The 288358-nt window shown below is 33.8% G+C and overlaps 3 pseudogenes; 1 reads left to right on the forward strand and 2 right to left on the reverse strand.

Annotated features, from left to right (window-relative positions):
* Window positions 1–43103: 43103 nt before the first annotated feature.
* Window positions 43104–100673, reverse strand: LOC149536906 (wax ester synthase/diacylglycerol acyltransferase 1-like; annotated as a pseudogene).
* A 2626-nt stretch (window positions 100674–103299) lies between these two features.
* LOC149536907 (wax ester synthase/diacylglycerol acyltransferase 8-like) lies at window positions 103300–110858 on the forward strand (annotated as a pseudogene).
* A 7784-nt stretch (window positions 110859–118642) lies between these two features.
* Window positions 118643–158699, reverse strand: LOC149536908 (wax ester synthase/diacylglycerol acyltransferase 3-like; annotated as a pseudogene).
* Window positions 158700–288358: the final 129659 nt, after the last annotated feature.

Genomic DNA, 288358 nt, shown 5'->3' on the forward strand with positions numbered 1-288358 from the left:
ATGGCTTAGAGGTTGCAAGAAAGTCCCCAATGCATTATTAAAACACAACCCTCGATCAAAACTTTCTTTATATCAAATGGACAGTTGGGATGAAACAAGGAATCTCCTAGAGATATATCTAAATCTGAAAGCCATCGCATCTTCACAAAAGGCCCAAGAAATGATGCAAAAATATGAGCACCATCAAATCAAAAGCATCCTAGCAAGGCAAAGATCCACCATTTGGCACTAATTCATTTGTCGGCATGTTTCCCAGTATGTGGTTGAAGAGGTAGCAGGAAAAATCACTTCTTGAAATAGAAAAAAATGGTTAACATGAGATGTTAACCCCTATGGATATGTGTGTTAACCCACAACTTTGCACATGAAGAAAAAAAAAGCCAAGTTGGTTAATGAAAAAACTGAACTAGCTCGACAGATGAAGGAACTAAGCTAGCTTGGCTTATGAAGAGACCAAGTATACAAAATTTAACAGCAACTGAATTGCATGTTAACTCACATCAAAGAAACTAGCCAATTGAGGATCTCTCAGATCGGTTATCAATGATGGGAAGAATGGGGGGCATAATGGCCAACAATCACTATATAAGGAAGCCTTCTCCTCTCATTTTCTCCATAATGTGATAATGCAAAACTAGAAGAGGACACATTATTATGTGAGACAATCCATTAACAAGCATTCTAGCATCCAATTCATCAAGGAGATACATTTTTGGCCATTGAATGATTCAATCTCTATGGAGTCCTCTTGTTAAAGATTTCTCCATTCACATTCATTCAAGCTTCTTCTTATGCTAAGATCCATTCAAGATTGATGTTGAAGATCTAATGCCATTGATTTGAGACATCCTACACACAATTCTACATTCATTTGGAGCATCTATACTTGTGGATTCAAGGATTTGAATCCTCTACAAAGATTTCAACATAAGCAAGGCGAATAGTTCCATTTACTTTGTTTATTTATATTGCAATTTCAATTAAATTTCAAAGTTGATTCCAAACTAGGATTTGACCAAGGAAAATTGCCCATCCAAACAATAGAAACCACTTTTCTTGTAGGTATAGGTATAGGATAGCAAATTGAAGTTCATATTTGGATACTCTTTTCGGTGAACTTACAAGATCTATAAACAATTTTTTTGTCAGAGCAATATAGGTCAAGGTCAATTTTTTGGGGTAATATTGTGCCTTGTTATCTATGTCAAGATCAACCTACCCTCAGAAGGACAAAATTTTTTTGGGTTTTCTTTGTCTTGACATTTCCAGTCTGAAGCAAGTTGCAGAATCTCCCAAAACTATATATAGACATCAGAAATCATCATTTTCCAAATTTTTCCTACTTTTATGGTTAGTATTTGTCTTCAATTTATTCAAGATTTCAAGTCCATACTTTCTATAGTAGATTATAGGATTTCCTCCTTTCTTCATATTCTCCATTGTTGGATCCATTTGTGCATTGATCACATCTTTTTGATTCATCAATTTGGATCTTTCCTTCCTATTTAGTTTGGTAAAACCCCCTTCTCTTTTTATCTTATTCACTTTATAACAAACTGTACTAAATGTTGTGTCCATGTTGGCATCAAACAATTTACCTCAAAATTTGTATCATTCTAGATGTTTCTGTTCTCTTTATGTTACTCGACACTCATTGTTTCTGATGCTTGGTCATATCTATTATCTCTATTTTTGGTCGGCCTTAACTATACTCAACATCTATGTACTTTTTCTACTCAATATTCACTAGGCTCAACTTGTACTAAAAATAACTAGTGACCAAAAACTTGCTCGGCTCCAATAGATCTTGTCATATACATGATTATTTACAAGTCTTTACATGACTCAACCTATATAGAGTAGCTTAGTCATAGTGATGACCGTTTGACTCTGCCTTATGTATAACTAAGTGTTTGACACTTATAGACAACAAGACTTAGAGATATCAACAAATTTAACGTCTAGATCTAGAATCATATAGCTCAAGTTATAGGGTTTTTTGTTGTTGTCAAAACATGAATCAAGAAAGTTCACATTTGATCACCTCCTATTTCAATTTAACATGCTATTTACATTTGTTATGTTTATAGCTAATCAACTCTTCAAATTGATGGTAAATTCTTTTGACTGAATCTATGAACTAGGTAGGATAAAGGGAAAAGATCTTATCCCCATTACAAATATATAGTAATAAAAATCCATTAGAATTATTAATAAATTTTTGACTAAACTATGAGCTAATGAGGTCATAGATAAGTGAATTAATACCCAACATGAACTACAACATTATAATTTAAGGTTCATCACTCTAAACATTTGTACAACTTTAAGGTTGGCGTTCCATGATGGGGCCTTCAACATCTTTTTTTAAGGAGCAAGAGGTCATATGAAGCCAAAAAGAATTGTTACATGATAAATTGGAATATTTTCTAAGAAAATAATAACCCTTACTTTTTACGAATGCAAATTTGAGTTGGTGGAAACCACAAGAGATAGAAATTGCCCAACTAGCTTATGTATTTTTTTACTAGCTTGATCAATGTTTTAAAATTATTTACCTAGGTAAATTGAATATGCTAAATAAAATATTCACAAAACCAATAACTTCCATAAATTTTAGAGCTTAAAAAATCAAAGCCTAAATTGGCATGTAAAAATCATTGGGTCCACCTACTTCAAAATAATCCTAAAGAATATCAACAATCCCCAAAGTATTTTTTGGGGAAACCCCCTCTATAGGACCCTAATAAAAATATTTTTGAAAGCTTGTGTTTTCCTACTAATTCTCTAGCCATAGTCCACAATTTTAACACATTTTAAATTTAGATCCTACATGGATTATGATATGCATGACTCATTTGTAGCATAGTTAGGTGCCTCCTACATGAAGAATTATTTTTATAAACCATATGTAGATCAAAATTTAGATGGTCCAAAATTAAAGACCACAAAAGAGTCTACATTCATTTTCACCTATACACCCTTGAATGAAAGACACGTTTTTATTTGATTATGTCATATCTTAATTTAGCACACATTCACTATGTAAAAACCATTTATTATAGATAATAGAGTCTCAAATTTGGGAGTAAATGTTTTTAAACATAGTTTTGGTGTAATAGAGAGGCTAGAGACAAAATACCTTACCCTCAACATGGATACTTAGTGTTTATACCATAATTGAGATTTGAACCTTGAATGCTATTACCTATGGATTAGACTATTATAACATGAGGGTCAGTGCAAGAAGTTGGGTCTCACTTTTGGCCAAAAAGTGGAAGTGTTTTTCCTATTTTTGAAATTTTTTGTCAATTGATGTCAAAATTTGAGGCATTTACATATTGAATATAAAAAAACTTTTGAAATAAAAATTTTAGTGTTTAGAATCTAGTTTTTGAATATGTAATTTACTTGTGTACCCATGTGATAGATTATTTTTTTGGTATGGATCTTTAAAAACCACTTTTTCAAAATGCATGTTTCAAGACCATACCACGCTCGTGTATGGACACCATAATTTGACACAAATAAATGAATTTTCACAAATCCTTTTAAAGGGAGTTATCTAATACACCTAAGATTGATGACAATATTTTTCATTAATTTTTTATTGAATAATTATTATTTTATTAATTATTAATTGGCTATAAAGGTAAATTTTAAAACCTCTTGTGTACGGACCACATAATTTGATCAAAATCTCACTTTTTTCAAAAATTCTTTTTTTTAAACCTCAAAAGAATTGTATGTAGATTGATGACATATAAATTAATTTAAGAAAAATTATAAAATAAAAAAGTTATTAAAGTTTTAGTGAACTTCACTATTTTACATTTAGGTACCACCTTTCATTAAAAAATAATGCAAGAATAGTAAATAAAATCATAGCACTATAAAATTTATATTTCTAAAATCAAGACAGTGAAAACTCTAATGGGTTTTTGTTTCATAAAAAAATTTGATTGGGAAGACCCTCTAAAAATTATGGCAAAGCGTAAATTTGTTAGTTCAATGCCTTAGCCAAATCTTGAGAGGTCAAGGCATAGGCTTGGTCTCACCAATTCTATCCCAAACCAAAATCTGAGGTAGGAGAAAAAAATCCCGCCCAATGTTGTAAGAAATGGGTACCCATTATTTAAATTCAAAAAATGGGTACCCATTTTGAAAAAGTCAAATCAGCATATCAAATCCCCTCCCCCCCCCCCCCCCCCAAAAAAAACAAAATTTTAAATTTTTAGAAACGGGTACTAATTTTTTAAAAGTTAAAAATGAGTACCCGTTTCTAAAAAATACAATTTTTTTATGTTTTCAAAAACAGGTACCCATTTTTTGAAAATTAAAAACGGGTGCCCATTTTTTAAATTTTGGATCGAGTGGATGAGCCTAAAATGGGTGCTTGATTTTTAAAAATGGGTATCGTTTCGACAAGAGCATGATCTCAATCCACGGACTTCCATGAAATTGAGACCCAACTCCTTGCTTCTACCCATGATGGAAATAGGGATTGCTAGTCTATGCATGCAAGCTAGGATTTTCTCTGTATCTCTCAATTAGCATTACATTGGAAGGAGAATGGTCCACTTGGCTCAAAGATTCTTGGGTACATGAAGGATGTAGTGGTCCTTCATTATGGAGTTGAGAGATGACTATTCAATTAGACAAGATTTAGCATGAAATATAGTAAAAATATGACATTTGACATGTACATGAAAATAGAAAAATGACATATGATGAGGCATATTAAGGTATCAAATTTGATATAGTTTTTATATAGTTTGAACTTACTCTTTGAGTCATGAGAAAAACATTTCCAAAATACTTGTTTTAAATGTCTTGTGAAAATAGAAAAATGACATATGATGAGGCATATTAATGTCTCAAATTTGATATAGTTTTTATATAGTCTGAACTTACTCTTTGAGCCATGAGAAAAATATTTCCAAAATACTTTTTTTAAATGTCTTGTGAACTTATGATGAATGCAGCTAGAACCTATTAAACCTATGGATAGTGGATATGAAGTACCTTTCTTAATATTAAATAAAGTGCAGTATTTCATATAAATGTTTTAAGCTATGTTTTAATATTTGAATGTGAGTAGAAATGTTGTTTTATGTGTTTGAATATTTTTAATTTTTAGGAAATAAAGAAGTGCCATGAAGAGTGGCAAGCACCACATTAAAGGAGTAATGAAGATTGGTCATAGCTTGGGAAGCACAGGCCAATTCCAAAAGATTTAGTAATGGTGCAAAGTCTTAGAGATGATTCATTGGTTACAATGGGGAAAGTCAATCATGAGAAGAGGCTTTATTCCTTCTCCCACTTTTTTCCTAAGTCTCCTTCACATGCCTTGCTAACTCAATCTAATTCAAAAATCAAATGATGGCATGCGTGGTATGGTCATCTTGCCTTTGGCTATCTTCAACAACTTTGCTCGAAAAACATGGTCAAAGGTCTACCTCCAATCAACTTTTCTAAGGGTGAATGTTCATCATATTTAGTGGATGTGCATCTTAAGGAGAAGGTTCATAAAGTGAAGTCTTCAAGAACACCAATTTTTCTTCAGTTAGTTCATATGGTTTTAGTAGGTCCTTTTGTAACAACATCAATTAGCCAAGGCCGCTACATCCTTACTTTCATTGATGACTTTTCACACTACACATGGGTCTACTTCCTTCATCATAAGAATGAAGTGTTGGACAAGCTTCAAGCCTTAAAGATTCATGTTGAACAAAAATCTAGGAAAGCCATCAAGGTTCTTTGGATGGACAATAAACGTAGATATGTGGATAGAAGACTTAAATACTTTTGTAGACTTGAGGGAATTGATCTTCACAATTCACCAACATTCAGTCTGTACAAGATAGATGTTGTAGCACTGAGAATATGAACTCTTAAGTCCATGGTAGGTTGCATGATACAAGCCAAGTCTCTTGATCCAACACTTGAAGTCAAAGCTATTGGCAGTGCCACTCACATACTTAATAGGTCTCCTCATAATGCCTTAGATGGTAAGACTTCTTTTGAGGCATGGTGTGGCAGAAAACCAGTTGTGAAACACTTCAGAGTCTTCGGTTGTCTAGCATGGGCAAACATATCTTCCAAAGGATGCATGACACCAATAGCTAGGCCTTGTACTTTCATCAGATATGAAGACAATATTAAGACATATAAACTTATGGATGCTAAGATACATGAGATCTTTGTGGTGAAGGATGTACACTTTGAGGAAAGTTCACTCAGCTTATCCTCTAATCCTCTCTGCACTACATATACTATGGAAATTGATAGTGACACTAGTGATAGTGCTTCAAAAAATGAAAATTCATGGGGTTATATCAATAGTTACAGTGAAAGGTCACATCATTAGCATAGCCCACATGCATACATTGCCATAGTGATAGGTCTAGCACAATAGGGTACACCTTGTCTTCCAACTTCTGCAACAGGTGATGACTATATATAAAATATTTCAAGTTTGCTTGTGGAGTCATACATAGCAAACTTGGGGGACATCATTGATGATATACATCTTCTCTTTGATGAGGTAGATCCTTCTTCAATTGTTGTAAGTGCTCACTCTAACCCTCATGTCCATTCTCTACATGATCGATCTTCACAAGTTAACATGATTGTGGATCCTTATGTACAACAGTTGCGGGAGGTCTCTTATCAATTGAGGAGATAGATGGTTCATTGGGATAGGTCATATAGACATCTTTGTTAGATTTGCATTTTTTCTTTTCAGCAGTCTTGGAAGGGGTGAACATCAGCATCAACACATGGACAATTGATTAGGTTTCAGGGGCATCATTCATCATTGGGATTCTTTCTACACATAGGGGAAGCATCTCATTTGTACCTTTGCCATTGTTTCTTCCAAAGGAGAGGAACATTATTAAGCTCTCATGAACCAGCTTCTTCCTTGGAGCGGCTTTAACTGATTGGCATTCTTCATTTGGGGGTGATGGGACTACCTTGTTTCTCTTCATCTTCTTTCTTATGGGGGGGACTTTTTCCTCTTATGGGGTTTTGTTCTTCTCATACTTCAGTATTGTATATACTTGATGTATATCATAATGGGGGGGGTGGGTCGTGATTACACTTAGGAGTTTACATATTTGTATGAGTTTTCATGTTGACAACACAAAAGTAAGCAACTCTAATTTAGCACATGGTGTCTACAACACTGGAGTTTGCATCATTAACTGAGTTTTCATGTAGACAACTAAGTTTTTCACACTCCTATTTTACCACATGGTGTCTACAACATAAATTTTCATGCTACACCTTTGTAGGCTTATCCTCTCATCATTGCACTTACTCTTGTGCTTAATGGAGGATAACCCACACTTGGTGGACATGTGCCTGGTTGTATGACTTATCATGATGCTGATTCTTGTGAATTCTAGAAGCATTCGAGAGGCTTTTATATATAGAAACTCCTAGTGTACTTTCACACATTGAATCGAATGCATATTGTTATTTTGATCATACTCTTTTTTCTCTATTGTTATGCTTTTGTTTGAGCTCCTTGATCTTGGGTGAATTTTTCCCTAAGTAAAATTCTCACACCTTTGTCCACTAGTTATCCAACAAAGATTTTTCTTTAAACCATCAATAAAATATACATCCTCAGTGTTGGTTTTTCCATCAAGAGTTATAGATCCAATACCTTTTACTTGGTATGTTGCATTGTTTCCTACTCTAAAAATGCCTCCATCTTGACTTTTGAAGTCAACAAACTTGTTCAAATCACCAGTAATATGATGTCATCAACCACTATTAATTATCCAATTAGATTTCTTCTCAACTTGTGACACCAAAGTTATTTTCTCTAGACTTTATTCTTTAATTGCCACATATCCAATTTCATCATCACTAGCACTTAATGCTTGTTCATGAGAATCATTATCTTCATTTGCATATAAGCACTCTCTATCTCTTCTAGGTTTGTAATTTCCTTTATAGTTTTTCTCTCTTATAGGACACTTAGATGCATAATGACCATATTTATCACAAGTCCAACATTTAAGTATTTTCTTACCTCCTTTTTCTCTTTTTACTAGAAGGGCTACTCCTTCTTCAATATTTTTGTCTTCCTCAGATTTGTTGCTATTAGAAAAATCTCCTCTAGCACTTGTGCTCCTAGGTAGATTAGGTCGAATATTCAAGGTACTAACAGTTGTCTCTATTTTGGTCCATTCTCCAGACCATCTAAGCTCGTTCTCAATTGCTTCAAGTCTTCCAAGAAATGACTCCTTTGTGAAATTTTTGGTACACGATATCAACAATTGTATCACTTAAACTGCTGACTTAAATGGTGGTGTTAGAGTCTTCAATATCTTCCATACAACCTCATCATCTTCTTTTGTTCCTCCTTGAGATTTAATACCTACAATAATTTATGATATCTTACCTATATTTGTTCTTATAGATTCATCTTCCATCATTTTGGCATCTTGAAATGCACATATTCAACTTTGTAGCCTAAACTTCTTAGAATGTGCATCACCTTCAAAACTATTTTCTAGAGCTTTCCAAATCAAATGTGAAGTAGCAAGTGATTTTACCTTATGGCATTCAATTTCAAGAAGTGCAATCAATATTTCTTCTCTAGCTCTCATGTTGCACATAAAAAGATCTCTTTCATCCTTAGTACAATTTTCCAAATCCTTTTCAGAAATGATTGTCTTCGCTAATTTTGTTAAGATCCAAAATCCTGAACCCATACCTAATAAATGTGTCTTCATCTTTTCCTTTTAGCTATCATAATTTGTTCCATCAAACTTTAGACTATCTTTCCTGAACATGCTCACCATGGATATCCCAAAGTTGTTAAACTTTATCTTCAATGTTTTGATGCTCTGATACCAATTGTTAGAAACAATAGTACACTAGGATAACCAAGAGGGTTGGTGGGTGGGGGGGGTGAGAGAATCAATTATCCAAAAATTAATACATTTTTCTTCTTTAACAAAACTTAACCATTCAACCCAAGTAAATAAAAACCATAATAAGATGCACATAGACAATTTACACTAGATATGTTGACTAGGGAAACCCTTGATCAGAGGGAAAACCCGCACAAGATTATGTACTAATATAAATATTCCTTGTTAGAGGATGGACCCTGTTAGGAATCTATCACAATATTTGGTACATAGAGTCCCTCTTAGGAGATTTTGAATCCCTGTCAGGAGATTCCAACCCTGTTAGGAGTTGTGCCAATGTTAGTAGGAGTTTTGGTACAATGTATGCAAGAAGAGCCCACTGCCCAAACATGCAATTTCAACTACAAGAAGAGCTCACTGTTCAAACATGTAGTTTACTATTATGTTCTTCTTTCCTTTTTTCTGTCACTCCAAACCAATCACTCTCAAACCTTGTAGACTAGGTCACAAACCTTAGATCCAAATATCAAACCTTAGATACTTAACAAAACCTCAACAATGAAGTTTCCTTCACTTTTGCATTGCTTTGCTCAACTTTGCATTATTCTCTTACTGTTGCTTATCATCAATCATCAACCATGCTATTCCATACATCATGATAAATGAAAATATCTTTCCTCTATATCGAGTCCTCAAAAAAATTCCTTGAGTTGGTTGTTAGACCTTCTCAATTAATCGTTATAGGACCTCATTAAGAACATGTTACACTTAGCAATAACATTAATCTTCTACCTTGTAACTTGAATATATTTTTGTACATGTGATAATATGATAAGTGATCTTAGCCACATCATTTTCAACATGTCTTCTTCATATCCTCAACCTTGATTCTCAGAATAACAACTCTACTAAGAGATATAACAAGTTTATTAGAACATGCCTCTATAAACTCGATCTCAAAACAAACATCACCAAAACATACATAACTTCTTATTGACTTATCATTTCTTCTTCCAACATTAATTACATATACTAGATATTCATAAGTATCTCCCATAAGTTTAGATAGTTAGAATACTAAACTAGTCATCCATACCAACTTGATCTTTTCTTTGTTCTTCTGTCAAATACCATAGAAAATTACTATGTCGACATCAATGAAAAACTCAGTCATGAATGTAACATACCATCATAGTAACATATCGACAATACTCCCCCATAAGAATATCATTAGCATTTTTGCTTCCAATAATCTTGCAACATCCATTACATTCTCAAAATTATTTCCCAATTGATTAATATACTCATTTATTTGTCTTCTCACTGGTTTTTTTTCTCCCACACAATATCTCCAATAATAGGAGAATATTTTTCGATATAAAAGACAATACAAAAAATGAGGGATCCAAACTTACACATTTAATTCTTCACTTTTCTTATCGATGAAAGATTTTCTGCAAGCTGTAACCTAGCTCGACAAGATCATACCCATGATCTTTCATCACTATCTTCCATGCTTGATCCAAAACCATACATGGCACACTGTTCAATCTTCATAATTGATGGATTTCATGAGAAATGACTTTCACTACAAATACAATTAGTTGATCAGAAATTTTTGTGACGAATAAACCACATCCATTCCACTCAACTCCTATGTTTCCCTCAATCTTCTCTCAGTTCAAACATCACATGGTTTTCTTCTTTTCTATGATTAGATAGCTTATAACCCTATGAATCATTTTCTTTATTATCTCCATGGGTATATTTTGTAGTTAGTACTTCATGTCATGAATTTTGCTCAAAACAACTTTACTCCATTCGATCTTGAAATTTCTTAGGAATTCTAGGTCACAAGTTAACGTTTTCCTCTCAACAACTTTGAATTCATCCTTGAAGATTCCTTCATTGCAAAACTTCTCATATGTTTCTATGATCTTGTAGTCTCTTACTTTTCAAATTTTACACATATAATAGTTTCTGACATCATGGATCACAATGACTTCAGGTGGTATTCAAGGTAGTGCACCCATTGAGTTTCCTTTCATCTCAATTTCTAGAATAATGTGAAACTTTGATGGAGGAAAAGCATTACTCTTCACAAGTTGAATTTTACTAGCCTCTTGACTCATTCTAGTGGTTGATGAAGCTACCATAGTCATAGTTAAGGTTTGAAATTCTTTCTTCTCTAGATACTTGACACAGTTTAGATCTTCACTCATTAAAGCCTCTTTGTACAAACAACTCTACAAATCTTTGCTAGTTTCTAAAATTGCCAAATTGCTCTGTCCTCTCAAAAATAGTGTGCAATGTATGAGATAATATCTTCAAAATTTGATATATTCATTCTTTTGATCAATTTAGGGTCTCCATTAATGTTTTATACTCAAGTAAGTGGAAGCTAGCTATCTTGGTCTATATTGATGCCTTTTAGCTAGGTCTTTACTTTATAGCTTAGTCTCTTCCATATCATTTGTTCCCTACAATTTCACTTTTGAAGTGCTTAGTCTATGTTGCAATTCTCAGTCAACATAGACAATTTTATTGACACTCAATAACCTTTTAGAAATTTGTTCTTATGCATCTTTATATATGCAAATATGAACTTTTGGCATATTTACATGTAAGGAACTCATGTATGATATCTCAATTAAATATACAGTTCCATACATACCTCTCTTTCTTAGTTTGATATGACATGATCACCTTCTCCATTGAATTGGGTGACCTCTTCTCCATTTACTCCACTATTTCCATCTTCTACTCTCCTTTTCTTTTTCTTGGTTCATCTCTTTCCTAACTTGCTCAATGTCCACTTTGCCTTTGTATTTGTCTTTTGTCTAATTTGCTAAATGTAATTGAGTCCTACAATTCTTTCTTAGATGTCCAAACTTATGACATTTGGAACATGCATTATTAGGTATATAATTCTTCCTCTAATTTTTCTAGTAAGGTTTTGTCTATGGTCTGCATTCATATGCTCTATACCCATACTTCTGATAGTTATAGAAATATCCTTAAAATCTAGGTGTAGTAGATGAATTCCTCATTCTTCGCCTACACTCATGTATTTGATGTCCTTCTTTCTCACAGTAAAAAAAATAACTAGTAAACTTAGGTTTATAACTTTGCATATCATGTTTTCTTCGTTAGATATTTGCAGTATGACCAAGTTTTCCATAGTGATAATGTGTTGGTTTGTCCTTTTGCTTTGCATTTCTCAGTTTTCCATTCTTAGATGATTCACCTTATTTAGTGCATGAATGTCCTAACCCATTAGAATAACTAGATAACTTCATAAGTTATTCAAAGTACTTCATTGCCTCTTTTGGTTTGTTGAATCTCTCCATGGATTCTTTCTTGCTTTTTAGTTCATTCTTCAGTATTTCCTTCTAAGATTTGAGATTCTCAATTTACATGTATTTGTAATTCAATTCTTGATTTATAAGCATTAGTTGATTTATCATGTCTAGTTGAGTGTTTGTGAGCTTTTGGACGTCTATTATCCTTTCTTTAAGTCAGGTAGTCCATTATCCTTTCTTTAAGTCAGGTAGCCATTACCCTTTTGTCTTCTTCAACCATAGTCCTATCTTCTTCAACTTTCTTCTTTTGTTCAGTTACTTCACATTGTCTTACTAATTGGATTTCACATTCTCTTTTCAGTCCTCTTATTTCTTCATTCAAGAGTTTTTTCTTGTCAAGTAGATCAACAAATGTTTTTTCATTTGGATTGATTGATTCAAGTAGTCCTTTAGTCTCAACTTCTTCATTAGAAAATTGTTTTATCTAGATGGAAATTTACTTTCTCCTTTTTAGGGAATCCTTTAGATCTTGTATTTCCTTCTCAAGTTTATGTAGTATGTGTTGGATGTCAATCACCTGATTGTCAATAACCTTATCCAGTTTGAAAGTCTCCATCTCCAAGTTATTAAGCTTCTCTTAGAGAACCAATTCTTTGATACCAATTGTTGATTCATGGAGGTATAAGCAGGATAAACTAGATAATGGGGAGAGTAGTGAATTAGAATCTCAAACACTTAAATCTTTTCACCAATTTATTCACTTTTATTAGTAAACTTGTGCATGTAAAACTTGTAATATAAATTTTTTGTAACATGTAAATGTGATTTATCACATGCATGAGAACAAACACAACAAAATATTTGCTACCTAGAAACCCTCCAAGGTGAAGGTAAAATTGGGGTGGGGATGATTACCCACAAATATTTAATATTGCAGTAATAAAGTTAACCTCTAATGGTTACAATGTTTGATCATAACATATGATCTACCTTGTGAGAGGTATGCCCTATTAAAAGCTTAACAAACTTTTAGGTCTTACCTTGATAGTTTATTTAACACTTACAACAAAGTAAGGAATCTCTTTGAAGATTTACAAATATTTGTTAAGACCACCATGTTAAGAGATTTACCCTGATTCAATTCGATTAGAACTAATTCAGTACCAAAATCTCAATTTTATTTGTAAGCTAATTTCATGTCTTCTCCTTGCTAACTAATCCTCTCCTTTGATATGATATTACTTATTTTCCCCTTTCACTTCATTTCTATGAATAAGCCACTTGCTTTGTTAAATGATAAAATAACCCTTCACTAACTTCTGATCTTGATCCTTCACTTTACTCCTTGTTTGTATGCATATAGTTCTCCATTCTTTCCCTTTCTTTTTCTCGCACATGCGTACTCACTAATCTAGATTAAGATATTTTCTATTTAAAAAGATTCATAAATAGTTTTCTAGATTCCTCCTTAATAGCCTCTCCATTAGATTCCTTGATCTCACAACACAGGGATATGTGATCCACATTATTTAAATGTTCTATAACAACCTCTACAAAATTTAAATGTTCCATTTTTTACTTTTATGTAAACTCTACATTGCTCGACCTTTACTATTTTTTGATGTCCAACATTGTTGTTGCTCAACGTATATTGTAATTGACACACACTATGAAACTCAACACTTGTATGCTTGACACTTGCTCATATAGAAAATGCTTAGTGACCATAAACTTACCTAACTTCTATAGAGCTCGGTACATACTTGCTTATGTACATGACTCGGCCTATATAGAGTAACTCGATCATAGTGATGACCATTTGAATGTACCTTGTAAATGATTAATTGGTTGACACTAATAGACAATAGTGGTTAGAGATACCAACAAATCTAGCATTGGTGAATTTCATAGAATCCTTCGAGTGACTATGATACTAAATGGGCCAACTCATGGGACCTTAGCCAGAAGGTGAAAACTTTGTCAACTCTAGAACCAACACTTGACACAATACATTGTGGCAAGTCTCGTCACCCCCCTCCCCTCCTACATATTGGATGAAGCTAAATTATGACTACTCAACCACTAAGGGGAGGATTGTGGTGGGTGCAATTATCAGTTGTGAAATAGGAAGACTTGTTGTGGCATATGTGGGGAACTTTGGAAGGGGATCAAAAAATGAAATAGTAGCTCTGGCCCTCTTGTCGAGTCTAAAAATAGTGCAAGTAAGTAGTGTGGAAAGAATAGTGACTGAAGGGGACTCTTTGTTAATTATTAAAGCACTAAAAGGGGATGGAAATAGAAATTGGAAGATTAAAATGATTATTCAAGAAATTTGTACCTTGATGCATAGACTTTAGGAGGTGACAATGGACCATGTCTATCATGAAGATAGCAACATGGCATATGACCTGGTGAAGATAGAGCATAACTTTAATGGTATGCAAAACTTGGATGACATCAACTTGATCCCACCATCCACCCAAATTCATGTGGATATAAAGAGAAAATATTTTGGCACAGTAAGAAGGGATAGGATAGGTGGTACTTTCGTACTATGCTAGGAAGGCAAGAGACTTTATGGGTTATTTTCTGTAATGGGGTTAATGAAAGATTTAATATCATTACCCTTTATGGCATGCCACTAAAAACATTCATGATGAAGGAAAAAAAATGAACTTCTAGGATTTTGTTAGAATAACATAGCTACCAAGGATAGACACTCTAAAATATCATACTAACAATTTTTTTTGTGACCTACATAATGGGATGGTGGTACATCTAGCATCCTTGAGAATGATGGGAATGAAACCCTTCATGCGTGCAAAGACAAGGTGCCATTTTGGAAATTGTGACACCTTGTGACCATAATATGATAATTTTTTGTGAGATTAAGGCAATTATAGTGATAAAATCTCAAAAATCTCTTGTCTTCAAGCTCTCACCTGCAATGAGGATATGTCAATTGAAACTAAAGGTTTTTTGATTAAGGTTGGGGAAGACCAAGAATCTATGGTTGGTACCTCTAACTGCATTGAACTAGATAAGATTGAGGACTACATTAGAGATAGTGAAGCGACACAGTTGTATTTGAGGGAAGGAGGCCTCTTTCCCTTCATAGAATGTATTGAAGGGTTTGACAAGCACGTGCCCATACAATTTTTAGATACCTAGACTAACAAAAAGGTGATTGTTAATGAAATTTCCTTCAAAATTATAGTGAAATTCATTGTAAATGTCAGTGGCCTTTCTCTTGAAGGTAGGAGATTGTGCAAATAACATAGAGTCTCGAATGAGATGAGCCTACAAAGGAATGTGTGCATATGCATGGTGGATTTTCTAGAGAAGATCTCACAGTGCCCTGGGATGTTGTGTGCTATGCTATCATGCAATATATCATGCTTGAGGATCATTTCTAGATGACTTATTATTACCACTTCCCCATCTTGAACCATTTTAGAAAACATGAGTTAATCTCATTTCCACATCTCATTTTGCATAATATGGAAGAATGTGTTTTTAATGTTTGAAAGAAGAGGGACAAGAAAAAACTATTTTATCTCATTCACTAGGCCTTTATGTTCAAGATTTGTAAGTCTCAACAAGCCCTAAATCCTCCCCTACTTGTGAACCCTTTGGCCATCTCCACCCCTTAGGTTTCCAGTAACCCGATCCCTAGGTTGGCCTTTAAAAAATCTGTTAAAAAAACCCTTGGTACCAGAAAGGATATTAGTATGATAGAACTAGATATTGATACTGGTAGGAGCAATAAAGTTACTAGGAGGTCAAGTGAAAGGCTTAAAATGGAAATATTTAGAAGCCCACCTAAAGAGACATGAGCTTAGAATCCATGGAGACAGAGACTAAACCCACCAAGAAGAAGAAAATTAAAAAGATACACCTAGCTTCAGAAGTAAAGACAATCCTAGCCCATCCCATATCTATGATACCCTCAAAGGTAACCCTTACCCAGAGAAGAGTGTGGATGATGATACCACTTCCCCTATGAAGAATATTGAGAAGGGCATGGGGATGACAAAAGGCCCACCTAGGAGGAGGACAAGAGTAATAACATGATGGATACGATGGAAAAATCCATGCATGAGCTTGTGGCTAACCAGAAGGTGCTATTAAAAACATTGAGACCCTCGCTAAGTATACCACTTAGGTTATGCATTTGGTGGCCACTACTCTTTATCTTCCACATGTTGGTAGTAATAAGGAGGAGGACATGTGAAAGGAAAGAGAAGCCACTCACTTGCTCTACAACTTCCAGGCGGATCATGACTAGGTCAAGACCATACTAGACAAACCTGTGAAGGGGGAAGATGATGGGGTTAGAAAGAAGGGCCAAGGAGATAAAGAGTGGAACTAGCCCCTATGCTATTGTTTTGCTGTTTTTATGATATTTTGGTATTTTATAAACTTTTTTCCCAATGCAACTAATCTATATAAGTTGAAACACTATCATAGCCATAGTACCACCCATAATATGTGTTGCTAATGTGTTTTATGCTTTAATTAGTTATACATTATGTACATTTATGTGGATGCTAGTGGTAGTAAGGACCTTGATCATTATTATGAATAGAGGCTGTTTTTGATGTCTAAAAAAGGTATACGATGAACTTTTGATGAATGACTATAGGTTGCCCTCTAGCCTATCATACTCCAAGGTCAACCTCCCTTTTTCAATTCTTTTTAATACATCAAAAATAGATGTGGTACAAGTGAGCTTAATTGTTAAATAATAAAAGTATATTTGTATTTCATAAAATAATTAAAACAATGATTAGTATATTTTCTAAAAATTGTTATAAAGGAAAAAGCTAATTAAATAAGAAAAAAATTCTTAGACAAATGAAAGTACAACAACAGTCATTAAATAAGAATAACAAAATCTTAAATCATTGCCATCAAATGTGAATATTTTTCACATATCTACAAATAAATATAGTTCATGTAGATTTATTAGCTAGATCAGTAAAAATCTTCTAAAGATTAAATCAAATAAAATCATTACAAATTTCATTTTATATTTAGCCCAAAATGTGGTCATATAAGATTTAAGATCAACTTCTTAATGTAGTCGATTACCATGGAAAAGAGGAGAGAAAAGAATAGTTAGAACCAAACAAAATATATTGAATACGTTTGACATTGAATAGAGGCCCCAAAAACAATCATTCAATTTAAATATCTTATAAGTGTCACACACTACTCTCCAAAAAAGTCAACATAATTCAACCTCACCCATCGAATCAAATGACCTAACATAATAAACATCGGCTACACCCTCACATTATCCATAAAAAAAATCCTTTTAAATTCTAAATTCAAAACTTTAATGAGCATTCACAAGCATATGATGCATACCAAATGACCCCCGCTAAATACACATTTCGAGCATTCAATACAAAATTAATCAACGATAACATTTGTACATGAGGAAATGCACATTGAAGCATTTGAAAAAGAAGAAGTAACAATTGCAATCAGTGTGATGTGACATCATTCCATATGTACAACATAATTACTAAAATTGATAAAATCTAAGTCAAATGATGCTTCAAAAACCCAACTAAAATACAACACTTAATAATATCAAAGAAGAAAAATAGATAAAAAAAGAACACAAATGTTATCATTCAACCTCTACTTATAATAGAAAAGCATATGAGATATTGAAACTCTAATACTTAACCACAAACTAAAATCATTTGTTAGACCATTAAAAGAATTACAAAAGTACTTGTATACTTAAAACTTCTTCCACAATATCAAAATAAGAATCAAAACTTTCAACATATAATATTTTAATTCAAGAAAGTTTCTAAATATAATGTTAAGGAAAAAAAGGGTAAGTTTCTATTTTCTATTGTCAAAAAAGATAAAAAAAATTGTAGAAGACTAATAGCCAAAAAATAAACTTTCAAGGAGAAAAGCTCCCACAAATAGCCTATCAGCTATATTAAATAAGGATATACTATAAATTGATTAAATATTAAATATTTAATCAATAATACCTTAGGGGAGAGCTAAACATGATTACTTATATGTGTGTCATTAGATTTAGCCATGTACAACATATTGTAAAATACAACGTGTAGTTTTACAAACAACTTCACATAGATGCAGAAATATTAATGAGGTCTGAATCACCATAGATAATAATAGCATGGAAGAGTGTATGGTAATGTTGGACAAGGTTAGGGTTTACTATTAGGGTAATGACTTAGGATTGCAATTTTTGTTGCAAGGTAGGACACCATCAAGTGATACAAATGTTTTATTCCCAACTTTAGTATAAGAAAATTTACAATTATTAATTAGGCGAAATAATAATTTTTATTGGGCCATCTCAAATATCAAAGAATGAGTATGGGTCAACTCTACTTGTAACAAAAGTATCCAATCTTAAGTCTAAAAGTGAAAATCATCTCTTAAAAAATATTAGGCATTAAAAATAAGGTCAAAATATGTCACTCATATGAAAATGTTAGTTATTATGTATCAAAATTGAGAACTTCATCTCACAAAATATTTAAAGAAGTGATAAAATTGTAAATTTGTGCATAAAAAACTATTCATATTCAACGCTATACAAATTATAATCTTAAAAAATGAATTATACATTTTTAACCAAATGGGTATCCATAATTTTTTAATCACTTATAGGTTCAAATAATCTTTTTATCATAATACGATAGGAATAAAAAAAAAATTTAAGTTTTCAAATGCATAGCTTAAAATACACTATACATCTAATTTAATATCTAACGTGTAGCTACCATTGGTTTTGTCCTTGCTATAAATGTGCTTATGTAGAGTCTATCATGACATTCATGACTATGTTTCATGGGATATTAATCAGTACTTCACCTTGGGTTAATGTTTTACTATAGTTGAAAATAAAGTCATCGTGGTTGTTTAAAGTAAATGACACATGTTCTATTGCTTGATAAATTTTAAGCCATGTCGTGTGACATGCTTGTAGATTTCAAATAGATTAAAACACAATTTTGTCTTTCATCACACAATTTTGTCTTTCATCATGTTATTCAATAAAGAAAAATATCTTTGGTAATTTTGTAAAAACCCTAAGTTGATGTTCAGTTATGGTTTATGCCTTTTTTCATTCCGGGTTTTCAACTTATGATGTTTAATTATTTCTTTTGGTGGTAGTTTGGTCTAATAAATATGCAAATTTGAATAGGTATTATGGTTACAATATCTTCAATAAAATTGTGGAGATAATATCTATGATTTTTTTAATGGCTTTGGGTAATAACTATGATTCATATAGTGATTATTGAAAAACTTGAACAATATTTTGGTTTTAGATTAAACTTATGTTTTTTAATGATTATTTTGATATAATTATTTGTTTTTCATTAAATTTTTTTATGATGGTATATTTGAGATCTATGAATAGATTTTACTATTAATTAAAGAGCACATTGAGATCAATCAACATAGGTTAAGTATGGATTGGTTATCAGACACAATCGTGAGGTATGTTTTACTATCAATCTTTAAGAGAAGTTTTTTTTTTTTATTGAAACAAAGCAAATTTACAAAGAATAACAGCTACACGAGGTAGCTGGAAGAGAGATACAACATTTAAGAGAAGTTTTTATTTGCTCGACTGGTCATTTATTAAAAGGGATAAAATAGTTGAAACAAATATTTTATTTTCTTATTTTAGTTGCATATTGTAACTATTTTATTAATGAAAATAAATAAAACTTAACAGTAAATTTCTTAGTTCAATTCATGGTGATTCGGAATGTGAATTTTATTTTGGGAATTTCTTTTTTGCTTGATGAAAGATCCTAGATAAAGTATTAAAAAGTTTGTGTGTAACCCTTGTCAAATATTTTGCACTATACAAGGTGCATTCTTAAAATAGTTACATCTTTGGAAAATAGATTTTACATGAAGAAGATTTGTTTGGCAATAAACCCTAAATGAGTTAGTTTGAGAAATCTTTGTTGAGCGATTCTTTGTAATAAACACAATGACTTAGTTTATTTGAAGATTGTGCTTGAATGAAAAACAACTTCATTTTTGGTACTATGAACAATACTAACTATTGTATGAACAAAATATCTTAAACAATTTGAAGTTTTTGGTTACCCTAATAGAGGGTAATCTATCAACAAATAAGGAAATTGGATCTATTTATTCAAATAGTTATAAACAAGGAATGAAATGTGAAAGATGTGTCATATACTTTACATATAAATGAAGGTAGGCATGAAAAATGCATAGAGCATTTGCATCTATTTACATTTCTATAAGGTTGTATTTGTGTATTGATTCATTAAAATTGTTGGATACAATTGTTCAATTATATGTTTTCTTTGATGTTACACAAATGCCATATTAGTTATCAGATGGAGTCTATTGAGCTCAATTGGTCAGCAAAGTAAATTCCAGAGTCTACTGAGCATTACTCTATGGAAACAGTTTCTACCAAGCTCACTTGGGCATCAAAGGTTTCTATGGCAGAAGTTAGTCTCTGCCGAGCTCACCAGGTCAACTAAGGAAAGACAATGTTTACTGAGTTTACTTGATCTCTAAAGGATTTTGTAGAATTTGCAGTGTTTACCAAGCTTCAGTTGGTTAACACTGGAAATCATTTCTAGAGCAGTGTTTACCAAGCTAGGTCAACCAATGAAGGATTTTATTTTTTTTGAGAAATAAAGTTTAATTCTTTCATGTAATGTTTCTATCTAATTGATGTAAGGATTATTGGTGATTGTAACTTGTAAATGAGCTGACTTGACAATTTGTATGGTATAAATAAAAGGTCAAGTTGTGAAATCTAAAATGTAATGAGCGAGCATGTAAGTGAGTTGATTATGTGAAGAGGAAAACGTGAGAAAATTTTGAAGAAGGATCGGATATCCTTGAGGTGCAACAAAAGTGTATTCGATCTAAGAGGATCTAGTGAAGTAGAATAGAGATCTATATCAGAAAAGTTTCATTGCATCTCATTCAAGTCACTCATTGTTACTTTATCACAATTGTAGCAGTGATTTCTAAATCTCTTAATAGAGTTGGTTTAACAACCATTTGTAAATCCTCTAACAAGGTGGAAAATTCTATTTGAATTGCTATAAAGTCCTCTAGCAAGGCCACTCCTAGTAGGGTGATCAAATCCTGTAACAAGGTCACACCTAATAGTTTGTTTTGTAACCTTTAACATGGTTGGCTCCTAATAGGGCTCACTTCAGAAGAGTGAAAATTAGTAGCTAATTATTTGGTGGTTTTTCCCATATTGGGATTCCACGTTAAATTTGGTATCTCTTGTGTCGATGTTATTTCTTTTATGCATGCATGTTAAATCTTTGTGAATGCTAAAAGATCAATAATAAGTTAACATACATCTACCAAGTTACAACATTTGTTTTGTGTTGCTACCAAGTGACAAAAGTAACTTTTGGTGTTTGTAGGAAGGATTTCAATTATCTAAGCTAAAGATTAGGATGTCTTACAAGAGGGAAATTCCAAGGCTTAATAGGGATAACTTTTTAGCATGGTAAGGTCTCATGAGACTCCATCTGGCTTCCATTGGAGATACATGATTGAAATATCTTGATGAAGCATATGTAACTCCTTCTGGTACACTATCTATCAATGACATTACTGAGGAGACTCATAACACCATGATGATAGACATTACATCTACCCTAAGTTATGAAGAATTTGATGATGTCAAGGACTACAAAACTACCTTTGAAATGTGGAACAAACTAAAGGATATCTATGGAGGTGATGATAATGTGAGAAGAGCCAAAGCAAAAAGTCTAAGGGGAAAATTTGATCAAATGAGGATGAGAGAGGATGAAAACATTGCCAGATATGTTGAAAGAGTCAAAGTAGTCATCAATGCAATCAAGGCTTCTAGAGGAGATATCGAGGAGGAAACAGTTGTAAGTAAAGTTCTTAGAACATTACTTCCCATTTATGCAATTAGAGTTTCTACAATTTAAGAAAGAAGATGTGAAGTAAATCATAAGATAAATTTAGAGGCCATAGTAGGAAGATTGACTGCATTTGAGCTAGATAACTATGACAACTATGTTCTAGCTTTCAAGAACATTGAATCAGCATTTGAAGACAAGCTTTCACTCAAAGAAAACGACAAGAAGATAAAGGATTCTTAGTCAAAAAGTGAAGAAGAATCATAACAAAGTTTTGACAGTGATCTTGAGGTGATTGAAGCTCTCCTTGCAAGGAAATATTCTAGAGGCAAAGGGAAATACAAAAGTAATGTTCTTCTAATGTATTTTACATGTGACAAAATTGGTCATATTGCTACTAGGTGCCCAAACAAGAAAAATAAGGATGAGAAGAAAGGTCACGATTGCAATGGTAAGAAAGACGTCAAATCATTCAAGAAAAAAGGTATGAAAACATGTTTCATGGCTAAAGATTCTAATGATTTTGACGACGGTGAAGATGAAATTGTTTACATTGCTATTAAAGATGAATCTAATAATGATGAGGAAGATAAAATGGCATTTATCTCTCATGTGAGAAAAAATGATACATGGATCATAGATAGTGGTCGCTCTCACCATATGACTAGTGATAAAATAGAGTTTGAACAATTTGAAGACTATGATGGTGGTATTGTAAGGTTTGGTAATAATGAACCTTGTTGCATAAAAGGAAGAGGACGAATCTCACTAACCAAAGAGCTTGTATGTGATAATGCTATTGGGTTGAAGGACTAAAACACAATCTATTGAGTGTGGCATAGCTACTCAATATTGGATTCAAAGTGGAATTCATGCATGGAAAAGAAAGACTGCTAGATGAAAAATGAAAGCTAATTGGATCAAGCATATAGACAAAAGGTGAATATTCATGTTTTATTGCTCAAGTTGAAGAAAGTTGGTTATGGCACAGAAGGTTATGTCATGTGAACTTTGATAACCTGGTGAAAATAAGAAAATTTAGGAAAGTAAGAGGCATTCCTAGTATAAAGAAACTTGATGTTGGTCTATGCAAGAATTGTCAGATTGGTAAGATGGGAAAGACTAGCTTTAAAAGTAAGAACTATTAGTCTGAAGAAATTTTGAAAATTGTGCATACTGATTTGTGTGGACCTATTGGAATTGAGAGCTATACTAGAGAAAAGTTATTCATTCTTTTTGTTAATGATTACTCTAGAATGATGACTGTCATGTATCTGAGAGAGAAATTAGAAGCATTTGAGAAGTTCAAATGGTATTTGGCCAGAGTAGAGAACGAAATAGGGAAAAGACTAAAAAGCTTGAGGTCAGACAAAGGTGGTGAATTCATCTCCCATGAATTTAATAACTTTTGTATTGAAAGGAGAATCAAAAGATAGGTATCAGCCCCTGGAACTTCTGAGCAGAATGGAATAGCTAAAAGGAGGAGCAAATCTATCATGGACTATGCAAGAACTTTAATGATTGAAAAGAACATTGCTATCAAATACTGGAAGGAAGCTATCAACACTATAGTTCATACCTTGAACCAAGTATAGCTGAAGAAGGACTCATTCAAAACCCCCTATGAGTTATGGTATGGCTATAAACCCAATGTAAGTTATCTAAAAGTATTTGGAAGCAAATGTTATATTTTGAAAGAATCTAGAAAAGGTAAATTTGATGTGAAAGGTGATCAAGGAATATTTTTGGGATATTGTTGCAAGAGTAAGGCATATAGATATTTGAATTTATCCACTCACAAAGTCATAGAAAGCTCACATGTAAAAGTTGATGAGTTTGAAGAAAGGATTGAAGAAGAAAGAAAAAAAGAACCAGAAGATTATAGGAGATTTGTTTTCATTGAACCTGATACAGTGCCAGATACATTTATCAATCAAGAATGTTCTACTCCCAAGTCTTTAGTAATTGAGTTGCAAGAAGTTCAAACTAAGTTGTAGGAACCCAAGTCACATTCAAATGCTATTGAGCCAATGCCTATTAAGTTTGAAGGACCGAAGCAATAGTCAGATAAGCCAGAACCTAAAGTTGAGGTGCAACAAGATGACAATGCAATTCATTCAAAAGGCAAGGAACCTATATTAGCGAAGTATGTCAAGAGACATCATGCACTAGATCAAATCATTGGAGACAAATATGAATGTACTATGACTAGAAGTAAGCTAAAAGGTACTTTTTTTACTTGCTGATTTTGAACCTAGAAATGTCAAAGATGCATTAGAAAATGAAAGTTGGATTGAGGCTATGAATGAAGAGATGGAGTAAATAGAGAAGAACAAAACATGGGCTCTTGTACCTAGGCCTAAAGATAAGAATGTGATTGGAACTAAGTGAGTATTTAGAAGTAATTTGAATGAAGATGGTAAGGTATCAAGAAACAAAGCTAGACTAGTATGTAAAGGACACTCTCAAGAAGAAGGAATAGACTATGGAGAGACTTTTTCTCCTGTTGCAAGATTGGAAGGTGTAAGGACCCTACTTGCATATGTTTCATACAAAGGATTTAAGGTTTATCAGATGGATGTCAAATTTGTATTTCTCAATCGTATACTTGATGAAGAAGTCTACATTGAGAAACCTGAAGGTTTTGTTGATCTAGACAAGAAGGACATGGTCTACAAATTACACAAATAATTGTATGGTCTAAAACAAGCCCCTAGAGTGTGGTATGAAATATTGCATAAATATCTTATTCAGATTGGTTTTCAGAGAACTAATGATAACAATAGCTTGTATATCGAGGAAGGACTAGATAACAAGATTGTTTTGGCAGAAATATTTGTGGATGACACTTTGTTTATAGGAAATGATGATCTATGCAAAGATTTTTCAGAGAAAATGAACAAGAAATTTGAGATGTCTATGTTTGGTGAGATTAAATTCTTTGTTGGTCTTCAAATTCAACAGAGTAAGAATGGTATCTACATCACTCAATCTAAATACATCAAGGAGATACTCAAAAAGTTTGGGATGGAAGATTGTAAACCAATTGGAACTCCTATGTGTACTGGACTTAAGCTTATCAAGGATGATGAATCAAAAGAGGTAGATTAGACATTATATAGATCAATGATTGGAAAGCTATAGTATGTAGTTCATACAAGGTAAAATATTGCTCTTGTAGTTGGTATTGTGGCAAGATTTTTAGCAAAACCAAGAGAAAATCACATGATGGCAATCAAAAGGATCAGGAGATACTTGAAAGGCACTAAAGATTATGGATTGTGGTACAAATTTGGAGGTAACATGGATTTGAAAGTGTTTATTGATGCAGATTGAGTAGGAAACATTGATGACAAAAAATGTACAAGTGGAGGAGCATTCTTTCTTAGAAAGAGGTTGGTTTCTTGGACAAGTAAAAAGAAAAATTGCACATCCCAATCCATAGCAAAAGTAGAGTATGTTGCAATAGTAGTAAAATTTTCTAATATTGTTTGGTTTAAGCAATTACTAGAAGGCATGAAGGTGGAAATTAAAAACTAGTTGTTATGTTTTGTGACAATACAAGTGCAATCAACATATCTAAAAATCAAGTGATGCACTCAAAAACTAAGCACATTGCAATAAAGTATTACTTTGTCAGAGAATTGGTACTAGATAAGGATATCAGATTGGAATATGTTCATAAAAAAGAACAAATTGCTGACATATTCACCAAGACATTAGCTAAGGATGCATTCTTGTATCTAAGATGTAAGCTAGGGGTCATTCCTCTATTTGAAGCTCACTAAAATGAAGTTTTAGTGATGCATCAACAAGTACCAAGTTGAAGATCTATCAGTTGATGCAGCATAATCATGGGAACATTGCATATGAATTAGTACTCAAGGTACATTTTTACTCATTTGGTTTGTGTTGTCTTTAGCATGTGTTGTTAAAGAGGGAGAGTATACTGTCATATATTTTTGAAACTTGAATTTGTTTGTGAAGACTTTGCTATTTAGAAAAAAAAGCTATGTAATTCCTTCACAAAGGGAGACTACTGTATTTGAGAAGTTTGTGACATATAATCTAAGAGGGAGAAATATTCTATCAGAAAAAGACTTGTTTTCAAATTTCATTTGCTATGACATGTTGTTTTGCCATCAATGCCAAAGAGTGAGATTGTTGGATACAATTGTTCAATTGTGTGTTGTCTTTGATGTTGCACAAATGTCATATTAGTTATTAGATGGAGTCTACTGAGCTCAGTTGGTTAGTAAAGTAGATTCTAGAGTCTGCCAAGAGTTACTTTGTGGAAACAATTTCTACTGAGATCACTCAGGCATCAAAGGTTTCTATGGTAAAATTCAGTTTCTACCGAGCTCACAAGGTTAGCTAAGGAAAGACAATGTTTATGAGTTCACTCCATCTCCAAAGGATTTTGCAAAATACATAGAGTTTACTGAGATTCAGTTGGTTAACACTGGAAATCATTTCTAGAGCAGTTTTTACCAAGTTGGGTTGGCCAATGAATGATTTCATTGTTTTGAGAAATAAAGTTCAATTGTTTCATGTAATGTTTGTAGCTGACTGATGTAATGGTTAATGGTAATTGTAACATGTAAATGAGCTAACTTGACAATTTGTATGGTATAAATAAAAGGTCAAGTTGTGAAATCTAAAATGTAATGAGCAAGCATGCAAGTGAGTTGATTATGTGAAGAGAAAAGTGTGAGATTTTTTTAAAGAAGGAACAGATATCCTTGAGGAGCTACAAATGTGTATCCAATCTAAGAGGATCTAGTGAAGCAGAATAGAGATCTATATCAGCAAAGTTTAGTTGTATCTCATTCAAGTTAGTCATTGTTACTTTATTACAATTGTAGCAATGATTTCTAAATCTCTTAACGAAGTTGGTTTAACAGCCATTTTGTAAATCCTCTAACAAGGTGGACAATTCTATTTAAATTGTTCTAAAGTCCTCTAGCAAGGCCACTCCTAGCAGGGTGATCAAATCCTCTAACAAGGTCACACCTAACAGTGTGTTTTGTAACCTTTAATAGGGTTGGCTCCTAACAAGGCTCATTTTAGAAGAGTGAAAATCAGTAGCTAGTTACTTTATAGTTTTTCCCATATTGAGTTTCCACATTAAATTTGGTGTCTCTTGTGTTGATGTTATTTCTTTTATGCATTTATGTTAAATCTTTGTGAATGCTTAAAGATCGTTAATAAGTTAACATACATCTACTGAGTTATAGCATTTTCTTGTGTGGCTACCGAGTGACATTAGTAACTAGTTATTTAAGATATCTAATGGATCTTTGGATTTGTTTGTTTTTGTGGTAACTGATTCACACCCCCCCCTAGCTCAGTTACTCTATCTATAATTCCAACATAAAATATCATATAATTGCATCTGATCTCATGGATGCTAAGTCATTGATAAATTCACAAATCCATTTGTAATTTGATCATTATTTTTAGTTGAAATTAGGAATAGGGGTTGGTCATCCTTGTAGCAGGTGTTGCTAAACTTTTTAAAGAGTTTGTGTTCATTTGAATCAATAAAGAGATACACATTTGGAGTTTTTTTTCTCCCTATGAAAAAATTGGTCAGTTTCAAGGGTTTCCCAATTAACACTTTAAAATAATGTGTTGTTGTGTTTATTTGTGTTCTATTTAGATGTCTAATACTTTCCTTTACAATTTCAATTTACATTTCTTACATAGATTTGTATTTTTGTCATTGAACTAACAATAGTATAGCCATTTAATTTGATTCATTACATTCAAATTGGTCATAAAATTGTTAGTCATTGTTTTAATCTAAAAAGTGAAAATTGAGTCACACTCTAATTTAGAAGGTGCTCCTTGTCGTAGGTGCTGCTAAACTCTGTAAAGAGTTTGTGCTCATTTGAATCAATATAGAGATACAAATTTTCAATGTTTTTTCCCTATGAAAAAATTAGTTGGTTTTGAGGGTTTCCCAAGAAAGAAAATAATGTTCTATGGTGTTTATTTGTGTACCATTTATATGATTTGGTACTTTCCTTTACAATTTCAGTGTACACTACTTGCATACACTTATATTATTGTCATTCAACTAAAATTTGTATAGCTATTTAATCTAATTCATTACATTGAAATTGGTCACAACATTGTTAGTCCTCATTTTAATTTGAAAAAGTGAAAATTGTGTGACCAATAGGTGATCCTTGCAATAGGGCTATTCTTTGTAAAGATTTGGTGCTCATTCAAATTCCTAGAGAGATACAAATTTGGAATGGTTTTTTTAACTATGAAAAAATCAGTTGGTTTTTTAGACTTTCCAATTCACAAAAAATAATATTATGTTATGGTGTTTATTTTTTGGAAGTGTGCCAATGTCCCTCATAGGATTTGTGACATGGCTTAGCCACCACTTATGGTTCTATAAGACTATTGGTCATATCAAGCATTGATATATCGATCTTTTGGTGCAATGACAACTGTAGCCTTTCTAAAAATTTGTATCAAAGCTTGGTCAAAGGTTCAATTCTCATAGGCCATGAAGAGTGACGCTGGCATGGCGATTGTTGGCAGTGGGCCAAGATCCCTAGCAGGATTTATGACATGGCTTAACCACCTCCTATGGTTCTAGAAGTCTATTGGTTGTATTAGGCATTGATAGGTCAATCTTTTGGCGACATAGAAACCGTGACTTTTCTAACATTATTTGTGTTTTATTTAGATACTTTGATACTTTCCTTTACAGTTTCAATTTACACTACTTCCATACATTTAAATTTCTATCATTGAACCAAAAATTATATACCTATTTAATTTGATACATTACATTGTAATTGGTCACAACATTTATTTTAAATTAAATGAATATATTTTCTAAATTTTAGTGAAAATTCACACACATTTTTGAGAATCCTCCTTAATTCTATAATAAATAAATAATTCAAAATCCACTTTCTCCATAAGTATAATAGTTTAACCTAGGAAGCATTGCCCATTTCCAACAACTAAAACTACCAAGAAAGGAGGGAGATAAAATATCAACAATAAGGAATGCATTAAAATTGAATTCTTTCTCTCCCTTTCATTCCAATTTCACAAAAAAATAGTTTTCCATTTCATGTGCTTTCTTGAAAAGTAAAAGTTGATATAAATTACCTCAATGAAAGGTAGAATTTTTCATTCATTATATGAAATATTGGATAAATAAGTGTTATTTTTTATGTTATGTTTTCATAGAGACAACACACAGATCAAATATGTTGGAATGAGTTTCCATTGATATAGGTGATGGGAATGAATCTAGCTTCACATACAATTTTACTATTCTTCAAATTCTTTAAAAATACATCAAAATGCAATATAAAATTACATTAAAATATTAAATTTATCACAAAATAATAATTAAATTTAATCCATAAATTAAGTCTAACTTGTGAAGTGCATCAATTTTATTATTTATAAATTCATTTTAGAAGCTATTGAAAATATTTTTGATAATTGAGAAATAAAAAATATTATTGGTAAATAGATGTATCACCACAATGACAATTGAAGGTTAAATTAAATTTTATAAATTGAGACTATATTATGGAAAACCTCACACTTACTAATCAAATAAAAATAATAATTTAAAATAATGCAACTCATATTTCTATATTAAAGAACATTTTTAAAGTCTAACATTAACAAATAATTTAATTAGTTTTTTTCACTCATAATTTTTTTATTGTTGATATTAGATGAGAATTTGATGCAAACTAATTGTATCAACCCTATACAATGAAAACCCAAGTAAAAACTAAGTTGCATAAATAGAAATGAAGAACCCAGTTCTCTGGGCATTTAAATGATCAAAGACAAATTAAAGTAGGAATGAAACAAATGCTAACATGGTCATCCAAGGTATGGTCTTTGCTAAAATTTATGATATGTCCAAGGCTCTAAGAAAGGTTGATGGACATTACTATGATCAAATTGTGGCACTACAAACTTCTTGCCCAAAAAAACATGAAAGTCACAACTAGATTAATGTAGTCACTTACCCAAAAACCAATTATCATCATTCCAAAATTCCTATAAAGCCCTTAAATCAAAACCTAGATAGTTCTCAAATCATAGCCCAAAAAACCCTTTGATCTTGAAACCTTGATCTACTACTCTTGTCTAGGCACACACAAGGATAATGCATGCAAATAGTTGTAACATTTTACATTTGTACTAAATAATACTTTTTCTATTATTTTTAGTTTTTATTCTAGTTCTCTTAATCCTTTTTTTTGGCTCCACAACAACTTGTCTTATTTTCTAAACTAACTACTTTAAAATCTCTTCTTCTTCCTCTTTGTAACTTTTGTGTGCAACTATTAGCCTTATTAGGATTCTAGAGATCATATATGTTTATAATATTTCTTAGTGAAAAATTATATTCAACCTTAGAGATTCATATAGGTAAATTCTTCAAGCAATAACAATGGTTGGAAGAAAATAGAAATAGAAATGTAGAAGCAGAGCAAGAGGGATTCAAACATTTTTTTTCTTGAGAATGTTTTGCACAACATTTTACAAGGGGAAATTTCTATAATGTAAAAATTCCATTGGCCCCACCATCTATCTTGTCGCTATGGCCGATCTCAGCTCATGATGTATGTCATCATCTGTGTTCAACATGATAATATATAATATCTTATACATATTAAGATTGCACTTTTTATCAGGAGCTGAGCTAGTGGTAATTAATTATGAATTATTTAAGTTTAAATACATCATCATAACTTCTAAATATTAATATCACCAAATATAATAAAATAATGCATTCAAACTCTCTTATAACCTTCTATTTTTATTCTACCCACTGATTACAAAAGAGAAGTTACATAAATGATAAAAAGTGCACTAGGATTATTATACACACTCTTATACCAATTAGTGCAAAATATAATGTAAATAAAAGATGAAATCATTCTAGTATAATAAACTAATAAAGACTTTAAAATCCCACCATAATTAAGTACATTGATTTTTGCAATTCATACATCACAACTCTTATAAGTCATAAAATTTGAACAATTGTTTTTTATTAAGGAAAATAGGTTTTAACGAGGCCCTAAAACCCTTACACAACAAAAAAAAGACATAAAAAGAATGCATAGAGTAATAGTTTAACTAAAAGAAACCAACTGAAAAAATTATTAAAACTATCGTACCTATTACATAAAAAAGGCTTACTATTAACTGTTGGCATTAAGTTATTATTGCCATTAGTGACAACACTTACTCAATTCTAAATGATTATCGAGTGCATCACTCAATACACAGTGTATACTAAGCATTCAGTGGTTACCTTATAGGTTCATCACTTAAGTAGTTCATACCGAGCATTCATGAAGCTACCGAGTGGGTGTGCAACTCAACAGTATCTACCAAGCTTCACAATTTACACCGAGCATCTCAGTATCTACCGAGTAGTCTGACTATGTCATGGGAATTCAGTATTTACTGAGAGATGGAAGTATAATGATTACTGAGTGATGCAAGTATAATGTTTACCAAGTAATGGAAGTGTAGTGTTTACCGAGTGAAATCAAGGTAAACGAAGGATCCAGTTTTTACCAAGTGACACTACATCTACCGAGTCACCTGTGGTTACCGAGTTCAAAACTACGTCGAGTGATTAGTATGGACCGAGCCTTCACTTTTTCTGAGTGCATGATGATGCCGAGGAATGCAGTGGATGCCGAGTATTAGAAGGTCACTAAGTCAGTTCAGTGAACTCAAGTTATTTACTATTGGGCCAACTCAATAATGTTTTGTTCACTTGTGTTATGGCTGACCTTGCAATTGTAATTATTGGAATGATATATGTGTAATGTATTATATCATTTGCAAGATGTATGGAAAATGGATGAGAATACTAAGAGAGGCATGTAATGTTTTGAAGTGTAAATACGAATTAGCAGAAGAGCAGAATATTCAGCAAGGTCTACAAGGAGTAGTAAAGATTCATCAGTCACAAGAGGTGATCTATACTTCAAAGATCTAATCAAAAAATCAAGTTTGTATGTAGATCCACTACGTCATCCTAATAGGTGAATCAATTTTATAAATCCTTTAACACAGTAGACTTAATAGTCTTTGTATAAATCTCCTAACAGAGTGCATACTTCAGTGTATGTTTATAAATCCTCTAACAAGGTAGACCAAGTAGTCCTTTTTGCTCCTAATAGGGCAGATCACTAGAAGTGGTCAATGTACCTTAACAGGCCAACTTCATACTACAATAACGAAGTATTGTGGGTATCATCCCCACGCCAGTTTTACTTTCTATTTTGAAGGTTTCTAGGTCACCAAATCACTATGTACATGTGTTATAAATGTTTGTTCTCTCATATATATAGTAGATTAAATTAATGAATTGAGAATAGTATATATGGTTAAAGTGTTGAATTGTTTTAAAAGTTTTGATGTTACTAATTCACCCCTCCCCTCTCAGTAACATATCATATCTTGAATATTTCTAACAATTGGTATCAGAGCTTTGTGGTTCTCAGGATAAAATTTGATAGCTTGAGCAAAGATCAAGGACAATAGAGATATTCAAACTTGACAAAGCTATTGAAAATGAAAAGCTAGATTTGGAAATGGCCATGGCTCAACTCAAAGAAGCAAAGGAGCATCTTTCTCAATCCCTGAAGAGAAGGAAGGAACTTGCAAGAAAAATGAATGATCATCAGTATGTTGAAGAAAAGATAGAAGACCTTTTACCATCAAGTAGTTAAGATGAAGCTAATGAGGCTATCAAGGAACTCCTATCAAAGAATGGTTCTCTATAGGAAGAAGTAAGAAAGCTTAAAAGAGAACAAGAAATCCAATCAATCAGGCTATGTGAAGTTTTGGAACAGAGAGACAAGGCAAATGAAGTCTTAGAGGCAAGAAATAATCAATCTATTTAGCATGAAGATCTTGTAGATCAACTACCTAATGCAAATGAAGAAATTATGAATATGAGATCTGAGATAAAAGCCCAAGGAATGATTTAATCACTGAAAGACAAATCAATGAAAGTTTGGAAAATGATTTGATCACTAAAAATAAAATCAATGAGAGAATGATGAAATCTCCAATAGACATGACTCAATTAAATCAACATAGTGAGTAGAATCTTCATAGACAAAAAGGTAAAGCTAGACTTGGTTACAAGGAAGAAGGTGAAACCTCCAAACAAGGTGCCCAAAGGAATCAAAGACCTACTTGCAATCACTGTGGTAAGCTAGGTCACACATCAAACAAGTGTTGGAGCAATGGAAAAGGTAAATTCAATGGTAAATGCTACAATTGCAGTTAGCATGGTCATAAAGCTAATGAATGCAAGGAGAAACCAAAATTTGAAGGCAATTGTCACAAATGCAAGAAGCATGGTCACAAGGCATTCCAATGCAAATCCAAATCATTCAATCTAGCTGAACAACTTGTCAAGAAAATCTTTGGATGGGACTACAATACTTGGTGTAGATGTCATTATTGTGGAGAATATGGACACATTGGCAAAGATTGCTCAAGGTATCACTTGAGAAAAAGAGATACAATGGTAAGATGTTATACATGTATAGAACTAGGTCATATAGCTAAAACCTACATGAATATAGGAAGAGTTGAAGATGAAAAGAAAGCTAAAGCTAAAAACATTTGGAAGCAAATGAGGCAACAGTGGATTCCAAAATCTACCAAACAAGATAGTTCAAATGATGGCAATGTCACTCAAGAAGTGGGTGACTTCAGAATTTCAAATTAGATCCATAAATAAGGATATGGAACTGCATCTTCTAGTAATAAATCAAGTAGTTCCAAAATAAAAGAAAGCAAAATGATCAAATCAATATTCTAGATACACAAAGATCAAAGAAAGCGTATCTTTTGCCGAGTTGCATCTATCAAGGAAAGTCGGTTGAAGACCTTACCGAGCTAGGTCAACAGTAACAAAAGTTTTGTTCGATCATTGAGTTGCAAGCTTCTACTGAGAAAGTCAATGATAGCCTATCAAGCACTATGTCATCTCAGCTACCTTCGTACTAAGCATTAATGACAAAATTTTCATCAAAAAGAGCAGAATTTGATTTCATTCTTCATCGCAATTTCAGAGCTAAGAAATTCTCAGGTGAAATTCAAGCAATTTCAAGCGATTCCAAGCGATTTTCTAGCAAAAGATTTTTTTTGAAAAATTTCTATCTTTTATAGAGCATCAATGGCATTCGAGAGTAGCAGCAGCACCAAGGCAAAATGAGGTTCAGAGATGCTGGTAAAGGGTAAAGAATGGAAAGCACCCAACTTCAAAATTGTTCTGGCCGTTGCAGAATCACTTGATCCTAACTGTGCTCAATCTCAAATTCCACCAAAGGTACTCCTTATAAATGATATTCGTACACATTTTAAATGTTCTATTCAAGAGATTGGAAACCTAGAGATGTATAATGCCCTAGGAGAAATTAGTGTTGATGGCTCTTTGAAACCCGAACATAAGAATCTTGAAACCAAAGGCTTGACTCATACCTCGCATATGCTAAGAAGCTTCCAAACCAAATGGATTAGGTATATTATGAGTCGGATGCACAATGGGCAACTATGGTTAGAGCAGCCAGTGTTAATCACTAAGAAGATGACTCACAAAATCATGGGTCTCCCTATGCTCAACAAAGTGAAGGTTACCAAAACCCTAGGACGAGATGAGTTGTAGAAGATAATCCTAGCCGAGTGGGATGATAGAGGTTTGAAGGTTAGCACTGTATCTGATGTCAAACTAAGATTTGGCACTCATGTCATTGCCCACAAAATCTATAGCTCTAGTCGACTGAACAGTGTACCCTGTGAGGCTGTGGATTTGGCTTTCAAAATTATAAAGAAGAACCTTGAATTTGACTTGTCTGAGTTACTGTTGAAATAATTAAACAAGAACATGGATAGTATAAGGACTTCAAAGAATAATCCCTATAAATTCGGTTCTCTATTGACTTGTTTATTCTTCTATGTTCAAAAATTCTTTCCATCAAAAGCAACTATAGTATGGAGAAAAGATATTCCCATTCTTTATCAAATAAATGAATTTGTAGCAGAAATGGGTGAAAATTTTGATAGCATCATGGATAATTATTTTGAAGATTTCAAGGAAAGGATGAATAATAGGTTTTGAATTCTACCAAAATTGGTTGAAGACTACAAAGATGATGCATGCTTTATGGTTGATTGTGATAAAGTATACATTTAGGCAGTCAGACCCCGAGTTGCATGGGTGAAATCTCTTCCTTATGAGGTTAATATTGATGATGCTAGGGACATTATTGAAGCATTGGAGAATGAGCCAGTAGACCCAAAGAAACCAATATTCAGAACATATGATGAGGCAAAGGCCAAAATTGAGCTTGAAATCAAGCTATCCAAGGCCAAATACTCCTCAGACCAGCTCACCTCTCAAATCTCCAAAGAACTATTGGAGAGATTGCAACTAAGATGGGAGTTAGCCACCCAAATGGCTAAAGACATATATGAGAAATCCCTGAGGAATCTTCTACCGAGTCTCACTGGACCAGACATTAAGGTAGCTATGAAGAAACATGAAGGTAATCGATGATTAGATTTCACACATGTTTGATTTTAATTAAGGACATTGAGCATGTCATAAATGATGCAACAAACATGTGGAAGAACATCTATCATTTGCAAAAGCCCAGTGAAGATCTAGTTGAAATCAAGGATGATGACAACAGTGACAGTGATGATTTTGATAGCACTCCACCCATCACAGTTACTCCAGGAGAGCTAGATGGATTAATGGAAGAAAAAGAGGAAGAAGACAAGGAGGAAGAAGCACATGAAGAAGACAAAGATGAAGAGGATCCAGTTAAAATTGTAGTAGAAGTGATTGCATCCCTTCCTCACTCTCCACTAAAGAATGTTACATCCACTATGGAGATAGCTTTTGCAAGTGAAATTGTGAGCACAATAGTTACATCAATTGCTCAATCTTCACCAACCTACTCCCAGCTCCAGGTATCTAAAATAGAGGTGCCAAGCACTTCATCTACCGAGTTGTCTATCACTTCTTCATCCACCAAGTCAACCTCCTTAGCTCCTTCATCATCAATGAGTGTAACAATAAGTTCCACAATTTTGTCTCCATCAATTCCAGTAAGTTCTATAGTTTTTTTTCATTAGCATCATCTGCATCCACCCTGATTCCAATCAGCTCAAATATTTCTATGGGTACTTTACCAAGTATGATACCATTTTTGAGAAGTGTTTTTGGTCCTTTTAATACTTCTATTGGCATTCAATCCTCAAGTCATATCCCAATTCTCACTACTAGCCCTTCTATCTCCACTATTGTGTCTATTCCTAAGGTAAAACCAGTCATCACAAAAGTCAAACAAAAGCATCCATTAGAACTTCTGATCATTAGAAAGGAAATTGCAAAAGATATTGACTTAGACACAGAGATAGTGATTCCAAAGATTGACTATGACAATGCTACCATTGAAGAGACAAGGTTAGCCGGTCAACTCATAGAGATGAAAGCTACACAAACATAGTTAAGATTAGAAAGGGATAAGGAATATAGAATAATTGAAAATGCCAAGAATATAATTATAGATGCTATAGGTGTTGAAGTGGATTGTACTCAACACATTTTGATTCAATTAGAAGAGGCTGTATAGAAATTTAATGAGGATTCTTCTGGACAAGAGAAACTTATTGAGAAAGCTGAAAATAAATTTGATAATAAGGTGCTAGAGCATATTGCTCAAAAGATAGCATTAAAGCAAGTTGAATTGTCAACAATTTTAGAAAATTTTGAAAATTCTTTTAATAATGTAGCATCACTTTTTGCTAAACTTTGTGATGTTTCTAGTTTTACCAAAGAAATAAAGGATAAGTTAAATAAGATTGAAATTGATATGCAATCAAGTGCATCCAAGTTGAAGGTGGACTCCTCCTCCACAACCTGCCATCACACCAAGATCAGATATTTGGTAGATGTACAGGAAAAACTATTGAGAGAGGAAGCTAGGATCTAGTCTACACTCATAGACATCCAAAACATGATCCTTCCTATCATGGACACAATGCAAAAACATCTTATTCATTGCAAAACATTGGTCCAAGATCATAACTTCTTAGTGGTTGATCACTTGATCCAATTATCAACAAAAGTTCAAATTGCTCTCTCCACCTATTAGATTTTGCAGCAGACTTGCGATAGTACTTTTGCAACCATCCTTAAGGTACATCAAGAATTTCTATCTCACTTTGGTGTAGCCATATAAATTGTATATATGCAGTCCTTTGGCATTATTGTCAAAAAGGGGGAGAAATTCAGAGATTCAGAGATTCAACATAATAAATGAGGAGAGTTATCACTATAAGTGATAGGGGGAGTTAGCACTTATTAGAGTTAGCATGTGTACATAAGTATCTTTGTATATACATTATTAGTCATCAAGAAGGTATATAGAAATGTATATGCAACAGTTCTACAAAGATCAATTTTGAAAAACCAAAATTCATTGAGTGAGGTAATATACATATGTTTTGGCTCATAAGTGTTTTGTTGCTAATGCCAAAGGGGGAAATTGTTGGCATTAAGTTATTATTGTAATTAGTGACACAACTTACTCAATTTTGAATGATTACCGACTGCATCACTCAGTCCATAGTGTATACTAAGCATTTAGTGGTTACCTTATAGGTTCATCACTTAAGTAGTTCATATCAAGCATTCATGAAGCTATTGAGTGGGCGTGCAACCTAGTAGTATCTACTGAGCTTCATAGTTTACACCAAACATCCCAGTATCTACCAAGCAGCTTGACTGTGTCATGGGAATCTAGTGTTTACTGTGTGATGGAAGTATAATGTTTACCGAGTGATGGAAGTGTAGTGTTTACCAAGTGAAATCAAGGTAATGAAGGATCCAATTTTTACTGAGTGACACTACATCTACCGAGTCACCTGTGGTTACTGAGTTTAGAACTACATCAAGTGATTAGTGTGGACTGAGCCTTCACTTCTACCGAGTGCATGACGATTCCGAGTAATGTAGTGGACGCCAAGTATCAGAAGGTCACCAAGTCAGTTCAGTGAACTCGAGTTATTTACTATTGGGCCGACTCAGTAATATTTTGTTCATTTGTTTTATGGCTGACCTTGCAATTGTAATTATTGGAATGGTATATATGTAATGTATTATATCATTTACAAGATGTATGGAAAATGGATGAGAATACTAAGAGAGGCATGTAATTTTTTGAAGTGTAAATACGAATTAGTAGAAGAGTAGAATATTCAACAAGGTCTACAAGGAGCAGTAAAGATTCATCAACCACAAGACGTGATCTATACTTCAAGGATGTAATCAGCAAATCAAGTTTGTAAGTAGATTCACGGTTTCATCCAAATAGGTGAATCAATTTTGTAAATCTTTTAATAGGGTAGACTTAACAGTCTTTGTATAAATCTCCTAATAGAGTGCATAGTTCAGTATATGTTTGTAAATCCTCTAACAAGGTGGACCTAGCAGTCCTTTTTGCTCCTAACAGGGTAGATCACCAGAAGTGGTCAATGTAAGCCTTAGCAGGCCAACTTCATACTTTAGTAATGAAGTATTATGGGCATCATCCCCAACCCAATTTTACTTTCTATTTGGAAGGTTTTTGGGTCACCAAATCACTGTTTACATGTGTTATAAAAGTACATTATCTCATATATCTAGTAGATTAAATGAATGAATTGAGAATAGTATATATAGTTAAAGTGCTAAATTGTTTTAAAAGTTTTGATGTTACTGATTCACCCCTCCCCTCTCAGTAACATATCATATCTTGAATATTTCCAACAATTAACAAGGGACACATGGTATCATAGTTACTTCCACTAGCATAATTCTTGAAGGGACAAGATGGAGTAGAGAAGAGGCTTACTATTAACAAGGGACCCATGGCATCATAGTTCCTGCCACTAGCATAATGCTTGAAGGAATGAGATGGAGTAGAGAACTATAGATTTAAGAAACCAGAATAGCATTTCATTTATAATTTTTTTTTATTAAACAAGACATTAATTTGTATGGAAGAGAATAGAAAATTAGAGATCATAATGTGAAACATTGGGCATTTGAGTTTGCTGCAATAACTTGCTAGGATAAAGAATTAGATAGCTTCTAATCCCAACCAAAACAGGAATAGGACAATCTTTAAATTGTAAAAAATGATATGAAACAATGATTTTGAAAAAATATCTAATAAATACAATTTGAAGAGGAGAATAAATAGGAAGCTAAAACTATTTGTGTACTTGTTGAAAAAGTTGTATCTTGTGAGAGATTTTTAAATACTTAAAGGATTTCTTTAGGGAAAATTTTTGAGAGTTTTGCACACCAATAAAAATATACAGTATATGAAATGAGAGAATAAAACTATTGAAAACATATTGATACAAGTATGATAAATGTGTTTCAATCATTGTTTTGTTAGTAGTGTCAAACCTACTATTTGCTAGTAAGACAACTACTTATATGATTTAAATACTATCACTTGTTTGATTGATGAAGATGATTTGATCAAATGATGTAACAATAACACCTAGAGGAAAGGTTGAGTTATGATATGAAAAGGAGTAACAGAATCAGGCTAAGACAATGATATTATAGTGCATTGATAATATACTTAAGGTTGCAAAGGTTGGTTACACTGAGTGAGATTAGAAGAGCAAGTTAAACAAAGTTTGCCTGCCAAGCTTGACTGAGTGAATAGTAGGTGCTGAGAAAAGTTAGTGCAAGTCGAGTAGAAAATTAGTTGGAACCAAGAAAAAGTCTATTTTAGTGTAAGCCAAGAAAAATAGTTAATTTCAAGCAAAGTTTAGTTAATGCCAAGCACTAGTAAACTTTAGTTCGTGCTGAGTGTTTTTACAATGGATATCGAGGAATGTAGTATGTGTCAAGTATCATAAACTAGTCAATGCCAAGTTTCAACATTATTAGAAAGATCATAAATTCAATGGATCTGAGCTCACAAGTTTGTTTTCTTGGATTGTGTGAACCATGTGGAAGATAAGATTGATGAGCTAGTGGCACATAATTCATGGTAAACCATTTTGAGGAGAATTCAAAGAGGATTGAAGGAGAAGTTTCTAGAAGGGACTAAAATGAAATAAGGGCTAGATTCATTGAATTCTACCTAATCTATCCTAACCCTAAATTGGACGATGGAGAATGAATGGAAAAATATCTTAATTCTCTATTTATAGAGATCGTTGGTCAAAAGTAAAGGTTGTCATATGTGAGAACCTAAGGAAGAAAAAGAGTCTAGGGTATTGCTTCATTCAGTAACCTAAGTGAAGAGTTTACATTGGCAAGTTAAGAAAGAAGACTTAAGGGTATGAATGCTTGAAGGGTGAACAAGCTATCAGAGCTGAAGTGTGTGAAAGCCAAGAAGAATGGAGGACTGAAATAGAGATTTGTATTCTGCAAATGGAGTTCTAAGCTGTTATCAAATCAAGCCTTATTGTTACTCTCTAATAATTGTAGAGATTAGGGAAAATCCTTTGGATTAAGGTTGACCTAACAGTCATTTGTAAATTCTTTAACCGAGTGACATTCCAAGTGAATGATCAGAAGTCCTCTAACAAGGCTCACTCCTAATAGGGTGATTGAAATCCTTTAACTGGGTCACATTTAATAGTGGGTATTGTAACCTTTAACAGGGTTGGCCTTTCATAGGGCATCACTTTAGAAGAGTGAGAAAGAGTAGCATGTTACTAGTGGTTTTTCCCAAACTGGGATTTCATGTAAATCATTTTATCAAGTGTGTTATTGAATCTGTTATGTTTCATGTTTACATTTTTGCAAATTGATTTGACAAGTAATCTACAAGTTTTGAGTGATTACATAATCTTATAGATGCATGCATGATGATAAATATTTTATGGGTTCATTGAGCTATGAAAAGTTCTATTTGTACATCTAGACCTTGAATAATTGATTCATCACCCCCCCCCCCCCCCCCCCCCCCCTCGCACCCCTCTCTCAGTTATCCTAAAGAATTCCAACAATAACTTGAAAAACAACATTGAAATTCACTTTTCTTACATAATCAACCATAAGCTCATCCATGTAATTTCAAAATATATTTTTTTAAACATATAATAAATTTATAAAACTATAACCTGTAAAAACATCCATAGAAAAATATTCAAAGCAACAAGAAAGTAAATTTTTGTCATAGAAAAATACTATATGTAAATTCCAATTATTTGAATTTTGAATATGTAAAATACATTTAAATTAAATATGAAAAAATAAAAAACATCATTTAAATGATATATTTATTAAGAAACAATATAATTTAAAAGAACACTATTACAAAAAAAAAAACCTACTTTTAAAAATATTAACTAACCTTCTTTTTTGAAGTTGTTAAAGGAGTTCATACATTCAACTATCCTACACACAAATCGTCACCCATTGTGGATGTTGGAAACTCTCTTCTTGGTGTTTGGACTTGTTGTAAACATAGATATATTTTATTGGAAAAGTATCTTAATCTAATCTATGATTAGAATTTTAGAAAAGGAATGAGCTATTTTTTAATTTTCTCTTGTTTTACTTAGGATAAAAGGATATATTTGAAGAAATGTAATTTTGCTATATTATTTCAGCTAAATAAATAGTAATAATTTTTTAAAAATACTAAGTTTGATATTATTTAATATAAATGAATATTATTACTTATCGAAACAATAAAAATGAATAATATTAATTATATATTAATATAGATTGAATCATTTAATTTATAATATGAAATTAGTTTATATTTTTAATTTTGACAAATGTTAGAACATATTGATGATAGAAAGAATCTTTCTTTTAATTAGATATGCATTAAATCTAACAAAGAAGGTGCATAAATTCTAATTATTGAGTTCTATAAAGATAATTATCTTATAGAATTCTTAGTACATTTTCCCATGATTATTGCAATAATTAATAAAATCTAAAGAGTGAAATTATATATCCAACATTAAGTATTGCTTACTTCTTTAAACATGTATTTGCAAATTGTTTTCCATGAATGAATAACAGTGATAATTAATTATCTATTATAAGTTTTTTTAAACAATTGAAATTTTATTTTCCTCTTCAAACAACTATATAATTTTATGCTAAAGCATACGACTGCATAGGTCACTAGGAGATTAATTTGGGGCTTATTGGTTGTAAAATTCACTTTTCTAGCCTGATCATGTTTCAAATTTTGCCAAATGTCCCACTTGATAGTGATCAAAAAACAAAAATTATTAGTCAACTCTAATCATTTTGTGCCAATATCAACCATTGCACAGAATAATCCAGATGAAAGTAAAACCAAGTTGTCACATTTAATGCGAAAAGGTACAACTGCACTTTCTCTCTCTCCAAATTTTGGCTTCAAAATTTGATTTTACTCCTTTCCTTTATTGGTGAGAACCAATAGAATCTTAGATAAATTGATTTTTTCAATTTTAGAAAATAAATGAAATAACAAACTATTTAGAATACCTTAAAGAAGAATTAAATTTAAAATTCTATTGTTGGAGGGAAATTAATTTTAGCACCTAAACGATGCTAATAGTATTCCTGCAAGAACTAATAATTACATATTCTAATAATACTTCTTAGAGTATTTGGTCAATGTGTTGATGTCTTGATGCAAGTTTTTCCACTTGTATTAGTACTATATTTTAGATACACACACCCAAACTTAGGGGTAAGCTCTTATTATAATGAAACAAAATGAAGCAAGGGTTAAAATTAATAAGTACACAGTACTTAGCCAATGTGTTGGAGTCTAGGTGTAAGGTTTTCCATTTGTATCAGTACTATATTTTAGACACACCCAAGATTAGCAAAAACTCTTATTTAAAAGAAAGAAGACAAAAAATAACAACTTGAAATCTAGGACCCAATTGAGTTATTCCTCGATGGCCTCCATCATCTCGCTAAAGAACTGAGTAAAACACTTGGCTAGAGCATTAGTATTTACATAACCCTTGGTGTCAATCACATCCAATCTTACACTTCCCATGTAGCTCACCATAGTCAGAAGAAGAGTCTGTATAACAAAACAATTTGTTATATCAAATAATATCCTTCCTAGGAAATATAGTTTAAAACTATCATATGCATAACCTAACAGATAGACTTCAAGCAATAGACACATATTCTTACACTAATAATCAAAATAAAAGTGGTAAGAATCTGTCTAATAGGTATTTGGTGAACAATTTTTAGTTAATGTTCTTTTTTCCTGATGGCCTCTAAATTACTTACTTGGGGAATCCCAAATACTAAAAAATAGATGCTCTTGATGGGAATTCGATTGAGTGTTATCTTATCTGTGGGGCAATCATATGTGATAATGCTAATGTTGTGTTTGCCAATGTGTTATACATGCCAGTAGTAGGTGCCTACAATATTTAATAGTAGAAGCTTTAATTCAGCCTAAAATGCTCTTGTCCTACAGATGTAATGAAATCGAGTTCAGCATAAACCACATACCCATGGGCCTAGATAACTGAGTAGTTTTCTAGTGATGAAGACTTCGAGTGACATTTTCTTTCTATCTATGATTTGGTTTGTTCTTCATGCGAAGTCAAATGGACTATCTACATTAGTTATAGGCATAGGGATTTGTAACATCCCAATGTGGTTTCCCCATGGTGCTTGATTATTAAGTTTCATCATTTCTTTTATATCCTACAAAAATCCACAATATAAGTAGGTTTTCTCATAGTCCAATTGCAGCCAATCAACTAGGTGCATGTGTATATATCTTTTATTAATAGATTTGTCTATCTATGATAAGTAGTTAACAATTTTATTGGAGAAATATGTGATAGAAAATTTATAACTTTTTTATAATATTTTTTTATAATTTTTAGAATATTATTTATGGTTATCAGATCTCACTTTAATGATTTCTACTAAATGAAAAAATTGATTTAGTCATGATATTAAAAATATAGTTCTTTGTATTTAAAAAAAGAGAGGAAAATGTACTATTTTTTAAAAGCCACTCTATATTTCAAGAAAAATTAGACTAAATATCTAAGAGTGATGATGGTCATTTTATTACATATCTTTCTTTTAAGTTGAAAAAATATAATTTAATAACAATGTTTGAAACATTATCACAGGATCTTATTATTTCTCTATTAATTATTAGCAATTAATGCATACTGATAATATTTAATTTTATGAATAGCATTAGTATCAAGAAAAATACTAAATACTATTATTCAGCCTTGATGCTGAAATAATATCTTTATGCCGAGAGGCATTCTATACAGTCACAGCACAAATACCCAGCATGAGAATATGCCAAAAAAGATTCTTCGTCAGTAAAAAGAATTGGGAGTAGTTACAAACTTCCAAATGAAATATTAAAAAAGAATTCCCAAAATAATAGCTAGCCGAAATAATAGGAAGCCAAATGGAGGCCGAAATAATAGGCCCAAAATAATAGGACACGAAAAAGCAGGACCAAAAAAAATAGGGCCCGAAAAAGTAGGGATCAAAAAAATAGGGTTGAAATAATTTCAATATGTTTTTTTTTTTTGTTAAATATAATTTTGCATGCACATTCATGCTTATTTTTTGTGAGGAGTGGGGGAATTTGAAACAAATTTGTGGAATGTAAAGAGATGTCTATTGGGGGATACGAGGAGCCTCTCAGAAGTTATAAAACCAAGGCTCCTCATTTCATTTTCATTTTATGTTTTGCAGGAAGGAAGAGGTGGAGGTTATTGGAGGATTAGATTGGAGTTTTTGAATAGGAGTAGATTGAAATTTTGGAGTAACATTTTTGTAGGTGAGATTTCTATTTTTTATTTACATTTTCATTTAGATTTAGATGTAGATGTAAATTGAAATTCAAAATTAGTTATAATATTCTACTTTGATTTAGATTTCAATTTTAATTAATTTCATTTAGATTTAGAATTCTATTCATAACTATTTAGGCTTGCATTTAATAGTTTAGTCTTGCATGTTTGATTTAGATTTAGATTTGTATTCAAAATCTATTTCATATATCTATTTTATAATACTTTTCATTTACATATTTTAAAAGTGCATGTTTCAAATTAGTTTTATATTTGCACGTTTCATATTAATTTTAGATTTGCATATTTCAAAATAGTTTTGGTTTGCATATTTTAGATTTGAATGTTTCACAATAGTTTTACATTTGCATGTTTCTAAGTATTTATATTTTCATGTTTCAAAGCATAATTTTATCATTAATTTGGATGAGAATGCCACCATATCAATACAATTTATATTTTATTAAAGTTAATGATTTATTTAAAGTAGATAAATCATATATTTAGTATATATTTTATCATTATTGAATTATAAAATAAAATAAAATTCTTGAAATAATAGCTAGCCAAAATAATATTAAGCCAAATGGATGCCGAAATAATAGGATCTGACAAAATAAGGCCAAAATAATAGAACCTAAGAAAATAGGGCTGAAATAACTTAATTAAAATTTTAAATATAAAACATTTTCTTTTTGTTAAATATATTTTAGCATGCACATTCATGCTTATTTTTTGTGAGGAGTGGGGGAATTTGAAACAAATTTGTGGAATGTCAAAAGACATCTATTGGGGGATATGAGGGTTCTCTCATAAATTATAAAACAAAGTCTCCTCATTTCATTTTCATTTTGTGTTTTTGCAGGGAGGAAGAGATGGAGATTATTGGAGCAATTAGAGTATTTGAGCAAGAGTAGATTAAAGTTCCATATAGTTTAGCCTTGTATGTTTGATTTAGATTTAGGATTCAAAAACTATTTGATTTAGATATTTGATAATACATTTCTTTTGCAAATTTTTTACGTGCATGTTTCAAAATATTTATATTTTTAATGTTTCATAATTAAATTTAATCGTTGATGTGGACAAGAAGGTCATCTTATCAATAAAATTTGTATTTTATTAAAGTTAGTGATTAATTTATAATAAATGAATCATATATTTAGTTTATATTTTGTCATTAGTTAATTAGATTATATATGTGTTTTATTTATATATTTTTCATACTATATATAGATTTTATTAATATTTATGTTTCCAATGTTTGAAAAGTGGAAGACAATGCCACCATATTTCAGACATTACAATCTAACTATTTCATTTGAAATAGTTTTGATTTTTATTTATGTTATTTTGAACATTATTCATTTGAAAGAATTTATGTTAACTATTAATACTTTTTCATTATGATTATTTCCATATGTTGATTTTTGTTTATAAGTTTGCACGTTCCTATTTGAGTTATGGATACCTCGAATAGAGAATCAAACATTATTGGATTCTAGAGCCTAACTACTTCAATGATCTCAAATGATTTCTTCAAGATTGAGCTTGACAAATGCCTACAAATAATTAAAGAGGCGCATACAACTATAATTAAAGTTGTAGAGAAGCAATATTTCAATTGACTATGTTGAGGAAATGGAAGAAATGTATATGGAAGATGCATAAAAATTTTTGTGTGACACATCTACAAAAGTGGATGGGTTTCCCTCAATGATGAAAGAAGTATTTCACAATCATTGTTCAAATAAAGGTCACAAAAGAATCCTAATCATTGAAGAATGTGACATGTATTTAGACCATCACAGATATATTTTTTGTATATAGTTCATTCTTGTCTCCGGTTTCAAATTTTTACTTCTAATTAGTTGTATTGGAAATTTTATTTCCCCATTGTTCAATGTAACTTTCATGGAAAAGAGAACAAGACAAAATAAATTTATTGTTGTACGAAAAATTTCTTCAATGAATGTGGCTACTAAATATATTGATTAAGAAAGAAAATCAGAAGTCTAAATAGATTCCTTAATGGTAAGGAGATTTATTGATTACAATTCTTAATCATTGCAATAAAAATTGCATTAGCATTATTAAAAATTCAACAATATATAATGTTCTCACATCATCATGGAGAAATAATTTTCATAAAATTGAATCTTATATATTCTTTCACACTTTTAACATCATTTGAATTTTTGTGTTGGGACTTATAACTTCCCTTTCATGAATTAATTTTTCCACTATTCGAGTCATTTGTATAACATATATCCCAAATTTTACCATAGTTGTACTCCAAATACTCCAACACTACACCTAAATCTCATACTTCCCTTAACCATGTCCCTTATTTTAGTGGAACATTTAACCACTTATTAACCCTAACCTAGAGAGAGAGAGAGAGAGAGAGAGAGAGAGAGAGAGAGAGAGAGAGAGAGAGAGAGAGAGAGAGAGAGAGAGGGAGAGGGGGAAAGAGAGAGAGAGAGAGAGAGAGAGAGAGAGAGAGAGAGAGAGAGAGAGAGAGCATACCTGTAGAAAAGAATGAGCTCATATCATGTTTCTTATAGAGGCATGTTTTATGTTGGGTGTATCTAGAGATTAGAGAGACAGATTAGGGGGCATTACTAGAGACTACAAAGAGAGAGGGTATATTTAGATAGTGGGGGGATATATTAATGGGTGTAGTTAGAGAGAGAGAGAGAGAGGGAGGGGGGGGGGGGGGGGGGTGGGGAGAGAGAGAGGGGGGGTGGGGGCGGGGGTGGAAGAATTACATTATTAAAAAGGTTAATAACTTATATCACAATAGCACTAATCATGGGCACTATAATAGAACTAACCCATATTAAAATATAACTTGTTAGTTAGTAAAGTGTAATAATAGCACTAACATCAGCTATAATATGATTAGTAACCCAAAAAATATCTTAACCACAATAATAATATAAACCCTAACTCTAACTCTAACTCTAACTCTAACTAGATAATTCTAATTTTAACCCTAACCCTAACTCTAACTCTACCTCTATCTCTAACTTTATTTCTCCCCCTAACCCTAACCTTAATCCTTTATAATCCTAAATCTAATGCTAATTCTAACCCTAACCCTAATTCTAGCCCTAACCCTAAGCCTTACTATAACTCTAATCCTAACTCTTATTCTAACTCTAATGCTAATTCTAACCCTAAATCTAACCCTAATTTTAACCCATATTCTAACTCTAACCCTAACTCTAACTCCAAATCTATCTTTAACCCTAACCCTACCCCTAATTCTAACCCTAACTCTAACTCTAACTCTAACCCTAACTGTAATTATAACTCTAACTCTAATTGTAACCCTAACACTAACCCTAACTCTAACCCTAATCCTACCCATAATCCTAATCCTAACACTATGTATAATGCTAATCCTAACCCTAACACTATATGTAACTCTAATTCTAATCCTAACCCTAATTCTAATTATAAACCCAATACTAATTCTAACCCTAACTCTAACTCAAAACCTAAATCTAACCCTAACTCTAGCCCTAACCCTAAACTTAACCCTAACCCTAGCTCTATCGCCAACTTTAACTCTAACTTGATCCCTAACTCTAACTCTAATTCTAACCCTAACCCTAACTCTAGCCTCAATTCTAGCCCTAATTCTAACCCTAACACTAACACTAAAACTAACACTAATTATAACCATAACCCTAATGCTAACCCTCACTCTAACCATAACCCTTATGCTAACCATAATCCTAGCCCTAATTCAAACCCTGCCTCTAACTCTAACTCTTGTTCGAATTCTAATTCTAACTCTAACTCTAGCCCAAATTCTACCTCTAAATCTAACCCTAACCCTAACCCTAATTCTAACCCTAACTTTATTTGTAACCCTAATTTTAGCCCTACCCCTAATTGTTACCCTTACCCTAACTCTAGCTCTAACTCAATCTATAACTCTAATTCTAACCCTAACCCTAATTCTAACTCTAACACTAATTGTAACTCTAATTCTACCCCTAATCCTAACCCTAACCTATATAACCCTAACTCTAACCCTAATTATAACCCTATCGCAAATTCTAGCTCTAACCCTAACCTAATTCTAACCCTAACTATAACTATGTTCCTAACTCTAACCCTAACTATAACTCTAACTCTAATTCTTACCCTAACCCTAACCCTAATCCTAATTCTAACCCTAACTCTAACTCTAATGCTAATTCTAATCCTAACCCTAATTCTAACCTTGATTCTTACCCTAGATCTAACTCTAACTCTAACTCCAACCCTAATTCCAACTCTAACTTTACCTCTAATTCTAACCCTACCCCTAATTCTAACCCTAACTCTAACTCTAACTCTTTTTGTAACCCTAACCCCAATATTAACCCTAACACTAACTTTGACTATAATCCTACCCCTACTCCTAACCCTAACACTATATATAACTCTAACTCTAACACTAACCCTAATTCTAATCCTAATCTTAGCCCTAACTCTTACCCTAACCCTAAATCTAATTAGGTAACTTTACCCTAACCCTAATCTAACCCTGACGACAACTCTATCTCTAAATTTAACTCTAACTCTAACTTGAACCCTAACTCTAACTCTAATTCTAACTCTAACTCTTATACTAAGACTAACACTACCTCTAATTTTAACTCTAACTCTAATTGTAACCCTAATCCTAATGCTAATCCTAACCATAACCCTAATACTAACCCTAACCCTAACCCTAATGCTAACCCTAACCCTAACCCTAACCCTAACTCTAACACTAATTATAATCCTAACCTTAATTCAAACCCTAAATATAACCCTAACTCTAACTCTAACTCTAACTCCAACCCTTATTCTAACTCTAATTCTAACTCTATCTCTAACCAAAACCCTAACTCTTATTCTAACCCTAACACTAACCCTAACTATATTTGTAACCCTAATTCTAACCGTCACCCTAATTCTTACCCTTTCCCTAACCCTAAATCTAGCTCTAATCCTAATTATATTTCTAACCCTAATTCTAACCCTAACTCTAATCCCAACTCTAGCTCTAATTTTAAACCTAACCCTAACCCTAACTCTAACTCTAACCCTAACTCTAACTCTAACCACGACTCTAACTCTAGCTCTAATTGTAAACCTAACCCTAACAAGAACCCTAACTCTAATTCAAACCCTATCCCTTACCCTAATTTTCATCCTAATGCTAACCCTAACTCTAACTCTAAACCTAACCCTAACCTTAACACTAACCCTAACCTTAATTCTAACCTTAACCCTAACCTTAACTCTAACTCTAACCCTAACCCTCACCTTAACACTAACCTTAACCATAAACATTATGTTGTCCCTAACTCTAACCCTAAATCTAACTCTAGCATAAGTGGACTCTAACCATAACCCTAACCCTAACTTTAATCTTGGCTCAAAACTTTTCCTTAAACATAACTCTAATCCGAACCTTAACCATAACCATAACTCTAACCCTAATCTTAACCATAAACATAACTCTAACAATAACCATAACCATAACTCTAGCCCTAACCTTAACCATAACTCAAACCCTAACCCTAATTCCAGCCCTAACCCTAATGCTAACCCTAACCCTTATTCTATCCCTAAGTTTAACATTAACTGTAATGGTAACTTTGTCCCTAACCATATTCTATGTTTAACTATAACATTTTACATTACAATATGCCAAAAAGAAAATTACTTCTTTTAAAACCATAATCCTACCCGTAACTCTAACCCTAACTGTAAATCTAACTCTACAATAATTAGACTCTAATCCTAACCCTAATCCTTAGTTTAACCTTCACTAAAACCATAACCTAACCCTAACTCTAACCTTAACCCTCACTCAAAACTTTAACTCTAACCTTAACCCTTACTTTAATCTAGATGAAAACCATAGCCCTAACCCTAACCCTAACCTTAACCCCGACACAAACCCTTACCCTAACCTTAACCCTGATGTAACTCTATTTACAACCCTAACTCTAAATATAAACCTAACCTTAACCATCACCCTGAAACTAACCCTTTCTCTACCCCTTTCTCTAACTCTAACCATAAATCTAATTTTAACCCTAACCCTAATGCTAATGTCGACTCTAATTGTAACTCTAATCCTAACCATAACTCTAACCATATCCATAACTAAAACCCTATCAATAGCCCCAACCCTAACACTAACCCTAACCCTAACTATACCTCTACTCTTCAATATAACATTTTACATAACAATATGCTTAAAATAAAACTGAATTAAAGTGATGCAAATAAACACCACATATATAATTTTAAAAAAAATATTCAAGAATAATTTTATAGTAAGTTTACACTATTACATTTTTATAGTAAGTTTATACAATTGTATTTAAAAAGAAATAAAAAATTCAGCACTAACCTTTAAAAAATAGAAAAAAATTTAAAAATACTTTTCCTGTTGCGTCGCGATTGCCACTACCTTATATATACCTCTATGTATATTATGCTGAGAGTAATCATTCTCGAAAGCCTATTTTCATTTTCATAAATCCCAACTCTAATTAAAATAACCTTGGGATTAAATGAAAATAGGCGCCTCGAGAATGATTACTCTCGGCATAATATATATAGAGGTATATATAAGCTAGTATAAATTTCTTTTCTAACAAGATGGAGAGATATTGTATAGTACCTTCAATCCAAATAGTGCTCTTGTGTTCATGAATACAATTCCTCTTACTCTTGACTTCTCCATTTCCGTCTCGACTTGTGTTGCTTCTGCAAAAGATATTTATTATTATTACTCATTAGTCACAATTAATATAATTAATATTCATTGTGCGCACCGTGAGAAAGAGTTGTCTCAAGGTATCGTTGAAATCCAATGAATACAACACCCATTACAACATCATTAACCGTCTGCAAAAGTGTTTTACCCAAATAAGCCCACCATAATGAAAATAAATGTTTGGAAAGATTAATCATATAATAGTGATATATCAAATGAGAGTTCGATGAAGTGGTTACCCCTCCAACAAATTTTTTTTTTGTTTTGACGTCTTCCGTGTGGAAGGTGACAGAGGATATGAATTTGGGAAGCATTTCAACACCGGGAGGCCCACGAAAGAGTAACTTGCTATCATTCATCCATATGATTCTAAGAAAGCTACTAACTAACTAACTAGCTACTAACTCAGCTCCAATCAACGAGGTAGATATCTTCCATCCAAACTATAAAGTTGACCAATTTTTGAAGGATCTAAAACATTACGAATTTCTTTGAAAATTTCAGTGAGTTTGTAGTCGAAAACAACAAAAAACTTACAAAAAAATCACCAAATTTTCGTGAATTGAAAAAAAAAAGGTTGAATTTTGTTTTGTCTTTAGTGCATTTTGAATGGAGATTACCCTATCCTATAATGTGCACAGTGATTGCCTCATATTGATAACTGTTACATGTTGTGCCCTACCAAATATTTGAATTTTAATTACTTACTCGACCAATGGTCACTTCTCGGTTTAATGTTATTTTAAACATCCCCAAGAATATCTAAAAAATTGAATGATTGAACCTTATGATATTCCTTATTTCCTAGGTATATTTCTACAGGCCTACAAGTCCCCCATCGTCGGATTGAAGATATCTACGGTTGGCGCTATCTTGCTATGGGAAGTTGCATGTTGTTTTGCCATAGCGACATAGCACCTTTTGGCTGCATGGCCGGTGGGTCCTCCTTTTCCTTGTTCTTTCTCTGGCACTGACTTTTGATAGATATCCGGAGGGCGCTATGGCGCTATTGAAAAATCTGTGCTCCTTGCCATTAGAGACATAGCACCCAGACAAAAAGTGATCCTGTGGCAACATCAGAAGAAAGGTGGGTCCCAAGTATGTCCTGTTGGATACCAGTGATGAAATTTGACACACACGCTAGGACCTCAGGCAATGTGGAAGGATGACTGTTCTTGAAATGAGGCTTTGATTCATTGCCAACTAGGCAGTTCGTTGATGTCAGTAGTTACTTGGAACCATGCCTCTTTCAAACACATGAAGATTTCCTCACCCTCGGATCAGCCTGGATCAATGGTGGGCATTATCTTGCTATGGAAAGCTACGAGGATATTACCCATAGCTACATAGCGCCTCGATAACGTGTGCCATAGATGACATCATGGGCCTACCCTTCTCTAAAGTAATATTATGGCTCATCCTTGGTGGCAGTTATTAGGTGGGTCATAGTATAGTGGTGATATTTCATTGGTCCACTGAGCCAACCTGGTATGCAGTCACGTAATTTTGTTGATATGTCAGATCTAAGGAAAATCAACGGTGAGCGCTATCTTGCTATGGGAAATTGCTCAGAGGATACCCATAGTGACATAGCGCCATTGTGCCATGTGGATCAGTAGGTCCAGGTGTCGCCAAGATGAAGATGCCAAGTTGTGCCAGGTGGTCGCCAAGTGTTTTATGGGCCCATAATTTTGAGGAGATAGCGTAGTAATATGACAAGTCTTCACGATCGTCAGATCTAAGAAAAATCAACGGTGGGTGCTATCTCGCTGTGGGAAATTGCTCAGAGGATACGCATAGTGACATAGCACCTCGGTGATGCGTGGCAGGGTGGGACTAGGTATTGTGAAACTACCGGTTGGTACCAGTTTTGATCATGGGGTCTAACCAGGGGATAAACAGTAGTTAAGACATTGATAGTTAACGACAGTAGTTAAAACAATTATCGTAGTCAAAGTTTTAGCAAGACCACCACAGTCGGGGTTAAGGTGGCACGGTTAGTCCATAGGCGTGGACAAATTCAATAGGACCCACGGTGTGGAAAAATGAAATGAGCTTGTTGGACCACGTGGCTCATCCTGCTTATGATTTCAGTTTGACTCAATTGACTTGCTGATTCACGAGCCAAAAAATGATGGAAAACCAAGGTTATCTTGCAAATCTGATCTTTGTGATTGATCCCAACCACCATGAAATGAATGCTAGACAAGGAAGAACACTCCACCCCTCTGATCCAATCCATCTACCTAGTCAGAATGACTTAATGGCACCGTTTCTGTCCTCTCAAGGAATTATTTGACACAGAAGATCAGATATCATTGCATTTGGATCCATATCCAGATCAGATTTCCTCCATGATTGTTCTTTGTAGGACTTAATGGCAAGTTTTTGTGAAGTAATTACAGTTGGAGGATATCCCAGTTATGTCTGAACTATAAAGACAATTTTTGTAAATTTTGTCCAGGTCGATCATTCTCTATTGTTCTCTATTGTTGCTCTGCAATTTCAGTGTAAAAATTCTCTTTGTCTTTGAACCGAATGATATTCTACCTTATCTCCTTCAGCCATTGGTGTGGAAGTGCAAGAACTCTTTGCCTCTTATTGGTGTTTTGTAGAGATCTACGATCTGCATGACTATATCTCCTTGGCTTATGAATGATAATATAAGTGAATCTCTCTTTCCTTGTGTCATTCATCTTGGTCTTCTGATCTGCATGTGATTATTAGATTAAAACAAGTCTGAATGTGTATATCATTAGTCTCATTCTAGTGCAATAGTGCATATATGGGCAGAGTTTGTTCCAAACACTCTATTTTGGTGCATCACCTCTTAGATTAGATTAGGTAGATTCACTTTCATGCTCTCCTTCTCTCTTTTCCTCCCCAAGATTAGTTAGGTGCATCCTGATAGTAAGAGGAAGCCAACCTTCTTTGGAGACTCAACCTCATAGTTCAAGTCCCACAACTTGGAGGTTGTTTCCATTTTTCACGAGGTTCTCCTTAGGTAACAACTTTGGAAATGGGTGCAGACTTCAGTGAAAACAGTTTTGACACACCCGGTGGGACAACCTTTAAGAAAATTTCAAGCCTACTAGTGTCAAAAGGGAAGATTTCAAGATCAATACTGAGGATATGGGACAACCATAGCCCTAACCCTAACCCTAACCTTAATCCTGACTCAAACCCTTACCCTACCCTTAACCTTGATGTAACTCTATATACAACCGTAACTCTAAATATAAACCTAACCTTAACCATCACCCTAAAACTAACCCTTTCTCTAACTCTAACCGTAAATCTAATTTTAACCCTATCCCTAATGCTAATCCTGACTCTAATTGTAACTCTATTCCTAACCATAACTCTAACCATATCCATAACTCAAACCCTAACAATAGCCCCAACCCTAACACTAACCCTAACCCTAACTATACCTCTACTCTTCAATATAACATTTTACGTAACAATATGCTTAAAATAAAACAGAATTAAAGTGATGCAAACAAACACCATATATATAATTAAAAAATAAAATATTCAAGAATAATTTTATAGTAAGTTTACACTATTACATTTTTATAGTAAGTTTATACAATTGTATTTAAAAAGAAATAAAAAATTCAGCACTAACCTTTAAAAAATAGAAAAAATTAAAAAAATACTTTTCCTGTTGCGCCACGATTGCCACTAGCTTATATATACCTCTATATATATTACACCGAGAGTAATCGTTCTCGAGGTGCCTATTTTCATTTTAATAAATCCCAACTCTAATTAAAATAACCTTGGGATTAAATGAAAATAGGCACCTCCAGAATGATTACTCTCAGCGTAATATATATAGAGGTATATATAAGCTAGTTTGACCATTTTCCTTATCTCTCTTGGGTATCTTGAAAGCCATCAAAGGAATATATTACAACTTATAAATGACAACAATTAACTATAAAGTCCCAACATTGTTCATCTATCGCAATATATTTATCCAAAGATCTTTCTAAACAGATTTTTGAGATAGTAATAGATGTTGAAAAAAAATAAGGATAAGGAGACTTTTAGATGTAGCAAATAATTAATCTACCAATTCTGTACATCTCTTGAATTCATAAATATTTAACTTCACTTAAAGAACTTTGATGGTTTCCACAAGATGTCCAATGGGGTTAGAATAACTGGTGTAGTGTACAAGATCATCAATAATAAAGACAATAAAGAAAATTTGTTCTATTAATTTAATTTGAGCCTTTCCGACCATCTTATATCGAGAAGAAATTAGGTATTTAGTTGTACTGAGTTTAATGAAAACTATGACAAATTTGTTATTCACCAGCTTTTCTCTTGTAAAAATTGCCGAAGAGAGTTGGTATTCACTTTTCTCGACTTTTAATGAAAACTTTGACAAACTTGTCATTCTATTCAACGCTAATATTTAATGCTCATTAAGAAAATATTAGTGCAGTTTTTATATATAAAGCTTTGTTAACTATGGCATTACAGATAATAAAATTTGATTGAAGAAAAAGATTTAGTCATATCCTAATTAACCACCTTCCTCATTGAAGTCCAAAAAAACATATAGAAATCCATCAGTGGAGTAACTACTTCATCCATGACTCTTTCATATCTATATGCTACAGATTTAATCTTTATCAAACATTGCTCATTTGGGTAAAATACTTTTGCAAACAGTTAACGATGTTGTAATGGGTCATATTCGATTATTTTCAATGATACCTCGAGGATACTCTTTCTCATGGTGGGTGTAAAGAATGTTCAAAATTTTAACTATAATTATAACTTGTGTACATTTTGGTATAATAAAATCAATGATATATATAATAATTGGTAATTATACAAACTTTCGCAGGAGAAGTGGCCAATGAGATAGCGAAGTCAAGCATAAGGGGATTCTATTCATGAACACAAAAGCACTGTCAGGATTGAAGGTATTTATAAAATTAAATATTGTCACACTATACAATATTTACCAATAAGTAGTAGATAAATAATTACGTTGAGTGGCATTCTATATCATAGGAGCACAAATACAAATTCTAGAATGGGAATATGTCAAAATAGATTCTCTGTCAATAAAAAAAAAAATGGGAGTAGTTACACACTAATTTAATTAAAAAATATTTAGTAAATGCATTTTATTTCACCATGGCCATGTCGCACCTTATAAAATAATAAAACAAAAATTTATTCCTAAAATAATAGGGCCCAAAATAATAGGATGACATATGCTCATCCTAAAATAACTAGGTGACACATGGTTGTCTTGAAACAATAAACCCCAAAATAATAGGGTGACACATGGTCATCCTTAAATAATAGGGTGGCAAATGACCATACCAAAATAAAAAGGTTGAAATAATAGGACCCTAAAAACATTTGAAAAAAAGGCAATAAAGAATTAGAAATAAACTAAAAAATAAAATATCCTTAATTGTTATAAATACTACATAAAAGAGGTACCAGATCATGGTGGCAAAGTACCTAGACTTGTGGGACCCAGACAGAATCTTGACGGTGGCCAACACCTTTAGTGGCTCACATTTTTGGAGACAAAAATGGGAATGTCATAAGATTCTCACAAGCACCTCACATAGAGGATTGTAAATGGGCAAAGGGTGAGATTTTGGAGGGACTCCTAGAATGGGGACTTGTCTGTTGACTCCTTCTCAGAAAAATATTCTATTAATCAGATGGAAGCCATGAAGGGTCAGTGGGTCGCAGACTACATGTTGTTTGAATCCCAGTCTTCCTCTAGGGCTAATTGGAGGATCATAGGAGCAACCACTTCTGCTAATAGTATTACATTGCAAACTTTGTTATCGTGCAATAGGGCTTTGTTCATCATCCAAAGATTATTTAATCTAGTCTACTTCCAAATCAGATGGATACAAGGTCAATCTTGGTTATGAACTACTAAGAAAAAGGCAAATCGACACATATTGGCCATCAAAGCTTTGTTGGGTCAGATGGTCATTAGCAAAGGTAGGGGCTTTTCTTTGGGTTGCTTTGCATGGTAAGACCCTGACTGGTAGCAGATTGAAATTGATTGGTATTGTAGGTCCAAACTGATGCATTCTCTATGAGAAGGAAGAGGAGATAATAAATCATTTTCTTTTTTGGTGCCCCTATGCATGTGAATGCTAGGAATGACAGCTAGAACAAATGCAATGGTTTTCATTTAGAAAACTTGCTTTATTAGCATTCCTCTCCTCATGGCCCACAGATAGAGTGAAATCTAAATGGGGAATTCTCTCGATAGTGTGCCCTTCAATGCTAGTTTGGCATATATGGAAGGAGCAGAATCAAAGGATCTTTAAGGAGGAAAGTTTGGCAGTAAACGAGATGAAGCTTATGATTAAAGCAGTCATTGAGAAAATAGTCAACTCAAAAATTCTTGGTCTAAATTATCACTTCTAGTTGAGATGAGATCTTGACATGGAAAAAATGTGGTAGTTTAAATAATGTGGGGATCACATGTTCAAGAAAAAACAAGGTCAAAGGATCAATATGGCTTGGTAGACTCCACCAATTGGATGGAAGAAGTTGAACATGGATGGTGCTAGTATGGGGAATCTAGGAAGAAGTGGTTTAGGAGCTATTATTTGAAATGAGGAAGATATAATGGTGTAGGGAATTGCTAGGAATGTCGGTGTCACTACCAACAATGTAGCTGAGATATTTGCTCTAGAGACAGGGCTAAGATGGTGTTCTAATAATGGCATAGATAAATTAATCATAGAGGGGGCCTCACAAATCATACTGAATGGCATGGCTAGAGCTGAGTTCGATAATAGGATATTGGCCAACTGGCTACTACAGATTGAAGAGGCATTGAAAACCCTATTTGACTTCCACATTCAAGACATTTTCCATGAAGGGAATAGATCAAAAAACCACTTGGCTAAATTGGGGATCAACTCCTAATCTGATTTGTTGTTCAAACTGGCCGATCAAATCCTAATGGGGCTATAGGAAATCATTTTGGCTAACATTGCCTCACTCCCAAGAATAGGGATCAAATAGAGGAGGTAGGTTTTAACATCTATGCAAGAGGGAGGTGGTAGTCAAACATAGGGAACAATGTCTTAGTACTAGTCACCTAGTCTTCAACCTTTCATTTTTACTCTTTCATATCCACTTCATAGATTTTTGTAGAATTGATATAGTAGAGGGACATCTCCTAACATGTTATAAGTAAATCGCGACTTCACCATTCTCACAATAGAAAAATGGAAAGTTTCATGGGAATCAACTATCATTGTAAGTAGGAGAAGTTGGTAGTAGAGACATTAGAAGAGTAGCTCAACCGCATATTCAAACACATCAATGAATAGGAAAAGGTGACCATGATAGTCATAGTAGGGGTTGAATACTAGTCAAGTGAACACGTACATGATGGGAGGCTTGTAGCTGACCTCTTTCAACTCATCATTCAAGTTCTAGGTAACCCATTGACTCCTAACAACATGATTCAAAGAAAGGTAGCAGAGAAGATATACTAGGATGTGGTCAATGTGATGGATTCTATAGACATCAATCTTTTTTATGGTTCTATGTTGGGTCATTTTTATCTTGGAGCAGAAGGGAAGAAGAAGCTCATGAAGAAGGTTTAGGCATTGTATAAGACGTGCATTGTGAAGGAGTATAATATGGGAAAATTTGAGGCCTTCTATCAAGCTAATGAAAAACTCTTTCTAGAAGAAGCAGCGAGGCTAATCTCCATTGGTAAAGGAATTGGTTATGAAAGGATTTAAACAAAGAAATAAAATAGATTGAATATGAAAAATATGCAACACCAGATTTATCTTGGTTCACCACAATAGTGGCTACGTCCAGACTACAAAGTATTGGATTAATGTGTAAAAGATGATTACAAATGAGCAGGAGCAACATATAAATAGGCTCCAATAATATTAAATATGAAAGGTCTCAGGAAACCAAGAGACACGCTTATTGGAGGGAAGAAACAAGTGATCGTTGGCCTTCACCATATCAATAGGTTATTTGTATCATTGAGCCTAATGCCTTGCTTGTTTTATAATTGGAGAGATATCTTCTCCTTCCTATGTAAGTTCAATTTTGGCAATATATGGGTATTGCCCCCTAGGCAAAGCTTGATTTAAAAATGAAAAAGAAAAAGAAAAAACCAAATACTACATAAAAGATAATTGTTATAAAATAATAAATATCATTCAATGATACTATTATGCATAATAATATGTAATATACAATTTTATTTGGAAGTTTTTTTTTGTATCAAAGATTGAATGGAAATAAAACACAATTTTTCTACAATATTTAAAAAGTAAATTAGAAAAAAAATAGAATGTTTTGTATCCAAAATATAAAGCAAGAATATAAATATTCATAAAATATTTAGAAAAAAATATAAAAAGATTCTACTAAAATCTATTCTTTAGTTTTAAATTTATTTTAAAGATTTTTTATGGTTCATTCAAATACGTTAGAATTAAAACTTTTATTTAATGAGAAAATATTATTTGATTTTCATTTAGTAAAAATGTTTAAATGATTAAAAAATAAAAAATATTTTATAAATATAAATTCTACTTCTAAATGAAGCACCAATTAATTTTAAAATAAATTTAAAACTATTTCTACTAACAACTACGTAATATAAGTTTATCTTAAATTAAGAATAGCAAGTCAAATGGAGGACGAAATAATAGGGCCAAAAAAAATAGGGCCAAAAAATAATAGAACCCGAAAACATAGGGCTGGTGTATTTTCTTTAAAATTTTAAATATGAAACTTATTGTTTTTGTTAAATATATTTTTGTTTTGTTTTTGTGGGGAGTGGGGGAATTTGAAACAATTTTGTGCAATGTCAAGAGACATCTATTAGGGGATATGAGGAGCCTATCATAGTTTATAAAACAAATATTTCATTTTCATTTTGTGTTTTTTCAGGGAGGAAGAGGTGGAGATTATTGGAGTAGATTGGAATTTTTAAAATGTAGTAGATTAAAGTTTTGGAGTAATTATTTGGAGGTGAGATTTCTATTTTTTTTAAATTAAAATTTTTATTTAGTTTTGCATTTATATTTAGATTTAGTTATGTATTTAAATTTAAAGATATATATTTAGTTTGAAAATTATTTATAATATTCTACTTTGATTTAGATTTCAATTTCAATTAGTTTCATCACAAATTTTGCATTCAAAATTATTTAGATTTGTATGTAATAGTTTAGCCTTGCATGTTTGATTTAGATTTAGAATTTGAATTGCATTCAAAATCTATTTGATTTATATATTTGATAATGCTTTTCATTTGCACATTTTTAATGTGCATGTTTCAATTTAGTTGTAGATTTGCATGTTTCATAATTTTTTTATATTTTCATGTTTCAAAATATTTATAATTTCATGTTTCATTGTTAAATTATCATTAATGTGGATGGCAAAGTCACCATATGAATAAAAAAAATATTTACTAAAGTTAATATTTAATTTAAAATAGATGAATCATATATTTAGTTTATATTTTTCTATTATTTAATTATATTATGTATGTGTTTTATTTAAATATTTAAACTTAACCCTAACCCTAACCCTAATTCTAACCTAAACTATATTTGTAGCCATAATTCTTACCCTTACCTTGACCCTAAGTCTAACTCTAACCCTAATTGTATTTGTAACCCTAATAATAAGCCTAACCCGAACCCAAACTTGAACTCTAACTGTAACTCTAATTCTACCCCTAACACTAACCATAACCCTATATAACCCTAAATCTAATCCTAATTCTAAGCCTAAACCCAATTCTATTCCTAACCCTAACCTAATTATAACCTTAACTATAACTCTAATCCTAATTCTAACCCTAACTCTAACTCTAACTCTAACTCTCACTCTAACTCTAATTCTTGCCCTAACCCTAACTCTAACCCTAATCCTAACCCTAACCCTAATTCTAATCCTAAATATAATTCTAGCTCTAACCCTAACTCTAACTATAACTCTAATTCTAACCCTATCCCTAATTTTAACCCTAACACTAACCCTAACTCTAACTATAAGTCTAACTCTAATTGTAACCCTAGCCCTAACACTAATGCTAACCCTAAATCTAACCCTAACCCTACCCCTAATGCTAACCCTAACACTATATGTAACTCTAGCTCTAACCCTAACCCTAATTCTAATCCAACCCCAACCCTAATTCTAACCCTAACTCTTACACTAACCCTAACTCTAATCCTGACCCTAAATCTAACCCCAACCCCAACTCTATCTCTAACCTTAACTCTAATGCTACCTTGAACCCTAACTCTAACTCTAACTTTAACTCTAACTCCAACTGTAACTCTAATTCTTAAACTAACACTAACACTAATACTTAAACTAAGACTAAGACTAACACTACCTCTAATTTTAACTCTAACTCTAACTGTAACCCTAACCCTAATCCTAACTGTAACTCGAACCCTGTTGCATCATGATCGCCACTAGCTTATATCTATCTATATATATATATATATAAAAGCTAGTATTTAATAATAGGCAAAAATGTAGATTTGAAACATAAGGTTTGGAGAATATGTGAAGCAAAAATTTTATCTTATTAGGTATAATCATATAATCATTCAAAAGCTATTAGTGAATAATTTTCCAAAGACTAAAAAAATTTATAAAATATCTTTAAGATAATAACCATCATCAAAATTAGATGTTTAGTCTAATTTTTTGTGTAAAGTATAAAGAATCTTAATAGAAATAGTAATTTTTCATTAATATTTTACTTTTAGTAATTATCATTATTTAACAAGATTTTTATTTTTATTGTGAATCCTTATAGAATATAAATAATTGTTTAAATTTAACATTGGAACAATAGGAGGAAATCCAAGAAATTGTTGGCCAATACCAACTTACCATAAATGCACAAATCCTATAATTAAAAATAAAATTAATTATACATGTGCACAAATAAACTAATATTAATAAATAGTTTATTGATTAATGAAATTCTATTCATGTGTTAAGAATATGAACAAACCTAATTTTATTGTGGATTTCTATAGGATATCAAAGAAATGTTGAAATCTAACAGTAAAGCACCATGGGGAAATCATTCTAGGATGTTACAAATCCCTATGTCCATAACTAATACAAAGAGTCTATTTTGTGCCAAGAGCCAAGAAAATCATAAGCAAAAAGAAAATGCTGCTTGAAATCTTCACCACTAAAAAACTACTCAGCTATCTAGGACCAAAGGCATGTAATTTACGTTGAGCATAATTTGATTACATTTATAGGGCATTGAAATATTAAGTTGAACTAAAGTTTCTACTATTAAGTATTACATGCATTTGCTAAATTTTCTACTATTAAGTATTAAATGCATTTGCTACTGGCAAACACAACATTACCATTATCAAATATGATTGGCCCCATGGATAAGATAGCACTCAATCAAATTCTAGTTAAGAACATCTCTTTCTTGGAATCTGGGATTCCTTAGGCAAGTAATTTTGTAGCCATAAGTGAAAAAAGTTACTTATTATTCACCTTTATATTGATTATTAGTGTGAGAATATATATTTTCTAGTTGAGTTCCAACTTCACGTTACAAATAGGATATGTTGACGTTAAACTCTATTTTGTTGGAAGGATATTATTTGGTGCAATTAATTGTTTTATTTTCTAGTCACTTCTTTTAATGGTGGTGAGCTATATGGGAAGCAATAGTAATGCTCTGGCCAAGTGTTTATTGAGTGCTTTGATGAGATAATGGAGGCCATAGAGGGATAACGCAATTGGGTCCTGGATTTAAAGCTTTGTTTCTAGTCTAGAGATTCATCTACTTTGTCTTAGATAAAGACCTTATACTTGATCTTGGGTTTGTATTTCAAATTTAGTAAAGGTGCATCAAGGATTAAACACTATGGCTAAGGTTTTTTTGTTTTGAATTAATGATAGAATGTACGAGTGTCAATACTAAGCCATGGTTCAATGTGATATAGAGGGTAAGGAGTAGTTTCCCAGTTGTGATATAACATATAGGGAAAGTAGTGGTTTCTCAGTTGTTCAACTATGGTGATTAATGACAATTGTGACATTGCATTATAAATATAAATGTAAATTTTTTTAAATTTAGACTTTGTTAATATATTTTTATCATTTATTAATAGATAATAATGTTACTAAAATTTATCTTTTTAGGAAAGTAAAATAAATAGTTTGACAAAAAATATTATATTTTATTGTATTGTTCAATCAATTGACTATCTTTTAATATATTACTTGAAAAATTAAAAACATTCTAGTATTCATTAGGAGTTTAATAAATCTAAAAAATTAAATGAAGGGGTGCTTATGCAAGGAAAAAACATATTTGTTGTGATTAGTTAAAATTTGCAATGGGTATAAAAGTCTGCCAACAAGGGAAGACAAATATAAAAGGCATTGATTTTAGCATAGAATTGTGTTGTATTGAGATAATTCACTCTAAATTTTTATAGTGCAAGATAATTCAATAGTAACCAAACTTACATTGTGCTCATTAATTAAAATATTTACCACATTTGTATGGAAGAATTTCATTGTAATAGTCTCTGCAATACTATTTACAAAATTATAACCAACATTCTAGTGAGTAGAATGAAGCCAGTCCTAGAGAAAATCATCTCAAAAAATTGAAAAGGCTTTCTTGGTGGGAGGAATATTATGGATGTGGTCATCTCTACTCATGAGATTCTACATTATATGAATATCAATGATAAACTGGCCATAGTTCTCAAGCTCGATATTTCTAAAGCCTATGATAGGGTGAAATGGTCCTTTCTCAAAAAAGTGCTATCTAAATTCAATTTTTTTTTTTGAAAGTTAAACAAGATGATTATGAACTATGTAAGCTCTATGTGTTATGGTGTTCTTTTCAACAGAGCTCCCTTTGTTTTTTTACTATGGGAATTGACCTCAGGAAAGAAGACCCTCTCTCTCCCTATCTATTCATAATTATGGTGGACGTCCTAAGTAGAAACCTGAATAGAATCAAGACCTCCAACTCTATTTGTGGTGTCAAACTTACCTCTAATAATCCCCCTCTACTCATGAGAAATTCATGAATGATATTGTCCTTTTTGGAGAAGCTATTTTATCTAAGGAAAGGGCTTGGAAGTCCATGTTAGCTAACTATGCCAAGTTATCCAGTCAATATATCAACTTTCATAAGAGTAAGTTCTTTTATTTTTCAATACCCTACAAGACATTCAAAGAATCATTTATGCTATACTAGAATGCCAAATCCAATGTTTTCCAGATTTATACCTTGGTATTCCTTTCTCTCTGAAGAAACCTAGTCTTCTATACTAGAATAGTGTCATCGAGAAGTTCCAAAAGAAACTAGTCCAATGTAAAGGAAAATTGTTAAGTTTTGAGGGTAAAATTCTTCTCCTTAGAGCTTGCCTCTAATTATCCCTATGTACTTCATGTCCTTTTCCTTAATGTCTATGAAGGTGGCATATTCCTTGGAGAAAATTCAAAAAGCAATCCTATGGTCAAGAGTGGAGGAAAAGAGCAAGATGGCCTTGTCAACTAGAATCAAGTGTGTAAACTCAAGGAGAATGGAGGCCTTGGTAATAGGATTTTTAAAAGTATGAAAAAATCTCTAGTCTCTAAATTAGGTTTGTTAACCTTAAAAGGAGCTAAATATTGGTCTAAAATCTTAAGGGACAAATACCTATCTTATGTTCCTTCCTATTTGTGTCTAAATAAGAATAACTCTAATGGAAATTTTGCACTCTGGAAAAACATATTGAAAACCAAAGGCTTGATTAGAAGAGGAAGTAGAATGCAAATAGGAAATGGTAGAAAAAGTGTATTTTGCAAAGAGATATGGAAGGAAGAGGATCTCATCAAGGAGGTGGTCAATAATCAAGGATTGGTGTATTGGTTGAGGGTAAATGTGGGTGAGAAGGTGAAAAACTACATAGAATGGGAGAATGGTAATGCAAGATGGAAGGATTTAATAAGCTTGTGGAAAGTACAAAGAGATGTAGAAGAATCATGCATATTATTAAGGAAGTAGTCACATATCTAAAGGATATGCTCCTTGACCCTAATCTCTTTAACCAATCCCAAGAAGAAAAATGAATCTAGAGATATAAGACCAATGGATTCTTCTTAGTTAGTTCTAGCTATAGATCACTAGAAGACACCCTATTGGGCAAGAAATTCTAGAAGAACAATTTTTTTCATCATCTACTACCTAAAATAAATTACTTTTGGTGGATAGTGGCTCATGAAAAAATCCTTACACTTGACAATCTATCTAATCATGTTATGAAGTTAGCTAATAGATATGCTTTGTGTGAGAATGATGTTGAGTCTATTAATCATCTATTGTTAAACTTCCCTTTCCTAGTTGAGATATGGAATATGGTGCTCAAGGAATGTCATCTCTCCATGGTGTTCCATGAAATTGTTAATGATCTAATGATACAATGGGTGGTTTCTCCTTTCTTTAACCCCGTCTCTACTAATACATGGGAATTAATTAGTCCTCTTGTCAGTTGGTGTGTTTGGAAAGAAAGAAAAAATAGGATCTTCAAAGAAAAAAGGAAGGAAGAAGCCTCCACTTTCCATATCATCAGAGAAATTATAAATTGTGTTTTCTTTCTCAAGAGCCTCAAATTCCCTAGACTGGTAGAGCTAAGGCTAAAACAAAACTAGAATATTAATCAAAGTTTGATAGATATTAACGAACAACATGTTTGGAAAAAGAAAAAGTGCTACTAGATTCTACCTAAAAGGGGATGGATGAAATGTAATGTGGAGAGATGCTCCAAAGGTAATCTAGGTGCCACTAGAGTTGGAGAAATTATCATACATTGGAAAGGTGATATGATCCTTGGCTTTGTGAAGTAGCTAGGAATAAGGTCTAACAACTATGCTAAGGTTATTGCAATATGGTTTGGTATTAAAACTCTGTAGGACTTAGAAGTGGATAACACAGAGTTGGAAGAAGAATCTTGAAGCTAATTATAGATTTGCTTCTAAATAAAGTCAACTAACCTTGAAGAATTGCTTTTATTATAACTAGTTGTAGAAGATGGATCTTATCCTTTAACAAAGTCATTGCCAAACACACCCTTAGAGAAGGGAATAAAGTTGCTAACTATTTGGCTTCATGGGGGTTAAACTACAAGGAGTGGGAGATGACCTAACTTAGATGGAGTGTTTTAGTTAACAAATTTTCCCTAGATTTTTAAATCATAAAGTGGGAAATTCTTGATAGACCAACTGATTGAATTCCTACAAAGGTACAAGGAATTCTTTGCTTAATATTACTTTGACATATTATTAGGTGCAACTATCATTTTGAAAAGATATTTGTTAATTCCTCTTTTGAGGTAAAACCTTCCCAATGAGTATTTTTTTGAAAATACTAAAAAGCTCAAACAATCAATTCATTATAATGAAGAGAATGTGTAGGCTGAAAAACCATCCGAATTTAACAACAACGATCACCCACATGATTAATCACTAAAGATGAAAGCAACTTAAGATTTATATTTCTTTTCCTCTTCCCTCAAATTATTTTAATCTCAAAACAAGATTTTAAACTGTAACAAGACAATGGAAAGCTTTTCACAAATGACTGATCTCCATAAGGACATAAATCATTACAGAATAGATAGCAGTATCTATTCCATTAAAACTTTAAAATATAAAAATACAGAATTTTATATTACTTATCACAACGAAAATTTGCATCAAAGTTCAAAGTGCAGATATTACTAAAAAATAGTTCTAGTTTTTCATCTACCAAGAGTTAGCCTTTTCTAGAAGTCACTTATTACATATATATGTGCCTCGGGGCTAGATAACTAAATCCAAAACTATGCCCACTAGGAGTAGATAGTTTTTGGTTATCTAACCATGCTAACCAATTGAAATAAACTAAAGTCATGAAAATTGAAAACTAGAAAACATCCAACTAGAATATTCCAAGTGTCAGCGAGCTTTTCCCATGCTAGAAGCAATTCTTCTGGCTTTCCAGCTTTCATATGTGGTAGTAAAGGATGAGAAAACTAATTGGTGAGGCAAACTGAGATAAGAAATCCTCTGTTTCCATACTTCCTTCTCCTTCTTTAGATCTGCAATCTTTGTCTCATGCATCTCTAGGTGTTTTTGGTTGATTATCAACATGGCTTCAACATGTGTAATGTTTGAAAAATCTTGTCTCACATACATTTTATTTTCTTGTATTTCTAGGAATTTCTTCTATATCTGTCTAATGATGTCTTCTATAGGCATAACAAAGTTTCTTTCTTCTTCCACACATTGTTTATGAAACCACTTCAGGCCTCCAAGATTTACGTCATCTATGACCTCAAGCCCAGGAAATATATTTTTTATTTTGGCTATCCCTTATGAAATTTCTTCATTTCTCCATCTAATACATTCCTTGATCACATAGAAAGTTTTATCATCAAGATTGGCTATAGGGAACTCAGAGAGAAACTTCTATAGATCATAGTCTTGTATTTCATTAGTCCTATAGCGAACTCAGAGAGAAACTTCTATAGATCATACTCTTGTATTTCATTAGTCCACAATACTTTTATCACTTAATTACCTTTTTCTTTAACATATCCTTCAATGTTTGATTCAACCTTCTTGACAATAGTAGAGGTCTCTTTTTGGTTACCACACATAAGGTTCACGTGTTTTATTATTTCATTTTGCACAATTTTAACCCACTCTTCAAACATCTTGGAAATATCCTTACACTTTTGTAAGCTATCCAAGAACTATTGATTGGCTAGATATTTAATGTCAACAATGGTGGACATCTCATTGATTGGATTTGGTTTTGGGTGCAGAATGACATTGATATATTGGGCCATGTTTCTCATAGCTTCTTTGATGTCCTATTTGTCTTTGGCATCTTTCCACACTTGGTAAGAAATATTTTTGTTAGATGCCTCAAATATTTTCATATCCACTATTCTACTACCTTTTCCTATGTCTACTTTTAGTACCTGATAATCTTGAGGTGTCGATTCCTCTTGAAGTTTATCCTAAGGAGGTTTGACAATTTCTACCAAATATTGCCTTGTTTTCTTATCAAAGTCAATTTGTGACTCTATTTTTGCTTTCTTAACTTTAGAAGATTTTCCAAGGCATTTACATACTAAGTCATCCATTGGCATGGAGAGTGGTACCATACTTCTCTCCCTTTCTACAAATTTTCCTAACCATTTATGTGTTACAGGTTCCTTTCCAAGCATGGAAATGGTACCAATTAGGGCTAGAGTATACATCGGTGCACTTCCTCCTTTATCCATTTTCCATTGGTCTCTTGTTGTGTCAAACATATTAGTACCAACAATTTGTTCAATTACTTCTTTGGCTTTTGGAGAATCCACATCTATTATGGTTTTTCTCTCTACTCTACTTTGTGCAGCCTTCTTGCTCCTGGTATTTGAATGAGTATTTCTCTAAGTGTTTACTGCCTGAAGTTGAACTTGAGGAACAAATGCTTCAACTTTAGCTTCCTTTTGACCTGTAATAGAATCACTAGTGACATAGTTAGAGGAAACAATTAGCTTTTTTGAAGGTTTCTTTTGTCTAACTTTTAAGAGATTTTTGTGTCATTTTTTATTAGATACTTGATTCATTTTTATCTTCAACCAATTTTCTATCCTCTTCAAAGCACCTGTCATCTGAGAATATAAATCATCTTTCTCTCTCTTGCTCCAATCTAGTTCATGGATAGGGAGACACTCAATTTTTTCAATATACAGAGGATCAACCACCTCCTCATTATGATTTTCCTCTACCCCATTGGTATCAAGATGAATTTTGAATGCGTGTATTTGGTCTATGGTCATTCTTGACCATAATATTTTTCTAACTTCAAAATCATCAGAGCAATTGGCCCAGTAATCTTCTAGGTGAGGAACATGCTTGAGTGAGGGTACATATTTGAGATTTTCTTTGGCAAAACCCTCGTAATCAAAGCTTTCTCTAGAAAACTAGGGCTTGAGGCACAGAATGGACATTGCCAACTTGTTCAAAATAGCTTGTTTGATATTGAAACATCTATTGTGGCCAATCTCTATAGGAAATAGAAAAGCATGAGTCTTCTTAATATTCTTAGATAAATCCATAACATTGATGAGCTTCCTACATGTTTTATAAAGGATGACATTATCTACGCAACAACTAGGTGGCTTAAAAGATTCATCAGTAAAGCCCTGACTTCGATATAAGTGAATCAAAGAAATTGCATATAATTACAACCATAGATCTTAATAGCTTGCATAGATTCTTTAGAGATCCTACAATTATCTTGACCTCGGATCTCAAAAACCAATTTCCCTAGAAACACATCATTAATCCTCCAGAATTCTTTATAGGGTTCCTTAGCTAGCAGGTTTCACTGGTAAATAGTCATGCCATCTATCCAAGGCTCACATAGGAGACCATCCCATTCTTCAGACACAACTAGGATGTAAACCAAAAAGGAGGACATGAAGTATAGGTTGAAGTTATTCAAACCCACAAGGTTTGTGTGCAACCCTTCAGCTATCAAGTCTGCCTAATTGATGAATTTCTCTCCTTCAACAACTTTTTGAATGAAAAAATACATCCAATCATCCTAGTGAAAGGCATGCTCATTTCCTTTTACTCTATTAAGTAGAAAAACTATGTCAGTCATTTTGTTAATAAAGTGCTCAATGGTCAGTGATTTGGGTAACCTTGAGCCTTCTAGTGTTGGTCTTAAAATTTAGGTTTGCACTACCATAGAATCATAATCTTTCATGTTCTCTCCATACAAATGTCCTACCTCTTCAAATGTCAATGACTCATAAGGCTCTTTATGAGCTATCCTTAAGGAGAAAATTACTATAACCTTATCAATTGTAGCCAAAAATTCACCTATGTTCTTCTTAATACATCTAGTCTGAGGGTCATAATGATTTGCACACTCAACAATTAATTCTAGGCATCTTATGGTGGTCAAGAACATTGTAGCTTCTACCAAACCACTACTATTGAGTTTCTGGTATATGGGTCCATCTTGTTCATTCTTAACTCATTCTACCAATGGTTAAGTCCACATTGACTAGGAAAGTATCTTGAATCTTAGATAAGGGGCTCAACAAGTAAGGTTTATCATGCTTAGGAAGCTTAGGCTGAAAGAGTGTCATAGTTGTTTTCACAAAGGATTGCAGACATAAAAGCTGAAAAGAAACCTAATAGAAACTAGGAGCAAGAAAAAAAATATACAGAGAAGGCCAAACTATGCACTCACCAGTTTCTACAAAGCCAAGCACTCTAGTTCTATTCTTACCAACTTGATGCTTTGGGCTCCGACAAGGTAAGATAAGCAATTAAACTAGAAAGGGGGAATTTAAGGAGTGGGATTTTGGGTCATCATGGACAGAAATGGAGTGTGTGAAATCATGCATCTCAGCATGTATATTTATTTGACAAGACTTCTCATCCATTTTTAGTAAATTATCCTTGTCAAATCAACATGCGATCTTACTTATAATGATGTTAGTCAATCATTACTTTTACTTTCCCAAAATTAACTTGTGCTTTGAGACATGTCACTTAACTACTACATTTATTTCCTTTTATGTCTCTAACTCCTGGCAAGAATGTGGGGCCACTTTTTTTATAAAAACGTGCTTGTTTTACTTAACAAATCCCCATGAGAAGAAAACTAGAAAAAACTATTAGAAAAAGGGGAAGCAAAGTTGAAGTTGAAGTGAAACTTTCTTCTTTCAACTTCAAATTCTTCCTTGCACAAGACATGTTTGGCTGATGAGTAAACCAAAAGAAGGACTTTGCGCTTTCACGAATGATACCAACTGGAACTTAAAGTTGAAGTAAAGTGGAAAAAGGTTCAAATTCCACTTCAACTCGGTAAAATTTGGGTATCAGTAATAATAGGGGGTAACAGAGTGCATGCAAAAGTTAAGTCTAATTATTTTAAATGATAATAAAAAATATCATGGCATGTGGTAGGTATACCAAAGGTGATAGGTGGATCATTAAGTTGTTGAGTCATCAAGGTTCATTTTTAAAGATGATTAAAAGATATAATCTGATTGGGCCTTTATTGAGTGTCAAGATCCATAAATGCAATAATAATGATTTTAGTCGGGCCATGAAGCCAAAAATTACTCCCCATATCATTTCAATAAAAAGACTTTTTTTTTTTTTTTTAATGAATCCTACCCCATATCGTCACTTGTTATTTCCCACTTTGGTTAATAATACCAATGTTAGGTATTTATGGAGATGAGTTGGAAAGTTCTCCACTCAACCAAGGTTATATGTGTTGCATGTCATCATGATTTGTTACATTTGGCACATCAACAGTAGAAAAAGAGCCATCTATGTGAAGTTGTAGGGTGCAAAGATTAAGAGTAAGATTTGTGACATGATTTTAGAGCTAATGACTTCTATGATTTATTTTTTTCATTGCTCTTATTTGGAAACAAAAAATTCTTCTTTTCCATTTAAGTTCCTCAATAAAATCCATAGTCTTCAGTTGTCAAAAAAATTTACCATGATGAGAAAAATTGAGGAGAAAAGTATTATCAATTTTAACTTGGGTCCTAAGAAATATAATCAGTTTTTTGAAAATGACAACACCATGAGAGGCTAGGTGAAATGTGTTGAACCCAAAAACTGCAAAAAGATGGAGAAATTTTTTTTAAAAGGGGATATTTTGTTAAGGAGGGATTACATTTGTATATTGACACAATGGAAGGCTACAACACTGAGTTTGTAAATTCTTGGAACAAAGGTTTGGTGGAGATTAGTAGTATCAAATTTTTGGTCACACCAGAACTAATTGGAGAAGCAACGGGCCTAGAATGTGTTGGTGTTCAAGTGGAAACAAAAGGTACGTTTGATTGTAATAAATTTTGGTATAAATTATTTAAAGGAATGAAAGAACCTATTGGAGTGAGTTCTAGAAATGGGTATGATATTCTCTCTCTCCCTAGTCCTTTTGGTGCCATTTGTTACTATTTAATCAAGTTTTTTACTCTTGAAGGTTGTTACATGAACTATCATGGCTATTTCTTTTCATTTCTTAATATGCTAAGGTATGGGGAAAAAGTTGCCATCTCATTCTTCCTATCTTCCTCTCTGGTGAACAACACTTTCCTAGGAGAAAACCCTTCTATTTACCAAGGGTTGAACTTTTTCCTTTATCACCATGTTTTTTCTCACCACAAAGGTTTTGGTAGATGTTTCTTGGTGATAGATCATCCCAAAACACCTAAAGCTCCTAATTCTTCAATGGTTATTGAATAAATTTGTGTTCATAAATCCCAAATGAGTTCACCTCAAATCTCAGATAACCCTCATCCCTCTAGAGCTAAGAAAAATTATACATCTTTGGAACAATCCCTTTTGATTGAGAGCCCCAAGTAGTGGAAACATGCTTCTACAAAATCTAGTCATGCTAATACCCCTAAACAATGGAAAATGGTGGAAGATATTAATGATATCAATAAAAATGAAAGAGAGGGAGATGTAGCTAATAAGGAGCTGGAGAGAGCTATAGACTTAAAAGGTAAAAAGATGAACTTTAGCGTTGGAAACAAAAGATCTGTGAGGTTGAAAAATAAAAAAGGGAAGAGATATAAGGAAGAAATAAAGGAGGCATCCTATAATTCTCAAATATATGATAAGGTAGAAGATATGGAAGTGGAGGAAATGCCATAGAAAGATGGATTTTTCTCCTCTAATGAAGCTGATTTTGATGTGGAAGTAGAAGAAATTGATGATGAAACCCAACTTGAACCCCAAGAAATGAAAGTAGTGGTGGACTTAGGGATTATAGGAGGTGAAGGGATTAAGATTAGTAGTGAAAAATTTGAGTGTGGGGAAAAAATGAACTCCCTTCCCAAAATCTAGAGGAAATTGGAATACTTCAAGAAGGATTATGATAATAAAATTAATAAATAATTGTGAAGATTAAAGAGTTTAATAAACAGTTCAAAATTATGATCACTAATCTTGAATTGGGTGTGGTTGTTTCCTCCATTTTCAAAGTGCAAAAAGAAATGATGAGAAAGGATGTATTTGGGGTCATCAATGGGAAGAGAAAATTGAAAAGGTCAAGCCAAGAAAAGGAGAGAAATTGCAAGGAGATAAAGATTGTCATTCAAATCAAGAACTAGATTGAAGAGATCAAGTGCCTCAATGAAGATTGGGAGAATAGTAAATAGGCTTAGTTTCTCTCTCCTTTCTTTTTGGTACTTTTGTTTTGGGTTTTTTGTTGGTTACATGTTTTATGTGTTTTCTTCTAAAATATTTCTATAAACTTTCAATGATGTTAAAGGATTTTTTATGTTAATTGATTACTCTATTTATCCCCACTTTTGTCGAGGTAGTAGGTCTTTGAACTTGGTTACTAAGTTTAGTAGATTAAAACTTAGAATTAAGTTAGTTTTAGGTGTGGATGGCTTATACTATTTGAAGAACATGGATGGTTTTGTTTAATTTTGTTTTCTGTAAGTTCTGGGTGGGACTCTAACTACTGGGGTTAGAGTGTGTTTCTCTACTACTTGGTTGTAATGGCCCAAGGCTGAGATTGTATGAGTTCTTTATTGTTATCTAGGTTTAGGATCCTCTTCTTTCCTTTTCTAATCAAAACAATAAGTATCCTTATATAATATTTATGTCAATATTTAATAAGAATTAAGTCTTTCATTAATGAGATCTAACCTTGTAAGCTAGGCCACTTTAATCTTATAATAAAATATTTAAGATTTGGGTAACACACATGTTTTCACCCTTTCAAGGATGCATTGAATGTCCTAAAGAGAGAAGGATCCTGCATAACATAATATAATGCTAAATTCTATAGATCTAAAAAAATTGCTAGATACTCCTTTTGTGATGGAAGTATTTAAAACTTTTATTCTATATACAATTAAAATTATTTAAATCTAGGCTTGAAAGATATAGATCCAGTTCAATCATTACATTTGTAACATATTTAATTGTTATGTCTAGATCAACAACTTACTTTCATATAATTTACTTTTAAATTTAAAATGTTTATGGATGTTAGCTTAATTATTTATGTCATCTAGATTCTAATATGTGTTAGATGACATGTATAGTTAGTGCAAGAATAAAAAGAAAGATTATTTTCTAATCTATATTTTGTGAGTTATAGCTTTTCAAATACAAACTAATCTATATTTTGTGAGTAGAGAATAAATATACATTAGATTTTTTTGATTTATAGCACATGTGTAACAAAACATATAACAAAATATAGAAGAAGAGAGATACAAATAAAAGAATTTATATGACATGTTCATTTCTTTATCCTTTGGTGCTAATAGAGAAACAAGGATTATATAAAGCAATCTAAACAAAATCTATTAAAAACTACCACAACATTGGGGAAAACACAACACAAGAACACAAAGACTACCATGCTAAATGGAGTCCACCTCAAGTGTTCCATGTGCCCCCTCCCCCCCTCCACATCTAAATCTAAAATGCAAGGGGAAGGATGGGAACTGACAAGAGGGAAAAAAATCCAAAATTGTAGGAATCATAGCAAAATCCAAGTAAGGAGTTTGGAAGAAGTCATTATGGCCATCACTAGAAGTGATTGTGAGCTACATAGAAAGAATGTTAGGAAAATCATAATCCATATGGTCAATTAATTATTCATCACTACTCACATGTTCATCATCAAGAGCAAAATCCTTATCAAGATTAATAGAATCTAAAATATGAGCTGAATCATCATGTTTATCCATTTGTGTAATGTTTCCTTAATTATCTTCTTCCAAACACTGATGCATGGCTTAGTTCAATGAAGGTAAAGATTGAGATGAAGATGTTTCTTGATAAGAAAGATAACAAGCATTAACCTTACCTTTAGTTTTTTGATTCTTGTGAAAGTGATGAAGGATCATTTTGGGGCAATGATAAATCTTGCATCACCCAAAACAATTTCTTATTTTGTTCCATTTATTTGTTCACAAAGTTGTCATTGATGCCTTGAATTTTGTGTTGTACATAGCTAGCATCTTAATGAAGACCTATCTTAAGTCCTTATCCTAAGGGGAAAAAATATAATGTGTCATATTCTTTGAGTTCTATTTCATTCTTTCTAGTCCTTATTTATTGAAATTTTCATCCAGTGAGGCATGACATTTATTTTTGGCACAGTTTCCTATTATCTCATGGCACCTTGCATAGTTGGGAGCTAATTTCTTGATTATCTTTTGACCTACCCTCAAGAGAACATTTTCAATTGATGCACATTACTAGGTTTATGGCTTACATGTCCAAGACACAACCTATAATATAATTAAATACTTGACTAGCTGACTTGTGTTCTAGCTGGCTATATCAAGACTTGGGTATGATGAAGGAAAATTAGCATGGAATTTATTAGGAAGAATAATCATAGAAGATAGATTGTGAAAAACCTTTACATTAGATAAGGTCAGGGAGTAAAGGAAATTGGATGTTAGCACATATATTTTATCATGCGAGTTGTGTAATCAATAAGTAAATCTATCAATTATGTTGTCTATTGTGCTATAATAATTTTTCTTCTTCTATGTGTACTCTTGGAAAGGATATAGGAACTCATCTATTCTACCTTCATCAGACACTAACAACCATGTTGATTATGGATGGTTTTTCAAGATAAACTAGTAGGATTAGGATCAATGACCATAGGTTCTAAAGAAGGAAGAAAGAAAGGTTTAGGAATAATAGTTGAAGGAATAGATAGAGAAATTAAAATAGGTTCGTAAGTTGTCATTGAAGGGACAGATGAAATAGGAAAAATTGGTGCAAGAGGATCACCCTTAAGAAGCCCAAGCTCAAGAATCTTGTCTACCTTGTATCATTGATAGGAGTGATGAAGATGATTAGGGTAAGTAGGTGGTTTTTCAGGAAAAGATGACCAACAAAAATTAACCATCACACAATCTCAAGGATGGAGAGGTTTATAAAGGGAAAGTTTGACAATGACAATTTCTACATGATAGGGAAAATTAATGCACTTATGAATAGGAAAAGCTACAACTTGAATTAAAAAAATCCATGGGATACCAAGCCTAAATTAAAATTGATCAGAAGTAGGAATGATGACAAAGGTAGAATAACCAACCCTATTAGAAAGAGTGATAGGAAGAGTGATAGAACCTTTAGGATGATAAAGAAAACCATTCTTTGTTTGAATCTACACAAGAGTTGTATCATAGGTCTCTTTGTGCAGTCATTTTTTATAAAGGTGTGCAACATTAATCACATTCATAGCAGAAGAAGGATCAATCAAAACACCATGAGAAAGAATATGAGACACCCAATTAATTATGTAAAGAGGACCATTAGGTTCTTTAAATAGATTTGATTGACTAAAGGTTATAGGAGGTGATTATTTAGGTTTTGGTAGAGAAGAAATCAAAGGTTGAGGTTGCAAATGAACATGATTAGCTTCTTTTATTTTACCATCATAACTAATGTATGAAGAAAATGGTTGATAAATGACATCTATTGAATGTGAAGGAAAGGGATAAGTATAAATTTGTAAATTCCAATTATGAGGTGAAATAGCTTTATTTGTACTATTAACTTGAGCATCAATAGATATATCACTAGAATCAATAAGGTCTTGAATAGTATTCTTGAAAGTATAACACCTTTGAGTATCATGACTAGGTTGATGATGGTATTAACCAAAAGCATTTGAGTCTAATGACTTGGGAATTGGTATGCTAGTGTCAATAGGACAGATAGGAGAAAGTTTAAGAAATCCAACATGAATCAATTTATTCATCACCTCAGGTAAAGGTTCAGATAATTGGGTGTACTTGTGATTAGGATGATACACAAAGGAAAAAGTAGTCATACATTTAGATGTAGCAGCTACTTGAGTAGAAATTGTGTTGGTTGACTTAATTTTGATGAAGTTGTTAGGATTTAAAAAATGGTTTTGGAAAAATTAAAATCTCACTAGGGAAGAGGTTGACTTGGTTTGATATCTTATAGACTAGATTAACCTAGGTTGACTTGCTCCCTAAGAGGGGAGAAAATAGGCAACATAAAGATTAGGGAGACTATAGAAGGATTCAAGAAGAGGTGACAAAAAATAGGAGAAAGAAGGCATTGAGAACATATCCAACCATGGTGTAGGAAGTCATAATGAAAGAGGTGCTAAAAGGTCTTAAGAGGAAAGTGTGCCCATTTGAAGATGACAGACTTGTGTCAATAATACTACATTATCAATGGTAATCATTCATCCAAGTCTTTGAATGGGTTAAAGAGTATCTTGAACCTATAATATCACTTCTAAGGGAGAAAAGAAAATCATAGATCACAAGGATATTTCATTATAATGACTCATTGTAGTTTCTATTTTGTTTTTATTTGCTATGTTCATAATGTTTTTAGTTATGCTTTGATTTGATTAAGATCAAGTAGATTAGAAAAGGCATAGATGTAAAATTTTGGAATCTTTTGACTTCTCATTTTTTAGACAAACCACGTGTGTGAAAAAAAAATAGCTCTCAAGTCAAGATTAATAATAAGGGCTTAACCACCTCATGTATGCTATAAGTTGACTGGTTGTATTGGGAAATAACATATTTATCTTTTGGTGCAACAATAACCCCACTCTAACAAGTGGTATCAAAGCTTGGTCATAGGTTAGAATCCTCAGACCCTAGGGTAATGTTGAGGCAAATATTGTTGGAAAAATGTTCAATGCTCCCCTCAAGGTTTGTGACAAGGACTTGACCACCTCCTATAGAGTATAAGTTAAGTGGTTGTATCATGCACTAACAAATCATTCATTTGTTTCATTGACAACCCCACTCTAACACCACAACCATTGAATATATAACTCTTTTTTTTTTGAAAGAAGAAAAACTATGAAATGTTGTACTTACTATTTTTTATATTAATATAAATTCCAATTTTTTTGTCCAATTCGGATATTATCTACTTACTAAATTTGATCTCTTTGTTATGATCAATTCAAGGATTGATTGACACCTTTAAGACTCATGCGATTTGATTAAAATTCTATGATGTTGATCTAAAACTTATCTCATCGGTTCCCTTTTAGGACTAAGTACAACTAGGAAACTTATTATTATAAATTCAATATGAGGTGATTAATGATATTTCTAAACCTTTTGAAGGGTTATCAATCAAAGAAGTGCATGAATAGCTCAACAAGATTGGATCTATTCGCAATTGGATAAGGTAATGGTGTTCATATGTTGAAATGAGCAAGAAGTATTTAAGATTGATAATTTTTTATTTTATTTTTTCTTAGGTAGAAGAATACTTGAAGAGAAATTAGTATAGATAATTTATTGAGAGTGAAATTTCTTGTTCTTTCATTCTAATTTTTGTCACCTTTGAATTGAGGATTGTTATAGAACTTTGGATTGAATCTACTATAAAAATTTATAATCTAGAAGGAAATTAGAGAAAAGGTTTATTCACCTAGGTTCTACAGAGTCTAAATAGGAGAGCATTGCCATCATATCTCATTTGAATCCTATTTGTTGGCCAAGTCAATTAAAGAGCTCAAAGATAAAACTTGGCATCCTTTGAGTGCTTTCCTATCTATTGATTTGTGAACCAACAATTTCCTCAATGGTTATGTTATTATATAAATATCTTGGCACACAATTCGATTACTCATCTCAGGTTTTCTTGTTTAGACTTTCTTGAGCTAGGTTGAGTATCTTTCATGTCAATAATGATTTGAGGGAAGCATAACTTCTTTGTGATATGATAGAAACACACTCCTACAATATTCTCACCATGATCTTTTATGTGAAATGGGTGTCTGGAAGGACATTATGTATATAGCATATTACAATTTTGTATAACTAACATACTGTCTATTGTAATGAAATTTATAAATTAATGTTAGTCTCTTAAGCTTTGGTTATTGTTGCACTTACATAGATTGGTCAAAGCTTCTTTTCGGATGTTGTATTCAATAAGTTGGTCAAAATTATTAATGCTTATGTAGTATTATTTAATTTTTGATTTATAGAAGGTGCATTCATTGGTTTGGTTGGCACCCCTTCCTTTTTTTGACTGTTATAGTAATTAGATATATTCTAATTAACTCTATTATACTTAAGCTAAACTTTAGACATCTAATAATTAATTCTTTTATTAATTATTATCATGCAACCTAGGTTAGATTCCTATTAGGTTTTTTATCTCCTTTATATGGATTTATCTATTTGTAATTACCAATTCACTATTGATAATAGAAATCTCTCTTTTTGCTGATCAATAATGCCTCAACTATGGAACTTGGAATTCTAGCATCCATAGGTTTTGCTTCACTCTTTCTATGACAAGTGTTTGCATGCAAGTGATTCTTGGGAGATGTGGGGTTGATCCTTTATTAACTTCAACATGGTATCAGAGCTTCAAGTCTTCATGCCCCTATCCATTTTATAGATGTTTGACTTGGTTTTCAAATCTGTGTTTTCTCTTTCAAAGGGTTTCAGTTTGTTAGAAGTGTTTTATATTAGATCTAGGGAACCTATTTTTGGAGCACCTTGAGCCTAAATGGACATCACCGTTAAGCTCAAAGCACTCAAAAGCCCCCATTTGCATATAAAATATGTCCAATTTGGACAACTTTGACTTCTAAGGCAAAATAATGTACACCCAAGTCATATGACCTAGGCATGAATTACAAGGAAGTGATATATTTTCATTATTATTAACAAAATATAAATCTCAAAATACTATTTTTGATATTTTTATCAAAAAAAAAAATTAAAGAGGAAGGGACAGAGGTTTTTTTTAGATCTCACAAGTGTCATCCGTACTCTACAGGATTTTGTAAGTCTTGATCCGCACACTGAGTTTTGATCGCCACATGGAAATACGACAACTGATCCTTAGGCTCTGCCAAAGATATCTCCCACATGATTTCTGATTCCTTTGATGTCTACGCCATCAAGGTACTTTCTGAGATTTATTGGAGACACCATTTTTTGATTGGGAGAAGTCACATATGAGGGTTATTTTTTGTTGGAGATGGTTATTTTGAAGTTCATTGTGCTCATCATGCACTGGGCACCTTTTTTGGGAAGTTGCACAAAGAATTTTTTGAGCTCACAATTTGTGGGATTGCAGCCAAATCATCGAGCCCCACACCTTCCTTTCTCACTCCACATGTCATGCATCTTGGACCCACTAATTTGGAAGTGTGAACTCTAGATTAGATTGGGATTTATTTTTGCATTGGTGGAGGTCATTATGCATGGGTAGCCTTGGTCACTACTAGCATTCCTCTTCATTCATTTGGAGGCATCTCAACTTTGGGGACCTTTTCTTTATTGGTGAAGCCATTGTCTATGATGATGGGGCCATTATTTATCTTGAACTCCATGTATTTAGGCATCCTTGTTGGTGGAGTGCTAATTTTGGAGGCAAATTTGGAAATTTGGCCACCTACTCTAACATTTATTGGGTCTTGCGCTTAAGTTTCATGCATATAGTTGTGCTCCCAGTTGACATTTTGTGGGAATTTTTTTGAGAATGCAATAGATATAGCACTTTTATTTATTTTAAAGGTACATCTTTTGGAGATCATCTATGACTTGGGTTATAGAAAGACCCACATCACCATTTGAACTAGGCTATGTACGAAGACTTTTTTTTGGGAGGTTATTCATGATCATTTCCTCGGAGCTAGTGTTTTTTTTTTTCCTATCACGTCTTTTAAATTTCAAGTACATGCCAAAAAAAATTTTCCACTAGTATTATTTTCCTAGCATCTTTGTCATCAGATTTTTCTTTCAATACCACCCCTTTGTTTTTTGGCATAGTATTTCTAGTTACTACTTTTTTCCAGAATAGGTCATATTTTTGGCTTTTTTTTGCCTCAAGGACCATTTGACCATCAAATTTATGCTCGTCACTTCCTGACATTAGCATTGCATTAGCACTCATGTCACCCCTTCAAGCCTTGTTTGGACCTACCATCAACTTTTTTCTCATATCTCGGGAATACGATTCTACAAATGAGATATCATCAGAAAGATGGTTCTGAGCCTATCATAATGGTATAGATAATTTTTAGTTTTGATACTTTTTACGACTTTTTCTTTTGTCTAAGGTAGGAATTCTATTTTACACTCTGAGAGGCTTATCTTGAGTATTTAATCTTTGATTTGGGAATTATTTATAGCTTTGGAAAGCTCTTTTAGAGCTCTTTTCATTGATGTTGGTTGTTTTTTCATATTCTATTCTAGTCCATTTCTATATAGTCCTTTTTCATTTTTTCATTCTGGTAGATATCTTGGTTGTTTCAAGTCTGGGGAATGATTTTGTTGCTTTTGATGATTCATCTTGGGTTGTATTAATTGTTGTATCAGCCTTATGTCTCTTCTGGTCTATTTAGACATCTATTATATGCACTCTTGCAAATGCACTAAGATAAAGTGTCATATTTCATCTATATTTTTAGTTCAATTGTTCTTCTTGTTTTTCCTTCTAAATCGAGAAGTCTCATCAAAGGACACTCATGTAGATTATTATATTGTTAGTATTCACCATATCTTGTGTCTTATTGTACATGCACTACTCTAATTAAAGTGCCATGGGGGTTGATGTTTTTCCTTTCTTTGCAATCTTTGTCTATCTAGTGAGTGTCCCTTCTATGACATTAGCCTCATGGCATGTCTAAAATTGATCACCTCAGTACACACATATGTCTACTTTTGTGCATCTTAATCGTGGTTCCTTGACATGCAATTTTTTTGGACAATGTTTCTAGTTGCCTGTCACCTAACTCTTGTCTGTATTGGGGGGATTCTTCTATTGGTTCTTATACTTCCTTGGGTTGATGGAGTGAGCTATGTATTCAACTTTTGATCCTATGTACTAGATGGATGCAGCATCTAGGTACCTTTACATTTTGGTGAGATGAAACATTTACCATATAGACACTCTTCTTTTCATTCCTACTTTGGTTGCATCCTTCCATGTTTGATTGGTTATATCTTTAGGCTTTGGTGTCTTATGTCATCTATATCTTTATGTTCAGTTGTTTTTCATTGTGTGCTTCTTGATTCGAGTAGTGCCTTATGAGAACAATAATGTAGATTATAGTCTTCTCTACCTAGTCAGGTTCTATTTAAGTAGATTTTCTTTAGATCAATAGTTACTTTTGATAGAACTTTGCAACTTCTACATGCCTTAGTGGCATTCTTCATAATCATCTTTTCTTTCTATCTTCTACAACATTCTCTAGTTTGGAGGCTTCTTCAGTCCTTCACTAAGTTCTTTTAGCATTTTTTTCATCTCTTTTTGGAGTAGGGTCTTTTCCATGTGGTTTTCTCTATTTGTCCTCTTCATAGAGATTTGGTTGTCCTTGGGTACCTCCTCAGGCCTTGTTGTTGGGATCCAATTCTACTTTTGGTAGTAGTTTCTAGGTTTTTTGCTACTCTCTAAGTTTATCTTAAGGAGAGGTGTTAGAGTAATTAGGTATTTTCTAATTAACTCTATTCTACTTAAGCTAAACTTTAGGCATCTATTAATTAATTCTTTTATTAATTATTATCGTGCAACCTAGGTTAGGTTCTTATTAAGGTTTTGATCTCTTTGCAATGCTTGATTCACTTTTGATAATAGCAATCTCTCTTTATTCTCATCAAAAATGTCTCAACTATGGATCTTGGAATTCCAACCTTCGTAGCTTTTGCTTCTCTCCTTCTATGATCGTTGTTTTCATACCAGTAATTATTGTGATTTGTGGGCTTGATCTTTCATCAACTTCAATATTGACTCATGTGTACCATTTTCTATTCGACAAGCTAGTCAAACTGTTGTTTGCAGTGACTAATCAGGGAAGTACTATACACACTCCATAATTCCTCACCAGGGTTTGAGCTTATTTTATCAACATTTTTGGGCCAACATCTTGTAACTAATTGTAACCCTAGAGTGGCAAAAACACATGTATAAAATCACCTAGTGTTAGGGATTTCATAAGGTGTGATGCGATAATTTCATCTTGTAGTGGTATTGCACTGTAAGGGACAATGGGTTGTAATTAGGTTGTAATCACTAGATATTTAGCTTAGGAATTGGATGAGCCACATTAAATCTTTGTGTCTTGTGTTCTCTTATGTGTGATTTATTATTTTTTGATATTGGTTATATTTTCATGTAATTTTTATTTCCTATCCATGGTTAATCCTAACAAAAATCCTATAACATCTTTGAATATTATTTTTTAATAGAAATTAATTTTATGTGCTTAATTTGTCGAATTAACATTTGACTTCGTTGATTGACTTTCGTGTGTTGTGTATATTGTTGATGTAAATTTTTTTGTCAAAATGTTGATCATTACAAATTCTCTGCTACTATATCTATCTTTTGTTATTTAATTTGTAGTTTTGAATAGTTGTTTACTTGTTCATTCATTATTTTGACACATCTTAAATGTGTTTTCATTGTATTATTTTTTTAAGTGCATATAAGAACTTATTTTACCTTATAAGCTCATCTTATTCCACCTTAGTGGGAGTTGAATGAGCATGTTAGAATTGACATCTATAGACAATATGTTATCATGACCTGAAAGAATCCCCCAAGTGGGCTCCGTCTGTGCATGGCCTTCTATGTTGAGCACTTTCTTGATATCCAAGACGAGATCATCTTACATATTTGGTACCTCACTCATCACTAGAATCACACTCTTTGCATCTCCTTGGGATCTTTTAGGGTGGTATCTCACTAGCTACATATTCAAACTAATCACCAGATTGGTGTTGGAGTTGATGAAATCCAACTTCGAAGAAACCCAAGATCACCTGCATGCAAATAACCTGTCAAAGGGAAGCCAAGGAGAGAAGAGCGTGGAGCAAGGGAAAAACCCTAAAGGGACATGAGAGACCACAAGTTATTACAAATGAGAAAATATGTATTTACAATATACAAGAAGTGATGTTGTTATGAAATACAATGAGGGAGCCTGAATATAAAGAGCTCTAGGAATCTTCTAGAACGAGCTAGAAGATGCTAGGAGATAAGTGTGACAACTAAGCATACATCCACATGAGGTAGAAAGTCCTCGACAAGGTGAGAGGATAAGTATGACTTAGAGAGAAAAAACTCCTGTATTGTCAACAACTTATAACTAACTCCTAGGCTACAACTAATTAATAAATGCATTTACCTAAGTAAGCTTAAGTAAATAGAATAAATAATTAGTAAGTTAATTATTTACTCTAACACCCCCCCTTAAGTGAAACTTAGGGAAATGCCTTAAGCTCACAAAACTAAGATGAAATGCAAAATGCAAAATGCAAAATGGGTCCTAGCAACGAGGCCATGTTAGGTACCCATGAACAATAAAAAAAAATTAACCTCTAAAAATTTGGAAAGAGAGAAAACCATGTGGGAAGAACTCTCCCCCAAAAGGAGGTAAGAACCTAGTGAAGAACTGAAGAAGCCTCCAACTAGGGAAATGTCCCCTAAAATAGGAACAAGAAGTGATCATGAAGAGCATCATTGAAGTAAGAAGAGCTGTAAATCTGCCATCAAGAAGAAAATTTCTGATCTGAAGAACCTCCATGGAAGAAGAAGGCACGAACCAAGCATGTCTATATGGTAGATAGTCCATCTCATTGAAATGCATAGGTAGCCAGCCACTACAATCACCTTCTATATAGGATCAACCAATAAAAAAAATGGCTCACACTATCGAACCATTGAACCATGGATGCATTAGAACAACATCATAACCCCCCCTTAATGCAGACGAGGTGAGATGATAGGCAACTGAGAAGGTGGGCCAAAGTCTCCTGCAAACAAACCAAGAATGACGAGAGAGGAAGAGGTACAAACACCTATAAAGCCATGGTCACAACGACGTTGCATGGGGCTAATGTCATGGGAGGGACACTCACTTGAAAAAGGGAGAATTCCTAAAACAACAAACAACTATCCCCCTATGGTGCTTTATGAAAATAGTGCAAGTACAACTGACTCAAAAACAACGTTCATGACCCCTAGAATCCAAGAGTGGCACTTTATCTCAGTTTGATACATAAAAGTGCTTCAAAATGATAGCTACAATGTCAAAACCAAAAGCAAGCTACAACAAAATAAAGTACAACCCAAAGCAAAGGAAACCATGCTAAGAAAATGATCCTTAGGCCTAAAACACTCAAGATATTCACCATGTAGCAAAAATGCCAAAATTATGATAGAAAGAGCATGGGCCAAAATCTAAGGAAAAGGAATATATTTCTGAAAAGGTGACAAAACAAGCTTTCTAGAAATATAAAATTTTCAAAAAATTGACATGGGACGCAAAAGATATGCTTGCTAGAGTCAGAAATAAAACTTTAGACTTTAACTTTAAAAAGGCAATAAGAATGCATCAAAACCTAAAAATACCTACACCAATGTCTTCGTCTTGGAACCAGCTTTTTGGCACTTCTTTCAGATTGGAAAAATACCTCCGTATGCTCAAGTTATAGCCAAAAGATTGAAGGTAGGTCAAAATTGACCTCAGAGAGTGCAAGAAGGTGTGTTGATGCAGTGCTGACATCATGATGACATCAACATTTCACTGGCTTAAAATTGATGTCCTGTCAACCGTCAATGAAAAAAAAAGGTGCCACATGGCAGGTCCACATGGCAAATTGGCTGGTGTGGCAGGTCCATGTGGCAAGGTGCCATGTGGCACCCAAGCCAGATGTCACCCCTGCACTGGCTGACTACACCTGGTGCTGTCAAATGATAGAGTGCCAACCAAGATTGTGGTGCTGACTATTCAGCTAAGAAAGACACACGTGTCAACTACTAAATGTTCCACAAACTGCCAACAGTGTACTGACAAAGTGTCCATGCGAGCGACCGAGCTAACACATAGGTAGAGTGGAGATCGAGGAGGAGCTGGGCATAGAGGTGGAGAACCAGTGTCACCATCGGTGGAAAGAACCAAGGTGTCACCGCATGGGCGGAGGCAAGGACTAAGTGTCTCATCGATGGCACAGCCTGATGCAGTGGGGTGTGGGTGGAGCACGAGCAGCCCCGCGGTGGCGCGCTCTACGCTAATTTTTTTAAATTTTTTTTACTTGAAAATTTGTTCGATCCATACAGAAAAGCTCTGGAATGAATTTTTTTTTGCCTCCTAGAGCTCTATCTCCAAAATTTAAAAGTTTTATATGAATCCTAACTACAAACGACCTTTCAAATCTAATGGCAGCGTTTGTTTGGGCCCAAAGTGCTCCAAAAAATTACTGTTTCCCTAATTTGAAGGAAAAATGCATAAATAAACTAGAGTTTTTGACTCCAAATCACGGCTTAAGAAATTCTTCAACCAAGCAGTAGCAGGGAGGCTCTGATACCATGTTGGAGTTGATGAAATCCAACTCCAAAGACACCCAAGATCACCTGCATGTGAATAACCTGTCAAAGGGAAGCCAAGGAGAGAAGAGCATAGAGCAAGGGAAAAACCTTAAAAGGACATGAGAGACCACAAGATATTGCAAATGAGAAAATATGTATTTACAATATGCAAGAAGTGATGTTGTTATGAAATACAATGAGGGAACCTGAATATAAAGAGCTCTAGGAATCTTCCAGAACGAGCTAGAAGATTCTAGGAGATAAGTGTGACAACTAAGCATACATCCACATGAGGTGGAAAGTCCTCAAACAAGGTGAGAGGATAAGTATGACTTAGAGAGAACAAACTTCTGTATTGTCAACAACTTATAACTAACTCCAAGGCTACAACTAATTATTAAATGCATTTACCTAAGTAAGCTTAAGTAAATACAATAAATAATTAGTAAATTAATTATTTACTCTAACAATTGGTAGGAAGGATAAGACATGTTGGCTTTTTCACCTCCGGGAGGTCGAGATCAAGTCTCACTTTATTTTTCATTGTCCCATTTATTATGAGATTCAAGGGAGATTCTATTGTTTGTTCAAAGAGTGTCGGTCTCTTCCCTCATTCTTCAGATACGTTGACTAGCATTGTCATGCACTCTACCTTCAGGGGAGTATGGAACTTTCTTGAGCACATGATACAACTCAAACTTTGCTCGACATCAACCCTTACACAACTCACCACCTCTTTCTTCATTCCTATAGTTCCTACCCAAGGATTGAAGCAACCTCTCTGCACTATCTTGATTCACACTAGATATGTGAGACCCCACAAAGATTACACTCAATAACACATCTCTAGTAGACCTCAGAGGCGACCTTCCAAAATATCTAATTGCCCTAATGTCTACATTTCCATTCTAGACTACTTCTTGCTTGTGAGATGTTCTTAGCTATTGTTATTTCATTTTCTTGGTTCTTTTGTTATTTTTTCTTTCACGTTCTTTCTATGGACACCATTTGGTGATCCCCTACTAATATTTCCCCTTTGTACTATTTGTAGTCCTTTAGACCCTTGTTGGTCTCTTGTTGGACATTAATAAATTGATCTTATCTTATCTTATCTTATCTTATCTTAACAACACTTTCTATTTTCAAATTCTTAAAGTTTCCATAGTTTGTAATGATCAATATGCTAGATTCTAAGTTAGATCACATGCAAATTTCTGATACAAATGATTTTATTTTTCATTTTGATATAACAACCATACATAATGAATGAGGATGTCCATGAGCTGTAAGTTCCCTATGATCAATATTTACAAATTCTATTGATCTCCATATTTAATTTATTATCATACATTCTTAAGAAAAACCCTTAAAGTTGTATATTGTAAATTATTGTTTAGCTATCACTTTTTATTATTAATGGAAGGGGAATCTTACTATGTAGGCACATAAGATCCATCCTTATGTAACACACACTATATTATTTTGTAAGAACCATACACAAAATCACTTAACAATATCTATCATAATCAGATTGATATCGAATGAACTAAATTACTTAGTTCATTTATTTAATTTCCACAACCATTTATGCACACATTTAATTTGCATATCCCAATTAATTTATATTGGCCCAGTGACTAATTTATCATAGGCTTAATTTATTTTTGTAATTATCAATATAATAAAAATTATATATAAAAATAAAAAATAAACAATAAATCTATTAAAAGCATTGGTTTAGATATGTCAAATCAAAAGAAACTAAATTCTAATTTAAACTTATATATAAATTAAAATTAAAATAAATATGAAATTAAGCTATATAAAAAATAATTTTTGGAAATTGACAATTTAAAAGAGTTAAAATTTCTATATTTGATTAAAATACCTATACTTATTAAAATATCTATATTTAATAGCATTTTACAAATTACAAAAATAAACATCAATTAAAAGTGATTGTCTTTTTTAAAAAAAGTTTGTCCACTAGTCACAAACGTGAAAAAGATAAAATTGAAATTAATGCATTCATGATGTGTTAGGAAAATTATTATTTTTTAATAAAATTTATCCACTTGTCACAAGAAAAGAAAAGATAAAGTTGCAATTAATGCTTGCATTAATAGAGGTGTTGGGAAAAATAGTTGTATTTTTGTTGAAGAAAATTAAATTTTTTCATTGCCTTTTTCATCATGAGCTAGTAAGGTTTTCAAAAAATTGTATGTTTCAATTCTAAAAAATAATGCAAATTACAAAACCTTTTGCAAACATTACTATATGAATTAAATCTAAAATCTGATTGGTGTAGATATTAACACAATGGACTAAGTGGAAGCATAAGTTAACTGGAACTAATAAATTTACAATCTTGAGTAACAATTTAATTTGGGCCTTTCCATCTACCTTCTTTCTGTGACTATTGTTTTCATACCAGTAATTCTTGTGATTTGTGGGCTTGATCTTTCATCAACTTCAATATTGACTCATGTGTACCATTTTCTATTCGACAAGCTAGTCAAACTGTTGTTTGCGGTGACTAATCAGGGAAGTACTATACACACTCCATAATTCCTCAACAGGGTTTGAGCTTATTTTATCAACATTTTTGGGCCAACATCTTGTAACTAATTGTAACCCTAGAGTGGCAAAAACACATGTATAAAATCACCTAGTGTTAGGGATTTCATAAGGTGTGATGCGATAATTTCATCTTGTAGTGGTATTGCACTGTAAGGGACTATGGGTTGTAATTAGGTTGTAATCACTAGATATTAATAATATTAGACTCGTTGTTTGGTGGCCATAGCTTAGGAATTGGATGAACCACACTAAATCTTTGTGTCTTGTGTTCTCTTATGTGTGATTTATTATTTTCTGATATTGGTTATATTTTCATGTAATTTTTATTTCCTATCCATGGTTAATCCTAACAAAAATCCCATAACATTTTTTAATATTATTTTTAATAGAAATTAATTTTATTTTCTTAATTTGTGGAATTAACATTTGACTTAGTTGACTGACTTTGGTGTGTTGTGTATATTGTTGATGTGGAATTTTTTGTCAAAATGTTGATCATTACAACTTCTCTGCTACTATATCTTTCTTGTGTTATTTAATTTGTAGTTTTGAATAGTTGTTTACTTGTTCATTCATTATTTTGACACATCTTAAATGTGTTCTGATTGTATTATTTTTTTAAGTGCATATAAGAACATATTTTACCTTATAAGCTCATCTTCTTCCACCTTAGTGGGAGTTGAATGTGCATGTTAGAATTGACATCTATAGACAGTATGTTATCATGACCTGAAAGAATCCCCCAAGTGGGCTCCGTCTATGCATGGCCTTCTATGTTGAGCACCTTTTTGATATCCAAGACGAGATCATCTTACATATTTGGTACCTCACTCATCATTGGACTCACACTCTTTGCATCTCCTTGGGATCTTTTAGGGTGGTATCTCACTAGCTACATATTCAGACTAATCACCAGATTGGTGTTGGAGTTGATGAAATCCAACTTTGAAGACACCCAAGATCACCTGCATGCGAATAACCTGTCAAAGAGAAGCCAAGGAGAGAAGAGCATGGAGCAAGGGAAAAACCCTAAAGGGACATGAGAGACCACAAGATATTGCAAATGAGAAAATATGTATTTACAATATGCAAGAAGTGATGTTGTTATGAAATACAATGAGGGAGCCTAAATATAAAGAGCTCCAGGAATCTTCCAGAATGAGCTAGAAGATGCTAGGAGATAAGTGTGACAACTAAGAATGCATCCACATGAGGTGGAAAGTCCTCGATAAGGTGAAAGGATAAGTATGACTTAGAGAGAACAAACTCCTATATTGTCAACAACTTATAACCAACTCCTAGGCTACAACTAATTAATAAATGCATTTACCTAAGTAAGCTTAAGAAAATAGAATAAATAATTAGTAAGTTAATTATTTACTCTAACACCCCCCCTTAAGTGCAACTTAGGGAAATGCCTTAAGCTCACAAAACTAGGATGAAATGCAAAATGTAAAATGCAAAATGGGTCCTAGCAACAAGGCCATGTTAGGTAACCATGAACAATAAAAAAAAAATTAACCTCTGAAAATGGGGAAAGAGAGAAAACCACATGGGAACAACTCTCCCCCAAAAAAGGTAAGAACCTAGTGAAGAACTGAAGAAGCCTCCAACAAGGGAAATGTCCCCTAAAATAGGAACAAGAAGTGATCATGAAGAGCATCATTGAAGCAAGAAGAGCTGCAAATCTACTATCAAGAAGAAAATTGCTGATTTGAAGAACATCCATGGAAGAAGAAGGCATGAACCGAGCATGTCTATATGGTAGATAATCCATCTCATCGAAATGCATAGGTAGCCAGCCACTACAATCACCTTGTATATAGGATAACCACTAAATACATAGCTCACACTATCGAACCATCGAACCATAGATGCATTAGAACAACAACATAACCCCCCTTAATGCAGATGGGGTGAGATGATAGGCAACCGAGAAGGTGGGCCAAAGTCTCTTGCAAATGAACCAAGAACGACAAGAGAGGAAGAGGTACAAACACCTATAAAGACACGATCACAATGACGCTGCATGGGGCTAATTTCATGGAAGGGACACTCACTTGATAAAGGGAGAATGCCTAAAACAACAAACAACTATCCTCCCATGGTGCTTTATGAAAATAGTGCAAGTACAACTGACTCAAAAACAATGTTCATGACCCCTAGAATCCAAGAGTGGCACTTTATCTTAGTTTGATACATAAAAGTGCTTCAAAATGATAGCTACAATGATCAAAACCAAAAGAAAGCTACAACAAAATAAAGTACAACCCAAAACAAAGGAAACCATGCCAAGAAAACGATCCTCGGGCCTAAAACACTCAAGATATCCACCATGTAGCAAAAATGCCAAAAATATGATAGAAAGAGCATGGGCCAAAATCTAAGGAAAAGGAATATATTTCTAAAAAGGTGACAAAACTAGATTTCCAAAAATATAAAATTTTCAAAAAATTGACATTGGAAGCAAAAGATAAGCTTGCTAGAGTCAAAAACACAACTTTAGACTTTGACATAAAAAAGGCAATAAAATGCATCAAAACCTAAAAATACCTACACCAATGTCTCCGTCTCAGAACCAGCTTTTTGACACTTCTTTCGGATTGGAAAAATACCTCTGTATGCTCAAGTTATTGCCAAAAAGTTGAAGGTTGGTCAAAATTGACCTCAGAGAGTGCAAGAAGGTGTGTTGATGCAGTGCTGACATCATGATGACATCAACATTTCACTAGCTTAAAATTGATGTCCTATCAACCGTCAATGAAAAAAAGGTGCCACGTGGCAGGTCCATGTGGCAAACTAGCTGACATGGCAAGGGGACGTGGTAGGTCCATGTGGTAAGGTGCCATGTGGCACCCAAGCCACATGTGACCCCTGCACTGGTTGACTACACCTGGTGCTGTCGAATGATAGAGTGCCACCCAAGATTGTGGCGCTGACTGTTTAGCTGAGCAAGACACATGTGTCAATTGCTGAATGTGCCACAAACTGCCAACAGTGTGCTAACAAAGTGTCCATGCGAGCGGTGGAGCTGACACACAAGTAGAGTGGAGATCGAGGTGGAGAACTAGTGTCGTCGTCGGTGGAAAGAACCAAGGCATCGCCACTTGGGCAGAGGCGGGGACTAAGTGTCTCATGGGTGGCGCAGCCTGTCACAGCGGGGTGCGGGCAGAGTACGAGTGGCCCCACGATGGCCACTTGGTAGAGCTGCGGTGGCGCGCTCTACGCTAATTTTTTTAAAAAAAAATTTTCTCAAAAATCTATATGATCGATACAAAAAAGCCCTGGAATGAAATTTTTTTTGCTTCCTAGAGCTCTGTCTCCAAAACTAAAAAGTATTATATGAATCCTAACTACAAACGACCTTCCGAATTTAATGGCAATATCTGTTTGGGCCCAAAGTGCTCCGAAAAATTACTCTTTCCCTAATTTGAAGAAAAAATACATAAACAAACTAGGGTTTGTGACTCCAAATCATGGCTAAAATTTTTTTTCAACTAAGCAGCAGCAGGGAGGCTCTGATACCATGTTGGAGTTGATGAAATCCAACTCCAAAGATGCCCAAGATCACTTGCATGCGAATAACCTGTCAAAGGGAAGCCAAGGAGAGAAGAGCGTGGAGCAAGAGAAAAACCCTAAAAGGACATGAGAGACCAAAAGATATTGAAAATGAGAAAATATGTATTTACAATATGCAAGAAGTGATGTTGTTATGAAATACAATGAGGGAGCCTGAATATAAAGAGCTCTAGGAATCTTCCAGAATGAGCTAGAAGCTTCTAGGAGATAAGTGTAACAACTAAGCATACATCCACATGAGGTGGAAAGTCCTCAAACAAAGTGAGAGGATAAGTATGACTTAGAGAGAACAAACTTCTGTATTGTCAACAACTTATAACTAACTCCTAGGCTACATCTAATTAATAAATGCATTTACCTAAGTAAGCTTAAGTAAATACAATAAATAATTAGTAAATTAATTATTTACTCTAACAATTAGTAGGAAGGATAAGACATGTCGGCTTTTGTACCTCCAGGAGGTCGAGATCAAGTCTCACTTTATTTTTCATTGTCCCATTTATTATGAGATTCAAGAGAGATTCTATTGTTTGTTCAAAGAGTGTCGGTCTCTTCCCTCATTCTTCAGATACATTGACTAGCATTGTCTTGCACTCTACCTTCAAGGGACTATGGAACTTCACGAGCACATGATACAACTCCAACTTTGCTCGATATCAACCCTTACACAACTCACCACCTCTTTCTTCAGTCCTATAATTCCTACTCAAGGATTGAAGCAACCTCTCTGCACTATCTCGATTCACAGTAGATATGTGAGACCCCACAAAGATTACACTCGATAACACATCTCTAGTAGACCTCAGAGGCGACCTTCCAAACTATCTAATTGCCCTAATGTCTACCTTTCGATTCTAGAGTACTTCTTGCCTATGAGATATTCTTAGCTATTGTTATTTCATTTTCTTGGTTCTTTTATTATTTTTGCTTTCACGTTCTTTCTATGGGCACCATTTGGTGATCCCCTACTAATATTTCCCCTTTGTACTATTTGTAGTCCTTTAGACCCTTGTTGGTCTCTTCTTGGACATTAATAAATTGATCTTATCTTATCTTATCTTATCTTACACAACACTTTCTATTTTCAAATTCTTAAAGTTTCCATAGTTTGTAATGATCAATATGCTAGATTCTAAGTTAGATCACATACAAATTTCTGATACAAATGTTTTTATTTTTCATTCTGATATAACAACCATACATAATGAATGAGGATGTCCATGAGCTGTAAGTTCCCTATGATCAATATTTACAAATTCTATTGATCTCCACATTTAATTTATTACCATACATTATTAAGAAAAACCCTTAAAGTTGTATATTGTAAATTATTGTTTAGCTGTCACTTTTTATTATTAATGGAAGGGGAATCTTACTATGTAGGCACATAAGATCCATCCTTATGTAACACACACTATATTATTTTGTAAGAACCATACACAAAATCACTTAACAATATCTGTCATAATCGGATTGATATCAAATGAACAGAATTAATTAGTTCATTTATTTAATTTCCACAACCATTTATGCACACATTTAATTTGCATATCCCAATTAATTTATATTGGCCCAGTGACTAATTTATCATAGGAAACTATTTAGGTAAGGAAACCAATCTAGATGAATACTGGTCCATATAAAACTCAAAGATATGTTTCATAAAATTCAAGGCACCTACAAGGTTATTGTTGTCACTGAAGTCTGCACCCTTGTCCAAAGTTGTTACCTAAGGACGACCTCGTGAAACATGGAAACAACCTCCAAGCTGTGGGACTTGAACTATGGGGTTGAGTCTCTGGAGAAGGATGGCTTCCTCTTACTATCAGGATGCGCCTAACTAATCTTGGGGAGGAATCTTCTCACCATTATGAGTGTTTGATGGGAAAACATATATTGGCTTCAATCAACTTGGATAACTCTTTTCTCATTAGAGGTTCAATCTTGGGATTCACTGGCCTCTGCTTTTGTGTTACTGGTTTTACATCATTAATTAAATCTATGGTATGTTGAAACAACCTTGGGTCAAAGCCCTTTATGTCATCATATGTCCAAGCAAATACATCATTAAATTCTTGACATAGATGAATAAATTTTTTTTGTTCAATTTCAGAACATACCTTCCCCATGTTTAAGGACTTTTAATCATCATCCATGACTAGAATGTGATCATCTTCATCAACAGCTAGGTTCACGGCCCTGCCTCTTGCTTGATCATCAGGATTAAAAACACTCTCTAGAGTAATGAGACCTTTAGGCAGCTTGTTGGACCTAAGGTTAATGATTTGGTCACCATACTAATCCCATAGTCTTGACTGATTTCTCTCTGAAAATTCTGTCTCATTATGCAAGAAGCTCACAATTTTCTCATCAGAGTCAAACACTTGCCAATGGATGTTATTATCAGGGATAGTAGGCCTTATTACCACTCTAATTTGTTGCTTCTTCTCCTCCTCAAGATTCCCTGGCACATCATACAATGCACCTATTGCTGTAACTCTATCAATATATCTATTTTCCTTTCTAGGGATGCTTTGAATATTAAATGCATTGAAACCTTCAAGCAAATCCCATACCCTATTTTTATAAGACTTGAGCAAACCATTCTTGGTGGTATTCTAATTTCTTACTTGATTAACCACCAAATCACTATCTCCATACACCCTTAAGGCTTGGATTCCTCTTTTTTGAGCAAGTAGGAGACCTTGAATCAAGGATTCATACTCGGTCACATTAATAGTGCAACTAAATTGGAGCCTGGATAACAAATAATACCTTACTTGTGTAGGAGAAATCAACATCACAGTAGCTCCTGACCCATCCTTATTCCTTGATCCATAAAGGTACATACTTCATATTCCACTTACATCTTCTTCAGTTTCCACAAGATTGGGAATTAGAGCATCTTTCTCCAATATACAATATGTAATGAGACCTATCTCAAGGGTTTTTGACATAGGGTCAAATTTATATGCATTAGCCCATTCATCCAAGAAAAAATTAGGTATCTTTGCTAGGGGAGTGGGCTCATTCAATATGTCATTCTCGTCCATCTCTAGGATAGGGCAATTCATGTTGATGGAATTAGGGGTGTAAGATTCAATACGATGGAGGGCTTGAGGCTCTGATCTAATTGAAGCATTGGCTCCATATCTCATTTTAAAAGACATATATGACCAATCAAAAGATATCAAACCACCTGTTTGGATAGTAAAGTCTCTTGATAGACAGATGGCAAAATATGGCTTGACCTTAGCAACAAAGATATCTTGGGTTACAGTACAACCAGGGCATACATGTAAAGCCATCTCCACATTCCTAAGGATCCCTACAGTCTTGAAAATACTACCATCCAACTGTAATACATCCCTAACAATGGGCTCATATTTCATTCCCAAAGCATCAACAACACACCTAGTCATCATTGAACTACTAGCCCCTGAATCAATCATGCAATTATGGACTAGTTTGCCCCCTATAATTGGAGAAACATAGAATGGAGGAGGTCTAACCTTTTTACTTTTTTCTACCTCCCTTGATGGTTGTACTAGGCTTGTGGCACTTTCCATGTTAAGTGTCTGATCCTTTGGTTTATTTATTTCCAATTCTTGTTGTAGCAACCTCTTTTGCATGGGTATAGTAGCAACAACATCCCATATGGACATATTCACATTTTTCTTCTTCATTTTCTCTACCACACTGAATGGCATAGCAGGTGTTTTGGTAGAACCCTTGGGAGCTGCAATTGTATGAGGCTGAGATGGAATAACTTGAGGATCACTTGCATCCTTTCTACCATGAGTTTGCCTTTGCTGTTGAAAGGTACTTGATTGATTATTTTCTACTTCCTCATGAGATATTGAATTTGAAGTTGAGGCCTTCTTGGGAGGAGGAGGGACAACATCTTCCATAGCTCTTCTTTTGCTTCTAGTGTTATGAGCAATGGAATCTTGGTTTACATTACAATGCTCCTCCATCTGATGATTGATAAAAGAGCAATCATGCCATCTTTGCATATCTGAGGCATCTTTAGATTGGTCCTCCTTGTATGAGGGTTGTATTGCAGGCTCTTGGATGGTCAAAGCCAAATATGATTTAGCCTTTTGACACATGCAACATGCATAGGAGTAATTGCAGGAGGGACAAAAATCTTAATCTTGAGTCATATTATTTTGAGGGACTATGGCCCTTCTTTGATATACATTTGAGATTGAAGCATGGCCACCCTACCTATTTTGATCAAAATAATTGTTCCAAAGATTAAGATTTGGAGGCATACCACTGCTTGGCATTTGATATTGTAATTGATGAGGCTTACCACCTTGAGCTTGTTGTCTTTCTAAAGTCACCACCTTGTTGCTTACTTTCTGCATCATAGAGGAGTTATCCTCCAGCTTCTCCCCATAATCTTGCAATCTTTTCTCTAGGTTCTTTTCTCTTTTATCCATGTTCTGCATCCGAGATTGCATCATCTCCTTGATTTCATCTATCCTTTTTGAGGATGTGGAAGCTTGAGGGACTAGAGTAAGGGGTTGTGATGTAGAAGTTGTGGGAAGGGGAGCCATTGCTGGTTGATGATTTGGAACATCAGCAAAGAAGGGCATAGGAGGCCTTGGAGCTAGTTTACCTCCTTGTAATGGGATGTTCTCTAATTTTATTGCTATGTCATAAGCAGTAGGCAAGGTATTTCCTCCCATAGTTTGGATTGTAGTGGCAATATCACTATTAAAAGCTCTAAGGTAATGCAAGAAGGCATTACCAGGGGTAGGCTTCACTAAAGTGGGTGTTCTATCCCATGTCTTTTGAAATCTATAATTAAAATCAGTCATACATTCATGGGGGGCTCTTTTTATGGTAGTCAACTGCTCTAAAAGTGATAAATAGTCACTTTTATCCTCAAAATGCTTGCTCAATCTTGCTCCTAATCCATCCCAATTTGTTATAGAACCATGAGCTAAACCTCTATACCATTGTAGTGATTTTCCCTTCAAAGATGAGGCTAGGAGCCTAACTGCAACATCATCCTCTGTAATACCATGGATATTCAAACATTTGCAACCTCTTGAATGTGTTCTAAGAGGGAAATGAATGTTTCACTAGTAAACTTTGGTATACTTTTAACTGCAGCTATTGGTATGTCATGTCTTTGGGCTAATAAAAGAGGACTACCATCGTTAAAGGTGGCAAAAGCATGAGCTGTAGGCAACACCATGTAAACAAGTGATCTATTGATATGTATTGATGGCAGTCTAGGCTGAGATCTAATAGCAGGAGTAGAGATAGATCTTGTAGGTGTATTTGTTACTATTGTAATCCTAACTAGTGAAAAAGATATTCTAGTCTTCCTTCTTTTAGGGTTTGAAAATGAAAGCTCTTGATACTGAAACTTACCTCTAGAAGATGTCCTTGTTTCAGCTCTAAGCATGAATCACTACAACTTTGGTCTGGAACTAGATATGTATTTGAAGCTCAGAGTCACCAAGTACCTTGAAGAATGAGCCTCTTGAAGGCTTAAACACCGAAGCTAGTACTATATCCTCGGTATTGATCTTGAAATCTTCCCTTTTGACACTAGTAGGCTTGAAAGTTTCTGAAAGGTTGTCGCATCGGGTGTGTCAAAAACTGTTGTCACTGAAGTCTGCACCCTTGTCCAAAGTTGTTACCTAAGGACAGCCTCGTGAAACATGGAAACAACCTCGAAGTTGTGGGACTTGAACTATGAGGTTGAGTCTCCCTAGAAGGCTAGCTTCTTTTTACTATCAGGATTCACCTAACTACTCTTGGAAAGGAAAAGAGAGGAGAGCATGAAAGTGAATCTACCTAATCTAATCTAAGAGGTGATGCACCAAAATAGAGTGTTTGGACCAAATTTTGCCCATATATGCACTATCGCACTAGAATGAGACTAAGGATATACACATTCAGACTTGCTTTAATCTAAAAATCACATGCAAATCAGAAGAACAAGATGAATGACACAAGGAAAGAAAGATTCACTTATATTATCATTCATAGGCCAAGGAGATACAGTCATGCAGATCATAGATCTCTACAAAACACCAGTAAGAGGCAAAGAGTTCTTGCACTTTGACACCAATGGCTAAAGGAGATAAGGTAGAATATCATTCAGTTCAGAGGCAAAAAGAATTTTTACACTAAAATTGCAGAGCAACAATAGAGAACAACAAAGAATGATCGACCTAGACAAAATTTACAAAAATTGCCTTTATAGTTCATGCATAACTGGGATATCCTCCAACTGTAATTACTTCGCAACAACCTGCCATTAAGTCCTGCAGAGAACAGTCATGGAGGAAATCTGATCTGGATATGGATCCAGACGCAATGATATTTGATCTTCTGTGTCAAATAATGCCTTGAGAGGATGGAAATAGCGCCATTAAGTCATTCTGACTAGGTAGATGGATTGGATCGGAGGGGTGGAGTGTTCTTCCTTGTCTAGCATTCATTTCATGGTGGTTGGGATCAATCACAGAGATCGGATTTGCAAGATAACCTTGGTTTTCCATCATTTTTTGGCTCGTGAATCAGCAAGTCAATTGAGTCAAACTAAAATCGTAAGCAGGACGAGCCACATGGTCCAACGAGCTCAATTCATTTTGCCACATCGTGGGTCCTCTTGAATTTGACCACGCCTTATGGACTAATCATGCCACCTTAACCATGACCGTGGTGGTCTTGCTAAAACTCTGACTGTGGCAATTGTTTTAACCACTATCGTTAAATGTCAATGTCTTAACTACTGTTTATCCCCTGGTTAGACCCCATGATCCTAACTGGCACCAACCGATAGTTTCACAATACTTGGTCCCACCCTGTCATGCGTCGTCGAGGCGCTATGTCACTATGCATATCCTTTGAGCAATTTCCCATAGAAAGATAGCACCCACCATTGATTTTCCTTAGATCTGACGATCGTGAAGACTTCTCGTATTACTGCGCTATCTCCTCAAAATTATGGGCCCACAAAACACTTGGCAACCACCTGGCACAACCTGGCATCTTCATCTTGGTGAGACCTGGCTCTACTGATCCACGTGGCACAATGGCACTATGTCGCTATGGGTATCCTCTGAGCAATTTCCCATAGTGAGATAGCACCCACTGCTGATTTTCCTTAGATCTAACGTGATCAACAAAATTGCACGACTGCACACCGAGTTGGCTGAGTGGACCAATGAAATATCACCACTGTACTATGACCCACCTGAGAACTGCCACCAAGGACGAGCCATAATATTACTTTGGAGAAGGGCAGACCCATGATGTCATATATGCCACACGTGCCGAGGCGCTATGTCGCTATGGGTAATATCCTCGCAGCTTTCCATAGCGAGATAATGCCCACCATTGATCCAGACTGATCCAAGGGTGAGGAAATCTTCATGTGTTCGAAAGGGGCATGGGTCCAAGTAACTACTGACATCAACGAACTGCCTAGTTGGTGATGAATCAAAGCCTCATTTCAAGCATAGTCATCCTTCCACATTCCCTGAGGTCCCACCCTATGTGCCAAATTTCATCACTGGTATCCAATGGGGCATACTTGGGACCCACCTTTCTTCTGATGTCACCGCAGGATCACTTTCGATCTGGGCGCTATGTCGCTAATGGCAAGGGACATAGATTTTTCGATAGCGCCATAGCACCCTCCGAGGATCTATCAAAATTTAGCTCTGGAGAAACAACAAGGAAAAGGAGGACCCACCGGCCACGCAGCCAAAATACGCTATGTCGCTATGGCAAAACAAAGTGCAACTTCCCATAGCGAGATAGCGCCAACCGTAGATATCTTCGATCTGACAATGGGAGACTTGTGGGCTTGCAGAAATATACCTAGGAAATAAGGAATTACATAAGGTTGTATCATTTAATTTTCTGGATATTCCTGGGGATGTTTAAAATAACATTAAATCGAGAAGTGACCGTTGGTCGGGTAAGTAATTAAAATTCAAATATTTGGTAGGGCAGAACATGTAACAATTATCAATATGAGGCAATCACTATGCACATTATAGGACAGGGTAATCTCCATTTAAAATGCACTGAAGACAAAACAAAATTCAACCTTTTTTTTTCAATTCACAAAAAATTGGTGACTTTTTTGTAAGTTTTTTGTTGTTTTCGACTACAAACTCACTGAAATTTTCAAAGAAATTCATAATGTTTTAGATCCTTCAAAAAATGGTCAACTTTACAGTTTGGATGGAAGATATCTACCTCCACACATTATCAACCTAGGTTGAGATTTTATGGCCAGTTCGATAGGACGACTAGCTTTACAAAGTTGAATGGGACATTTCATAAATGTAATCAACAACAAGGGGCGCAAGCGCCAAAGTTCCTGCCTTCATGATTTTATGGTTGATTGAAGTAGGTTTTGGTTAAAATATAATGTATTTAGTTTAATAAAATAACAAATAAATAGTAATGACAAATAGAATATTATAGTGGTAAGCTAAATTAAATTACAGAGTATAGTTAGTATATTATTAAATTATATAACTGCAATGATATATATTAATTAAAATAGTAAAAGAATATATAAATAAATATTATAGTATCATGGTAAATTAAAATTAGATGACATCGTAAAGAACATTTATGATATCAAAGATATTTATGAACTAATTATATATAAGATATAGATAAAATTATATAATTTTTTTTTAAAAAGAGTTAAATTGATTAGTTTTAAAGATGAAATTGTTTGATATATCTTGTTTAAGCGATAAATTCATCTAATTGAAGAAGGTGGACAATATTCTTAAGCTTAAATCTAATGCATAAAAATAAATAAACATAAATTAATTTAAAAATAACATTTATTTTTTAAAAAAACCAAACACACCTATCATAAATAAAGTTGATAATATACAAAGCTAAACAATTTGAACTTTATTAAAATTGATACAAAATTAGTATTATGTATTTTAAAATATCAATTAAAAATATCAATATAATAAAAATTATATATAAAAATAAAAAATAAACAATAAATCTATTAAAAGCATTGGTTTAGATATGTCAAATTAAAAGAAACTAAATTCTAATTTAAACTTATATATAAATCAAAATTAAAATAAATATGAAATTAAGCTATATAGAAAATAATTTTTGGAAATCGACAATTTAAAAGAGTTAAAATGTCTATATTTGATTAAAATACTTATATTTATTAAAATATCTATATTAAATAGCATTTTACACATTACAAAAATAAACATCAATTAAAAGTGATTGTCTTTTTAAAAAAAAGTTTGTCCACTAGTCACAAATGTGGAAAAGATAAAATTGAAATTAATGCATTCATGAGGTGTTAGGAAAATTATTATTTTTTAATAAAATTTATCCACTTGTCACAAGAAAAGAAAAGATAAAGTTGTAATTAATGCTTGCATTAATAGAGGTGTTGGGAAAAATAGTTGTATTTTTGTTGAAGAAAATTAAATTTTTTCATTGCTTTTTTCATCATAGTCAATAAAATTTTCAAAAAATTGTATTTTTCAATTTTAAAAAGTAATGCAAATTACAAAATCTTTTGCAAACATTAGTATATGAATGAAATCTAAAATCTGATTGGTGCAGCTATTAATACAATGGACTAAGCGAAGCACTGGAACTAATAATAAATCTTAAGTAACAATTTAATTTGGCCCTTTCCGTCCGCCTTTTTTCTTGCACAAGTCGCCGAATAAATTGGCTGTTGAATTGTACGGAATGTAATTAAAACTGTAATTAATATGTCGTTCTTTTCAACGCAAATCTTTAATGCTCATTAATAAAAGATCAGAAAATACCAGTGGAGGCTTTATATATCAAGCTGTGTTTACTCTGGCTCTCACAATTCAGTATAGAGAAAATTTGATTGAGGAAAAGTATTTAGTTTGATGGAGCTGAGTGTGGAAACATCGTTGGTCGACTGTAATGCAGAGGGCGAAGCGGTGAGTCCGCTGAGTCAGACATTTTGTACTCCCTTACTTTCATTATGCGTGCAGACCATTTTTGAGCCAAGCAAGCCATTAAAAATGTTGTTCTGCCGAGCAACCCACGGTTTTGTTGTAAGATGGTCTGTAGCTTTTCTTTACATAACGCTTTTTTGCAAATGTTTATAATTCTATTCAAAGAATATAGTTCAAATAAAATAGATCTTAAATATTGATAATAATCATCTTGTATTCCCCACCATATTATTATCCTGGCCTCCATTTAGAATGTTCATTTTTTTACTATTAATAGATCAAATATAAGAGTAAATAGAATCTACTTCCAGAAATCTAACTAGATACTTGGAATAAGAGTAAATAGAATACACTTGGAGTACTAGGAAGAAGTAGGCAATACATCACAGAGTTTTAGAATATCTAGAGTACTTTTTATGTTAATATACTTGTCAGAACCATAGTTCAAATATAATAGATCAAATAACGAAACTGAATTATTTACAGGGCTGTATTGTTCACTTTTTTTTTATCTGCCCATATTTGATGAATGATTTTTCCTGTTCAAATTGTGCATATTTCTTCTTTATACATGGAGTCATACTTTAAAAGTCTATCAGTTTGGCTGCTGGCATTAACAAACTTTGCAATTTGTTTTATATTTAGAATTTGTCCCATGTTTTGTCAATCTTCAATTGGACAGATTTTGTTGAAGAGAAAAAAAAAATTATGAAACTCAAATTTTAATTAGGCATGCAAATTGAAGATTAATTTTGTTTAGAATTTATTCCTACCAATTCTGGTTCAATTAAATCCAAACCCAAATGGACCACAAGAGTGCTAAGAAAAAGCGGATTGGATCATAAATATTGAATCTATATTAATTTTGATGTTAAAAGCTTTACAATTGTAGTTATAGTTCAACTACAATATATCCAAACCAAACCAAAAATAGTTCTTCAAACTAATTAACTTGTAAAATATTTGTTGAATAATTGGTTTTATTGATGTAATGGCAGACTGAGAATAGACATGGAGTTCTGCATTGGGTGGAAACTGAAGTAAACGTGGACGATCATGTAATTGTTCCAGAGTTTCCTACGGGCCAAACTGGATATGATGAATTTGTGAAAGAGTATATCAGTACTATACATTTAACCCCTCTTCCAAAGTGTAGGCCCATGTGGACATTTCACATTCTGAATGACAATACAAGCAAGGCCAGATCCACATTAATCATAAACATACACCATTCCTTAGGTGATCGTACTTCCCTCATGTCCCTTCTTCTCTGCTGTGTCACCAGGGCAGATTATCCCAATCTCCCTGTTACCTTTCCTTCATTCATGAAATCTCCACCTGGCAAAAGAGTTAATCCATATCATTCATCATCATGGGTTTCCATTGAATTTATGTATTTCATGCTGCATAGGCTATTATTCATGCCTCTTCTTGTAATGTGGTACACTTTATGTGATCTCATTATGTCGAGAGGCGTTCTATACAATGGCAGCACAAATGCCCAGCACTAGAATATGCTAAGATTCTTTGTCAATAAAAAAGAATTGGGAACGGTTACAAACTTCCAAATTAAATATTAAAAAATTTGAAATAATAGCTGGCCGAAATAATAGGAAGCCAAATGGAGGCCGAAATAATAGGCCCAAAAAAGTAGGGCCTGAATAAATAGGACCCGAAAAAATAGGGCCCGAAAAAATAGGGGAGAAATAATTTCAATATGATTTTTTTTTTTTTGTTAAATATAATTTTGCATGGACATTCATGCTTTTTTTTTTGTGGGGAGTGGGCGAATTTGAAACAAATTCGTAGAATGTGAAGAGATGTCTGTTGGGGGATATGAGGAGCCTCTCAGAAGTTATAAAACCAAGGCTCCTCATTTCATTTTCATTTTATGTTTTTGGAAAGAAGAGGTGGAGGTTATTGGAGGATTAGATTGGAGTTTTTGAATAGGAGTAAATTGAAGTTTTGGAGTAACATTTTTGCAGGTGAGATTTCTATTTTTTATTTACATTTTCATTTAGATTTAGATGTAGATGTAAATTGAAATTCAAAATTAGTTATAATATTCTACTTTGATTTAGATTTCAATTTTAATTAATTTCATTTAGATTTAGAATTCTGTTCATAACTATTTAGGCTTGCATTTAATAGTTTAGTCTTGCATGTTTGATTTAGATTTAGATTTGTATTCAAAATCTATTTGATATATATATTTTATAATACTTTTCATTGTTAATGGTGTTTGATGGGAGTGTTTTAGGGGTGTCTTCTTTTCTATTTCTAAAATATTTTGGTCCAATATGTACTTTCCTAACCAGATCTATCCATTTTCTTCTGATTCGTGCATGGAGCTTCTTAACGCTATTAGCACATTGCTGGGACTGAATGGGAATGGATTAAAGATAAATGACTAACTCTGGATCTGGATATGCATTTGGAATTGGCTCTGCTGCGGCTCCAATTTTTAGGTTCCTTCCTGCTACCTATTCTTTCAGTGGTTTAATCTGGTTAAGTGCGGATTGAGAGGTTCTGGCTCATTCCCACCGGTTTGTAATTTTGTCACGATGTCCAGAGTGTGGCATTCTGATGAGATTCTTCATTGGAAAATGGTGCGAATAATTATGTCAATGCTGAACGACTTGTCCAATGTGATAATTGCTCTAGATATAGAATGCGGCCATGGTGATTTTCTTAGCAATACAATTGAAAAAAAGGGAAATCTGGTATCAACACAATGTTATAAGAAATCTCTAAGCAGAAATGCTTATAAATACATTCAAATTTCTTTTGTAACTCATAATATCAATCTCACTTTTTCGTGTGCTCCTTTAGTCTAAGAAAGATAACAGATTGGAGCAACAAATTGCTTCTGTAATGGCAGTTGCAGGTGCAATTATTTTAGCAATTTTGGGCATTCTAACTGTTCCTATGATGGGTACTTATGTTTTAGTTCTTAGATTATGTGATTTGGTTGTATTTAGAGTCTTTTTAATAATGTTTGAAACTACTCTTAAACATAATAATAAAGATTAATTTAATGTTAAATATAACATGCTACAACACTTATCAAAAATATCAAAAACACAATTGCTATAACAAAACAAGAATGGAGAAAATTTTTTAGTTTTTGTATTAATTCGTCTGCTTAAAATATATTACAATTGCCATATTTTATATTGAGAAATGCCTCATATGGACTTTCACATGCTTATTTAACTACACTACAATCAAGACTAACTTTGTACTTAATCTAATTTTATCGAATGAGACTAGCCCAAGATTCCTATGTAATTGTTGTTATAACAAACATAGACAGTTGTAGAACTTGTGATTAATAATTTATAACTGCTTGATTCTCCGTATTTCATGCGTAAATTCATGATTCTAAAAACTCAAAGTTCAAACTGCATGTTACATTCTCTTCCTTATTCAGTGAATTGGTGCATGACTATTAGATTAAACGGTGCATGGAAGAGACAAAACAGTGAAAGAAATTACTCTTTTCTTATTATTATTATTGCTACTATTTTTTATTTTTCTATAATTATTGTTAGTCTTGATGTCTTTTTTAATTTTATGATTACAAATATTGATTATTAATATCTCTGAGTTCATCTAGAGAATAGTACTAAATCTAGAAAAACTTAGTAATAACAGTTTGAGATAATTGTAGAAAGTTTTTATTTTCACAAATGTTCTCTTTCTTTTGAAAATCTGCTATTATTTTGGTAATGAATTGTAAAGTAGAAAGGAAAAACTTTCTGTAAATCTTTTTTGGTTACTATTTCGCTTGCAGTTTTCATTTTATATGAAAGTTTATTATTTTTTCAAATCTTAAAAATAAAGATTTTTATATATGCAATTTTATTTTATTATTAAAATAATAAGATTTTGGAGGTTGCAAAATATTATGGTTTAGAAATTATTTTAGATTTTACAAATGAATTTTAACATAATATTTATATTAAAGAAAGAAAAGATAATAAAATTGTTACTTAAATCAAATATAAAAATTATAAAATTTTACCTAAATTTATTAATTGTATAAAAAATTAGTAAAGATAATTAAGTTCTATTAAATGTACTTGATTTTATATTATAGAAATACAAACAAAAATTATAAATTGGGACAAACTTTATAAATGAAGTCAAATTTAAAGAGAGACAAATAACACGAGGTGACATACGTGTGTGTGTGTGTGTGTGTGTGTGAGAGAGAGAGAGAGAGAGAGAGAGAGAGAGAGAGAGAGAGAGAGAGAATTAACATGAGGCGACGTGATACAGAGAAAGTGTGAGATAAATAACATGATGCAATGTGTGTGTGTGTGTGTGTGTGTGAGGGAGAGAGAGAGAGAGAGAGAGAGAGAGAGAGAGGGGGGGGGGCGGGGGATAATCTTAGAGGGGGTAGAAGGAAAAGGGGAGAGGGGGAGAGATGAGCCATGGAGAGAAAAAGCATAAGAAGGGTCCAAAATAAATGGAGATGGAGATGGTGGAGAGAGAGAGGCCATGAGTGAGTGAGAGAGAGAGAGAGAGAGAGAGAGAGAGAGAGAGAGAGAGAGAGAGAGAGAGAGAGAGAGGAGGGGAAGAGGGTGAGAGACATGAGGTAGACATACATAGAACATTTTAGAGATATATAAACATGAAGATAGTGTGTGTGTGTGTGTGTGTGTGTGTGTGTGTGAGAGAGAGAGAGAGAGAGAGAGAGAGAGAGAGAGAGAGAGAGATCACATGACATGATGTAGTAGAGAGAAAGAGTGAGACAAGGGGGAGAGAGTGAGAGACATGAGGTAGACATGGATAGATGTAGTGAAAAATAAGGAGGGAGAAAGAGCGGGGAGAGAGAGGGAGAGAGAGAGAGAGAGAGAGAGAGAGAGAGAGAGAGAGATGATTAGAGGGGGCAGGAGATGTAGATATATAGAAGGGCAGTAGGGAGAGATGAGCTAAATAAGAAAAATAATATATAAGGCTCAAAAGAGATGTAGACAATGATGCAGAGAGGAAGAGTATGATGGATAGTGATAGACAATGACAATAATTATGGAGGGAGAGTTGTATATATGTAGAGAAAGAGATGGACAAAGAGAAAAACGTAGGGGGAGTAGGGAGGGTATACATTATTGGGGGGGGGGGGGGGGGGGGGGAATTATAGAATGGGACATGTGAGAGAGAGTGTGATTACAATTAACCCTAACCCTAACCCTAACTTTAAATTATAATTATAATTTAGAGTAATAATATTTATTAATTATAATTTTATTAGCTATAATATGATTAGTAACCCAAAAATTATCTTAACAACAATAATAACACAAACCCTAACTCTAACTCTATCTCTAACTTTAATTCTCCCCCTAACCCTAACCTTAACCCTTTATAATCCTAAATCTAATGCTAATTCTAACCCCAACCCTAATTCTAATCCTAATCCTAGCCCAAACTCTTACCCTAACCCTAAATCTAATCAGGTAACTTTAACCTTAACCCTAATCTAACCCTGATCACAACTCTATCTCTAACTTTAACTCTAACTCTAACTTGAACCCTAAATCTAACTCTAATTCTAACTCTAACTCTTATATGAACACTAACACTAACACTACCTCTAATTTTAACTCTAACTCTAATTGTAACCCTAACCCTAATGCTAATCCTAACCATAACCCTAACCCTAACCCTAACCCTAACCCTAACCCTAATGCTAACCCTAACCGTAACCCTAACACTAACCGTAACCCTATCTCTAACACTAATTCTAATCCTAACCTTAATTCTAACCCTAAATATAACCCTAACTCTAACTCTAACTCTAACTCTAACTCTAACTCCAACCCTTATTCAAACTCTAATTCTAACTCTATCTCTAACCCTAACCCTAACTCTTATTCTAACCCTAACACTAACCCTAACTATATTTGTTACCCTAATTCTAACCCTCACCCTAATACTTACCCTTATCTTAAACCTAACTCTATCTCTATTCCTGACTATATTTCTAACCCTAATTCTAACCCTAATCCTAATCCCAACTCTAACTCTAATTTTAAACCTAACCCTAACCCTAACCCTAACTCTAACCCTAACTATAACTCTAACCCTAACAAGAACCCTAATTCTAATTCAAACCCTATCCCTTACCCTAATTTTCATCCTAATGCTAACCCTAACTTTAAGTCTAACCCTAACCCTAACCTTAACACTAACCCTAACCTTAATTCTAACCTTAACCCTAACCTTAACTCTAACACTAACCCTATCCCTAAATTTAACACTAACCTTAACCATAAACACTAATTTGTCCCTAACTCTAACCCTAAATCTAACTCTACCATAATTGGACTCTAACCATAACCCTAACCCTAACTTTAATCTTGGCTTAAAACTTTTCCCTAACCATAACTCTAGAACCTTAACCCTTACTCAAGCCCTAACCCTAACCCTAACCCTAACCCTGGCCCTACTAAAACCTTAACCCTAACCATAACCATAAGTCTAACCCTAACCTTAACCATGAGCATAACTCTAACCCTAAACTTAACCATAAACATAACTCTATGCCTAACTCTAACCCTAAATCTAACTCTACCATAACTAGACTCTAACCCTAACCCTAACCCTAACTTTAATCCTAACTAAAACCCTAACCCTAATCCTAAATCTAAACTTAACCCTGACTCAAACCCTAACCCTATCCCTACAATAACCCTAACTCAAGCCCTATAATAACTCTAACCCTAACCCTAACCTCAACCATGAGCATAACTCTAACCCTAAATCTAACACTACCATAATTGGACTCTAACCGTAACCCTAACCCTTACTTTAATCTTGACTCAAACCCTAACCTTAATCTCGAGGCACCTATTTTCATTTTCATAAATCCCAACTGTGATTAAAATAACCTTGGGATTAAATGAAAATAGGCGCCTCGAGAACGATTACTCTCAGCATAATATATGTAGAGGTATATATAAGGTAGTTAGTAGCTTTCTTAGAATCATATTGATGGATGATAGCAAGTTTCTCTTTCGTGGGCCTCCCGGTCTTGAAATGCTTCCCAAAGTCATATCCTCTGTCACCTTCCGCATGGACGACGTCAAAACAAAAAAAATCGTTGGAGGGGTAACCACTTCATTGAACTCTCATTTGATATATCACTATTATATGTTTAATCTTTCCAAACATTTATTTTCATTATGGCGGGCTTATTTGGGTAAAATACTTTTGCAGACGATTAATGATGTTGTAATGGGCATTATATTTGTTGGATTTCAATGATACCTCGAGACAACTCTTTCTCACGGTGCGTGCAATGAATATTAATTATATTAATTTTGACTAATGAGTAATAATAATACATTTCTTTTGTAGGAGAAGCGACACAAATCGGGATGGAAATGGAGAAGTCAAGAGTAATGGGAATTGTATTCATGAACACAAGAGCACTGTTTGGATTGAAGGTACTGCACAATATCTCTCCATCTTGTTAGAAAAGAAATTTATACTAGCTTATATATACCTCTATATATATTACGCCGAGAGTAATCGTTCTCGAGGCGCCTATTTTCATTTAATCCCAAGGTTATTTTAATCAGTGTTGGGATTTATGAAAATGAAAATAGGCGCCTCGAGAACGATTACTCTCGGCGTAATATACATAGAGGTATATATAAGCTAGTGGCAATCGCGACGCAACAAGAAAATTATTTTTTAATTTATTTTTAATTTTTTAAAGGTTAGTGCTGAATTTTTTATTTCTTTTTAAATACAATTGTATAAACTTACTATAAAAATGTAATAGTGTAAACTTACTATAAAATTATTCTTGAATATTTTATTTTTTAATTATATATATGGTGTTTATTTGCATCACTTTAATTTAGTTTTATTTTAAGCATGTTGTTACGTAAAATTTTATATTGAAGAGTAGAGATATAGTTAGGGTTAGGGTTAGTGTTAGGGTTGGGGCTATTGTTAGGGTTTGAGTTATGGATATGGTTAGAGTTATGGTTAGGAATAGAGTTACAATTAGAGTCAGGATTAGCATTAGGGTTAGGATTAAAATTAGATTTACGGTTAGAGTTAGAGAAAGGGGTAGAGAAAGGGTTAGTTTTAGGGTGATGGTTAAGGTTAGGTTTATATTTAGAGTTAGGGTTGTATATAGAGTTACATTAGGGTTAAGGTTAGGGTAAGCGTTTGAGTCGGGGTTAAGGTTAGGGTTAGGGTTAGGGCTATGGTTTTCATCTAGATTAAAGTAAGGGTTAAGCTTAGAGTTAGAGTTTTGAGTCAGTGTTAAGGTTAGAGTTAGGGTTAGGTTATGGTTTTAGTGAAGGTTAAACTAAGGATTAGGGTTAGGATTAGAGTCTAATTATAGTAGAGTTAGATTTACAGTTAGGGTTATATTTAGGGTTAGAGGTAGGGGTAGGATTATGGTTTAAAAAATAATAATTTTCCTTTTGGCATATTGTAATGTAAAATGTTATAGTCAAACATAGTTATATGGTTAGGGACAAAGTTACCATTACAGTTAATGTTAACCTTAGGGATAGAATAAGGGTTAGGGTTAGCATTAGGGTTAGGGTTGGAGTTAGGGTTAGGGTTTGAGTAATGGTTAAGGTTAGGGTTAGATTTATGGTTATGGTTAAGGTTTGGATTAGAGTTATGTTTATGATTAAGGTTCGGGTTAGAGTTATGGTCATAGTTAAGGTTAGGGTTAGATGTATGGTTATGGTTAGGGTTAGTGTTATAGTAAGGCTAGGGTTAGGGTTTGAGTCAGGGTTAAGGTTAGAGTAATGGTTAGGGTTTGAGTTAGGATTAAAGTAAGGGTTAGGGTTAGGTTTAGAATCTGATTATGGTAGAGTTGGATTTAGTGTTAGAGTTAAGGGTTAGAGTTATGCTAATGGTTAAGGTTAGGGTTAGAGTTATGGTTATGGTTAGGGTTAGGGTTATTATAGGGCTCAAGTTAGGATTATTGTAGGGATAGGGTTAGGGTTTGAGTCAAGATTAAGGTTAGATTTAGGATTAGGGTTAGGGTTAGAGTCTAATTATGGTAGAGTTAGATTTAGGGATAAGGTTATGTTTATGGTTAAGTTTAGGGTTAGAGTTATGCTCATGGTTAAGGTTAGGGTTAGACTTATGGTTATGGTCAGGGTTAGGGTTATTGTAGGGCCAAGGTTAGGGTTAGGGTTAGGGTTAGGGCTTGAGTAAGGGTTAAGGTTCTAGAATTATGGTTAGGGAAAAGTTTTGAGCCAAGATTAAAGTTAGGGTTAGTGTTATGGTTAGAGTCCAATTATGGTAGAGTTAGATTTAGGTTAGAGTTAGGGATAACTTAATGTTTATGGTTAAGGTTAGTGTTAAGGTGAGGGTTATGGTTAGAGTTAGAGTTAAGGTTAGGGTTAAGGTTAGAATTAAGGTTAGGGTTAGTGTTAAGGTTAGGGTTAGGGTTAGAGTTAGAGTTAGGGTTAGCATTAGGATGAAAATTAGGGTAAGGGATAGGGTTTGAATTAGAGTTATGATTCTTGTTAGGGTTAGGTTTACAATTAGAACTAGAGTTAGAGTCAAGGTTAGAGTTACAGTCAGGGTTAGAGTTAGAGTTAGGGTTAGGATTAGGTTTAAAATTAGAGCTAGAGTTGGGATTAAGGTTAGGGTTAGAATTAGGGTTAGAAATATAGTTAGGATTAGAGCTAGAGTTAGGGTTAGGGTAAGTGTAAGAATTAGGGTGAGGGTTAGAATTAGGGTTACAAATATAGTTAGGGTTAGTGTTAGGGTTAGAATAAGAGTTAGGGTTAGGGTTAGAGATAGAGTTAGAATAAGGGTTGGAGTTAGAGTTAGAGTTAGGGTTAGTGTTAGGGTTATGGTTAGGGTTAGCATTAGGGTTAGGGTTAGGGTTAGTATTAGGGTTATGGTTAGGATTAGCATTAGGGTTAGGGTTACAATTAGAGTTAGAGTTAAAATTAGAGGTAGCGTTAGTGTTAGTGTTAGTATAAGAGTTAGAGTTAGAATTAGAGTTAGAGTTAGGGTTCAAGTTAGAGTTAGAGTTAAAGTTAGAGATAGAGTTGTGGTCAGGGTTGGATTAGGGTTAGGGTTAAAGTTACCTAATTAGATTTAGGGTTAGGGTAAGAGTTAGGGCTAGGATTAGGATTAGAATTAGGGTTAGTGTTAGAGTTAGAGTTATATATAGTGTTAGGGTTAGGAGTAGGGGTAGGTTTATAGTCAAAGTTAGTGTTAGGGTTAATATTGGGGTTAGGGTTACAAAAAGAGTCAGAGTTAGAGTTAGGGTTAGAATTAGGGGTAGGGTTAGAATTAGAGATAAAGTTAGAGTTGGAGTTAGGGTTAAAGTTAGAGTTAGAGTTAGATCTAGGGTAAGAATCAAGGTTAGAATTAGGGTTAGGATTAGAATTAGCATTAGAGTTAGAGTTAGAGTTAGAATTAGGGTTAGGGTTAGGGTAAGAATTAGAGTTAGAGTTATAGTTAGGGTTAGAGTTAGGAACATAGTTATAGTTAGGGTTAGAATTAGGTTAGGGTTAGAGCTAGAATTGGAGACAGGGTTATAATTATGGTTAGAGTTAGGGTTATATAGGTTCGAGTTAGGATTAGGGGTAGAATTAGAGTTACAATTATTGTTAGAGTTAGAATTAGGGTTAGATTTAGAATTAGGGTTACAAATTGAGTTAGAGCTAGAGTTAGGGTAAGGGTAACAATTAGGGGTAGGGCTAGAATTAGGGTTACAAATAAAGTTAGGATTAGAATTAGTGTTAGGGTTAGGGTTAGATTTAGTGGTAGGATTTGAGCTAGAGTTAGAGTTAGAATTAGAATTAGAACAAGAGTTGGAGTTAGAGGTAGGGTTGGAATTAGGGCTAGGATTATGGTTAGCATAAGGGTTATGGTTAGAGTTAGGGTTAGCATTAGGTTAGGGTTATAACTAGTGTTAGTTTTAGTGTTAGTGTTAGCGTTAGGGTTAGAATTAGGGCTAGAATTGAGGCTAAGTTAGGGTTAGGGTTAGAATTAGAGTTAGAGTTAGGGATCAAGTTAGAGTTAAAGTTGGAGATAGAGTTGGGGTTAGGGTTAGGTTTAGGGTTAGGGCTAGAGTTAGGGTTAGATTTAGGTTTAGAGTTAGAGTTAGGGTTAGAATTAGGGTTAGGATTAGAATTAGAGTTACATATAGTGTTAGGATTAGGATTAGCATTATACATAGTGTTAGGATTAGGATTATGGGTAGGATTAGGGTTAGATTTAGGGTTAGTGTTAGGGTTACAATTAGAGTTAGAGTTATAATTACAGTTAGGGTTAGAGTTAGAGTTAGAGTTAGGGTTAGAATTAGGGGTAGGGGTACAGTTAGGGTTAGAGATAGAGGTGTAGTTAGAGTTAGGGTTAGAGTTAGAATATGGGTTAAAATTAGGGTTAGATTTAGGGTTAGAATTAGCATTAGAGTTAGAATTAGAGTTAGGATTAGAGTTATAGTAAGGCTTAGGGTTAGGGGGAGAATTAAAGTTAGAGATAGAGTTAGAGTTAGAGTTAGGGCTAGGGTTAGGGTTAGGGTTAAAATTAGAATTATCTAGTCAGAGTTAGAGTTAGAGTTAGAGTTAGGGTTTATGTTATTATTGTGGTTAAGATAATTTTTGGGTTATTAATCATATTATAGCTGATGTTAGTGCTATTATTACACTTTACTAACTGACAGGTTAAATTTTAATATGGGTTAGTTCTATTATAGTGCCCATGATTAGTGCTATTGTGATATAAGTTATTAACCTTTTTAATAATGTAATTCCTCCCCCCCCCTCTCTCTCCCCTCTCTCTCTCCCCCTCTCTCTCTCTAAATACACCCATTAATATCTCCCCCCACTATCTAAATATACCCTCTCTCTTTGTAGTCTCTAGTAATGCCCCCTAATCCGTCTCTCTAATCTCTAGATACGCCCATTTATCTCTCCCACCCTACTTTCTAAATACTCCTCCTAATCTCTCTCTCCCTTTATGCTCTCTAGATACACCCCTAATCTCTCTCTCTCTCTCTCTCTCTATGTGCCTGCTCTCTAGATACACCTCATAATCTCTCTCTCTCTCTCTCTCTCTCTCTCTCTCTCTCTCTCTCTCTCTAGGTGTGTGTATATACATATTATCACTTATAAAAAAATATAATATTATTTCTAGTTACTTGTACATATAGGGTTAGGCTAAGGTATATAATTTACTAAATTATTAGTACAATCATATATAGAGTAAGAGTTAAAGTTAGGATCCAAGGTTTACAATTTCATTTATATGACACTTGGTGTTATAGTTAGGGCTAATAAGTGGTTAAATGTTCCACTAAAATAAGGGACAGGGTTAAAGGAAGTATGAGATTTAGGTGTAGTGCTGGAGTATTTGAGTACAACTATGGTCAAATTTGGGATATATGTTATACAAATGACTCGAATAGTGGAAAAATTAATTCATGAAAGGGAAGTTATAAGTCCCAACACAACAATTCAGATGATGTTAAAAGTGTGAAAGAATATATAAGAGATAGTTTTATGAAAATTATTTCTCCATGATGATGTGAGAACATTATATATTGTTGAATTTTTAATAATCCTAATGCAATTTTTATTGCAATGATTAAGAATTGTAATCAATAAATCTCCTTATCATTAAGGAATCTATTTAGACTTCTGATTTTCTTTCTTAATTAATATAGTTAGTAGCCACATTCATTGAAGAAATTTTTTGTACAACAATAAATTTATTTTGTCTTGTTCTCTTCTCCATGAAAGTTACATTGAACAATGGGGAAATAAAATTGCCAATACAACTAATTAGAAGTAAAAATTTGAAACCAGAGACAAGAATGAACTATATATAAAAAATATATCTATGATGGTCTAAATACATGTCACATTCTTCAATGATTAGGATTCTTTTGTGACCTTTATTTGAACAATGATTGTGAAATACTTCTTTCATCATTGAGGGAAACCCATCCACTTTTGTAGATGTGTCACACATAAATTTTTATGCATCTTCCATATGCATTTCTTCCATTTCCTCAACATAGACAATTGGAAATATTTCTTCTCTACAACTTTAATTATAGTTGTGTGTGCCTCTTTAATTATTTTTAATCATTTGTCAAACTCAATCTTGAAGAAATCATTTTAGATCATTGAAGTAGTTAGGCTCTACAATATAATAATGTTTGATTCTCTATTCGAGGTATCCATAACTCAAATAGTAACCTGCAAACTTATAAACAAAAATCAACATATGGAAATAATCATAATGAAAAAGTATTAATAGTTAACATAAATTCCTTCAAATGAATAATGTTCAAAATAACATAAATAAAAATCAAAACTATTTCAAATGAAATAGTTAGATTGTAATGTCTGAAATATGGTGGCATTGTCTTCCACTTTTCAAACATTACAAACATAAATATTAATAAAAATCTATATATAGTATGAAAAATATTCAAATTAAACTCATATATAATCTAATTAAGTAATGACAAAATATAAACTAAATATATGATTCATTTATTTTAAATTAATCATTAACTTTAATAAAATATAAATTTTATTGATAAGGTGTCCTTCTTGTCCACATCAACGATTAAATTTAATTATGAAACATTAAAAATATAAATATTTTGAAACATGCAAATATAAAACTATTATGAAACATACAAATCTAAAACATGGAAACCAAAAGTATTTTGAAATATGCAAATCTAAAACTAATGTAAAACATGGAAATGTAAAACTAAATTGAAACATGCACATAAAAAATCTGCAAAAGAAATGTATTATCAAATATCTAAATCAAATAGTTTTTGAACCCTAAATCTAAATCAAACATACAAGGCTAAACTATATGGAACTTTAATCTACTCTTGTTCAAATACTCTAATTGCTCCAATAATCTCCATCTCTTCCTCCCTGCAAAAATACAAAATGAAAATGAAATGAGGAGACTTTGTTTTATAATTTATGAGAGAACCCTCATATCGCCCAATAGATGTCTTTTGACATTCCACAAATTTGTTTCAAATTCCCCCACCCCTCACAAAAAATAAGCATAAATGTGCATGCTAAAATATATTTAACAAAAGGAAAATGTTTTATATTTAAAATTTTAATTAAGTTATTTCAGCCATATTTTCTTAGGTTCTATTATTTTGGCCTTATTTTTTCAGGTCCTATTATTTTGGCATCCATTTGGCTTAATATTATTTTGGCTAGCTATTATTTCAAGAATCTTATTTTATTTTATTATTCAATAATGATAAAATATATACTAAATATATGATTTATCTACTTTAAATAAATCATTAACTTTAATAAAATATAAATTGTATTAATTGTTAGTGTAGTTTTTTATTTTTTCTATTTTGCTAGGTTTTTCCTACACTTTTAATAATCTCGCTTAGGTTAATAAAGCATGTCTTATTAGGTGAATGGTTGTGAGGTGTCACCTTCCTACATGTGAGCATCCATTAGCTATCTTGGGAAGATACTTTGCTATCTTTAGTCCGATAGATGGTTGCTCCTCATTGGTTGGTGTTGCCACCTCCTCTCTCTTCTTAGCCTATATAAGCATGCTACCTGGCTTGTATTTGTATCTCTTGTTTTTGCATCCTCTTAATGCTATTTTGCTTCCAGCATTTGCATTACTCTCTTGGAGACTAACTCTATAATGCTATTTTGATTTTTTATCATTTGCATTCATAGTTTAGATATTTACTCTTTGCAATAGTTTTCTGGGTTGTTAATCTTTTCAGATTCTAACATGGTATTAGAGCTTTTCTATGTGCAAGAGTAGATTTTAGTTTCCTTATTTGAGAGATTCGGGGGGGGGGGGCAAATAAATTTTATTGTAGTTTTTTGAAAAACGAAGTATGCTCTTCTCTTTCATCTTTGGATGATCCTGAGAATCAAAAAAGTTTTGACAAAAAACACTTTCTGGGTTTTGTTCGCAGCTCCAAAAAACCATCTAGGTATCTTTTAGATTTTGCATGCAAGCTGTATATTTTTCAGAATCGAGCATGCAAAACTACAGCCATACTCCTCTCCGTTGGCAGTCGCAGATTTGAATGCAATTTTTCTTCAAATCAAGGAGTCAGCAAATTTTTGGAGCACTTTCAACCTAAACGGACATCACCATTGGATCCGAAAGGCCATCTGTAGTTAGGATTCATATAAAGCTTTTCATTTTTGGAGATAGAGCTTTGGGAGGCAAATTTTTTTTACCCGCAGGGCCTTTCATACGGATCGTACAGACACACGGCGATTTAAAAATAAAAAATAAAAAAAGGGGCGCAGGGCCGCTCCACCGTGGCACTGCCCAGCAGCCACCACGGGGCCGCCCCCGCCCAGCTTCTCCGACCTCCGCTGCCACCGTTATCTAGTCGTCCACCCAGCTTCTCTAGCCTCCGCTCTCCGCAGTCGCAGCAGAGCCTCTGCCACCGCCGCAAAAATGTTAGCCTTGCCACCACTGCCCGTCGACGACAATCGCGCCGCCGGGTTTTCCTCTCGGGCGCCACCGCCGCCGGCGGATATTCCTCAGACACCGGTCTGCGGCTTTTTTCGACGATGACATCACTTTCTCGACGCTGACGTCTTTTGCCGGTAGTGACGTCACTTTACGACTTGCTGACGTATTTTTTTTGGTGATTGAATTTTTTTACCGGCGACAGTCTTGTGACGGGCATACGGCCGTCAAATTTAGGCCAGTGTCTGAAATTTTCCAGCAAGTGCATTTTTGGAGTAGTCAGTTTTTTGGCTATAACTTTTGCATACAGAGGTATTTTTTCGATCCGAAAGAAGCATCGGAAAGCTGGTTCTGCGACAAAGATGTTGGTATAGGTATTTTTGAGTTTTGGTGTAGTTTGGATGCCTGTTATGGCAGTCAAAGCTGGATGTTTTATTTTGCACTCCGTGAGGCGTATCTTGAGCTTCCGATCTCCGATTTTGGACTTCTTTATATCACTAGAAAGCTCTTTCTGTGATCTTTCCAATGATGTTAGTTGTTGTTCCATATTCTATTTCAGACACATCCTATTTAGTCTTTTGCATTTTAGCATTCTGGTGGATATTCTATTTGTTTCAGGTCCGGAGATCGATTTTGTTGCTTCAGTTGCTTCATTTTGGGCTTTGCCTTCTGTTGTTTCAGCCTTATGTTTTTTTTTTATCATTGTTGATATTCATTGTAAGCATCTTTATGCAACGCACTGAGATAAAGTGCCACTCTTGCGATTCGGGATCCTTTTCATCATTGTGATTCATTGTACTCGCACTATTATATAAAGTTCCATAGGGGGGATAGTTGTTTGCCGCTTATAGGCCCTCTTTCTCTAATTCCTCTTGTAGTGTCGATGACACATGCCTTTATTTATGTTTGTACCTCACTCTCGATGAGTTTGGCTCCTGTGTTGTAGGAGATTTTTGGCCCATCTTTTCAGCTGCCTGTCACCTCACCTACCTTAGGGGGAGGTTATATTGTTGTTCTATGCTTCTTTGGTTGATGGTTCGTGCCTTCTATTTCCATGGAGGTTCTACAGATCAACATTTTGACAGAGTTTTGCAGTTCTTCATGCTTCAATGATGCTGCTTCTTCATGATCACTCCTTGTTCCTATTTTAGGGGACAATTTCCCTAGCGGGAGACTTCTTCAGTTCTTCACTAGGTTCTTACCTCTTTTTGGGGGAGGGTTTTTCCCTTGTGGTTTTCTCTCTTTCCCCAATTTCAGAGGTTGCATCTTCTTGCATTGTACTTGGGTACCTAACATGGCCTTGTTGCCAGGACCCATTTCTACATCCACCTAAGCTTCGCTTATGGGGGGGGGGTGTTAGTGTAGTTTTTTATTTTTTCTATTTTGCTAGGTTTTTCCTACACTTTTAATAATCTCGCTTAGGTTAATAAAGCATGTCTTATTAGGTGAATGTTTGTGAGGTGTCACCTTCCTACATGTGAGCATCCATTAGCTATCTTGGGAAGATACTTTGCTATCTTTAGTCTGATAGATGGTTGCTCCTCATTGGTTGGTGTTGCCACCTCCTCTCTCTTCTTAGCCTATATAAGCATGCTACCTGGCTTGTATTTGTATCTCTTGTTTTTGCATCCTCTTAATGCTATTTTGCTTCCAGAATTTGCATTACTCTCTTGGAGACTAACTCTATAATGCTATTTTGATTTTGTATCATTTACATTCATAGTTTAGATATTTACTCTTTGCACTAGTTTTCTGGGTTGTTAATCTTTTCAGATTCTAACATTGATATGGTGGCATTCTCATCCAAATTAATGATAAAATTATGCTTTGAAACATGAAAATATAAATACTTAGAAACATGCAAATTTAAAACTATTGTGAAACATTCAAATCTAAAATATGCAAATTAAAACTATTTTGAAATATGCAAATCTAAAATTAATATGAAACATGAAAATATAAAACTAATTTGAAACATGCACTTTTAAAATATGTAAATGAAAAGTATTATAAAATATATAAATCAAATAGATTTTGAATAAAACTCTAAATCTAAATCAAACATGTAAGACTAAACTATTAAATGCAAGCCTAATTAGTTATGAATAGAATTCTAAATCTAAATGAAAGTAATTAAAATTGAAATCTAAATCAAAGTAGAATATTATAACTAATTTTGAATTTCAATTTACATCTACATCTAAATCTAAATGAAAATGTAAATAAAAAATAGAAATCTCACCTGCAAAAATGTTACTCCAAAATTTCAATCTACTCCTATTCAAAAACTCCAATCTAATCCTCCAATAACCTCCACCTCTTCCTTCCTACAAAAACATAAAATGAAAATGAAATGAGGAGCCTTGGTTTTATAACTTCTGAGAGGCTCCTCATATCCCCCAATAGACGTCTCTTCACATTCCACGAATTTGTTTCAAATTCCCCCACTCCCTGCAAAAAATAAGCATGAATGTGCATGCAAAATTATATTTAACAAAAAAAAATCATATTGAAATTATTTCAACCCTATTTTTTCGAGCCCTACTTTTTCGAGCCCTATTTTTTTGGGTCCTACTTTTTCGGGCCCTATTATTTCGGCCTCCATTTGGCTTCCTATTATTTCGGCCAGCTATTATTTTGGGAATTCTTTTTTAATATTTCATTTGGAAGTTTGTAACTGCTCCCAATTCTTTTTTATTGATGGAGAATCTTTTTTGGCATATTCTCATGCTGGGTATTTGTGTTGTGATTGTATAGACTGCCTCTTGGCATAAAAATTGTCAAGAATGTGGCCGATATATTAGATGAAAGGTAGGGATCCAAAGTTTAATGCATAAGAATTTCATGCGAGAAAAATTAAGAATAAACATTGAGAATCAAATCTTTCCCTCTTAGAATTTTGAATTTGAGAATAGAAAATTGATTAACTCAGACAAATTATTTCCCAAACTTCACTCACTTAAAGCTGTTGAATGCATAAAAAAAGCTGGGGAGGTAGAAATAGTTTTATACACTCATAACGACATCTACCATTATAAAATCTATGTGGCCTTGGCAATCCATGCAAGTAATGCATAAGTGGTGCTACATCGCCTTTTATTTTTATTCTAAAATTACTTCTCTCCATCTATCCTTGTCAACCCCTCTCTCCAAGAACTTGAATGCATTTATGAAAATTTGCATGCTGGCCCACATTCTTTTGAGCACTATGTTTCAATTTCATGTGTAACACAATGTTGTATTGTTAGAGTTTAGGAAGTCTTCTTAGGAATAAAATTAAGTTGAGATGTGTACAATAATTAAGTACAATGATAAATCTATGTGGAAATAAAATGAATAAAGAAACTCATTTAATCAAATTTGTTTTTTCAAGTTATTTTGTAGGGTATAGAGATTAATTCGTACAATAGAATACACATTATTTATGATAATAAATTTACATGCTACATTCAAATGAAACGTCTCTTCTAATAAATTAATTATTCTTTCATTATAATCATAAAAATATGACATATGGGTGATAAAAAATAGATTTAATTCATAATTAATTAAAATAAATTATTTGTGAAAAGGTGATGTGTTACATGACATGGACTAGATAGATGGACTAGGAGACTTAGTTACTTAAGTGAGTGCATAGTTAAGTAATTTTAGTAAATCACTTAATAGAAATAATTAGTGGACTTCAGATAAGACAGATAAACCTAGGTGAAGTAACTTAATAAATTAAATAATTTATTAAGGTTAATTGAAGAATTTTTTTAATGTAACATTAATATTTTAATTGAATGTCTTGAAAAAGTTTAAGTGTATACATTTGTCGCCTCTTTGAAATAATGTGTAGACTACACATTGTTTTAAAGACAACTAATGCTTGACCCTGTTGTCCCTACTCCAAGACTTTGGATGACATAGACTCAATGGGATGACCCTTCAAAAGATTGAACAATTTTTTTTTTCAAAAATTAAGTTTAGTTTGAGAAATATTTCAATGAATATTTATATAAAAATAATGAAAATAATTATATATGAAGCAAGTTGAGGTAGTGTAAGAACAGTCTAAGGCATGGAGGACCCCACATATATAAAAGGATGAGAAAGAGGTGTATGACTCATCATTTGCACAATTGTCATTTATAAATTGGAGGAGAACTGGCAAAGTGAAGATCTCATTCTTGATAGTTGACCATTGATTCAAGTATTTCAAGAGATAGCAACATCCAACAAAATATGGTGATCCGATAAGTCATTCATCTCTCTCAATCATTTGATAGAGGTAGCATGAATTTTTGTTAGATTTGGTGGATTTTTTATAGGATTATAATATAGGTAGATAATTTTAAACTTTTTTGGCTTGTGCAAACAAATGTATAGTTTTAGTGCATGGATGTGTAGGTATACTGTGTCCATGCACAATAGTTTGAGATGCATGCAAAATTGCATATCCATAAAAATTGATGGCACATAGGTATTTTTAAATGGAAGATGTACAATTTCTATATATTGGCATAATACACCTATGAATGCATTTAGTATAGCTACACATTTGTGAATAATACACTTCTATGTAGGTTTTGTGTGTATATGTAGGAAAAAGCTATGCATTTATTGAATAAATACATTCATTTAGGGATCTTGTGCATATGTTACATAGAGTGGCACATCTATTCTTAGTGATATAATGTTGATAGGAAATGGTTGAGAATTCCTAGGTGTCCAATGAATTTGGTTAGACTAATATGATAGAATTGTGATTGAACAATCTAGTTGAGGATAACTGATGTGACTAATGTAGGCATCATTATAGTGTAGGTTGTTAGATACACTTTTGGGTTCAAAAAAATGATATATTTGAAACATGTGATAGCACCAATTGTGCAATAAAATAGTTAAATAAAAATTCTAGATCATATTATGTCCAGAATGTCTTATTGCATGTTATGTTGATGATTGTAGGAGGCTATTTCAAATATTATGTTAGAATATTCAGAATAATTGAGAGGGGGGAGGAGGGTTTAACCAATTATCCCGAGTCCAAATGTATAAATCAAACACTTGAAACTTCAGCAAACTTAACCCAATAATTCAAAACTGTTCACTATAATCCAACTTATTCATTTCATTATAGCTCTTTGTTCTATATGTGTCGACTTGCAAAAACTTATCAAAATCAATAGTAAAATTAAACTTAAAATAGTAAGTAGCATAAACATACAACAAAAATCCAAACAATTTTTGATACAAAGATTAAATATGGAAACCTAATTTGGGAAAAACCACTTGTAACATGCTACCACATTTTCACTCTTCTGAAGTGAGCTCTGTTAGGAGCCAACTCTGTTAAAGGTTGTAAAACAAACTAGTAGGTGAGACCAGGTATTATTGAATTTAATCACACTATTAGGAGTGGCCTTTTTATAGGACTTAAGAACATTCTATTATAATGTCACCTTAATTAAAGGATTTACCAATGACTTTTAGGTCAACCTTATCAAAAGTATTGTATTATTGCCACAATGGTTAGAAAGTAACAACAAATTTTTTATCTAATAACATACAAATAACTTTGGAAATTTAGATATTTTTTTGGCTCAACCCTGGTTCATTGAATGTACTCCATCATTCTCATCGTCTTAGATCTTCTTGGAAACTCTTCAAGCAATCCTTCATATCACAAATTGCATGCTTCTCCTCGCAAGTTTGTCCACCACTTGGCAAGTTGTAAGATTCCAGTCTAGCAACCCCAAAAAAAAATTAGATACCTCCTTAAATCCGTAGTTTTTATATTTTCCCACTTAATCAAAATCATAGAGCTTAGCCTTTATGATTAGATCTAAATAATTCAATGAATCTGTCCACCTTCTTATTCTTATTCTCTTCTCAATACTTCTAGAAACATATCCTCAAATCTTAACCTTTGATCACTGAACTAATCCTTTCCTTATATTAAACAATATTGCTCATCAATCTTTATTGTCAACACATTTTTCTTATTCCAAGATTTCAACTATGTCAACCATAAATCTTGATTGTTTCACAAATTTTTATTTTATTGATACTCGATCGTCACTAGATTACTCATTCATTAGTGAATTATCTTTTTTGATCATCAATGTACAACTCAGTCGACACTGTCACTCACTAATCTTTGTCACTCAGCAATAACTGATTGCTCAACTTGAAATGTTTTTCTTGTCTTCTAGTTAGGCTCTTTAAACTCTTGCTTCAGTTCCTTCATCGACCTTGCACCACTGATACTCGTTCAAGCTTATCATTATGACTTGTTTCAACTTTGAGCTTCATCCAACTATCACCTTCTCCACGTGTTGATTAAAAAATAAATTATCTTGTCAAGGACTAATTAATCAAGTACCCATTGTAATGTCATCTTACTTACACATCTCAACTCAACCTTTCATTAGATCATCTCATGATCTCTTCTTTTCAAATCCTCTTCATCAATGAAATGATATGGCACTCTACACTATTAATGAATTCCTCTCCACTAGGTTTGACACTTGGTCTTACCAATAGGTTTGACATCAATGACGTGAATATAGCAATTGTTCCAATTAAGCTCTCAACAATTGTAGTTGTAGTGCCTCTCTCATTTGATTTATGTAAGTCATCCTGATTGATGCTAGATCTTGATGATCTTGCTTCTTATGTAATCATGGTTAGGACCTGTGAGTGGTCTACACCCTTGGGGTGATTTGAATATTGTTTCTTTAGCTAGTTGTTTATGTTTTTTTTCTTCTAATTGATGAGATTATGGTTTAGGATTATTGATGTATATTGTTGGATTTATCGTGATGTTCTTATTTTTCTGATATTTACATTGTTCTCACACTAAAATTTTATTATAGTGAAAATTAATGATTCAAATAGATTATTTTAATGAAATTAATTAAATGATTATTTACGTGATTTGGTGCACCATTGCTTCAGCTATAGTAGTATCATGCATCTACACTTGATCAGGTTGTTTATTATTCATAACTTATATCCCTGGTAGTGTCACATAGAGTTAGTGATTTGATTATTCATACTAAGCCAATGGCATCCTTGTATTTGAGATGTATCCTATTAATTAAAATAACAAACCTTTTGATTAAGTGGTAAATCCAAACTCTATGCATTTGTGACTAGACCATTGAAGTGTTTTTTCATTTAGGAATCCAAAGTGGTCATCAAAGTTATTATAATATTGTGATTTAATAGTTTAATGAAAATTTTATATTGATTTAATTTAGTTTATTTCTTGATTGATTTGGCATAGATGAATTCAATTCAATTGAATTTGCCTAATTTAATTTGGTAAAAGGGGGAAAATATATTATTAAGTGAATTAATAATCTATTTTATAAGTCACTTGATAAAGTGCTTGTATTATGCCTAAAGTGATGTTCTATAGGAACTTTTCTATTTTTCATGTATTTGAGAAATATATGAAGAATTTCTTGCAAAACCATCTTGGAGAAATTTTTTCATTTGCGCACTATGATTGATATGTTTGGAAGATTTAAGCATGGAGTGGCTCATTGGCTTCATGCCAAAATCACTCCACTTCCTTTATGGTTTCATTCGATTCGGTGACCTGTTTATTTTACAATGGCGTTTCCTATTTCTCCCACTTGACTGCAAGGTAGGACTTTCTCATTTAACTATTTTGGCTTCATTTTAGTTCTCATTTTTATAGTAATTTGATTGAAGGTTTAGAACAAGCATTCCCCTCCATTTTGGTATGCTAGTTCTACCCAGTTGGGCAGGTATGAATATTTTAGTATTTTTAGGGGTTTTAGTTTGAAGTTTTATGTTGTTATGCTAGTCATTTTTGCATACGATCTTGGAACTTGAATTTTATTTTATTTTTGGAACTTTGACAACCATTTGGAATGTAGTTTAATTTTTTTAATTTTTTACAATGTTGATTTTGGGTGATTTTCACATTGCCTCGTTTTGTGTGCCTCCCAATTTTCTTTAGTATTTCTTAGAGTTATTTAGGTTGTGTATTTGGAATGTATAATAGGTTTCCAATCTGACCATATTTTCACTTTACCATCTTTGGGATTCACGTCGAATTGGTACTCCTAGATATAGGTTGGTTGAGTGAGATTGTACTTGTATCATTTGTTGCATTTCTCATATCTAACCCTTGCATTGGTATTATGTGATTTCATGATGTGCCCACACATGAGCATGCACATATGTATATGACAGGATCTTGTCAAACTGAAACTCTTGAATAAGGGATTTTTCATTTGGGGGTTAGATTATGAATTTGTATTTCCCATAGGCACTCATCATGTGATTACCATGGGTATGTAGGGTAGGTGGTGGAGTGACTTGTCTCATGTACCCTAACCCAAAAGTGGATAACAAGGTAATGTGAAGAGGTTTTAACTTTGTGATAACAAAAATTAAGAAATGGACAAATAAACTTAATGTAAGATAAAATTATGGAACACTTGACCTCCCGAGGGAGTTGATTGGAGGTTTGTGTATCTAGCCTCCTAAGGGATTTAATCAAAGGCATAATATCTAGCCTCCCAAGGGAGTTGGTCAAAGATAAATTTTGAGTCTAGCCTCCCAAGGGAGTTGATTGAAGGCTTGAAGTACTTGCGCCACCTAATGGAAATTAGTGACACTCCGCTTGAGACTGTACATAGTTATCCTTAGTGGTTCTGACTAGTGACCTAGTGTACTACATTGTCTTCATGATCATATAGATGTTGGTCTCATGTTCTTGATTGGAGTATGTGTTAGTCATGGGTGATTATCATATGTGATTATGGTTAGGTCATTATCTCCATAAGCATGATAGGTGTGGGCCTATGGGTACCATGTGGTTGGGAGGCATAGCTACCTATAACATTGCTAGGGAACTGGTGTACAAAAATGGTCCACTTCCAGTTTGAGGTCAGTGCTAGATATTCACTTGGTACTTTGGGGTATTTGGAGTATGTTTCCTTTTAATTTATGTTTTGTCTTGGATACAATGATATCATGTTTAGGGTTGTATTGGTACCTCCTCAAACTTTGTTTTTGGGAGCCATATTTATTTTAGTAGTAGTTTCTAACTTTTTACCTACTTCCTAAGTTTATCTTAAGGCGGGGTGTTAGAGTATAATGTTTTTTTCTTATTAATTAATCATATTGATTTAATTATTAAGTCACTTATTATCTCTAGTTTACTTAAGATAAACTTTGGGCATATAATAATTAATTCTTTTATTAATTATTATCATACAACCTAAGTTTTTCTTATTAGGGTTTTGATATCCTTTTTTAAGGATTGATCTCTTTTTAATTTATTGATCTATAAAAAGAGGAGAAATAGAGAAAACCACATGGGAAAAAATCCACTTCAAAAAGTGATGGAAATATTACTAAAAATAACTACTGAATGACTGAAGAAGCCTCCAAACTAGGGAATGTCCTAGAAGATAGGAACAAAAGATGATCATGAAGAAAACCACTAAAGAAAGAAACTGCAAACACTACCAAACTGTTGATTTGAAGAAGATCCACTATATAGAACATGACCAGGTAAAGAAGACTAAATCTAAAGAGCTGATCAATTGAAGATGGAAGGTATCTTCATGGCCTCCAAAAATAGGAATGAAAGAATGTCTATATGGTAAATGGCCCATCACTAAAATGCATCCAACCACTGCAATTGCCTAGTACATAGGATCACATATTGAGTACATAGCTCACTCCATTGAACCAACAAAGTAATAGAACCAACATAACCCTACTATAATGCTGAGAGGTAAGATATGAACACTAAAACTGAATGCAATATCTCCTACAAAAAGAAGAACCAGGAACATCAAGAGTGTAAAAGAAGTACAAACACCACGTGTCATCCATGCATCATGAGGATAATTTCATGTAAGGAAGACTCACTTGACAAAGGAAAATGATGAATATGGTCAACATGAAACCCCCCAAGGCACTTTATAATGTAGTGTGAGTACAACAACACTCAAAGATGTGCAAGATCCCAAATGCAATAGAGTGACACTTTATCTCAGTGCATTTGCAAAAATATTACAAAAGGATGTCAACAAAGATCAAGAGGGACATAAGATTAATACAAGAGATAGTACAACCAATATAAAATCACCTGAAGAAACAAAATCAATCCTTAAATCTAAAACAACCAAGATATCCACTACAGTGCAAAGATTATTATTTTTGAATGGGATGTGCATGTAGTAGAATTTGTAAAATAGAATGTCTCAAGATATGTATCCCGAATTGCAAAATAGAACCTCTAACTTTGACTGCATCAATTAGAAAACAAATAGTATAAAAAGTACAAATAAACTACACTATCATGACGAGATCAAAATCATCTTTCTAACAATATCTTGTTTGCAAAAAATGGAGTGTGGATGAGCAAGTTACGACCAAAAAACCATAGGTAGGTCAAAAAAGAGATGGTAGGGAAAAAAGAAAAAATTAGCACCTTAGGACATGTGCCAAAATGCCTCAGGAAGGGTGCCTACTAGTACCAAAAATAAAATTGAGAAGCATGAGAGTTTTGTACCAGAAACTATCCAAGGAAGTGTGCAGGTGGGTAAGTGCAAGAAGTTGGGACTCACTTTTGGGCAAGAAGTGGAAGTGTTTTTCCTATTTTTAATTTTTTTGTCAACTGATGTCAAAATTTGAGGCATATAGAGATTGAATATAAAAAAAACTTCTGTAATAAAAATTGTAGTGTTTAGAATCTATTTTTTGAGCATGTAATTTATTTGTTAACCCATATGATAGATTTTTTGTTTGGTATGGATTTTTAAAAACCACTTTTTCAAAATGTCTATTTTAGGACCATACCATACTCTTGTACAGACACCATCACTTGAAATAAATAAATGAATTTTTTTAAATTCTTTTAAAAGAAGTTACCTAACCCACCAAAGATTGATGATAATATTTTTCCTTTTTTTTTTATTGAATAATTTTATTATTATTAATTTTTAATTGACTATAAAGCTAAATTCTAAAATTTGGCTTGTACAAACACCATAATTTGATCAAAATTTCACCTTTTTAATTTTTTTTTTAACTTTGAAATAATTGTATGTAGATTGATGACATATAAATTAATTAAAACTAATAATAAAATAAAAAAGTGAACCTCACTATTTTACATTTAGGTACCACCTTTGATTAAAAAAAATGCAAAAATAGTAAATAAACTCATAACACTATAAAATTTATATTTTTGAAATCAGGACAGTGAGAACCCTATCAAGTTTTTATTTTGTGAGAAATTTGATCGGTAAGACCCTCTAAAAATTATGACAAGGCATGAATTTGTCTGTTCAATGCCTTAGCCAAATCTTTAGAGGTCAAGGTATAGACTTGGTCTCACCAAGCCTATCTCGAGGAAAAATATGAGGTAGGGGAAAAAATCCCACCCCATGTTATAAGAAATGAGTCATGCCCATTTTGAAAAATGTCAAATCAACATTTAAAACATATTTAAAATTCCCCCAAAAAAATTGATTTTTTAAAAAACGGGCACTCATTTTTTAAAAGTAAAAAATGGGCACCTGATCTTTGAAAAAGGGGTACCAATTTTTTTATTTTTAAAAAATGGGTACCCTTTTTTAAAAAATTCAAATTTTTTATTTTTTCAAAAAGTAGGTACCCATTTTTTGAATTTTAAATCGTACACCTAAGCCTAATATGATACCCATTTTTAAAAAATAGGTGCCCATTTATAAAACAACATGATCTCAATCCACAGATTTGAGACCTAACTTCTTACTTCTACCCAAGTTCCATACCAAAATTGCCTTGAGAAGCATGCAAGTTTCATAACAAAATTGCCTTAGGAATCATGTCAGTTCTATATGAAAAATTGTCTTGATTTCTATGCCAAAAAATCTTGATTTTTTGTAGTAGAAAACCTCAATTTTAGTGCCAACAAATCTCATTTTTTATTCCAAAAACTCTTTGTTTGTGTTCCAAAATTTTCAATTTTCATTCTTGAAAACATCGATCTATGTGCCAAAATTCCCAATTTTCAAGACAAAAATCATAAAATCCCTTCCTCGGGAAATATGCCAAATTTGGGAGCAATTGTTTTTGCCTCAAATTCAAAATATGTCCAAATTTGACAAATTTTATATGAATATAGGGGGTTTTCGACATCCTCACATTAATGGTGAGGTATGTTTGGGGTCAAAGTGCACAAGAAAAAGGTGACCCCTAGATCTAATACAAAAATCTCTCAAAAATGAAACCCTCTAAAAGAAAAAATACAGATATGAAAGGTAGGCCTCTCATAAATAGAACAGTGACATGAAGATCTAGAGCTCTAATACCATGTTGAAGTTGATGAAAGATCAACCCCATAGCTTTCAAGAATCACCTACATGCAACACCTATCATAGAAAGAGAGAAGAAAAAACTATGGAGGTTGTAATTCTCAGATCCAAAGATTAGACATTCTTGATGAGAAAAAAGAGAGATTTCTATTATCAAAAGTCAATCAATAAATTACAAAGGGATCATTCCTTATAAAAGGAAATAGAATCTCTAACAAGTAAAACCTAGGCTGCATGATAATAATTAATAAAATAATTAATTATTATATTCTTAAAGTTTATCTTAATTAAACTTGAGATAATAAGTGACTTAATAATTAAATCAATATGATTAATTAATAAGATTTTTTTTTTTATTACTCTAACAAGATGATATTCATATATTTAGTAAGAATAAGGAAGAACACCTCAAACATATTAAGCAAGTGTTGTAGACACTAATGGAGGAGAAGTTGCTGATTAATTTGAAGAAGTGTTCCTTTATGTAAGAAGGGATTATGTATTTAGGATTTTTGATTCTAGCTGATGGTTTGAAGATGGATCTTGAGAAAGTTAAATCAAATATAGAATGGCATACACCTGAGACTATGGGTGAGGTAAGATCATTTCATGCTTTGGCTAGTTTCTAAAGAAAATTTATAAAGAATTTTAGTTCTATTTGTAATGCTATGACCAAGACTATGAGGGGAGATAAAAAAGGATTTCAAGTGGACACATGGAGCTAATAAGAGTTTTTGGACTTCGAAACAAAAGGTTGTTGAGTTACCTACATTAGCTTTACCTGATTTCAATAAGGTATTTCAAGTTGAGTGGGATGCAAGTGGTTGTGTAATAGGAGCTACGTAAATTTAAGAAGGTAAACATGTTACTTTCTTTAGTGATAAGTTAAATGATGCTAAAAGGAAGTATTTTGTATATGATCTAGAGTTCTATTCTATTGTTCAAGCCTTGAAGAAGTGGAGACATTATTTGATTCTTAAAGATTTTGTGTTGTACAGTAATAATAAATCTTTATAGTATTTGGGAAGTCGACATAAGATGAATTTGAGACATATAAAGTGTGTTGGGTACTTGTAGGGTTTCACATTTGTGACAAAGCATAAAATTAGAGTCACTAGCTGACTTGCAAATGCATTGAGCAGAAGATATTCTTTATTGACCAAGATGAAGGTTAAAGTTCTTGATTTTGATGAGATAAAGGAGTTGTATGATACAAACCCTAATTTTTCTAAGGTGTAGAGAGAGTGTAGAGCATCAAATCTATCAAATCAACCAAGTATGATGAGTTTTTTATTCAAGAAGGTATCTTAGTCAAAGGAATTTCATTGTGTATACCAAGAAGTTCTATGAGAGTTAATTTGCATAAGGAAAAATATTGTGGTGGATTACCTAGACATTTTAGAATTAACAAGACATTGAGTTTTCTTAAGGATAAGTATTATTGGCCAAAAATGTATATTAAAGATGTTTGTAAGTTTGTTAGGAATTGCGAAATTTGTCAAGTTACAAAAGGAGTAAGTTAGAATATTGGATTCTAGACACCTATTTCTATTCTTGAGAAACCTTGGAGTGACATCAATATGTATTTTTTTCTTGGATTACCTAAGACAACAAGAGGGTATGATTCTAAATTTCTAATTACGGATACAGTTTCTAAGATGCCACATTTTATACCATGTAAGAAGATATTTGATGTGGTGCATGTTATAGAGATTTTCTTCAAAGAGATTTTTAGATTGCATGGATTACCAAGAAGTATTATCTCTAAAAAAGAAAATAATTTTTTTGGTTAACTTTGGAGGACTTTGTGGAAGAAGATGAGTACTGAGTTGAAGTTTATTTCTACATTCCATCAACAAATAGATCGATAGGTAGAGGTTGTGAATTGATTCTTGGGTAATTTGTTGAGATGTTTATTTGGAGATATGTTGAGCAATTGGGATATAGTATTGGCACAAGATGAGTTTGCATGTAATAATCCTATGAATAGGAGTATTGGGGAAAAGCCATTTCATATTGTTAATGTAATGCAGCCTAGAGGTATATCAGATTTGAAGCATGTTGTTGGAGAAGAGAAGAGAACTATTAAAGATGAAGAATTTGCTAATTTTATGAAATCTTTGCAAGAGGAAGTAAAGTTGAGGTTGACACAAAGTAATTAGGAGTATAAGGAAAATGTAAACAAGTCTAGAAGACATCATGTTTTTGAAGTTGGTGATGAGGTGATGATTCATTTGCAAAAAAGTAGATTTCCAATTGGAATGTATAGTAACCTAAAAATGAAGAAGTTTGGTCCTTGTAGAATCTTGAGGATGTTTGATAGTGATAATGCTTATGAAGTTGATGTTATAGAAAAAGCTTAATTTAATTTAATTAATTAAATTATCTTTTCTCTCTCCTTAAGATTTCACTTTATGCACCTTTGCATTCTCATTTAATAATTATTTAGTAATTATTAAATAGAATTTACCTTTTAGGTGAAAGGAAGCAAAGGTGTACGTAATGACTTCCTACAATAATCTTTGAGAGGATGATTATGCAAATTTGACTAACTATTGCAGAGATCTCAAGAAATGTATAATAACATAATCAAAATAACAATAAACTCATAACGCAATAATTAGTGTGGGGAAACCCTTATAAGAGAAAAAAAAAAAAACTCCACCCTACAAAATCTGTTTAGTCTATTCTTAAATCTAGAAGATTACAATACACTTACAATGCAAGTTCTTATGGGAATGCATCACCAAAACTTGAAGTTGGACTCTAACTCAGAGAGACACTCCTTCTAGCACCAATCTTGCAAATTGAGCTCGATGATTCAAACACCTCCCCAAGACCTCCTTTTATAGTTATTTTCCACTTGGAAACCATTTGTGGTTTTACAAAACCTTGGGCGAAAACCATGGGGAAAACAACCATGCCATATGTTAGCCACTTGCAATTTGTAACTCCAAGAATACCATTTTCGTCCATAGTTTTGTCCTCTAGTTTAGACCCCCATAAATGTCATATAATGAGTTGTTTACACTCTAAAAATAGCCCTTCTACATTGTTCAATAGATTAGAAAAAATTTTGACAACTCATACACCTTTTTCTAACTCATAAACATGTGGAAAAATATCACAAACAAATTCTAGGTTTTTCTAGAATTTTTCTAGAGTTTTTTGGAAAAAGCTTGCAAGGTTGAGACACAATTCTCAACATTCTCCCACTTGTTGAACACCTTGCAAGAGTTAGGGGATCCAAAGTGTCATAGACTTGATTGTTAGGGGCCAAAACAGCCATAGACTTCAAACACCATGTGAACTTCTCTATGCTCATGGGCTTAGTTAATACATTAGCAACATTCACCAAAGTCTCTACCTTCTCTAGCTTCACCTTCCACCCTTGACCATATCTGTCACAAAATGATATTGTATATGAATTTGCTTAGTCCTGGCATGAAATATCAAGTTTTTTACTAGGTAGATTGCACCCTATTTGAACTCTATATTTGAACACAGTTGCTTAAGCCAGATGGCTTCCTTGCAAGCATGAGTAGCTACCATATACTCTACCTCTATAGTGGACAAAGTGACCATAGCGTGTTGCTTGCTTATCCAACTAATTGCACCACTAAATAATGTAAACCCATATGCATAGGTGGATTTTCTTCTATCAACATCATGAGCCTAGTTTGAATCCACATAGCCTCAAATATATAGGGAATGCTCATTTCTTGTTCCATGAAAACATATAGAGTACTCTGAGGTACCCTATAAGTATCTGAAAACTCTTTTTACTACATTCCAATGTGCTCTTCCTAGATTAGACATATAATGAGAAAGTACTCTCATTTCTTGGGCAATGTTTGGTCTTATATAGACCATATCATACATAAAAATTCCAATAGCACTTTGATATGGTACTTGACTCATCTCTTCCATCTCTAATGGGGATGAAGGACACTAAGAGCTAGAAAGATTTGTTGCCATAGTAACATGAGCACTCAATGGTTTGGAATCCTAGATATTGAATCTTCTCAAGATAGTACTAACATACTTTCTTTGGCCTAGCCAAAGCTTTTTGTTTTGTCTACCTCTTATGATCTCTATTCCTAAAATGTACCTTGCTGCACCAAGATCTTTCATTTCAAACTTTTCTGAGAGCTACGATTTTAATTCTACAATCAAACCTTGTCATTTTCCAATAAACAACATGTCATCAACATATAAGACAATAAAAAGAAAATAATCACCATATGACTTGTAGTATATAAAGTGATCATATTTGGATTGGACTAATCCCAAACTCAATACATAGTTATCAAACTTCTGGTACCACATCCTAGGACTTTGTTTTAGACCATACAAGGATTTCTTCAATTTACAGACTAAATGGCTTTTACCTTTCACCACAAAGTGCTCTAGCTATGTCATATAAATTTCTTCCTCCAAATCTCCATGAAGGAAATCTATCTTTACATCCATCTTCTCAACTTCTAGATCATAAGCTACTACAATATAAAGTAAAAATCTAATGGATGTCATTTTTGATACAAGAGAATTTTTTTTACCATAATTAATTCCTATAACCTGGGAGTAACCTTTTACAACCAAACATGCTTTATACTTCTCCATCTGAACCCATCTTCCTTTTGAATGCCCATTTTTAAAAAATATGTTTTTGTCCTTTACACAATGTACAAGGTCCCATGTGTCATTTCACTTAAGATTTTCCATCTCTTCTTTCATGGCTATCTTCAAGGGCTCTAAATCATTCATATCAAGAGCCTCTTCTACATATTTTAGTTCATCAAGTTTAGCATTCAAAGAAAATATACACCTCCAATCATTAGGAGAATATCCATACCTTTGTGGTGCTTTCCTCTGTCTACTAGACCTTCAAACAAGATCCGGATCAGGTTTAGGTTTACGTTCATGATCAAGTTCTCCCACTTCCTCTGAAGATTTAGAACTCATAGAGCTCTCTTCAACAACTTATCTTTTTAAGGGTTTCTATTCAACTTTCTTAGGTGTAGCAGGAAGTTGAATCACATCTTTCTTTTCTTTTATCTATTTTGGCTACATTGTAATAGAAGAAGGCTCAATTTCTCTAAAAATAACACTTTTGGAGTAAAATACCTTTTCTGCAGTAAGATCCCAAAGCTCGTATCCTTTCACACCATAATTATATCTGATGGAGATGCATTTGAAAAAAAATTCATCCAATTTTGTCTACTTCTTTGGGATATGAGCATATGCCTCATAACCAAAAATTCTCAGATGTCTAAATGAAGACTTGTGACCCAACCATGCTTCCATTGGTGTGTTACCAACAAGGAGGTTGATGTAAAATACCTTTTATTAGGTAGTCGGTAGTGGCTACAGATTCAGCCCAAAATTTTTGTTCTAGTCTAGCTCCACTCAGCATACTCATAATCTTCTCCATCAAGGTCCTATTCATTCTTTCTACAACTCCATTCTATTGTGGAGAATAAGGAGTTTTCTCCTCTTTTTTAATACCACAATCTTTACAAAATGTGTCAAAAATCATTGGAGCAATATTCACTGCCATTATTAGTTCTTAAATGCTTTATCTTCTTTAAAGTCTACAACTCAATCATTGCGTTACATTATTTGATTAAAGTAAAAACTTCAGCTTTACTTCTAAGAAAATAAACCCATTTTATTCTACTAAAATCATCAATGAAAGAAACATAGTAAAATAATCTACCAATAGAAGGAAAGTCAATTGGACCAAATCAATCTAAATGGATTAGATAGAAAATAGATGAGGACTCATGAGAACTTGAGTAAAACTAAATGTGGTTTCATTTACCATAGATATACTACTCACAAAAATCAAAATCAAGATTGCAATCATTCAACCCATCAACAAATTTTTTATTCTCTAAGATTCAAATACCTTTCTCACCTATGTGGTCGAGTCTCTAGTGCCATAACATAGTCTTCTCTATAGGTAACTTTGATTTAGTAGATAGAACACCATTGGGTACCCAAAAACCATGATAATCTCTTAAAAGAGAAAACCTCTCCTTCTCCAACAAAGTAATCCTCTTCAGAATCTTATTAGAAGTACTTTTGCACTCAACTGTACATGCATCAAGCTGGTAAAGTGTACCCAATCTGCTTCCTCTTGCTATTACCATAGCACCTCTTTTTCACACCTGCTTAAAAAAATTCTACATGCACACCTGTATCTATTCATTTGCTAAAAAATAAAAAATTCATTGCTAGTCTTGGTGACATAGTGCAAGGCTTGAGAATCCCCAAAGGAGATGTCCTAGCCCCTAGCTATATAACCATGTAGCGGAAACACAACAACATGAAGTAACAAAGCAAGATCTAATACCAAATCACAATAATATATTCATAAAATATAATTGATTACATGCAATGTGTCAGGCTATAAGGCCTTCCTAGTTACAGCAAAATACAAAGAATTAATAGTTCTGCAAGATCCCTCAAGATCCAATCCCAAACCCTAGCTAGTCCAAATCAACATTGTGGTAGAAACTCACAAGAAAGATCTCAACTTGTGCTCGCAAGCCCACCGAGCTATCTCCTTATTTTCCAAGCCACAACTACTAGCTCTACTCCAACTTCATCCAAGTGTAAACTACCTCACATTTAGCACTTTGTCCACACATTCACAACTCCATCACAATCCTATTGTAAACTGCTTCACATTCGGCGCTCTATTCATAGATTCAGAAAAACTTGCTCTTCAACTTCTTCCCAAACCTACTCCTCTTTTGAGTGAATGAATAATGACTAAAGACTTCCCCACAACCCCTAATTATACCAATATAAGCCACAAGTCAGCCCAAAACACAAATTAAATGCCAAAGTCGGCCTCCTACAACAATTAAATTCACAAAATTGACATCTTAGTAAAATTGCAATATCTCCTAGCTCTAAATGAATTAGAACTCAAGCTTTGAACCATAGGTAGAAGTCTATGCCCTCTTCAACATTGGAAAGTTTTATCCTTTAACTCATTGTGGAAAATTAGTTATACAGCCTAAAATAGACACCAAATTCTTAGACCATGCCGAGCTCCATAGACCATGCCAAGTTCTAAAGACCATGCCGACCAACCAAGGACCATGGCAAGCTCCCATGACCATGCTGAGCTGCATAGACCATGTTGAGCTCCATAGACCATGTTGAGCTCCCTGGACCATGTCAAGCTCTCAAGACCATGTCGAGCTCCATAGACCATGCTGAGCTCCAATCCATCTTTGACCAAGTGCCAGTCCAAACACCCTCCAAAGAAACTACTAAGCCTCCTCCCATGAACTCCAAAGTAGTCACCAAGTAAATCCAAGATGCTCCTGCATTAGACTCCCCAGGTAAATAGAAAAGTGTGTCCCACACTTTGATGCCCAAAGAAAGAGCAACAACCAAATTCATCTTCACCAAAGGCTTCCACTCCAACAGGGATAAGAAAATCAATCTACACATCATCCACATCCACATCATTCTATCAAACACCAGAATCTCATCCAACCAATCATCATGCTCACTCCTAGGAACAAATTGAACATAATGCTTCATGAACAAACCCACATCCATATTAACAACTAGTGAATCCATACTAGTAGCAACCAACTCCACATTAGTGACAATATGAAGATCTCCATCAACACATGCCAAACTCTCAACACACACCATTTCATTGCTCACAACAAGATGCTCTGCAACACACAACTTACCACCAACAACAACTAGATCATCCACGACCAAGCAATTAGACTCAACCAACTGATCATGAAAACCAACGTCTATCCCAACATCAACAAGGTTAGGAATATCTTCAGCAACAAATTTTATCTGTTCTACAGGTTTTGTATCAGACTCCACAAACTGATCAACAAAACCAAACTCTTCCACCTCGACCTTGTTATGTCATCTTCTCTCACAAAAAAGCCTCTTAACTAGCCAAATGACTCTCTTCCAGATCGGTAGACTCCAACTCCACAAATAGCTACAGAATTCCTTCCTTTCCTTGTCCTTAATAGGATCAGCCAAGCTAACTTCAAATTGAGCAGTCATCTCAGAAAACCTCCTCTCCACCACATCACATAGATTTGTAAGCATTGTAGGGTCTAATCCTCTCAGAGCCATCTCCCAAGATCTTTGAAAACCCTCTGCAACAAATCCTTCCCACACTCCATGTGAGAACCTTGAATTGTTTGCAAGTCAGATCGCAACCTACCACCTTGCATGAATAATCAAGAACAACATCACAAGTCCAAGACCATGGATCTGCAATCCACAAATTCTCTACAATCATGCCTCAACAAGATTAGTCTTCCATTTTTTCATCCATCGATCATTTGCAAGCCCTCTACAATTGCAAGTTAGAACCACAATTTACCACCTCACAACCAAAAGATCTAGGACTCCAAAAAGAAATTCCACCACCAGATCAAGATCTCCTCACATGTACTTCTCCAACCCAAGTCCTGGTGCAAACTACCTCAGCTTCAGCAATCTATCTACACACTTAGGAAAAACCTTCACTTTGATACCACTTGATATAGTACAAGGTAGGAGAATCCCCAAAGGAGATGTCCTAGCCCCCAGCTATATAACCATGCAATGGAAACACAACAATAAGAAGTAATAAAGCAAGATCTGATACGAAATCACAATAATATATTCATAAAATATAATTGATTACATGCAATGTGCCAGGCTATAAGGCCTTCCCTATTACAACAAAATACAAAGAAATTAATAGTTTTGAAAGATCCCTCAAGATCCAATCCCAAACCCTAGCTAGTCCAGATCCACACTCTGGTAGAAACCCACAAGGAAGATCTCAACTTGTGCTCGCAAGCACACCAAGCTATCTGCTTATTTTCCAAGTGAAAGCTACTAGCTCTGCTCCAACTTCATCCAAGTGTAAAATACTTCAGATTTGGCACTCTATCCACACATTCACAACTACATCACAATCCTATTGTAAACTGCCACACATTCGACGCTCTGTTCACAGATTTAGGAAAACTCACTCTTCAGCTACTTCCCACACCCACTCCTCTTCTGAGTGAATAAATAATGACTAAATACTTCCCCACAACCCCTACTTATACCAATCTAAGCCACAAGTTGGCCCAAAAAAAAAATTAAATGCAAATACATAAATTAAATGCCAAAGTCGGCCTCCTACAACAATTAAATTCCTAAAATTGATGTCTTAGTAAAATTGTGATATTTCCTAGCTCTGAATGAATTAGAACTCGAGATTTGAACCATAGGTAGAAGTATAGGCTCTCCTCAATCACTACAAGTTTCATCCTTTCACTCATTGTGTAAAATTAGTTATACAGCCTAAAATAGAAACTAAATTCTTAGATCATGTGGAGCAACCAAAGACCATGCCGAGTTCCAAAGACCATGCCGAGCAACCAAGGACCATGCCAAGAAACCAAGGACCATGCCTTTCTCCCAAGACCATGTTGAGCTGCATAGACCATGCTAAGCTTCCTAGACCATGTCGATCTCCATAGACTATGTCAAGCTCCCTAGACCATGCCGAGCTCCCAAGACCATGCCGAGCTCCCAAGACCATGCCGAGCTCCCTAGACCATGCCAAGCTCCAATAATTCTTTGACCAAGTACCAATCCAAATGCCTACTAAGCCTCCTCCCATGAACTCCAAAGTAGTCACCAAGTAAATCCAAGATGTCCTGTGGCATCTTTGATTTACTTGGTGACTACTTTGGAGTTCACGGGAGGGCATCTTGGATTTACTTGGTCACTACTTTGGAGTTCATGGGACGAGGCTCAATAGGCATTTAGACTGGTACTCGATCAAAGAAGGATTGGAACTCGACATGGTCTAGGGAGCTCGGCACGGTCTATGGAGCTTGGCATGGTCTATGGAGCTTGACATGGTCTATGGAGCTCAACATGGTCTAGGGACCTCAACATGGTTTATGCAGCTCAGCATGGTCCTGGGAGGTCGACATGGTCCTTGGTTGCTCGGCATGGTCTTTGGAACTCGGCATGGTCTTGGGAGCTCGACATGGTCTATGGAGCTCAACATGGTCTAGGGAGCTCGACATGGTCTATGGAGCTCGGCATGGTCTAGGGAGCTCAGCATGGTCTATGAAGCTTTGCATGGTCTTGGGAGCTCTACATGGTTCTTGGTTGCTCAACATGGTCTTTAGAACTTGGCATGGTCTACGGAGCTTGGCATGGTCTAAGAATTTGGTGTCAATTTCAGTTTGTATAACTAATTTTCAACCTTTAGTTAAAGGATGAAACTTTTAAGGATTTAAGAGGGCCTAGAATTTTACCTACTATTCAAAGCTTGAGTTCTAATTCATTCGGAGCTAGGAGATATCACAATTTTACTGAGACATCAATTTTGGGAATTTAATTGTTGTAGGAGGCTAACTTTGGCATTTAATTTATGTATTTGCATTTAATTTTTGTTTTGGGCCAACTTGTGGCATAGATTGGTATAATTAGGGGTTACAGGAAAGTCTTTAGTCATTATTCATTTACTCAGAAGAGGAGTGGGTATGGGAAGTAGCTCAAGAGTGAGTTTTCCTGAATCTGTGAACAGAGCACCAAATGTGAGGCAGTTTACAACAAGATTGTGATGGAGTTATGAATGTGTGGAAAGAGTGCCAAATGTGAGGTATTTTACACTTGGATGATGTTGGAGTAGAGCTAGTAGTTGTGGCTTGGAAAATAAGGAGATAGCTTGGTGGGATTGTGAGCATAAGTTGAGATCTTCCTTGTGGGATTCTACCAGTGTGTGGATATGGACTAGCTAGGGTTTGGGATTGGATCTTGAGGGATCTTGTAGAACTATTACTTGCTTTGTATTTGGCCATAACTGGGAAGGCCTTACAGCCCAACACATTGCATGTAATAAGTTATATTTTATGAATATATTATTGTGATTTGGTATTAGATCTTGCTTTGTTACTTCTTGTTGTTGTGTTTTCACTACATGGTTATATAGTTGGGGGCTAGGACATCTCCTTTGGGGAATCTCCTACCTTGCACTATGTCTCTTGGAATATGCAAGACACCATCAGATCTTCTAATTCTTCCATCATAAAGTTTCACATGAATACTTCCATGACCAACAATATCAAGAATTGAACTATCACACAAGTACACCTTACCACCATCAAAATTTTTATATTTACTAAACCAATTTCTATTAGGAGTCATGTGAAAAGATGCACCTCTGTCTATCAACCATCCATTATCACCTACATGAGTGGCCAAGGCTATGATTAAAGAAGTTCCATCTTCTTTCTCAAACTCAGAATCAGAATCTTGCTTCTTCTTCTTTTTCTTTTCCTCTTTGCAGTCCTTTCGAAAGTGTCTAGGTTTGCCACAATTCTAACAAATCACCTAGGACTTACCACAAGATTTAGTTCCCTCCTTATTCTTGGACTTAGAACAACCATGCTAGTTCTTGTTCTTGCCTCTTTCCTTTGGCCTTCCTCGAACACTCAAAGCATCTTTGGCATTTAGAGAGATTGTCCTTCTCATCTCTTCAAAAAGTAGAGACCCAATAATGTCCTCCATCTTCAAGACAACTAAAGTGCTCCCTATGGCCATGACAAGGTTGTCCCATGAGTTTGGTGACAAACATATAAATGTTTGGCACCTTTCTTCTTCATCCATCCACACCCCAACTAAGGTCAACTGAGTCACCAACATATTAAAACTTTCAAGATGCTCAGAAATCTATCCACCTTCTCCCATTCTCAAGGAATACAATTTCTTCCTTAAGAAAATCTTGTTCGTAAGTGATTTTTCTTGATATATGTCACTTAGCTTCTTCCAAAGCTTCTTCGTAGTAGGTTGTTCATGGACATTAATATGTATAGAGTCTACAAGACATAATCTAATGAGACTTTTAGCTTTTTTTTCTCTCACATCATACTCAGCAACTAAAGTTGGATTCGTAGGCCTCAGTTTCTTTTCATCGACTGTATCTTGTAGATCTTGATCAATAAATAGATCTTCCATCTTCAGCTTCCACATCTCAAAGTTTGTGCCAAAAAACTTCTCTATATCCATCCTCCCTAATGTGCTTTCCATCTTTGCAATCTTGCAACATAGAAATTAAAAACCTTTGCACAAGCTAGCACTCAAACCTTGATTAGTGATGAGACCAAAATATGGTCTATTTTGACATTTCATTCTCAGTTTAATTTGCAAACTTTCTAAAGACTTTGATGTTTAAGAACATGATGTTTATGGTGATCTTAGTCAAATATGTGTGTAATTACTTTTCAAGATCAAAATGAATATGCTATGAAAAGATATGCCATTTAGTTACAAAATAGTGTGAGAAAAATGCTTTATCTTCCTTAGCTAGGTTGGGTGGTTCTCCTACAACAATGTGACATAGGATAGACTAATTTAGATAAAAAATTTTGAATAAGTTTTGATGTATGTTGTTATTGCTTTGGAAGTGCTAATACTTTACAAATATAAAAGCAAGCTCAACTCAACCAAACAAGAGTCAAAGTAGTTACTAGCATTATTATACCAAACTTGAGCAGAGGAAATTCAGGGGTCATGAGCTCCTAGAATAATGATTCTTTTGGTGCCAAAATTAATGCACCAGTTGTAATAATCAATACAATTAATTGCTTTGATAGTTGATGAGTCTAAAATCTAGGAATTCTATTCCTAGGCCATGATTTTAAATAACCAAAAATTTGTAGTCACTCTTAATAGTAGAAGTTGTGAGTACTGAATACAATTCTGTTGTTCATCAGTATGTACATTTTTCCATCATTATGAATAAAAGGAACAATTCAAGTCTTCATCTTTCAATTATTTTTCTTTACTTCTTTATTGGGGCTCACACAGAAAGTAAACTAATCAGTTAACATAGGATTTATATTCAGTTATTAGAACCAAGGTAGACTCTATTGTTCCTACAGACACTAATAATAGAATTAGTGGACTATTCTTGCAAGATAGGTAGTTGAAGTAATTTTGAGCTGTATTTCTCATGCTTTGTTAAAATAGATTTGATTTCCAACTTTAGCTTAGATTTCTTGTAGCTCAAGTATTTGAATTTTCTTAGAGTAGTTCTTAAGTCAAGATAAGTTTGAAGCATATATTTTTCCAACACCATTTCAAGTTTACGTCCCTAGTTGATAAATTGAATGATTGCAAATGAGTTGGGTAAGAACAAATTGAAATGTCTAATCTTGGGTTAAGCAGTCCATTGCTATAGGATTTTGATCCCTTTCTTTGGCAAAGCATTTTTCGGCACCGTTGCCGGGGATGGTGTTAATTCAAACTAGTCTTTTAGCTTATAGAGTTTAGTAATAAAGAAGCATGTTATGCATAGAAGAAGATACCACTTAGGGAGATTCCTTCCTTGTGATAATTAGGAAGAACGATTCAATGATTTTTAGCCTGAACCAAAAGAACCCCAAGAAGAAAATGACTTAGATGAAACCTTTGAAAATCCATTTGCTGACATTGATGCTAAATCAGAAGAATCACTCCACTTAAATGAAATTTTTGATAAGCTTGAATATCAAAATAATCCACTATCCATTTTTATTTATCAAGCACCACATCTTCCTCCAAGAATGGTCATGCCTACCTTTCCCTTTCCTATTCCCCCTCAACAAGGGAACCAAAATTTAAAGAACATGTTGCTACACTCCCAAAATTTTATGGTTTGGTTATAGAAAACCCTGAAACCTTTCTCTTTGAGTTTGACATCATCTGTAGGAGTTATGACTACACATCTAATGGCCATAAGCTGAAATTATTTCCCTCTACTCTAAAGGATGCTGCCCTATGATGGTTTATGGGGTTGGGTGCAAATTTTATAGCAAACTAGATTGAAATGAGCAATTTGTTTCTTCAAAAGTATAAAGAATATTATAGAGGATAAGATATGAAGGCGGATGACATTTTTAAAATGTCACAAAAGGAGGATGAAACCTTGGAAGACTATGTTTCCAATTTCTTGTTTAATGTGCAGCTTAATACACAACATAACTTAAATGAAGAATCTAAAAAGCATCTTTTTCTAAGAGGTATGCAAGAAGAAAGTATGGAGGACCTAGACCTAATGGCTGGAGGAAAAGTTACACAAAAAACTTGGAATGACATCAAGGAGATATGTCAGAACTATTCAAGAGCCACTATGAGGATCCTACCACATAGGACCAATAGTGGGTTAGGAGTATCAAAGATGGAGTTATCCAGTCTGTTGTCTAATTTCAAGCAAGATATCTTTAATGATGTTGGTACTCAATTGGATACCATTCAAGTTGGAAGGAAAAAGGATGAAGCTGATGCCATGCTAACTAAATTTTGCCCTCATTGTAGAGAAAGGAAGAATAATTGCACATGCAAGACCATTGCAACAGTAAATGCATAACCAATGCCCACTAAGTTTAAAGCAATTGATGAGGATATAGGAGAAGTGATTTATGCTGCTCAAAGGTGACCATGGCCTCAGAGACAAGGTATGCCTCAAGACCCTCTAAATAATTTTTGGTTACAATAATAATTAGTGGCAGGATAATATTTCCTCAAATTTTGTCCCTCAAGGAAAAAATTGTAGTAATTGGTCTAACTTGAAACCCCATTATAATCAAGCCTACCACCAACCATCTCAATATCCCCAGAAAAATACTCAATGGCCTCAACAACACAACCAATATTCTTAGTGGGGTCTTAATCAACAACCTCTATATCAAGGGAATTAGCAATGACCACCTCAGTGGGGGCCAAGCCAATTGCTTCAGTAGCAAGCCTTGATGCCTCTGCCTTAGCAGCAAGCCCTGTTGCCTCCACCTCCTATAGCTAATGCTAGCCCACAAAAGAAACCAAAAATTCCTACTCAACCAACACCAAATTCCAACAATAAGTAGTAAGCTTATTCTTTGCAAGTCAATGATATTCATTTTAGGTCTAGAACCAAGTTGTCTACACCTAAAAGACCTATCATAACTAAGGCAACTAATACTGAAAATGGTCTAGCAAGGTAACCGGTTGATCTTCCAATTTCCCCATCTGTGCAAGCACTTACTCCTTTATTTCCACAAAGGTTAGTCCCTGTAGCCCCATCTAAACCAAGCCTTGCAACAATTGATCTCCTAGACTAGCTTAAGAAAATGACTATACAGATTCCCTTATTGGATGCACTTAAAGAGATTCCCCTTTACAATAAAACTTTGAAGGAAGCATGTGTCAAGCAATTTTTTAGAAAGAAAAAGGATCCTCCTATTGTCCATGAGTTGGGATAACTTTTTGATTTAATCTTGAATAGAGCCCTGACGCTTAAATATTCTAATCCAGGAAGTCCTATTGTTACCATACATATAAATGGCATCCAAATTTAGAATGTTTTGATTGATCTAGGGGCCTCAATTAATGTCATGACTAGAGAATTCTTGTTACAACTTAGTATTATAGGATTAAGGGATACTCCTACAATACTTTAGTTAGTAGACAATTCAACTATCAAACCTGATGGTATGATAGAAGATATCATTATAACCTTGGTTTCCCTAGATTTTCCTTAAAACTTTTTTGTGCTTTCACCAAGTGGTACCCTTGGAGGATATCCATTAATCTTGGCAAGACCTTGATTGGCTACTACAGATGCATGCATTGCATGTCGATCAAGAAAAATGACAATATAAGATGGTACCAAAACTAAGAAGTTAACTGTATACTCCCCTGCACAACGTCAACTAGATCTTGACCAAGTTTCCTGGCCAAACCCTGGTGATGATCTTCTAAAGGTTAATTCTATTCAACAACTCATGATGCTCAAAGAAATCCATTTTTTGTGTCCTAGGAAGAAGATGATATACTGGCAGCAATCCTTACTAATCAATATGATTCTGAGGAGTCTACTTCTAAAACTCTTATCAGCTCCTTGTAAAATGTATTACTTAAATGTGATGCACCTCAATCTCTTGCAGCATCTAATTACCTTCATACATTATTACCCTATGAAATTAAATCCCCAACAATAGAAAGGGTCTTAATGATGAGTAAGGTAAAGAAAGAAAAAAAATTTGTAGGAAAAGAGTTGAATATTAATAATGAACTTACTGCATCTCAGATGGCAAGCATTATTAAACTATTGCAAAATAGTCAACAAGCCTTTGCATGGGACTATACTGACATGAAGGATTTAGATCCCGATCTTTGTACACATAGGATATTTATCAATCCAGAGTGTAAGCTAGTAAGATAACCTTAGAGGAGGGTAAACCCAATATTAAAAAACATAGTCAAAGAAGAGTTGCAAAAGCTTCTTAATGTTGGCTTTATCTATCCTAATTTTGATAGCCTATGAGTGTCACCTCTAGTTATTGTTCCAAAGAAAGGGGTGAAAATGGAGAGTATGTGTATGGACATGCAAAGTTATACTGGCATTTGATACCGTCATGCTAGTTGATGAAAGGTGAGGTGAGTTGGAATTATTAGAGAGAAAATACTTTCACAAAGAAAGTAGTTTATTATGGTCCTAGCCAATGGGTTTGGAATTTTCCTGGAGTTTTTTGATAATGGGAATCATTTAGGAGGGCCTAGTCTCCAATAGAAAACTTATTGTCACAAATGAATTTGTCATGCCATTTCTTTCGCTATTGTTGGATTACCTCCATATTGTGTAAGGCAAAGTTTTGGTATTCACCAAGGGCATTCAGTTATAGTAACCTATCTTCTTGAGCCTTGGAAAGATCAAAATCTAACTCTAGAGAACATTTTTGTGAATTGGTAAGTACATACTTAATGTAGAATTAAGTGCTCTTTAATGCTAAAAATGTTAGCTACTTAAAACAAGTACTATCACTTGTCCTCTCATCTTATTACGAGTTTTTCTCCATTTTTGAAATTTCTCCTATAATCACTTCAGAGGAATAATTAGGGGTGGCTTGTTGAGAAGGGAACCAGCTAACCATACAACATTGTTGGGAGAACCAGTTTGGTTGCCTATATTTCAAGCCAAGGAGTGGATGGATTACATTTTCAAATTGTCTGCATGGAATGAGGAGCTTGCCTTCAAATTCTTGTGAATGTTGACAAATGGTTTTTCTACAGTCAAAAGAATAAGGGTTCCATTTTCACTCGAGATTATAGTAGAGATAATGGAATTACTACTGGAAGGAGAACAGTTTCTAGATACATTAGATGTAGTGTTGGCTAGAGCCCAATTTATAGTGCACATGGACCCATGGCTTTAGATAGACTGGAAACAAGGTACAGTCCACACATCTTTAGCACAACCATTTGATGAATTTGCTATCTATGTGGTGAAATATTTCACTTGTGAAGGGAGACATTCATATTTGCATGCCACACATTTCAAATTTTTGAGTTGCTTAAGACATGATGATTGCCCTTTAAATGTCCCTCACTTTATGTATCACATTTTGTTGAAAAGAGTCACTGCAGTATAGAAAGGAACCCTAAAGCAAGTTTCACACAAATGTTTTATTAAGCTTATCATAGAAAAAGCCCTTAGGGAACAATTTGGAATACCTTGGGATGATTTTATTAAAACCATAGTGCAAAACCCTAAAAGGCAGCCTAAGAGGCAAATTGAAAAGGAAAGGGAGCCTCAGGAAAACCCTGTGAACCCAACTCTAGCCTCTTCTTCAACCAGACCTAGAAGGTCTCAGAGAACTTCAATTTCTACTCTTGTAGCTTCTACCTTTGGCTCAGGTCCAAAATCCAATAAGGGTAAAAGGAAAGTTAAAGTTTCCCCAAATGTTGACTCTCCTATAATGCCTAGGGTTCATAAAAAGAAGAAAGGGGGGAATGTATAGGAAACACCTTCTATATTTCCTCTAGCTTTAGAGGCAGGGGAATTACCCTCTAGGAAGAGAAACCAAAGAAGTCAACCATCTATAAAACTTGATTAGGGTGTGTCTTTTCAACCCTCTATGTCTGAAAATGTAACCATTGGAAAAGGGCAATCCTCTTCTTTTGATAGAAATAAGAATATCATTGAAGAAGGTGAAAGTGTAGAACATTTACTTGCAGTAGAAAGAACATCCTTTGGCCAGCCACCCATTATATCCATAGATTTTAACATAGAAGATAGTGTGTCTATTGAGGTTCCAGATTCTCCCCCTCCTCAAAGAGAAAAATTTCATGAAGAGGATGTTGGAATAAATGTTAATGTAATTAACATCGTTGCTAAACAAATTCTTTCACAAGGACTTGATGCTTTAGCATCCGCAACCCAAAAAACTACTCCTAATGATCCTTCATCTAGGGAACAAGTTACTTTTAGTCCTAGTTCCACTGTTTCATTGTTAAGCATCATTTCATAGCTTAGAGAAAACTATCTTCAATCAAGCTCAAGATTTGACTGAAAAGGATGAGGAGATTGACCAATTAAGTGGTAAACTTACAAAGGTTACTACCATGATCCTTGAATTAATGTCATACCACTCTCCTTTGTTTATGCTCTCTTTTTTAAAGAACAATTTTTTAGTTATCAGATGACCTGTGTAATATAGGGAAAGAATCCAACATTGAATACTCCTCATGAATTCTTTCAAGCCTTCCATACTCCCACTGTAGCGTTTAAAAATCTATTTTGTGAACTGTTCAAGTACATAATTTAGTAGTCCCTAATGACAGAAATTGGAATCCTTTGCCTTTTGTGGGTGATATTCAACTCAAGGCATTAATGTCTTGGATCCAAAATGAAATTAGCAGAGAACATTAGGCGCACCATTTTAAAGAATTAGAATATGAGGCTCCACTTCTCCTCAGATCTAAGGCCAAGGATGCTATAACTATGTACTATAAATGGATGAAAATTTCTTATTCAAAACTTGGCAGCTAAATTATCCCCCCTTTAAGAGATGCAGCTTATCAAGAATATAAAGCTATCATAGAGGCAGATCTCCCTGTAGCAAAGAAGAAGAATCAATTGTGTTGGATAGGATTGAATGAAGACCTACAAAAGAAAGAAGCTCATTCTCCATTGAATTTTATCATGGCCACTTAATGAGCACTTTGGTATATCAAGTTGGGGGAAGAAAGGAAAAATGATTGGATCCCTTTAACTTTTCAGCCTACACTGTTATTATCCCCATTGCTTGCTAATCAACAAGATTTAGAGGCAGTTGATATGATAGAAGAGCTTTACAGGTGGGAAAAATATAGGAAAAATAAAGTGTTTTATTGGAACATTGATACAAGAGGTAAAGGGCAGAGTATTGCTTCAGATTTAATGATGGCTGCAATGGTGAAGAATTTTATGTTTCCTTGAGGACAAGTCAAAGTTTCAATTGGGGGGAATGATGAGACCAGAATATGGTCTATTTTGACATTTTATTTTTAGTTTAATTTGCAAACTTTCTAAAGCCTTTGATGTTCAAGAACATGATGTTTATGATGATCTTAGTGAAATATGTGCAGAATTACTTTTCAAGATCAAAATGAATACGCTGTGAAAAGAAATTTCATTTAATTACAAAATAGTGTGAGAAAAATGCTTTCTCTTCCTTATCTAGGTTGGGTGACTTTCTCCTACAACAATGTGACATAGGGGTGACTAATTTAGATAACATGTTTTGAATAAGTTTTGATGTATGTTGTTATTGCTTTGGAAGTGCTAACATTTTGTAGATATAAAAGAAAGGTCAACTAAACCAAGTGAGAGTCAAAGTGGTTACTGGCATTATTATGCTAGCCTTGAGCAAAGGAAATTCAAGGGTTGTGACTTCTAGATTACCGATTCTTTAATGAACATTTCAAGTCTTCATATCTGAGTTATTTTTCTTCACCTCTCTGTGGGGGCCCAGACAAGAAGTGAACTAATCAATTAACATAGGATTTATATTCTATTACTAGAACCAAGGTAGACTCTGTTGTTAGACTTTGTTGTTCATGCAGCCACTAATAAAAAAATTAGTGGACTGTTCCTGTAGCATAGGTAGTTGAAGTAATTCTCAGTTATATTTTCATGCTTTTTTAAAATAGATTTGATTTCCAGCTTAAGCTTAGATTTCTTATAGCTCAAGTATTTGAATTTCCTTAGAGTAGTTCTTAAGATAAGTTTGAAGCATATATTTTACCAAGACCATTTCAAGTTTGCATCCCTAGTTGATAAATTAAATGAGTCCAAATGAGTTGGGTAAGAACAACTTGAAATGTCCAATCTTGGGCTAAGTAGTCCATTATTGTAGGATTTTGATCCCTCTCTTTGGCCAAGCAATTAGCTCAAAAAACCCTATACCCAACAAATAGAACCAAAATTGGTCAAGCTCTGATACCACTTGAAAGGAAGAAAAGGTGTGTAGAATTGCTTCCTACACTAATCTTTGAGAGGACAATTATGCAAATTCAAATAACTATAGCAGAGATCTTAGGAAATGCATAATAACATAATCAAAATAACAATGAACTCATAACGCAATGATTATTATGGGGAAACCCTTCTAGGAGAAAAACCCCACCCTCCAAAACCCACACAATGTATTCTCGAATCTAGAAGATTAGAATACAGTTGCAATGCAAGTTCTTATAGGAGTGCATCAACACAACTCAGACTCAAACTTAGACTTAGAGAGATACTCCTTCTAGCACTAGTCTTGCAAACTAATTCGATGATTCAAAAACCTCACCAAGCCCTCCCTTTATAGTGATTTGCCACCTGGAAACCATTTGTGTTTTTACAAAACCACGGGCCAAAACCATGGGCAAGAGAACCATGCCACATGTTACCCACTTGTAATTTGTATCTCTAAGAATACCATTTTCATCCATAATTTCGTCCTCTAGTTTAGACCCCCATAAAAGTCATATAATGAGTTGTTTACACTCTAAAAATAACCCTTCTATATTGTTCTAGAGACCAAACACATTTTTAACAACTCATACACCTTTTTCCAACTCATAAACATGTGGAAAACTACCGCAAACAAATTCTAGAATTTTCTAGAAATTTTCTAGAGTTTTTCGAAAAAAGCTTGCAAGGTTGAGACACAATTCTCAACATTAGGTTATCCTTTTCAAGTTTTGATGTCCTACTATAAGAATAGATCATTTGTAAGTATCTTGTATCTTTTTTCCTTTTATAAGAATAAAATTTGCATATTTTCAAAACAAGTCCTTGCCTCTTCTTGTCCATTTCTTCTCCATGACAGGTTTTCTACATGCAGGTATTTGAGGGCTGTATGAATTTGTTTTGTGTATTGCTCAAATCCTTTAGTTGAGTTACTTGATGACATGGATAAATCTCCTATATTCCATGTTGTTTATTTATATGAGCATCACAAGTCAAATAATGAAGTTTTTGTACCAGATGATTATCTTAGGAAGAAGGTGGAAGAGATTGAACAATTTTGTTTTATCAAAGAATTGGTAAAATCACAAGAGGAAAAGATTACTATCAATATTTTATGAAGTGCGAAAAAAGACTAGTGGAAGATGCTACATGGATTTCTCAATCTAAGTTGGATTTAGCTCGAGTTGTGACATCTTAATGATTTGGGAGAATCATTTCTTTCAACCCTGGTGGGCTGATCCATGAGCATCCTGGGTTTTCCTTGATTTCCAACTCATCTTTTTGCATTTTCTTAGTTGTTTCTGAGTGCAATATTGGCCAAATGAAATGATTTTTGAGTGTGTTATTGGTCAAGTTTTTTCTTTGGATTAATTCTATTGCTTTTGAGTTCCTCCAAGTGCAAAGTGAGCTCGCTAGTTTGTTGATGCTTGGTTGCTTCTTTGACCGAGTTTCTTTATGATGCGTTCCTAGTATGAGCCAACTTGTTTATTTAATTTGAGTCATGAATTGAATTTAAGGGCCATGCATTGGGCTATGTGTGGACCATTATGATGTTGACCTTCTCTTAGGTAAAGACCTAGAAACTTCAACAAGCTATTTTGGAAAGTATAAGTAGTAAGTGTAGTTTAGGTTTAGAGGTAGGACACATAGGAAAGTAAAAAAGGCATAGAAGTTAAGAAGAAAAAGAATTGATATTTGGTTGTAGTTGTATCATGTTGGATGAATTTTTATGTATTTATGATTATTGCATTGGTTGTAACTTGAAAGGCCTCATAGCCAGGCAATGTTGCGGATAATGTGATAAATCAATAAAGATATTGTTGTTTCTCTCTCTCCTCGGCATTGTTCTTTGTTATTTGTTTCTATTGTGTTTACTCACAAAGGTGTTTAGAAAGTTAGGTACATGCCTCTAAGCCCTAATTTTTTAACCATCCCTATGCCAGTGAATATATTAGCTTACACCTATTGTAGTATGCATTGTCTCTCATGTAGAAATAGTCTTACATCATTAAAGACTATAGGGTGCTCAAATTTTAATGTATGGAATTTATTTTTCATGTTTTGAATATATGTCTTTATGAGAATTGATTCTTTTTGTATTACAAATGATTATTATATGATAATATATGTATAATTCTCTAAAGTAAGTGTTTCTTGTACACTAGATCTTTTGAAAATGTGTTTATGTTAGCAAAGACCTTTGGATTTAAATTAGATATTTCAATAAATTATAGATAGTATTACATCTCTTTACAAAATAAAAATAAATTTATTATGTGATCGAATATTGAGTGTTTCGATATGAGGATATGCAACATGTATAAGGGCATTTAATGTTGAACTATGTTGTACTATTCTAATTCAGAGTGACTTGTAATTTTGTGACATGATTCAAGAATAAAAATATTAAAGTTCTAATTGAATATTCTTATTAAAATAATATACATAAAGCTTCAAAAATTGAAGTTAAACCACATGAAAGTCAATTTTTGATCCAGTCACATTAATTAGACAAGATAAACATTTAGTGATTAAACTAGATCTATTGATTTGAAGCCTATATTTTATTGATTCTGATTTCTTATGTAATAAAGGTTCTAAATACTTCTATCACAAGAGGACTATGTAGTAATATTTTTAGATCTATGGAATTTAGAATTATATTGTGTTATGTTAGATTTGTGTACCTTTGCATTGAGGACATTCAATGATTTCCTGAAACAATGCAAATACTTATGTCATCAAATCTTAAATATGCTATTCTAAAATTATTTTTTCCTATTTTAAAAAGTTAGGTGCCATGAATGAAGGACTTAGTGCTTATTAAATATTTTCATACACATTGTGTATATACATTTAGTGTTGAATTATGTTTGCTATGAAAATTTAGAGTGAATTCCCTTGGTCCAACACAATTCTACTATAATTCTTTTATTATATTTGTCCAAACCTTGTTGATAGTGTTTTATCCCCATTCTAATTTTTTATTTATCATGAAAAATGTGGCTTTTTCCTTACATAAAGAATTCCTTCATTTAATTTTAAAGATTTATTAAAGCCATAATGAGAACTAGAATGTTTTTTATTTTTGAAGGAATACATTAAAAGATAGCTAGTAGGTTAAACAACACAATTAAATGTAATATGTTTGTATTAGACAATTTCTTTTAGGAAGCTAATTTTTTAGTGATATTGATATGTTTTAATAAATGATAAAATTACATTAATAGACTGTACATATATATATTTTAAATTGCTCAACATTTAAATCTATCTTTTTTCATGATCAATATATCACAATTCTTAAGAATCGATATAGTTGAACAATCGGCAAATTACTACTTAGCCTACTTATTACATTAAATCAAGGCTTAGTATTGGACCTTGCACATTTTAACATTAATTCAAAACAAAAAAAACTCAGCAAATAAGTTTGAACCCTGATGTATGAAATTCCATTTGTATCAGTACTAAATTTTAAGTACACACACCCAAGATTGGGGATTAGATCTTATTGAAAACAAAGTAGAAAAATTCATAGTAGAAGAAAAACTCAAAACATAGGACCCAACTATGTTTCCCTCAATGGCATCCATCATCTTGTCAAAGCATTCAGTAAAACACTTGGCTAGAGTATCACTATTCACATAATTCTTGGTGCCAAGCACTTCCAACCTCACACTTCCCATGTAGCTCATCACCGTCAAAAGAAGCATCTACAAAACAAAACAATTCATTACTCCAAAAAATATCTTTCTAACAAAATAGAGTTTAGCATTAACATATCATATTCATAATGTGAAGCTTGAACTATTGGAATTTAATGCCTCATTAGTTAGAGAGTTAGGCAATGAAATTAATATGACTCTATATACTTGTAATTACTATTACCAATGATTAATAACAAGTTGTAAGTTGTTTCTATTTTTATTTTATTGTTCTACTTTACTAATATGGTATCAGAGCCAACTATCTGTTAAAATTTTTGTGTTAGAGAAGAATCTATCAAGGAGATGAGGCCTAGAAAAGAGCCACCAAATCTTGATGGTGATGAGGATTTCATTGAAGATGAAGTTATTTTATTTTGAAGAAGCCAATGCTTTGGAAATAGGAAATGATTTAGTAGAGGTTAGATGGATGCCCAATAGTTTGAGGTGTGAACAGATCAAAGAGACTATACCTCACCAAGATTATGAAACATGCATGTGTAGATTGGTATCCAATGGTTTAGGGAGATCTAAAAATTTGGAAGTTTGGCATCATACCTTTACAAGCGTTATGAGGTACTTTATGTGCAATTGGTGTCTAATGATGTTTCAAAGCTTGGATGATAGTTTCATGACTATACAAGTAGTTTAGAGCAACTTGAAGAAGCCTTATAGGTGTAAGAACTATTTTTTCAAAGAAAAGAATATGCATAATGTATTTCCTATTATATATCATTTTAATGTTGTAGCATTCAGAGGGGGTGTTAAAATTTAGTGCTCCATTAGTTAGTGAGTTGGAGAATGAATCAAACAAGATTATAGATGTGTTTGAGTCAGGTGTAAGTGCATTCTAACTAGTTCTCAAGTTCATGTGTGTGTTGTCAATTGTATTAGTGTGTCGTCAATTGTATTAGCATAATTATACGTTCTTGATGAAGCCATATGACTCTATGTATTTCTAATTACTATTACCAATATTTAATAACAAGTAGTAATTTTTAATTTCTCTCTATTTTTGTTCTGCTATTCTATTTTTACTTAATAGGAACTTCAAGTAGGAGATAGATATTGTTACAGTGATAATCAATAGAAAAGTGGAGAATAGGTAAGGGTTTTCCTTATTATTGCTACCACTTTTGAGGAATCCCAGATGCCAAGAAAGAGATGCTCTTAATAGGAATTTGAATGAGTGTTATCTTTTCTATGGGGCCAATCATATTTGATAATGCTAATGTTGTGTTTGCCAGTGTGTTATAGATGCTAGTAGTAGATGCCTGCAATACTTAAAAAGTATAAACTTTGGTTAAAAATATTATTATATTTACCTACAAATGTAATGTAATCACAGTTAGCATATATCACATACCTTTGAGGGAAGATAGCTGAATAGTTTTCTAGTGATGAAAACTTCAAGTGACACTTTCTTTCTATCTATGATTTGCTTGGCTCTTCCCACAAAGCCTAATGGACTCTCTTCATTAGTTATAGGAATAGGGATTTGTAACATTGCAATGTGGTTTCCCCATGGTGCTTTACTCTTTAAGTTTCAACATTTCTTTAATATCCTGCACAAAACCACAGTTTAATCAGGTTTTCTAATATTCTTTATATGTCAATTGAATTTCATCAATTAATAAAATATTTATAAAGAGTCATTAATTGTGCATGTGTAGATGATTTTTTTTAATCATAGGATTTTTGCACAGTTATGGTAAGTAGGTATTTGTCAACAATTTTGTTGGATTTCCTCATAGTGTTTTAATGTTAACTTTCAACAATTATTTATGTTATGTTAATATTCACAATAAATTTAAAAATCTTGTAATTGTTGACTACTCATAAATACTAAAAATATAATATTTATGAAAATTTACAATATTTTTCTTTTAAATCATATTTAAAAAAATTTAAATAGAACATGTAAATTTGATCATTATTATCATATACATATATATACATAGATATGTATGTCTGTATATACATATGTATACATATATGTATGTACACACACACACACATATATATATATATATATATCTTTGGAAGATATTCAATAATAATTTTTAAAATATTTTAATTATCATACCCAATAAGATTAAATATTTATTGCACATATTCTCCATATCTTATATTTTAAAACTACATTTGGTCCACTGTTTTAAATTATTTATCGACTAATTATTGGCAAATGATGTATACTGCAATAATATTTAATGTTATAAATACCTTCAATCCAGACAGTGCTCTTGTGTTCATGAATACAATCCCCGTTACTTCGCCATCTCCTTCCTGACTTTTGCTACTTCCCCTGCAAAATATTGTATATATATATATATATATAGTCATTGAACCATAATGTATAATGAGTCAGAATAATAGCTAAATTATGAGCATTCATTGCGCGCACCGTGAGAAAGAGTTGTCTCCAGGTATCGTTGAAGTCCAGCGAAGATAACGCCCATAACAACATCATTAACCGTCTGCAAAAGTATTTTACCGAAATGAGCATGTTTGAAAAGATAAAACGTATACCATATAATAGATGTCAAATGAGAGTGAGATTATGAAGTTACTCCTCCAACGGAATTCTTTATCTTTTTGACGTCTTCCATGAGGAAGGTGGCGGAGGATATGACTTTGGGCAGCATTTCAAACACCGGGAGGCCCACGGAAGGGCAACTTCCTATCATCCGTCCATATAGTTCTAAAGAGTCTACTAATGAGATCACATAAAGTGCACCACATTACAAGAAGAGGCATGAATAATAGCCTATGAAGCATGAAATACATAAATTCAATGGAAACCCATGATGATGAATGATATGGATTAAGTCTTTCCCAAGATGGAGATTTCATGAATGAAGGAAAGGTAACAGGGAGATTGGGATCATCTGCTCTGGTGACACAGTGGAGAAGGAGGGACATGAGGAATGGTGCATGTTTATGATTAAAGTGGATCTGGCCTTGCTTGTATGCAGTTGAGAATATAAAATGCCCACATGGGCCTACACTTGTTAAGTGGGGTTAAATGTATAGTACTGATATAATCTTTCACAAACTCGTCATATTCAGTTTGGCCCGGAGGAAACTCTGGAACAATTACATGATCGTCCACGTTTACTTCAGTTTCCACCCAATGCAGAACTCCGTGTCTATTCTCAGTCTGCCATTACATCAATAAATATGAACAACAATATGATAATATTTTAGAAGAACTGCTTTTCTTAATCAGTTCTTAAAAATATTAGTTTGCTTAAAGATAAAAATGTAAGAGCATAAAGGAAAGCTACAGACCATCTTACTACGAAACTGTGGGTTGCCTGGCAGAAGAGTGTTTTTAATGGCTTGCTTGGCGCTAGAGACATCAATGGCTTCTTCAAGCTCAAAAATGGCCTGCACGCATAATGAAAGCAAGGGAATACGAAATGTCTGACTGAGAGGACTCACCGCCTCGCAGCCTGCATTACTATCTACCGACGATGTTTCCGCACTGAGCCCCATCAAACTCAATCTTTTTCCTTAATCAAATAGTATCCATATATATAACCTTCGCTGATATTTTCTGATCTTTTCTCAGTGGGCTGAAAAGAAATACAAATTTGTCAAAGTTTTCATTAAACTCGGTACAACTAACAAAACACCCAATTTCTTCGGCGTCATTTAGAAGTGAATAACTACCTTTGTCAAAGTTTTCATTTAACTCGGTACAACGAAACACCTAATTTCTTCTGCGATTTTTGCAAAAGAAAAGAAGGTGGCAAAGGGTCAAATTAAATTGTTACTCAAGATGGTACATTTATTGTTGATCGCATCTATGAAATGTTGCATTCACCTCTGTAAGGCCCCGTTTGGTTGGGGAAGATGATTTTTTGACATAACCAGGCTATTTTATAACCAGGTTTTCGAAAACCTGGTTTTGTGGTTTGGAAAGCCAATGATCCGTTTGGTTGACACGGAAGATGAATATACTGTGGACCCCACAATATTATTAAAAAAACTGTCATAAATTTCAAAACCTGGTTTTAATTTCGAATTCCACCTTTTTGTTGGAAGAAACTTCTTCCAATTTTTGACCAAAATTGGAAGATGAAATTGAAAACCAGGTTATAATTTTAACCAACCAAACACCAAAGTTTTTTTGCAAAACCTGGTTTTGCCTCTGATAACCCGGTTTTGGTCGTCATCTTCCAGAAACCAAACGGAGCCTAAAGATTTCACTCCCATCGAAGTGTGTACAGTGCAAATTGATAAAGTGTACAATGACTATGACAATACCCTGTTTGGTACCTTGAACATTATAAACAAGAACTAAGAGCTCCACGCTAGTTCTGTCAAAGGTGGGTGGCTAGAATAGTTTTATAGACACAGCTTTTGTCAACACCACGATTGACGTCTTTCTAGTCTAAATAGTTTTTGAATATTCTCAAAAATATAATATTTCTTTTTTTTTTAAAACTCTTTTACGAGACGGGGGAGACTAGAACCCGTGACCAACCCCCTGCAACAGAAAAGATTTAGCCAACCGAACTAGGGCCCACACCCTAAAATATAATATTACTTTGATAAAAGCAGAGAAAAAAATATTTAGAAAAATAAAGAAGTGTTTGTAAAGTCTATTGTAATAACATCTAGAAAACACTCAAAAGTATAATTTAAATTTGTTAAATTTATTGTTAAAAACATCTAGAAAGAACTCAATAATTATTTTAGTCAATGGAATGGTTGTGCATATGTAAGTTTTAATCTTTACAGATTAATTAATTAGATTAATTTATTTTAATTTTAGTTCAAACATTTTTTTATTTGACAATCAAACTATTTTTTATTTTTTATTAATAAGAATGTAAATATTTTAAAATAATCCTATTAGAAAATCATATTCTTACAAGCCATTCCAGACATAAAGATCCATCTTCATATTTGCAAGATTTGACACAATCTCAAATGATAATTTTGTCATAAAAAAATGTTAAAATTTAGGAAAAGTCAAAGGGCCCTTGATCTCTTGATAAAGTTGAAAGAATCACAAAGATCCCATGAGATTTTGATGCATGAAAAAAGATGATCCTCCATCCAAAAAAAATTAAAGAAAAAATAAGACTATATATTCATATATGAATGATGGTTTGTTGTAGGTTTGATTTAGTATAATTATCATACCACTATACAAATGCAAGTACATTATTTCCATAAAGGAGAATTATGATATTGAATATATAATTTACAACTATTCCACACAATCTTACATATAGTGCTTGATCTCATAGCTTTGTAAAGTGTTTCATGGCATCTCATATAATATGGTTATATAAATACACAATAATTCCATAAAGCGATGATAATATATTAAGAAGAGGAGACAAAAGTGTTAGAATAATGAGTGAATTGCTTAAAATCTTACAAGAGTATAGAAATATTAATTCAATGTGTTAGAATTTTAGTGATTTAAGATACAATGAAACCAATTATTTGTTAAATAGTCAAGGAAAAATGGAGGAATATCTGCAATTTAAGATGCAGAGAGGGATGTAATTTTTTTAGCCATCTAAGGTGCAAGAAAATAGGAAAAAAATCATTTTCCTTGCTAGAAATCAAATGAAACAAATTGAATTCAAATGAAAAAGGGCTTACCTCAAAAATATCCACAAGATTATAAAATGAGGAAAAAAAGAGAAAGTTTGCAAGAAATCGAAGATTCCTTTTCATAGATATCAACTTGAGAGATCATTCACATAAATTGTCTTACAAATGCCACCCGCCCAACACTATAGCCTTTAGATATTGAAAGAAAAGTTGGCGATAAAAATGATTTTGTTTTGCATACTATATTTTAATATTTTTATCTGATCATTGCACTTTAGGTGATTGAATTTCCTTTGTATATCAGTTGAAATTATAGTCCAATTTTAATTTGTTTAGTTGGAATTAGCAATAATTTACTTTCTACAAAATTTTGAAAATAAGAGAAGTTACGTTTTTCCAACAAAATTCTTGTTGTTAGCAAATGCCACCTAGTACTTCGAAACTATAAACTTTAAAGAATTTTCTTCAAAACCTCTAATTCTCCAATGTTCTACCAATAATGTTGCAAGTCATTTCTTATCTAGGTTTAAATTTTTTGTAATTTTTGTATATGATATCTGTTGCACTGCATTTTTAGTTCAACCAAATGATAAATATATCTTTCTAGCGTATGATATGTTTAATAAAATTGCATCTTTACTGAAATTATTTTGGGTGATTTTGACCATGTGGATGCCTCTTAGTCCTTGACTCTGAGCTGAAGAGGTTTTAGGCATCAGTGGGCCCATTGGCAGCTCATAGGCTTTGTGCCCCACTGGATTACCTCGCAGGTCTAAACCCTTCATAAAAATATAGCATCAAACTGGAAATGAAAAATCTTGAACAAGAGCTCTAATAGAGCTTGAGTCTATGTCTTTTGTCAGAAACAAAAGGTACACTTGTGCCATGGTTAAGTCATTGTTAAGTATTTGGGACAACAAAATACTTCGTGTTACCTAGTTTGTTGAAGTTTATGAACATTGTTTCAAGGCTTGCTTAAAACATGGTAAAACATATTTTTGTAATGAGAAAATATATGTGCTTTCTAAATTAGCATAAATGTTTCCTAGTTTATATTTCAACATTTTTCATATGTGTCAATAATTTTCTAACTATGCAATGCCTTGGATCCCTCATTGTCTTTAGAATTAATGTTTAGTGTTATTATAATAGCTTTAATTCTAAAGTCTTATTTAAATGTAATTCTTTTATTTATATTACTAATAATTGTAATAAGATATTACGTCCAAATAATTTATATATGTAATAAATATTTCTAATTTATTAAAAACTAAACATTTAACTTTTTATTATGTTAACATAATATTTATATAAAATATTCTACATTATAATTGATTGCTAAACTAAAAATTATTGTATACGGCACTTTTTTAAATTTGACATCAATATAGAGGTTATGCATGTAAAATTAAAGAATATAAGAAGTACTAGAACAAATAAATTTTAAAAAAGTTCTAAGTATTTCATAGTTTAAATTATAAAAATATTTAGACCAAATAATGCCACAATTTGTACATAACTAATACTAAAAACAAAATTGAATATGATGGAGGCCAAAAAAAAAATGTAATTTAAACTAATTTAATTTAATTGTTAAGTTAGAATTTTTTAGAGTTATAATGTAACAAATAATAAATAGCCTTTGGAATTCAAACATTTTTTAAAGAAAATTTAATATATCATTTTAAATAAAATAAATTTATCAATAATCTTATATCAATAAAATAATATCCTAAAATAAAATTGAATAATAGAATTTTTGAAAGTAAAGTAAATAATAAATAATAAATAAAGAAATAATTAATGAAAATAATTCTTTTAAGTTTTTCTATTTTCATAAGTAAAAATTATTAAAACAAATAGTCACTTCAGCTTTATTTAATCATTGTTTTACATAATCTAAATGAAATTAAGGATGAACTTGTAATAATATTCAACATAAAAATGATAAGATCATTTAGCATAAAACTGGATAAGGATGAGTTAATGTTAGTCAACAACTCCGTTGACAAGAGTTAAAGTCTATGCATTTACATTGATTGTAAGGTGGGTCAAGATGAGTACAAGAAGGAGCAAGCATTCGACAGTCTATCAGGTAGGCATTCTGCTCACGCTATTTTTCATACTAGAAGTTTTGGGGTGCTTGAGCTTCTATCTTTTTCTTTGGCAGTCTAGGAAATTGAATTTTATAAAAATGAAAGCTTCATAGAGCAAGTATGCCACTGCGTACTATGCCTTTGAATTCAAGGGAGTTTTTGCCACTTTTCTTGACCCGTTCTCTTCCTCCACTCTGCATTAGTGAACCCATTTTCATGGTCCACATTGAATGCTTTCTTGAGTATGGTGTATGGTTAAATTTGGCATTGGTATAAAAAAAATGAATATGATGGTTTCATAATGCTTCCAACATTCATTGATTCTACTATGTCAAAATGTAATTTGATGACTATTTTATAAAAACACTGAGAAAACTTCATGGATTGAGAAGCCTAGAATAAAAATCAATGCAATGAGGATAAAACCAAATGTAAGGAGTGAGGATTCCAAAAAGAGATAATTTTTTCTCATATTTGAGGCTCACTTCCTCTTGATATTGTCTAACATGTTGATTGTCAAATGTTTCAATGTTACTTTTTATGAAAATAATTATAATTAATATATGATTTAGTTATACTATTGAATTATTTCTTTTTAGTGTATATATATTATAGGAGTATAAAATTGACCTTAAGTAAAAATAAATGAAAATTAATTTATAAAAAATCAAGTAATCAAATAGAAATAATTATTTTTAAATTTACAATTAAAATCATATTTATTACTAATACTAAGTTTAAAGCTTTTCAAAAATATACTAAAAATATATTTTACATTAGTTTAAACTAGATGTGAAAGTAATTGTTTTTTATCATTGAGTCTTTTCAATTTATAAGAATTAATTTCTCAATTTTGTCAGAAATATAGACTTTCATACATCAGTCATATTTAATTAAATATATTATATATGATTTTCAATTTGGGCTTCAAAAAGTCTAGGTGTGGCCCTTGGAAAAGAAAATTATGTTGAAAATGGCCTAATTAAAAAATAGACAAATAGACGATAAATTAGCGTCACTTCTGAAAAGTTCCACTAAATTCTCAATCTATGATACTGAATTTGCAAATCTCCGTCCTAGCTGAAGAATCTGTGAGAGTAGCAGTGAGGGAGAACACCGAGCGACTGAGGAAAAAGTACTGAGCGAGGAAAATGGGATCGAAGGAGGGCTCAAGCAGGCCGTCCCAATTGTTGATGCCCTGCATCTCTCTCCATCGATCACCAATATCAGCAACAACAAGAAAATATAGACAATATAGACATGGACGATGGGAAAACTTCTCTGTCCCTTGTAACAGAGAAAAGTCTATGTAAAGAGAAAATAATGACACAATTAGAAAGTCAAGAAAAAAAGAAACATTCACCAAACCAGTGAAGCTAGCTGAAAATGAGACATCCATATTCAAAAACTATGAGCAGAAGCTTCCAAACTGAAGCTATTCTGGGTTTTTTTAAAGCTCTATCTCTAATGTTTTAATTTTCAACAATCCCCATGGTCTCCACAAATACCGTCTTGAAGATTTGCACTATTGTCATTCAAGAAATCATTTTCAAAAGGGAATGCTCACTGACTCAAAAATAGAGTTGGATAAATGTTTGCAGTGGCATTTTCATAATGACGGAATTGTAACATCTTTTGTTGATAACAACCCACTCTGAGTTTTGTAAAAAGGGAATTTGAATTTCTTCATACTCCAATGAATTCCAACCCACTGCAAATCTGATACTGATGGATGGAAGCATGGGGCAGTTTTCTGAAGCGCTTAAATATGGGGAGATTTTGCACGAACTTGAAGAAATTGGAGTATGTGGTGATAGAATCAGATATGGGTCTGCTTTATAAGGCCAGTTATGCTCTTAAATAGAAGAGAAACAATTGGAGCCAAAATGTGAAACCTTTGTTTGATGTACATTTGAATTTGAAGGAGGAATTGTGCAGGGCGGAGGAGAATTTTCTCATGTCTTCCAAGGCATCTGTTTGAGCTACCAACAAATCCAGGGTGTGTAAAAACTAGTGGCACTTGAAATTGGAAAGCATTATGGACGGTGTGCCTCAGTGTAAAAACCAAAGTTCTAAGTGGCTTTGTGAATTCCATTGAGGTGAATGGATCTGTTGTTGATGAACTCTTGAATAGATTGCGCTGCTAGATTTCTGGAAGTTTCAAGAATGAAGCTAGGGAAGCTGGGTGCTGGACTTTTTTTTTTTTCTCAGTTAGAAAAATACTTAAACCCCCAGGAAAAATACTATAGGCCAAATGAAAAATAGAAATAGAAATTTATCCATAGAAATATATTTTAAAAATAAATGATTTCAAGCATTAGATTGTTAGAACATTTTTATTAAAAAATTAATAGAAGGGAACTAATGAAAATATTAGTTCCAGGCAGGTACTAATAATGATTGGTTGATGCCAATTGAGTTTAATTTTTAATTAATAATAAGCCTTCTACAATAATTACTACTTTGACAAGAACTAACAAACATAGTATTATATTATTAGTTGAGATATGCAAAATAATTAAATATGCTAATAAATGTATGTGGAAATGAATTGAAATTCATTTAATCAGATTTAATGCTAATTTATTTTATAGAGTATAAGAATTAATTCATATAAAAGAATGTACATCTTTTTGTGAGAATGAATCTCATTTGCTACATTTAAATGAAACTTGTCTCTAGATAGATAGATAGATTATTCTTTCATTACAATCAAAATGGACTACTAGATAATAAATTGCAATCTACAACATTAAACATACGTTTCCTAAAAATTGAAGGAAATTGTTAGGGGTGCAAATTTTGGCTAGTCATCTTGAGCTTCCTTGTTTTATGTTTGGTTTTATCTTTTGATTTTATAGAAAAGATTTTTCCTATGTTCTAGTCATGTTTATTTTGATTATCTAGTTTCATTTCATTTTTCCTTAGTTGGCTAGTCATCCAGCATTGAAATATGAGTTGTCATTTCTTGATTGGTCCATGTCAATGATGAAATTGGTAAAATAATTGGTTAGACAAGCTTCATGTTTTATCTCTAACTTGGGGGATAAGTTCATGCTTCACAATTTAAAAGTAGCAAGTTAGCAAGTCTTAAATTTTGATTTAGTCATTAGATCTCTAGCCATTTTTATGCTAACATTTTATGTAAGTGAGTTGGAGAGTGTTATTAAGTTTTCTTTGGATGTGTTGTTGACACTTTGGGTGATATAATATAATATAATAATGAGAATGAGAAAGTTATTTGTGTAGTTGTCAGTAGCTCTTAGGCCAAATTTAAGCTAGTTGTCTTAAGTTACAAGCTAGCGAGTTAACGGTTTGTGGTATCACCAACTAGAGAGATCAAGTGTGCAATATTAAGTGTTTCAATGTTGATTAGGCTGCAAGCTAGAAAGCTAGATTTTAGCAATTAAATTTTACCCATTTTTTCCAATTCACAGGGTTGTAAGATTTTAAGTGATGTCAAACTATGAGTAAGAAAATCCATGCCCCATTTCTTGCCTTTATGACTAGAAAAAGGGTTTCTTTTAGCTTTATTATTGGATAGCAATATGAAATCAAATATTATTTTCAAGTTGGAGAATTGGTGAATGGATACCACATGGAGGGATTAGTTTTTAAATGATAAAGGCCTTATTTTATGATTTTCACTAACTCTCGAGATTTAGGAAATGTCTATTTTCAAATTATAGAGTATGTGAGAAGTAACCACTAATGGATGAGATAAAAAAGTGTTCTTTCAATATTGTGTAGGAGTTGATGAAATCCAACTCCATGGTGTGCCAAGATCACTTGCATGCAAATAGCTTGCTGAAGAGAAATCGAAGGAGCAAGAGCTTGAAGCAAACAACACAAGAGAAAATATTTCATAATAGGAAAAATGAAATTGCTATGTGAATGGATGTACAATGAGAGAGAAATCGAATATAAAGGCCTCAAAGAAGCTTGTAGAACAAGCTGGAAAGTGGTAGAAGATAAGGTTGACAACTAAGCACACTTCCACAAAAAGGTGGAACATGCTAGAAGGGAACAAACTCCTATGTTGTCAACAACTCATCACTACAACTATTAACTACATGCATTAACCTAAGTAAGCTTAAGTAAAAGAATAAATAATAAATAATTATTTACTCTAACACCCCCCCTTAAGTGCAACTTAGGGGAATGCCTTAAGCTCACAAAAACTAAAATGAAATGCAAAATGGGTTCCAACAACAAGGCCATGTTAGATACCCATGTACAATACAAAGAAATGCAACCTCTAAAAATGGGGAAAGAGGGAAAACCTCATGGGAAAAACCCTCCCCCAAAAAGAGGTAAGGACAAACATGCTGAAAAAATGGAGGGAAGGACAACTTCCATTGAAAATGTTTCAAGAGACTCTCTCAAAGCCATAAGTACAACTAGCTCCCTCATGAGATATAGAAAAGGTGCCAAAGCCCCCCTAGAATAATGGATCCCTTAGAGAAAGAATTGAACCAATGAAACTCCAATGTGGACTAAACAAGGGAACAAAATAGGGGAACCCTAAATGAGAGGGAAAATTGGAAGGCCTAGTTGATGCCCAAAGGAACAAGTATGAGGATCCTGATATGGAATCCCTATGGCAAGTGTGATGACACTATTATGAATTTCTATTGTAGTATTTGCAACAATTGGACTTGGATGCTCGATGAATGAAGCTAGAGGATCAGGTAAAGCGGAAGAAGAATCTTGTAGAGGAGAAAAGCCCTCAACTAGATGTGGGGTGGCAATCAAAATAGGGATTTCAAGAACAATATAAAGGTTCAAGTATCGGGACTGCACCACATGATGCTCCTACAAAAGAGAAGAGTTGTGCTCCAAAAAAGGAGATGGAGGGAAAAAGTGTGAGAAGGCATAAAGACAGGTGAAAAAATCAACTATCCCTGTAACAATAAGACCTCCTATTACACAATCCTGAACGAAGATTGAATTAGTAGCGAACTCAACTGTCTTCCCTAATCTACTACATGTAATCTGAGAAATCAAGAGAAGGTTGGCAGACAAGGATGGAACATATAATACATCATTGAATATACCATCTTGGATGTGAATTGAACCTTTCTTGTAGACTGGTAGGGTAGTGTCTATTCCCCATAAGAATATGAGGAATAGAAAATGCCTCAAGAGTAGAGAATACACCTTGAGAAGATGTAATATGGTGAGAAGCACCTGAATCTAGTATCCAAGGAACCTGTGAAGGAGATGCAATAGAAGCCTATAATGCATGACCCTTTCCAAGATTTGATGTAGATGGAAAGGATGTGGAAGAAGATTAAAAGGCAGACCCCTGTGAGGTAGAAGAGGATGGAGAAGAAATAGTGTTCTTTTGAAGAAGAGCTTGCAAATTTGCAATTTGTTTCTCATAGCCATCAAATCTTTTCTGAAAACAATGTGCCTCATCATGAGATCCTTTTTAAAAATAGGAACAAGTAGGAGTCACGAGGGATCTAATATCCACTTTGACTTCTGCTCCTATTTATCCTTGAAAAGCAATGCCTGGGATTATGAACCTGCAAGTGAATCCATTTGATTGATCTTGGATTGTTCACAAGTTAACCAATCAAAAAATATCTCAAATGAAGGCACCCTGTGTCTGTCACCCAAGGCATCCATAGTGGAGTAGAAAGTAGAAGAGAAGATCTGATACTATCCCCTCAACTTTGAGAGTATAAAAAAGATACACTCATCATCTATCTGGGTTTTCCCACACCCCTGCAAAAGTGTACACAAAGATTTGAATTTCATCAATAAGTCTTCAATGGTGGGGAAGTATATATGTGTCAAAGATGTCAATTCTACATCAAGTTGAAGTGCTTGGAACTCATTCACTATGCCAAACAATGTTTGAAATTTGAGCCAATAAGTCCGTGGTGTGGTCAAACCATCCAAGTGAAATAGTAGACTGTCTAAAATGTTCAATGCAATCAATCCCTTGGCCTCATCCATTTTATTCCTATTCTAAAGAACCTCAAAATGGCATATAAGAATAGGTTGATTCTCATCGAGACATTACCATAAGCCCCTTGACATGAGAAGTCTAGTCATTTGTGCCTTCCAAGTGTGATAGTTGTGTGGTGCGAGATGGGTCATAGATGGATCTGCCATTAAGAGAAGAAGATAGAAGTAGAAGGGTCTTATTTTGAACTAAATTATAGAAAGGAAAATTCTCCACCCAAAATTCAAAAGAGATCAATTAACCACCCCCTCCCCCCCCCCCCTCGCCCCCTCCCCCCATGATTTGGGCACTCTATACTTAGTGCAATTACAATAGCCAATTTAGGGCCTATTTATGAAAGTAGTATTTTTGTCCATAGAACCTATAATATAATTATAGATCTAGAAAATAGACAAAAAAATATGTACTTTTAAAAAAATGGAACCTGATTATGTGTCCAGATGAGCCCGTACAAAGCATTTAAAGTGGAAAAAATTGAGATTTATGAGTTGCAAAAAAAATTAGGAACAAAGATCTGAAACCACTTGCACCAATGTGTAGATCATGAAATTCTAGCTCAAAATTAAAAAAATTGTTCGAAAAATCGAGTTCGTATGAGGGAAATATCATTGATTGAAAACCACCTCTGTAGTTATTTTTTCTGAATCACCACTGTCACACCTCAAAAAAATAGAGAAAAAAGCCCAAAAAATGTTAGATCTATTATGTCAAACCCTCTTTCTCCTTTTTCTCTAAATACTAAAAAAATACTCTTCCTCTCAATTGAAGAAAAAATCACAAACAAACTAGGGTTTGTGTCTGCAAATTGTGGCTTCAAAATTCCTTTAGCCAAGAAGCAGCATGGAGGCTTTGATACCATGTAGGAGTTGATGAAATCCAACTCCGCAATGTGCCAAGATCACCTACTTGCAAATAGCTTGCTGAAGAGAAACCAAAGGAGAAAGAGCTTGAAGCAAACAATGCAAGAGAAAATATTTCACAATAGGAAAAATGAAATTTCTATGTGAATGGATGCACAATGAGAGAGAGACCAAATATAAAGGCCTTAAGGAAGCTTGTAGAACAAGCTAGAAAGTGGTAGAAGATAAGGTTGATAACTAATCATACTTCTACAAAAAGGTGGAACATGCTAGAAGGGAACAAACTCCTATGTTGTCAATAACTCATCACTACGACTATTAACTACATGCATAAACCTAAGTAAGCTTAAGTAAAAGAATAATTAATTAATTATTTACTCTAACATATTGAACTATTATTAAATTATGATTATTCTAAGGGTTTCTGAAATTTGAAATCTAATTGATGAGCTTTTCTATGAAAGCGAATGATGATAGTGGGAGTTTGATCTCTATCGCTGCAAGATTTGGGATGGTGAAGTTATTGAACTTTGTGATTAAGTTATAGTTGGAATTTTCCTCTATGCAAAATGATTAAGGTGACAAATTGGAGAGATCCTTGTCCTCCAAATTTGAAGATAGTTAGACTCAAAATTTCAAGATGTGACAAGAATAAAAGTTATATCTCTCCAAATCTAGTTTCTAGAGTGTTATTTTTTTAAATGGTGGAGTTTAAGGCCCTTAAAAAGGGGGAGCACCAAAACCGGTCATTTTTTTTGTGAAAAAATTTGTAACATTGTGTAAGTGTGCTATCCCAAAAATATTTACCTTTATTATGAAAATTTTTAATTTCTCTGGTAAGAAATTAGCTAATACCATGTAGTTTTTCCTAGATTTTTGTAATAATTTTTATTATATATTCATTTTTTTATTAATTTTGTAAATGGACACATCTTGAGATGTGGAATTTTTATGTTCCCTCTACAAGTCATTGAAAACTAATTGAAAAGTTTTTTATTTTTTAGTTGGTTTATTACCAAAATCTAATGTACATTTGAAAGAAATGATGCATTAAAGGATTAATATAATCATAGTTCGAAATAAATTTCATGGTTATATAGCTAAGAAAGGATATACAATATAATGTCATCCAATTTTATCATTATTTAACGACAAATAAACTTGACAGAGGGCACATAATTATTATTTTTATTTTTTGCAACCTTACTGCAAAACATGGCTCAAACCTAAGTTTGAGTCTACCAATCCTTTGGGTTAGATTTCCAAGGCAAATCCAAGCCTTAGGCTTGGTGGATTCTAATTTATTTAATAGTGTGCACACATAATAGTGTGCAAGCAAAATAGTGTGTGTGCACTATATAAATACATTTATGTAATTTTTGAGGTTGCATTTGGTAAAACATCAAAATCTAATGTATTAAATAGCATGTGTGCCCTATAGGGTGCACACGCTATAACATATATACCCTATATAATGCATCATGAAAAGGCCTTAAAGGAAGGGAGATACAAATGGTAGAAGTTGGGGTGGTGAGAGAGCGATGTGCATTAAGACCCAATGATACACTTTAAGATCCATTTTGACCATTTAGAACAACTTAAGACCTCTTACCACACATTAGTTTATTGAATAGATGTAGCTACAATCCCATTTTCATCAAGTATATACCTTTCCCCATAGAGTATTATAGCATGCAATTACCTAATAGATCATTCTAAAAAAATCATTTCTACATTCTCCATGTAGTCGATATAAGGGTATGAGCTAACAAGCTAATAGATCCTAAGGTTTCCACCTCAACACTCTCCTTTATAGAAGATTAGATACTTACATGTGTAGACTCTAGTCTAGCTATAGGCCTAGAGTGATGTAGGTGGTCCTAAGACCCCTTACGTATTATTATAATCCATTATGACACATTAGGAAATGTTAGGACCCATTTGACCCTTTAGAACACCTTACCACCCCTTAGCACACAATAGTATATTGAATAGATATAGCTATAATCTCATGTTCATAGAGAGCAAACCCTCCATCTTGGATTACTAAATAATGAAATTTATTAATAGTTTCATTCTTAGCACAATCCATAAATAGATTATCCATGTAATCAATAAAAAGTTTTCAGTCAATGAGCTAATAGATTCTAAGGTCTCCACCTCAACACCCTCATTCACAATAGAAGGGATAGTTACATGTACATACTCTAGTCCAACTAGAGGCCTATTGTGATTTAGGTGGTTCTAGGACCCCTTAGGTCCTCTTACAACCTATAATGACACATTAGGATACCCTGGGACCCATTTTGACCCTTATGAAACCTTAGGGCCCTTTATTTACACATTACACAGTGACTATCATACTGACACCCTGTTTAGTGCCTTGAACATAATAAATAAATCTATTATTATATTATTAGTTGGGATATTTAAAATAATTAAGTATTGTAATAAACTTACATGTAAATTAAATGACCAAAAAAATTATTTAATTAGATTTTATGTTAATTTATTTTGTAGAGTAGAAACATTAATTTGTACAAAAGAATAAACATTTTTGTGAGAACGAATCTTATATGTTACATTGAAATGAAACTTGTCTCTACATAGATAAGTTATTCTTTAGTAACAATAAAAATGCACTACTAGATAATAAATTACAATATACCACTTTTAATATACATTTCCTAAATATTGGACAAAATTTCTAGGATTGAAAGATTTTGGCTATCTTGAGCTTCCTTATTCATGTTGTGGTTTTATCCTTTGGTTTTTTAGAATGGATTTTTCCTATGCTTTAGTTATAGTCATAGTGATTAGGGTTTCTTCTTTTCATTTTTCCTTAGTTGGCTTGTCATTTGGCATTCAAATCCAAGTTTTTAATTCCTTTCGGTTCATGTCAACATCAAATTTGGTAAAATAGTTGGTCAAACAAGTTTCATACTTTATTGCTAACTCATGATTTAGGTTTATACTTTGTATTTTAAGTGGAAAATTAATGATTATTCTATTTTTTTTTAGTGATGAGGTCTCTATCCCTTTTGATGTTAACATTTTATGTTACCAAGTTGGAGAGCGTCACTAATTATGCCTTGGCTACATTGTCACCACTTTGGGTGATATAATATCTTATTAAAACAAGAATTAATAAGTCGTCACTATAATATTTGGGGTCAAATTATGATGAAAATTTGTGATGGCAATTTAATTTGTGGTGATTTTTATTTTTTTTCAATTGTCACCAATGCCATCACAATATTGATGTTGGCATTGTAATTGAAACACCTTCATGAGTATAAATAAAAAATTGAAAACATGACATAAATCATTCCCCATTTGTTTTGATTGTGGCAAGAGCTACACACAAAAGGTGGAGAGCTCTGAACATTGTCATGCCCTTGTGATCAGTACATTTCGTTGTTGTGATCTTTAAATTTCATTTTTGTGTCCTTGCTATATGATTTTGTTGTCATGATCTCTAGATTTCATGGTCATGCCCTTACTCTAAAATTTCCTTGCCATGCCTTTGTGATCTCTACATTTTGTTGTCGTACCCTTGCTCTGTGATTTTTTTTCCATGTCATGCCCTTGTGATCTTCATGTCCTTGCTCTGTAATTTTCTTCAAGGGCTATATAAATGTTCATTTCTTTTCATTCTAAATAGGTATCACTTTAGATTTCCTTCTAAACATGTATATATTAGAGGTCATTTTTAATGTGTTTATTAAATCGTAGCACAACAGAAATATTGATCCAATTACATACATATTCTAGAATCTAAATAATAAAACAATAAAACTCATGCAACCTGTGCTAAGTGATATACCTCAAGATCCTGCAAAAAAAAAAAGACTAGGAAAAATGATAGAGTATGCAAGAAAGTTTACAAAAAATATCATAGCAAATATTTTTAGAAAGAGACCAGCCATAACCCAGTTAAATGGGTCTAATTGCTGATTAGATGGATTGATTACAAATTCCTATGGAACTGTCATTAGATTAGGTACAATAAAATGAACAATTACCTATTCCCAGCTAGCAGGATCAAATATAATTTTCCAAGGTGATAAAATTGCATATGCAAATGCATCACTTGCATGTCAGGCATGAAGAGAATTCCCCAATTAATAATGAATGGTTAGATATAAAGGCTCCATATGGTGGTCCAACAATGGAAGCCAAGGATGTAACCATGCATGTATTGATATGCTCTCCATATAAGGATCCCAAGTATCTACTGCTTATGTTAATTTGGTAATCACTATATGATCCAAAATGTTATGAAATACTGAAGCCCATAGTAACTTATCCCATGTCTCCAGAAAACATAGGGTCCCTTGGCTTCTAGGAATTTGTAGCAACTATTCTCACTATTGGAAGACTAACATCAGTGAAGAGTTGAGTGTAAGGAGTTGAAGAAGCAAGTTCTTCTTCTATGTAAATACCTTAATCATGAGGTTCATTCCCTTGTAGAACCCTCTTCCATAATGACATAACCTCTAAACCATGCAAATGATGTTGAAGTGGTTCCCAACCATGAAATACTCTTATAATCATTTGATACTTGGGATCATCACAGGGAGACTGTGCGAATACTTGAGACACTCTTATAAGTAAATGCAGATGCAATACATGAAAAATTGCACAACTTGTAGTCCTGCTAATATTTGGAGTATAAATTCTCAAAGACAATTGCAAGTGATTCCAATGTCATAGTACCTACCATAACACTTTATTGGATTCTATCTAGTGGCTCCCATAATATCCTCTATGTTGTCTAGATGTTGTTTATGTTCTACAGTCTCTTTTGAAAGCCACTCATCCTTCTCCTTCTAAAGTCACTCCTCCTTCGCTCTCATTCCTTAAATTTTTATTATCAAACTTCTGAATATCTACCTCTACCATATCTAAAATCAACTTCACATTTTGTTGTAACTTTTGCATAGGTGTTTGATTATCGATAGCTTTAATTTCAGCATTCAAGTTTTCAAGATTGGTCAGCACCCTCACTTATAGACCTCTCATGTCAAGAACTTTCTGTATCATTTCAACACCATGTTCTTTCTTCTAAGATAATAGTTCTTTAGGTGCATTTTCTTCTAAAACATTAATTTTGTTGAAGAATTGTAAACTCTTAGAGAGTGTATTATTGTGTTCATGTATGTATGTATGTATGTATATATATACATACATACATAATACATACATATATACATACATATATACATATACATACATATACATATACATAATATATACATACATATATACATACACACACATATATACATATATATGTATATATGTATATATATATATGTATATATGTATATATGTATATATATATATATACATATATATATATATGTACATATATACATATATATATATATACATATATACATATATATGTATATATGTGTGTGTGTGTGTATGTATATGTATGTATATATATATATATATGTATGTATGTATGTATGTATGTATGTATGTATGTACATATGTGTGTATGTATGTATATATACAAAGAGATCTTGTGGATTATGGATTGTGGATTATAAAAAAAAGAGAAAAGACAACACGAGATCAGTTATTCCTTGTTTGTTTTGATTGATTGTTGAGAGCTATGTGCAAAATAGGGTGGAGAAATCCAAATGAGGGTGGAGAGCTCTGAATGTTGGTGGAGATAAGTAGAGATCTAGGATTTTGTTGTTGTTCCCTTGTGATGACTACATTTTGTTACCATTCTATGCCCTTGTGATCTACGTGCATTTCATTTGTGATTTTGTTCATGGGGAGAAGAGGTACCTATGTAAATGTTATTTTTTTCCCCTTCTAAACATATATCTCTTGTTCATATTGTATAATGTAAAATACAAATGAATAGGGTTTTATAATAATGCACATGAACAAGACCCTAAACTCATATTTTACACATAAATTTAGATTATTATGACATGGAAAGTAAATCTAGAGACTAGTATTGAAATGAAGAAATACAAATACTTCCCTCTGAAAAAGAATCAGTTGAAAACCCTATCAAACAATCTCAAAACCTATCAAATTTCATGATCCTAAACAAAAACTGTGAGATCTTAAAAACCCAGAAATATTTTTCTTTTTTGAGGGCAAGTTGATGTTGACCTTGATAGCAGAGCACATTTGTACCCTAGGTCACAATTGTGTCCCAAAAACTTGACCTTGAATTGCATTGCTTCAATGCAATTTCTATTCGCAGATATCACAAGTTTGAAACAAAGGGTATCCAAATCTGCACTTATATTCATTGTCCCACACCTATAACTACAAGAAAAATGGTTTTTTCTATTGGATGGGGAGTTTACCTTAGTCAAACCCCAGTTTTGAATTAACCTTGAAATTGAATTGAAATTGCAATATGTATAAAAAAAAGTAAATGGAACTATTCACCTTAATCATGTAGAATTCTTTGTGGAGGATTCGAATCCTTGAATCCACAAGTATGGATGCTCCAAATGAATGTATAAATGCATATAGGATGTCTCAAATCAATTATCTTATATCTTCAACACCAATTTTGAATGAATCTTGGATTAAGAAGAGGCTTGAATGGAAATGGATGAATCTGCAACAAGAGGGCTCCATAGAGCTTGAATCCTTCAATGGCTATTAATGGACCTCCTTAATGAATTGAATGCTTGAAGATGAATGCTTTAATGCTTGAGTACTTGATCATGAAAAAATATAAATTTGTCTCATCTCCTTATTCCTTGTTATTTTTCTCAAGTCTTGTTCTTGAGCATTAGAAAAAATGAGAGGAGGCTTCCTTATATAGAGATCTAGAGCACAAACTTCTAGAGAAGGCCGACATGGGAGCATTAAATTCCAATTAACCTTAAACCCTAGAAATGGACCTAGATTAAATGAACTATAAGAGTTCACCATTTTAGAGACTAAAATAGGCAACCCATAAGCAAAAAATAATTCTTTCCAAAATTTGACATCTAGAAATCATGGAACCTTGAAATTTGAACCTTGGGTTTGGGTCAAGGTCATCCTTGACCTAGGTCAGGGTCAAGGTTGACCTTGACCTAAAAGCTTGTGCTTGACCATGAGGTTGTCCTTGACCCAAAAGTCAAGAATCTTAGGGTTTCAGTCTAGAATGCTAGAAAAGTGCAGAAAGAAAGTGGAAAGGGGGGCAAAATAGGAGAAAACAACATATCCAAGCCAACGACCCATTCATGGCACTTGAAATGACCCCAAACCACTTAATCAAAGGGCTCAACACTCTTAACATGAAAGTGCTTCCATTTTAAGATGATACATTTAGCCCCCACTTTAGCAAGAGTATGGACTTGATGCAAACTCTTGGTAAACTAGATCATAATGAAAAGATAATCTTATTGAAATGAAAGGGACAAAGAGATCCTCAAGCCCCTAGGGACTCAAGAGTTTGTCAACTCCAAGATCACAATAAGAGAGACATTTCAAGAAAAAAGAAAAAAGAGGGAGAGAGGAGTGGCTAGCTTTCCCAGTAAGATGTGTGTATCTCACTATGAACTACAAAAAAGATAGGGTGGTCCACCAAGAAAGAACATGATAGTAACCTGATAAAAGTTGTGTGCCTTCTAGCATCTTTTTTCTTGTATGTAGTGCATCTTCTAAAAACTTTTATAAAGTACCCATAGATCCATATTCTTATATCACCGTAGAATACATTTGTAAAATGTGTATCTCTTTAGGATTTAGAAACTTATGTATGTTACCTTCCTAGGGCTTAGCATATTGAAAATTTGAAAATGCATTTCTCTTTAGGATTTAGCAACTTATGTGTGTTACCTTCCAAGATTTAACACACTGCAAAACAAAATCTTAGAAAAAAAATGCATAATATAAATGAGGGAGGCCGTATATATTCCCCCTCTTTAAGATGGCAAAAATACATACTATTTTGACATGTTAAGGAAATAAAAGAACAAGGATAAAGCCTTTTCAACATCAAGACAATATCCATAGACAACACCCAATCCAAACCAAGAAGGTCACAACTCCTATGAAGCCATGGAAGGGACAAATGCAAAGAGATATCATGCAAGAAGAGAAAAAATAACCCTTGTGAGGGATAACACACTATTCAGCTTCCAAGGTGAGAGATTTATTAGCCATGGAAACCCAATGTTAAGCAACAAAATAGGTTATGATTAAGGACATAGATCTTCAATACAAACCAAAATGTTCATGTATGATTGGATATCACATAATAGATAGATACTTCTTAACCAAGGAAAAGTGGATCCTGGAAAGATAGAAAGGAAAGAGATGGCATCCTTGGCCCCCAAGCATATGAAAAAATATGGAAGGAGACCTATTGTATCACTTGCAACACTATATAAGACAAACAAGCCCCCAAAGATTAGGCTAACATTGTTTACATATTGTGGAGTTTCATAATAGGAAAATAAATGTTATTTAGAGAAAATAGAATTGAAATGAAACTCATTACCACATGATATATAAATAACCTTACTATCAATGAGTTGCCTAATTTTATAATATAAAGCTTGACATTCATTAGTAGAGTGATCATGAAATCTATGATAAAAAAAAAAAAAAGGAAGAGTCTTTAAATGTGGACTACATTTCTTTTTGCATTTAGGTCTAGTAATCATCTTAGAACTAAGGAGTTTAGGCAAAAGAACTTCTTGGCCAAAATCCTTCACAGTTTCACCATATTTTAAAGTATTATTTAAGATGTTGTTAACATTGATTTGTTGTTGAGAATTAAATATAAAGCCATAAGAATGTTCAATCCCCCCATTTTGTAAGGGCATTTTAATTCCATTTTTATGCTTACCACATGCTTGACCATTGAATCTTTTTTTAGCAAGAAAATGATAACCAGGACCATAATGAGAAGCCATACCAGAAGAAGTCAATGGAACTTCATTAGTCACTATGTCATCATTAGTAGGTTTGATAGTTTCATTGTTGATAGAAGTAGTGATAAAGTTGTTACGAAGAGCTTTAAAAGTAAAAACTCATTGTTCAAAATCTCTTTGTGGCTTCATAAAATCAAGATCAGAAACCTTATACTCTCCAATAAAGGTAGGATTAAAATCCAAGGTTCCCCAATCATCACCAGGAAGAGAATTAGAGGAAGAAGGATTGCTATTAGAAATAGGAGTAGTGTGGTTTTGTATATCTAAACAAGGATTTGGTGCATCATCTAGATGAAGTGTATACAACATGTTGTTATGTATAAACTTGACTTTTCCATGAAGGGTGGAAGGGATAACATGCATCTCATGCAACCAAGGTCTACCCAAAAGAAGATTATAATTGAAAGGTCTAGGCATAACATAAATAGGTGTACAAAGGATGACCGAACCCACTTTGATAGGTAAGGTAATGATTCCCAAAGTGCTCTGAGTAGAAATGTTATATCAAAGCCACACATAGGAACATTATCAAGTTGAATAGTTGAGAGATCAATGTTAAATTCTTAAAGCATTTCCATGCTACAAAAAATAAGCCTAGATCCATTGTCAATCAAGGATGTCCTAAGAATGATACTTTTATTGATAGTAACAATCACCATAATATCATCATATTGATTTTGAACTTCTTTAGAAGGTAAATCATTTTGAGTAAATACAATGTTAGGAACACTTGAGGTAGTATACATGCATTATAAGAAAATATTGATGTTCTCTTGATTAGGAGGTGGACTGGGAAGAGTTGATAGAGCTTTTTGCAAGGCTTCATAGTAGGTAGGTGAAGTTTGAAGAAGATTCCATTAATAAATCCTTGTAGGGGTATTTTGCAATTGGTTTATCAAATCATACTCCTTGCTAGGAAGATTTATGGGTTGAGAAGGTGGCAATGAAATAGAAACCACCGAATTAGGGTAAAGGTCACTCCTCGTATGATATGCATGAGCTAAAGAATCTTGGTCATGAAAAGACTCTAATAACTCCATAGGTTTACCTTTGATAGTAATGTGAGGACAACCTTTGATAGTCAACAAAGATTCTGAATAAACCATGTTGTCTAAACATACAAATAGATTCACAAGAAGGAAGAAAAGAAGAAATCCTAGGAGGAAATGAGGTAGGATCTTGATTCTTCATAAGATCATCACTAAGAGGGAGAGCATTAATGGAAATCATATCATTCTCTGCTAATGCCTCATTACTAGAAAAAATCTCAAATGGAGACAAAGAATCTATAATGTCATCTTCATTCACTAAAATTTCTACATAAAGAGAGTGTGTTTTAAAAAAAATGGTTATGATCATGTATGAATATGTAATCCATTAATAAATCACCTTCTTGTATCAAAGCTTCTTCATGAGGAGGGGATAAATCAATCTCTTTATCCACAAGATCATCCACAATGGTTTCGTGAGGAAGAGAGTAATCAACATCCAAATCCAAAGGTTCATCCCAAATAGGAGGATTATCATCCCTATCAATAAAGAACATTGTAGGATTATATTCTAAAAAGGGGTCATGGAAACGAGACATATTAGGAGAAGAATTAACATAAATCCTCAACTCATGTCCATAAAGTGAAATATGAGAGAGAGAGTTCCTGAATATTTTTTTCTCTGAAATAATTAAAGTAGAAGAAATAATATGACTTGTACAGAGATATTAGCTGCCTACTTTCACATATTTTGCTATTGCAAGGGAACCTTTTGAAAACTTGCAATTTTTATCATTAAAATTGACTACACAACCCTCATCACTGAGTTTCCCTGCTGAAATTAAATTCCTACTTAGCCTTGGAGCATCTCTTACCTCATGTAGTAGCCAATGATTCCCATTCTGCAACTTAATCTTAACTTTTCCCTTTCCAACAATCTGACATGGTTCATTATCCCTTAAATAAACAAGTCCAAACTCCCCTCAGATATAATCAATGAAATAACCTCTATGAGGTGTAGCATTAGATGAATCACCAAAATCTAAAACCCATGAATCATCAACACTTTCTAAAGACAAAAACAAAGCCTCCTCTTTGGATTTGTTACTTATCATATTTTCCTCCTTGTCTCCATTTGGTTTATCTCCTTAATTTTTCTTTTGAGTCCAATAGTCTTTCTTTCTATGCCCTATTTTACCATAGTACCAGTAGTCATTTGGTCCTCTCGATTGAGACATTCTCCCCTTTGACTTTCCTCTCGATTTTTGGAATTACTTCATTTCTCAGTCATTCTAGCTCAACTTTGTGCATTCAAAGCACTTCTTGATGTAGATCCACTTGAGGTTTTCCTATGAGTTTCCTCACTCAAAATAACACTAATCACATCATCATATTTTAGGGTGTTAGATCCAAAAATAGGATTACTCACAACTATTACCATGACATTCCAACTTTCAGGAAAAGAACACAAAATCAAGAGAGCCCTAATTTCCTCATCAAAATTAACACCCATAGAAGATAACTAACTAGTAATAGTATTAAACTCATTTAAATGATCTGCAATGGATCCACTTTCTATCATTTTCATATTAAATAAATGCTTAGTAAGAAATACCTTGTTTAAAGAAGAGGGCTTTTCATACAATTTCTTTAGGGTTTCCATCAACTCATTTGTCATCTTTTCTTTTGTAATATTAAATGCCATCGATGGTGCCAAGCATAATATAATGCTTCGAAGAACTTTTGTATCTAGAAGATCCTAGTCGTCATTTTACATATATCCCTAATTCTTGGATTTTCCTTCCAACGACTTCCATAAATCCTTCTAATAAAAAGAGTCCTTCATTTGCATTTTCCATAACTAAAAGTTATGCCCATTAAACTTTTCAATCCTCAGCTTACCCTCATCTACCATTACTCCCACTCAACTGTGAGACCTTCCTACAGAGGATAACTGAAAAAATAACCTTAGTCTGATACCACTTGTTAGGATTAAACTTCAGCTAGAAATAACAATTACATGCAAATATAAATAATATCAAAAAATAATAAATCACACAAAAAAGAACATAAGACACTAAGATTTAACATTGTTCACCCAAACCCTAGGCTATGTCTACCAAATAGAAAGTCCAATAATTTTATGATCTAGTGATTACAACTTGATTATAATCTATAATCCCTTACAACTCAATACCACCACAAGAACCATTTTTTGCATCACCTTATAAAACAATCCCTAAACTTAAGCCCTTTTATAGAAGTATTTTTGTTGCTTTATGGTTACAACATGTCAACCATACATTGGTGAATATAAGAAATAGCCAATTGGCAAACACTTCCCTAATCAATCACCACAATCTAACACTTCCTCTTTGACCTCCATATTTTGATCATGGGAGTACAGGTTTTGACTGGTACCAACTTCTTCATTTTTCTTCTGGTTCTCATTTCCACCTCCAAATGACCTACCATCATCCCTCCTACTTGATAGTGCATCTTTCCCTTCCATTAAACTTTTTGTTTAACTTCTCCTCAAATTTCAAGGAAAACTAGTATGCCTCTTCAATGTTAGTCATTCTAATCAGACTTGACTCCTTCTGAATGCTAGGTCCTAACCCATTAAGGTAACTTGCAACCTTCTTATTTCCTTCTGCATGCCCCACCCTAATAAGGACTTAGCAAAACTCCTCTATGTATTCCTAGATAGATTTTCCCTCTCGCTTTAACCCTTACATTTTCTTGAACAATTCAAGCTCGTGATCAATAGGAATGAATTGCTTCTTTAGTTTGTCTACCATGCAGTCCCATCTTTTGATTTTCTCCTTTCCTCTTCTATTTCTTTCTAGTTGAATCTCTTGCCACTAGATTTTGGCATGGTCTTTGATTTTGGTCTTCACAAAATTAACCCTATCAAGGTCCCCAATATCCTCACACTCAAAATATTCCTCTAGCTCATTGATCTAATCAATCAACTCATCTAGGTTTAGATTTCTTGAAAACATGTCGACATCAATTTTAGGTCTTTTTCCTAGCTTGACAATAGCCCTAAAAAGCTTCTCCTCCACCTAGTTTAGGACTTCTCCATCCCCTTCCCCTTCCCACACAATATTTCATTCATCTTTATTTTCCTTCTCACTTTCATTTCCAACTGCAACATTCATCCCTTTATGGATCTCCTCTTGCAATGCCTAAACTTGTCTCTGGAGGGCTCTAACCTTAGGAGGAACAACTCGAACCCTTCCACCATGCTCCCTTCATGGAGGAATATTCTCATTATATCAAAACCCACAACCACATAGTCTTGGTTCAAACTACTTCACAGTTAGTGTTCTTTCTACACACTTAGGAAAACTTGCTTTGATACCACTTGATGAGGGAAAAACCCAAGACAAAATGAACATAACAGAAAAAGAGGAATATTATTATCAGAAGTGATATGCTATTACATTCAGTTCAATGAAAATAGACTCAATGGCATGCCTTGGAGGAAATGTTGTCTGATTTTGGAGGAAAAAATCCCCTCCTCATAGTACCTTCACCCAAACTCCCCCAAAACTATATTTATAATGCCAAAAATGACCTTAAATAACCCAAATTAGGATTAGGGTTGGGAATAAATTTTAGAATATTCTATTTTGCATCCACCACCAAAATAGAAGGTTACAGAATCATGTGAAAAGTTGGTGTAGAATTAGAAGAATCTAGAAATGGTAGTCCAACTTCAGGGAGGCATAACTTTTGATCTAGGATTCTGATTGACAAACTGTTTCCATTTTCAAAAATTTCTCCAAGTGCTGTATAGCCCTATGGTTGAGCTATGCTTATACTCCATTTTTTAGGCATGTACAAGGTAGTTTAGTGCCTCAAATATGACTTTGAAGCACTCTTAAGGGTCTCCAGGCAACTTAAAACTGCAATAACTTTCAAATCGCAAAGCCCTTTGACCTGATTCTTGTTCTAGAGTGCTTTAAATTACAAGTATAATCATCCCTCCAACTTACACCTTCTAACTATCATAATTATGGCTCAATTACAAAATAACCTATTTTTTACATTAGCACATATCCCAAGGTTCTCAAAAACTCTAACCCAAAAAACTAATAGTGGAACTATGAGAGTTGGAATCTCTATTTGACCCAAATGGGTATCCAAAAATAAAGAAAAATTAAACATAAACTAACACTAAGCATATTTTCGGTGATATGGTATTTCCCTTACACCACTGGATGCTAATGCATCAATTTGTTTCAAGGAAATGAATAAAATGAAACAATGAGTTTATCTTCAATTTGAATGTTGTCTTATTTTGTGTTATTTGTAATTCTTTGTGGTTTGTGAAAAATTAGAACAAAACTAATTGTAACCTATTTTGGGTTGTATGTGTCGATATATTTTTCTTGTGATTCAAGGAGTCATGTAAATGCTTGATCTATCATCATAGGGTTGCAAATTTCATGAAGGATATGTGTAGTATGAGATTCATAAATGATGCAAATGTCTGATTCACAAGGTGAATAGATAGATCTAGAATCTTGATACATGAGATGTATCAATGATTTTCAAGGATGTGTGTTAGTAATTTGTGGAATTTCCCAATACATAAGGCACTAATCAGCTACATGATCTATATGTTTGTTGTTCATACCTTGGTTTTTCTCATATTCAAGATATCAATCAAAGTCTTTTCCCTTTTATGGTGAAGAACTGAAAAGATTTACCCTCACCTAGCTTATCAAGTTCATAGGTTATGTTATTGGCTATTTCATGTCTTTGATTATTTGCATAAGCAATAGAAGAATTGGGGTTTCAATCTACTTTATCTAAATTGCTACTATATAAATGAACATGAGGTCTAACTGCCTAGGTTTTGCAGAGCCTAAAGTAGCAGTATATCCATACACTTAGAATTGTGTGGGTGCCGCTCGGGTGGCAAATTTGACCTATTGGGAGGTTACATATGGTGCCTAAGGGTAGAAGGAATAAGGTAAAATCAATAAAATTTAAATTTAAATTGAAAAATCATGTTGAGCACTCACCTTGAAATTTGAAAATGTTAAATAAATTTGATTTTATAATCTAAAGTTTAGACTATGTTGAAATTTTAATTTTTTCAACTTTTCAAGTGCTCTATTCATGGCCAAGGGCCACATTTTTCAAATGCACACAAGGGGCCTCATATTTTTATAAACTATGAAGTGTAATATACTATTGGAAAATAGAGAAGATGAACATTTCAAATCCATGGTTAGAATATGTATAGGTCTTAAGTGGCAAAAGATATGGGCAGATTTGTAAAATTAGGGGCATTCTCAATAAAAACAAGTACTTTTCATGATGGAGTTTCAGAATCAGTTAAAACAAAGAAGTTTGTTGGCTCCAAATTTGGGGGAAATGTTAGTAAGAGTGTTGTTTTTCCTTCAAAACCATATGGCATGGGTTTTGGCATGAGTTTTACCTACATTTTTGTGTCTTCTTTCAAATCAGTTGTGTTCTCCATCATTTTGAAGATATTTTGATCACATTGTAGAGGCAAAATGGGGAGATCTAACTTTTAGTTGAAGAAAGAGAGAAGAGAGAGGCTTTGTAACAACATGGGATGAAGATTCAAGTGGACATGTGTCACTTCTAGATCAAATATGGATTCTTCTTCTTTCTTTGTATATCTCTCTTTTACTCTCATTGTAAGGGTTGGTTTCAGTTTATTGGAAAATTTTCCATTCTTGTGATACCTCATAGGTTGGTTCCCAAGTTTTCTGAGCAAGTTCTCAATAGGTTTTCACCATTCTCAATGTTTCTCTCTATGCATGAACATTAATAAGGTTTTAGAGATAGTTCTAGTCTATTCAGTTATTTCACAAGTTAATTTCATACATCCTCATGTATTTGTTACAAGGAAATGAATAAAATGCAACAATGAGTTTATCTTCAATCTGAATGTTGTCTCCTAATTGTGTTATTTGTAGCTCTTTGTGGTTTGTGAAAAAAAATAACAAAACTAGTTGAAGTCTATTTTAGGTTGTATGTGTTGAAATATTTTTCTTGTGATTGGTGGAGTCATGTAAATGCTTGATTTATCATTACAGGGTTGCAGATTTCATGAAGGGATAGGTCAAGTATGAGATTCAAAAAAGATGCAGATGTCTAATTCACAAGGTGAATGGATAGATCTAGAATCTTGACATATGAGATGTATCAATGATTTCAAAAGATGCGTGTTAGTAGTTTGTGGAATTTCCCAATGTATAAGGCACTGGTCAGCTACAAGATCTATATTTTTATTGTACATATGTTGATTTTATTGATAGTCAGCATATCAATCAAAGTATTTTCCCTTTTATGTATAAAAACTAAAAATATTTACCCACACTTAGCTTATCAAGTTCATAGGCCATGTTATTTGATAGTTCATGTCTTTAATTATTTGAATAAGCAATAGAAGAATTGGGGTTCAATTTTATTTATCCAAACTGGTAGTATATGAACAAATCTATGGTCTACTCGCCTAGGTTTTGCAAATCCTATAGTAGAAGAAGGAGTATAACCTTATAGTTGACCTTGATGTCTAAATGGGTATGTTGAACATGGGAATTAGCTACCCTAGATGTATTTGTTCCTATCATTGCGTTATTCAAAAGTTGTTAATTATGGAGCCAACACCATCATCATCCAAATCTTATTCCAAATGATTTGAGAGATATTGTTAAAAATAGATTGATACAAGTATGAGAATGTGTTCTGATCATTGTTTTGTCACTAATGTCAAACCTGCTACTTGATTGTAAGATAACTTCTTAGATGATTGAGTACTATCATTTATTTGATTGATGAGAAGGTTTTGATCAAATGAGATAACAATAGCACGTAGAGGAAAGGCTGAGTTATGGAATGGAAAAGGAGTACAAAAATTAGTTAAGACAATGATGTTATAGTGTATTAATCATCTACTTTAGGTTGCAAAGGATGGATATACTAATGAAGTCTAGAAGAACAAATAAGAACAAGTGACTCTACTAGGCTTGACTAAGTAGATAGTAGGTTCCAAGAAAAGTTTGTACAAGTTGAGAAGAAAATCAGTTGGAGCCAAGAAAATTTAAAATTTAGTATAAGCGAAGTAAAGTTTAGTTGATACCAACCACCAATAAATTTTAGTGGTTAGCGAGTGATCTAGTTGATGATGAGTGGAACTGTTGAAAATTTGTTTAGTGCTCCACTTAGGATTTGTGATAAGGGCTTAACTGCCTCTTGTGTATTATAAGTTGAGTGGTTGTATCAGGCATTGATAGATTTTTCTTTTGGTGCAATGGAAACCCCACTCTAACAAGTGGTATCAGAGCTTGGTCATAGGTTTGAATCCTTAGACCCTCAGGTAACACAAAGGGGGAGATTGTTGGAAGTTTGTTCAATGCTCCCCTCAAGATTCATGACAAGGGTTTAACTACCTCTTGTGTATTATAAGTTGAGTGGTTGTATCGAGCACTGACAGAACAATCTTTTGGTGCAACGACAACCCCACTCTAACAAGAAGAACATCATGGAAGCCGAGTGACAACAAATTGATGCTGAGTGCTAGTATTCATGTTAAATCATAGATTTGATGAATTTGAGCTGACTATTTTCTTTTCTTAAATTTTTTGAAGCATGTGGAAGATAAATATGATGAGTTGGTGGCACAAAATTCATGGAAACCATTTTTTAGGTAAATTCAAAGAGGATTGAAGGAGAAGTTTCTAGAAGGGAATAAAATAAAAAGATGGGTAGATTCATTGAATCCTACCTAATCCTACCTAACCCTAAAATGGATAATAGTGGTCGAATGAAAAAAGATCTTAATTTTTTATTTATAGAGATAGTTGGTCAGAACCAAAGGTTGTCATGTGCAAGAACCTAAGGAAGACAAGGCATCTAAGATATTGCTTCATTAGTGACCAAACAAAAGAGACTGCTATAGGAAAGAAAAGAAAGAAGGCTTGAGGGAATGGATGATTGAAGGGTGAAAAAGCTATTCGAGTAGAAGTGTGTGAAAACCAAGCATAATGGATGACTGAAATAGAGATCTATAATCAACAAAGTGAGTTGTAAGTTGTTACCAAATCAAGCCTTACTGTTACTTTCTAATCATTATACCAATCTAGGGTAAATCTTTTGGATTAAGGTTGTCCTAATAGTCATCTCTAAATCCTCTAACTAGGTGATATTCTATGTGAATGATCTAAAATCCTCTAACAAGGCTCACTTCTAACATGGTGATTAAAATCCTCTAGCTATGTCACATTTAACAATGTGTATTGTAACCTTTATCAGGGTTGGTCTTTCACAAGGCATCGCTTCAAAAGAGTGAGAATAAGTAGCATGTTACTAGTGTTTTTTCCCAAATTGGGTTTCCATGTAAAATCATTTTTTCAAATGTGTTATTGAATATGTTATGTTTCATGCTTACATTTCTGCAAAGTTGATTTGATAGTAACCTACAAGTTTAAATGATTGTATGACTTAATGGATACATGCATGATGACTATGTTTTATAGATATGGATTCAATAAGATGTGAAGAGTTTTATTTGTAAATCTAGAGCCTGGATAATTGATTCACCCCCTCTTAGTTATTCTAAATAAATCCAACAATAGGTATCCAAGTCATCTGCTTAAGAGGACTAGTTTGAAGGTACTAGAAGCAAAAAGATCAAGATGTCAAAAAGAGAGGTACCCAAGCTTAATAGAGAAAAGTTTCCTACATGGAAAAGTCCAATAAAGCTACACCTAGAAAGTCTAGGAGATAATGCATAATCTACCATTATCAGAGAGCATGTCAATCCTGCTAGAGCACTATATGGTGAAGATCTAATAAAGAAGAAAGAACAAAACTAGGCAATGTTGGAGATTGCCTCTACCCTAAGTTATGCTATGTTCGATGACATAAAGGGTTGTGATAGTGCAAAGAAGATGTGGGATGCTCTTCACATCATCTATGGAGGTGATGGAAATGTATTGAGAGCCAAATCTAAAAGTCTTAGAGGTAAGTTTGATGATATGAGAATGCAAGAAGGTGACAATGCTGCTCAATATTTCTCTAGGAAAAAAGATGTTATTGATGCTATAACTGGATCTCTTAGTAAGATAGATGATGAGATTATACTAATAAAATTTTTGAGAACACTTTTTCCCATCTATTCTATTAGAGTTTCTACAATACAAGAAATTAGATCTATACCAGGTTCTAATCTAACTCTTGAAGGTATAGTAGGTAGGATCACTACTTTTGAGCTATCTAAATTTGATAACTTCGAATCTGACAATGTTGAATCTGCTTTCAAAGCTAAGCTATCATTGAAGGAACCTAATGAGAAGAAGAAGAAAAAGGTAAAATATGTTTCCATTGGTAGTGATACAGATGAGGAGGAAGTGGAACAACTTGAAGAACTTCTAGCAAGGAGATTCCATAGAGTTAAAGGAAAATTCAAAGGTAATCTACCTATGATGTGTTTTAATTGCAATGAGGTTGGTCATATTGCTACTAGACGTCTAGAGAAGAAGAACTATAGAGGTGGAGACAAGTAAAAAAGTGGAAGAGATTAGGACAAAAAAGATTACAAAGACAAAGGCAAAGAGTCTTGCTATATTGTTGAAGAGGAAACTAAAGATGGATTAGATGATCATGATGATGAAGTAGTATATGCTGTAATGAAGGATGAATCTGACGAGGATGAGGAAACTACACTAGTGTCATGTATGAACATGAATGATAGATGGATCATTGATAGTGGGTGTTTGCATCACATGACTGGAGATAAAAGTAAGTTTATTGCCTTGAATTATTATGATGAAAATAGTGTAAGGTTTGGTAATGATGATAAAAGGAAAAGGTTCTATAAAACTCTAATAAAAGATTTTATTTTACAATACTTATCATGTTGAAGGAATTAACTATAATTTTTTGAGTGTGTCACAAGTGAATAGTTCAGGTTGTAAGGTTGAGTTCTAAGATATATGATACTAACGGAAAACTAATGGGAAAAGGTGATCAAAATAGAGGTAATCTATTCTATCTTGAAATGGAGGATGCTACTTGTCTAGTTGTAGAATTTGATGATGTGTGGTTATGGCACAAGAGGTTATATCATGTTTATTGGTGTTTTAAAATGTTATGCTTCACATTATCTCGATGAGAAAAAAATACATCTAGGGGGAGGAAATTTTGATCTACAACATAACTTTTCAAATGCTAGACTAGCGATCAGGCTAGATCTTTGTTCTATTTTAGGCTCTACAAAACCAAAGTAGGTGGACCTGAGATTCATTTATATGGTACTAGTTGTTCAAAAGCATACACTTGAATCTAAAGAAAGAAGATAAAACCCTTATTTAATATATACTCATGCAATGAAAAAGATGTGCAATAGAAAATTACAAATCTTATGAAATTCACTAGATAAGTTAGGGCATCCTTTCAGATCTTAAACAGAAAGGGAAACAGATGATTATAAACATGATTTTAGTAGATCCAATTTTACAACAATAAGAAACATGTTGATCCTATAGCTAATTAGTACCTTATCTATTCAAGGGAAATTCCATAAATCACACACATAGATCTATGATACTAGTGACATATTCCATATATCAAGATATTTGATCTATCCTATCACTTTGTGAATTAGAAATCAATTTTCATAAAGACCTCATTCTCACAAAATATCCTTCTCAAATATTTAGCAACCCTGTCAAATATATCAAGCATGTACTTGGCTCTTTTTTCTAGCAAAAAAACATACAAGACATACAACCTTAAAGGGATGCAAAAGGGTTTAAGTTCTTTGTCCCTAAATCACAAAAAATTGTGAATTATAGAGATAGGAGATGAGAATTAGAACAAAATTAAGAATTCATTGCTCATCATATTCTTTTCTTTGAAACTATACATTCAAGATGCATGTATGTGACTCATAGAACAACTAAATAGACCAGAACTATCTATGTTAGCTTGATTACTATTGTTCATAATGGAGAAATATGCTAAAGAGAATGGTATTATAGTCATGATAGAAATTTCATCCTAACTGGAACCATCCTTGTAGTATTACAATAGTGAAAAATGTCCAAGAAACGATAATTCTTACAATGATAGAGAAAGAGAATCATATAGGAAGGAAGAAGAAATTGGATCTGATTTGGAAATGACATTTGTCCACTTGAATCTTTGTTCCTTACTATTACAAATAATATATCTTCTCTCTAAAACCAAAATAAAAAAGGAATCTCATCATTGTATCTCAACAAACTCAAAATATTTCCTCTAACTGATGAAAGCTCGTGTTCTACTAAAATGTCAGATATGCATCTAAAATTTTGATAAATCATTCATTAAAATTGATCTGTGGGTGAGAAAATCTATACTAACTACATCCTTACTACCTTTGATATTCACCCAATTCACCATTATGCCAAAAATCATATATGAGCTTCATTAACTGAGTGAGGTTGAATAATGAGTACCTTAGAAAAAACCCTCAATCACTCGATTAAATTGCTTCTTATGAAAAAAAAAACCTCAAATATGTTAGAGTAAATAATTAATTATTTATTCTATTACTTAAGCTTACTTAGGTAAATGCATGTAGTTAATAGTTGTAGAGATAAGTTGTTGACAACACGAGAGTTTGTTCCCTTCTAGCATGTTCCACCTTTTTGTGGAAAGTGCGCTTAGTTGTCAAACTTATCTTTTACCACCTTCCAAGCTTGTTCTAAAAGCTTCTTTGAGGCCTTTATAAGTGACCTCTCTCTCATTGTAAATTCATTCCATTCACATAGCAATTCTAATTTCCTATTGTGAAATATTCTCTTGAGCGGTATTTGCTTCAAGCTCTTTGCTCCCTAGGTTTGTCTTCAGCAAGCTATTTGCATTGCAGGTGATTTTTGGTGCATTTTTAGAGTTTTATTCTCAACTCCTACATGGTATCAGAGCCTCCCTACTACTTCTTGTTCGAAGGATTTTTGAAGCCATAATTTGGAGTCACAAACCCTAGTTTGTTTGTGCATTTTTCTTCAAATCAAGGGAACAAATTTTTTTTGGAGCACTTTCAGCCCAAACAGATGCTTCCATTGGATCCAAAAGGCCATTTGCAGCTAAGATTTATATAAAAAAAATTTTTTTGGACACAGGACATTTTGGAAAAAAAATTGAGGCTCCTCGGATGCTGCCATACGAATTGTACGGATGGGAAAGCAATTTAAAAAAAAAAAAAAAATGTGCCACTATAGTAGTGTTGAAGCACCACTTTGCAATCACCTAGAAACCTCTTGCCCACCTCCTGTGCACCACTCAGTCGGCAGCTCCCTCACCAGGCTCTACCATAGCCACGCTCCACTGAAGCTCCGCTAGAGAGCCACCAATCACCACCAGCGCTGCTAGGTTCTCCTCCTGGGCACCACCGCCACTGGCAATTCTCTCTATCTTGCTACCTTGTAGCTACTTTTCCCTGTTGACATCACTTTTAGACTATTTGACATCATCTTTAGGCACAATGACATCATTTCTTGATGCTGATGTCATCTTCTTGGTAGTTGACATCATTCTAGCCTGCGACCCTATTGACGTTATCTTTCTATCTATTGATGTCATCTTCCTGACTGTTGATGTCATCTTCCTAGCTTTTGACATCATCTTTCTGGCGATAGCCTTCTAACAGCCGTACAGGTGTCAAATTTAACATAGTGTTTGTAATTTTCTAGCAAGGTGCATTTTTGGAGCAACAGTCAATTTTTTAGCCATAACTTGAGCATACAGAGGTATTTTTTTGATCTGAAAGAAGCATCATAAATTTGACTTAGAGGCAGAGACATTGGTGTTGGTTTCATAAGATTCTAAGTTCATTTGAGCTCCTATTTTTGGTGTCAAAGTTGAGGCTTTTGTTTCCTCCTATTATGCATCAACAAATCTAGGTTCTTTTCTAGTTTTTTGCTTTCCATAGTTGTTTTTTGTGGTATTTGAGAGATATTCTTGTATGTTTGTGGGGGGGTGTCTTTCTTTTCTATAATTTACTTCAATTAAGACCCTTCTACTTTCATCTTCTTTTTCCTCTCAATGGTGGATCCATCTGTGACCCATTTTACTCCACACAACTATCACACTTGGAAGGCACAAATCACTAGGCTTCTCATGTCAAGAGGTCTATGGTCTTGTCTAGATGTGAATTAGCCTATTCTTATGTGACCTTTTGAGGTTCTATAACACAAGAACAAAATGGATGAAGTCATGAGACTAATTGCACTCAACATTTTAGATAGTCTGCTATTTCATCTGGATGGTTTGACTACTCCATGGGCTTATTGGTAGAAATTTCAGACTTTGTTAAGATAGGTGAATGAGTTTTGAGCACTTTAGTTGGATGCAAAATTGACTTCTTTGTCACCAAGAAACTTTCCCACCATCGAGGACTATTTGATGAAGTTCAAATCCCTATGTACAATTTTACAGGGATGTGGGAAGAACAAAACTGATGATGAGTGCATATTTTTTATACTCTCAAAGCTAAAGGGGCAATATTAGGTTTTTTCTTCTACTTTCTACTCTACCATGGATGCCCTCAGAGATAGACATAGGATGCCTACATTTGAGACATCTTGTGATAGGTTGACTAGGGAACATGTAAAGATCCAACAGGTAGATGGCTTTGGTACTTCCAGCGCATTGGTTGCTCAAAATTCTAAGAAGAAATCAAGGAAGAAAGGAAAATTGAAGAAAGATACATCACAATCTGATCCTAAGCCTCCAGCTAATCCTCCAGCAAACCTTCCCAAGGGTAAAGATTCTTCAAAGTTGGGTGAGTCTACCTCCAAGACCAAGAAGAAATTGAGTGAGAACTGCAATTTTTGTGGGAAAGATGGACATTCAATTTCTAGGTGTTGGAAATGATTAGAGGCTTTAAAGGAAGCCATGAAGGAGCATCACATTTTAGCTCCTTAGTCTTCATCTCCACCTGTAGGGAAAGGTCATGCTCTTTCTGCACGAGCTATGACTTTAGGGCCTTCATGGATTCTTGATTCCAGGGCTTCTCACCACATCACAAACACTCCTAAGTTGCTTACTTCACTTGTTCCTTGTGCCACCACATGGATTGTAGTTCAAAACTCTTCACAACTTTCAGTTTTAGGTTTTGGTACTATTGCTTTGGTTGAGGGCTCTCTATAGGATGTACTTTTTGTTCTTGATATTTTGATGAACCTTCTGTCTATCTATCAGATTTGCCACTCTGGCTTTGGGAAGACAGTTGAGTTCTCACCACATGATGTGGTTATTCAGGATTTTCATGATTTAGAGATGATTGTGGCCACTGGGAGTGTTGAATCTACATCTCACCTCTACAAATTTGATGGATTTGAGTCTTCTCATGATAGAGGTTCATGCTTAGTTGCACATGCAAATTCAGTAAGCAAACTTTGGCATGAATGTTTTGGGCATGTCAATTACAGATATCTTCTATAGATGAGCACACAAGTACTTGTTCTTGGGCTTCGCTAGATTTCCTATCTAGATGGTGTTTGTCAGGGATGTGCACTTGGCAAGTAACATAGGGATTCTTTTCCACATGGACGAGCCACTCGTGCTTTAGCACCTTTGGAGTTGATTCATAGTGACCTCATGAAATTTCCTACTCCTTCTTTTTCGGGTTCTAGATATGTGCTTACATTCATTGATGACTTCTCTAGATGCATGTGGTTGTACTTTCTTAAGTACAAGTTTGATGTCTTTCACTCATTTCGAGTTTTCAAGGCATTTGTAGAGAACCAGTCTAGGCTTTCTATTCGGTGCATAAGCACGAATAATGGGAGGGAGCATGTGAACCAGGATTTTAGAGATTTCTATTCTAAGCATGGTCTTTAGCACCAACTTTCAGTGCCCTACACTCCTCAACAAAATGGTGTGGCCAAGAGGAAGAACAAAACCCTTTAGGAGATGGCAAATTGCATGATTCAATCTAGGTCCATGGATTCATGTTTTTGGGTAGAGGCAATTAATTGTGCGAACTACATTCAGAATTGGATGCCCCACAAGGCACTTCGACATATGACTCCTGAGGAGGCTTGATCCCATGTCAAGCCTGATGTGTCATCACTCAGAGTTTTTGGGAGTACAACATATGCATTTGTATCTAATGCTCAGAGGAAAGAAATGGAACTAAAGAGCCAACCATTGAATTTTGTTGGCTACTATGAGGATGTAAAGGCTTACAGGTTATTTGATCCTAATACCAGAGAGGTCCTATTTTAATGGGATGTCCAGTTTGATGAGAGTGCTCCTGCAGTACATTCCTCACCTCTAGTGACTCCTTCAGCTCCCACTACTCCCTCTTCATCTCCACTTTGTTTCATGGATGATGAGGATGATGATCATGGTGATCCCGATATACCTCCACCACAAGATCCTCCTCAAATGCCTAAATGGGCTCAAGCTACTGTTGATGCTACATGATCTCTAGCTAGTGACCCATCCACATCCTGTTGTACATATTCTCATGTTGTGGGTTCCGATCTACTTAGTCATGCTATTAGTACTGATTCTCAAAAATTTATGGAGGTGACAGGATATTCAAAATGGAATAGTGCAATGGAGGAGGAATATTCTTCTTTGATGAAGAATCACACATGGGATCTTTGTCCTCTTCCCAAGGGGAGAAAGCTAGTGCATTGTAAATGGATTTACCACACTAAGTATGCTGTTGATGGTTCTATTGATAAGCATAAGGCTCATGTTGTTGCGAAGGTTTTTTTGTAGGTTGTGGGTGTTGATTATTTTGAGACATTTGCCCCTATCACCAAGATGAATTCCATTCACCTTGTCTTATCACTTGTAGTTTCACAAGGATGGCCATTTTATCAAATGGATGTGAAAAGTGCCTTCCTGCATGGTGATATCACTAAGGAGATTTATATGGAGTTGTCTCTAGGTTTTGTGTAGGATCCTACCTTGGTTTGTAGGCTTCAGTGTTCATTATATGGTCTCAAACAAGCCCCTTGGGCTTGGTATGAGAAGATGGACTCCTTTCTATTGTCTACAAGCTTTGCTTGCTACCATTTGGATCCCACAGTGTACATTTAGGGTCTTGGTGATGACATTCTGATTCTTGTTTTGTATGTTGATGATCTTATCCTTACAAGTAGTTCATCATCCATGCTCCAGGATGTTAAGTGTGCACTGATGGACCAATTAGAGATGACTAATCTTTTTTTTCTACACTACTTTCTTGGTCTTCAGATTCATCAGTCTCTTATTGGCCTTTTTGTGTATCAGCAGAGTATGCTCTTGACATGCTTCGTTACTTCCACATGCTTGATTGTAAGGCTACTCCTACACCATTTTAGTTGGGTGTTACTTTGTCTACCTCCTTCTCCTCACCTACAGTGGATGCTACTTTGTATCGGTAGTTGGTTGGCAGCCTATTGTACCTGACACACACCTACCTTGATCTTTCTTTTGTAGTTTTCCTAGTCTCTTAGTTCTCTTAGGAACCTCATGAGAGTCATTGGCAAGCTGCTAGGTGTATTTTGTGCTACATTCAGGGTACACTTATGTATGGTATTCATTACACTTTGGGGACTCCATGCATTGTTGGCTACATGGACTCAAATTGGGCCAGTGATGTTGATGATTAGAAGTCTACTTCTAGCTTTGTGTTTTCCCTTGGCTCAGGTCCTATCACATGGTCATGCAAGAAGTGGCATGCTCTAGCACTTTCATCTATAGAGGTTGAGTATAGGGCCATAGTTCTTGCTAGTTAGGAGGCTTTATGGCTTAGTCACTTGATGACTGAGTTTGGCTTTCCTCCCGATCATCCCACTATTTTGTGGTGCAATAATCAAGGTGCCATCCATATTTCTCACAACCTAGTGGAGCATTAGCATACCAAACACATTGAGTTGCATATGTATTTCATTCGTTAGTTGATCCAGGATGGTGTTATTGCATTAGAGTACATTCCTACTGCTCGTCAAGTTGCAGACATCTTCACTAAACCTTTTGCAATGCCATGCTATCTTCAGTTGTGATCTATGCTCGGGGTTATGGAAGTTTTCCTTGGGGGGACTGGTTGAGGCCTTCCTTCCTTCACTTCATGTTTTTTTTCAGCATGTTGGTTTTACCTCTTTTTGGAGGAGGGTTTTTCCCATGTGGTTTTCCCTCTTTCTCCATTTTCAGAAGTTGCATTTTATTGCATTATGCATGGGTACCTAACATGGCCTTGTTGTCGAGACCCATCTTACATTTCATCTTAGTTTTTGTGAGCTTAAGGCATTCCCCTAAGTTGCAGTTAAGGGGGGGTGTTAGAGTAAATAAATAATTATTTATTTACTAATTATTTATTCTATTACTTAAGCTTACTTAGGTAAATGCATGTAGTTAATAGTTGTAGGGATAAGTTGTTGACAACACGGGAGTTTGTTCCCTTCTAGCATGTTCCACCTTTTTGTGGAAAGTGCACTTAGTTGTCAAACTTATCTTCTACCACCTTCCAAGCTTGTTCTACAAGCTTCTTTGAGGTCTTTATAAGAAAACTCTCTCTCATTGTAAATTCATTCCATTCACATAGCAATTCTAATTTCCTATTATGAAATATTCTCTTGAGCAGTATTTACTTGAAGCTCTTTGCTCCCTAGGTTTCTCTTCAGCAAGCTATTTTCATTGCAGGTGATTTTTGGTGCATTTTCAGAGTTAGATTCTCAACTCCTACAAAATATGGAAAGTTTGTTCTCTCTTGGTTCCAACAGTATATGATAGTCATGTATTTTCTTATCAGAGATGCCCAAAATATCAATTTGAAAATCAAGCTCTTGGCATGGCTCTCTAGACTGCATTTGATTGCAAATATTTGTGCATTTCCTAAAGTTAAAACTTTAGATTATAAAACTTTTAATTAAAAACATGCACACATTTTCAAAAGGAAAAGAATAAAAAACTATTTTTTCTAAATTTTGAAATTTCCCCTAATTTTCATCTGGGTCAAACTAGTTTGACTAACCCTAAGACATGTCACCTTTCCATTGGTTAGATTTTACACTATCACTACCATCTAGGTACCATGTGGCACCCCTTTACTAGTCCTTTATGTATGATCACTACCACTTGATGTAGAGTGTTAGCAGCAAAAGATGGTTTTGCCCAAAATTGGGATGTTGCACAAATATTTGGAGAAACTTCTTGATATTTCAAAGGTGTAAATGCAAATTTTTGCAAGATCCAACTCCTTATCTACACTAACAATGGATCACCCTTGAAAATATCTTGTAATAATTTTCCTTCACCAATCTCCAAATTGTGACATTCAGAAAACTACACTTTTAGGCCTAAAGCCCAATTAGTCCTAACTCAATGTTTCACAAATAAATTGATATATCCCCAAAAGACTTGGAAAAAAAATTAAAGATTCTAATACTCTTTTGTTATTTCTTAGAGGCTACAAAGTTACAAACTCCAACCCTACTCTAGTGTTCCAAAATGGTCTCGAGAGTCACAACTCCAATAGGCCTAATTGGATGTGGTTTCTTAAGGCACTACTCTAAAATGGTTACATGGGATTGGATCACTAACATTAATGGATTCTTTGACCCCAAAATACATTGGTTTCATTATTTCTTTTCCAAATCAATACATCTTATTCATCTAATCCTTCAAATTCAATTCCTAGTTTCTAAATACATAGGGATGTTTAGCCTAGGGTAAGGAAAGAAAAATAGAAAAAATTACTTCCTCATTCTATGCTTTTGGAATATGTTTGGAAATCATCCTAACTTGTTTCCCCCAAGTGGTTGTACAAATCCACTAGTGGGAAGTCAAGTTAGGGCTCTATCTTTGATGGATACCCTACATTTAAGGGTTTAATAGACTAGTTTTGCAAGAAAGAATGTAACTTTTTCCTTACTTGATGGAATGACTTCAAATAAACTTCTATAGAATGTTAACTCCTTCCCCTATCCAACCCTATCATTTGAAAAAATTGGAAAACTTTGTACATAATTGTACCAACAACAAATACATTGGATTTTTGCATAAAATAGAGTCTATTTTATTGATATCAGTAAATCATTTTGTACAATAGTGCTCTCTAACTAGAGAAATATGACACAACCTTAAATATCCTTCCTCCAATGGATACAACCACATTTTGGGCTGTTGGAGGTAGTTGTCAAGATTTTGCAACTTCTTTGCTAAGAGTTTTTGATTAAGAACTTTTGCAAAAACTGTAATTTTTCTTTATAAACAGAAAAACTAACTCATGTACTTCCTATAAGTCTAATATAGGAAAAAAACATAAATAAAACTAATTTTTTAGACCATGGTGACCTTATTTAATTCAAAACTAGTAAAGGCTCCTAACTAAGGGTCATATAGGAATAATGCAAACAAGATTTATAAAACATAATGAATCAATGTAGTTTACAAATGACCAAAACCAATATCTAACATGTCTAAGCATGATCAAATCATTTTTTATCATCTTGGTTGGTTGATGTAGACCCTTGCTCCTTGTCCTTGCATCTATACTATACTCCTCTAGCCAATTAAAGTCAAGTCCCTTGGAATGGTGGAAAACTTTTCTTTGGTCTTTTCAATCTAAGCTTTTGTTGGCCAAGTGGCCTCCTCTAAGGATTTTCCCTGCCATTTTATGAAGTATTCATAATACTCGTGCCTCCTTATTTTTTTTCTTACCCTTATATCAACAAAGCATTCAATGCTTTGTGGGTGTGGATTGGTAGATCCTTGAGAGTTTCCTAAGTTTCAACTTTCACTCATCCTACAACACAATCATCAATACTAATGGATTTATAAGAATAAATATAAGAAACATAAAAAATGGGTGAGAGAGAAATATCAAATGGAAGCTCTCTCTTATATGCATTTGGTCCACATTGTTTTAGAATCTTGAAAGGGTCTATCTTCTTCATGTGTAGCTTTGTGTATCTACCCTTAGGAAGTCTTTCCTTGTTCAAATGTATCATTATTAAATCTCCCACCTTGAACTGCACATGTCTCCTTTTCACATTGGTTGGTTGTTTATATTTCATAGTAGTCTGTTGTAGTCTTTCCCTAACTTGTTGATGTATCTCCTTCACGACTTCTACAAAGTCATTAGCCAATGCACTCTTTTGTCTATTTTTCTACACTTCTCTAAGTTCTAGGGATACTCTAGGGTGTGTCTCATAGACAAATTGAAAAGGATTATAGCCAATACTTCTATTTATTGAATCATTATATAAGGAAATTATGCCCAAGGTAGTATAGTATCACATGATGTTCCATATTCCTTGGTTAGGCATCTAAGAAAGTTTGCACATGATCTATTTGTGACCTGAGTCTAACCAACAAATTTTGGATGGTGTGCTAAAGACATGGCAATATTAGTTCCCAAAATTTTCCACAAATTCCTCTAGAAGTGTCCAATGAACTTAGAGTCCCTATCTAAGACAATAGTTAATAGTAACCCATGAAGTCTCACAATCTCCTTAAGGATCAACCCTCCAATACTAGATGCATCATTAGTTGTTTTAAATGGAAAAATGTGTGCCATTTTAGAAAACCTATCTACAACAACACAAATACTATCAAACCCATTCTTGGTCTTGGGAAAACCTAGGACAAAGTCTATGCTCATAGAGCCCCAAGGTTCAGAGGGTATTGGTAGAGGTGTATACAATCCTGCATTAGATGTCACTCCTTTATCCATTTGGAATACCATACAAATATCCACTAATTCAAGAGTCTTAGCTAGGCTAAAATGACCTGATAGGTTGCCACAATGTTTTTCTTTTATTGTATTCTCCCTCATGGAGTAGTTAGGAATACATAATTGACTACTTTTAAATAGAATAGCTTCTTGAATGAGAAAATCAGAATATTCATTGTGATACCTATCTCCAAGTTCTAAACAAACCTCATATGCAGTCCTGAAGTCTTCATCCTTTTGATACATGTCTTTAAGTGATGAAATACCAACACTCTCTAACTCAACCTCTTAAATAGTAAGATTTCTACTACTAAAGGCATCTGCTACTTTGTTAGCCACCCTTTCTTATGCTTTGTGGTGAAAGAAAATTCGTACAAGTACTCTACCCATTTTAGATGCTTGTGATTCAACTTTTCCTTCATATTTAATAAGCTAAAAGCATGTTATCAGTATAAATAATAAATACTTTTGGTAAAAGATAGTGCCTTCATTTCTTAAGTGATTGGACCATGGCATACATTTCAAAGTCATAAGTTGAGTGTTTTTTTTAGCCTCATTTAACTTCTCACTAAGAAAGGCCATAGACCCACCTTCCTAACTTAAAACACCACCTATAGGTTTGTTGCTTACATCACACTCAATGGTGAACACTTTGTGAAAATCTGGCAATACTACTATGGGTTTTTGGGCCACCTTTGTCTTATTGTATTCAAAAGACCTATATGCTTCATATGTCAATACTTGCTTCTCCGCTTTGATAGTATTTATCATTGGGGCATAAACTCCACTAAAATCCCTTATAAATTTCCTATAAAAGCTTGCTAGCCCATGGAAACTTTTGACCTCACCTGTAGCCCTTGGAGTGAGCCAGTTTAGAATAGCCTCTACCTTTGAGGGATCCATCTTCAAGTGTCCCTTAGAGATGACAAAACCAAGAAATATTAGTTACTCATGCAAAAAAAAAATATTTTTCCAAATTTATCTTTAGATTCTCTTCATTAATCTCTTTAATACCATGTCTAGGTGGTTTAGATGTTCATTCATATCCCTACTAAAGATTAGGATATCATCCAAGTAGACTACTACAAAGAGTTTTATAAAGCGTTTGAGGACTTCATTCATTAGCCTCATGAAGGTACTAGGGGCATTTGAGAGGCCAAAAGGCATGACTATCCATTCAAACAAGCTCTTATTGGTCTTAAGGGATGTCTTCCATTCATCCCCTTTCCTTATTCTTATCTGATGGTAACCACTTTTTAGGTCAATCTTAGAGAAATAACTTATTGCACCTAGGAAATCCATGATGTCCTCCATTCTAGGCATAGGAAACCTATATCTTATTATTATCTTATTGATGGCTCTAGAATCTATATACAATCTCCATGTACCATCCTTCTTTTGAGCCAACACTGCAAGAACTACACAAGGACTTGTACTCTTTCTAATGAATCATTTTTCTATCAATCCCTTAATTTGTTTTGTAATCTCAGTGTTTTTGTCTAGAGATAGTTTGTAGGTAGCTTTATTTGGCGATGTGACACCTAGGTTTAGGTCTATACAATGGCTTAGGTCCCTCTTGGGTGGAAAGAAATCTGATTTCTCATCTGGTACTATTCCTTGGTACTATTGCAATGATTCTTGCACTTCTTTAGGTCCTACCTTCCTCAAAAGTTCTTGGGTTTTAATATATAACTTAGGTTATGTTTTTTGGCTTTTCCATAATGGAAAAATAGGTTGTATCCTTCTCCTTAAGGAACTTTAAGAATTCCTTCTCTCTGATCAATAGAACATCACCTTTTAAGACTCTTTCTTTCTCACTATTAGGTAAGGGCTTCCTTGTATAATTGACTCCATCTTTTGTTAAAGTGTAGACATTTGTCTTTCCCCCATGTTGGGCATCCACATCAAACTACCAAGGCCTTCCAAGAAGGAGATTGCATGCATCCATGCCTACAACTTCACACAATTTTTTTCTCTAACATTGTTTGTCTACCATAGTTTGCTACTCCTTATTTAACCAAGAGACTTTATAGGGTGTGGGGTGAGGTATCATTTTGACTCCAAGTTTCTTAATCATTTCAGTGGATGTAAAGTTTTAAGTAGACCCATGCTCTATAATAACTTTACATACTTTTCCATTCACCCTATAGTTAGTCTTGAATAAAGACTTTCTTTGTTGTGGTTCCTTAATTAGTTCTTTTAACAAAGTCCTATTAAACATTATGCACTCACCTTTCTCTAGATCAATAGACCTTAATTGTGTGGTTTTTTAGTAGGTTGTACTTTGGCACTCATCTTCTTGTGACTCATGTGTCAATTGGATCCTCCTATCACCCCTCTAATTATTTTCACTAGCATTTGACATATTGGGACACCTAAAGGATTGGTGACCAACTTGATTGTAGGAAAAACATTTCCCTGTGAAGACATCTTTTCCTCTACCTCCAAATCTTCCCATACTATTAGCTCTTCCACCTCTAGAGTTTCTCTTTGGTGAATTATCCCTTTCCTAGTCTAGATTTGTTGACTCTCCTTGAGTTTTAAAGTTTCAATTCTGAAACTTGCCTCTTGCTCTGAAGTTGCTTCCTCTTCCCCCTCTACTATTTTTATCTCCCTTCCTCTTTTTCTTATCCTTAATTTTCAAAGCTAGTTGAAAACATATTTGAATAGAATCCACAGACACTAGAGTGAGTTCATCTTGAATATTATACTTAAGACCATTTATGTACCTAGCCAACTTTTGTTTCTCACTCTCATACATTCTTGCCTTCAAAGATAAAGAATAGAATTATTGGGTATAGGTACTTACATCTAGGTTAGGTTTCTTTAGGTTTTATAGCTTCTTGTGAAACATGATATCATAGTCCTTTGGGATGAATTTCTTCTTGATCTCCTCCTTCATCCTCTTCTAAGTCGATATGAGAGCCTTCTCATCCTCTACAATCTCATTTTGCAACAAGTTCCACAAGGGTTGGTCCCTTAAATTTGGACTTAGTTATCTTAACCTTCTGGTTTGCAGGTATGTCATCACATTTAAAGTGATTTTCAAGGGCCTACATCCAATCCATGCACTCCTCTGGTTCCAACTTACCATGGAACATAGGTAGGTTCTCCTTTATCCTTCTTCCCTACCCTCACTAGGGTTGCAAGCATAGCACTTTGTTCTTTAGGAATGTTTTCTGGTCTAGGTGGATCTTCTTCCTCCACCTCTTCTACCTTTGACTCTTTATTGTCTCCTCTCCTTACCTACCCTTTCAACTTATCCAATTATCTTCTCATGGCTCTATTCTTAGCCTTGAATGCTCTATGTTCTCCCATTTGCTCCTTTACTATCTTAGCCAACTCCATGTTGGTCACCCTCAAAGGTATCTCCCTATCCTCTTCTTCACCATTAGACATCTTTTCTTAATAAAGACTTCTAAATTAGAATCAAAGTGGTTATGCTACCACATGATGCAAAGCATTAGCAACAAAATATAGTTTTGCCCAAAATTGGGATGTTACACAAATGTTTGAAGAAATTTCTTGATATTCTGAATGTGTAAATGTAAATGTTTATAAGATCCAACTCCTTGTCTATGTTGACAATGGATCACCCTTGACAAGATCCTACAATAATATTCCTTCACCAATCTCTAAATTATGAAATTTAGAAAACTACACTTTTAGGCCTAAAGCTCAATTAGTCCTCCTCACTCAATGTTTCACAAATAACTTGATATTTCTCGAAAAGACTTGGCAAAAAATTAGAGACTCTAATACCCTTTTGGAGTTCTTAGAGACTACAAAGTTACGAAATCCAATCCTACTCTAGCATTTCAAATTGGTCTCAAGACTCACAAATCCAATAGGCCTAATTGGATGTGGTTCCTTAAGGAGCTACTCTAGAATGGGTGCATGGGATTGGAATACTAGCATTAATGGATTCTCTATCCTTAAACTACATTAGTTTCATCATTTTTTTTTCCAAATCAATACATCTTATTCATCTAATTCTTCAAATTTAATTCCTAGTTGCTAAATACATAGGGATATTTAGCCTAGGGAAAGAAAGGAAAAATAGCAAAAATTACTTCCCTAGTATGTTCTTTTAGAATCTATTCAGATATCATCCTAACTTGATCCCCCCAAGTGGTCATACAAATCTACTAGTGGGAAGTCAAGTTAGGGTTCTATCTTTGATGGATACCCTATATTTAAGGATTTAAAATATTAGTTTTCCAAGAAAGAATGTGACCCTTTCCCTACTTTATGGAATGAATTCAAATAAACTTCTACAACATGTTAACTCCTTCTCGTATCCAACCATATCATTTTCAAACTTCAAAAAACTTCATACAAAACCCTACCAATAACAAATACAGTGAATTTTTTCACAAAATAGAGTTTATTTTGTTGATATCAATAAATCCTTCTCTCTAACTAAAGAGAGATGAAAAAACCATAAATATCCTTCCTCCAATGGGTACAACAACATTTTGGGTTGTTAGAGGTAGTTTTCAAGATTTTGCAACTTCTTCATTAAGAGTTGCTAATTAACAACTTTTGCAAAAATTGTAGTTTTTCTTTATAAATAGAAAATGATGCAGGAGCATCTAGAGGTATAAGGGAAATCCTATGTCATCCAAAAAAATGTACTTAGACTTAATTTCTGTTTCATTTCTTTACATTTTTGGATACCCATTTGGGTCAAATAAAGGTTCCAACTCTCACAGTTCCACTATCAGAGTGTTTGAAAATCCCAAAAAAATAGGAGCATGCAATTTGGCCATCATTTTGGTGACCTAGAAGGTGTGAATTGGCCAGATGAATGTAATTGTGATTTAGAGAATTCCAAAAAAAGAATCAGGTCAAAAGGCGCCACAGTTTGAAAGTTATTGCAGTTTTTTGGGTTTTGGAGACCTCCTAAGAATGCTTCAAAGTCAGGTTAGGGGAATTAAATGACCTTGAAAAGGGCCAAAAAAAGGGGGATGAGAAAAGCTGGTCCATAGGGCTATAGAGCTCTTCGAGAGCTTTCCAAAAATGTAAACGGTTTGTCAATCGAAGCTACGGTTCAAAAGTTATGCCTCTTGGAAGTTCGGTTACCATTTCTAGATTCTTCTAGCTTTGCACCAACTTCTAACATGGCAAAAAATTTTGCCAACTTCTAACTCAGTTAATAAAATTTCCCTTTTTTGTTGCTTCCATTCTGTTCTTTGGTTGTGTCCCCATCAGAAAAACTGACTCCTATACTTCCTATCAACCTAATATAAGAACAATAAATAAATAAAACTTAGCTTTTAGAGCATGGGGGCCTTATTTAATTCAAGACTAGTAAAGACTCTTAACTAATTATCATACAAGACTAATGCAATTAGGATTTATAAAACATATTGATGCAATGCCTTTTACAAGTGACCAAGACCAATATCTAACATGTATAAGCACGATCAAATCATTGTTCTTATCATCTTAGTTGGTTGATGTAGACTCTTGCATCTGCACTACAATGTCATCATCTGTTGGGTGCCCTACCATGTCATCACCACATGACACTTCATAATTGGTCAACTAGACTACTCATTAGGTTCTGACAATCCACCATGTCTAATGATTTCATTGGTCATCACATTCTCATATTTCTCAACCTTTGAGCTTCTTCATTTTGTGAGAATGTGATAGCCATCAAATTTGTCATGTGTCACAATCTAGGGAGGTTGATATGCTAAGTTCCATGTCACATTATCGCATCCCAGTCACCAAACTACCACCTAATTTGTGACAATGTAACATTCAATCTAAGCTCATCATTTTTCATCCTTGCAACGTTGTCACCTCATTTTGCATGCTAGGTTTAGAAGCCTCTTGTACATGTCACTTTATGACTCATATATGTGCTACCACTCGTCACCTCTTGGTTCATCTAGAATTCCATGTCATCACCAAATCCACTTTTAACATTAGCACCTTTGTTCAAAATTTGTCTTAAGTCACAAAGCTGGCTAGGTGGGCCCCCATGTGATTCTTTGTAGGTTCCAAGAGCACAATGTCTTAAAGGCATTTAAAAGGTGAGTAGAAATGTATTTAAAAAACTTTAAAACTCCTCTTGGTAAGCAATGTGGGATAAATTAATTTTCATAGGACTACTCACTTTGATGCACATCTTCACCATTTAAGTCATGATTATGGAGTATATGGGAGTTGACAACACTAGGGAAAGCTTTTCTTCATGCTTTCTTTTCAAAATGTAGGGCTTTATGGCATATTGATCCACTACACTCCTCATTCTAAATGAGAATGTGACAAATTTGGGTTAAGAAACTTTCATGGGCTGGGAATGTTTGCAAAAATGGAGAAGCAGGCTTCCCTCTACCTCCATATTAAAACTAAAGACACCTTCCCTTGTTGAGAAAACAACCTCCAACATTAGCACCAAACACAATCACAACTCACCCAGGGCACCATTGAAGAAACAAGAGGGGGGGTATAAATGTTCTAACAAGGCTATCCACATATGACACGTTGAAACCAAAATGATTGGAAAAAAAATCCTAACTTGTGTTGTCACTTCTTCATAGACACAACACACCACATAGCCATGAATGGAAGTAAAACTTTCCTTATAGGAAATATAAGTTAAAAGATTCATTGCCACTTCAATAAAATTTTCAAGCTCCCTCTCTAGCTTACGTAATTAGCACGCCACTGCTCTATTTTTTGATGAAGTGAAACTCCATTTAGCAAGTGGAAAGTTCACATGTTTTTTCTCACCCTTGACCCATAATTAAATCTTTCCTTCAAAAGAATAATCCAGTATCTATCATGCAGGTATTAGTCAAAACACGTATGGCTACCCTCATATGATGGAGATACGGTTGAAGATATGATGCATTTTTTGTCTTAGTTTTGTAAATGAGCATATGAGATAAATGCCAACTATGGAGGATTCTTTGCATAGTAAAATATTGCTAATTATTTGACCTTAAAACAATTCCCCATGGGCCTATGTGGCAAAACACCAGGTTACAAGATCATGCAGCATGATGGTCATGACATTTCCCTACATCCAACTTCAAGACACATCAAATGATCTCACCATTCTAACTCTAAATCTTATGTCTGACACCATTTTGGATGTTGGCCTAGTAAAAGAATCTTACACCCTATTCCCCATGTAACCCATATAGTTGTGATAAGATTGCGAGACACTCCTTTGAGATGTAAAGCACATTTACCATCCTCAGAATCAAAACTAAAAACCAACATTTCTCTAATCCAAACTGTCAAATAAGGTAATTAGTGGAAATCCTTCTATGAAAATTTGTCTCATATGGTGACATAATATAAATCCATAAACCATTCTCAAGTGCTTTCCACACATGTTTCTCACACTAGCCCAATGAAAAGAAATGCATTTCTATGGAGGCACATTTCAGTCGTTTGTGAATATTTTGATATTCCTTGTGAGTGTTGTTTTACTCAATGTAAATGAGCATATTTCTTAAGATGTGAAAATATTTAAAGTCCAAGGATACATACCTGTTCACAAGCTATAATATATTCTTATTTTAAACCTAGTGAAGTTAGTAAGGCCCCAAAGTGGGTTTGACTAAAAAAAATATTCAAAAAGAAATAATTGACCTCCCAAACTAATCCAACAAACAACTAGCAATTATTAATATCAAATTTGACTCTTATTTCATCATTTTAAACTCATTTTACCACCTTTTGTAAATTATAATTTTCTATCCAGAAGCCTCTGAGATTGACTTTAAAAACTAACTAAAACAAACAACTGGGTTCTAAGAGTTGACACACCAATTCTTTGGTTCACATTCTTTCACCCTGTCAGATCTCATCTCATGATGACTTCAAGGTCAAAAGTATTGACAGTCAAAGTTGCCCTCTCAAAACTGGCTACAAATTAACATTTTAGAAAACTATAAATTGCATTTAGTTTTGGTTTTGAAAATATGTCAAACTAACACTTGGGGGTACAAAAATTGGGAAATTGATTCATTGTTATAAGGAGAGTTTTTGGTTCATGACAAATAATAGGGCTTATTTGGTGATCAGTCAAAGTGGGATACCTAAATTTGTAGAATTGGGAACACTAGCAAAAAAATGATTTTTGCAAATGGAATGGACCTAGGAAAGTGTTCAGACGGATTCATCAAGAATTGAAAACATGCACACTTAAAGAATTTTTAGAGTAGAATGTAATGGTACAATCAATTTGATTTAGACAATCATAAATTTAGAGTTATGATGTCCCAAACCAAACAGTGGTACTGATCAATCTACACTTTATGACACCAGCAAAACTTTGCAAACTGCATTTGGAATCATATTAAAAAACTAATCAAATGAATTTTTCATAGGCTCAAATCTGAAACATAAGAAGTCTATGACCTCTAAAATGCAATACAAAATGAATTTTCTCATTAGGGTCAACTAGGTCAAAGTTACAACTGGTCAAACAAGGCCTTCAGAGAATTCTAAACAATTTACATCAGCATGACAACAATAAATGACCGACTTTGATAGATTCAAAACCTAGTCAAAACATATCAAAATGACTTGAAAATTGAAATAGAGGTTCTTTGGTATGCATAATAGAAACTCCCAAATTAGTGAGTCATGAAACATTACCAAGTGAAATATATTTAATTGCAAACTAGGCCTCCTATCACTGTTTCACACGAGCAAAAATGTAGATTTGGATGTTGCTCAAAATGAAACTTTATAGAATGACAATTTATCTTTATGGGATGCATGGATATGCTAAATGCAAGGTGTTAGAAACATTAAACACCTCTTAGGCATTAAAAAGCATGACCAAGTACATGTCCATTAAATGTGCTTGTAAGGGCTAAAAAGCTTTAAATGGTACTCTAAAAGGTAATGTAATTTTGAGTCCCAACAGTGGCTCTTTGTGGAGATGCATATACCTTGTAGGCATGGAAAGGATTTAGGATCATTGGGAGAAGTATACCACACACTTGACAACAATAAATTGCCTTGAACATCCTATTGAAAGCAAAAAAAACCTACTCCTAAACTATACAAATGATGGGCTCGAGCCACCAAAACTTCAAGAAATAGAATCAATAGAATCAAGTAATAGAATGTCAAGAAAAGCACTAGGCAAATAAGATTTCTTAGTTCTAGAATGAAAAGGCATCTTGTTGATTACTAATTTAAGCTTTAGATAACATTGTTCAACTTTTAGACCCTAAGTACTTTGTACTTTAGTTCTTATGATATTGACAATCTTGTTGTGTATTTTCTTGTTCAACATAGCAATGTTGTGAACCATAGTTTCCAAAATTTCAAAACATGGAAAATTAATCTTAGATCTGACTCCATCTTAAAATAAAATTTGTACCTCTTTCTTCTAATACTAAAAATCACTAAAATGAAGCAATTGTTCCTGATGCTTGGCATTCCATAAAAATGAAACTCATGAAAAGAAAGCTACCACCTCCTTGAAGAGGATAAATGAATCACTTCTTACAACAATAGATGCAATACAAAATTGAACACTATCAAGAAACACTTCTTTTCCAAGAAAATATGAAAAGCTTTAGATCTGCTCATTAAACTTGAAAGTCCATCCAAATATTACAATGAAATCAACTAGGAACAATTGGCATAGAGATTTAGAGTCACCACACATGTTGCGAGAAATAAAACATAATTTGTAATTTTACAAAATCTGAACCATTACTTCAGTTGTAGGAGAAATGCAAATCATCAAACCACTCTTGTAGATCTACAAACTTGAAGAAGATGACACACACTTTGTGTTCATTCTTGACTTTGATTTTACAACAACACTTTAAAAGCAAATTCTAGCTTGATCAATTGAAGATCAAACCTCTACTAACAACACAATTTACACCCAACTTGCAAAGATACTATTGCAAATGGATAAAACATTACTAAGATTCATAATTTGGAGTAAGAAATAAGAAAAAAAATCAAAAAAACATGTTGTTGTAACTTTTTTTCATGCACTTCTTTTGTAGTATTCAATCTTCCTTTTACAAATTCTCAAGGTTTTTCTACCATATCGATTCAATACAATCCTTAGTAGAGTCACCATTTTCTTGCTATTTAAAATTTTATACTTCAAATTATCTTGATGAGAAAAGAATACATCTAGGTGCAGCTAATTCCCATCTACAATGTACCATTTTAGACACTGGGCCAACTATAAGGCTATACCCTTATTGTACTTAGGCTCTATAAAACCTAGGCGACTAGACCTCTGATTCATTTATATGGTACTAGTTGTTCAAAAGCATACACTTGAATCTAAAGAAAGAAGATAAAACCCTTGTTTCTCCTATACTCATGTAATGAAAAAGATGTGTAGTAGTGAATTTCAAATTTAATGAAATCCACAAGGTCAGTGAGGACATCCTTTTAGGTCTTAAACAAAAAGGAAAATAGATGATTATAAACTTCATTTTAGTAGATCCCAAATATGCAACAATAAGAAACATGTTGATTCTATATCTAATCAGTGCCTTATCTATTGCGTAGTTCCATAAATCACACACATACATCTATGATACCAGTGACATATTCCATATGTCAAGATATCAGATCTATCCTATCACTTTGTGAATCAAACATTAGTGTTCATAAAGACCTCATTCTCATGAAATATTCTTCTCAAATAACTAGCAACCATGTCAAATATATCAAGCATCTACTTGGCTCTTTGTTCCACCAACCAAACATACAAGAATACAATGTTAATGGGATGCAAAAGGGTGTGCATTCTTTTTTGGTAAACCACACGACATTACAAATTATAGAGATAGGAAACAAGAATCAAAACTAAACTAAGAAGTTTTCTACTCATCATATTCATTTCTTTGAAACCATACATTCAAGATGCATGTAAATAACTCATAGAACAACTAAGTAGACCATAACTATCTATGTTAGCTTCATTACTATTGTTCATAATAGAAAAATATGCTAAAGAGAATGGTATCATAGTCATGACAGAAATTTCATCCTAACTGGAACCATCCTTGTGATATCATACTAGTGATCTAGGAAGGAAGGAGAAACCAAATCTAATCTATAAATTACATGTATCTACTTGAATCTTCATTCCTTGATGTTGCAAAACATCTCTCTTCTCTCTACAATTGAAATCAAAAAGTAATCTCATCATTGTATCTCAACAAACTCAAAATATCTCCTCTAGCTGATGAAAACCCTAGTTTTGCTAGAATATCATATATGCATCTAAAATAGTAATAAATTATTCACTAAAGCTAATCTAGAGGTGAGAAAACCTACACTAACTACATCCTCTCTGCCTCTGGGATTCACCTAGTTAACCACTCGAACAAATTTCTTCATGTGCAAAACTAAACTAAAAATAAGAAAATTTTGTTCTCTCCCAGTTTCAACAGTATATGATAGTCATGTATTTTCTTATCAGAGATGCCCCAAATATCAATTTCAAAATCAAGATCTTGGCATGGCTCTTTGGACTACATTTTATTGCAAATATTTATGCATTTCCTAAAGTTAAAACTTTAGGTTATACCATTTTTGATTTAAAAACCTAGACATGTTTTAGAAGGAAAATAATAAAAACTATTTTTCTCTCAATTTTGAATTTTCCCTCTAATTTTCATTTAGGTCAAACTAGTTTGACTAGCCCTAACACATGCCAGCTCACCATTGGTTAGAGTTTTCACTATCACTACCACTTGAGCACCATGTGGCACCCTTTGACTTAAACTTCACGTGCAATCACTACCACACCATCATGTGCTAGGCACCCTACCACATCATTTCCATGTGGCCCTTCCTAATTTTTTGAGTAGACTGCTCATTGAGTTCTAACAATAGTCCCTATGTCATCATTTCATTGGTCATCACATTCTCACAATTCTTAACCTCTTGCATCTTCATGTTGTGAGAATGGGATAGCCATTAGATTTTACACATGTCACAATATGGTGAGGTTGATCAGCTTAGTGCCATGTCACCACCTAGTACCATGTGTCAACATGTCACATTGTTGTATCCCAATCACCAAATTGGCACCAAACTACCACCTATTTTGTGACAATGTTGCATTCAATTTGAGCTCTCCATGTGTTACACTTTCCACCTCATCACCTCATACTATAGTCAAGGTTTGAAAGCCTCTTCCATGTGTCACTTTATGACTCATCTACATACTACAACTTTTTCCCTCCCAGTTCATTTGGAATTCCACGTCATTGCCACATTCACTTTCCACATCAGCACCTTTGTTCAAAATTTTTCTTATGTTTCCAAGATGGCTAGGTGGCCCCCCATGTGTTTTTTTCTAGCTTCCAAAAGAATAATATCTTAAAGACAATTAAAAGTTGAGTAGAAATGTATTTTGGAACTTTAAAATTTCTCCTCGCAAGTAATGTGGGATTAATCAATTTTCATAGGACTGCTTTCTTTAATACACATCTTCGCTATTCTAGTCATTTTTATGGAGTATATGGGAGTTGATAGCACCAGGGAAAGATTTTCTTCATGCTTTCTTTTCATAAAGTAGGGCTTTATGGCATTTTGATCCACTACACTCCTCATTCTAAATGGGCATGCAACAGATTTGGGTTAAGAAACTTTGATGGGCTGGGAATTCTTACAAAAATGGAGAATCAAGCTTCCCTCTACCTCCATATTAATGTTGAAGATGCCTTCCCCTATTGAGCAGACAACCTCTAGTATTAGCACCAAACACAACCATAGCTCACCTACAACACCATTGAAGAAATTAGGGGGTGTGAGGGCATAAATGTTCTGACAAGGCTATTCACATATGACACATTGAAACTAGATAGATAAGATAAGATAAGATAAGATAAGATAAGATAAGATAATTATATTAATGTCCAACAAAAGACCACAATGTGGGTCTATGGGACTAGAAGCTTACACCAAGAAGAAAGTAGACAAATGGAGCACCAAATAATGTCCAAAAAAAAAAGTACAACAAATAAAGAAGAAATAAGAAGACATCACAAAAAATATTAGGTATCCATCCTCATAGGGAAAAAGTCCAACAATGATAGATCAATGTAGCTAGCAAAGACCATGTGATGAAGCTAAGTCTTACAAGAGGAGTGTGATTGGAAAAGAGATCCCCTACAAGGTCTCACAGATCTAGAATGTCCCATGTTAGGGAAATTGTATGGTTACTTCACACTTGAGTGGAGCTAAGGGTGAGAAGAAGGTCATAATAAATTGTGTTTGGATCTAACTCCTGGGAAACAATAGCTATTTAGTATGGTCGCAAAGCTATAAGGACTCATAGAGATAGAGAACGATGCAATGTTAATTTGTGTACCTAAAAAAATTTGAGAGGGATTTTCAATCTCTAAATAGTTAATAACATCTCCCTCTAATCTCATAGTATATGGGGCATCTGAAAAGGAAATTGATCTTTAATTCTAACTCAAGTAAGGTAAAAAGTCTACATACTCGATCCTTTGTAGTAGTATGGTGATCAACCTTGATTTGGAGCTTGTGTGAGCCCACCCTAAAGGAACCAAGGAAGAGACATAGGCCATGTTTCCAATATCTATGCAAGTACTTAGGATGTACAATAATCCCATCCTGAATATCTAAGAAATGCTCAGTGTAGAAGGCCATCCTTAGATGTAGTCCCCTTGGAGGATCTAACCAGGTCCATATGATATACTACCTATAAATGTCAATTTTGATATGCCTATTCAACTCCTACCAAGAGGGTAGTAGATGAGTAGGTGCATCCAATGAGAATTGGTAGGGAGGGAGGCACTCAATGTCAATCCCAACTAAACTCAACAAGACAGTAGCCTGAGCATACCAACAACAGGCTCTAGTGGCTGGATCAAAGTCTACAATACCAACTGAGGAGTAGTAGGATAAGTAAAGGTATCTATGTTGGCCTTCAACCAAGTCTAAAAAGCCATGAAGGTAGTGGAAAAACTAGATCAGGTCAAATATGGTTGCAAGCCTAAATGGGTGAGCTTCAAACTCAGCCAAAATAATATTATGGGGGATAGATCTATGACATCTAATAATTCAATAGAGGAGTAGAGTCTGGGTACACTTGATCATGGCTCAATTTGAGTCTAAAAGGGAAGGACCCCAAACCACCAAACCATAGAGAACTATGAGTCTTACTAAGGAATCCAAGAGGGATAGCTTAGACAATGCATCCTAAAAGTGTTGTCTGAAGCATTATCTCTCAAGCATGGCTAGGGAACCCAACCCTTTACTAATTTGAGGCTAAATGGTTGATCTAAATCTGAAACAAGATCCAAAAAACTTAACCCCAAGGTATGTGTAAGATGATGTAATATCAACTTCCTAACCCTAGAAGTGGAAATGGAGATGTGAGGTCTTCAAACTATTGAGGACCATAACACTAGTCTTCTCAAGGTTCATGACCAGTTGTCTCATGTTGTAAAAAGATGCAAGTCTATCCAAAATCCTCTTAAGACCCCTAGGAGAAGAGGCAAGAAGAACCACATCATCAAAAAAGAGAAGGATGGAGATCAATACCTAGTGTAGATGACAACCATCACCCAAAAGTGATGAGTCACTGAGAAATACCTAGAGCTCATAAATATAGATCCTGAACAAGGTGGGCAAGAGAGGGCAACCCTGTTTCACCCCAATGGTGTTTTGGATAGGGTTAGAGAGGCCCTATATGGTCTTGAGTCTACCCATCACTATCTCATATAACCTGATGGTGCCAAGCCTCCTTGATAGTAGCTAGTAGTGTAAATATATGATCTGTGGTCTAGTAATCTACCCTATATCCTTCTTGACCCTTAGCCCTACAATTCCTCCTATCAAGCTCACTAGATAAAATAGTATTCAATGTTGTAGCATAAAGTTTGAAAAATCCTGACTTGTGTTGTCACTTCTTCCTAGACATGGTATACCACATAACCATGAATAGAAGTCAAAATTTCCTTATAGGAAATAGCAATTAAAAGATTCATTGCCACTTCAACAAATTTTTCACACTCCTTCTCTAGTCCACACAATTAGGATGCCAATACACTATTTTTTGATGGAGCAAAATTCCATCTGGCCAGTGGATTGTTCATATGTTTTTTCTCAGCCTTGACCCATAATTAAAGATTTCCTTCAAAAGAATAACCTAGTATCCATTATGCAGGTATTACTAAAAATGAGTATGGCTACCCTCATATGATGGAGAAATGGTTGAATATCTAATGCATTTTTTGTAGTAGTTTTGTAGATGAGCATATGAGTTAAATCTCACCTATGGAGGCTTCTCTACATAGTAAACTAGTGTCAATTCTTTGAGCTTCAAACAATTCCCCATGGGCTTGTGTGTTGAAACTCCAAGTTACATCATGCAACATGATTGTCATGACATTTCCCTGCATCTAGTTTTGAGCCACATCAAATGATCTCACCATTTTGATTCTACATCTTATGTCCAACACCATTTTGGATACTAATACAACAACAAAATATTGCACCTAATTCCCCTTGCAGCTTGTGTAGTTGTGATAAGAATGTGAGACACTCCTTTGAGATGTGAAGCACATTTACCATCCTTGGAATCAAAACTAAAAACTCACATTTCTTTGACACAAATTGTCAGGTAAGGTGACCAGTGATAATCCTTCTATAAAATTTGTCTTGTATGGTGACATAATGTCAATCCATAAACCCTTCTCAAGTGCTTTCCTCTCATGTTTTTTACACTAGCCCAATGAAAAGAAATGCATTTCTATGGAGGCAAAGTTCAATCTTTTGTGAATATTTTGATATTCCTTGTGAGTGGTGTACCTTTACTTGATGTAAATGAGAATATCTTTTAAGATGTGAAAAAATTTTAAGTCCAAGAAAAGATACCCATTCACAAGCTATAATAGATCCAAATTTTAAACTTGGTGAAGTTAGTTGGGCCCCAAAGTGGGTTCAACTAAAAAAAATTCAAACTAAACTAATTGACTAGCCAAACCAATCCATTGAACAATTGGAAATGATTGGTATCAAATTTGACTCTTATTTCATCATTTGAAACTCATTTTACCACCTTTTATAAACTGTAATTTTCTATCTAGAAGCTTCTGAGACTAGCTTTAAAAACTAACTAAAACAAATAACAAGGCTCTATGAGCTAATCTCCTGATTCTTTAGTTCACATTCTTTTACCTTATCTAATCTTGTCTCATGAAAACTTTAGGGTCAAAAGATATTGATTGTCGAAGCAGTCTTCTCAGAACTGCCTGTAAACAGACATGTTAGAAAACCATAAATCACATTCACTTTTGGCTTTTAAAATAGGTCAAACTAACACTTAGGGGAACAAAAACTAGGACACTAGTTCATTTCCATGAGGAGTATACATCTATGATTTGGGCTCATGATGAATAATAGGACTTATTTGGCAAGCGGTTAAAGTGGGATACTTGAATTTGCAGAATTGGGAACACTGGCAAAAAAATGATTTTTGCAAACAAAATTGACCTGGCAGATTGTGCAGATAGATTTTTCAAGACTTGTAAACTAGTGCACTTAAATAATTTTTAGAGTAGAATGTAATGGTACAATCCACTTGGTTCAAAAAATCATGGATTTAGAGTTATGACATCCTGAACAGGGGTACTAATCAAGTTGTACTATATGACACCAGCAAAACTTTAAAAATTGAATTTAGAATTATGTTTAGAAACTATAAGAATTTGGCTTAGGCCAAAATTCATGCAAGAACTAAGAACTCAACTAAAGCATAATAGTAGACCAATAGAGAAAGTATGATCAGAATGATCATTTTCATTCAATATGTAATATGTCACATCAAGAGTACACTAGGAGTGACTATATATAAAGGCCTCGGGAGAGCTTCTAGAATGCATAGAAGTCAGCATCAGGATTAGTCATACAACTAGGCACATGTCCAATAGATATGGGTTATCCTCCATTATGCACGGATGTAAGTGTGATAATTTGAGGATAAGCCTACAATGATGTATCATGCAAATCAATGGTGTAGACATGTGCTAAATTAGGAATGGGAATTATTGTGTTGTCTACATGAATACTCAATGAATGATGCAAACTCTAGTGTTGTAGACACCATGTACACAATTAGATTTGTGTACTTATATGAGAGTACACAAAATCCTAAGTGTCTTACCTAAATAAATAATAAAATAATGCAAAATAATAAATTAATGCATTAACCTAAGTAAACTTAAGTAAAGTGTAAATAGTAAATACTTATTTACACCAACACCCCCCCTTAAGTGCACCTTAGGGGAATGCCCTTAAGCTTACAAAATCTAGGATGAAGTGCATGATGGGTCTTGACTACTAGGCCATGTTAGGTACCCATATAAATAATGATATGCAATCTCCCATAAAGCAGAGAAAGAGGGAAAACCCTCCCCCCAAAAGAGAGATAAATAGGGAAGCATGGATGGATGGAGTAATCAAGACCCTCCCATTACAACATACATCTAGTATATACATAAGAGAATGATGATAAGAGGAAGAGAGATAGGATAGGCTCCCCCCCACCCAAAGAAGAATGCCTACCATTGACTGCTCTAATGAAGAAGCTCATCCAAGACTGCAGAATGGTGTTCCTCCACTTAGGAAGAAAAAATGCCAAAGGTACAAAATGATACGTTTCTATTGTGTGTGGAAATAATCCCATGGATAAGTGATGTCTCTGAAACCTACTCAACTAGCTAAAGAAGCTGTCTCAAAGAACTATCTGTCTCTACAACTGATGAAAAACCCTATTGTAATTGCTGATCATAAATATCCACAATCACTTCAACCTATAACAATCGATCATGTAGAGAATGAACAAGAGGATTAGATGGAGCCCTCATGACAATTGAAAAAGGTGATTCTACATCAAGAAGGAGAGGTAGATTATCAATACTGTCCCCCAAATTTGTCACTAAAAGTGGACCTAGAAGATTAGATGTACCTTTTTGTGCTAGACCTATCACTATGGCAATAAATGCATGTGGACTAAACCAATGTAGTGACCTCTCATTGCAACTTTTGATAGAACCCCACGTGTCTGAATCTATTGAAGCACTATCAGTAGTGTCACTATCAGTTTCCACATGGTATGATGTGTAGACAGGATTAGAGGACAAGCTTGGTGAACTTTCCTCAAAGTGTACATCCTTCTCCACAAAAATATGATGTGTCTCAAGATCTAGAAGTTTGCATGCCTTCACACTCTCTTCATAACCAATGAAATTACAAGGGTGAGATGAATGTGCCTTGCATCCCTTGGAAGATATCTTTGCCCATGTAGGACAATCGAAGACTCTAAAGTGTGTCACAATAGGTTTTTTACCACACCATGCCTCAAAAGGAGTCTTGGCATCTAAGGCTAGATGAGGAGACTAATTAAGAATGTGAGTGGCACTACTGATTGCTTTGACTTCTAGTGATGGATCTAGAAACTTGGCTTGTATCATGCAACTTTCCATAGACTTAAGATTTTGGATCCTTAATGCTGCAACATCTATCTTATGTGGACTAAATGCTGGTAGAGTCTGAAGATCGATTCCCTTAAGCCTGCAAAAGTATTTTAGTCTTCTATTCACATACATGCTTCTATTGTGCATCCTTAGAAATTTGATGGCTTTCCTTGATTTTTGTTCTACATGAGTCTTGAAGGCTAGAAACTTATCCGATACTTCATTATTATTATGAAGAAAGTAGACCCAAGTGTATCTTGAAAAGTCATCAAAGAATGTCAATATGTAGCGACCTTGGCTATATGCAAAATGAGCTGCTAATACCATGTGAACCATATATAGAACACCTAATGCTCTTGAAGATGTTCCTCTCTGTAACTTCCCCTCTAGATGCATATCCATTGAATCTATTGAATATTCACCATGGGAAAAGTTGATTTGAGGTAGACCTTTGACCATTTTGTATGTGCAAAGTTGCTAAAGATAGTGAGAGACAAGATGACCAATCGCTCATGCAATAATTACATGTTTGAATTTGATTGAGATAACAAGGCCTTTGAAGGATACTTCGGCACAAAATGGGAGAAAGAGTACAACGTTTTTTTTGTGATTCACTTTTCCCACTGCAGCCAAGAAATCATCTTTAAGACTATGCACCTAAACTAAGTCTGGAAGGAACTCAACTCTATGTCCATCTCCAAGGTGAGTGATTTGGTAGATTGATAGGAGATCTAAACTTAGGTTTGGAACATAGAGAACATTTTGAAACTCTCCATTATCCATTTCCAAGTTTCCTTTTCCTTCAACTTCCATTTTGGTATCATCTCCCATGAAGATGTATTGTACCACTAATTGCTTCATTGAAGAAAAATCCTCCTTTGAAGAACCCATGTGATAAGAGGCCCTTGAGTCAAATATCCATTCCTTTGAAGAGTTTGAATTTTCCATGAGTGCTTGTCCTTTGCCCTTCAAATCTGAAGAAGACCCTTTCTCCTTGTGAGCATTAGGCAATGGACCATTATTTTTCTTCATGATGTTGGTCAATTCATTAATCTTTTTAAGATAACACTCATGTTCTTCATGAACCATTTTCTTGCAATAAGTACACTTTTTATTCTTCGTATTGTTGTCCCCCTTCTTGTTGAAATTTGAGGACAAATTGCCTTGTTGATTGGATTGTGGTGTTGTCTTTTCTATATCCTCAAATTTGTTCTTCCACTTCTTCTTACCCTTTCCTTTATTTGAAGACTATCTAGCTAAATTTTGAGAACCCTCACTATTGGCCACCAATGCTTTAGACTTAGGTGATTTGAGAATGCCCATTGATTTCAAATTCTTTTCTTCAGTATCCAATAGATCAACATATTCATCAAAAGTGACTTTCTTGTAGGCAGACCCCAAGGTAGCCTTAGAGGTCTTAAAAGAAGATACAAATGTGGAATACCCTGATGGTAGCTTGTTATGTATGAGATAGATCAATCTATCATCTTTGATAGAACTTCCACAATCAGTAAGCTTTATCCTTAGTTCATTCACCTTGATGATGAAATCTTGTATGGAATCAAATGACTTAGGATCTAAGGAGACAAGTTCATCTTTGATTTTGAACACATCCTCTTCAAACACTTTATCATAAAGGTTTCTGAGGGTATCCCAAGCTTCCTTGGATGTAGAACACTTCTTAATTTGATACATGATCTTATCATCAACCCTCAAACATATATCACCTAGGGCTTTCTTATCCATTGCCACCCAAGCTAAAATATCACTTATTGATACTTTATCACATGCTTGTTTAGGAAGAGTACCATCTACATATTGTGAAACTCCATTATGCATTAAGTGATACCACATTTTTATGGGCCATGTAGCATAGTTATGAGGAGTTAATTTTGGAAACTTAAAGTTGCCCATAATGCAAAAAATGAAAGAGAAGTGTAGAAAAGAGAGAACACAACACCAAGAACACCCCACCTTTTCACTAAATCAAGAACCCCCCCCCCCCCCCCCCCAAAATAGATGCTTTGGGCACTTTATCAGTAGTGCGATTACAATGAGACACTTGCCAATTTTGGCCTTTGTGGACTTTTGATTTTTCTTGTTACAACCTCAATATGGATTACAAATCTAGAACGTTACAATGTGCTACTATTTTGAAGCAATATAAAGAAAAGAAAGGCCCTATTTCTGAAAGTGACACTTTTGTCCACACAACCCATAATCTAATAGAATACCTAGAAAGTAGATGAAAAATAATGTACTTTCAAAAAAATGGAACTTATTTTTGATTCCAGATGTGCCCGTATGGAGCATTTGAATTTGAAAAATGTAGGATTATGCAATTATAGTCCCCCAAAAATGCAAAATTTGACAAATCCATGTACCAAAACCAAAAAAACGGTATAGAACTAAAAAAATTTAGTAAATTTTACCCAATTTCAAAAAAAATCACACCTAATTTGGAGTCTGGATGACTGAGATATGGCCTTCCAAAGTTGGATTGCAAAAACAAAAATCAATTTGGAGAGGGTTGCATTAGCAAAAGATGATGTTAAATTTGACCATCATATAATTGTCACAGTAGTTCTAATTTAGCCAGGAATGATAATCACATCGCCATCAAATTTAGGCTTATGAAATGATGATGTCAACAAAACTTCAAGCCTCTAATGACATCAGCATACATAATTGTACAAACAAGTGATGTGGCAAAAATTTGTACTATATGGACTACTAATTTGGCATACAAGTTGAAGGTATTATTAGTGACATGTTAGCCAAGCCATAGGTACAGCTTCCTGACTATGCAATGTTTGCATGGGTGATGACATGGCATCCAAGACAGATTTGCTAATGTGGGCAATTAGCTGACTCAACAGGATGACATGGAATACCATGTGGATAGCTACAGATGTGGCATGGCTCAATGTTGGTGTGCCATGTGGAGGCTTGCACAAGGATCTACATGTCATAGGGCTCTAACTGGGATGATAGCTCTACGAGCCAGATTTTGCATTGACAGTCGACATTTTAAAACAAGTGTGGGAGCCAAATTTTCATGGGCCATTGGCATTTTAAAACCAGCACTAGATTTTATATTTTTGGTGTCTACTTTTTATTGAGTGGCTGAAACCTTGCTTAATTTATCCCACATGTGTGGGCTCAAAGCATTTTAGAGTTTATAAAAGCCAATGACCGTGAGAGTAAGGAAAATGGAACCCACCAAGAGTTTGGAAAGGTGTGGGCCAGTGTAGTTATGAATGCTAGATTTTTAGATGTGATTGCTAGAATTTCTATGCAATCTACCTTTATTTGATGCATGGTATAGATTAATACAAAGATCTATATGAAATTTGTATAGATCCCATATAATTAATAATAAGCCTACCAATTAAAATACCCTATGAAAATAAATACAAAATATTTTGAAATTCCAGAGCTAGGGTGTAACTTCTGGATTCAACAAAAAAAAAATTCTCTACAACTAGCCTAATTGGGTAAAAAGTCAAAAAATATCTGTAACTAGCCTGAATAGGCAAAAAAATCAAAAAATAATTCTAAAAAATATAGAGAAATTGTAGAGATACAAATAATGTAGATCTGAAAATGAATTAATAAGAATTGTTGATGACCATACCCGAACTACAAATCGAGGCCTGTAGGTTTTGATTTGCAAAAATTTTTTTGCCTCACAATCAACTTTCACCTAGCATAGGAGAATTTATAGTCAATCTTCACTGAATTGACATTCTGGATGCAATGGCAAGGTTAGATCTGGCTCTAGATACTCCCAATTTCTACAAATGCTCGAGATTCAGGTTGAGGTGTTGAAGCATGAACAGTCTCAAATGACTATGTGTAAGGAATCTCTCTCAGCTCTAATACCATGTAATAATTTGGCTTAGGCCAAAATTAGCCCAAGAACTAAGAACTCAACATAAGAACAACAGTAGACCAATAGAGAGAATATGATCAGAATGACGATATTCATTGAATATGCAATATGACACATCAAGAGTACACTAGGAGTTCATGTATATAAAGGCCTTAGGAGAGCTTCTAGAATGCATAGAAGTTAGCATCATGATAATTCATACAACCAAGCATAGGTCCACTAGATATGGGTTATCCTCCATTAAGCACGGATGTAAGTGTGATGATGTGAGGATAAGCCTACAATGGTGTAGACAATATGTGCTAAATTAGGAGTGTGAATAACTATGTTGTCTACATGACAACTCAATGAATGATGTGAACTACAGTGTTGTAGATACCATGTGCATAATTAGAGTTTCATACTTTTGTGAGAGTACACAAACTCCTAAGTGTCTCACCTAAATAAATAATAAAATAATGCAAAATAATAAACTAATGCATTAACCTAAGTAAACTTAAGTATAATGTAAATAGTAAATAGTTATTTACACTAGCCAAAACTAATTAGATAGATTTGTCATAGGCTCAAATCTTAATCATAACAAGTCTACGACCTCTAAAATGCAATAAAAAAGGATTTTTCTCATTAGGGTCAACTAGGTCAAAGTTAAAATTGCTCAAACAAGGCCTATAATCCATTTGGTTTAGACAATCAAAGATTTAGAGCTATGACATCCCGAACAGGGGTACTAATTAATCTGCACTATATGACACTAAATTACATTAAAAAACTAATCATTCTTCATAGGATCGAATCTAGAACATAACAAGTCTGTGACCTCTAAAATGCAATGAAAAAGAAATTTTCTCATTAGGTTTAACTGATTCAAAGTTACAACTGGTCAAACAAGGTCTCCTAGAATTTTCAACAATTTAAATCAACATGACAATAGTAAATGACTGACTTTGACGAATTCAAAACCTAGTCAAAACATATCAAAATGACTTGAAAATTGAAATATAGGTTCTCTAGTATTCATATTAAACACTCCCAAAGTGGAGAGTCATGAAACATTACTAGGTGCAAGATATTCAATTGCAAATTAGGCCTCCTATCATTATTTGAAACTTAAGCAAAAATGCATATTTGGATGTTGCTAAAAAGGAAACTTCATGGAATGAGTCAGAATGATGATTTATATTTATGAAATGCATGGATATACTAAATAAAAGGTGTTAGAAACATTAAAAACTTCTTATGCCTCAAAAGGACAGTCAGGGGCATGTGCATTAAATGGTACTCAAAATGGGAATGTAATTTTGAGTCCCAACAATGTTAATTTTGATAACTTGGTAAGTATCGGTAACATGAGAAGAAGAATAGGTTTGCCTAGCTGAAGAAACTTGATAATATAATTTGAAAACAATGTTAGGGAGGAAAGATAACAAAGTTAATTTTTAAGAGTAAGACACATACCTCTAAAGGAATATTGGAAATTGTTTATACTGAATTGTGTGCACTAATTGATGTGAAAAGCTACAAAGCCAATAAGTAAATTATGCTATTTATTGATGATTATTCTAGGATGATGAAAATTATGTTTTTGAAACTGAAATCTGATGCTTTTCAAATTTTTGAAAGTGGTACTTAGCAAGATTTGAGAAGGAAATAGATAAAAGGCCTAAAATGTATGAGATTTGATAGAGGAGGATAATTTACATCAAATGATTTTAAGATATTTTATAATGATAGAAGAATCAAAAGAATGACATCTTCCCTTAGGACCCCTCCAAAAAATGGATTTTCTAAAAAGAGGAACATATCTATAATAGACTATGCTAGAATACTCATGATGGAGAAGAATGTTGTTTTAAAATAACGGAGAGAGGTTGTAAGTACAACTGTCTATACCTTGAACTATGTGCAAGTCAAGAAAGGTACTCATTCAAAACCTTTTGAACTATGGTATGGATACTAACTCAATGTAAAATATTTTAATGTATTTGAAAGCAAGTGTTACATTCTTAAAGATTTTAGGAATGATAAATTACGTGCAAAAAGTGAAGAAGGTATATTCCTTGGCTATTCCATAAGAAGTAAAGCTTATAAGTGTTTAAATAATAACACTAACAAAGTTGCGGAAAGTGTAAATGTGCAATTTGATGAATACACATAAGTACATGAGGCTAAACCTATGAAGGAACTAGAGGAATAAAAATAATTTTTATACTTTTAGGAAGGCATGCCTGCTAATAAAGATTAAATTAAGTTGCAAATTAACAACAAGTTTCAATGACTATCAAGTCACATACAATGAATGTCAAGTTGCATTCAAGAATTGAGCTACAATTAGGTGCTAAGTTTACATAATGTAGTTAAGGCACATTTTGATTATGAGATCAGTGTACATGAAAGATATGTTGACCTAATTGATAGACAAGTACATAGTGGTTCATAAGTTGAGAGACCAAATGAGGAAAATAGAGCAGAACCTAGATTATCAAAGTATGTCAAAAGACATCACCCTATAGTACAAATTATTGGATACAAAGATGCAAGACCAATGACAAGGAAAAAGTTAAGAAATGATACATATTTCCTTAGCATGGATGAACCTAAAATAGTGAAAGATGACTTAGATGATGTGGATTGGAGTAAAGCCATGAAAGAAGAGATTGAATAGATTGAGAAAAAATAAGATATGGACTCTAGTTCCTAGACCAGAAAATAAAAATGTGATTGGCACCAAGTGGGTGTATGGAAATAAGTTAGATGAAAATGATAAAGTCACAAGGAATATGACAAGATTAGTTTGCAAGGGGTATGCACAAGAAGAAGGGATAGACTCTGGAGAAACATTCACTTGTGTTGCAATATTGGAAGGAGTAAGAACTCTTCTCGCTTACTCTGCATACAAGGGTTTCAAAGTTTATATAATGGATGCTAAATCTACATTTTTTAATGGAATATTGGAGCAAGACATTTATATAGAATATTTAGAAGGATTTTTTGATGGTTACAACAAAAACATGGTATGTAGACTCCACAAAGCTTTATATGGTTTCAAGAAAGCACCAAGAGCATGGTATGAAAGGCTTCACAATTATATTGTGAGGATTGGATTTGAGAGGAATGATGATAATAGTAATTTGTACTTAAAGATGGAGAAAGGAAAAGGCATTTTACTATCTAAAATGTTTGTTGATGATATCGTATTTGGAGGTTAGGATACTTTATGTAAAGCTTTTCCAAATGAAATGAAGAAAAAATTTGAGATGTCTATTTTTGAAGAGATCATTTTCTTTGTGGGTCTACAAGTACATCACATGAAATATGGTATATACATCACTCAACCAAAATATGTAAAGAAGATACTAAAAACTTTTGGATTGGAAGATTTAAAGCCAGTAAACACACCTATGGTTACATGACATAAATTGTCAAAGAATGATGATTTAGTTGAGGTGACTCAAACATTATAAAGGTCTATGATTGGAATATTTCAATATTTAGTACATAGCAAACCTGATATTGCATTATTCATTGGAATAGTTGCAAGATTCTCTGCTAATCTTGGAGAGAATCATTTGATGGCTATTAAGAGAATAATAAGATATCTAAAAGGAACAAAAGACTATGGTCTATAATACAACAAAAATAAAAAATTTGAGTTGAGAGCCTACATTGATGTTGATTGGGCTGGAAATATTGATGACAAAAAGAGCACTATTGGGGGGAGCATTTTTCTTAGAATTTTTTTTGCTTACATGGACTAGCAAGAAACAAAACTGCATATCTCAATCTATTGCTGAAGTAGAATATGTTGTTGCTACGGTAAATTGTACAGACATTGTATGGATCAAAAAAGTACTCAAAGGTATGGAAGAAATCACTGAACCTGTGATACTCTATTGTGATAATAAAAGTGCTATAAATATATCAAAGAATCCTATGATGCACACAAAGACTAAGCACATTGCAATCAAGTATCATTACTTGAGAGAGTTAGTTCAAGATAAAGAGGTGAAGATAGAATATGTTAATAAAAAAGAGAAAATAGATGATATCTTCACACAAGCATTACCTAAGGATTATCATGAGTATCTAAGAAGTAAACTAGGGGTAATACCCCTATCCAAGTCTATTTAAGAAGCATGAGAAGTGCCCTACATCAAATGAGATGATTGATATATGTTACACATTGATGCAATGTATGTTACTTTAGGATCTACCTAAAGTAATCAAAGAGTTTGAGCTACAAATCAGTCACAAGCTTGCTAATAGAGGGAGAAACTAAAAATGTTCATATCTACTTATTAAGATGATAAGTCTCTGGCATTGTTGTCAAAGAGGGAGATATTGGTGAAAATATTATACAAATAGAAGATATAGGGAGAAGAAAAAAGCAAGGGAGAAATTCAAGGGAGATAAAAGGAATATGGAATATCTACTTAGATAAACCTAGTGTACTTACTAATTACAACAAAGAAAGAAATGATTGTAAAGAAACTTAGGTGCAGAAACAACTTCCTGCACTAATCCCTTAAAGAAAGTATTGTGTAAATTCTTTCAAATCTTTATAATTATAGATTCCATATTATGTAAACAATAATATGGTAGTCAATCATGAATATAGAAAACAAATAGAGAAACACATAAACCCAAAGATATGTTAGTGGGGAAAAACCTTTTGGTGAAACAACCCCACCCCTCCAAAACCTACACAATGTATTATCTTCAACTCAAAGATAACAACACACTTGTAGTGGAAGCTCTTTTAGGAGATGGAAAACTTATCTAGTAGCTACCAAGAATAAACTACTCTCTCTCACACATAACTATATATGGTCTTCAAAATGCTTATATAATGTGTTTTCTATTATTAGGGCATCTTCCAAAGATAACTCTTATGTGTCATAGGAATCCATTATAACCATTTCAGTCATGATTTTCTTACACACAATGAAATATTCCAAAGATAGTTCTTACACATCATAGGAATCCACCATAACTATTTTTAGTCATGATCTCCTTGTACAATATTAAATAGTCCAAAGATAGTTCTTACACATCATAGGAATCTGTTATAGAAATTTGGCATAGCAATCCGTCATAACTCAAGATGCTGACACATGCAAGTGGAGTGACACATCAACATGCCAACTAGACATGTACACTCACACTTAATTACACTATTTGCAAAAAAAAAATTTACAAAACAAATAATAAGAATAGGAATTATCCAAGGTTGAGACACCTTATTACTAACATTCTCCCACTTGTCAAACACCTTGTAAGAGCAATAGGAACATTACAAGAACTAGCTGCCATAGGCCAAAAGGCCCATAAACTTTGAACACCATCTGAACTTCTCTGTGCCTATTGGTTTTTTCAATGCATCTACAACATTCTTTATAATATCTACTGTCTTCAAATTTACATTTCCATCTTCTACCATGTCTCTCACAAGGTGAAATTGCACATCAATGTGCTTTGTTTTGGCATGAAAAGCTGGATTCTTTGCAAGGTAAATAAAACTCTGACTGTCGCAACAAATAGTAATTTGTCCTACATCAACACCAATATCAGAACATAATCTCCTAAGCTAGATGGCTTCCTTACAAGCATGAGTAGTTGTCATGTACTCAACTTTTGTAATGGAAAAGGAAACCACAGGTTTCTGCTCACTCATCCAACTAATGGCACCACTGAATATAGTGAACACATAAGTACTGGTGGATCTACTAATATCTATATCACTTGCCCAATCTAAATCCTCAAACACATAGACACAAATGGAATGTGGAGCTCTAGAAGAGCTACCATGATAAAAAATGGAGTAATCTAATGTAGCCCTCAAATATCTAAATACTCGCTTAACTGGATCCTAGTTTACCCATCTAGGATTAGCCATAAATTGGCTCAGAACTCCCACTACTTGGGTAATGTTTGGTCTAGTACAAACCATAGGATACATAGGATTTCCAACTGTACTAGCATAAGGTACTCTACTCATGTCCTCCACCTCACTAGGAGATTTTGGACAATCATCTATAGATAACTTTGTTCCCATACAATTAGGAACACAATGGTCTACAATCTGCCATGTTGAACCTTTCCAACATAGACTTCACATACTTTGACTCAACCAAAGTTTTATGTTAGACCTATCTCTACTAATTTCCATACCCAAGATGTACCTTGTTGCCCCAAGATTTTTCATCTCAAACTTTGCTAACCACTGAGATTTAAAATTAGAAATCATACCCTTACCCTTCCCAAACAACAACATATCATCAACATATAATGTAACAATAAGAAGGCAATCATTTTCAAATCTAAAATAAATAAAATGATTTAATTTTGGTCTTAGAAATCCAATTGAAAACACAAAGGCATCAAACTTAAGGTACCACATCCTAGGAGATTATTTCAAACCATACAGAGACTTCTTTAATTTGCAAACCAAAGATTCTTTACCTTTAACAATGTAGTGCTCAAGCAGTGATATATAAATCTCTTCCTCCAAATCACCATAAAGGAAACTTGTCTTCACATATATCTATTCTATCTCTAAATCATATGATGGAGCAAGACATAAAAAAAATCTAATGGATGTCAAATTTGCAATAGGTGAGAATAGTTCACCATAATCTATTCCATCTACCTATGAATACCCCTTTCCAACCAATCTAGCTTTGTACCTTTCAACACTACCATCTGTACATAATTTATTCTTGAACATCCATTTGCTACTAATAGGATTTCATCCTTTAGGAAAGGGTACAAGGTCCCAAATTTTGTTTTTATCCAATGAATCCATGTCATCATCCATGGCCTCAATCTAGGAACCTACATCTCTTGTATCAAAAGCCTCTTTCATAGATCTAGGATCATCGGTGTTAGTAATCAAAGAAAAAAGCACTACTAGATTCTAACATAGAATAATTAAACCTTTTTGGCTACTTCCTTACTCTCATGGATATACTCAAGGGTTGAGGTTGAGGTTATTCTTCCTCTTCTTCTGAACTATTAGAGCTCCTAGAGATCTCCTCATCATTAGACCCAACATGGTCTTTCTATTCAATCTTCTTAGGGGCAAGAGGCAACTGAACAATATTTTCTTTCTTCTCTTTTTGATCTGGTTGTAGCACAATAGGAGAAGATGTTAGCTCTCTAAAAATAACATTTTTTCTATAGAACACCTTACCAATCACAAGGTCCCAAAGCTTGTATCCTTTCATAGCAACTTTATATCTTATGAAAGTACATTTGATAGCTTTGTTTTAAAAATTAGATCTTTTCTCCTTTAGAACATGTGCATAAGCTTCACAACCAAAAAAATGAAGATGTCTAATAGAAGGATTCTTACCAAACCACACCTCCATGTGTATCTTACCAACAAGAGATGATGTAGGAGATCTATTAACCAGATAGTAAGTAGTGGCCACAATTTCAGCCCAAAAATTTTGTTCAAGACCAACTCCACTAAGTATACTCCTAGCCTTCTCCACCAGTGTCTAGTTCATTCTTTTTGCAACTCCATTTTGTTGTAGGGTATAAGGAGTTGTCTTATGCCTCTTGATACCTCATTCTTTATAAAAGTATTTGAACTCTACTAAGAAAAACTCACCAACATTATCAATTCTCACACACTTAATCTTCTTACTAGTCTGGTTCTCTACAAGGCCTTCAGATTCCTTGAATTGACTCAAGACTTGTGTCTTACTTTTTAGGAAATAAATCCATATCCTTCTACTATAATCATCTATGAAAGATACAAAAAATATAGACTATGAGATTGAATGAAATTTTATAGAACCAAATATATCAAAATGAATAAGATCCAAAACATCAGAAGATTTGTGAGAGCTAGAGTAAAATTGAACATGATTTTATTTACTATAGACACAATGCTCGCAAAAGTCAAACTTGAGATTACAATCATTTAACCCCTTAATGAGGTTCTTGTTCTTCATGGTTATGAGACCATTCTCACTAATGTGGCCAAATCTCATATGCCACAACATTGTCTTTTCTATAGGAAGCTTTCCTTCCAATGTGTTTGCACCCTTAGGTACATATATTACACTACCATTGGAACCAATAACCACAGTCTTCTTTACTACTAATTTAGATGGTGACGATTAAGTGATAGCTACTCTTTTATCTGAAATAGAGGAATTATTGCACTGATAAATACATGCATCAATCTAAAATAGAGTACCTCTCCTAGTACCCTTAGCAAGCACCATAGCTCCTCTCATAATTGTACATCCATCTTTAGAAAAAACAACTTGCACACCTACATCATTTAGTATACTTATAGATAATAGGTTTCATGCCAAACTAGGGATTTACATTACCCCATTGATACCCTTTACTTGTCCATTAGGGAATCTAATAGTGAACTGTCCTTGTCCAACTATATTTAGGTGAGAACCATCACCCAAGTACACCTTTCCACCATCAAAAAGTTCATACTTTAAGAACCTGCTTCAATGAGAGATCATGTGGAAAGAAGCACTCGATTTTATCAACCACACATCATCAAATGCATGCACTACCAAGGCTACAATGAAAGCATAACCATCTTCTTAAGATTTTTTGGAACCTCAATATAAGGAATTCTTATTTTTCTTTGGTTATTTCCAGTCTTTATGAAACTACCCAGTCTTATCATAGTTCCAACATTTTGCCTTCAACTTTCTAGGAGTCTTTGATTTTCAATGAGATTTGGATCTACCCTTTCCAGACTTCTTTTCTTTTTGCTAGCCTCTATCATTGGATCCATCATGAATAATAAGAGCTTCCTTAGCTAAATCTAATGACTTTCTCTATGTCTCCTTAGATAAAAATGAAGAAACCACATCATCCATTCCAAAAAGTGACTAAAGTACTTCCAAGAGCCATCACAAGATGGTTGCATGACTTTGGAAAGGAACATAATAGAGTCATACATCAATCCTCCTCCTCTATCTTGACACTAGATAATGTCAACTATGAAATCAATAAATTAAAAGAATTTAGATGATCTATAATAGATCCTCCTTCCTCCATTCTTAGAGAATAAAACGTATTCCTTAGGAACAACTTGTTCACTAAAGATTTGGCTTGATACACAAACCTAAGCCATGTCCAAAAATTGTGTGCGATCTTCTCATCAAGAACATTTAGGAGAACTGAATTAGGTAGATAGAGTCTAATAAGACCCTTATATTTCCAATCTCTAAGATCCCAATCTGCTTGAGATACTATTGTGGGTCTCACATCAAGTGAAGTCACCTTCCATAGATCACAATCTTGAGGCAAGTGTTCTATCTTGAGTTTCCACAACTCAAAATTACTGCCATTAAATTTCTCCACGTACATTTTGTTTTATCATGAACTAACCATCTCAATTTTCATATAAGATTCAAAATGCTTTGCACAAAACTCCTACTCAATTTAAGATTGATCAAGTTATGATACCACTTGTAAGGAAACTCAAGTGTGGAAACAACTTCCTACACTAATCTCTTAAGGAAAGTATTGTGCAAATTCTTTCAAATCCTTACAATTATAGATTTCATATTATGTAAACAATAATATTGTTTTCAACCATGAATGCAAAAAATAGATAGAGAAATAAGAACACATAAACCCAAAGATATTCCAGTGGGGAAAAACCTTTAGGTAAAACAACCCCACCCCTCTAGAACTTGCACAATATATTACCTTCAAGTCAAAGGTTACAATACACTTGTAATGCAAGCTCTTTCATGACATAGAAGACTTATCTAGTAACTACCAACAATACACTACTCACTCTCACACACAACAATCTGCGGCCCTCAAAGTGCTTATATAATGTGCTTTCCATTATTAGGGAATCTTCCAAAGGTAGCTCTTATGCATCATAGGGATCCGTTATAATTGTTTCAGTTATGATTTCCTTACACACAATTAAATCTTCCAAAGATAGCTCTTACTGATGCAGGAGCATCCTAGGTTGCCTTGTTATCCTGCTCATTTTTGTTCATTTTGCAGTTGGTGTCGAGCTCCTGTCACACTCTTTAGGTGCCAAGCTCCTATCACACTCTTTAGGTGCTGAGCTCTTTTCGCACTCTTTAGATGCCGAGCACCTATCACACTCTTTAGGTGCCGAGTTCCTATCGCAGTCTTCAGGTGTCAAGCTCCTGCCGCACTCTTCAGGTACCAAGTGCTAGTATTTGGACATGGTTTCTATGAGCTAACTTGCAGGAATTATTTCATGTGCGACATTTAATTTAAGATCTTTTCTTTAGATGAGTCCAGGCCATTGTTGGGTTGGCCCTCCTCTTATGTAATGTTCTAGAATTTTTTGTAGGCCATTTTGGCAAGTATAAATAGAGAGTTTAGGCTTAGAAGCTAAGGAAGTTTTTAGAAGAGAAGAAGTTTTTGGGGAGCAGAACTGAAAGTGTGAATTTTCTATTGGATCTTTGAATGTAAATGTATTGTAATTGGATATAACCTAGAAGGCCTCATAGCTGGGCATGTATGAAGATATTTTGATGAATCAATAGAAGTATTTCCCTCTTTTCCTCCTTTGGTTGCTATCCACTTGTGTTTTCTTCCATTGAGTTAACTCTTGCAGGGTGGTTTGGATAGCTAGGTGAGCCTTTGGCCCTAGTTATTCATCCCTTGCCTATGTTAGTTGGTATTAGAGCTTGAGGTTTGTCCTGGTAGAGATTGGATCATGTAGAACCCTAATTTTGATTTAGTTGTAGGGTGGTAGATCTGTGGATTTGACCTATGACTTGTAGAGGGTTACAATCTTGCAGTAACCTGATTTGTAAAGATGGTTCGTGGTAGAGGAAATAATATTAATAATGCTATATTGGATCAGTTGAGACAAATTGCAGCCAGATTAGATGCTGTGGAGATAGCTTAGATGAGAGGAGCACATCTTGATGATGTAAGTGATGATGAAGTAGTAGCACCAAACCATAATCCAAAACCTGAAGAAGACCAAGATGAAGCAAGATTGTTGAGAGTATTGTCTAAAGAGAATTCAAAGCCTACTATAGAAGTTGTTCCTTATGATGGAAAATTGGATACCAATGCTGTGTTGGATTAGATCTCTGATACGGAGAAGTTCTTTGAGTATGAAAACACTCATGATAATAGAAAGGTAAAGATAGCAGTCACTAGGCTGAAAGGTCATGCATCTCTATGATGGGAGCACTTACAAACTGGTAGACAAAGGAGATGAAAGGAGAAGATCAGAACTTGGCCAAAGATGGTGAACAAGGTAAAGAACAAATTCCTTCCTACTGATTACCAAGTTAGCTTGTTGAGAAAGATGCAAAATTTGAAACAAAAAGACATGACTGTGAAAGAGTATACTGAGGAATTCTATAGACTGGACATCAGATCTAGACATGTGGATGATGATGTTGAGAAAATTGCAAGGTACATTAATGGATTGAGATCTAGAATACAAGATGAAATAAATTTTCTGAAATTGGAAAGTATAGAAGAAGCATATCAATATGCCTTGAAAGCTGAGGAGATCTTGACAAAGAAGCATGAACAGAGATATAGAGGTAGAGGTGGTAGATTCCAAAGAGGCAGAGGTAGATCTTACGGAGAAAGTGGTAGGTTTGAAATTTCTATGTAGGATAAAGGCATATCTAAATGGAAGAATGATGACAAAGGCGAGACTGAATGGAAAAGTGGTAATTCTCACTGAGGAGGCACTAATTCTTACTGAGGAAGAGGTAATTCTTATTCTAGAGGTGCATTTCATGGTAATTGTTTTAGATGTGGCAAAGAAGGGCATAGATCCTTAGAATGTAGATCTTCTGAAGGTGGGAAAAATAATAGAAATGCTGTGATTCAAGAAGATAATGAGGGTTCACCAAGTGGACCTGAGGCTAGAGGAAATTTGATGATGAGGAGAACCTTATGCAATAAGGGAAGTGATGAGGAACCTATTTTAAGGAGAAGCCTTTTCAAGATGAGATCTAAGATGGCTGGAAAATGTTGTAAAGTGATCATTGATAGTGGAGTTCTACAAATCTGGCATCAGAAGAGCTAGTTACAAAGTTGTAGTTGTAGAGGCTGAAACATCCCAAGCCTTATCATGTTTCATGGATCAAAGATGAGAATAAGATATTGGTAAATGAGCAATGCCTTGTGAAATTCAAAATTGGACATTACTTTGATGAAGTTTTGTGTGATATTATGCCTATGGATTGTTGTCATATTTTGTTGGGTAGACCTTGGCAATATGATAGATATGTTGTACATGAGGGAAGATTGAATCAATATACTCTTTGGGTAAATGGGAAGAAACAAACATTGTTGCCTCTGATTGAAGCTCCAAATGAGGTTAATTGTATTGCTATAAAAATTTGCATGGTTAATGGGAAACAATTTGAAAAAGAAGTGAAAAAGAATCAAGTTTGTTTTGCTATAATTCCAAGAAAACCAAGTTTTTTCAATGGAGACTAAGTGCCAAAAAATAATGTTAACCGAGTGCTAGTCAGTGGTGACTGAGTGACAGATGGTAGTATTGACCAAGTGCCAGGAGAAATTGCAAAGCTGTTGAATGAGTATAAAGGCATTATTGCTGAAGATATTCCCGATGGTTTACCTTTAGTAAGAAGTATAAGTCATTGTATGGACCTGATCCCTGGAGCTAGTTTTCCAAACAAAGAACCATATAGATTGACACCTATAGAGAATGAAGAACTTAATAGACAAGCGCATGAATTGTTGTAGAAAGGTTTGATCAGAGAAAGCTTGAGTCCATGTGCTGTACTTTCTATATTAGCACCTAAAGAGAATGGATAATGGAGAATGTGTACTAATTCTAGAGCCATTAACAAGATAATAGTGAAATATAGGCTTCCTATGCCAAGAATGGATGACATAATGGATTATTTGAGTGGAGCAAAGTATTTTACCAAGATTGATTTGAAGATTGTCTATCATTAGAACATAATTAGAGAAGGTGATGAATGGAACATTGCTTTCAAGAGAAAAGATGGTTTGTATGAATGGTTGGTTATGCCTTTTGGTCTGACTAATGCACCTAGTACTTTCATGAGGTTGATGAATGAAGTTCTGAAAAGATTTCTGGGTAAATTTGTGATTGTTTATTTGGATGATATTTTGATATTTAGCAAGACTAAGGAAGAACATCTTGAGAATATTAGGCAAGTATTGCAGAGGTTGAAAGAGGAAAAGTTATTGATTAATCTAAAAAAGTGTTCTTTTATGCCAGAAGAGATTGTGTATTTGGGGTTTGTGATTTTAGCTGATAGTTTGAAGATGGATCCTGAAAAGGTTAAATCAATTTTGGAATGGCCTACACTTGAGAATGTAAGCGAGGTAAGATCATTTCATGGTTTTGCTAGATTTTACAGAAAGTTTATAAAGAATTTCAGTGCTATTTGTAATGCTATAACTGAAACAATGAGGGGAGATAAAAAGGAATTCAAGTGGACACATGGAGCTGATAAGAGTTTTGAGACTTTGAAACAAAAGGTTGCTGAATTACCTGTATTGGCTTTACTTGATTTCAACAAAGTATTTCAAGTTGAATGTGATGCAAGTGGTAATGCAATAGGAGCTGTATTAAGTCAAGAAGGTAAGCCTATTGTTTTCTTTAGGGAAAAGTTGAATGATGCTAAAAGGAAATATTCTGTGTATGATCAAGAATTCTATGCCATTGTTCAAGCATTGAAGAAATGTAGACATTATTTGATGCCTAATAAGTTTATGTTGTACACTAATCATAAAGCTTTACAATACTTGGGAAGTCAACATAAATTGAATCAAAGACATATGAAGTGGGTTGAGTATTTGCAAAGTTTTACATTTGTTATCAAGCATAAGAGTGGAGTTACTAACATAGTTGTTGATTCATTGAGTAGAAGACATTCTTTGTTGACTGAAATGAAGGTTGAAGTTCATGGTTTTGATGATATGAAAGAATTATATGATGTTGATCCTAATTTTTCTAAGGTGTGGAGAGAGTGTAGAGCACCAAATTTGATAGATCACATAAGTAGGCATGATGAGTATTTTATTCAAGAAGGTATGTTGTTCAAAGGTATTCAGTTGTGTATTCCTAGAAGTCCTATGAGGTTGAATTTGATTAAGGAAAAGCATAGTGGTGGATTAGCTGGACATTTTGGAATTGATAAGACATTGAGTTTGCTAAAAGAGAAATATTATTGGCCACAAATGTATAAGGATGTTTAGAAATTTGTAAAGAGTCATGGAGTCTATCAAGTTGCAAAGGGAGTGAGTCAAAATACTAGTTTGTATACACCTATTACTGTTCCTAAGAAACCATGGACTGATATTAGTATGGATTTTGTTCTTGGATTGCCTAAAATGATGAAGGGGTATGATTCCATATTTGTTGTAGTGGATAGATTTTTTAAGATGGCTCATTTCATACCATGTAAGAAGACATTAGATGTAGAGCATGTTGCTGAAATTTTCTTTAAAGAGATTGTGAGATTGCATGGATTACCAAGAAGCATTATTTCAAATAGAGACAATAAGTTTGTTGGTTATTTTTGGAAGACTTTGTGGAAGAAGATGGGTACTGAATTGAAGTTTAGTTCTACATTCCATCCACAAATAGATGGACAGAAAGAGGTTGTGAATAGAAGCTTGAGTAATTTGCTAAGATGTTTAGCTGAGAATAAACTAAGTAATTGGGAGATGGTATTGACACAAGTTGAATTTGCATATAACAATTCTATGAATAGGAGTACAGGGAACAAACCTTTTGAGATTGTTACTAGAATGCATCCTAGAGGTATATCAGATTTGAGAGATGTTGATGGTGAAGAAAAGAAAAGCCCTGCAGGAGAAGAATTTGCTGACTGTATGGACTCCTTGCATACAAAAGTGAAGTTGAGGTTGGAACAAAGTAATCAAAAGTATAAGGAGAATGCTGATCAATCTAGAAGACACCATGATTTTCAGGTTAGTGATGAGGTGATGGTTCATCTAAAGAAAGGAAGATTCCTAGTTGGGACATATAGCAAGTTGAAGATGAAGAAATTTGGACCTTGTAAGATCCTGAAGAAGTTTAATAGTGGTAATGCTTATGAAGTTGAGTTACCTGATGACATGGACATATCTCCTATATTTAACATTTTTGATTTGTATAAGTATCATGAGTCAGAGGATGAAGTTGTTATACCAGATGATTATCCTAAGAAATAGATTGAGGAAGTTGAATAGATATTGGATCAGAGAGTTGGCAAGAGTACAACAGGAAAATATTACTATGAATATTTGGTGAAGTGGAAGAATAGACCTATTGAAGATGCTTCATGGATTTCTCAATTTGAGTTGGATTCAGCTTAGGTTGGGACATCTCAATGATTTAGGAGAATCATTTCTTCCAACATCAGTTCTCTAATGTAGGAGCATCCTGGGTTGCCTTGTTATCCTACTCATTTTTGTTCATTTTGCAGTTGGTGCTAAGCTCCTATCCCACTCTTTAGGTGTCAAGCTCCTGTCATACTCTTTAGGTGCTGAGCTCTTGTCACACTCTTTAGGTGTCAAGCTCCTGTCGCACTCTTTAGGTGCTGAGTTCTTGTCGCAATCTTCAGGTGCCAAGCTCCTATCACAATCTTTAGGTGTCAAGCTCTTGTCGCACTCTTTAGGTGCTGAGTTCCTATTACACTCTTCAAATGATGAGTTACTGTAGCACTCTTCAGGTGCCAAGTTACTGTAGAATTCCTTTAGGTGCCGAGTTACCCAGTGTATGCCGAGTACTAGTATTTGGATGTGATTTCTATGAGCCAACTTGCAGGAATTATTTCATTTGTGACATTTAGTTTAAGAACTTTTCTTGGGATGAGTTCAGACCATTTTTGGGTTGGCCCTCCTCTTATGTAATGTTCTAGAATGTTCTATAGGCCATTTTGGAAAGTATAAATAGAGAGTTTAGGATTAGAAGATAAGGAAGTTTTGAGAAGAGAAGAAGTTTTTGTGGAGCAGAATTGAAAGTGTGAATTTGTTATTGGATCTTTTAATGTAAATGTATTATAATTGGCCATAACCTAGAAGGCCTCACAGCTGGGCATGTATGAAGATATTTTGATGAATCAATAGAAGTATTTCCCTCTTATCCTACTTTGGTTGTTGTACACTTGTGTTTGCTTCCATTGAGTTAACTCTTGCAGGGTGGTTTGGATAGCTAGGTGAGCCTTTGGCCCTGGTTATTCATTCCTTGCCTGCATCACTTACCCATCATAGGAATCCATCATAACCATTTTCAGTCATGATATCCTTACACACGATTAAATATTCCAAAGATAGCTCTTATGTGTCATAGGAATCCATCATAGGAATTTTTCATAACTCAAGATGTTGTGACATACACCTGGAGTGACACATCAACATGCCAACTAGACATTTACACTCATACTTAATTACTTTATTTGCAAAAAATACATTTACAAAACAAATAATAAGAATAGGAATTATCCAAGGTTGAGACACCTTATTCCTAACAATGATTACATCTAACTAGTAAGATAGAGATAGTGTTGAGGGAGATATAAGAAGTGATTAAGAGGGAGTCATAAGGATGAGTTGATTATCTATTGATTAGAATAGAATTTTGTAACCTATATAGAAGGTGAAAGCTATTGATATAGGGAGAGATTTCAATACAAGGAATTATTTTCTTTTTGGTATTATTGTTGACTATACTATACTATTTGTATTGGTTTACCAACAATGCCAAAGAGGGAGATTATTGAAAAATTATTACAAGTATGAGAATGTATTTCAATCATTGATTTGTTACTGATGGACCAAACTTGATGCTTGCTAGTAAGACAACTACTTTGATGATTTGAGTACTATCATTTCTTTGATTAATGAGGAGGTTTTGATCAAATTTGATAACAATAGAACCTAGAGGAAAAGTTGAGTTATGTTATGAAAAGGAGTACAAAGATTAGTGAAGATAGTGATGTTAAAGTGCATTGATTACCTACTTAAGGTTGTAAAGGATGGATACACTAACAAAGTCTAGAAGAAGAAATAAAAAGAATTGAGTTTGCATAGCTTTGTTGAGTGGATAGTAGGTGCCAAGAAAATTTGAGTGGATAGTAGGTGCCAAGAAAATTTAGTTCAAGCTAAGAAGAAGATTGATTGGATCAAAGGAAAGTCAAAATTTAGTTTATGCTGAGAAAAGTTCAGTTGATGTCAAGCACTAGTAAACTTTAGTCTTTTCTGAGTGATCTAGTTGATGACGAGTGGAAGAATATTATGGAAGTTGAGTGACTTCATCTTGATTTCAAGTACCATTTATTCATGTTAAATCATGGATTTAATGAATTTGGGATGACTATTTTGTTTTCTTGAATTTTTTGAAGCATGTGGAAGAAAACTATGATGAGTTGGTGGCACAAAATTCATGTTTAACCATTTTTAGTCAAATTCAAAGAGGATTTAAGGTTAAGTTTCTAGAAGGGAGTAAAATCAAAATATGTGTAGTTTCATTAAATCCTACCTAATTCTACCTAACCCTAAAATGGACGATAGAGGTTGAATGACAAAATATCTTAGTTTTCTATTTATAGAGATAGTTGGTCAAAAGCAAAGGTTGTCATGTGAGATAATCAAAGGAAGATAAGGAGTCTAATGTATTGCTTCATCAGTGACCAAACATAAGAGAATTCTATTGGCAAGTAAAGAAAGAAGGCTTAAGGGTATGGATTCTTGAAGGGTGAACAAGTTATCAGTGTTAAAGTGTGTGAAAGCAAAGCATAATGAAGGACTGAAATAGAGATCTATAATCTACAAAGTTGTGAGTTGTTATCTGATCAATCATTCTTATTACTTTCTAATCATTGTACCAGTCTAGGGTAAATCCTTTGGATTAAGTTTAACCTAATAGTTATTTGTAAATCCTTTAACCGGGTGACATTCCAAGTGAATGATCTAACATCCTCTAATGAGACTCACTCCTAACAAGGTGATTGAAATCCTCTAACCAGGTCACATTTAATAGTGTGTATTGTAACCTTTAACAGGGTTGGCCTTTCATAAGGCATCACTTCAAAAGAGCGGGAATGAGTAGCATGTTACTAGTGGTTTTTTCCAATTAGGTTTCCACATAAAATTATTGTGTCAAAAGTGTTATTGAATCTATTATGTTTCATGCTTACATTTCTACAAAGTGGATTTGACATTAACCTACAAGTTTAAGTGATTGTATGATTTAATGGATGTAGCCATGATGAATATGTTTCATGGATATGGGTCCACTAAGCTATGAAAAATTTTATTTGTACATTTGGACCTTGGATAACTAATTCACCCTGCCGCTCAGTTATTCTAAAGAATTCCAATAGATAAGGCTTCTAAATTTTCAAGAAATAATGCTATCTATGGTGAAAAGAACCTTAAAAAATTTAAAACATGTTGAATGATTATGAATTTAAGCATGAAGATATGGTTGTAAAGCTATTTGTACATTCTCTCATAGAACATGCTAGGGATCGGTATAGGAGATTACCTAATGATAGTATTAGTTCTTGGGATAATTTTGAAAAATGTTTCAAGGAGAAATATGGGGATAATGCTAATGCTAGTTTTATATTGAACAAACTCAATAATATAAAGAATAATCAAAATGAATCTACATTTGATTTTAATGTCAGATTTTAAAAGGGAATGTACAAATTGTTCCAAGTGATGAGATTAGAGGAAATTTTTTGTATTACAAAACACTTCAACTCTTTTAACAGTAATATGGCCTACACTTTGAGGGATAAAGATCCTAGAAAATTAAGAGATGCTTTTAGAATCATTGTAAATATTGAGAATAATAGGAGAGCTTCTGGGAAGCTAGGAAGAAGGGACGATCCAAAACTTTTCAACCCTTGTAGCAACAAAAAGGAAAGTGATAAGCCTACTACAAATAACAATCCTGAAGAGGATAAGATGGATCAAAATTTTAACTTTTTGAAAAATATGAATTTTCCAACTAGAAATGCTAATAAAGAGAATATTGGTGATAAACTATAGTTCACCAATTTCAATAGACAAAATAAGATATAGAATTATCCCTACAATACCCAATGGAAGGATGGAAAACCTATTGTTCCTCCTACAAAGAATACAAGTGAGATAAATACTCCCAATCCCCTCCAAAAATCCTCTATTAACATGATAGATGATTATCCATGGTGTTTAGTATTTCAATTTCCTCATTGAAATGTCCCTTTTCTGATTTTTCATGATATTTCCAACCTCTAATCAGATCTTTAAAATCAAACAGCTAATATCCCAAAGATCCACCAAATTCCTCAAGAAACCCCAAATCGGGTATGTTGAAAATAGTGCTAAAAGCTTCACAACTTCACAAATTATTAATGAATCTGAAAATGGAAATTTTTACAGAACTTTCAGCAGCATAAAAGCCTACAAATTGACATTTCCAGATCCGTATAGCCTTTACACAACAGCTCGAAAATGTAGGACCAAAACTATGCTCATCGGGCTCCCGAAATAGCACAAAATATGCCCGGAAACACCACAAGAACACTAATAATCTATCTCAGAAGTTTAATCACGTCCCAATATATATATTCAGCTCTATTTTAACAGCTTAAAGTCTAAAATACAACATCAACCAAAACTGATATGAAATACTCAACCGGAAACACCAAACTCTTACAAAAATACACCTGAAAACTCACAAATCTGCATTGTTCAGCACAAAGGAAAACTCTGTATGAGCATGCACATGGAATGGCTTCAAACTCCCGTCCTTAGCCTTCTTGGAAACCTGCAAACTCCCGTTCTTGGGTCTCCCTGGAAACCTGCAAACTCCCGTTCTTGGGTCTCCTTCTTCACAGGTTTGGCAGCCTCTGAAGAATAACAAAGAAATCAGCAAAATCAAGTTCTCGGAATCAGCCCAAAATGCCTCCAAACCCATTAAAAGAGGGCATAACTGTAACTCACGTCCAAGAGAGGTTAATGAAACTTATTTTAATAATAATTTTCATTTATTAGTCCAACGGTTTCCAAAGATTAACCCCCTTTTCCGAAACTTCACTTTCTTGGGCCTGCCTGCCTTAGCAAAGATTTTCTTTTTTAATTATTTGAAAAGGGGACATGACACTCATTCACCATAATAGTGTGTTGTTGCTATGTCTTTCACCACAAGTTCGAAAAGATGGAGAGAATTCTAATCATACAGATAATAATATTGATGGTATGGGGTGTAATATTGTTGATTATTACTATGATGATGTGTCTAGCTATGATGATATTGATAATGAAGTGTATGAAAAAAGATAGATGCATAATGTTATGCATGAAAAAATTTTCTCAAATGAAGATGAAGCAAATGATGTTACTTGCAACATGATTTCCTCAAAGGATGAGGTAGTCTTGAGAAGGCCCACTAAAGAAGAGATTAATAAAATTACTACTAATATGGTTACACAAGTGTAGACCCATGGTATGATATCTAAGGGCGATCCTGGTAGGGTGGCTGGTATCTTTGTCAAGAATGCAGATCCCAAAGGGGCAAATGTAAATAAGCCTAAGGAGGGTTGTAACATCAAGATCAAGAGTGTAAGAAAAAAGTGGGAACCTAAGAAGGAAGAAGTCTCAAAGGTCCCCAAATCTTATAATAATGATAAACAAAAGGGAGAGGAAAAATAATCTATTGTAACTACTAGAGGTAATGAAAAAAACTCATGATGTTTCTAGTACCATTGAAAAGAAAAATGAGGTGAAAGGTATGCATGTTGAAAATTTTCCTAACTCTCCTATTGATATGTTATCCATGTTGCCACAAATCACCATGAATGTTCCACTCTCTCAATTATTGAGAATCCCATAGCATAAGGGTAAAGCTATGGCATGGGTTGGTAATGTTAAGAGAGGTGCTAATCATATTTATAATTCAAATGAAACCCCTATTGAAAATAGTGAACCAGTAGTGATGGAAGGCGTAGCATGTGAAATCCAACATGTACTTAGATGATTCAATCAATCAGTGTCTAGGAAATATTGACCTCTTTTTCTTAAGTATTATGGTAAATGGGAAAACCTTAAAAAATTGTATGGTAGAATCTGGTGCATCAAACATAGTGATGCCCTTTGAAGTCCTTAAGGAATTAGGGTTGAGAGAAGATATCATTCAAGGTAGGTGTTGTGCCATGGATCAAAGAGAGGTCATTGTCATATGGACAATAAATGAATTATCTTATAAATTTATGAAGTATATACAGTACTTTCCTAATCAGTCACCACAAATTAACAAGAGATGACAATGAGTGTTTTTGTAGTTGACATTCCCCCCTAGTATGGTATGCTATTATTATAAAAATGGAGTGCAAAAATGGGTGGAAAAATGCAATGTAAGCTATCTTATGATACTTTTCAAATTGAAGATGAGCTACTCAAAATCAATAGAGAGCACAAGAATATTTACTTGACTAGGCAAGATATTGAAAATAAAATGACATCTTTTGTATATACTAATGTAAATTGATGCAAGGTGCTCCCCTTAATACCATAAACTCATAATAGAACATAGAAACAATAGAAATGTGAGAACAAAATATGGACTTCTTATTTGCAACACAAATATGGAATAATAGAATTCATAAATACAATAGGCTAACCCACATGGGTGCCTTCAGTACATTAATTTGCAAGACAAGATACGAACTATCACCCAAAGCTGGCCTAGACAAGGTTTGGGCCTTTCTTAAATAGGTAGTTTTATGCTGCCCAAGAAGGTTCTAGATGCTCAAACTTAATACCTAGGGCTGATAGACCCTAACAAAATATATAGAGTTATACAAATACATCTTCGACAATTATTTTAGAAATTTTGGGTAGCCCAACTTTGGAAGGCCATAACTCATGAACCATTGCTCCTAATCTACAGGCTTGGAACCACAATAGCGCCCTTCTATTGAGTTTTTGGACCTCATCTAGGAACTCTAAGGCCTCCAAGAGTGAGCTTGAAGATTATTTCTATAAATTTTTCCATTGAAAATCTGCAATAAATTATCTAATACTTAAGCTAGAGCAATGATGACATTCTGAGCTCATATGAAAACTTACTAAAAATAACAAGTTCCCATAAATAATAACCACCATATCTACTAGTCCTTATTAAAATAGGAAAGACTAAAAATAAAATATTTTTGTGTAATGCAATATTGTCCTTACACCTAGGAGGCTCATGCATCATACACCTAGGGTAATTTGAGAAGTGAACCTAAAGGTCTACTTTAGGTTGCTCAGTAACTTTCTTTTTCAACAAATTAAAACTCTTATCTACTCCTATAGTCCACTTAAACTCTTTCTTATCCACTCTCATTTTTTTAGTTCAAGGTCCAAAAATACTTTGAAAAATTCTTATGAACTTTTTGTAAGATGTAACTAGTCCATGAAAAGATCTTACCTCTATCACTCTCCTTGGAGTAGGCCATTCAAGGATAGCCTTCACTTTCTTTGGGTCCATTTTCAGACCTTCTCCTGAGACTACAAATCCTAGACAACCCTTCTTCCCTCAACTTATCAAACACCTTGCAAATATGAATCAAATGTTCCTCCAATGTCTTACTAAAGATCAATATGTCATTCAGGTAAACAATGAAAAACTTACCTAGAAACTCCTTTAGTACCTCATTCATGAGCCACATGAAAGTGCGTGGTGCATTGGTTAGCCCAAAAGGCATGACTAACCACTCATACAATCCTTCCCTTATCTTGAAAGCAATCTTCCATTCATCATCTTCTCTGATATGAATCTAATGGTACCAACTCTTGATATCTACCTTTGTGAAATACTTAGCTCCACTAAAACAGTCCATAATATCATCCATCCTTGGCAAAGGAAATCTATACTTGATGATGATCTTTTTGATAGTGTGAGAATCTTTGCACATCCTCCTTTCTCCATTATTCTTTGTTGCTATTATTGCTGGTACATCACATGGACTTAGACTCTCTCAAATCAACCCCTTCTACATCAACTAATGAAATTTCTTGTTCAAATTTTCACTTTATACTAGTTTCATTCTGTGCACTACCTTGTTGGAAAAAATGGCTCTGAGAACTAAATCCATATAGTGATTGATCTTCCTTACTGATGTTAATCCATTAGGTACATTATCTAATACAATATCAGAAAACTCTTCCAACATATCTGCAACTTTTGTATGTAAATCCTCTACTTCTTCTTTACTATCTTTAGGAATTATAGAAAAACACATATAATCATGCTTCATACCTTTAGGAAACTCTTTTCCATCAAAAAAACATATTCTAACAATACCAACATACCTTTTCTTCTTTATCCTTTAATGGCTTCAACTTATGTTTCACTCCATCCTTAGTCAGAGTGTAAGTATTTGCTCACCCATCATGTACAACATACTTGTCAAACAGCCACGACCTACCCAACAACATATGACATATGTCCATAGATATGATATCACATAGTACCTCATCTTGGTAGCTTCCAATCTTGAACTTCACTAAGTAATGCTCATTGACTATAACCTTGTGGTCATCTTGCAACCAAGCAATATGGTATGGATGTGGGTGTTTATGCCTCTTTAGCTTCAACTTGGTGACCATTATTTTTGATACCAGATTGTTAGTACTTACACCATCAATGATCACATCACAACACTTATTTTCACATCTGCACCTTGTGTGAAACAAGCTCCTTCTTTGCTCAAGTTCATTCTTACCACTCAGTAGGACTCTTCAGCTAACTAGGAATGTGAGGATCTAGAATCTTCATCAAAATGTGCAACTCTCACCTGACCTTTTGTTCTTTGATATATCCCTCCTTGGCACTAGATACATTCAAATTCTCTATGCCCTTCTTCTCTATACTGAAAACATTTTCCATGGAAGCCTCCTCTTCCAGATCCTTTTCCTCTACTTTTTTCTCTCTAATCTCTATTTTTATGATCATGGAACTGATTAAAATTGTTTGCCCTCTAGTTCTAACTACTACTTCATGTCTTATCCTTCTTCTTTTGATCATCATTACAACCACCATAAGATCATCCACCAGATCTTCCACCATGACTTCTTCTACAATTCTTATTGTCAATCTAGATTCTTCTCAAATCTTAGGTCAAATTGGTATGCCTCCTAAATAATGTTCATTTGAACTAGACTCAACTCATTTTGAATGCTTGGCCATAACCAATTAAGATAATAGGGGACTTTCTCCTTATCAACTTTTCCATGGCCATTTTTAATGAGAACTTGGTAGAACTCTTTGATATACTCTTGAATAGATTTTCTTAGTTTCTTTAACCCTTGCATTTTTTGCAATAGATAAAGCTCATAATCCATAGGAAAGAATTGTCACTTTAGTTTAGATACCATCCATTCTCATCTGGTGATTTTTTCTTTTCCCATTCTATTTTTCTCCAACTGAACCTCCTGCCACCAGATCTTTGCATGTCCCTTTAGTTTTGCCTTCACAAACTTGACCCTACTAGTATCTTCAATATCTTCATATTCAAAGTACTCCAATTCATTGATCCAATTGATCAGATCCTCTAGATTAATATTTCTAAAAAATGTGGGAACTTCAAGCTTTGGTCTTTTTCTAATCTTGGAGATGGCCCTAAAAAGCCTCTCTTCCTCTAGGTTTAGAACTGCCTCTGCTTCAGCATTTTCTTCTACATTGTCCTCATCCTCACTTTCATCTCTTACAAGAAGATTTATTCCTCTTTGTATTTATTTTCCCAATTCTTACATTTTCATTTGGAGGGCTCATAAACCCCTCAAGCGTAACACCTATAGCTCTTCCACCATGCTCTCTTCATGGGGGCATTTTCATACTTCCACTGAAACCCTAGTGCTAACTACCTCACAATGGATGATCTATTTACACACTTAGTTCAAACCACAATCCTAGTGTGAATTGCCTCATAGTCAGTGATCTATCCACACACTCAAGAACTCTATCTCTGATACCACTTGATGTAGGGAGATTCTCTTAATACCATAAACTCATAATAGAATTAGTAACAACAAAAATGTGAGAATAAAATATGGACTTCTTATTTGCACCATAAATACAGAATTACAAAATTCATAAGTACAATATGCTAACCCACATGGGTGCCATTAGTACAATAATTTGCAAGACAAGCTGCAAACTATCACCTAGAGTTGTCCTAGACAATGTTCAGGCTTTTCTTATATAGGCAGTTTTATGCCACCTAGAAAGGTTCTAGATGCTCAAACTGAATACCTAGGGCCAATAGACCCTAACAAAACATATAGAGTTGGCCAAATAAATCATTGACAATTATTTTAGAAATTTCAGGTAGCTCAACTTTGGAAGGCCATAACTCACAAACCATTTCTCTAATTGGCTATTATAACCACTTTTTGGAAACGCCAACTCTTGATCTATATGTTTAAAATTGCACTAGCACTCTTCCATTAGGTTTTTGGACCTCATCTGGGAACTCTAAGGCCTTCAATGGTGAACTTGAAGATTTTTTTCTATAAAAATTTTCACCAAAAATCTACAATAACTTCTCTAATACTCAAGCTAGAGCAATGAGATTTTTATGGCTTATATCTCTAGAATGAACCTTCTTGTAGAAAATGAGAACATTCCAAGCTCATATGACAAAATTACTAAAACTAGCAAGCTCCCATAAATAATAACCACCCTATCTACTAGTCCTTACTAAAATAGAAAATATTGAAAATAAAACATTTTTTGGTGATGCAAGGTTGTCCTTACACCCAAGAAGCTTTTGCATCATACATGCATTCTCGAAAGAAGTTTCAGTGTTGAAAAGGGAATCAATCAAACATCCTATTGTGGTGGAAACTGACTTAAAGTTAGAAAAGGGAGATTTATGAACCATGAATTGTGATGCAACCTATTGTATAGTGGGTTAGGAGAAGGTATTCTTTTAATCTCTCCTAATGGGTTCACTTACAAGTTTTCTTTCACTTTAAGTTTCCCATGTACAAATAATATTGTAGAATATAAGGCTCTACTTTTGGGATTGAGGTAGGCTCATAAACATGGTATTAACTATTTGCATATTGTCCATGATTTTGAGTTGATGATTTCCCAAATTTGAGGAGTATATGTTTCCAAGAATAAGAGATTGAAACATCATAGAAATGTTGTTTGGGATATAATAGAGAGCTTTGATGCATTTGGAATAATATGGAAATATAGAAGAAATAACAAGATGGTTGATTTATTAGCAAATATTTTTATAAAGCTTGATGATGTGACTTTTGCCAGTTTATCAAGAGTGGAAGTGTAGAAAAGACCATCTATTCCTAATAATGTCCAAAAATAGTATTTCTTTGAAGATGACAAAGATATTTTAAGGTTTCTAAATTGTGAAGACCAATTTTGGGGATAAGAGATTGATTGTACAACACATGCAAAAATAATAGATGGCAAGGATACCATTTTTGATGAAGAAGTTGTTCAATTGAAAACTAAGAAGATTCCTAAGGGACTGGTTGTGTTAGAAACTATTTATGATAACCGTGATAGATCTAAAAAAAAGAAAAAGAGCATGATGAAAATGATCTAAAAGAGATAAACATTGGAACCAAAGAAGCACCTAAGAAGATGTATATGGAGAGGAAGTTATCTCCCAAAATCAAGAAGACTTTGATTTATTTACTATGGAAATATAGAAATGTATTTTCTTGGTCATATGATGATTTAAAAGCCTATAGAGAGGATCTCTTCTAGCATAAAATCGCATTGAAAGAAGGTGTTAAACCTTTTAGATAGAAAAGAAAGGATGATCAATCAAACTCTAGCACCACAAATGAAAGAGGAGTTGATAAAGTTGAGGGATGTAGAGATCATCAAGCCAATAAGACACTCTTCTTGGGTGTCAAATTTGGTTTTTCTCAGAAAGAAAAATGGTGACATAAGATTATATGTTGATTTTAGGAATCTAAACATCTCTCAACTGAAGGATAATTATCATCTAGTTAACATGGAGGCTATGTTGCAGAGAGTTAGTAGATCAAAATTGATATCCATGGTGGATGGTTTCTCTAGGAACAATCAAGTGGTTATCAAAGAATTAGAATAGTACAAGACTGCATTCACAACACCTTGGGGAAAATATGTCTTCAGTAGGATGTTGTTTGGTTTGATTAATGTTGATGCTACTTTCTAGATAACCATAGATGTGGCTTTTGCAGACATCATTGACAAGTTTCTAGTGGTATAAAAATATGACTTAATAACATATTCAATGAATGAAAATGATCATTGTGTACATCTAGAAAAGGTATTTACAAGAGCTCTTAAATATGGTATTTCTTTGAGCCCAAGAAAATATTCCTTTGGAGTCACTAAAGGTACACTTTTAGGTCACTTGGTTGGAAAAGAAGGAGTTGGGATAGATCACGAGAGTGTAGAGGCTATTAACACAATTCAGAAGCCTAAGAATGTGAAAGGCATCAAAAATTTATTTGGGAAAATTAATTTGCTAAGGAGATTTGTTACAAATTTTGTAAAAATAAGAAGACCCATCTCCAAAATTTTAAAGGAAGAATATGAAATCAAGTGGGATGGTGAACCAAGTATGGTTTTTCAAAAGATAAAGTAGGAAATAAAGGATTTTCATGTCTTAAGGGCTCCTAATTATTCCAAACCAATGCACTTTATTTTCTTTGCCTCATTCCCTATCATTGTTATAGTTTTGTTACAGAAGAACAAAGATGGATTTGAACAACCTACATCTTTTTTTGGTAAATATCTATAGGCTACATAGCTTAAGTATAATATTAATGAAAAATGGGCTTATGTATTGGTTAAGGGTATAAAAGCATTTGGATGTTATTTAATGGGAGCCAATGTGATTTCTTTTGTACTTGGTGTTGTAGTGAAATATATCTTCTCACAATAAGAATTCTAAAGAAGAATATGTATATGGATCAATAGGACCCAAGAAATTAACAAAGATATCCAAATTACCAAGTTGGTAAGAGGAAAGGGACTTGCTATGTTGATAGTAGAGGCTAATCTTGAAGCAAACCAAATAAACTAGCTTGATGATGATTGCAAAAGTGAGCTATGTGACATGGATGCTTCTAATTGGTACAAAGGAATAATATTTTGCATACAATATATGAAAGCTCCACTAGGCTTGAATGATAATCAAAATAGAGCATTGAAATTGCAAGTTATTAAATGTGTTATTATAAGGGGGTAGTTATGGTGGAGATATATGGAGGGTTTTCTACTTAAATGTATTGATGAAGAAAATTCAATAACAATCCTAAATGAGATGCATATTGGAGTATGTGAAGGCCACTACATGGCTAAGAAAATAGCTCTTAAGGTGATTAGAGTATGGTTTTGTTGGCCTACCCTTTTAAGGATACACATGAGTTTGTAAGAAAATGTGATGCCTAATAGAGATTCACTAGTAAACTAAAATTCTTTGGTAATTTACCATTGAGACCAGTACATGTGCAAGCACCATTCTAACAATGGGGAATTGGTTTTATAGGTGAAATTGAAAATAAATCAAGTGGAGGACATTCTTTGATTTTTGTAGCAAGTGATATTTCACAAAATGGGTGGAAGCTATCCTTACCAGAAAGTCTACTAGAAAAGTAGTGATGAATTTCATCTTAAAAAAACATCATTATTAGGTTTTCTTTCCCTGAGAAGACAGTCAGAGACAATGCAATTTGTTTTAGATCTTAAGAATATAAAGCTTTCTATGAAAAATATTACATTACTAGATCCACTTCATCAGTATACCATCCCCAAGGAAATGGAGAAGTAGAATCAAGTAATAAGAGTTTATTAAAGATCATTAAGAGGATCTTAGATGAGAAAAAAGAGGGCTTGGGATTCCAAATTACCATTTTCATTGTGGGCTAATAGAGTAATAGTAAAGAAGACCATAGGATGTGCACCATTTGATTTCGTATATGGAATACAAGCTAGATTGCCTGAAAACAATTTAACTGGATAAACAAATTTGTCCAACAATATGATGAAGATATCACTAATGAAATGTAGGTCAGGATGGATGATATTTTGCAACCAGATGAAATAAGGAGAGATGCTTTTTCCAGAAATGCTAAGTTGCATACTCAAGTGAAGCACTTATATGACAAGAATATAGAAGAAAGACAATTTAAACCAGAGGTTCTGGTGTTTCTTTGGAATGCTAGGCAAGATGATAATGGAAAATATATAAATTTTGATTCTATTTGGTTAGGTCTGTATTTGATTCATTAGAATTGGGGTGAGGATTCCTATTTTATAAAAGAATTATCAAGAGATATCCTTGAATTTCTAGTTCATGGACAATTCTTGAAAAGGTACCTATATTTAAGATATTTGCTTTTCCATGAACATTAGTTTAGGGTTTTGTATATTTTGTCAATTTTGTAAAACCGTGTAGTTCTTATTTTTTCTATATATTTTTCCAAATTTTTGAGAGTTTCTCTTTAAGTGTTGCCATATTTTGTCAAGTATGTGGTCTACTCTTCCAAAAATTCTAGATTCTTAGATGGATACCAACTTTCCATTATCCCATAATAGAGCCACTGATAGCCTAAATTTTCACTAGCTTAAAATTTTGATCTCTTATGAAAATTAGGAAGATGTATGTTTCTTTGATTAGGGTTCCATAAGTTGTCATCAGTTTCCAAGAAAAATCCCTAACTTCATTTTACTTAGACCATAGGGTTTTTCAAAGTCATTAGGGTTTTGGTTTAAAATTTTAAAAGACATGATAAAACTATCATTATAAAAAATGAATTTCTTTGTCCCTAAGTTAATCTTTTAAATTCATGTGATATAAGGTTATAGTCTGAAATGATTTAAGTCACGAAGTTGCAAAAAAATTTTAATTGTTGTATCTCTAAATTATGTTAACTAACCATTTTGATGGTAGCAATCTTGTAAAGTAGTCAATTAGGAGGTTCATGCTACGTCTTGGGTAGTCAGGATAATAGTTAAGTTGAGGTTGTGAAGTGGAGAAGGGCTTTGAGTCATGAGGTCTCATCTTATGATTTACAAGGTGATCTTTAAGTTGTGACGACACAAAATGTAACCATAGTGGTTAGAAACCAATTAATCACTACATTTCCTATAGTCAAAGGTGAAGTAAGTTGAGAGTGGAGAAGTAGAGACAATTAGTGGTTATAGCATCATAAGGTTAAGTTATAAGTTAGGTCTTATGGGTGTGAACTCGTGAAGGAAATAATAGTTAGCTCCAAAGAAATGTTTGCATCATCACAAGGGTTAACAATGATAGGTTTGTTGGAATTCTTTAGAATAATTAAGAGTGGGGATAAATCAATTATGCAAGGTCTAGATGTACAAATAATACTTTTCACAACTTAGTGAATCCATATCAATAAAACATATTCAACATGCATGCATCCATATTAGATCATACAACTATTAAACTTGTAGGTTACTATCAAATCAACTTTGCAAAAATGTAAGAATGAAACATAACAGATTTAGTAACACATTTGAAACAATGATTTTATGTGGAAACCCAATTTGGGAAAAACCACCAATAACATGCTACTCATTCTCACTCTTTTGAAGTGATGCCCTATGAAAGACGAACCCTATTACATTTTACAATAACACACTTTTAAATGTGACCTGGTTAGAGGATTTCAATCACCCTGTTAGGAGTGATCCTTGTTAGAGGACTTTAGGCCATTCCAATAGAATTACACCTAGTTAAAGGATTCACACATGACCATTGGGTCAACCTTAATCCAAAGGATTCACCTAAATTGATACAATTATTAGAGAGTAATAGTAAGGCTTGATCTGATAAAAAAATGCAACTCGCTTGTAGATTACAAATCTTATTTCAGTCCTCTATTCTTCTTGGCTTTTTTCACTTCAGCACTAATAGCTTGTTCTCCCTTCAAGCATTCATCCTCTTAAGTCTTTTTACTTTGCATGCCAATTGCAAACTTTATAGTTTGGCCACCATATGAAACAACACCCTAAACTCCTTGACTTCCTTGGGTTCTTACACATGCCAACTATTATTTCTTGCATTTTATCCCCTTTATAAAGAGAACTTAGATAATTTTTCATTTATCCTCCATCATCTATTTTAGGTTTAGATAGGATTAGGTAGGATTCAATTAATCTACCCACCTTTTTGATTTAGTCCCTTCTACAAACTTCTCCTTGAATCATCATTGAATTCACCTCAAAACTATTTATCATGAATTCTATGCCACCTACTCATCATAGTTATCTTACACATGCTTCATAAAATTCAAGAAATCCAACTTGTCAGCTTAGATTCATTGAATTCATGATCTTTCTCATAATACTGGCACCCAACATTAACTTTTTTTTTATGCTTAGAATACACTACATTACAAGACATCCACTATCAAATTACTCGGCACGAAGTAAACTTTACTAGTGTTCAAAATCAACTAAACTTTACTTGGCTTACACTATATCACTTGGCATATACTAACAATTGAATTTTCTTAGCTACAACTAATTTTTTACTCAGTTTACACTAACTTTTCTTGGCACCTATTTTCCAATCGGTCAATCTTGGTAGACTTAATCCCTCTTGCTTGTTCTTCTAGACTCTATCAATGTATCCAACCTTTGTAACCTTAAGTAGAAAATCAATGCACTATAACATCACTATCTTAATTGGTCTTTGTACTTATTTTCTTTAACATAACTAAACCTTTCCTCTAGGTGCTTTTTTTTATCTCATTTGATCAAATCCTCTTCATCAATCAAATAAATTATAGTACTCAAATTGTTGAGATAATGGGTGTTGCACACATTGCATAATATTTTTATATTGTATTATTTTATTTTATTATGTAATGTTGCACCTAGATGGATGTGCAACATGTAAAGATTCTCATGGGATATACTTGATGAGTTGTATTGTAACATTGTGAAAATATTTCATGTAATTATTTAATATTGGGGAAAAGAATTAAATTCCCAATATTAATTGTGGGGTCAGTGGGTTAGGTAGCACATGGTTTATGTAATACCACTTAGTGGTTTTGTGGGAGTTGCTACTATATGCCACAAGGGTAGTTGTTGTAGAGAGAGAGGGGAAAAAGGTAAGAGTTGAGTAGGACAAGGCTTGATAGGTGAGCCAAGGGAGCATTTGCAAAGGTTCGAAGCATGGCATGTGATGTGTGGATTCATGCTTGTTCACATAGTTTTCCAAGTGGTGGCTATGGCTATGAAGGCTTCCATGGTTGTATTGCAATGGTATTTTTACTAAATAATAAATGGTGATGGATGCTTTTGGAGGCTGGGTTTTTCCCTTAATGAGGATTTCCCAAGGTATATCTTGTGTCACATTTTTGTGGGTATGTTGTCTATTCTCTTACATATGGATTTTAATTATATGTTTATTTCATATTTATTATGGGTTATGTGGAAACAGTTGTATTATTTCTTTCAAGTTTCCTTACACAAATCAATCAAGAAATTATCTTACAAACATAGAAAGTTTGACATCGGTGATGAAATAATGGTTGAAACATATTCTCATACTTATATCAATCTATTTACAATAGTCTACCTCTTTGACATTGATGGTAAACCATCTTAACTAGTACAATCAACAATAATACCAAAAAGAAAATAATTTCTTGTTTGGAGTTTTAAAACTACCGAGCAATAGAAAACCTCAATACCAAAAGGATACTACTTATGCAAACTAAGGATTATCTATTTCCTATTTTCAATTACACATGCAAACCATTTGGATCGAACATTAACAAAACCAAGAATGGTTTTCTTCTCTTTAGGCTCTTTAAAACCAAGGTGGATATAGCTAAGGGACGACTCAATCTAACTATTGTTGTATGAAAACTATATTAATTTCATTATGATTCTCATCCTCAATCCATAAACACATAGCTAATTGTGACATTTAAATAGAATACATTCCATATAACAGATTTGGTCATGAAGTCTCATGTAGATTTGCAAGTATTCTTTGCAATAGTGGCTAGCTAAGGCTAGAATATTTCATGCAAACAAGTATTGACCAACTTTGAAGATTTTCAAGAAATAAAAGTAAAATTGACTGTAAATTTTCCATTTGATACCCATTTATGATCTATTTCTCTTCTAGTTAAATCAATTTGACCAGTGCCTAATCTAATAGGGTTCAGAGCCTACTACAAATCTATAGATCTAATTTGTTGCATTACAACAAATATTATCAGTAGTTCTTACCAGAATCCATCATTCAAAACATCATTCTCATTACTGGAGCAACCTTATCAAATTCATCAAACCATTTACTCAATTCATTGAACTAATAGTGGTGATGAAAAGATATACAACCTAAAGGATTGCATTCAATTGCACAAGTTTTTACTCATACAACATCAACATAACTAAGTAACCAAAAGGAGACAAAATTTAGAAAGAACTGATATGGGAACAACTCATTATTTGTATTCATTTTCTTTGAAAATTGTATATATTTTGTAGTAAACTTAGAATGACCATAGAAAGAAACATAGAGATCATTCTGTATTAATGTATTCCCATAAAATTGTAGAGAAAATACATCATAAATTTTTTTCAAATTACTTGGACCCAAAACAAACTAAGAATAACTAAAAGCATTAGAAATTGGACCCTTGTTCTAGCCTTGGGATCTCACCTAAATATGTGACATGCAACAAGCTTCAGGTGTGGAAAACTTGACAAGTGTCCAGAAAAAAACAAACCTCAATATAATAGAAAGTTAATTCAACAAAATGTACTTTAGGTAGGCCCATTTTTTTTACATCAAAATGAGTTATTGGCCTTTTGATTTGTGACCATTATTCTGACTCATTTGAATATGCTACCATCAGGCTGGCCAATGATGATTCCTGTTGTGTTTCTATATCAACTTTTACTTTTGGATTTTCACTATTTTTACCTTGGATAGATAGTATTACTTTTATCCTTGATTGTTTCTATGTCACATTCACATCTTGGGCTTTTGTAGCTATAACTAGAGCTAATTGCTCATTCTTGTCATTTTCTTCTTGTTGGCCTTATGTAATGGTGTCAATGATTTGAACCTCATCATCCTACACCTCATCACTATCTGTTTCAACTTCCTCAAATAGTTCATCAGGAGCTATGTCAGCCATCCACTTGTTAAACAATGTGTCATCTAACCAATCAAACTGCAAAATGTCTTGTTACCTTTTGATAATGTATTTTGCCTCCCTATTAATATCAAAAAATTCTTGTTTTAAAGAATCAAAGAATATTTTGGCTTTGACTATTTCTTTAGTTGTGGTAGCCCACCATGCATGCCCTATTTCATTTATAATTTTATTCATCCTTAAACAAAATGTATCATCAAGTTCTTTTTCCCATTCATCTTTGTTTTTCAAATTATTTCTCTTATTTAGGGCACAAGGAAACAAACTAAACTTTTGGCTCTTGTACTTGTCCAAGTAGCCTACTATTATTCTTTGTAAATGAATCCTCCTATTTTCAAAATAAAAAATATCAGAAACATTATCAAAGGTCTTCTCAATTTTATCATAAAAAGTTTTTAAGACAGAGTAACATAAAAATGTCACTTCTTTCTCCCTTCTCACCCATTTATTCACAATAGACTTTAAAGGCTCATCACTCGCTTTTAATTCCTCCTAGATGCTGATTACCCTAGACATTTGATCATAAACTAGTGGCCATTCAATTTTGTCCCCAAAACATGTGAGAGATTTTCTTAATTTATCTTCATATTTTTCCTCCAACTGCACATGTAGGGCCCGTAGTTTACTCTTTTCTTCTTCAAAATCTTTAGCAGTGTAGCATTGTGGCCTTTGGGGTGTATCTAGTATTTCTATGATGGGGGTGGATTTGAAGGATTTAACTGAGGGGAAAGGGTATGTTATTCTTGGTGCTATTGACCTCCCCATTAGCTTTTTTTCAAGGTCAATCCTCTTTATAACCTCTTTATTTTAGGCCTCTAAAATTGTTTCATATTTGCTCTATATTTCAAACATGGCCTGTTCTTCCTTCTTAGCAATGGCCAAAATAAATTGGGATGAATCCACATTCCATCATGCTACCTGTACATGAGAAGTCTTAGCCACCCTCCTCACAATGATGTTTCCTATTAGCCTAGATTCATTTGGCTTTGATGAAATATCCCTAGACCCTCTCCTTAATGACCACATGACTAGAGCAGCTTGATCTTCACTAAATGAAGTCCCTATAAAAAACCTTTTATTTGGGTCTTGTAACTCCAATTTATTAGAAATAGAATTAAAAATCAAAGCATCCACAATATCCCAATTAGGTAACAATAATATATTAGAAGCCTTTACCATTTACCTCCCCTCTTTAGGGGTTATGTTCTAGAAGTCTTACATTATTTGTTCCTTTATTTGGTTCTGTACAGAGGCTTCATCCATTTCTAGATGCTCTACTATCAATTTTTTGCATCTTTCCTCAAAATTGCTCATATTTTCCCTCCATGCAAATTGATGGAAGGCCCTAGATTTGACAAAACTGTAATAAAAAAAAATTGTTGACTAGCTTGTTCCAAAATAGGGTCTAATTCCCTTCCTCTGTAATCTACAATTGTTAATTCAAAACTTGGCATTGGAGGCTACTAAGTTTCTCCTTCATTTATTTCTACTTGTGTATCCAAGACTTCCCCTTGTGATCCCAACTGCTCAATTTGCTCTTCAGTGAGATGCTCCTCTTCAATTCTCAAGGGGGTCTGTGAGGGTGAGTATTCCTCAACATGATGATCCTCTTCCCTTATTATCTTTCTCCTCTTTAGAGAGGGTTTTGAAGGCCTCTCCTCCACAATAGCACTAGTGGAGGCCATTATTTGTTTTCCTTTGACCCCTTTATTCTAAATAAGAGTGTACCTTGGCCTTTTCTGGATAGTTGACTGACCTACCCCTACATTGGGAGTAAAACCCAATCTTCTCATTGCTTCCCTAGCCTTATCCGAGTAAAATTTAATAAAGAATTGTTTCTTCTTATTCATTGCCTCTATTATTTCAATAAAATTATTCATAAGTTTCCTTATCTTATCTACATTTGTGACTGCATCATCCAAAGGACTATAATCTAGATCAAAATAATGAATGAAATCCAAAATTTTAGAGAAGACTCTCCACTTTTCTTTCCTTGTCTCCTGCTCTTGTAAGGTGTACTCATTCCTTATTATATCTTTTGGAAAGTAAAATTCATGTTCAATTTTTCCAAGCTTAATTCTATACCTCAAGGCCATGTTGAAAAATCCCTTTGAATCACAAAAATGTGAGTGAGAAATATCCATCTTGTAGGGATCCAATTTTTTTGTAAAGAGTTCCAACCCCCTTTTGTGATTACAAAATGATGGGCTATAGTGCAAGTGGGGAAAATTGACCCTATTGATCTTTTCAACAAAAATGTTTCATCTACTCTTCCCGATTGCGACAAAAACTCAACTACTCCTACCTTCAAAGGCACCTGGTAGGGTAATACACGAGGGCTCCCCCTAAAACCATAAGTTTTGAAAATAGTAGAAACAGAGTAAGGAATAATATCTCCCCAATTATGTGAAACTTTCAAATTATGGGGGCTATGCATAGGCCTTATGAGACCCATCAATGCTTTGGGGATTCTAGGATTGTCACTTAATAAGAGGCATCTCAACTTGGAAGTTAAATACTTGTCAAACCTAACAAATATAGCATTCTCTGCATCCCACATCATATCTACACTCCACAACTAGACTAGCAGTGCTCCCTCGTTCTCCTCTCTATTTAATTTCATTTCTTTACAAAAATAAAAAGCTCCCTTGAACAAAGACATATGCATCAACAATGAGTAATGACCAAAGGTTTTTTCTATCTTGCTCTTGACAATCCCAATTAACCCATTGTGAATTTCCTCAGCCAAATAAGAAGAAAAATAAAAAATGATGTCCACACCAAAATATGAGATTTGAACAACCATATACAAAAATTCCACAAGCATGAAATCTTCTTTGTCTCTTCCAAAAACTATGCACAAGGTCCTATAGATCTCTATAGCCCTGGATTTGAAATATGCCCTTTTGAAGGGTTCCCTAGAGGCTGCTATTATCGCTAGTAGAGTTCCAATTTTACCTATATGTGCCTTCAATGCACCTTGTCTAATGATATCATTTTTGGACTTGTACTCCTTTTCTAATCCTTCCAAATCAAAGGACACATGGTAATCAGTGATAGGCCCTAGGCCAAAAACTTCCCTAATCTCATCTAGGCTAACTGTAATTAAGACTTGGCCATCAGTTCTTCTTACAACCCTAATGGCTTGGTCATAGCTTTTTGTCATTGCTTCAAGAAGATCATAGTCCATGAACACACCAGGAACCACCAGTTTCCTTAGATCAAAGTTCTAGATATTGGCATGTGGGGCAAAAAGGTTCCTCTCTAAAAACTATTTTCTAAACAATTCTAGACTAGTTTGAGTGGTACTGGCATCCCTAACCCAATTACCCTTGTTATATAATCCATCTATTATCCTCAACCTAGGGTTTAATGTTGTAAGCTCTTTGACTTGCATAGTTTTAGTGGTGGAATTGGGAAGCAAATCAAGTAAATCATCGTGGTCATTCCTTTCCAAGTAATTCACCTAACCAGAGAATCCCTTCTTTAGAGGCATTCTAAATTATAATTTGCAAAAATAAGATGCCACAAAGATTATAGTGTAAGTACTTACCTGACTCTTTTCTTATTTCTCTGTAACTCTGCAATGTCTTTGCAAACACTAGGAATTTGCTTCACGTTCTTGTTCAGTTCACAACTTTCTCAGTAATGGCTTCTACTCAGAAAAACTTTGCAATCTTTGTTCATGTAGGATGAACTTGAGAAAATTTTCTGTATTATACTCTTCTTTCCTTCACACATGAAGCCTTCAAGTTTCATAAATGCACAGAGTGGCAAAAAAATAGTGTGGCATCATCTTTCCTTTTGAATTTGTGTCATTGATCTATAAAAAATCCTACGATTTAGGGATAAAAATGAAGCTGACTCATCTTTCCTCTTAACACATTGGAAGTCAAACCAATGAAGCATGTCCACCTTTACCTTTCCTTCACTGTTGGAATTTCAATCTGGCCCCACTGAAGACTAGGGATATGTGTCATCAAGTCACTACCTTGCTATACATAACTCTCGAGCATCTTACTATAGCGAAGTAGCGACAACCATTGATTTTTTATTGATCATGTAGAAGAAATTTTAATATGAGAATTAATAGAAAATAGGTGGGCCTCCCATTCGCTACTTTTCTATACATAAACTTCATGCAATTCTTCATGGCAAGGTAGCGACGGTCGTAGATTTGAACTTGATCAGATGGTGTGAAAACTGCATGCACTTCTTAGTATGTGGTGTGTCCTATATTTGCTATGTCACATACAGTAAAAATCATGTGTCTTTCTATAGTGAGATAGCAATATCCATAGATCCCATCTTGATCTAACAATCAGAATACCTCATGTGTTTTATAAATGGGGCATGGGTCTAGGATATTGATGATGTGAGAAATTTTGCACTGCTGGCATAATGAAACCATACTTTAATCCTAATCACCCTTCCACATTGCTTGAGGTCCCATCATGTGTCATTTCTCAGTAATTCACTATGTCACTAATAGTGAGATGCCTAAATTTCTCGATAGCAAAGTAGCGAGCTCCAACATCTCAGAAAAATTCAGTGCCAGACAAATAAAGGCAAGTCAAGTCACTAGCACCCTTATTAAATACTTCTAGCAATAATAGTTATTACTCATCATGCCACTTGGAAAAGTTTACGGTCACCTAGAAATTTGATTTCTTCAGCCTGCCTTCTAATAGGTTCCTATTTTATCTAACAATACTGACAAAGGACACATGCCTAAGAACTTCAGATGCAACATGCTTCCCAACCATTGTATCTCCATTTTATAGTACCATTCTTTAGTTTTGCGGCATTTGCTACCTCGCTATACATAAGTAGTGTATGATTCTCCATGGTGAAGTAACAATAGAATAGTTGGATGAATTTATGAGAGAATTTTTATTGTCTTTAGCTCCTACTATACCTATGACCCTAATGATCTTGTTAGGCATGCTCTAGGAAAAATGAGAAAATACAATTTTCCTACTAGATAGCCTTAATGGGAAGAAGATGTGAGCATAGGTTTCTTGGAGACTGAGGAATGTAGAGATAGGACCTTCAAGTGGAAAGAGATAATGAAAAATGAAGAGGAAATGAAAAGAAAATATTCTTCTTTCAAGCATTTCTATCATGAATAGAGATATTTAGACATATTTAATAAGTGCCTCCAAAATTAAGAAAGCATAATGTTGTAGTTGCCCCCTGAAGTTAGAAATAGAATAAAACCCGAACCTCTTGAGCAAGATCTTATGATTAAAATTTATGAAGAGAATTAGAAATGAAAAAGTTCTTCTTGGACTCAAGGTGGTAGGAAGAGGTAGAAATTAATTGAAATACCAAGAAAGGCTAGAGAATAGGCCCTCCAGATTATGCCAAGAGGGAGAAAATATTTTTGATGATATTAGCCAAAATTTTGTTATAAAGAAGGCCAATAAAAATGAAAGAATCCCAAGTAAAATTGAGCTTGAGGCCAGAATGATAGATGATAGAATTATAAAAGATTAAGATTTTAGGAAGGATGATGATGCAATTAATTCTAGGGAGTTCAACTATTTTCTTTTCAAGATAAAGCAATATAAACTATCTCTACAATTACAACTAGGAGATTTAGAGGAGAAGGTTGCAGAGGTAGTGAAAAAATTATGTAAGAATATGATCCAAAAAGTGAAACCTTCTTTATAGATGATGCTAGAGAGGTAGTAAATAGAATTCAAATATTTCTCTTCCCTAGATGGGAAATAAGTTCATCTTTTATGTTGGATCAGATTAGAAGACAAAGTAAATATGTCTCATTTGAGGAGACCAATATCACTGAAGAATTGTCAGGATCTAGTTTTAATATTGATACTAAGACAGTAGCAATATCAAGTTTTACCCCTTAGTCTAATAAGCCAACACTTATGGAAATTAGAGACTCTCCCTAAGGAAATATGATATTCTAGAATGTTACTACAACATCAAGTGACCAGATACACAAGATGATGAACACAATGTCACTTATGGGGAAAAGAAAGATGAACATGTTGGAAGAAAAACTATTTCAAAATTATAGCATGTCAATTGAGATAGGGAAGAAATATGAAGAAGACATGATGAAAAAATATATGCTTAAAAAAGATGGTTGCTTTGGAAAATGAGGTTAAAACTTTGAAGAATGTAACGAGACCAATCATTGAGGTGAAGATGAAGAGACCCAAATAGACATTGATATATAAGATGTGAGTATGGACCAACAAATCGAAGTGGAAGAATTAGAAGTAGGAAAAGAGATAGAAGTAAGGACAATGGAAAGTATGTTGTCACATAAGTTAAATGTCCTAAAACAAGTTTCACAAATTCTCCATAGGAGTTACATTTTTTTACAAGGAGTAGAGTATCAATGTTCAAAAGAATTATCTTTACTTCCTTCATTATTTACCAAGTGGGGCCCATACATTTCTTTCTTGGAGAGGCTTGTCTCAAATTTTAAACAAAATAAGGAATTACCTAAGGAGGCTATCATTTATACAAGGAATATGATAAATAGAGTCAAGGATTTAAATGGTTTCTTTTTGGGGATAATGATGATAATAACTTAAGGGAGTTGTAGGAATAGTCTGATTCATTTTATAATATCTTGAGACATGAGAGATTCATTACTTATAGAAACAATGGAGCTAATATTGTTACAATTTTTGATGTTATTGAAACTATGTAAAAACTTGAAGTAGGTATCAGAAAGATAGCTGTAGAGGTTTCAGCTATAATAGATGACAAGTGAAATAAGTGTTTGAATGAGTTGAATATTGTTAGAGAAGTGACCTACCTAGATGAAGAGTCAAATTGATGCAGGAGCATCTAGAGGTATAAGGGCAATCCTGTGTCACCCAAAAAAAGGTACTTAGACTTAGTTTCTATTTCATGTGTTTTCATTTCTAGATACCCATTTGGGTCAAATAGAGGTTCCAACTCTCACAATTCCACTATTAGTGTTCTAGGTTAGAGTTTTTAATCACCATGGGATACATGTAAATGTTAGAAAAATAGGAATATGTAATTGAGCCATCATTTTATTAAACTAGAAGGTGTAAATTGGTTGAATGATTATCATTGTAATTTAGAGCATTCTAGAAAAAGAATTAGGTCAAAAGGCCCCATGGTTTGAAAGTTATCACAATTTTTCAATTTTTGGAGACATCCTAACAATGCTTCAAAGTTAGGTTAGGGGCATTAAATGACCTTGAATAGGGCCAAAAAAGTACGGACAAGTAAAGCTTGTCCATAGGGCTATAGAGCATTTCAAGAGCTTTTCAAAAATGTAAACGGTTCATCAATCAGAGCTACGGCTCAAAAGTTACGCCTCCTAGAAGTTCGGTTACCATTTCTAGATTCTTCTAATTTTGTGTCGACTTCTAATGTGACTTCTAGAGCCTTCTATTAGGTTGGTGGATGCCAACTAGCACTTTCTAGAATGTATTCCTAATCCTTAATCCTTTGGGGTCTATTTAAGAACATTTCTGGCATTGTAAAAGGTAGTTAGGAGTGGAGTTTGAGAGAAGGTACTGGGAGAAGAATTTATCTCTAGATTTATGCTATTGTAAGCCCACAGGGCATGTTTTGGAGTTTTTTTCTCTGGACTAAGTGTACTAGCATATTTTCACAGTTAATAATTTTTTTCCCTTTATGTTGTGTCTATTCTGTGCTTGGGTTGTGTCCCCATCACAAACATTACCATTTGGGAGGTTGTGGTAGATATCAAAGCAATACCATTTGGAGATAGTGACTAAGTGATCTAGAAGGAGAAAGAAAGAGACAAAATAGAAGAGGGCTTTACACTACCACAAAGTAATTGATGAGAAAATACTTTTTTTTCAAAGAGAAAGTTCCATGAATGTTGTTAAGTTTTCTCGTGCTATGAGGATGATGTCATTATTTTCTCATTTATACCCCTTTTGTTTTTTCCCAAGAACTAGTATCATTTTCCCTCTATACCCAAAGCTTTTTGCAACTCATGCTATATAAATGAGTTCCTGAGGCTATAGTAAGGGTCCAAGAAGCATTTGGTTGAACTAAGTCTTGTTCATTTTTTGAGTTGGTCCATGCATGCCATATTTTTTTTGTAAAAGATAGAATGAAAAAAGAAATAGCTAAGAGTGGCTGATCAAATTGAGTTTTCTCTAATAAGGGTTGACATCATTAAATCTCTAAAATTTTATAGAAAAGTTTACTAAATCTCAGTTGTAATTCATTTTGAATTATATCTCAATTTACATTTTTCTTATGATCTAAATAAGTTATGTAAATACTTGATATAAATTGGAAGAATTCCTTCGTTTTTAATGAAGATTTTGATTAGAATGGGATCTAGAACTGAATATTTATATTTTTCTCAAAAAGTGTTAAGATAAGATCTATTAGTAAATGTCAAATTCCTATGAGATAATAGCTCAATGGATAAGGCACTAGTCATCCATTAAAGTTGATATAGTTTGGAATGTCTCTATAGTATAATCCTTTAATGCTTTATTTATGATGTTTTGGAAAGTGAGCCTGTACTTGATTCATGGGAGTTTTAAGATTTGATGGATTAGCTATTCACCATCTCTCTTACAATCCTAGATGTAGAAGGATTAAGGCCAATTATTTTCTATAGGGGAATTCATATTGACATTTGAAATTTTAATAGAGAAGATGAGTTCTTAGGTAAGCGCACCAAAATTTTGCAAAGTTCAAAGTGGAGAAGATATTGTAGAGTCTTGTCAATTGGTCCTTTTAAATTTTTTTCTCATAAAATTATTGTCATTGTTTTTAGCTAACTTCTAGGTATTTTTTTGCTTCTAAAAGTTTTTTTTTAATTCTATCAAATCAAAAGCAAACAAAATGGTGACTCTCCTGGGGAGTGTATTGGTCTATTTTAGTAGACAAACCTTGAGAATCTAAAAAGTTTCAATACACTTGCGAAGTAGTGGCTTGTCTATGTGACAGAGTTTTCATTTCCCAAAGTGTATTGTGATAGAAGTATATTGTTTATTGATCCTTTGTGTCATATCCAAGGTCAAACATTCTATTCTCATGATATTTTCTTTTTTTCTAGCCATATTAAAGTTTTTTTTCCCTCAATGGGTGGCAACTCAGTCAAAGGATTTGTAAATAGTGTTATATTTTAAGTGTGTATGAAATGGTTGATAGAAGGAAAAATGCAAAAGCATATATGAAGGCAAATCCAGAGGTCCTTCTATATAGAGTACTATCTCAGGTTGGTTGGAAGAACCAACCTAAGTAGAAAGGAAATTTTAGCCATACATGGAAGCCTTGAGATAATTCCTTAGTGCATTCACAATATCAAGATGTGATAGAAAGAGAATCCTTGTCCCTGAATTTTGAGTCTAAGAACACTAGGCTTCTAGGTAAAATTTTCACTACCCCATTACCTAAAGAAAGAGTATACTAGGACAAAATTATTTCTTCCATAGGAGATACTATTTTTAGACCCAATATGTTTAAGGAGGTAAATCAACAATAGGGATATAAGGATACCCTAAATATTAGGCTAAACCTCGAGCAAGTTCCATATGTTGAAAGTAATCTCATAGATCTAGGTGATCCCATAGATTTAGAAACCACCTCTGGAGATCAAGATGATTTTTTATCTATGATTGAAACACTAAGGAAGAAGGTTGTAGAGGAAGACATCAAACATATACATTTGGAGAAAGAAAAGGAAGTAATCACCATGAATTCCATCATAGAGAGACAAGCCTTTTCATAAGAATGGAAGCACTCAAAGAGAAGAATAGGAAGTTGGAAGAGAAATATTCCATTCTAAATTAAGATATATTTGGATATGTGGGAGAAATAAGGTCTAAAATCCAACATCAAGAATGTCTTCTATGAGAGAAGGAAGTACCTATCATTTCCTAAGTCCATCCATATAAAACCATTAAGGAAAATGTGATAGATCTTACAACTAAGTATGTTGATAAAGGAAAGTATAAGGTTGTAGGTATACAAATAAATGAGACTTAGGTTTCACCTAAAAAACATTGTTATTTCTAAGATTGAGTTAGAGTTTGAAAGAGAAGAAAAAAGAGAGGGAAGATCTCACAAAGGAATTGAAGAAAGTTGAAAATGAGGCTGAGGCAATAGAGACAAGGAGGAAAATTCATTTCCTTAAATCCACTTCTAGCTTAACAACTTGGAAAAACCAAACTTTATAGGCTATAGCTTCTAACTCAACTTCTAAACGTGTGATGAATAGTCAAATATTTTACCAATCAATGTCGACTTGTTCTTCTACTACTAGTCAATTAACTACAACTACACAAGTAAAAACTCCCATACAAACCCTAGGGGCTGGACCTAGTTCTTCAAATGTCTTAGGATTTCATAAAAAGCCCATATACATGGAAAGATATAAATAGATGTCCTTTATAGGTATCCTTAGTTTTCCTTATCCCATCCCCAATTAATTAAGAGATAAAGTCACAAAGTTCTTTAGAAATAATGCCATTAGTGGTGAAGAACATCTTAGAAGATTTACTTATAATGTGAATGATTATGAAGTTGAGCATGAAGATGTTGTCATCAATTTATTTGTACATTCACTCACAGAAGATGCCAAAGACCGATTCAAGAGAGAGCTTGTTGATAGTCTTGGTTTGTGAAATGTAATGGAGATGATTCTTAAGGAGTAGTATGGGGATAATACTAATGCAAGTTTTATGATGAATGAGTTTAATAATATTAAGAAAAATCCAAATTAATCAACATTTAATTTTAATGTGAGGTCTTATAAAGGAATGTATAAGTTATTTTGAATCATGAGATTAGGTGAGAATGTATGCCTCACTACTTATGTCAATGTTTTTGACAGTAAGATGGATTACATTATGAGAGACAAAGATCCTAGGACATTAAGGGATGCTTTCAAGATAGCTATCAACATTGCAAATAATAGAAGAGCATTTGGAAAAATTGGAAGGAGAGATGATCCCTATTGACATTATAGTCATGTTTGTTATTAGTGACACACACTTATCTAGATAGATAGTATCTATTGAGGTTATTGTATAGTTAACAGTGTTAACCAAGTATTTTAGGCTTTACTGAGTTCTACAGTTTCTACTAAATTCAAGGAACAATATTTAGTTTGTGCTTAGCAGTTTCTACCATAATGATGATCAACATTCTAAACCAAGCTTCATAAGATTTATCAAGTTCCTTAGTGCAAAATGAGTTGTGTAATGCTTATTATTTTATAGTTATAGTGATGTAAATCTAGTGTTAATCAAGATAATTAGTGTTAAACAAGTGATTCAGTTTATACTAAGCTTGTTGTGATAGCATTGACCAATCTATGGAGTGTGAATTAAGTGATTCAGTTTATATGTAGAGTTTCATAGTATTCACAAAGTCACTAGTATAGACTGAGTTCAGATTACATGGAAGTGATTAGGGTGGACCAAGATTTTATGTCTATTGAATGCAAGATGATTTCGAGCACTGATAGTGGATGCTGAGTATTAGAATGTCATCGACCTAGCCTTCAAAACTCAAGTTCCTGTAGTTGGGCCAACTTTGTGTATTTTGTGTAAACTTGTATTATAGCCAACTTTGTTGATTTATAATTGGATTGGTATATATGTAAAGAATTGTATTGCATTTAATAATATTGTATGGAAGTAATGTAACTAGAAGAGAAGAAAGCATAGTACAAAGGATACAATGGTATGAGGACCAACAAACATTTATCTATCACAACAGGATGATCATTACACTCAAAGGAATCTCACTCAACAAACCAAGTTGTAGATCAGAGATTAGCTACTATTTCATCCTAACAAGTGGATCTACAAATCGTTTCACAAGATAGACTTAATAGTACTTTGTAAATCTCTTTACCAAGTGCATACCTCATTGTATGTTTGTAAATCCTTTTGCAAGGTTGACCTAGTAGTCCTTATTGCTCCTAACAGAGAAGATCATTAGAAGTGATCATTGTAAGCCTTAATAGGCCAACATTATGCTACAGTACTAAATCTTGTGGATATCATCCCAACCCTAGTTTACTTTCTATTTGGAAGGTTTCTTTGTCACCATATTGTGTTTCAAAAGTGTTATGAATGTTTTGATGCTTTTAATTTTTCATGCATGCAATTAGATTAGAATATACATGAAGGATTAATTATTAATAAAGGATTAAGTTTTATAGGTTACTAATTCACCCCTCCCCTCTTAGTAACTTGACCTATCACATATATTTCCAACAATTGGTATCAAAGCTTTGTGGTTCTTAGGAAAAAAATTTAATAGCTTGAGAAAAGATCAAATGCTATGGAGATATTTAGACTTGATAAGGCTATTGATAATGAAACAATGGATTTAGAATTGGGTATTGGAAAACTCAAGAAAGGAAAGGAGCAACTCTCAATCCTTTAAAAGAAAAAAAGATCTTGCAATCTAGATGAATGACCAACTTTACATTGAAGAAAGAATTGAAGGAATTAATTTAGAAAGAAATTTGGATGAAGGTAATTAAGTAATCAAAGAACTATTAGAAAATAATGGTTCACTTCAAGAAGAAGTTAGGAAACTGAAAAGAGAGCAAGAAATTTAGTTAGTAATATTATGTGAAGTCATGGAAGAGAAAAACAAGATAAAAGAAGAGAGAGAAGGAAAGAACAATGAAATTCAACATCTATCTATTGAAAAGATCTAAACATTGAAAAGAAAACCAATAAGAGGATGATGAAATCTCAAGTTGACATGAATCAATTGAATGAGAAAATCCATTATAGATAAAAAAGAAAAGTGGAAATTGGATATACAAAAGAAGGTGAATCATCCAAGAAAGGAGCTCAAAAGAATCAAAGACCTAGTTGTAGTCACTATGGTAAGATAGGTCATATATCAAAAAAATGTTGGAGTAGTGGGAAAGCTAAATTTAATTGAAAATGTTACAATTACAATCAACATGGTCATAGAGATAATAAGTGCAAAGAAAGACCTATATTTGAAGGCAAATGTCACAAATGTAAGGATCATGGGCACAAATCTTTAGAATAAAAAACTAAGATATTGAACCCGACAGAACAAATTGTAAAAGCTATATTTGGTTGGGACTATAAAACTTGGTACAAATGTCATTACTGTGGAAAATTTGGATACATTGGAATAAATTGTGCAAAACATCACATGAGGACAAGGCACACCAATAGAAGATGTTTTATTTGTATAGAACTTGGTCATCTTGTCAAGAGCTTTATGAATATTGGAAGAATTGAAGATGAGAAGAAGGAAAAAGATAAAAACATTAGAAAGTAGATGAGATAGCAATGGATTCCAAAATATTCTAAGAATGTAAGTCTGAGCAATAATGAACATGTCACTCAAGAATTGGGTGACTCAAGAATTTCCACTTGATCTCTCACAAGGTGAACTAAAGTTAGGATTCTAAATAGGATATCTCACATTAGTTCCATTTAGGAAAATGAAAGATCTATATCAACATTCAAGATGCAAAGGGATCATCATGCATTAAAAATATTCTAGTCATTACCAAATGAGGTCGGGTTGTGGACCTTACCAAGTGAGGTCAATTTTCAAGCCTTGTTGAGTAATATTGGGAGCTACTAAAATTATTGTGTAGAGAGTGAGTCATGGATGGCTTTGTTGAGCACTTAATACAAGCTAAGTGGAAGGTAGTCTATCATTTGAGAAAATAATTATACTAGGCATTTATGGAAATCAAAAGGAGAAATTTGATAAAAAGGGCAAAATCAAAGTCATTCATTACTGCACATTTTTCAAAGCTATTTGTGCAAATCAATTTTTGAGCATCTGAGTGTTATGAGAAAATTACTATTGGAGATTTTTGTGTCTTTGAAAATGCTATCAAGAAATGGTGTCCTCTAGAAGCAAGACTAAAAAAGGGTCAAAAATGTTAGTTTGAGGAGTGGAATGCAAGGCACCAGACTTTAAGTTGAGTCCAACTATTGTGAAAACCCTAGATCCAACTAGAGCTCAATCACAAATTCCATCAATGGAATTATTGATTAATGACATTCATTCATATTTCTGGTGTGCTATTCAAGATATTGGAACTCTTAAAATGGGTGAATCCTTAAAAGAATTGTGCGCAAATGGTGTGTTAAAACCAAAGCATCAACACCTTGAATCTAAGGGTTTGACTCACATTCCGTATATGCCAAAAGATTTTAAGATTAAATTGATAAGATTTATCTTCAGTGTTGGTGTAAATACATATTTACTATTTACACTTACTTAAGTTTACTTAGGTTAATGTATACATTTATTGTTTATTTATTAGTCACCTAGGAGTATGTGTACTCTTGTGAGTTGTCATGTTGACAACATAGGAGTCCACACGTCTTTTATGCACATGTTGTTTATAGCACAAGAGTTAGCACACTAATTAAGCACATGGTGTCTACAATTTTCTCATTCTTATCCACTCATCTAGAATGTTGGATAAGGTATGTACTTAGTTGTCATGATGCTTATCTTATCTCCTAGTTCTTTCTAGAGACATTTTAGGTGCTTCTTGAGAGGCCTTTATATATAAGCACTCCTAATGTGTTTGGATATCACATCATATACTTAATAGAGCAATGTAATAGGACATACTCTAATTAACAGATCATATCCTTTTTTGGTCTACAGTTGTGCTTGTGTTTGAGTTCTATATTCTTGGGTGAATCTTGCTCTTAGGAAAATTCTTACATGGTATCAGAGATCTTGGAGACTTTCTCATCACATAACCATTTGAGACCATGCTTGCTATAGCATTTCAACCTGAATCCATAGTACTACATAAATTGGGAGTGTTTAGAGCCAAATCTAACCTCACCATTGCATTTGGAATGTTGATTCGATGAAAATTGGCTATAAAGTTGCCTACCCTAGGCATAGTCAAAAGTGAGGCAATTTTTTTTTCAAACCGGTACCCGAAGGACCGATTTAAAGAATTGGTATAATCATTTCAAATCTATACATTTAAGTTTCAAATTTTCATTTTTTTTATCTACATCTCTACTATTTTTTGTTCAGATCTGCATTATTTCTAGATTTTTTTGGCCATTAGGCCATAGGAGAGATTTTTTGCAAGTTAAAATTGAAGCTTGCTGGTGCAAATAAGATATTTGTATCACATTCAGAAGGTCCAATAACACCCAAATCAGATTTTGTTTCATCCAAATTGGACATCTAAGGCAAAATCTAGAGCCATTTGATTTTTGGAGGCATGACTGCGATTCAGGAAAAATAATAGTAGTAGTGATTTTCAAACAACGATATCTTCCTCATACATACTCCTTTTTGCAAGAATTTTTTTTTAGTTTTGGGGTCAAATTTCATGATCTACACATTGGTGTAGGTGGTTTGAGACCTCTATTCTTGAATTTTTTTGCAACTCCAAAATATCAATTTTTGCCACTTCAAATGCTTAGTATGAGTTCATCTGGATACATAATCAGGTTCCATTTTTTTTGAAAGTACATTTTTTTGTGTACTTTTTAGATTTGCAATCACATTATAGGTTTTGTGGACAGAAATACTACTTTCAGAAATAGGCCCTAAATTAGCAAGTGGCTATAGAGTGGTCAAATCATACATGTGGGGGGGTTCTTCAATTTTTTGGAGGTTCCTTGATTGATCTCATGGAGTCTTGTTAGATTTGTCAGTCTAGTATTAGACCATAGTTGACAACAAGGAACTATCACAAATGGAGGACTTTCATAATTGGCCATCTAAGAGAATATTTAGGATTGCTTCCTTAGCTCTATTTAATGCCACCACATTTTAATTGGACATATATTATCAACCTTAATCAATTTTTACGTAAAAGTATGAGTAAGGAATCTTTTGCTCCTCTTAGATTGGCACATTTTCCTTATGATATTTGGTTTTCTATTTGGAAATCATATAGAGATCCATGTGTTCCTCCATCTCTAGAGGACATTCTCCATCGAGTCACTCTAGCTATGGTTTCTTCAACTCTAGATGAGATCACACCTCTAACTCCTATTGCTCCTATTGATCCTATTCCAACCATAGATGCTTTAGATTTAGTGTAGAAGGACCATTTATGTCTTCCTACATTACCTTCATGCAAAGACTTCCTTCCTCCCATTGTAGGCCTATTCGTGGAGTCTCACATTGAATATGTGGGAGAGATTCTTGATGATATTCATCTTCTTTTTGAGGCAGATACTTCATCCTTTGCCATAGTGATAGATTCATGTACCTTAGTGCTATAGGGTACACATGGTCTTCCAGCTGATGACTTCTTGCTAGACATTTTAGCTCTATTCTTGGAGTCACACACAGTAGATATGGGAGACTTTTATGATGATCTATCACTTCTCTTTGCTAAGGATTCTTCTACAATTGTTGTGAGGGCCCACTCTGACCCTCAAGTCCATGCTCTACATGATCAATCTTTCCAAGTTGGCATGATTGTTGATTTTTCTTTACAACATCTGTAGGAGATCTTTGTCATAGTTGAGAAGATAGTTGATTTCCTGAAGCAGGTTCTACATCCTTCATTATTCAATCTATTCTTCTCTTTAGTAGTTTTGGAGGAAGCCATCATCAGTATCGATATAGGGACTTTTGAATAGGTTTTAGAGACACCAATCATCATAGAGATTCCTTCTCCATACAAGGGACACATCTCATAGGTACCCTTGCATTTGTTTCTTCCAAAGGGGAGGAACATCATATAGAGGCCATGGATAAGCTTCTACATTAGAACATTTCTCACTGATCATCACACTACTTTTAGGGGAGGGACTACCTTATCTCCTTCTTCTCCTTTTTGTGGGGAAATTTTTCCTCTTAGGAGGTTTTGTCCTTCTTCCATATTTTATTTTTATATACCTGATGTATGTCATAATGGGGGGGTCTTCATTACTTCATCCATCCATGCATCCCTTTCATCTCTCTTTTTGGAGGAGGCTTTTTCCCATGATGTTTTCCCTCTTTCCCAATTTTATGGGAGATTTTCATTTTCATTTTGTACATGGGTACCTAACATGGCCTAGTAGATGAGACCCATTTATACATTTCATCCTAGTTTTCATAAACTTAAGGGCATTCCCCTAAGTTGCAATTAAGGGGGGGTGTTGGTGTAAATATATATTTACTATTTACACTTAATTTTACTTAGGTTAATCCATATTTTTATTATTTATTTATTAGTCACATAGTTTTTTGTAATTTTAAGGGCATTCCCCTAAGTTTCACTTAACGGGGGTGTTGGTGTAAATATGTATTTACTATTTACACTTACTTAAGTTTACTTAGGTTAATGCATAGTTTTATTATTTATTTATTGGTTACCTAGGACTATGTGTACTCTTGTGAGTTTTCATGTTGACAACATAGGAGTCCGCACCTCTTCTATGATAGCATGTAAGAATTTTCCTAAGGGAAAAATTCACCTAGGAACTAAGAACTCAAACACAAGCACAACTGTAGACCAAAAATGGATATGATCTTTTAATTAGAGTATGTCCTAATAGATTGCTCTATTTAGTATATGATGTGATATCCAAACACATTAGGAGTGTATGCATATAAAGGCCTCTCAAGAAGCACTTAGAATGTCTCTAGAAAGAACTAGGAGATAAGATAAGCATCATGACAACTAAGCACACACCTTATCCAACATTCTAGATGAATGGATAAGAATGAGAAGGTTGTAGACACCATGTGCTTAATTAGTATGCTAAATCCTATGTTGTAGACAACATGTTCATAAAAGAGGTACGAAATCCTATGTTGTCAACATGACAACACACAAGAGTACACATATTCCTAGGTGACTAATAAATAAATAATAAAAGTATGCATTAACCTAAGAAAACTTAAGTAAGTGTAAGTAGTAAATATGTATTTACACCAACACTCAACCATGTGCATAATGGTTAGTTATGGTTATAACAACCTATTGTGATAATAAAGAAGATCATCCATAGGGTCTTCCAATGCTGGAAAATGCTAAAATGACCAAAACTCTAAGTTGGGTCAAGCTTGAAAAGAAAACCCTTTCTGAGAGGGATAGAAGGGGATTAAATATCAACTATGTTATGGATATGGAATTGAAGTTCATGATACATGTCATCATGCACAAAATATATAGCTTGAGTAGACTCAACAATGTATCATGTGAAGTAGTGGGTCTCACATACAAAGTGGTCAAGAATAACATGTCACTTGATCTTACCAAGTTGATGTTGAATCAATTTAACAAAAATATGGAGAGTATAAGAACTTCAAAGAACAATCCTTGTAAGTTATTTTTATTCTTAACTTGTCTAATTTTCTATGTGCAAAATTTCTTTGCATCTAAAGTTACCTTTGTATGGAGGAAGGATGTATTGTTCTTTATCAAATTAATTAATATATATCTAAAATGGGAGAAAACTATTCTAGTATTATGGATAACTACTTTGATGCATTCAAGGAGAAGATGAATACAAAATTTAGGATACCAAAGAAACTTGTTGATGAATACAAAGATGATATTTGTTTCATGGTTGATAGTGATAAACTATATATATACAAGAAATTAGACTGAGAATTGTATGGGTCAAGCCTCTAGGTTATGAGGTTAACATTGATGAAACTAAGGACATTATTGAAGCACTGTTAAATGAGGAAGTTGAGACAAAAGTTGTATGCTTTGGCACTTATGATGAAGAAAAGGCAAGAATAGAACTTGAAATAAACCTCCCTTAGGTAGTCAACAAAGGGAAGAAGAAAATTACAAAATTGAAAACTAGACCCACTCTTCTATTCATTGAAGTCAAAGGTGATGACATTGAAGAAGTTGAAGTAGAAGATGAAGAGAAGTCAGAGGAAGAAGAGCTAGTAAAGAAGAAAGGTAAGTTTATTGTAACCAAATTTTTCAAACCATCTAATGGAGTATTCACAACGAGGGCAACCAAAAAGAAATTTAAAATGGATGAAGAAGCAGAGGATATAATTTTCAAGAAGCCTCTACCCACCTTTCAAGAAAGGTTGAAAGAAATAGATTCAGGATTTGACATAACAAACTTCAAAACATTAAGGTATAAAAATAGGAGGAGAAGAAGCAAGTTGAAGACATGGTCATGTCTAAACTAGGAAAATGGAAATATTCTCCAGATCAACCTACTCAAAAAATTCCAAAAGAGTTGATGGAAAACATTATACCAAGATGGGACCATGCAAGGAAAACTGCTAAAGACATATTTGAGTAAACCCTAAGGAAACTCATGTTGAGCTTGAATAACAAAGAGGTGAGGGACTCCATCAAGAAGAATGAAGAAAAACCTACCTTAAGATTCAACACTTGTCTGATATTGATCAATGACATTGAACATGTGATAAGGAATGCCACCAACACATGGAAGAACAATTTTAATCTTCATAAAAAAAGTGATTTTGTTGTTAATGTTAGTGACAAGGAAGATCATGGTGAGCATGAAAAAGATGAGAAAATTGATGATGAAGAGGTAACACATTTTGATAACATAGATGATAAGGAATAGTACGCCACTGAAGAAGATTTAACTAAAGTTCAAAATATTGAGGAGACCAACCTAGAGAAGATTGTAGAAATGGTCATAGCCTCACTTCCTCATTCTCTAAGTGAAGTATTGAAAACATCAAGCTCAGAGAAAGCTAATGTAGTATGGATTGTCTTGAACATTGCAAGTACAAGCAAACAATCAATTTTTTCACCTATTCAACTCAATACTTCATTGAAAAAAGTGACAAGCACTTTGTCTACCGAGCACTCAACACTTCCTCCTCCATTAGTTTTGGTTACACAAGATATTTCTTCAATAACTATAGAATCTACTTTTTCAACCAGTCCTACTATTTCTACTATTGTTTCCATTCCTAGCATGCAAATAATAAGTACAAGGATAGTTGTGACCAAGCCTCAATTGAGTACAAGATTCTTGAGTAAAGACAAAGAGAAAGAAGAGGAAATTGATCTTGATGATGAGATTATTATTCCAAATAGGGATATCTCCAATCTTAATCCTGATCAGATGCATATATTTGGAGAACTTCTTCAGAAGAAAGCTAAGCAGCAGAGGCTTAAAGAAGAAAGAAATAAAGAATTTCAAGTGATTGAAGATGCAAGAAATATTCTAGCAAAGGCATTCAACATAGAGGTTGACACTTCTCAACTAATTTTGATTCAGTTAGTAGAGGTAGTCCAAAAATTCAATGAAGATTTAAATGGGTAGGAGAAATTGTTGCAGAGAGTAGAGAAGAAATTTGAGAAGAAAATTTTGGATCTAATTGCACAAAATATTGCAATTCATCAAGTAGATCTATCTACTATTCTAAGATCACTAGAGACCTCTTGCAACAATGTGACTTCATTAGTCGGTAACCTTTGTGATACTTCAATTTTCACCAAGAAAATTAGAGATGAACTTTCAAAGATTGATGAGGATCTGAAGGCAAGTGCACAGTAGTTACAACTTGACTCAAGTTATAGCTCTACCAACTACACAAAGATCAGATTCTTAACTGATATGCAAGTAGAATTTTTAAGAGAAAAAGATAGAATAAGAGCTACACTAGTAAACATATAGGGGTTGATTCTCCCAAATGTGGATGCATTCTAGAAATGTATTGCGCACGCTAAAACCATCATCGATGATAACAACTTCTTAATTATAGATCACATGATAGAACTTGCAATAGAAGTTTAAGTTGCATTGTACACATGCAAGGTGTTGCAAGAAAATTGGGACAAGACAATGGCATTGATTCTAAAGGTACATTCAGATTTCCTATCACATTTTGGCATTACTATATAATATATAGCACATATCTTTGGCATTAATGTCAAAAAGGGGGATAAGTTGTACATTGGAAATGGGAGAAGATAAAATATAAGATGTAGTATACATAAAAGGGGCAAAAATGTATATATTAGATGTGAGCAAATGTAAAATATAATATATATGTATGTATGGGGGAGCATTATGATATTACATATGTACAAATACTCAGAGAAACATCTCCTACAAAAGAAATTTTGAAAAATATCAAAAACAGAGTACTCTACCAAGTTGAAGACACAAGATGATGAATAAAAGATGTTCTTGAACTTTTTGAATTTAGTTTTGACTGTTAAGTGTTTTTGTATTAGTGACGCACACTTATCTAGACAGATAGTATCTATCAAGCTTATTGTACAATTAAAAGTATTAACAAAGAATTTTAGGCTTTATTGAGTTCTACAATTGCTACCAAATTCAAGGAATAGTATTCATTTTGTGCCTTTTGAGTAGTTTCTACCATAATGGTGATCAACAATGTAAATTGAGCTTCATAAGGTTTATCAAGTTCCTTAGTGCAAATTGAGTTGTGTAGTGCTTACTAAGTTTGCAGTTATAGTGATGTGAATCCATCATTTATTGAGCCACTCAGTGTTAACCAAGTGATTTAGTTGATATCATGTTGATTATGATAGAATTGACTGATCTATTCAGTGTGAATCAGTTGATTTAGTTTTTATGTCAAGTTTCACAATATTCACCAAGCCAATAGTGTAGAATAAGTTCAGACTAATTGGAAGTAATCATTATGGACCAAGCTTCTACATCTACCAAATGCATGATGATGCCAAGCACTAACAATGGATGCCAAGTATTAGAACCTCATTGAGCTAGTCTTGAGAAACTTAGTTCCTACAATTGGGTCAAATTTGTGTATTTTGTGTAAACTTGTATTGTAGCTAACTTTGTTGATTTATAATTGGATTGGTATATATGTAATAAATTTTTTATATCCAATAATATGGTATGGAAGTAATGTAATAAGGAGAGAAGAAATAAAGTGTGAAGTAAAAAGGGTGCAATAGTATAAGGAGTAGCAAAGATTTATCTATCATAGGAAGGTGATCATTACAGTCAAAGGAATCTCACTTAGTAAACCAAGTTGTAGATTAGAGATCAACTACTATTTCATCCTAATAGGTGGATCAGTCAAATCCTTTCAAAAGGTAGACTTAACAATCTTTTGTAAATCTCTTTACTGAGTGTATACTTCATTGTAAGTTTGTAAATCATTTTGCCAGCTGGACCTAGTAGTCCTTATTGCTCCTAACAAGACAGATCATAAAAAATGATGATTGTAAGCCCTAACAGGCTAACTTTATACTATAGTACTAAAGCTTCTAGGCATCATTCCCACCCTAGTTTTATTCTCTATTTGGAAGGTTTTTGGGTCACCATATTGTGCGTCAGAAATGTTATAAATGCTTTGATGATTTTAGTTTTTCATGCATATAATTAGATCATAATATACATGAAGGATTATTTTCTAATAAAGGATTAAGTTTTATAGGTTACTGATTTACCCCTCCCTTCTTAGTAACTTAGCCTATCACATATATTTCCAATAGATCCCAAGTTGCTTAATCCTAGAGAGAAAAAGGAGATAAGCCTATCAGAGACAAAAAACATGAGCACAAAATGGATTAGGTCTTGAGTATCTTGAAGAATACAAAACCTCCATTAAATTAAAAAAATAAGCCTAATATTGGTGAAAAGCCATGGTTCAATAATAACTATAACAAGCAAACTAGATTGCATAATTACCCATACAATGCACAATGGAAGGATGACAAGCCCATGAGTAACCTTGTGCAAGACACAAATGAAAAAAATACGCCAGATCAATTACAAAGAAGCTCTATGAATATGATGGAAGATATGCCTTGGTTTATTATTTGTCAATCTACTCATTCTCCTAACTACTTTGTAGTTGTTTAGTCATTTTCTACATCTCAATAGACATGGCCTAAAGAGGGGGAGGAAAAAAAGAATCATGATGATGCGGCCTACAATATGATTAACTCTTGTGATAATTGTCAATATTTTGAAATAAATGTTAGTGATCAATGAAACATATGAATATTAGAAAACCTTCTAAGGAAGAAATTAACAAAATAACTATTGAGATGGTTGCTCAAGTTCACAATACTTATAATCTAAGGAATAGAATGGTAAATATTATTGTTGGGAAGGCATTAAGAATATTTACTAAGGATATAACCCACAAAATGAATAATGGAAATAAAGAAGAGGTTCAAATGTTTGTTAGGGTTAAGGACAGTAAAGCTAAGAAGTGGAAACCCAAGAAGAAGGTGAAAATTAAGGGTGTAGAAGAAATCAAGACAAATACATTAGAAAGGAAGTTAAATCTTGATGTTGTCAGACATATTGACAATCCTGTTATTCAAGTACAAGAAATTAAAGGTAATTTTTCCAACCCCTTGTTTATGACCCTGTTGATATGATCTCTATGTTATCACAAATTACTATGAAGGTTCCTTTATGGGTATGTGCAGGATCATGGTGTGCCAAAAAGTGGCAATGTGAAAAAAATAGAGTTTGAACACGTCTAAAAGCGCTTCAAAATCCGCTCTGACTTTTTTTCATCTATCCAGGTACCAAACCTGGAAAGTAAGGCCCAAGCCTTATTGGATATACGATATGAGATCGGATATCGGATCTCATATCGGATATCCGATATGAGATCCGATATCCGATATCAGTGGCATAAAAATTGGAGGGAAAAGGGACAAAAATTAGAGGGAAAAACAAATTTGTAAGTGATATAACTAATTTGAGTTAAGAAATATGTAAAGATATAATATATAATAATATATTATGTTATTATTATTATTATATTTACTATATTTTTATTAAATATAATAACGTAATATATTATATATATTTTATTAATACATATTATTATTATTATCATATATAAATTATAATCTATAAATTATATATATATATATATATATATATATATATATATATATATATATATATATATATATATATATATATATATATATATATATATACGATTGTTATACTATATTATTATTATTTTTACTATATTATTTCTAGTGGAGTCATTTATATGGGTCAAAAGGGCTCACAGGATGACCTATGACCCCTTTCGACACATTCCATGATGACATATGTCCCTAAGGGATCCTAGGACCCCTAGGGACATATTAGAATAGTTTATATGGGTCGAAGGGGGTCACAGGATGACCTATGAACCCTTTCGACATATTACAAGATGACATTTGTCCCTAGGGGTCCTAGGACCCTTAGGGACATATTAGAATCATTCATATGGGTCGAAGGGGATCATAGGGTGACCAATGACCACCTTCAACACATTCCACGATGACATATGTCCTTAGGGGTCCTAAGACCCCTAGGGACATATTAAAATCATTCATATGGGTCGAAGGGAATCATAGGGTGACATATGACCCCCTTTGACACATTCCACGATGACATATGTCCCTAAGGGTCCTAAGACCCCTAGGGACATATTAGAATCTTTCATATGGTTTGAAGGGGGTCATAGGGTGAACTATGACCCCCTTCGACACATTACATGATGACATATGTCCCTAGGGGTCCTAGGACACCTAGGGACATATTAGAATGCTTCATATGGGTCAAAGGGGGTCATAGGTTGACCTATGACCCTCTTTGACCCATTAAATGATGACATATGTCTGTAGGGGTCCTAGGACCCCTAGGGACATATTAGAATCATTCTTATGGGTCAAAGGGGCTCATAGGGTGACCTATGACCCCCTTCGACCCATTAGATGATGACATATGTCCCTAGGGGTCCTAGGACCCCTAAGGACATATTAGAATCGTTCTTATGGGTCAAAGGGGGTCATACGTTGATATATGACCCTCTTCGACACATTACATGACGACATATGTCCCTAGGGGTCCTAGGACCCCTAGGGACATATTAGAATGTTTCATATGGGTCAAAGGGGGTCATAGGTTGACCTATGACCCCCTTCGACCCATTAAATGACAACATATATCCCTAGGGGTCCTAGGACCCCTAGGGACATATTAGAATCTTCAACCCATTACATGACGACATATGTCCCCAGGTGTCCTAGGATCCCTCGGGACATATTACAATCATTCATATGGGTTAAAGGGGGTCATAGATTGACCTATGACCCTTTCGACCCATTACATGATGACATATGTCCCCAGGGGTTATAGGATCCCTTGGGACATATTAGAATCGTTCATATGGGTCAAAGGAGGTAATAGGTTTACCAATGACCCCCTTTGACCCATTAAATGGCAACATATGTCCTTACCGATCCTAGGACCCCTAGGGACATATTAGAACTATTCTTATGGATCAACGGGGGTCATAGGTTGACCTATGACACCCTTCAACCCATTAAATGATGACATTTGTCCCTAGGGGTGCTAGGACCCCAAAGGACATATTATAATCATTCTTATGGGTCAAAGGGGGTCATAGGTTGACCTATAACCCCCTTTGACCCATTACATGACTACATATGTCCCTAGGGGTCCTAAGACCCCTAGTGACATATTAGAATCCTTCTAATCGGTCAAAGGGAGTCATAGGGTGACCTATGACCCCCTTCAACCCATTACCTGACGACATATGTCCATAGGGGTCCTAGAACCCCTAGGGACATATTAGAATACTTCATATGGGTCAAAGTGGGTCATAGGTTGACATATGACCCTCCTCAACCCATCAAATGATGACATATCTCCCCAAGGGTCCTAGGACCCCTAGGGACATATTAGAATCATTTTTATGGCTCAAAGGAGGTCACAGGTTAACCTCTAACCCCCTTCGACATATTACATGATGACGTATATCCCTAGTGGTCTTAGGACACCTAGGAACATATTAGATTCGTTCATATGGGTCAAAGGGGGTCATAGGTTGACCTATGACCCCCTTCAAACCATTAAATGATGACATATGTCCGTAGGGGTCCTAGGAGCCCTAGGGACATATTAGAATCATTCTTATGAGTCAAAGGGGGTCATAGGTCAACCTATGACCCCCTTTGACCAATTACATGATGACATATTTTCCTAGGAGTCCTAGGACCCCTAAGAACATCTTAGAATTGTTCACGACCCATTACATGATGACATAGTCCCTAGGGGTCCTAGGACCCCTAGGGACATATTAGAATCTTTCATATGGGTCTAAGGGGGTCATAGGTTAACCAATGACCCCCTTCGACCCATTATATGATGAGATATGTCCCTAGGGGTCCTAGGACCCGTAGGGACATATTAAAATCGTTCATATGGATCAAAGGGGGTCATAGGTTGACCTATGACCCCCTTTGACCTATTAAATGATGACATATGCTCTTAGGGGTCCTAGGACCCCTAGGGACATATTCGAATCATTCATATGGGTCAAATGGAGTCATAGGTTGACCTATGACCACCTTCGACACATTACATGATGACATATGTCCCTAGGGGTCCTAAGACCCTTAGGAACATATTAGAATGCTTCATATGGGTTAAATAGGGTCATATGATGACCTATGACCCCCTTTTACCCATTAAATGACAAGATATGTCCCTAGGGGTCCTAGGACCCCTAGGGACATATTAAAAATGTTCTTATGGGTCCAAAGGGGTCATAGGGTGACCTATGACCCCCCTCGAACCATTACATGACAACATATGTCCTTAGGGATCCTAGGACCCCTACAAACATATTAGAATGCTTCATATGGATCAAAGGGGGTCATAGGTTGACCTATGACCCCCTCCGACCCATTAAATGATGACATATGTTCCTAGGGGTCCTAAGACCCCTAAGGACATATTAGAATCGTTCTTATGGGTCAAAGGGGGTCATAGGTTGACCTATGACCCCCTTCGACCAATTACATGACGACATATGTCCCTAGGTGTCCTAAGACCCCCAGGGAGATATTAGAATCGTTCTTATGGGTCAAAGGGGGTCATAGGGTGACCTATGACCCCCATCAACCCATTAAATGATGAAATATGTCCCTAGGGGTCCTAGGACACCTAGGGACATATTAGAATGCTTCATATGGGTAAAAGGGTGTCATAGGTTGACCTATGACCCCCTTCGACCCATTAAATGATGACATATATCCCTAGGGGTCCTAGGACTCCTAGGGACATATTAGAATCATTCTTATGAGTCAAAGGGAGTCATAGGTTGACCTATGACCACCTTCAACACATTACATGATGACATATGTCCCTAGGGGTCCTAAGACCCTTAGGGACATATTAGAATGCTTCATATGGGTCAAACGGGGTCATATGATGACCTATGACCCCCTTTTACCCATTAAATGACAAGATATGTCCCTAAGGGTCCTAGGACCCCTAGCGACATGTTAGAATTGTTCTTATGGGTCAAAGGGGGTCATAGGGTGACCTATGGCCCCCTTCGAACCATTACATGACGACATATGTCCTTAGGGATCCTAGGACCCCTACGAACATATTAGAATGCTTCATATGGGTCAAAGGGGGTCATAGGTTGACCTATGACCCCCTTTAACCCATTAAATGATGACATATGTACCTAGCGGTCCTAGGACCCCTAGGGACATATTAGAATCATTCTTATGGGTCAAAGGTGGTCATACGTTGTCCTATGACCCCCTTTGACCCTTTAAATGATGACATATGTCCCTAGCGGTCCTAGGACCCCTAGAGACATATTACAATCATTTTTATGGGTTCAAGGGCGTCATAGGTTGAACTATGACCCCTATGACCCCCTTTGATAGATTACATGATGACATATGTCCCTAGGTGTCCTAAGATCCCTAGAGACATATTAGAATTGTTCATATGGGTCAAATGGGGTCATAGTTTGACATATGATCCCCTTCGACCCATTACATGATGACATATGTCCCTAGGGGTCCTACGATCCCTAGGGACATATTAGAATTGTTCATATGGGTCAAAGTGGCTCATAGGTTGATTTATGACCCTCTTCGACCCATAAAAATGATTCTAATATCTACCTAGGGGTCCTAGGATCTCTAAGAACGTATGTCATCATTTAATAGGTCGAAGGGGATCATAGGTACCCCTATGGGCCCCTTTGACCCATAAGAATGATTCTAATATGTCCCTAGGGTTCCTAGGACCCCTTAGGGACATATGTCATCATGTAATAGATCAAAGGGGATCATAGGTCAACCTATGACCCCCTTAGACCCATAAGAACGATTCTTATATGTCCCTAGGGGTCCTAGAATCCCTAGGGACATATGTCATCATGTAATTGGTCGAAGGGGGTGATAGGTCACCCTATGGCCTCCTTTGACCCATATGAATGATTCTAATATGTCCCTAGGGGTCCTAGGACCCCTTGCTATATATGTCATCATTTAAGGGGTTGAAGGAGGTCATAGGTCAACCTATGATACCCTTTGACCCATATGAAGCATTCTAATATGTCCCTAGGTGTCCTAGGACCCCTAGGGACATATGTCATCATGTAATGTGTCGAAGAGGGTCATAAGTCAACCTATGACCCCCTTTGACCGATAAGGACATATGTCATCATCTAATGGGTCGAAGGGGGTCATAGGTCACCCTATGAGCCCCTTTGACCCATAAGAACGATTCTAGTATGTCCCTAGGGGTCCTAGGACCCCTAGGGACATATGTGGTCATGTAATTAGTCGAAGGGGGTCATAGGTCAACCTATGACCCCCTTTGACCCATAAGAACAATTCTAATATGTCCTTGGGGGTCCTAGGACCCCTAGGAACATATGTTATCATTTAATGGGTCGAAGGGGTTCATAGGTCAACCTATGACCGCCTTTGACCCATAAGAATGATTGCAATATGTCCCTAGGTGTCCTGGGACTCCTATGTACATATGTCATCATTTAATTGGTTGAAGGGCGTCATAGGTAAACCTATGACACCCTTTGATCCATATGATGCATTCTTATATGTTCTTAGGGGTCCTAGGACCCCTAGGGACATATGTCATCATGTAATATGTCAAAGTGGGTCAATTGTCAACCTATGACCCCCTTTGACCCATAAGAACAATTCTAATATGTCCCTAGGGTTTCAAGGACCCCTAGGGACATATGTCATCATGTAATGTGTCGAAGCGAGTCATAGGTCAACCTATGACCCCCTTCGACCCATAAGAATGATTCTAATATGTCCCTAGGGGTCCTAGGACCTCTAGGGACATATGTCATTATGTAATAGGTCGAAGGGGATCATAAATCAACCTATGAGCCCCTTCAACCCATATGAATGATTCTAATATGTCCCTAGGGGTGCTAGGACCCCTAGGGACATACGTCGTCATGTAATGGGTCAAAGGGGGTCATAGGTCAACCTATGACGCCCTTTGACCCATATGGATGATTCTAATATGTCCCTAGGGGTCCTAGGACCCCTAGGGACATATGTCATCATTTAATGGGTCGAAGGGGGTCATAGGTCAACCTATGACCCCCTTGACCTATGACCCCCTTTGACCCATAAGAACGATTCTAATATGTCCCTATGGGTCCTAGACCCCTAGGGACATATGTCATCATTTAATGGGTTGAATGAGGTCATCGGTCAACCTATGACCCCCTTTGACCCAAGAGAACGATTCTAATGTGTCCTTAGGGGTCTTAGGACCCCTAGAGACATATGTCGTAATGTAATGCATCGAGAGGGTTCATAGGTCAACCTATGACCTCTTTCGACCCATAAGAACGATTCTAATATGTCACTAGGGTTCCTAGGACCCCTAGGGACATATGTTGTTATGTAATGGGTCGAAGGGGGCCTTTGACTCATATATATTAATAATATACATATATATTAATAACATACATATTAATATAATAATATATATTAATAACACACACACACACACACACATATATATATCTATATATATGGTTATTATATTTAATAAAAATATTACGTTATTATATATATATAATATTATAATACATATTTACATAGTAATATAAAAAAAAAAATTTATAAATTATAAGCTATAAAATATTATGTTATAATATATATTACGTTATTATATATATTAATCACAGACACACACACACACACACACACATATAACTTTATTATATTTAATAAAAATATTACGTTATTATATTTAGTAAAAATAATAATAATATAAATTATATTTATAGATTATAATGAGAATAACATAATATATTATTATATATTAATATATTATATGTTATATCTTTACATTGCATTATTATATATATATATATATATATATATATATATATATATATATTATAATACATATTTACATAGTAATATAACAAAAATAATTTATAAATCATAAGCTATAAGTCTTAAATCCGGTTTTCCCTCCAAAATGGGTTGGGATTTCAAATTTCTCACCAAAATTCACCTAGCCATATCGGATATCTGATTTGAAATTCGATATCCGATTTCAAATCCGATATCCGATTTGAAATCCGATATCCAATTTCAAATCCGATATCCGATTCAGCTTGGTATTTACCAAGCCTACCCGGTCAACCCAAAAGACGTGTTTTAAGAGGGTTTTAGTGATACTCAGACTTCGGGTAGTCGTTTGACAATGTTATTTTAATTGAAATTGAATGAAATTAAAAGAGTTTTTTAATATCGCTATGAAGATTCCATCAATATAATTTCTGTCAAATTCTGAGATCGATAACTATTTATTAGTTAATTATCAATGAAGATTATTGTAAACTGCTGATTGACATACTGATTGAAAAACAGCTATAATTTTCAAACGGTATAACATTTTTTAAATCTAAAAGTTGCGTCACATTCTATGCTTTGCCTAGTATAAGAAAAAATAAAATAAAATAAAATTTGGTAAAATTTTCTATTAATTAAGGTGGTCAGACACGAGACTTTTTTTTTTCTGAAAAATTTTTGGTAAAAAATTCATATTTAATTATTTATTTGGAATAAAAATACTGAAAAATATGCGTCACATCCGGGCATGAGTCTACTTTTCATATCTATAATTATATTAAAAATATATTATCATTTGATTTTGATTAAGGTGGTCAGACATACACCTACTTTTTATTTTTGCCCTAAAATTTTTGTAGTATTGCATTAAAATTCAACCTTTTGACCAATCAATTAATTTTTTCTCCTGATAAGGCCTAGTAGTTTAGAAACTACATTCAATTTCTTACAGATTATTTTCTTACAAATTTTTGATATAAAGTCCATAACCACTTTAAAATTATGTGTCAAGTTGACATAACCCTGATTTTCTAATTTTTCATTGCCACTTAAGGCCATAGTTTGGTACACCATGATCCTGCACATACCCTTATCTAAAATGTTTAGGATAGATAATCATAAGTGTAAAGCCCTCTCTTGGTTAGGAGGGATTGAGAACAACAAATTCATTAAGGAAAACTCATTAGGACAGGAGGTACAAATTTTAGTAAAAGAAAAGGAAGATAAAGGTGTGATATCTCAAATACCCTAAATGTATCTAGATAGATCAGTAGTAGCCTATATACAAATTATTGACCCTTTCTTCCTCAACTTGATTATAAA

This window comes from Cupressus sempervirens, chromosome 10, assembly GCF_028749045.1.
Source record: "Cupressus sempervirens isolate cs-2001-9-10 chromosome 10, ASM2874904v1, whole genome shotgun sequence".
Taxonomy (NCBI): domain Eukaryota; kingdom Viridiplantae; phylum Streptophyta; class Pinopsida; order Cupressales; family Cupressaceae; genus Cupressus; species Cupressus sempervirens.